At 46.2% G+C, this 222,686-nt stretch overlaps 6 protein-coding genes across 19 annotated transcripts; 3 read left to right on the plus strand and 3 right to left on the minus strand.

The window, feature by feature from the left end:
• Positions 1-4,511: 4,511 nt before the first annotated feature.
• Positions 4,512-34,114, minus strand: RAB5B (RAB5B, member RAS oncogene family). 5 transcript variants are annotated; one of them, XM_081181572.1, is made up of 7 exons: positions 34,019-34,114; positions 22,511-22,625; positions 15,666-15,961; positions 12,771-12,922; positions 10,884-11,006; positions 9,744-9,837; positions 4,512-7,412 (listed from the first exon to the last, which is right to left on the minus strand). In XM_081181572.1, the coding sequence occupies exons 3-7, from the start codon at positions 15,826-15,828 to the stop codon at positions 7,297-7,299; spliced, it is 648 nt and encodes a 215-aa protein (XP_081037698.1). In that variant the 5' UTR covers positions 15,829-15,961; positions 22,511-22,625; positions 34,019-34,114; the 3' UTR covers positions 4,512-7,296. The 5 variants fall into 5 exon arrangements, with proteins under 5 accessions (XP_081037698.1, XP_081037697.1, XP_081037696.1 ...); XM_081181571.1 differs by having other exon boundaries at positions 15,666-15,964; XM_081181570.1 differs by lacking the exon at positions 22,511-22,625 and having other exon boundaries at positions 34,019-34,111.
• Positions 34,115-36,028: 1,914 nt separating this feature from the next.
• CDK2 (cyclin dependent kinase 2) lies at positions 36,029-57,321 on the minus strand. Of its 2 annotated transcripts, none has more exons than XM_081181536.1 (7): positions 56,880-57,321; positions 51,635-51,712; positions 50,452-50,575; positions 47,193-47,363; positions 43,941-44,042; positions 39,766-39,969; positions 36,029-38,578 (listed from the first exon to the last, which is right to left on the minus strand). In XM_081181536.1, exons 1-7 carry the CDS (start codon positions 56,993-56,995, stop codon positions 38,474-38,476), a joined length of 900 nt encoding a protein of 299 aa, XP_081037662.1. In that variant the 5' UTR covers positions 56,996-57,321; the 3' UTR covers positions 36,029-38,473. The 2 variants fall into 2 exon arrangements, with proteins under 2 accessions (XP_081037662.1, XP_081037663.1); XM_081181537.1 differs by lacking the exon at positions 56,880-57,321 and adding an exon at positions 56,559-56,668.
• A 4,652-nt stretch (positions 57,322-61,973) lies between these two features.
• PMEL (premelanosome protein) lies at positions 61,974-81,766 on the plus strand. The gene is made up of 12 exons (XM_081181322.1): positions 61,974-62,122; positions 69,527-69,661; positions 69,804-69,950; positions 70,886-71,026; positions 72,219-72,380; positions 73,748-74,170; positions 76,546-76,989; positions 77,664-77,825; positions 78,525-78,618; positions 79,389-79,591; positions 79,941-80,031; positions 81,419-81,766. The coding sequence occupies exons 1-12, from the start codon at positions 62,056-62,058 to the stop codon at positions 81,576-81,578; spliced, it is 2,229 nt and encodes a 742-aa protein (XP_081037448.1). The 5' UTR covers positions 61,974-62,055; the 3' UTR covers positions 81,579-81,766.
• Positions 81,767-83,287: 1,521 nt separating this feature from the next.
• Positions 83,288-170,201, minus strand: DGKA (diacylglycerol kinase alpha). Of its 7 annotated transcripts, XM_081181298.1 has the most exons (26): positions 170,064-170,201; positions 167,865-167,932; positions 130,071-130,159; positions 105,737-105,832; positions 104,942-105,018; positions 102,870-103,011; positions 102,293-102,373; positions 101,975-102,024; positions 100,824-100,898; positions 99,889-100,008; positions 99,009-99,126; positions 97,706-97,794; positions 96,854-96,973; positions 95,691-95,789; positions 94,579-94,671; positions 92,996-93,069; positions 92,325-92,399; positions 91,974-92,059; positions 91,663-91,752; positions 90,545-90,705; positions 90,070-90,134; positions 89,385-89,475; positions 87,143-87,341; positions 85,990-86,110; positions 84,667-84,727; positions 83,288-83,966 (listed from the first exon to the last, which is right to left on the minus strand). In XM_081181298.1, the coding sequence occupies exons 1-26, from the start codon at positions 170,064-170,066 to the stop codon at positions 83,868-83,870; spliced, it is 2,442 nt and encodes an 813-aa protein (XP_081037424.1). In that variant the 5' UTR covers positions 170,067-170,201; the 3' UTR covers positions 83,288-83,867. The 7 variants fall into 7 exon arrangements, with proteins under 7 accessions (XP_081037424.1, XP_081037428.1, XP_081037425.1 ...); XM_081181302.1 differs by lacking the exon at positions 167,865-167,932 and having other exon boundaries at positions 170,064-170,173; XM_081181299.1 differs by lacking the exons at positions 167,865-167,932; positions 170,064-170,201 and adding an exon at positions 162,696-162,727.
• On the plus strand, positions 169,917-177,775 carry PYM1 (PYM homolog 1, exon junction complex associated factor). 3 transcript variants are annotated; one of them, XM_081181545.1, is made up of 4 exons: positions 171,968-172,338; positions 173,349-173,456; positions 175,011-175,104; positions 176,802-177,775. In XM_081181545.1, the coding sequence occupies exons 1-4, from the start codon at positions 172,185-172,187 to the stop codon at positions 177,313-177,315; spliced, it is 870 nt and encodes a 289-aa protein (XP_081037671.1). In that variant the 5' UTR covers positions 171,968-172,184; the 3' UTR covers positions 177,316-177,775. The 3 variants fall into 3 exon arrangements, with proteins under 3 accessions (XP_081037673.1, XP_081037671.1, XP_081037672.1); XM_081181547.1 differs by lacking the exons at positions 171,968-172,338; positions 173,349-173,456 and adding an exon at positions 169,917-170,033; XM_081181546.1 differs by lacking the exon at positions 173,349-173,456.
• Positions 177,776-201,127: 23,352 nt separating this feature from the next.
• Positions 201,128-219,934, plus strand: MMP19 (matrix metallopeptidase 19). The gene is made up of 9 exons (XM_081181437.1): positions 201,128-201,453; positions 204,656-204,744; positions 205,254-205,384; positions 210,194-210,409; positions 212,563-212,808; positions 215,286-215,414; positions 216,293-216,457; positions 217,340-217,467; positions 218,932-219,934. Exons 1-9 carry the CDS (start codon positions 201,349-201,351, stop codon positions 219,157-219,159), a joined length of 1,437 nt encoding a protein of 478 aa, XP_081037563.1. The 5' UTR covers positions 201,128-201,348; the 3' UTR covers positions 219,160-219,934.
• Positions 219,935-222,686: the final 2,752 nt, after the last annotated feature.

The raw sequence follows: 222,686 nt of genomic DNA on the forward strand, positions 1-222,686 counted from the left end.
GGTGTTAAAACATGGGTGCTGACTCCAGGCAGAAGTATATAGCTGACTAAGCAGAAGGATGCTTAAGGACTATTTTGAAAATGGGATTTTGTTATGAGACTAAAGCACAAGTCTTCTACCCAGCAAACACTATTATATTCAGTGCGCCTCTGCTGGTATGTCAGTTGGCAGGTGTCAGAATTGATGCTCAATTTATCGCAGCTGAAGTGTTAGACTGAGCGCCAACATTTGCATACAAACTTCAGAGATGTTGAAGAACTGAGATACACCAGTGACTGTCGGCAATCAGTAAAATGCAGTGTGTGTAAGATTTAAAGGGGAAACAGAACTATAAATTATTCAGCCATTTACAAAATTAATTAGGCAGCACTTGCACACACCTGTGTGTGTGTAATCGCTAATGTTGCTTTTTAAATCTAATTAGCTTAAAAATATATTGATTGTAAAAAAATAATAATCAATATATGTTTATCACTTCAAACTTGGGGAACTTGCGTATAAAAGTGAATAAAAAACACCATTTTGTCCTATGCAACCTTACTTTTGTAGAGAGCAGATTTTTTGCTAATGTAGGCTGAAATGCACTGGTCAAGATGGCAAAGATCTCTATCCTTCTTTCAAACCTGGTCAAGAGAATGAGAGAACTATAAAGATCTTTGAATGAGGTCTCAGCCCACTGAGGTACCATCTTGAAACAACCTGTTGAAGGGTTTTTAAAACTGTTTTTTAGTTTTGTAGTGTTACTGTTTATAGAACCATCTCCCATCAGAACTGAGACAAGCACCAATTTTGATGTGCTTTGTTTTCTGAAGACCCATATTTCTGGGCACTCAGGCACTTGCTGGTTAAGTGGCTGGCCTATTATAGATTGTGATGCATTTTATTGCGTGGCTTTTATTGGAATTGTGAACCCTCCTCCTCCAGGCATGAATGGCAGTTGAGAAGCATTTTAATAACGACAACACCGGCATACGTATATTCTCTGATTTTAAACTGGCTGCATAATACATGGTGACCTGCATCTCTTGATATTATGCCAGACTAATCTGAAACAATTGTTGCCTTGCTACTAGCTTCCAAATTTTCAAGGATGCTTTAGTCAGGTGTTTAGATGAATAATGGCCCTCAACTGGGAGTGATTCCTAGAAGGGAGACTTAACCCTCAGGCCTCTTCATACGAAAAGGTATCCTCCCCCAAAACAGCTAGTACTTGCAATTCTACATATAATTACTCCCTTGAATCCTGCTGAATTCTGTGGGATTTCGTAGGACTCGGCTCTACATACAAATTACCGTATTTTTTGCTCTATAAGACTCACTTTTTCCCTCCTAAAAAGGGAAAATGTGTGTGCGTCTTATGGAGTGAATGCAGGCTGCACAGCTATCCCAGAAGCCAGAACAGCAAGAGGGATTGCTGCTTTCACTGCACAGCGATCCCTCTTGCTGTTCTGGCTTCTGAGATGCAGAATATTTTTTTTTCTTGTTTTCCTCCTCCAAAAACTAGGTGCGTCTTGTGGTCTGGTGCGTCTTATACAGCGAAAAATACGGTAATTGATCTCAAGTGTAGAATCAGTTCTACCAGTCTAAAGAGCTCTCTTGTCTGGTTCAACATGGACAGATTCTGTCTCTGTTCTCCTGTGCCTGCTTTGACTGCCCTGCTGAACTGGCAACAAGGTACGTTAATATTAAAATAATTTATGACGGACAGTCATGTTGCTACCAAAAGGTATTGAGGAGGAAGACTGGATAAACTTGGCAACTCTGCTTCTTCCGTCACATCCATTTAGGCCAAACACTGGACTCTTGTTATTCTAGTTTGGATTTCTTTTCTGGAGGCAGCAATCAACCCTCAATCCTCACCCGCTATATAGGTACCAATTAACCAGGTTGTAGTGGGATTTAGGCAATTCTTTTGTTGGGTTGGGATTATTAGGCACTCTTGGTTTTCGGCCCCTGTTATATTAAACATGTCCTTTGGGTTTATTTGTTAAATATGGAAACAGTCAATCTACCAGTCTGATCGAGCAGAGGGAGAGGAAAAGCAAGGATTCTTTCAATCACTTCTGGTACCAACCCCTCATATTACATGAACTTTTCCAGGAAACTGGCAGTTTATACAGCAGCGCCGTCTAGTGGGCACTTTGTGAAAATACAACCAGAGATATCAATTGTTGACAAGGAATAAAGTAAGCCAATCCGGATTTACCAAAGGGCTTCTGCTGATTTTCACTTGCTCCCTCACTCTGTTAGGGTAAACAAGGCATAGGCAAACTCGGCTCTCCAGATGTTTTGGGACTACAACTCCCATGATCCCTAGCTAACAGGACCAGTGGTCAGGGATGATGGGAATTGTAGTCCCAAAAAACATCTGAAGGGCCGTGTTTGCCTATGCCTTGCTACTATTTTTCTGATTTGAACATGTCTGCTAGCCACATAGAAGAAATGCCCTCTTGAGTGGATTTTAAGAGAATGTAGCCTAGGTACGAATACTACTTCACAAGCCATCAGTCACAGAGCAATTTTTGTTTCAGCTGCCAAGTATTACAGCATATGCAGAATGCAGCTCATGGTAAGCTAGTGATCCAGTAAGTTAACCAGAAATATTAAGATGTTTGCCTGGGTGTCATACGGGAAGCGGGTGGCGCTGTGGGTTAAACCACAGAGCCTAGGACTTGCCGACCAGAAGGTCGACAGTTCGAATCCCCGCGACGGGGTGAGCTCCCGTTGCTCGGTCCCTGCTCCTGCCCACCTAGCAGTTCAAAAGCACGTCAAAGTGCAAGTAGATAAATAGGTACCACTCCGGCGGGAAGGTAAACGGCATTTCCATGCGCTGCTCTGGTTCGCCAGAAGCGGCTTTGTCATGCTGGCCACATGACCCAGAAGCTGTACGCCGGTTCCCTCAGCCAATAAAGCGATATAAGCGCTGCAACCCCAGAGTCAGTCACAACTGGACCTAATGGTCAGGGGTCCCTTTCCCTTTACCTGGGTGCCGTACATTAGCTAGTGGATACCCTTGTCATAGAAGGTAGCGTTTTGACACTTTTAAGCGCCAAAGGGCAAATCAAAATAGTGCAAAGTTTCGAGTGCTTTCAGCCGGGACATGCCCACCATTTACCCTGGAAACAGAAGGTGGTTACTGAGCACGGTCCAAGTTCTATAGGTTGGGGTGTGTATGCTAAGGGATCGTGAACTTTCCCCCCATTGGCCTTCCTGTTCTAATGTTAGAAAGCTTGGCATCTCCCACCCCAAATGCATGTGTGGGGTTATGGCTCCTCGAGATTTGGAAATTGACAATTTCATTTAGCCTCTCTTCACCGGAGCCTCTGAAAATACGCTTGAACTCCTTACCAGGAACAAGTGGACAACTATACCAGTTCTTAAGCACATCCTTAGCTGCCTGCTGCCTCTGCCAGTATTTTCAAGTGTCTCATTTACATCCCCCCACCCCAATGTACATTGCATTAGACTTCATTGGGAGCTTTGACTGCCATTAAGCAAACTCCATTAACACTGATCATGTCAGGGTTTTTTCCAGGCGAGTGGTCCCTAGGGTGGAAATTTCCACAGTATACCTAGGTGTATGGAATTTCCCCATGCCCATCCTGCAGGGTGAATCACATTTCCAGAAGAAAGCCGTAGATATCAGATTATGGCTGCAATCCTAGGAAAACTTATTTGGAAGTAAGATCCTATTGAGATGAGGACTGCTTAGTAAACATGGGTATATCTGGTCGTAAAGATTACACTGTTGTCCAAACTGTAAAGAAAATTTGTTATTGAGGAATTCCAGGTTTACTGAAGTAAACTCCCTACATTGCTACCAGATCAGGTCTGCTGCTACTAACATGTTAAGTTTTTGTTTCTGTTTTTCAAAAAACTTTCTATATTCAGTTTGCCTAGCTATACCTTCCCATGCTGATTCTGTTGCCAGTTTCAACAGAAAGTAAAGGGTTGGCTCAAGGTTTTAAGGGTTAACTAATTCGTGTTAATTAAGTGACTTAAGAATTTATAGCTCTTGCTGTCTCAGTGGAGCTTAACAAAAGAAACACAAAATCAAAGTGTTGCCTAATATTTGGGGGTCACCTCTTGAACCAAAGTGGCCCTCTAATCAGCCTCTATGACTGGGATGTCCCTGCTTTGATGGGCAAGAGTCATCTCAAGCTTGTGTTCAGAACCATCCAAGTCACTTATCTCAAATCGAAATAAAGGAGAAAGTTCATCTAATACACTGATTTTTTTTTGTTTACTTACATTAAATACACTGGTAAATCAGCAGTTGAAATTTTGTTACCATGATTGTTATTTTAAATGCAATGTAAGAGCTTTCTCAAAAGAAAAAAAATAAAGAAAAACCAAACTGTTCAGAAGAGTAGAGTAAGCAGAAGAGAAAGGGTGTGGTTTTTAATAGCAAAAAGCTGCAGTGTCCTTACTTGGTCTAGGAACTAGCCAGGAAGCAGTAACCAAAATGTGTGAGCAAGATGAAAGCATTAGGGATTTTTATTTTTTGGGGGGGTATTTAAATGCATAATCTATTTTTGCTTTGCCATGAGCCGAGAGCAAAACAGCACCTTAGCTTTGTTGGAATGGGATAGGGCACGCTTGTTCCTGCTCCTAGGTCCTTCTGGAGGGCCACGAACATCACATTACATGTGCATAACAAAAAGATGGAACTCTCTGTGAAGTAGGTTTTAACAGTGAATGCAGCTGAAGGCGCAAGGCTCCATTTCAGGGTCCTCCCTCACACACAGCTCCGCTCTTGAGACACAAGTGAAGTTTGAGAGCACAAAATAAATACTGGGGAAGTGCTACGGCACTCCCAAAGTCTTTATCAACACTGACATCAGAAATTCCATGCACAATTGCGGCGTGGAACAACTCTGCACTCGTGCCAATTGGATGGGCCAAGTCACAGCACACACTACTTCCAGTTAACTTAGATTTTGAGTTTTCTTGCTCAAAGCCTCGTGTAGACAGATTTGTCCGGCTCCTTCCTTAGTTGCTCCCAGCTCAAATACAGCCACCGGTAGAAGGCCATTTCAAAGGCAGCAGAATAACGCCACATGCTGTCAGCGGTACAGGATTTAACCGTTTCAACTTATGGCTAAGAGCAAAGCCCTAAATGCACACATCTTGCTTGGGTGAACATCAGCCATTTAAGTTGCACTGGTGAATGGGAAGAGGCAAGTAAATGCAAACCTGTATCAAGCCACAGGTGCAAGCATGTGGAAAATGAGAGTGCTTCAAACCATGCCGGGGGAAATAATGGGAAAGGGTGTGCAGGTGTGTGTGTGTGTGTGTGTGTGTGCTTAAACATCATCCGTTCCAAGCTCTCCCACAGTAACATTCAACCATATGTGAGAAGTCTGCATGGGGGAGCCAACAGAGTACACCCAAGAGATGCTTCTGTGGGTTGCCAGCTGATTCGCTGCCAAGATGTGGACAGCACTGTGGAACTCTTAACATTTTAGAAGCTGTACTCATGCTTGAGGCTTCAAGTAAAAAATGCCAGGAGGGATGGAGGCGGGAAGGTGCTATTGACCCTGGTGAAGGCCACTGTCGGAAGAGGAGCCATTTCTAACCGAGATGCTGGGCTGCTGCTAGCTCTTCAGAGAGCAAAATGTGGGTGAGAGATGGTAGCATGCGTCGCCTTTACAGGTCAGCACTATCTACAGCTAAATTTTAAAAGCTATTACTTTGTTCAGCTAATAGCAGGGAAGTAAAAATCCCGCAACCACCCGCCCCCCCTTTAATTTATACAAATTTGTGCTGTACTATTTACAGAGAAAACTGAACACAAACAGGGCACAAACACTTATCAAGTTTAAACAGCCCTTGGGGTCTGAGGGAGGTTGAAGACAGAAGGGGCTGCTCTACCGCTCTAGACTGCCACCTCTCGACAGCTTCCTAGGGCAAGACTGGGTTTGTACACAGGGGGGTTCTGCAAGGGTATAGGAAAAAGCCAAAAGGCAAGCTGGGCGCTCCCTGGCAGGAAAAAGGGTTTAGAAAGTACAGTACTGGTCCTCCTACTAGCAGCTCTACTCCCATCTAGCATGTTGTCCTGTTTCTGACTTGCCTGCACCCGCAGCCCCAGCCTTCTCCCAAGGACCCAATGGCCTTTCTCCTTTTGGCAACTTTAGAACAAAAGTTCTGCGCAACGTGCAAGGCTGTGCATACAGGTGCAGGCCGAAGCTCTCAAAAGGAAACCTCAGCAGGCTCCTCTACTGTATCCCAGCTGAACAAAGGGAGCTTGACTTCCCTTGCACATTCTTCTTTCAGTCAGCAGGCCACACCCATTTTGAGCAGAGCAGAGAACCTCTCTTAATGGGACTCTTGATAACTGAAGCACAACCTGCAAACAGCAACCTGAACATTAACACAACAGGAGGAGATACAATCGCCTTTTTGACTGGTCTTCTGCAGGTCAACGTTGCCACTCCTCTCCCTCCGCTACACTATCCCGGCTGCCAAAACTTCTAAGGCATCAAAATCAAGGGCTATCTGAGGGTCTGAGGAAACAAATTCCGATATTCTACACTGGTACACGCATGATTCTCAGATTTATGTCACTGACACCAAGGGCCACATTCAGGTCATAGCAAGCAAGACACGAGCGAAAGTTCAGATACAATCTTCCTCTCCGACCCAGCCACAAAAGGCTGCCCTGGAAAAAAAGATAAATGAAGGACACTGCAGCTTTTCTGAAAACCAGGAAAAAAGGAAATTAAAAAACAACTCTGGGAGGACCCCCTCAAAAATTCATTTTCTTGAGGGAGCCCATTCAACCTTGCTCTTAAAAATGAATCTACAAGAATTAAGATCTCCCTCGGTTGTGACCCTCCCCACCCCACCCCACATAGCATTAAACAAAATAAAGGGAGGTGGAGGTAAAGAGAGGGTGGATGTTACAGGACCAAGAACACAGAGCAAAGACAGCGGTGGGGAGGGAGGGGTGGGGTAGAGAGGAGAGAGGAAATGTTATCTGGAGAAAACAGAGCAGGGGAATCAGAGTAATTAGGTAGCTATTTGCACCTATAATACAAAGTGAAGAAAGAGTTTGTTTTTGGAAGTTAAGTCCCCGGTCGGTCTATCTCCACTTTCCTTGTGGGGGGTGGTGGTAACAGACGTCTGGTGGTGGTTTCTGAAGCATTAGAAGTGCAGTTAAACGGAGCTCTCGGGAGGAGGGAGGGAGGGCGGCTTCCAAGTGCGCCGATGCTGTTATTGGAGGTGAGGTGTGGTGTGGTGGGGCGGAAATGGAGGTTATATCTTATCTCTCGCCGGCTGCTTTAATGCCACCGTTTAGTTGCTGCAACACTGGCTCTTGTTCTGCTGGGACTGCTCGTGAAGGTCCACCCCTCGATTCCGACCCACGGCACCCCCTGTGCTCTGGGGCTCGCTCTTTGGCAGCTTCTTAGCTAGAAGGAGAAAAAAAACAATATGTGTTAGGTGTGGGGGAACTTCCTGGGTTCATCCCCCTTTGGGATTAAACAACAGGAGTAAAGTTTGGAATAAGGACATTTTGGCTATGCAGAAATCTGGAACTCCTCTATCTCCTAAAGCCTTCCCAACTCACTTATTGTTAATGCTCCAAATGGCAGGTGCGACAAGCTGTCTGCAGTTCTCGTATTGCTCAGCTTTCGTACCTTAATGTTAGGTTTCCTTAACAGTGGCTGACAAATCTCCATTATAGTTCCACCAAGGTAACTACAAATATGTGTTAGACTGAAAGCAAGGGAGGTTTGAACAGCGACAGTTTCAATGAACCATAGAGTTCCGCAGAAATATTTCACATTCCTGCTAAGCTGGAATTTATAAAGGGGCTGGTTTGTTCTAGGAACACCCCCCCCCTCAAGTGGAGCAGTGGTGGGGGCTATGGAGGTATTTCCTTCACTCCCCCCTGCCTCTGCCGCCTCCAAGAGTCTGAATTTGGACTTGCCGTTTGGACTAGCTGCTCATACATGATCGTTTACCCAAAGCAGATGAGAGACACAATTGTAAGCCTGAAGTGCAGGCGAAAAGCATGTAGCATTGCCACTGGTAATAGCCAGCAGTTTTAGGTCACTTTCCTAATCCAGGGCAGGGCTATGTGTTGCAACTTCTGTTTAAAGAAGAATATGCAGGTAGAGCCGACTCATCCTGCAAAACACACACTGAGGAATCAAGGGGAAAGTTTTGAGTTTCCTGAAATTCCAACCAATGACTGCAGGTGATAAAAAAATTAAAGGGGGGGAGTGCAATAGACCACAAAACATGCCTGCAGGCATATGGCAAAGCACAGCTATGCGGCTCCTATTCCTCAATGGTTTGGCTACAGCACTTCATATAACGGCCAGCAAAATAAAGTAAAGGAAATGGAAAGGCAGGACCTGTGGGAAGGAAAGCCTAAAGCATTCAGAGATGCAAAGTGCTACCAAGTATAATGTTCAGTATGAGGACCCCTACTAGTGTCATTAAGGGACGCGGGTGGCACTGTGGGTTAAACCACAGAGCCTAGGGCTTGCCGATCAGAAGGTTGGCGGTTCGAATCCCCGCGACGGGGTGAGCTCCCGTTGCTCGGTCCCTGCTCCTGCCCAACTAGCAGTTTGAAAGCACGTCAAAGTGCAAGTAGATAAATAGGTACCGCTCCAGCGGGAAGGTAAACGGTGTTTCCGTGCACTGCTCTGGTTCACCAGAAGCGGCTTAGTCATGCTGGCCACATGACCTGGAAGCTGTACTCTCGGCCAATAAAGCGAGATGAGCGCTGCAACCCCAGAGTCGGTCACGACTGGACCTAATGGTCAGGGGTCCCTTTACCTTCACCTGCGTCAGTGTAAATAGGCAGGGCTTCCTGCGCCTGTGGAAGTCCCTGGAAAGTATCTTCACCCATTTCAAGACTCTTTGATTTCTTTGTAAAATATCCTCACGACGCATTAAGGTGAAACCCTCTTTGAAAATAAATATATTGCTTAACACGAGATCGCTCTGCGATGGCCACAAAGTTCAATACTTGTGGCCTTTATGCTGGTCATGTTTTCATTCTTAAGAATGCCATGGATTAACAGTAATAGGAAAGAATGGAAAACAGAACGAGCACAGCTTGATACCCATCAGTAGCAGCACTCTTAGCCCTGTTCCTGAAAATGGGTGTAACCAGGTTATTTATTTCAGCATTTGCCAAAATTTGATGTATGGAGGACCAGGCTCGTGCTGGGAGGTAGCAGCATGGCAGAAAACTCACTAAGAAAAAGAGGAGATGGAAGAGAGAGACAGAGAGAGAGAGAGAGAGAGAGAGAGAAGGAAGCAGCATACTCCCTTAAACCTGTATTTAAGGGCCTGCAGCCCTTTCCATCTGCAAGCAGACCTGCGAAACTTCCACCCTGTCAATACAGCAGCCCAGAATGCCTCAGGTGGGCCTCAGTACCTGGGGGCCATTCCCACAAAGGTCCAATATATGAAGGCTGCACATGGTATAACGATGTCTGAAAAGAAGCATGTCAAGGAAAGCCCAAAAGTCTCTAGCTGTTCTGCAAGTTGAGACCTGACAGAATATTTGCAAGACACCTTTCATTCTCTTTAGCTGGCATTTGCATCTGCTACAACAGGGTGGGAGGGTCTAGCCCAATACCTGCTCCAACCATTGGCTGCTGGGCAGTAACCCTAGGCAGCAGGAGGCTGCGGAACTCAGTGTACAACTTAAAGTGAAGCCACATGAATCTTTAGAGAGACAGTGCCCCGATAAACAATGCAGCGTAGTGTCTTTGGGTTACCTATCGCCAGGAAGAGATCGTTAACATTCATTGCTGTCTTGGCTGATGTCTCCATAAACAATAGACTGTTGTCATCTGCATAAGCCTGGGCCTCCTGCAAAGAACAAATGTAGGTCTTACTTTTAGAACAAGACTGCATATTCTAGATTGCCCAGATCAATCTGGGCAGACAGGCTTGCTCAGGTTTTTTTTTGTTTACAATACAATAAAGTACCAAAAGGCTGGACTATCTCGAAGGAGTGACAAATCAGGTTGGGAAGTTTGGAGGGAAAGGGAAGCATACTCCTCCTGATACAGGGGTACCTCGGTTTTCGAACGTAATCTGTTCTGGAAGACCGTTCAACTTCTGAAACGTTCGAAAACCGAGGTGCAAAGGGCAGCCTGCAATTTCAATGGAGAAAATTGAAAAAACCTCAGTGGAAGCCTTTTGGCTTCCAAGGCGCGTTCGAAAATGGAAGCAAGTCCAGGTTTTCGAAAACCGAAACATTTGGCTTCCAAGACGCTCAAAAACCGAGGTACCACTGTATTATTATCACCACCGTATTTTTCTCTCTAAGAGACCACAAGACGCACCTAGTTTTTGGAGGAGGAAAAGAAGAAGAAGAAAAAATTCTGAATCTCAGAAGCCAGAACAGCAAGAGGGATCGCTGCGCAGTGAAAGCAGCAATCCCTCTTGCTGTTCTGGCTTCTGGGATAGCTGCGCAGCCGGCATTCGCTCCATAAGACACACACACATTTCCCCTTACTTTTTAGGAAGGAAAAAGTGAGTCTTATAGAGCAAAAAATACGGTAATTTGATTTCTTACCCACTCTTCATCGCTAGGTCCCAGGTTGAGTTACAGCCATTTAAAAATACAATATTAAAATCAATTAAAAACCAAAAAATGATTTTAAAAAATAGGCCAGGCCTTAAAACTCTGTATCTCAGGTGTCAAAGGTAAGGATAAAGAAGTCTTCAGCACGTGATGAAAACTATGCAATAATGTGTCAGATGCACCTCTTAGGGGTGGGAAGTCCACGGCTGAGGGGCTGCCACAGAGAATGCCCTCTCCCGGGCTGGCAAACTATGGACCATTCCTTCCATCTAGAAGTAAGAATGAGCACAATAGACATCTGAGGGGTTTGAGAAGCTCTACTTACTTCATACTCTACCATGCGCTTATTGGCAAGATCTGCCTTATTTCCTGCTAAGGCTATGACAATGTTTGGGCTAGCTTGCCGCTGGAGTTCTTTCACCCATGTTTTCGCTCGTGCAAACGTTTCCTATCAGAAAAGGAGAGGCCAAAATGTCAGTTGTGCAGTCAGAAGGGACCAGGATTCCTATCTTCAACCAACTCACCCAATGTGCACCTGCAGTACGTTGAAACAAAAGGCTTCTTCCAACTGTCACTGCAACAGTCTATTGGGGACATGCAGGTTCTTGAGGTCATAATCAGACCAAACATCTACTATGATTGCTATTATTTTAGTTTCTTACCCCGCCACTCATCTTAAGGCCCCAAGGCGGGTTACAAGAATTGAAAATGCAACATTAAAAACTTACAACAATAAAAATAGGGTGGATCCTAAAATTATACATCTCAGGTGGCAAAGGCCTGGATAAAGAGGTACATCACCTCCAGCCCATCACCACCTCCAAGCACTGGTCTGACACCACAACTGCTTTTCCCAATAGATAGAACAGAGAGATGGAGCTGGGTGTCATCTGCCTATTGATGAGACTTTGCTCCACATCTCCTGATGACAGCTCCCAGTGGCTTCACACAGATCAGTGTTTCCCAAAGGGGGTGCTGGAACAATCCAGGGGGGCGGTACTAGACTCGGGTGAAATTCGGGGCGTTGAATAAAAATAAGGGGGCAGTGGAAGCATAAAAAAGAAGAAAATTTTGAAAATCCATTCATACATGTTTCATCTGTTGTGTAATGATATTTACTGCCAGGTTGGGCACTATTGTGGGATGGTCACAATGCCTCCCCTGGATCAGAGGGGTTTTCCTGGGCTTGAGTGAACCCTTTTCGGCTTCACCCAAAGCCTGGAAGTAGATTGCAGCTTGCCTGCTTATTTGGCCAATGGTAGATGGGCTGCCGCACTGTCCCTGTCCCTGGGGCAGATTGGACTGAGTCATCAGGCTTCACTCCACGGTCCACCCCATGGGTTTTAATAATTTTATAATTTCAAGCTTCAAGGTGTCTTCTTCGCAACAGCAGAATTCTCTGCTATGTTGTAGGACATAAGCAGAAACATAAGATACACAAAAGAACACAAATTTGTCAGTGTCTTAATGTTTGTTCGCTTAAATAAGGTAGATCTCCAGGGGGGTGCTGAGTAAAAGAAAATTCTGAAAAGGGGATGGTAGGTCAAACCTAACTGCTGTGGAAGGGGCAGGTGGGGCCCAGGAGAATATGCCGCAAAGGCACCATGGTTCTTAATTCCTGCAACATCACACTTAGGCTGCAATCCTAAACATAGCAACTTGAATGTAATTTCCACTCAACTCAGTAGGACTTCCTAAGTAGGTTTTTCTAGAGTGTAAATTCGTATCTAAGTATCAGAGTGTAAATTATACCTATCTAAAGTTATTTGCCTTTAAAAAACCCCGAACTACCCTGACCTCTATGAGGTGTTGATCATATTTATTCAAGGCATCAAGGAAATTGTGTTGCTTACTCCAGAGCAAATGCAAACTTGTGGTTTTAACTTTTCAAAAAATAACAAATCAGCCACTAGTCAGGAAGCTTGTTTAGAGCAAAGGTTTAATGTGAACAAGGCAATGCTTTGGTCAGACAGTGGGTCTTACTTGACAGCAATCACCTGAAGTTTCTAACCAATAATTGACTGTGTTTAAGTCTTTAGATGGCCCTTGTTTCCAACAAGCTTCATCTGAAATGGGAAAGGATGTTCAAAGGAACTGAGGCATCATCAGCTGATAGACACTTCCACTGTAATTGTATGAGGTCTCCACACTGTTGGTTTTAACCTTGATACTGCCCTTTCTCCCCAAAAGATAGCAAACACTGCATGCTTACCTGGTTGGTTATGTCATACACCACAATGGCAGCTTGAGCCCCTCGGTAATACATAGGGGCCAAACTGTGATATCTTTCCTGACCAGCTGTGTCCCAGATCTCAAACTTTACCGTTGTGTCATCTAGGCAGACAGACTGTGTGAGGAAAGCAGCTGTGAAATGAGAAGGTGAAGAGTTGGCTTAGGGACCCGACAAAATAGATGCAATCATTTAACTTTATATATCATAATTACAGTGACTGAATTTTTACTGTTGTGAACCAGCTGAATCACCCATGGGGAAACCAATCAAAAAGTGATATTAACCTGATAAATATTCTGACCTCTAACAATCTGTTAAGAAGTCTCCAAGGCTGCATGGAGCAGCTTGTACAGAAATAAGCATGAATGTAAAAAATATGAAAATTTTTCTCCTGTAAATATTGTGGGGTAGGCCTAGATATGTAGAAAAAACATATGGTGCAAGTTCAAAGGACTGTACCACTATGAATGATGGAATAACCTAATGTCTGAATGTTACCTTACACACACAGACACAGACACACACACACACACACACACACAGAGAGAGAGAATATAGCATCTTCCCACCTTGTCCCCTACTTAGTGTTGAGTTGATGCGCAATTGCCCCTCAACCCGCAAATATCCCTGTCTCACAGAAAGTAGCCAAACAATGATGGTATTTAGGGTGGCTGCTGGTGGTAAAACCTTAAAAGGACTCAGCAAAAATCTTAAGGAAGCATTATGGAGGAATTTAAGTGAAAATGCAGTCCATGTGCACCACTACATAAAGCAAAAGAATACTGGTGTTGTTTTACAGTGGTCTTGCATCTTTTGCATGGGGGTTACATTCTGGGGATGGTGCCCATATGCAAAAACACATATAGTCAACCCACTCTCTTGGTACCGCCCTCTCATGAGCAATCTTAGCTTCCAGAGCTGGCGCACAAAACAGGTCTTACCCCACACGCAAGGCAGAGAGCTTTTAAGCGCTCCACCTTGCTTACCAGCTGTCTGGCAGGGCTGTCTTGAGTTCCTGTGAGATCTCACCAGAGAGCCCCATTAGCAAGTCTGAGAGATTAAAAGCTCTTTCTACACTGAGAAAACCCTGCTTTTAAGCGTTTTGCCTTTTGTGCGTTTAATCTGTGTGATTTCAACTGTCAGCTCTCAAATGCGTAAAGTTGAAATCAAGCAAGTTAAACACGCGCAAGTTGTGAGTCCACTGCACTGCATAAATACAGGTAAGGGATTTTAAAGGGGGTATGAGGTTTTATAGAAGTACTTCTGTGATCATTTAGTTTTCTGCAGTACATTTAGCAAACCAAATCTAGAAAAGAAAACTTTTTTAAAAAAGAAACACAGTGTTCTCTCTCTCTCTCTCTCCAGTGACCGCATACAATATTTTATGGATAAAGCAAGATTATGAGTACTCTAAAATGGGTGAAGGTAACTGGAATTAAACAGTGTATTAACTCAACAGCGGGGAACTGTGGGCCCATGGGCCTAATTAGGCCCACAAGGCCATTTGGGCAAACCATGCCCACCTGCCAATCACCTGACATCACATGATGTCTGACACAGGATAGTAAAGGGATTTTTCACCTCTAACCTAAGTACCAAAGCCCTAAAATCAGAGATAAGCCCTCTCTGAGAGCAAATAACAGAAGAGGTATTTTGTGCCTCACAAGGCTAAGATAAAGAGATAAAATCCCTCTGTCTTCTCTTTAGAGAGTCTCCCTAAATAGCACAAAAGGATCTTTCCAGTCACCTCCACCCCAGCGCTGGAGAGGGCTAGAAATGCTTGTGTCTTCCTGCCCATCGCATCAGAGTGTATGTATATGTGCCTGGAAGTATATGTGTGTGTGAAAGAGGGAAAGTGCACTGTGTACCTGGCACTTGTGTTTTTGACAATGGGGGGGGGGGATAGAAATCCTTGCACTTTCCCCCTGTGTGTGTGCGTGTGTGTGTGTGTTTGTTTGGCCTTGCCCACTTTTGTCCCAACAATCACTGAAACGTAGTACCCAGAAGGATGGGTAAGTTCCAATTTGGTCCTCAGGCTAAAACAGGTCTCTCCCTCCCCTCCCCCACTATTATTAAGTATATACTGTTTTAACTGTAACTATTGGGAGGGGTCACTGTATTTTAACAATATGGGTGCGAATTTATTTATTTTTTAAAGCAACCATTGCACTAGTATATTATGATTTAAAGGTAAAGGGACCCCTGACCATTAGGTCCAGTCATGGCTGACTCTGGGGTTGTGGCGCTCATCTTACTTTACTGGCCGAGGGAGCCAGCATACAGCTTCCGGGGTCATGTGGCCAGCATGACTAAGCCGCTTCTGGCGAACCAGAGCAGCACATGGAAACGCCGTTTGCCTTCCCATCAGAGCGGTACCTATTTATCTACTTGCACTTTGACGTGCTTTCTAGCTGCTAGGTTGGCAGGAGCAGGGACCGAGCAACGGGAGCTCACCCCGTCACAGGGATTCGAACTGCCGACCTTCTGATCGGCAAGCCCTAGGCTCTGTGGTTTAACCCACAGTGCCACCCGCGTCCCATATTATGATTTACTGATGCCTACTTGCTTGTTTAAGACCTCCACCCAAAAGAGCAACCAAACCATGATGCTAACAGCCTTTCAAAAAGCAGATTCAGCTGCTGGGGTCGGACTATCACCCTTACCATCTGCAGACTTCCAGAGGGCTACTGAAAGGTAAACAAGCACAGTAAGTGGCTACGCTTTGGGATGAAAGTGTCGGGAAGTGCACCCTATTTGAAAGTGGATGGCCTTGCCCGGGTGGAGTTTGTTATGCTGGAATCCAAAGGTGCTTTCCTAAAATTTAGGCTATCGATTTTCCTCCCAAGAAGAGATCCCCCCCCAAAAAAAACTCACCACCTATGGTGCTCTCCTGGTATTCGTGGAACTGTCCCTTGACAAAACGCAGCACCAGGCTGGACTTGCCTACTGCCGATTCGCCCAGTAGTACTAGCTTGAACTGACAGATCTTGCTGGCTTGCGACTGACCATTCGGCCTGGCAGCTCCTCTGCTGGTCATGGCCTGGATTCTAAGAGCAGCCTGTGCTCCAGCCAATGCAAAAAAACTACCAGCCACCGATCAGACTTTGTGAGTATAGGAGCTTTTGGCCTGGAACAGGTTGACAACTTCGTCCAACAGCTGTGAGCAACTCCTTCTGGGGAAAGAAACAGAAAAAAACAGATAGATGTGCTGTGCTGGACAGGTGAAAAACACTGAAGGCTTGGGATGTAGGCGCAATAAAGACAAGTGAAAGGTATTAAGTTGAATCGAGCAGTAAAACTAGCTTCAGTCAAAACCTGAGCAATTAACAACAAAAACATATTTGGTTCCCCAATTTGTGAAATGGGGGGGGGGGCAGCCCTGTCATTCAAGGGGGATGTGTAAGATAAGCATGGGCTTTCGAACCAGATGTCAGGATGGATATCCAACAATATTTAGCCCAGAATCAGCACAGTAACCTGATACCTGACTAGACAAGCCACAGACACACTCGATTCAGCAGGGAAAGAGTCAGATTCCTGGTTATCTGCATTGTAGCTAAACGCAGCATTTGGTGATTGTAATGTCAAAACACCAAGAACAAACTTCAGAGGAGACAAGCTGTTATTTTATTTTTTAAAAAATAAATCTCCTAGAGCAAACAAACACTCCAGAATTAGCCTTGGAGGGGAAAGAACTCCCATGTGCAGTGAAACGCTGTGATCCATGAGTCAGCAACTACTGCGGATGTCTTTCCTGCTCACATTCTTCAAGACGTCGCAAGCAGTTTCTGAACGGGATTTTTCTTCACATCACATGGCACCAAGAAGAGCCAGGGCTACAGGGACAACACCCCTGACCCGGCCCAGAACAGTATATTACAACAGTGCTTAACATCTCAATTACATCATGAGTTTGGACCAAGCTGTCAGTGAGATGCACATGCAGCTGTCGGAGGTTCACAAAGTATAACTGACCAGCTCAACGCTTTTCTTCAATGAAGTTTTTCTTCACACCACAGGCCTGCTTTACAGATTACAGTGGTACCTCGGGTTAAGTACTTAATTCGTTCCGGAGGTCCGTACTTAACCTGAAACTGTTCTTAACCTGAAGCACCACTTTAGCTAATGGGGCTTTCTGCTGCTGCTGCACCGCCGGAGCACAATTTCTGTTCTCATCCTGAAGCAAAGTTCTTAACCTGAAGCACTATTTCTGGGTTAGCGGAGTCTGTAACCTGAAGCGTATGTAACCTGAGGTACCACTGTATTCACTATTGGGGGGATAGATAAACATCACAAAAGATACCAGGGTGAAGATTTCAAATTCCTAGGCGATAAGGCAGTTACCAAGTCATGAACCCGAGCGTCTTTTGTCCCAAAGCTGGAAGATGTGTTTCATTTGCTTCCCAGCGCACAAATGGCCCTGTCCCCCACCATACATTTTCTGAAACAGATCGATTGGTAAGTTAGAAGTAAAAATGTGTGACACCACACAGACATTTGCTGGTAGCAAAGCAGACGGTACAGTCTATCTCCATGTTTGTTTACCACCTTAGATTTGGGTAGTATTTTGGATTTTTTAAAAAAGCAAGCTCATAATAGCTCACAGAATCCTTTATTTCAACATGGAGATGTAACTGGAAGCAAAATCCTAGCCACCCACCCTTAAAAATGAACTCCAATAAAGCATTAAGTTTCTGACAGGTAACAATTGAAATCATAACCCATGCAAAAAAAAGCCTCTCTCTAACACAAGCTTCTCTCAAGGCCAGCCACCTCTGACAAGCTTCTTGTGTGGGTTGACATTTTTATTTAAGCCAGTTTTGAGCAAGAATATAAAAGCTGAGGGCAGCAAGTTAATTCTCAGGAATCTTCAATCACCGCTGCATTACTAACCCCCGCTTAAAAAAATAACAACCCAGGAACTGCAGCATCTTCAGGGAAAGGCTGAAACATTTCCTAAAGCTTTCTAAACATCAAGTTTTGCTTCCTCTTTCTTAAAAGCAGAATTCTGGGCCACCCAAGGTCTGCATTCATTATCTTATTAAGCTAATTATGCATGAGCCTCTTGCTTATGGCAAACATCTCCTCCGCAATGAGCAGCAATTAAAAGCGGCAAATACCTAACTAACCAAAGCTTCCCATTCCATCTGAACAAGTCAGGATCTTAACTCAACTTCAAACTCAGCAACTTTAAATACAGCAAAATCCAAAACTTGGCTAGAAACGTCGTCTAGGATTCACCTAAGTGTTCCATGAGTCAAAAAATAAAATCAATTGTTATTCACACAATCCAAGGCTTCAAAATGGTTAAGACAAATTATCCAGAGAAGTCCCTCTGCACTATGCACCCAGATCAAATGTGGAACACAGTTAAAGCCAGCAGCACAGACTTTCACTGGTAGCAAAGCAAATAGTATGTATTTAGATCTAGTTTTGCTGAATCTGCTGAACATGGGAAAACGCTTCTTTCCTTTTCCAAGAACTCTCTTGTGAGAGTGAGAGTGAGAGAGTGCAGTTGAGCAATGACCTTGCAGACATCCTGCCCTGGGAAGAGAGCTCTGTGCACTTCGAAAGAAGCAGTTTGCACAGCTGCTCCCTGGCTGTTCGGGGAAGCTTGCTGAAGTGACACGCTGCCCTGTTTTATGCAGAGATCCTTCTCTGCCCACATGTATTTTCCAATATGCGCCCAGAAAACCAGAGAACCGCAGAGTTGGAAGGGACCCCCGAGGTTCATCTAGTCCAATCCTCTGCAATGCAGGAATTTCAACTATATCGTAATAGAATCATAGTCGCTTCCTCTGCTTCACTTTGCATATTTGTAAAGGAATCTCAAAAACTTCAAAAAGCAACAGCACAAGCCGTTTCCTATAAAAGGAAGCCAAACTCAGATATGTGCTCCCCCTGGAACTTCTGAGAGCTTGAGGAAGTAGGGTGCATGTAAACACTGGTGTTCGTATTGGCGATTATGTTTCCTTGAGCTGGCGTCGCTGAGCCAAAATGGAGGATGTGGCAACAGCAGTGAACAAACCATTTGGCATTTGGCATCCCTTTGTCTCTTGCATCTCCTGTTGACTCTGCTCACCCACCCACCATCTCTGCTTAGATTGCAAGCTCCTAAGGGCAGGGATCTATCTTTTGGGTATGCAAAGCTCCCTGTACCCTAATATCATCATCAAAATGCTGATCACTCTTCTATGCAATTTCCTTACTGTGAAAACTGTGGGTTGCACAACAGATATAAATTTTGTATATTGGAAATGGGGAAACATTGTATGCAATTTAATTTAATTTAATTAGCTTTATAACAACAACAACAACAAATTTTATCATGGTGATGAAGAAACGGCAGAAAATGTCCAGGATAAGGTGCTGCCTAGAACGTTTGACCAAACGCCCCTTTATAATGAGAGATCATGGGGAGAACACTACCTGTTCCCAAGCGTGTCCAGCAGTTTTTGCATGATAAACACATGAAGGTATGGTCTGAACCGTTTCCTACCCAAAGGATTGTACGGCACTGATATAGAAATGAAGATTAAAATTAAGGAGGGTGCAACTAGAGCCTTAAACCAAGCCGTTGACCTAAGTTTAGTATATTGCAAACTGTTGAGAACAGTCTCGCAGTACTATTTTTTGAGCTTGTCAGCAATATTAGGTTCCTTCGTGCAAATAAGAGTCCAGCTAAATAGAAACCTCTTTTGAACTTGATGTTTTGCTCCAAACAGGGCAAAATTATTGTTTCAGCAATCATAAAGATTGGTTTTCAGACCCTTGATCATCTTGGTTGCACACCTTCCAGCTTGTCAACATCCTATGATTCTATGGGCACTACTACTTGAGACAATCTGCAGCACAATCTCTTTCTCTTTTGGTAATTTATTTCCAACGAGGCTTCATGATTTCACAGTAAAAGGCATTTTAAGGGTGCACTACTCCCTGAGATGATTTTTACACCCCCCCAAAAGAAAAACCCCATTTCCGTTTGCAGGATAAATCCCAGTAATACACAGCAAAGGCATAACCATATTGGAAACACTTGTAGTGTGTTTTCTGTACATTGAAGTATTTTTCTGCTTACAAGGCCAGAGAGGATGAAGTGGGTGTTTGGCTCCTTACTTTAGGACACCTGGAGCACTTCTATGTTACATGATCAACCAAAGCAGAATACTTCATGTTGTAAGGTGATGAGTTTTTAAAACTTTGTTTCTGCCTAAAACAAAAAGGCATCTACACTCTACAATACCCTGCCCCAAAACTGATCAAGTGATAAAATGCTATCACTAGAAATATTTTTCAGCAAGCTTCTTAAAAGACACTGCCAAAGAAAGAGACACTAAAAAAGACCAAACTAGCCCACAAATCCATTTTGTGGACTTCCAAATGCTTTCCTTCATATATGCGGAATGCTTTAATCTTAATTTACACTGTTGCTCGTAAATATTTTGCAGCAGCTTATTTAGAAACCGGCATGCATTCTAGCAACAATTAAAGTGTTCAAGAGAACCTTAGAAGATAAAGAATAGGTTGACATCAGGAGATCTCCCCTACATAGTAAGAGTGCTTTTGGGAAGTAGTTTTCTTCATACCTTGTGTTTGAAGGGCACTCTCCTAAGCAGTTTAATCAAGCAACTTTAGAGGTGACCTGATTAAGGAGACGGCATGTGTAACAGGGGAAAAAGCACTGAGCTCTGAATAGAAAACTGGCAAAACAAGTATTTTCGGCGTAGCCTAATGTTGTAGGCAGGCACATTCCAGTCAGAAGTAAGGAGCAGACCAGAAGTGCGTTTATGAACAAGCCATTTGTGGAAAGAGAAAGTTTCTGAAAGCCAAATATGCATTTGTTGGCGGGTTAAATTACTGGGTTGGCAATGACATCTAGGGGTGTTCAGTTGTCCCAAGAAGTTTTACTATCAAGTATATTGTCACTTTGTTCACAAAACCCGTAAGCTCCTTTATGCAGTTCAATAAACATTCACCAGAACAAAGTCATCTTTCTCCAAACCTGTCAAAGGAAACTTTCTAGAGCTTCCTTTCTGCACAGAAGGAGTTTTAACACAGTGTCTAGCAGGGCATTATTGTCTTCTTTCCCTATAACAAGGAGCGCCAACTAGCCTCACTGCTAAGGTAGATAATGCTTGACACCATGGTAGAATGGAAGCATATTTAAGAAATCGGTAGTTGAGAATGATTGGCAAGGACCTGCAAGGACCGTATTTTTTGCTCCATAAGGCGCACCTACTTTTTTTTGGGGGGGGGGGAATTCAAGAAAAAAAAATGCAGTTCTTGGGGGCTTTTGGGGGAGGTGGGGGAAGTGAGAGAGCCTCACTCTATCCCTTCCCCCACCTCCCGCAAAAGCCAGGGTTAGCCGTGTGAAGCCTCCCCAGGGCAGCGGGATGAAGGCTCCCTGCTGCCCTGTAGAGGCTTCACGGGCTACCCCAGAGCTGCTCGACCCAAAGAGCAGGTCGGGGAGCAGCGGAAAGGCTGCATGCAGCTCCCCGGGGCTGGCAGTGGAGGAAGTGCGGCTTCCCCCCACTGCCAGCCCCACAAGCCTTTCTGCTGCTCCCTGACCTGCTCGTTGGGGAAAGCCACTGCCAGCCCCAAACTGCTTGTGGGGCTGGCGGTGGGGAAAGCCTGTCCGCTGCTCCCCGAGCTTGTGGGGCTGGCGGTGGGGAAAGCCTGTCCGCTGCTCCCCGAGCTTGTGGGGCTGGCGGTGGGGAAAGCCTGTCCGCTGCTCCCCGAGCTTGTGGGGCTGTTGAGGGAAGCCCCCCCCCCCCAGCGACCACACATTCGCTCCATAAGACGCACAGACATTTCCCCTTAGGTTTTAAGAGGGAAAAGGTGCGTCTTATGGAGCGAAAAATACAGTGTATAGCCTTGTCAGAATGTAGTAGATAGACTGGGGTGGATGGGAGTGAGTCCAAGCCCTCCCTCCAGCTCATGAAGTTCAACAGACTGCCTTAGCAAGTCATAATCTCATCTTCATCACCCACAGGATTGTGGTAAGGGAAAGATGGAAGAACATGAGCTGTGTTAGGATGACGGACTTAGACTGCCAGTCTGATCTGTCTCCAACACTGACCATGCCAGAAGCTCACAAGCAGTACATAAAGCCAGTTGTCCCTTGTTTGTTTAGTAGAATTTATAAACCACTTAATCCAAAACCCTACAAATAAAACATACAAATAAAATCAGCAACATTCAAAAACAAGTATGCATAACTAAACTTTTAAGTATATGACCATGAGTTTGGGAGGACAGGTGGAACACAAATACGCCACTAGTTCACTACAGTCACTCCTACGTATCATGCTAGGCTTGCCCAACATTGTTACAACCGACTTTATTCAGTGTGATATCAGAATCAAAGAAGAGAAAGAAAAATCGGTACATCTTAGCTTCCACCATAGGTTATCCAAATTTACAAGTAATGGTACCTGCATCCAGGATGGTACCATACAGCTTGGAATAAGGGGCATTTTAGAAGCTGGTTTCACACACTTCTGTGAACAGCTATCCACAAAAGTACTGGGCATGGACTCCAAGCCAGATTGCACCTGCCTGCTCTGGCAAGTAGAAGAATGAAACTGTTAACATGAGGCTCACGTAGGCTTTGAAGTTTGTTTGTGCTGCTAATCATCCAAATTCTAAAGGTGTGGAGACATAGGAAACTAGAAAGTCACTCTTAAAAAAGCATTTAAGGGTGGGTCCAATGATGTTACCTTTGCTAATCAAACAGGCTTAAAATCAAAGGGGAAGGCTTGATCTCTCTGAAGTCCTAGGTCAGTCTGGAGCAAGTGTTTCCAATTTCAAACTGCCGCCCTGAACTGTGAAAAGCTACATAGATAATGAATAAAAGTAAGAGTGAATGAAAAAGAATCATGCAGATTTCTCTCCTTCCTCTGAGTCAACAAAAGGAGCAGTTTAAATTTAGAAGGCCAAATTTTGAAATTAGCAGTTCTTTAGAGGAGAGGGGAACAGGATGGCCAAATATTAAGCTCTCTTGTACCTGGTGGGCCATTCTGACAACCTCGGACATCACTGAGATCTGTTTTTCCTTTACAGCAAACGTTGAGATCAAGATCCCAGTGGAGTTTGAAGTCATTGCTAACCAGCGCTGAATTCAACTCCCGCTTTTTGTGAGGGATTGGCTTTGCTTAGTAGCACCAACTGGAACCAATTCCAGCAGGGCTGGAATTTTGGCACCAAGTTTAAAAGGCACTGGAAACAAGCCCCACATGCCAATGACCCATTGGAAGTGCATTTTAAGGCCCTCAGTTGTGCCTCTGCTACCGCATATTTACATGCTCAACATCAGGTGGGTATGACATGGGGAAAATAACCTCAGAGGCCTAATTAGGACCCCTGCTGGGTCTAGTTAGGTCTGCAGACTGGAGATTTCTCCCTGCTGCTTTCGAAGATCATTTAGCTTGTCCTATGAAATGCAATGGTAGAATCAGAACTTTGTAGAATCAGAGACTTTGTTAAGACTCTACTTTAGCTAAGCAAAGATGCTCAATGTGTTTTACAGATCGAACCTCCCAAGTTCTCTCAAAAGCACACACACCCTGGCACTGAACGGTCCTTACTCTCCTACAATTGTGCACAGTCTTTCAGTTTTAGAATAATGTGACAGAGAGTCAAATAGGGCTGGGCGATGTTAGGTTTTCAATATCATGATGTATCGCCAGCAAAGCATGGCGGTTTGGCGATAAACCACAATGGGTGAAACAAGCTTAACTGGCCCCAGCTGGCAAGATGCTGGGAGAAACTGCCTAAGCTGTCACGGTGGGAGATGAGGCACTTTCAGCCAACGTCTGGCGAGCTGGGGACACTGCAGCTGGCCCCAGCCTGCTGCTCAGCTCTGGGGCGGAAAGGCACCTGCGCCAACTAAGCGATGCCCAATGTCCCAGTGAGCAGGAGTGGGATCAGGGCTGCTCAGCTAGGGAGCACGAAGCCTGCTTGCATGCAAGTACCCCTCAATGGAAAAGTGTGATGGAGCATGCACCTCCCCAGCTGAGCAGACCCGATCCAGCTTCTGCTCCCATGCAAGTGGAAGCAGGGATCTCTCAGCTGGGAAGCAGAGGCTTTGCGCTCCCCAGCTGAGCAGCCGCATCCCACTCCTATTTGTGTGCAAGCAGGAGAGGGGTCGGGGATCTCTCAGCTGGGAAATGGGGGCTTTGCGCTCCCCAGCTGAGAAGGCCTGATCCCGCTCCTACTCGCGTGCAAGCAGGAGTGGGCTTTGGGCTCTCTCAGCTAGGAAGTGGAAGCACTTTAACAGAGCCTCCCCCCTGGCACTGGCTTGTGCAAGCTGGTAGCGGGATGGGGGCTCCCTAAAACTGCTTGGCTGAGGCAAGGGCAGCAGCATGCTCCTCAGCCAAGACCACAATGGCAGTTTCACTCAGCAGTATATCACTGGTGAAACCACCATCACTTGACTGGAGGAAGAGGGACTCGGGAGCAGTGGCAGGTTCACCAGTGATATACCACTGAGTGAATATGTCATCGTGGTCTGTCCCTCGTACCAGACCTGGTGATATATCAATATACAGCGGTACCTCTACTTACGAACTTAATTCATTCCGGAGGTCCGTTCTTAACCTGAAACTGTTCTTAACTAGAGGCGTGCTTTCACTAATGGGGCCTCTTGCTGCCGCTGCGCCGCCGGCACACGATTTCCGTTCTCATCCTGGGGCAAAGTTCTCAACTCGAGGTAACTCTTCCAGGTTAGCGGAGTTTGTAACCTGAAGCGTTTGTAACTCAAGGTACCACTGTATTGCCCAGGTCTAGAGTCAAAGTCCACAGTTAGGTTAATCAAGTCAGAGCGGCTTTTTGGCGATTCTGAGAGCCCTAAGTGAAGGATCATGCATACCAACTCTCTGATTTCATTAGAAATTCTGAATAAAAATAACATCTAGAATCAAACCTTTCCAAACTCCAGGGGGAGCGTTTCAGTGATAGAGACTGAAAAACCACATCTAATCTATGACACTAGCCTATGCCAACCTATGCCGCAGAAGCCACATAAAACAGCCTTGCAAGTTAGCCCCCAAAGGTTACTAGCCTGCAAACAAAATCACCACCTATTATTTGCCAGCTCCTCTTAGGGGGCTACTAAAAAAAACTGCAGGCCAGAAACACAGAGCTTGGAGGCAGCAGCAGCAGCAGCAGCAGCAGAGAGCACCCCTGACTGGTTTCTTTGGTAGATATACAAGAGCTGGCTTTGCCTCCAGCAGGTCAAGTACAGAAACAGAGCAGGTTTCTGGTGGAGGAAAGCAATTTTCTTAGGGTAGCCCCAATGAAGCACTTATTAGTCTAGCTCTATCAATGTAGCTTTAGTGATGGAATCTGTCAACAACTTGACCTGCTACATGTCCTCTGTGAGTGCTTAACTGGCAAGCTGATCAACACAAATACTGTATTAGCTTGGTTCAATGTTTCTCAAGATTCTTCTGATCATCGTTTCTGGTATTTTCCTTGAAATCCAGTGCTAAAAACAACTGTTCAGGGTGCCTGGGACATCAGGTTTCTTATTGCAGTTGCATTTTCTTGTGCTTTTAAGCCTCCCTGAGCAATTTTTTGCCCCAAGAAGTTGGCATAGAACAGGTGTTTCCCAGATTTATGTACGCAGCTGAAGATTGATATGATGTCCACATGTTAGCTGCAGGAAATACCAGTGTTACCACAATTGCCCAAACAATTTCAGCACAATTGTTTTATATGCTCAGATAAGGTTACCCCTATTTTATATGATCTTATCCCAAATATATGAAACTTTCATAGAGGAGAGCAATTAAGTTAGGACAATATGTGTAGAGATCTGCCAAGCCAATCTGAACACTTTTCCCCTACACTGGAAGATATTTCATCATCAACTCATTTCAGAACCAAGGTTTGGGCACTGTGTGGGTGACAACACTCAAGTTCATAGAGTTTATTCCAAGTTTCTCTGTAATGCATCCAAAGTCTCACTGCTGCCTGCACATTCAGCCTGCCATTTCCTTCCGATTAATTTAGGGTTGCAAAAGAGTTGAGAATAGTTGCTCTTGCTCCAGTGAAGTTCCCCTATGAGCTGCATATTATTTATTAAGCAATCTCTGGGCAAACAACTCCTTGGGACAAAAACAGCCCATTTCTCCACTCAACAGATCATATAATTGTACAGTTGGAGGGGACCACGAGGGTCATCTGTATATACAAATAATTTTCTGTTAGTCCCTTAATATTACCAGGAACAGTTAGGGATAGATGGAATTAAGCACATAATGGGAACAAAAATGCTTAGAGGGTGAGGGAACGGATATCTGAACTACCTTAAACATTTATTGGTGCAGAGCAAGACAGGTGAGAACATCTAAGTAGCGCTGATTGACCAGATGGAGTAAGTGATCCAATAATAATTTATTATAATTGTGTTCCCCTCCTTGTTGAGAGCCAAGTCTGGTTTGCTGATACTTTTTGCAAGGGTCCTCAGAATGACCTCCACTTGGCTCTTTCTCTGTAATTCCCACTAAGGGTCTCAGAGAAGCCACAGTAGTTCTGAGCACATCTTACAATCTCTCTTTGGACTACAACTTTAATCTGTATTAACAGCCAAATGAGATAATAGTTGTATGCACCATGGTGTGTAATGAAGGATGATGCGTTAAGTACCTACATGACCAGTGCAGAGAACGCTCTGTTAGAGCCACCCACCTCTAATGCCCCCATGGCCACCAATTCATGTTCTTGCTCATATGGAAGGATAAACATGTAATAGTTGAAGTTAGTCAGTATGGTGTGATCAAGTGCTTAGCTACTAGGATGGCCACATACCAAATAATGAGTAGACAAGATACATAGGAAGCCAAAAGTCTCCACCAGCGTGAATGTACAAAAAGGTTCAGAGTCTGGAAGCTCTGAAAGATTCCCAAGACCCTTAGGGTTCTGATTTTTATTCTACTTTTCTATTAAAAAATTAATAATGTTAATTCTCTTCCAGCCCATACAACTTGCGGGAAGTTACAACTAAAAGCCCAGAGACCAGATCCCTCTCCCAACTACACTCTCTATTCTACAATCTAGTCGTTGCCAGTGAGTCCATATTTGCAAAGGTGACACAAACAAAGTTCATGCAACAGAATTTGGATTTTCCACACAGAACTTTAGTCTGGCAGAAATGCCACCCATGAAGGCTTGCCACTATAAATGACATGTGGTACTACTGCCTTGCTGCTAACTCTGTGAAGTGAAATCTGTGAAGATTTGCTGAATTCATCAGTTGCTACTGCAACTAATTTCTGCTTAAGCCACTTCTGGCCTGCCCAGGAGGTGGGGTTGCGGGCTTCACGCCCCCCCCCACCCCCACGTGAGCAGGGGCTGGTTTCAGCCCCCGCGAGAGCGGGGGAATCCCGGCTGCGTCTCCCCCCCCCAGCCAGCCAATCGGCTGGATGGGGGGCGTGGCCTGCCCTATTTAGGGCCGGCACAGAGGGGGCTCGCCCTCTTTTCGCCGGCTAGCCCCCACGTTTTCCCACCCTCCCTCCCTTTAGGTAGGCTTTAGGTAGGTCTCTGACTTTGCTATGGACTTCGGTCTGTCGCCGCAAGGGGCATGGTAGGAATTTTTCCCAATTGGCAATTTACAGCCATTTGGTTTTTCGCCTACATTGGTAAGAAGGGGTTAAGAGGATGTGGGGGGGGGAGGAACACCATCACCTCCCCCCAGTGAACGAAGGGTGGTCCGATAAAGGACTCCGGGGGGCGTGGCCCTGTCCGAAGCCTATGGAGGTGTGGGCCAAGGGCACGCCCCCCCCAGCGAGCTCCTAGTTGACGTGCCTCAGCAGGAGACTCCCCCACTATGGTGTTAACCCTTCCTGTGTCTCCAGCAAATGGGCTGGAGCCGGATAGTCGTTAGGACCAATGCCTAAGGCCAATGCCTCTCATACCTGAATTCAATAAAGTTGTGGCCTAATTCACCCATTTAACCTTAAATTATGGTGTCTTGTGTCTTTATTTATCCTGGTGGGGGGCGGGAACTCGCACGCAACTAGTATTTCCTGCAGCTTTCCAAATGTCTGGTGCTCCCAGGGCTGGAAACAAGCAAATATCAACAACTGAGGGACTTTGGTCTAAAGGAAAACCTTTACTCCTGGGTCTGAGTGCACACACTTAGCACAATAGTTGCAAATGGCTCTATTTGCATTGAATCTGCCTGTACCAATTCAAGGGCAAGCCTGGAAGAGGTGAGATTACATGTTTACCCCATCCCATTGTTCTAGGATGAAAGGAAAGTCTCTAAAGGAAGCTGAAGTTTGCCAGGGATATTGCATCAGGGTCAGGGAACAGGAGGCAGTAGGCAGTTGAGAAATAAAATATCCAGCCGAGATTCTCATGGCCAAGAGTTTGGTCCTTTCTGTTAGTTTACTTAGCTAGACTGTGGCACAAGTACTTAAAACAGAGAGGTTATTGCCTACCATTTTTGCAATATACCCCTTAGATTCAGATTTGGGATAATATCTATGATATCCTTATGCACCTAACATAACAAGACTCTCCAAAAAAGCTTTAAAATAATTAGGATTTTTCTTATGCAATTTACTCTACTTAAATACAGTAAATTTTCAAGTCTAGAAGTATGTTGTATTAGTATTTTCTCTCTTGAGAAAACTGGCAAAGTTCTGAAAAGTTAATGGTAGGCAGATATCAAAGTGAAAGCAAACCTGGGCCTCCTTTTCAAAATGCCTTCAATGCACAACCCATTGATGTAAGCAATGATCTCCCTCATTTAGTTATTTAGGGAAAAAACATATTTATATACCTTCAACTCATAAGATATCAAGGCAGAGTCAATATATACAACATGACACACCATAGAAGCAATACAAAATAATCATTAAAATGACTAATCAAGAAAGCATAAAGGCCTGTCAGTATAAAAAGGTCTTCAAGGAGCACCTTTGGAAGTCAATAGCAACAATGCCTTCCCAATTTGGCCTAGCAATAAATTTTCCAGGCCTTTGTAATACAAAGGCTAATCTTTTGTAATAGGTTCTATACAGAGTTGCCTATGAAGTTTGCAAGTGAGGGTAAAATGGAGCATCTCATCTTTTGAGAGGTGTGGACAGCGGTGAACACATTTTGCTCCACAGCTTGCAATGACTTCTCTCAGCTACAATTCAAAGTACAGTGGTACCTCGGGTTAAGTACTTAATTCGTTCCGGAGGTCCGTTCTTAACCTGAAGCACCACTTTAGCTAATGGGGCCTCCTGCTGCTGCTGCGCCACCGGAGCAGGATTTATGTTCTCATCCTGAAGCAAAGTTCTTAACCTGAAGCACTATTTCTGGGTTAGCAGAGTCTGTAACCTGAAGCGTATGTAACCTGAAGCGTATGTAACCCGAGGTAACACTGTACTAGTTCTGACAAAGCCCTAAGCAACTTAGGCCCCACATACCTTTCAGACATCTTTCCCTATGTCCCACTGCAATCTTAATCAAAGGATAACACCTGTTAACAGTATGATGTGTGTTCCATGACTGAATGAATGTCAAGGACACAAAACAGAAAACTACTCTATATTTTTGGAACTCCCTCCAAATGAAGCTCAAAGTCATGGCCTGAGAATATTTTGGAAGCAATGCTATATCCTTAGTTTTTGGATGGCCCATTTTGTGGCCAGGTTTAACCAAAGTTTAGAAAAGAGTTGAAATACCCCAGCAATTTTTTTGTAATGTTCCAACCTCCCAAATAAATGGCAGATGAGAACACAAGAAAGGAACAACATAAATGATTTTTCTTCACCAAGATCTAAGAAGAACTAGATGTTTCAAAACATTTAGTTGGGAGTTTCAGGGAGCTCTCCATTTCTTACTAATGAAACCTAATGTCCATTTGAATTTTTCAGACAGATTAAAGGCATAGCTGTTTAATGTGTCAAACAGCCAGGGAAACTACACATGCCTATATTAGCAAATATAGTAGTCACAAAAACTGTGCAGCTGGATCAGAGCAAAGGTCAACCTGCATTCTGTTCCAAAATTCAGACAGCCAAACACTCCTAGAAAGCTCCGAAGTATCATATGAAGCCAACACTCCCCTTGTTCTTTGATTAACACATACCTTGTCTGGGTATTTTTGCTTTAAACAACAGCTCTTGAGATTCCTTTTTGCCATCAGTGTTTATTTGCTGATTTGCTATTTTTGCTTATATACCACTCTTCCACCAAATGAGTTCAAAGCAGAACACAAATCTATGTTACACTCAACTTACCAAGCTCACCAATGCAATTAGGAGAGCAGGTATTTTTCCAAGATGAAAAGGGAAATCCTTCTAGTTTTCTCATATACTTTCTGGTCTCCAAACTATTCCATGTTTAAGACCACAGGAGTTCACAACCCTTTTATATAGTGGGGCTGCCCTTGAGACTGACCCAGAAACTCCAGCGGGTGCAGAATGCCGCGGCGAGACTCCTTATGGGGTCTTCGCTGCGAGATCACATTCACCCGGTACTATACCAGCTGCACTGGCTCCCGGTGGAGTACAGGATCAGGTTTAAGGTGCTGGTTTTAACCTTTAAAGCCCTATACGGCCTAGGACCCTCGTACCTACGGGACCGCCTCTCCTGGTATGCCCCACAGAGAAACCTACGGTCTGCAAATAATAACATCCTCAAGGTCCCAGGCCTCAGAGAGGTTAGGCTGGCCTCAACTAGAGCCAGGGCCTTCTTGGCTGCGGCTCCAATCTGGTGGAATGCTCTGTCACAAGAGACTAGGGCCCTGCGGGACCTGACATCTTTCCGCAGGGCCTGCAAGACAGAGTTGTTCCGCCAGGCCTTTGTTCAGGGCGCAGCCTGACTCCCTCCTCTGGCAACCTGCACTGAATTTTGCTTAATTGGTTGCCATCAATTTGATTTAATTAATTTTTATAATGAAATATTTTTAGATTGTGTGACTATTTTACTGTTTGATTATTTGATTGTTGTTAGCCGCCCTGAGCCCGGCTTCGGCTGGGGAGGGCGGGATATAAATAAAATTATTATTATTATTATTATTATTATTATTATTATTATTATTATTATTATTTTATATAGTGGGAAGGAGATGTGTGTGGCAAGTTGTTAAGTCACAGTCAAACCAGTGTTGGGGGATTTTCTAGAAAACAGATGATGCAAACATTCCTTGAACTGCTATATCCACCAGAAAAGAAGCCCAGAAGTTACTTTTTGTAGCAGTGTACAGTTATGGATGGTAGTAAGCAAAAGTAGGGGCAGATGCTAATGCTACTTTGCAAAAAAGAAACTGAACATTGAGGGGTGCAACTTCCCTGTTGAGAAAGTGAGTGCAAATACGGAGCATAAGCATCCAAATATGTTCTTCTTATAACACTTGTAGTGGAGGGAAAGGATGCAGCTAGAATGGTTAAAGTTGTTAAGATATACAGGGTTGTATCCAACTTTGTTTTGCTAAGAGCATACACATTGAAATTAAAGGACTTAAGTTACTCATGTCCGTTTCAATAGGTCCAGTCAAAGTATGATTAATGTTAGATCGAACCCATAATACTGGTAAAAGCCAATAAGCTTGTGAATTGCTACAATATGCAACTTCCAATAAAAATAGCAATTTGTTACTACAAGTAATTTTGATAATTTTCATCAAGATTTTGGAAGCTTATTCCCATTAGACTACTGTTATGAACCACTCTTTGTTTTTGTTTTTGATTATAATCAGTAATCAAGTCTTACTCATTTGGGGTATAGTGCTACAAGTACAGAAGTATTGCTCTCTTGAAAAAGATCTCTCAAACCAGGTATGATACTTAACCGATGCCAACTCCAAAGTCATTGAACATATACGGTGACCCCGTTGTGAACATATTTTAATGTTACTAAGTTGTCTTCTAACAAGCAAAGTTGTGTTACACTGATCAAGAAAAAAAGTAGGAAGAGGTAACTTCTTTCAGAGATTCAGTAGAAACTGTCCCATCAGTAAACAATAGAAGGCTTATCACTTGACATACTGCAGACTGAAGAAGAGACTCTAGGACAAGCCCACACTGGGTGACCTCATAACTCTCTGCAATCTAACTTTCATGATTCACATCCTTCCTTTTCTTTACAGCCCTACAAATGATCCAATATCAGATTCCACACATGTGATGTGATCAATTTTATTTGTCTGCAGCACAATGGCCATTACAAAACATGGAAATAATATAAGTACTGTACCTATATTCACACATTGGAAGCAAATCTACGGTAAATTACTGCTAAGACAAAAACCAGGGAAGCAGGGACGAAACATAGCACTAATAACAACACTAGCAATATGAGATCAACAACATCGAAATACTATTAATAATATCAAAGAATCCTATGGAAAACATGCCATGGGTGATAGTTCTTAAATAATCAGTATATAATGTCACATGTGAAAGTAGTCAATCACTTTATCTAAAGGTGCTGAGCACATGACTTTGTTTTTACAATTTCAGCTTAAACACCTGCAAATTTCCACCATATAAAAGACCCCCATTAAGCCTTATGGGTTGAGGACACATTAGCGTACTTCTAACTAGCTCTCTCTACTTTTCATACTGCATCAACAAGGAACCTATTTTTATTTCATTCTGTTCTCTGGGCAGTTTGCCTACCCCAATACATTTTTAATAAAGTCAAGCTGTAAGAAGCGATTATAAACCCCTTACAGTAGAGAAATATCTATGAATCCCTAATGTGCCTATCTCCTGAATATCCAGGGGATAATTACAAGGATTAGTAGAAGTATCACACATGCCTAACTAGAACCCTGAATTTAAACAGAATCAAAGACTCCCTGTGGATGCTAATCACACAATAGGTGGCTTTGCTTTGAAAAGCAACAATAATCAAATAACTTTGCCTCTCCCAGGTGACTACACCGAAGAAAATAATTCTGGATTAAGGAGCCCAAGGGAGGGAAAAAAGGAAACCAAGGTACTATAGGAAGGCAGAAATGCTCCAACACTGACAAAACACGATGGACTAAGGATAGCAGCTTCAACAGGTCAAGCAACTGTACTCAGGTCACATGACAACTAGCAAAAACTAGGGCAGCTGCAATTTCACAAGGTGGTGGTGCTACAAAAGTACCACCTTCATAATACAAGAAACAGGCTTGGAGACTTTGATATGGACACCCCACAAGCAGTGTAACCAGCTCAAGATTTCAAGAATAAAAGTGAGAGACCATGGAAGTGTGCAGCCTATGTTGCAGCGGCCGGCTATCAAAATAAAGACATGTAAAGTAAGCCCTGCCAATACTTTCAACACAAGGGTAGCCACAGTATCGAATTTACAGAAGACACAGCAATACACACAAAGGCTATTAAATGCACCCCAAGTATCAGCCAGTGCCCCCTTGACTTCCTAGCACAGGCCGGGCCCATCTAGGCTCTGCTCCACCACCCAGGGAAACAAGAAGCCGATTTACACAGAGTCACACCACTGGACCATCTGCCTCGACAATGACTAGCGGTGGCTCCCAGGGGTTACTCGGGAGAGGGCAGAGACTGAACCCTGGACCTTTGGCATTGCAAAGCCTACACTTTTCACCCGAGCAACCACCTTTGCTTCCACGTTTCAAAAAGGAGCCTGTCTAAATACCTCAGCCATGGCTAACCACCAACATTGATTCTATACTTGACAATTCCTATAACACCACCTACATTCAATAATAAAAAAGACACATTAAAAGCGCATTATTGGGGGACAAGATGCTCCTCTCTCCCCCCCTCCCCACACATACACCCCCTGATGGCCTCTGGAGATCCTCACCCTGTCGCCAGCCCCCAGAGTGAAGCAAGCGCGCCTCGCCATCCGACTGCCCAGGGTGCCAAGGCCCTTCCGCCTCCACCCCCCATCTCCATGCCTTCGCAGACTCAGCGGGACGGGTCGCCCACCCTTCGTGGCCAAAGGAGGGGGGGGAGGGAGAGGGCAGCCCTGCCGCCCCCCGACCAAGCCCCCCCCCCGGCCAGGGATCCTCCACTCGGCCTCTTCCCCGTTCCCTCAGCGCCCAGGCGCCCCGGAGAGGCACTTCGCCACCCCTTCCCACCCGAAGGGCCCGACTTCTCCCCACCCCACCCCCCGGGGGTAGCCAGGCAACCACCTCTCCGAGGGAACCCCAGGCAACCACGCTCCACTCGGCGAGGACACTCGCTCAGGTAACCCGGACAACCGTCAAGGCCCGAGCCTCTCGCCCCCCGCCCTCCTGTGGGTACCTGAGGCGGCTCCGACTCGGGGCCCCCCCTCTTCTCGGCCCCCGTCTGCCTTGCACACAAACAAACTAGCTCAACCGAACCCACCTCTGCGCCGGAAGGCAGGGCTTAGTCTGCGGGCCGAGCCAATCAGCGCCGGGCACCTGGGGACCGGTCACGCCCTCCCGGCCAATCGCGCCGCGCGAAACCGCACCCAGGCCCCGGCTGACTAATCGCGACCCGGCGAAGGGGAGGATGGGCAGTAAGCTCCCCCGCCAATGGCGTTAGAGGAGGCGGGCTGGCCAATTGCAAAGCAGCTGGCTTAGAGGAGGGGCGGGGTATCTCTCTAACAGACGAGGGAGAGAACCAGTAGGAAGGCCTGCGACTCAGGAGGTTTCATAAACAACAAATAAGGTGACCTGGAGGGGAGGAGCGCTCTGGCATCTCCAACCAGTTATAACCCGGGGCTTTAGTAGGCAGCGTCCAATCCGAGGGCTAGACATCCTCAGCGAGAAGCGGAGGATTGATTGACAAGCGCGTTGGCGGGCGTGGCCTCAACTTTTTTGGCCCAACCAGAGATTACGCTATCGGCGCCGGCCAGTGAGAAGCGAGCTGCCCTTTGAGCGGCAGTCTGAGGGGGAGCGGGGGGAGGGGGCACCTGGGAGCGTTGTGACCCTTGACCTCTGGAGGCGCGTAGTAGGGAGCAAGTCCCACTGGGCTCAATGGCAGCTGCTTCTGAGGGACATCCTCAGGCTTGCAGGGGGTTAGACTAGATGACTCTCAAGGGTGCCCAGGATTCTCAGGGACCACGTGGCCCTATTCCCTGTATTTCTTTTATTTCGTCTTGCAAAGCAACTACTGTACAGTGGTACCTCGGGTTAAGTACTTAATTCGTTCCAGAGGTCCGTTCTTAACCTGAAACTGTTCTTAACCTGAAGCATCACTTTAGCTAATGGCGCCTCCCACTGCTGCCGCTGCGCGATTTCTGTTCTCATCCTGAAGCAAAGTTCTTAACCTGAAGCACTATTTCTGGGTTAGCGGAGTCTGTAACCTGAAGCATATGTAACCTGAAGCGTATTTAACCCGAGGTACCACTGTACTCTATTCCCAACTTAAAAATGGAAAGCATAATGCTGGTGGTCAACAAAAGAGGTTTAAAGACAAGTCAAATCTTTAAAAAATGTAGTATAAACACCGACAATTGGGAAACACTGGGCCTGCGAGCGCTCCAGATGGAGAACAGCCTTTACCAAAGGTGCCATGGGCTTTGAAGACACTCAAACTCAGGTCGTAACGTGCTAAGAGGAAGGCATGCTTAGCAAACCCTCTCTGTGTTCAACTCCCACCTGGAAACCTATGTCCCCACTGTGGAAGGACGTGTGGATCCAGAATTGGTCTCCAGTCACTTACGGACTTACTGTTAAAAATGTGTTCATGGAAGACAATCTTACTCGGCTATGTGCGATCGCCAAAGAAGTAGTTCTATTAATCCCCAAGCTGCTTGTTGAGGCAAGAGCAAATCACCTGTTGGGCTTTCAAGGAAGTATCTCACATACACATTGGTTGCAGAAAGACACAATTTCTTTGTGTGTCTGCTCATGTTCTGGATGAACCACAATGTAACTTTGCAACACCAGCACAACATACAGTGCTACCTCGGGTTAAGAACTTAATTCGTTCCCCGTACGGGCCACCAAAAAAAAGAAAGAAAAAAGAAAGAGAACTTAATTTGTTCTGGAGGTCTGTTCTTAACCTGATGTACCACTTTAGCTAATGGGGTCTCCCGCCGCCGCGCAATTTCTGTTCTCATCCTGAAGCAAAGTTCTTAACCCGAGGTACTATTTCTGGGTTAGCGGAGTCTGCAACCTTAAATGTCTGTAACCCGAGGTACCACTGTACTAGATCCTGCAGTGGAGTGCAGGGCAGATAAACAGTCTAGACGTCTTTTGCCCCATTGGGCTTAGGCAAAAATCCCCAGCTCACATGAGACCAACGACCAAACAGAAAAAATTTCTTCAAGAGGATAGTCGCATGTATAAAAATTACAGATATTTTAATGAGTTAAATGTACTAGTGCCACAATATTTTAGAAACATCTGTCTTGCAAAGAGATACCAAGGAAAGGACAAAAATATTTTTTTCCTTAAAAAAGTTTAATTACAAGGTGCTTAGACTAACAAGTTCTATACAAAACCAGAACTCTTTTTTAAAAACAACAACAGCCTTATAAATATATAAACATCTTCTAATCCGAAAGATGAAGGGAAGGTGGAAGAGAGAAGAAAAACGTCTCACTTCTAAATATTGCATATGCATAGTGCTACGGGGAGGGGAACAAAACCCTTTCTACCTTGACATTTTCTGGATGGTGTATTGCTGGCATTTTAAAGTTACCCACAGCTAGCACATTTTTAGCTTAATGGAACTGAAATGCCACACTTTCTCAGTGAAGACCCATTCACGTCTGCCAGGTTAGCATGTTGTCTTTATACAGAATACAGTTGTTCATAGAGAGAATATATCTAAGAATAGTTAAAAGTAAGCCTTCATCTAGACCCAAAAAACCAGACACTTCATCCATGAATGAAGACTAGTTTATGGCTTATGATGAAGGGGTAACTCCCCTCCTTCAATATTCACTGAATTTGAATAGGCAATGTTACTTCACAAAACACATTTTCTTGTAGAAAATGTGTATATCGCTCCAACATACCTCTTAAGTTACAAAAAAGGATTGAAAACCTTACAGAAATAAGAAATGATCCCTTACTTTACAGAAGTCTCACATTTTGGACCCATCACACTATTCATTGATAAGTGGGATTTGTCAAAACAACTAGAAAAACACCTTTAAAGTTTACTATAGAGAAGGCAAAGAGACTTTGTTTAGATGATTCAAGTTATTGCAGCACCGGTGCACTGAGCAGGCTGTCTTTTGGGTTTCATAGTGAATCTTGCTTTCTGCAGACAAGCTTTTATAACCAGCTCAATCCAGGTGACTGAGTGATCTCTACCAATTACACTAGTTCTAAAAGATTAGAATTCTAGTTCATCACATGTAATTCATAAGAAACTAATCAGGATTGAAAGTTTAGATTTCTGCCCATAGATTAAATGCTTGTCTGCACCTAAAATCACACCTATTCTTTGCATTTCACTGAAATAACCTGAGAGGTCTGAGTGCCTTCAAGGCATAGTAGCACAAACATAGAGGTGTTGACATTTGCAGCTTGGAACAGTGCAGTTCACAAATAATAATTCCCTAACTGAAGGTAGGAGTTGCACTATTTTGGCTAAAATACAAGAGGGGAGAGGAGAAATAACTGCAATTTTATCCCTTTAATAGTCTCACACCTGAACTTCAAAAAATTAACAAGCACTCGCACACAATTTTTGTTATCAATCTATTTTCACACAACACACTGCTTGAAGACAAAGCTACTTGGCAGATCCATTCCAGCTGAGGGCTTTGCTAGTTTACCAAAAATAAGTTTGAGCCCAAAGAGCAATGAACTGAAAGTTTCCCACCTTCTGTCATTAAATCGGCCACCCACACAGATGGAAAGGCCTGTGACTCAGTGCCACAGACCAGAAAGGCATGTACAGGAGACAAGACAGTAAGATATTGTAAAGTGGGTAGGGTAATGCCCATTGCCCCCAATGAACATACAGTAGTCATATGGCTGGCTAGCAAGCTGTTCTTATGAGCTTTGACAGTCCAACTTCTTTTTCCAAGGGCTTCTTGTGGGCTTCAACCAGCAAGCATCACAAACCACGGTCCATCAGGAAAAGGCTACCAGACTTTTGACTGCTATCGCTGGTGGAATGAGGAATATCAGGTTCGCATATTGCAGGCATTGCCCAGCTCCTTAACAAAAGGAAATCTTCCTGCTTGTGAAAAGTGGATAGTTAAGTGCATAGTCCTCATTGAGGATCCCATCTGAAAGGAAATGGTGAGCACCTCTGCCGGCACCAGGAGGACTTTATCATGCAAGCACCAACCAATACCCATGATCCAAATCAGAAAGACGCCATCTCTGGCTGCTGGAAGCAAGGACCGCTCAAGCAAATGCACAGCTGACCTTTGCAGAGGAAGTTGGAATTGAGCGAGTCACGACAGTACAGAAGACGCTTTGTAAAAGTTACCAAGGGAAGAGAGACAGAAATCCTGGGTTTTTTTAAAAAAAGGAATGACACTGTCGCCTCCTGAGCAATTAGACTTCCTGCAGCGGCTGGCTCTGGGGGCTTCTGCCTCTCTTCTCATGGAAAGTCAGTCTGGAGGCACCCTCCACACTCAGCTAGTACTTTAAAATAAACCCAGGAGTAAATATAAAACAACCCCAAAGGTGTGGGCTGGACCTCCAGTTTTCCATTCAGGGTGAAGTTGAGAAAAGTCTTTTCTAAGTGCAGGCACCTGGCGCAAGACGGGACGGGCTGCTGAGTTTGCCAGAGGGCAAGTTTGCTGGCTCCACTCTCCTCTCACAGGCGGAGGTGCGGCACGGCTTTTGTGACATCCCGGAAGAAGGGGTGGTTGAGCGCAGTCTTGGCCGAGATCCTCTTGTTGGGGTCGTAATGCAGCATTTGCTAAAGGCGAAAGAAGCAAAGAGTTAGCGGCACGCAGGATGCCCAAGAACGGGCAGCCAACTCTCATTTGTCCTGTACAGGAGACACACGATACAGTCTCTGTAGTGGGACACAGATGTTACCCCAGAAGCAAAAGCAGAGACTGAACTCAAAACACTAAAAAAACAAAAACGGGACTGAGAACAGGGAGGTGGCGAAATATAGCAAGGGGGAGTTTGCGGCAACAAGAGCAAAATGTCAGAAAGCAGGGGTGAAGAACCTGGTTCCCTCCAGATGTTCTTGGACTGCATTTCCCATCAGCCCCTGCTAGGATGTTATAGGTAAGGAGGTCCAGAAATAGACAGCGGTTAAGTATAAAGGTAGCTTTTCTTCCGTCGGTACCTAAAACTGCTACATTTTAATCAGATACAGTATATACAACAGAGTGTGAGGTGTAAAGGTGAAAGCAGTGGGATGTGGAATATATTCTGGATGTGTCCTAAATTCAGAAAATGATGGGAGAATACTGGAAAACGAAGAAATAACAGGCTACACTTTACCCATGCACCCTCACATTTTGTTATTTGGAGATGTTAAAGTTGTTGCTCTAATTGAGAATAGGGAATGAATACATCTCTTGACTGCTAAAATTTCTTGATTATTTGCCAAAATCAGAAGATAACGAGCGCACCACCCAGGAGATAATGGATAACCAAAATCTGAAACAGTTTAGGAACAAGCTAGCTCGCAAATATGGTGACAAGCAGAGAGAACAGGCAGAAGCCAATGTCTTCGTGGAAAAATTCAGTCTTCACTGGACATTTATCTGCTATATTTCTTTTGGTGTGGAAATCTGATTTTATATTGGGGGGGGGGGGGGAGTGGTGTTTAAGCAGATCCAAAGCCAGGACTGCCAATGCATCATTCTGAAGGCAATGGCAGGCATATGCCACTTCCTAAGGATTACTGGGCTTAAGCTCTGCAAGATATAGACACTTGCATGGGAATGCATACTCAAATCTCTCTAAAAAGCCAGAATTCCACTTATTGGACTTTACTCCAGGAAATGATCCATGACTTTGGGGGGGGGCTGAAGACATGTACAGAGCAAATGCTCTCATCCCACTGGTCTTGATATTTGCTAATGCTCATCGCCCTTTCCCCCCTAAAGCTGTTGAGACTCTGTCCGCACTGCCTTGCAAACTCACCGCTAGGAGTTTCCTGCCCTCCTCATCCAGAGGCGGCACTACTTTACTGAAGTCCTGTCGGGCCCACTTGGGAAAGCTGGATTTGTAGTCGGGCATAGAGGTGACACCTGGCCACACAGTCTCGTCCGGCGTGCCGAGGGTGCGGAAGATGCGGAAGAGCTGGTCGATTTCCGAGTCCCCAGGGAAGAGGGCTCTGTGGGTTATCTGTTGGCAGGAGGAAGACAGTTCAGAATCCTGGTGCCATGAAACACCTTCCTTCCTTCTGCCAGCCACGCCTCCTTCCTCTCATGGCTGGCATAAAACTGTTGTGCTCAAGGGACTCAGCAGGGTGTAGTAATCAGGACTGGAGAGAAGAGAGTTCAAATCCCAACTCACCCATGAAGCTATTGGGCCAGACGTTTACCTTTTACGGTGGGAGGACCTGTCACCCTGCAGATCTTCCTGGACTACAGTTCCCAACATTTCTGGCCAGTGACTACACTGGCTGGGGCTGACGGGATCCAACATCCCCCACCCGTTTTATGTAAATCACTCTTGAGCATTTCTCGGTAGTCATGCATGCCCTGTGGAACGCCCTCCCATCGGATGTCAAGGAAATAAACAACTATCTGACTTTCAGAAGACATCTGAAGGCAGCCCTATTCAGGGAAAGTTTTGAATGTTTGATGTCGTTTTGTATTTTAATTTGCTGGAAGCTGCCCAGAGTGGGAGGCTTAGACTGTAAATAATAAATTATTATTATTGCTATTATGAGAACTTCTACTGGAGGTATATCAGTTGCTGTAGTAAGTTAACTCCAAAGGTGAAGAAGCAGTAGCAGGAAACCTGCAATCCTTTACCATTTATATTCATTTATGTGCAGAGAGGTTTTCTCAATTGTGCTTAGCCTCCCCTACAACCATAGGAAGAGTGCAGAGAATGAAAGAAAAAAACACTTGGGCTGTCGCTTGTTCAAGGCCACAAAAATAGAGCAGTTCCGTGTCTAACCAGATTCTCTGCTGGACTACTGTGATGTGTTCTGTGTTGAGCTACTCATCAGAATGTATCAGAAGCTGCAGCTAATGCAGACTGCTCCTTTTCTATTAGTAAGAACAGACTCAAAGGGAGTATATAGCTCCAAGTCAGGCCTATCCGTACTAGCTTCCAATGTACTCCTGGACATTGCAAACTGGGTAAATAACCTTAAAGAAGTCTTAAACTGCCTGGGCCCTGCCTCTTCTCCCACGTATACTTCCCACTTTCTGAGATCAGCAGCCTTACATGGATCCTCAGCTATTAAGGTGAGATAAAAGTAATGCACAGAGTACAGCTTCCTTTGGGATGACCACTAATCTCTGCCCAGGAAGGGCCACCTGGCACCTCCCTGCCTAACTCCACTCCAGGAACAGCAACACAGCTCAGTGCTTTGAGTGCAGAAGATCCTGGACTCGATTCTCTGCACCTCGCAGTTAAAAGGATCAGGGGAAAGATGACGGGAAAGACCTTGTTTCCATCCGACACCCAGAGAGCAGCTGCCAGTCACATAAATAGTTTGACAGGTTGTAGCAAAAGGCCATTCTCAAATTATTTAATTTCTTATTTCCTGAACATTTGATTATGCTGCTGCTACATTGATCTTTTCGGATAGCCTGCAGAGTTCTAATCATACCTATCAATTGACTGAATGCTTATCACATTTTTTCACAGCGTATTTCTTTACATGAAACCCAAGTAACAGGTTTATTAAAAAAGCGATCTTTTAAGCTGTAACCTTTTTTATATAATTGCTTTGATCTGCTTTTCGTCTTCTGACCTGCCGCTTTTAGGTTCCATTTGGCTTTTTTAGTGCTGCCACTTGTACACAACTATTTTTCTTTGTTGCATTATTTACGTATTGTTATGTAAGCCTCATTTACCGGACGGAAAAGCAGCTAGTAAACTAAAATGCATTTTTGATCCTGGTACTACTTACAAGGGCTAGCAGCCTTGTAAGATGCTCAGACCAAGACTGCCAGGCGATCCAGACCACCTAAGACCAAGGAAAGATATCTGACCCAGAAAGCTCCCATGGGAATCGTTCCACAAGTCCCTCCCTCCATGACGCACAGCCCTCGGCATGAGCTGCGTGCAACACAGTTCTGCACTCATCTCCGGAGTACAAATGCTCAGCTGCCCCCACCCCACAGGAAAGGGAAGCATCGCCGCCTAGAGCAGTGCTGACATCCTCAAAAGGTGAATCCACAACAGATCCCCTTCTGTTCCCGGCTGCCAGTTCTCTGGCGGTTTCTGCCCCAGGGAAAGGGGATGATGTTAGCGGTTGCTTGCCCCACAAGGTGCTGCCAAGTCAACTGATCCCGTCAGCAGCTCTTCACAAGGCAAAAGGCAAGGAAGTGGGAAGCATTTGATCAGGGCTCTAGCCCTGCTCCAGAAAGGAACACGTGAGAGCTCACTTATGTGAGCACCCAAGCTGATGTCACACCAACAGCATTAAAACGGGGCTGGGGCCAAGACTTTTGAAGAAACTAAGAGTTCCATGGGTGCAACTGATTATGTGGAAGGCAGAAATCCTTGCAATGTTTACGCATCTGGGTGGGGATTGGGGGGTAGGTGGTAAATATGCGTCCATCAGCAGCATTTGAAATTAGTGGACTCGGGCAGTTGTACAGTGGTACCTCGGGTTAAGTACTTAATTCGTTCTGGAGGTTTGTTCTTAACCTGAAACTGTTCTTAACCTGAAGCACCACTTTAGCTAATGGGGCCTCCTGCTGCCCCCGGAGCACGATTTCTGTTCTCATCCTGAAGCAAATTCTTAACCCGAGGTATTATTTCTGGGTTAGCGGAGTCTGTAACCTGAAGCGTATGTAACCTGAAGCGTATGTAACCCGAGGTACCACTGTACTGGGACAAGAAGTGCACTGATCCAGACGGATGGAAGTAGAATACAATGGACACTTGGGTTGCGAACATGATCCGTGCAGGATGAACATTTGCAACCCGCAGCGGTGCGTCTGCGCACGCATGGGTTGCGATTTGGCGTGTCTGCGCAAAGCGCGATTTAGCACTTCTGCGCATGCGCGACTGCCGAAACCCGGAAGTAACCCGTTCCGGTGCTTCCGGGTTTCGGCGATCCGCAACCCGAGAAAACACAACCTGAAGCGTCTGTAACCCGAGGTATGACCATAATCTTTTCCTGCAGTTCCAGAACTCACTGTTCAGATCTGGAGAATGGGACAACAAAGCTGCGTTACACTGAAACCAAATCATTAGCTCTCCTCTTTGACAAACGTTGCTCTAGAGGAGGAGGCAGAGAATTGATCCCACCCCCAAATACATTGTTGGACTCCCAATTCTCAACAGTGCCAGCAAGGATGGTAGAAGTCAGGGCTGGTGGGAGCTGGCAACAGGCTTCTCCCAACCGATCTTGGGCTTCAGATTCCATAACCCCCTGCACTTGTAAACACATTTTGAACTGAGCATTGTAACTTTTAGAGGGTATGGTGGATGTGCTGAACTCGATGACATTTTGCTGCCTGCTGATACTTGGGATTCCAATACAGAAGTGAGATGAATTATCCCTCCCTATCCTATGAAACTATTTGCTCATGAACACTGGGAACTTTTGGTTATTCCAGAACTTTTCTGGCCCAGTTTATTTACAGTCTCCACTTGTAGCATCCCTGAGCAATTTAGGTTCAAGAGATGCAGGCCCACCAAGGAAGTGTGGGCAGGGTATATCAGTTCTCCAATACTTTTTGCATCTATTACAGTGGTACCTCGGGTTACATACGCTTCAGGTTACATACGCTTCAGGTTACAGACTCCGCTAACCCAGAAATAGTACCTCGGGTTAGGAACTTTGCTTCAGGATGAGAACAGAAATTGTGCTCCAGTGGCGCTGCGGCAGCGGGAGGCCCCATTAGCTAAAGTGGTGCTTCAGGTTAAGAATAGACCTCCAGAATGAATTAAGTACGTAACCAGAGGTACCTCCTTCTTTCCAGGACAGTGTGGCTTCACATCTTCTGCCTCTGCCTCCCCAAGAGAACTTGCTTCGGGCTTTCAGACCCTGGTCTGTATTCAAGATTCCCTGACTGCCCCTTCCAACCTTAGCACCGCTGGGTTCATTTTGATCAGCTGTTCCAGCTGATGCCACGTTCACCACGCCCACCCTGCTTCATTCCCGGACAAAAGGTATATACCATCTCTGCGAAGATGCAACCCAGACTCCATATGTCCACAGCTGTTGAGTAGTATTTGCAGCCAAGGAGAATTTCTGGAGCTCGGTACCAGAGGGTCACCACCTAGTGTAAAGCACAAAACACCCATAAACAATTCAGTGATGTTGTTTCCCCCTTTTTATACATACGTGCAATTAAATTACAAGGCATTGGCAGGAAGGAGTCCCAGTTTATTACAGATGCAACTCCAGCCCCTATGAAGGAAGGTAAGATTAGCATTCAAAACTGGGGAGCACACCAGCAACTCCTTCATAAGGAGGGTCGCCCTGAATGTGCACACCTAAAACAACTGGATAATCAAGAGGCTTGGATAAACATTCCCTCCACCAAGGTTTTTTCTGACGAAGAAAACACAGGGTCCAACAAACAGCAACTATGAGGCTTTCCAGTTATTAGAAAATCAGCTATACATGATGTTTTGACTTTAAAACACTCCGGAATTATTTTCAAAAGAGCAGCCCTTTCCCCAACCTATATTGTTGCTCACTGCAAATAACAATAGTATTATTAAGAATAATTTTATTTCTACCCCGCCCATCTGACTGGGTTGCCCCAGCCACTCTGGGTGGCTTCCAACAGATATAAGAACATAATAATGGTTGAAGGAGCTGGGTAAGTTTAGCCTGGGAAAAGAGGAGACATCGAGATAATAGCCATCTTCAAATATCTAAAGGGTTGTCATATGGAGGGTGGAGCAAGCTGGTTTGGGTTGGGGGTGTTTACTGAGTTGTTTATGTTTACATTATGTATTTTGCATTTTATATTGTGATTTTACATTGTAACTGCCCTGAGACCTGTGGGGATAGGGCAGTATACAAATTTAAGTATTATTTTTGTTAAATATTATTTTTTATTATTACACACTAAAAAACTTCCCTATACAGGGCTGCCTTCAGAAGGTTCTATAGTTATTCATCTCCTTGACATCTGATGGGAGGGTGTTCCACAGGGTGACTGCCACTACCGAGAAGGCCCTAATTGCCCAAATTTTATTTAAAAGATAATCTGTAGAGAATTTTTTTGCGGGCAAGGGCAGTACAGTGGTACCTCAGGTTACAGACGCTTCAGGTTACCGACTCCGCTAACCCAGAAACAGTACCTCGGGTTAAGAACTTTGCTTCAGGATGAGAACAGAAATCACACGTTGGCGGCGGGAGGCCCCCCTAGCTAAAGTGTTACCTCAGGTTAAGAACAGTTTCGGGTTAAGAACGGACCTCCAGAACGAATTAAGTTCTTAAACCGAGGTACCACTGTAGCTCAGTGGCAGAGCACAAGCTGTGCAGACAAAATATCCCAGATTTAATCCTTGACATCTCCAAGCAGGGCTGAGAATGACCCCTGACTAGAATCTTAACAGTCCACTGCCAGTCTGTGTAGCCTATACCAAAGAAGTTAAAACTAATGGTCTGATGTGCTGTAGTGCAAATTCCCATGTTGCTCACAGAAGCCCAGAGTGGCTGCAGAAACCAAGCCAGATGGGCATGGTATGAATAATAACATTATTAAAATCTCGCACAAAGCAGGTACCAACTAAATAGGGAATTCTGGGCAACCATGTATCCTTAGATCATAGTAGTTAAACTAAAGCACTATTAATGTCCGCATTGCTTTGGTTTTTTACGGATTTATGCTCATAAGAAAGTCACAGCATCATTTTACATTTTGAAGGCTGCATCTCAATGAGTTTTTCTAATGCCATGCCCAAGAAATGCCCATTGCTTATTGAAGACCTATTTTACCGTATTTATGTAGTGGTACATTTATTATTATTATTATTATTATTATTATTATTATTATTATTATTGGTGAGAATCCTGCAGCTTGAGGCAGCTTTCTTTTGTCTCTCCTGGGGATTTCAATGTTTAGTATTGCTTTGCTTGCTGACTTCTTTATTGATGACTGATTTATGGCATTTCCATCCACTCCAACTGCATACATATCTGCTTTAATATGCCCACCGGTAGAAAAGCTGCGCATAAATAAATCATCAAACAACAGCATCCACTTTTCCATCTAAAAGTACAACAGTAACATCTGGCCACAATTTGAAAAATCTATAAATATACTTTAAAATACGAGAAACAGGGCAGACACAGAAAACCCAACAGTCAGTAAACAGGGAGCAGCAGCACAGTACTAATATCACATCGTTAAGAAAGCCATGTAAACCAGTTTTCAGTGCCTGTAAGAAAACATGGGCCAGAAGACTCAGAGAAGGTCCTCTGCCCTGTACCCACAAACTGACACTTATGCCAGCGTTAAAACACACAATAGGGCCTGTGATGTGGACTTGAACGATCAGGGCAATTTCTTATTGGAAAAGACGGTTCTTAAGAGTATCCCGGCTCCAAGGCATTTAAAGCTTTAGAGCTCAAAAGCCTTTTGAATTGAGTGTGGATGCAAATTGATGGCCAGCAAAGAGGGTTTATGCGACCAAACCTACTGGCACCAGTTTGAGGTTGGGAACTGAATTTTTAAACAAATCAAGCTTCCAAACTGTCTTCAGGTGCAGCCAGGATGCATTTGATTTAAATCACGAGTCAGTAAGACTTGATTTAAATCATATATTTTTTACAGAAAGACTCATTTTTGCTGGTATAATCTTAATATTTACAACCAGAAGAAGATTTCTTTTTTGGAATAATAAATTTTCAGAGTGGTTTTCACAGTTATATCAAAAATTACTGATTTGGTTATACTATTAGAATTACATAGACCGATAATTATGAAATTATTGTGAGAGTTAAGTTCACTGTTTATATTTGGACAACTCTTCTGCTGTACCTTATTGGAAGGAGAAAAGCAAGCATTTCCTTAATAACAATTTAAATAATTTATTTAACTAAAACAGCAACATTATAGCATATGTACCCATGTTTGCTAACTGGTGTGGTTACACTTTTTTTTTTAATCCGACTTAAATTAAAAAAAAAATCCCATTTAATTTTTTTAAAAAAATCAGGGTTTTTTTTTATTATTATTCTTTTTAAATCCTTGAATTTTATCCACCCTGGGTGCAGCCCCATGTAATACTAACTAGTGATATGGAGCTTCCTGGACCATCAATTTGGGGGGGGGGGAATCTCTGGGAAGCCAATTTGTGCCATTACATTACATACTTGCAGCACCGGGACAATTATTTTCCCCAATATCTGGGGAGTTGGGGGGGGGGAGAGAAAATTAATCAGAAACAAGCGAGCAACACACACTCACTTCGTGCGTGTAGGTTCGCACGGGCACGCCAAACGCCCGAGCAAGCCCAAAGTCGGCCAGTTTTATGGCTCCCTCTGCGTTGATGAGGAGGTTTTGCGGCTTCAGGTCACGGTGCAGCACGCGGTGAGAGTGGCAGAAGGCGAGTCCCTGCAGCAACTGGAACAGGTAGCTCTAGGGGAAGAGAGACAGAAAGGATGAGAGACAAGAAAGCAGCCCTACAGAACCAACGGAAAGCTCGCTGTCAGGAGAACTGGCCTCAGCACCAGCAGCTGAGAGCTTAAAATGCCGGGAACCCATCCAAAGTTCCTTCCTGCTACTTGAACCTACGAGGTGTCGCCACTTAAGCTGAGTCAACAGCTCAAGCAGAGATGACCTAAATCGTCTCCCATCATTAAAATTCATTTGATCTCGGCATTTTGGAAATGAATTTTAATGACGGGAGGGGACATCTCTGCTGCTGAGTCACCTGAACTGGCCACGCCTAGAAAGCTTTAAGTAGGGAAAAGGGATTGGATTTGTCTGTGTTAAGTTTGCCACTGGAGCACCAACTTCTTTCAGCCTATTCACTGCTAAATATATGAATAAGTCATGTATATAACCAGGCGCATCTGTGCTGGAGTTGGAGACTTTATACTTATTTTGGAAGGCGTGTTGCCTCAAGCTTGAATTATTCTCCGTTTGATACACCATCCAAAAAATCCCCTACTCTGGGAAATTTGCTTAAGTCACATTAGTTGGTGTTACCTTGTATATATTGTAGGCCACTTGACTCTGAATGAAGATACAATTTAGTAGCTGTATGAAGTGTTGCAATCAAATTATCAGCCTGACAGCGGTGCTTCAGATTACATACGCTTCAGGTTACAGACTCCACTAACCCAGAAATAGTGCTTCGGTTAAGAACTTTGCTTCAGGATGAGAACAGAAATCATGCTCCAGCGGCACGGTGGCAGCAGGAGGCCCCATTAGCTAAAACGGTGCTTCAGTTTAAGTTTCAGTTTCAGGTTAAGTACGGACCTCCAGAACAAATTAAGTGCTTAACCTGAGGTACCACTGTACTTTTAGGTTGCCAGGTTTTTCTGTTCGCAACACAGGCGATCCTGAGGAGATTTCACCCCTCCCATACCCAAGAATCTCCTGATCATCTCCTGATGGTCTCTGCTGACTCTCCAGAGAAGAGGAGGCGTGTCCTGCCTATCTACTTATTCTGCCCAGCAACATATCTGTGTGTGTGAGTGAGAGTCAGTCAGTCAGTGTATCGGAGAAAGTGAGAGTGTTAGAGATCCTAGAGATAAGATTGCTGCTAAGAGCAGCTGCAGACTCTCAGTGTAGCATTGATTTATGCTTAGAATATTCAGCTCTGTATATAGTTTTGTATCATAGTTGTAGTTACAGAATAAAAGGAAGATATTCTACAGAGCTGCTCTCCGAGTGGTTTATACTCTGCAAGACTCTGCAAAACTCTGCTGCGCAACGACTGTATTATTGAGACAGTGAATCCGGTGCTCTCAGCTCTAAGCTGTGAGTCCACAGCACTGTGACCTGTTCCTGTGAGAAAGGAGGTCTCTGGCGGTGCTACCCAGCTCACCTAGCCCAGTCGGGGTTGAGGTGCAAGAGTCCAGTTGGTACACTGGCTCTAGGGCGATGCTGACAGATCCTTGCTGCCACTTTTTGTCTCAGACCTGGCTGCTAAGGATTTACAGCCCAGTTGAGCCCAGGAGAAAGGACTGCTATAAGATCCAACAGAACATTTCCCTTCCCAGCTGGCCTTGGGGCTCACATGGATCCTAGTGCATTTGCGATTACCGTGAATGGATGGAGAAGAGCAAATTGCTCCTCCACAGAATCCCTGTTTGCTGAAGTATGTAGAGTCTACACTATGGGTAGGCAAACTAAGGCCCGGGGGCCAGATCCGGCCCAATCGCCTTCTAAATCTGGCCTGCGGACAGTCCGGGAATCAGTGTGTTTTTACAGGAGTAGAATGTGTCCTTTTATTTAAAATGCATCTCTGGGTTATTTGTGGGGCATAGGAATTCGTTCTTTTTTCTTTTCTTTTTTCAAAACATAGTATGGCTCACAAGGTCTGAGGGACAGTGGACCAGCCCCCTGCTAAAAAAGTTTGCTGACCCCTGCTCTATGCAAACCAAGGACAAACCAGGGGGGACCACATCAAGTCCCGCCCCCACCCCTGTGGGCAGATTGTCTGCCCCAGTTCTTCTTTTGTTATAAGCCAAGTTGGCAGTTTTTTGTCATTTTAAAAACACATCACCGAAGGATAAAGGGTGAAAACAACATTAAACCATATAAGCTGTACCCATGTCTATCACAGGTGGTGCAGTGGTCTAAACCACTTAGCCTCTGGGGCTTGCCGATCAGAAGGTTGGTGGTTCGAATCCCCATCATCATCATCATCATCATCATCATCATTTATTATTTATACCCCGCACATCTGGCTGAGTTTCCCCAGCCACTCTGGGCGGCTTCCAATCGAGTGTTAAAAACAATACAGCATTAAATATTAAAAACTTCCCTAAACAGATTCTTTTAAAGATAAGATAGCTACTTATTTCCTTCACATCTGAAGAGAGGGCGTTCCACAGGGCGGGCGCCACTACCGAGAAGGCCCTCTGCTCCCGTTGCTCTGCCCCAGCTCCTGCCAACCTAGCAGTTTGAAAGCACGCCAAAAAGTGCAAGTAGATAAATAGGTACTGCTGCGATGGGAAGGTAAACGGCGTTTCCGTGCACTCTGGTTTCCGTCAGTGTCCCTTTGCAGCAGAAGCGGTTTAGTCATGCTGGCCACATGACCCAGAAAGCTGTCTGTGGGCAAACGCTGGCTCCCTCGGCCTGAAAGTGAGATGAGCACCACAACCCCAGTCGCCTTTGACTGGACTTAACCATCCAAAGGTCCTTTACCTTTATTTTACCCATTTCTATATGAAGACGCTACCCAACACTAGAGAGCTCCAAGATCTAGCCTTTCTCCACACTGGTGCATTCCTTCTATGCATGCACATACGAGACTCCCTGAACATGCCGGGAGTTTCCTCATTCACTTCAACGCTGGCCTTGTGCACACATTCCACTGCAGACACAAAGCCGCCCTCAAAAAAGGAACAGGGTGAACCTGCGAGTGCAGGAGCACAACATCGGCGCTTCTGCACAAATCTGGGCATTAGCGAAAACCAACGTCGCCAGTGTATTCACCGTGTGTGAGCATACGTGTTTCATAGCCCAGCAGCCCTGCCCTCCTCCTAGTCACCTTGGTAAGGGGCAACTCTACGCCACTGATCGCAGATGAAGAATCCATGAACTTCTTGAGGTCCTGGTGTAGGAACTCAAAGACCAGGTAGAGCTTGTTCTCGGTGTGGATCACATCAAGCAACCTGGAGAGTCGGGGAAGGAAGAGATAAGGAATCTGATAAGGAAGCAGTAATGAGAAGGCACTTTTTTGGCCAGGAATAATGCAACACCCTTAAACTATAATAATAATAATAATAATAATAATAATAATAATAATAATAATAATAATAATAATAATAATAATTTATCAGTTATACTCCGCCCATCTGGCTGGGTTTACCTAGCCACTCTGGGTGGCTCCGAACAAAATATTAATAACACGATAAAACATCAAACATTAAAAACTTCCCTAAACAGGGCTGCCTTCAGATGTCTTCTAAAAGTCAAATAGTTGCTTATTTCCTTGACAACTGATGGGAGGGCATTCTACAGGGAGGGTGCCACTACCAAGAAGGCCCTCTGAGCTGGACCTCAGTGTCCCGGTAGAATGATGGGGGTGGAGACGCTCCTTCAGGTATACTGGACTGAAGCCATTTAGGCTTTTAAAGGTCAGCACCAACACTTTGAATTGGGCTCGGAAACGTACTAGGAGCCAATGGAGGTCTTTTAGGACCGGTGTTATATGGTCTCGGCGGCCACTCCCAGTCACCAGTCTAGCTGCCACATTCTGGATTAGTTGCTGTTTCTGGGTCACCTTCAAAGGTAGCCCCACGTAGAGCATGTTGCAGTAGTCCAAGCGGGAGATAACTAGAGCATGCACCACTCTGGCGAGACAGTCTGTGGACAGGTGGGGTCTCAGCCTGCGTACCAGATGGAGCTGGCAGACAGCTGCCCTGGACATAGAACTGACCTGTGCCTCCATGGACAGCTGTGAGTCCAAAATGACTCCGAGGCTGCACGCCTCAAAGATTTATAGAAACAGAAACACTGGGGAGTGGTAGCTCTGCGCAGTTTGACTGTTTATTATGTAATCTTCTTTGAAGCATCCTCAGATAGTTGCTAGCAGATACTGGTTAGAATGGGCAGTTAGGATGGCACCTCCAAGGAGTGTTGTACCCTTAATAAATTGCCTAGAACTGAAGACATTCTACTCACTCCTTCCCAAAGCACAGATCTCAGCCAACTTCCTTCCACATACTTACTTGACAATGTTAGGGTGGTTCAGCTCCTTTAGCAGGGAGATCTCCCGGATGGCTGTACTTGGGACGCCTTCAGTCTCCCTGCAAACAAAGAGGGGAAACAAGGTGAGAAGGGCAGAGAGGGTGCTATAGAGTGGAAGTAGCCGTGTCAGTGACCCACTGAAATGACACAATAAGATGCTCCCTCAATGCGGCCAACTGGGCATCAAAAACTTGTGGGTGAAAGGATTTTCCACTGTGGACGTTTATTCAGCAAAGGCACATGGTCTAATCAGTTTGCACACGAAGCCCAAGCAACATTGCACGGGGCCTTCCCCTGTATCTAGCCTAGCTGGTTAACCTTAAATCATATAAAACCAGTTCCTGGAATCTGCAGCGATGCCACGGGCTGAACTGTTTTTGATGGTGGTGCTACGTACCCAGACTAACTCACTTTGCCAAATACCTTGGTTTTTGAACAGCTTAGTTCCCGAACATTTTGGCTCCCGGACGTCACAAACCTGGAAGTGAATGTTCCACTCGCGAACTATTTTTGGGACCAGAACGTCCGAGGCTTCTGATTGGCTGCAGGAACTTTCTGCAGCCAATCAGAAGCTGCAATTTGGTTTTTGAATGTTTTGGAAGTCAAATGGACTCCTGGAACCGATTCTTCCAAGGTACGATTGTAGTATAGAAGAGTTTGAAAGGGGGGGTGACAGTTTGCCTGCCCTAAATAAGTTAAAAGCAGGACAGGCAAACTGTCACCATGTTAGAACAGGGGTACAGAACTCTGGATATTGCCAGCAGGCTAAACAGGCACAGGTTTCAACCTCCACCTAGTGTTGTATGGGGAACCCCGTAGCACATACAATCTCACTTGGTTTGCCCTCACCACCACTCAGATAACTGGCAGCGACAGCCGGCCACCCTTGCTGATGGGACAATCAGGAGTGTGCTTTAAGGCTCCCAATTCTGAACTGGCAAGCTGCATTTTCACCTGCCCGGCACCTGATTTCACATGTGCATGGCAGGTGGGCATGCCATGAACTGCAACTAATTTGCACGTTAAGTCAGCAATGCAGGAAGAGTTCTACCTGACCAACTGGACAGCCAAGAGTTCTGGTAATGCTATGCTCAAACAGCATTTTCCTGTCCCTGAAAACCATGAGGCAGGGGTTTAGAAATCATGAGATCAGAATGCTGAAAAATGGCAGCAACTGCGCACATTCCATGTTCTCCTTGGGGAGAGAGATACCTTTAAAAAAGGGACAGGGGTGGGGGATAATAATATGCACAGAGTGTTCTGTATATGGCACACTGCCTCAGTTTACCAAGTAGTTACAGTATCCCCATCAATGTCTAAAATAAAAAATATATGCTCATTATACTGTTAACAGTGCCCTCAAGCACTGGGAAACTCTTTCCAAAGGCACAGCTCAAGCGGCACATTTTCAAATATGCAATTAATGCAGCTAATTAATCTATTAGCAACGTCAATAAAATAATCATTGCTTCTGGCCTACCACACAAAAGGGAAAGGAATGCAGCGCAAGTCAAGTTGATCTATTTCGTTAGGTCAACCTCTTTCGGAATCAACAATTCAACTGCCAGGGATCATGTTTGGCTGCAATGCTGCTCATAAGCCATAGGGACTGGCCTTCTCCCTTTCTAGAGCAGGGAAACAAACCCTAAGCATAAGACCAAGAACAAACCCTGGCTCCCAGCCACGGCTTATTTGGGAAGAAACGCAGTGCGCATACACACTGATTCACACAACGCTAAAAGTCGGCTGCTTCCTTTGTCGGCTTGCTTCTGTGCTCTAGGAAGCGAAGTGCAAAACAGGGGACATTTGAGTTGTGTGTACCAGTATGCAGTAGGTCTTTAAACCGGGCATGTCCAAAGTCCGCTTCAGGGGCCTAATCCAGCCCACCGGTCAGTTTAATCTGGCCCCTGTGGCAGTTTATTCCCTGGGGTAAGATCCTAAAAAAAAAAAAACAACCCTCTACAGCTTTAACCCTAAAAATCGCTCAACTACCTCAATCTTAAAAATAGCTGAACAACTGTGGTAAAATCACAAAAAGCTGAACAACTTCAATTCTTAAAAAAAGGTCAACAAGGTCACTTCAATTCTAAAAAAAGGTCACTTCATCTTTGAAAAAAGTTTGGACACTACAGCTTTAAACTATGGTTTGCTGTTAGCTTTTCTGAGTGAATGTCATAGAGGCAAAATTGAGCTCCATAGAACTCAGCCAGACTCATGGCTCAGTTTCAGATCCTACCGTGAATGCAAGGTGAACATCAGGCATAACACAATGTACCTCTAAAAATGTCAAACCACAGTCATTGCTAGGCACATGAGAAGCCTGCACCCATTTTTTTTAAATTAACCATTGCGGTTAGCTGTCCACATAGCTATTTACATCAGTTTGCCGTTGATTCCAGGAACTTCAGGCCTTGCTTTTCCCACCTGATGGCCTTAGCATTAAACAGTCAGTAGGCTGTTGGGCAAGGGCTGGGAAAATCCAGAGCATGAATTCAGCTAAGTTCACTGGGCGACAAGCCTAATCTTATGAAAAGTTGTCGTGAGAATTAATTAGGAAGAAGAAAAAAGGATGTCAACATGGTGCTTCTTCAGAGTAAGGTTGGGATATAAATGTATCACAGTCAACGTTCACTATGTTTTAAACCCCCAAGTAACAGTAATATAAATAGTTGACCCTACAACACGATCCTAAATGTGACTACTCGAGAGGATGTCCCCTTGAGTTCAACAGAAATAGCTCAAGGGTGGCTATAGGATTGTTGATCTAGGGTAATTCATTCCAATCCAGTACATTGGGCACTGTATAAACACAGAGTAGCAAGACTGCTCAGGGACGCGGGTGGCGCTGTGGGTTAAATCACAGAGCCTAGGACTAGCTGATCAGAAGGTTGGTGGTTCGAATCCCCACGACAGGGTGAGCTCCCATTGCTTTGTCCCTGCTCCTGCCAACCTAGCAGTTCGAAAGCACATCAAAGTGCAAGTAGATAAATAGGTACCGCTCTGGCGGGAAGGTAAACGGCATTTCCGTGCGCTGCTCTGGTTCGCCAGAAGCGGCTTAGTCATGCTGGCCACACGACCCGGAAGCTGTACGCCGGCTCCCCCGGCCAATAAAGCGAGATGAGCGCCGCAACCCCAGAGTCGGCCATGACTGGACCTATCAAGACTGCTCAGTTTACATTAAACCCACAATAGTGGGGAAGGGAGTAGGTTTTGCCACTCATGTAAAGTCATATTTTGCCAGCAGCACATCCTGAACCAAGAACCTATTGCCTGCCTTAAGATATAGGAGGATTAGTGTTCAAAATTTGCCTGGCGCCAAGAGCATTTTGCATCTGGCTATCAGCCACTTGAAACCATGTGAAGATGCCTGGGTGTTAGGATGACGCCCGACATCTCCGCCATCTGGAGGTGCGTGCCTGATGATCCTTGGATCTTGACGGTTTTCCCACACTGGCAACACACCCTGTAGAATTCCGTAATATTTCATCTGCACAATCAGAATGAAGTTCAGGAACCAAAAACTCTTATACTGAAAAATATGACTTTCGAGCTGCTCGGCCCCAGAAATGGCAACTAGGCATTCTGTCTGGGCGACTGCAACCCTGGTTTAAGGAGCCATTTAGCTTACACATCTGAATTTCTAACATTAATGAGGATAGGCTGTGGTCACAGAAAATACATCCCTTTGCCCATGCTCAGAGACACTCTCCTCTCCAGCCTGGAAGAATTAATCCCAACCACTGATTAAGAATATGAGAACAGGAGAAAAGTCCTGCTTGATCGGGTCAAAGACCCATCTAACCCTACATTTTGTCCTCACAGTGGCCCATGGGAAGCCTGTAGGCAAGACCTGAGTAGAACCTTCCCACTGCGCTTGCGACTCCCAGCAAACAGCATTCAGGGGAAATTCAGGGTTCTCTTCCAGCCCAGATTCTCCTGGATTGCCCATTTCGAAAGCAGCACAATCAATATGAGGCCCCAACACCACTACGAAAGAAATCTAGATACAAAATGAGGGGCTCCCTTCCCTGTCAAGAAGACACACACTATACATTTAAGGTGCATGACGTTTCCCAAAGAATCCTGAGAACTATAGTTTGCTAAAGGTGCTGGAAACTGCATGCCTGTGGAGGGGAAACTACAGTTCCTATTGTTCTTTAGGGAAATCATATATGCATTGATTATTCTTTAAATTTATGGTGTGTATAAATCGCCTTGAGGATCCCATGGGCATAGCCAGCCAGGATTTTTCGGGGGAGGGGGAAGTTGTTGAGCTTTTTGGGGGAGATTACCCCAAAAGTTGATCATAGGTTAAAAAAAAATCCCACCAAATAGAGCACAATTACTGGGGGCAGGCTTCTGCTGGGGAGGCTGGAGCTCAGTTAATTTGGTACTGTATTTTTAAAGCTTTTCAATAACTTTGGAGGATGGGGGGCAGCTGCCCCCTGCCTTCCCCCTTGGCTACACCTATGGAAGGTCCCATCCCGACAATTCGATTAGAACTTAAAATGTGTGCAAAATAAGCCCAGTGGCCTTTTGCAATGCAGTAACTGGCCATAACAAACATTTTAGCATCGCTTAGTAAATTAACGCCTGCAAGGGAGCCATTCAGATCCGTATGAACAGAATCGTACTTCTCAATAAGTTGCAATTCAGAAGTTTCATATGAAACTTGAGAGAGGGGGAGGGAGGTAAAATTGTGTACTCAAAATAAGTCCAGCACCCTGAACCGGAGTAACTGGGCATTGCAGCCAAGCAGAACCACGACTTGAGGGCAACCCCCCCCCAACAGAAGAGCAGGTACTACGAGCCCCCCCCCCGAAAGAGAGGCTAAGAGAGCGGGAGGGGAGGGGAACGGCTCTCTCCCGCTCCGCCTCGCGTAGTAGGTCGGCCCTGAACATATACCGAATCGGCGCACAAGGGAAGTTCTGTTCTCCGTCCGCGAAGTTACAGGAAGGAGGGAGGGCCGCGAACTTCTTCCCAAGTCCCCTTGCTCGCCACCCACCCATTCAAAAGAGAAAATCCCGGCTCCTCCTCCTCATGCAAAGAGAGCAGCAGATTCGTCTGCAGATTCTTTCCAGCGCCTTCAAGAAGCAGCAAAGGGGTTGGGGTTTTTTTTTGCTGCCAGGCCACCCAGAGTTTCTTTCTTAGAAATTGGGTTTTGTTTTTGGGGTGTTTTGTTTTTTTTGGAGTGGGGGTGTCGGGCGAGGAATTATTTGCACTCACGTGTCCAGGCGGATTTTCTTAAGCGCCACCACCTCCCCGGTGACTTTGTTCTTCGCTTTGTAGACCACGCCGTAGGTGCCCTCGCCGATCTTCTCCACCTTCTGGAAGTTCTCCATGGGAGGAGGGTTTGGCTGGGGTAGATCCCAGCTTGCCTCTCCGTAGAGCGCAGGGAGATCGGGGCAGGCAGGAAGGAAGGAAAGAAGGAAGGAAGGAAGGGGCAAGTAGTTAGCGAGATCCAGGCGGGGCACTTCCCTGATCAGCGGCCGCGCAGTTGGAGAAGGCTGCAACCTCCCCGCGCGTTCGACGCCGCGCAAAATGGAACGTTGTGTATCTTTTTTTCCCCGGCGGTTGGCCGCGCTCCTGCGTTCTCTTTCCCGCGCGCGAAGCCGAACAACTTGGCAACAATGCGAGCGCTTCCCGTTCCACGGCTCCTCCTCCGCCTCCCAGTCTGCTTCCCGCGTTCCATTCGCCACGCCCACCCTCTCCTCCGATTGGCTCTGGCGCCCTCGGCGGAGCACGCGGGTGTCTGGCTTGGCGGGAGTTTTTCCTAAAAGGGCTAGTAGTAGTTTCGAGAAAGAGAGGGAAAGGTGCGGTATCCTAAAAGGTGGGTTCTGGGGGGAATCCTGCTAACGTCTGTGTGGCTGTCAACACAGAGATGCAGATTAAAGCCCGTTTTTTGCCCACCCCGCCGTAATAATAATATTGTTGTTATTAATAATAATAATAATATTAATAATAATAATTTTTATTTATACCCCGCCCTCCCCAGCCAAGGCCGGACTAAGGGCGGCTAACAAGCAATAATAAAAACAAGTTGAATGAATGCAACTTAAAAATAAGATTAAAATACAACATTAAAATATTGGAACATTAAGATATTTATTATTAAAATATTAAAAGTTAAGTATTTCAGCTTCCTCTTATGGCAGCACTGCCCATGGCCGCTATGGGGTGTAGGCAGTAAATAACAAATACTTAACTAAAAGCAGAAATTTTAGAAAGATTTTGACAGATTTCCCCCCCCCCCCTAAGCATTTGTGGAGACATTTCATTCCGAATCTGCTAGACAGAGGATGTTGACAGGTGGGTGTCGTGCCAAACCCCCCCCCCCTTAACATAAATCCTGGCTATGTCCATGGCACTGCCTCTCGATTTTGAAACCATTTCGAAAGAGGGGGGCAGGAAGAATCCTTTGAATGCTTTGGAACCTTCACAAAGGGATTTCTGAGTAAACATGCGCTGCAGAGAGCGTTTAATCTTCCACTTGACTATACGGAGGGGGAGCTATTTACACAGTGAAATTCCAGCGTTTTTTGTCACAAAACCCCCCCAAAAACATAAGGATAGCCTCCTGGATCAGGCCAGTGGCCATCTAGTCCAATATCTTGTTCTGACAGTGGATACCTAGAAGTCCGTGGGAAAACTGCAAGCAGGACAGGAGAGCCATGGTCTCCAGCAACTGATATTTTTTATTATTATTATCCTCAGAAGTATTGCAAACTCCCACATACAGGAGGCAGCGTACAGCCATCATGCCAAATAGCAATTTATAGTCATATTCTCCATGAAATGTTCTAATCCCCTTTTGAAGCCACCCAGGCTGGTGCCTGTTACAGCCTTCCGTTGGGATTGAATTCCATATTTTAACTGCACTCTAAAACTATAAGCAGAGCTTTTCCCCCAGCCGGAACTCCCCAGAACTCATTTATGGCACCACTCAGGTAGGTGCCATTGCCATTACAGTGGTACCTCGGTTTCCAAACTTAATCCGTTCCGGAAGTCCGTTTCTTAAACCAAATCTGTTCTTAAACTGAGGCGTTCTTTCCCTAATGAGGCCTTCCACCGTTCGGCTTCCGTTCGTAGACTGAGGTAAAGTTTACAAACCAGAACACTAATTCCAGTTTTGCAGGGTTCGTAAACCAAGTACAGTCATACCTCGGGTTGAATGTGCTTCAGGTTGAGCGCTTTCGGGTTGTGCTCCGCGGCAACCTGGAAGTAACGGAGTGTGTTACTTCCGGGTTTCGCCGCTTGCGCATGCACAGACACTCAAAATTACATCATGCGCAGAAGCAGCAAAACGCGAGACGCGCCGTCGCGTCTTACATTCCATTCAGGATGCAAATGGGGCTTTGGAACAGATCCCATTCGCATCCCGAGGTACCACTGTAGTTCGTAAACAGGACTGTTCATAAACCGAGGTAGCACTGTACACTGACAACAAGGGAGGTGTTCATGGTGAGTTCCGGCACCTCTTTTTCTAGAACAACAGCACTGACTATAAGAGTCTCGTGAAAGTGTCTTGCAAAAACGATAATAGAGCTGTTTGGCACCTTAAAGAATGACACTGCATTCTTACGCCTATTTATCTGGAAGTCATTGCCAGCCAGCAAGCACGTTGCATTAGGCTGTAATGGCATACACTTTCATAAAACCAAGCCTGCAACCCCCTTCATCAGGAGAAGATGTGTTATATTCTTTGTGTCTGTGTCGAAAGACTGTTGTGGCACCTTTAAAATTAATACCTTTATTGAAGTATTGATTTTATATTATTTATTAATTCCTCTGATTGCTCCTCGGATGCATGAACTGTAGTCCACACTTGATGGGGTGTATACATGAGTTTTCCCAGTAGTGATGTATGGAAGTGAGAGCTGGACCATCAAGAAGGCTGATCGCCGAAGAATTGATGCTTTTGAATTATGGTGCTGGAGGAGACTTGAGAGTCCCATGGACTGCAAGAATATCAAACCTATCCATTCTGAAGGAAATCAGCCCTGAGTGGTCACAGGAAGGACAGGTCCTGAAGCTGAGGCTCCAATACTTTGGCCACCTCATGAGAAGAGAAGACTCCCTGGAAAAGACCCTGATGTTGGGAAAGATGGAGGGCACAAGGAGAAGGGGACGACAGAGGACAAGATGGTTGGACAGTGTTCTCGAAGCTACCAGCATGAGTTTGACCAAGCTGCGGGAGGCAGTGGAAGACAGGAGTGCCTGGCGTGCTCTGGTCCATGGGGTCACGAAGAGTTGGACACGACTAAATGACCAAACAACAACATACATGAGTGTAAAACGGGGGAAAGCATGGACAACGAACCGCAAGCAGTACACAATATGCATGTACAGAATAAGCACATTGACCTTTTGCAATGCAGTAATTGGCAATAACAAACATTTTAGCATTGCTCAGTAAATTAGCACAGGAAATCATTGCCGCTATTCAGATCCATATGAGCAGAAGCATACTTCTCAGTGAGTTGCAGTTCAGAAGTTTCACATGAAACTTGGGAGAGAGAAATTAAACATGCTATTTATTTATTTTAATGGTGCGGGATCAAATTAAAGAGGTTAGAATGGTACACAGCTGTGTCATGAGGACCCCTGCCAGCAGGAACATTCTCAAATCTAAGGGAGATTCTTATCAATTAAAAAAAATATCATGAGGAGCAGATTGCATTCCATAAACTAAAGGGAAATATGCAGCCCCTGTGAAATGGGTGAGTTCATTTGTTTATTGTTATTTTATCACTTATACAGCACAAAAAATGTGCTGTGCAGATTAGCATTTAGGACAGTCCAGTCCCACAGGCTCACAATCTAATAGAAACTATACAAAAGGAAAAGAGAATAGTGAGGGATGAGAAAAGCAAGGAAATTCAGATACCAAGTCTTTCCCATGACAGAATTGCATAGTAAATTGGTACCCTGCCCTTCCACCAAGGAATTCCAAGTACTGTCAATTGGGGGCAGTGAGGTAGGTTAGACCAGTGTTTCCCAACCTTTTTTGGGCAAAGGCACACTTGTTTGATGAAAAAAATCTCGAGGCACACCACCATTACAGCCCCGTGACGTCAGCGCGCAGCGTCACGCCGGGAGGGACGCACGAAAGTGTAAGTTTCAATTTTTTTCCCTCCCCCTTGCCGGGGAACCTCCAAGCTTTGGGGGTGGGGGGGAGGAGGCAGCAAAGCGAGGCAGGAAGGAGAGCGCGGCTTGGCTGGGTGAGCTTTGGCAGGGAATGAGAGCCGCGAGGCGGGCGCTGCGGACGGAGGCGCTGCCCGCCGAGCTCGCAGGCAGCCAGGCAGGCAGACGGCGAGAGCCCCGCGCTGGGTGGCCTCTCCTCGCCGCCGCCCCGCCTCTCGCTGCCCGACTCGCCCACCTCCCTCCAGGCAACATCTCGCGGCACACTAGTGTGCCGCGGAACAGTGGTTGGGAAACACTGGGTTAGACAGAGAATGTGCACCTGGTTCGAACTCCCTTGCAAGCTCCCTTCCTATCCTCAGCAGGAAACAGAGCCAACCTTCTGTCCATTTCACCTCGCTAGCCTGTTACTATGGCTTGCTATCACTTGTACGCTTTTCTTTCTCTAGGCCAGCGGTCAGCAAACTTTTTCAGCAAGGGGCCGGTCCACTGTCCCTCAGGCCTTGTGGGGGGCCGGACTATATTTTGCGGGGGGGAAATGAACAAATTCCTATGCCCCACAAAGAACCCAGAGATGCATTTTAAATAAAAGCACACATTCTACTCATATAAAAACACCAAACAGGCCCCACAAATAACCCAGAGATGTTGTTTTAAATAAAAGGAGACATTCTTCTCATGTAAAAACACACTGATTCCCAGACCATCTGCAGGCCGGATTGAGAGGGTGATTGGGCTGGATCCGGCCCCTGGGCCTTAGTTTGCCTACCCATGCTCTGGGCCTTCTGAGCCCACCAAACATTGTGCTTATTCTTGACCCAGAGGCGAATGGGTTCACCAGGCAGCTGAAGGCGCCCTGTAATCTCACCCCCGGTACCCTTTAATGAAGTTGCATAACTGGCAATTTCACTCTCTCTTGTCTTCTCTCTCTCATTACACTTCCATCCCTCGCCCCCTCCTGAAGGAGCCCTAGTGTTTCAGCCTTGCCCACCCCCTCCCCTGAACTTCCAGCAAAGGAATCTCATAAGGGGGGCCCATTGTGTTCACCCTGCAAACTTGTGACTTAGGTCACACACATCCCATGGCTCCCCGCTATTAGAAAGGGGAGGGGGGCAGGCGAGGAGAGAAAGTGATGCCCTTGGCGCCCAGAGGAGGGGAGGGTGTATGCAAATGAGCTCCCTTTCTTATATGCCCCCAGCTCTCTACTCCACTCCTTCGCCTCTAGAAGCTCAGGAGGCTACAAAGAACTCAAAGAGCTAAGATGCCACGGACCTGGTACCTGTGGGTTGCAATTGGGGCCCTTCTGGCCGTAGCTACAGCTCAGCACAGTAAGTACAGTCCAGTTTTTCCTCATATGGCGAATGATAACCATTTATTTTACTGGCTTCTGCCTGTTTCACCAGTTAGACTGACCTCCATCACGTGGAGGGGGTCTTGAGTGCTGGAAATGATTTTGCAGAATCCGTCTGGTTAAATATTGGACCCCGGAAACTGAAGAGTCATAACTCTAGCCCAGGTATGTGTCCGTGAGCAAATCTGCGTGGAGGACAGTGCCTGTTCCCACACTGTTATTACAAGGCTACAGAGACTACATTTCTTATTTTCATCCTGTAGAAGCACAAGAAGCAGAGCAGCCACTTTGCTCTAAGCTGTTAATTGATGGATTCGTCTTTGTAGCCCAACCTGCCTGCCGAGTGATTAACGTTTATAATATCATAACACACGTAAGCAGCATAGGAGAGAATATGCAAAGGAAACTATACAGCATAAGGATCAAAGGAGCGTGAAACTCGGTTGCAGCACGTGAATTATACACCTCTCGATACCTTGTTTGTTTTGCTTTGTGTTCTATTTGCTGTCACGTCGCAACTGCTTTTCCCTGCTCCTCAAATCATTATTCTTTTGCATCTGCGTTGATTTTTTATGCAAGCACGTATTTTGATTCCCACTGCACTACAATAAGACTGGGAGAAAAATTAGGCAAAAGATCCCCAGCAAAGGGCATTTGTGAGGCTTAAGTAAGCTTGGTTAAGTAAGCTTCCCCTGTTCAGGGAAGTTTTTAATCTGTGATATTTTACTGTATTTTTGGTTTCTATGGAAGCCGCCCAGAGTGGCTGGGGAAACCCAGCCAGATGGGCGGGGTACAAATAATAAATTATTATTATTATTATTATTGGTTTTAAATCGGCTCCGAACACAAAATAAAAGCCTACATGCCAAATTCCTTCTTACAGCATTCAAATGTGACTCAAACAGCGCAAGGGGGACTCAGATCTGCTTTCTAATGCCATAAATGCCATAAATGCCAATGCATTTGTGTGTGTCTCCATTATTTTACTTCTGTGCAAGGTTCTCTGAAGGAACGCAAGCCTAAAAGTCTTTTGCACGTTTTAAAATTGGATTGGGAAGTCTCTGAGAGAAGCTTGTTCAGAAGCCGGTTTCCACTGAGTCAGAGCTGTGGGTCCTTTTACAGAAACAATTTCAGTGCCCACAAATGTTTATCGAAAAGTCAGGTGTTTAGCTGAGCGACTGAACCTCTCGTCCTTTGATTTATTTACCATTTATTTATTCTGGGCACCCCACATTTAAAGCATATTCAACACCCCTTTAAAAGCACATGGCATCCCTGCAAAGAACCCTGAGAACAGTCATGTGCTAAGGGTGCTGGGAATTGTAACCCTGTGCGGGTGGAACTACAGTTCCCAGGATCCCTTGGGACGGGAAAGTCATGTGTATTGGATGTGCTATAAATGTGTGCTATGGGTCTGCCCTAGGAACAACTACCGTAATTTTACTTCCAAGATCAAGACAACTTTCTGGAGCTGCAAGCCAAACTAGATGCAACAACTTTCATGCAGGTAGCAGCTGCATGAATATATATATATGTTGTTGTTGTCGTTTAGTCGTGTCCGACTCTTCGTGACCCCATGGACCAGAGCACGCCAGGCACTCCTGTCTTCCACTGCCTCCCGCAGTTTGGTCAAACTCATGCTGGTAGCTTCGAGAACACTGACCAACAATCTCATCCTCTGTTGTTCCCTTCTCCTTGTGCCCTCCATCTTTCTCAGCATCAGGGTCTTTTCCAGGGAGTCTTCTCTTCTCATGAGGTGGCCAAAGTATTGGAGCCTCAACTTCAGGATCTGTCCTTCCAGTGAGCACTCAGGGCTGATTTCCTTCAGAATGGATGGGTTTGATCTTCTTGCAGTCCATGGGACTCTCAAGAGTCTCCTCCAGCACCATAATTCAAAAGCATCAATTATTTGGCGATCAGCCTTCTTTATGGTCCAGCTCTCACTTCCATACATCACTAATATAGATAGATAGATAGATAGATAGATAGATAGATAGATAGATAGATAGATAGATAGATTTACAGAGCATGTGTGATCCAAATCTGGGCTCTAGCAAGCACCTCTAACCTGGAATACAAAATTAATTCTCAGGGTAACCATGGCAGAAAAGAATGCAGACCTGAAAAAGAAATGCCTTTTGAATTTGTGTGGCTCTAGTTTTGAATGTTGGCTTATTTCTGGCATAATCGGGTGGCACGTGAGGATTAGCCCTACTCTGGGGGGCTGTTTTGGCCCCCACCCATCCCAATGTGTGTAGAGGAAACAGTGATACCACTCTGCCTTATGAAATGGCATTAAATGTATTCATTGACTTAATGGGTTACGGCAGAGGCAGGAATATGCACACACACACACACACACACAGCCATAAAGCCAAACCTCGTGGTGATCTGGATTTGTGCCGGGGCGATCCAGACCCACCCCGCGCCCCTCTAATCCTCTTGTGGTGCTGCTGTCTGTCTGGGATGTGGAATGTGTATTTGTGCTTTATACGCAGAGAAGACTTAACGATGGAGACTCTCTGCGCTGGAAGTCAGATCGCATTAGGAGCTGGTCTAATTGCATTAAGGAGGGAGAAGTCTTTGTAGGCGAAATTCGGCCGGCTTGAAACTCCCAGTCACTGGGCATGGCCGTACATTCTTCGGCCAGATTAAAGATCTCAAAGGTTCTTCTCTCTCTCTCTCTCTCTCTCTCTCTCGTACACACACACACCCATTTTTGCAACACAGCACGTTGCGCCGGTACAAAATCGCAATCTCCGGTCAGTTTAGTGCGACCGTGTGCGATAAAATCAGTGCCATCCGCATCAGAACGGTTAAGCGCAGGCTGTGCGCATGATGCGCAGTTGAGCCACAGGAGCCCGATTGTGCACCAGTGCAGCCGCTTATGTCATGCTAATCCTAGGCTGTTGCACCTGTCCTTGCTGTTTTTTCTGCTTATAGAAAACTAGAGGAAACGGAGAGTGTGAACAGACACAATCCTGTGGATTAAGGCTCCCTCTCTCCACAGCGGTCCCTAACACCATTTTGGTCTGTCCCAGGTTTATCTCCAGTATCGCTTTCTAAAGGGAGAGCTGATGTTGTAGGGGATAGTTAGTTTGCTCCAGGATGCTTTGCTGGAAGTCTCAGAAGAAAAGTAGTTGGGAATGCCCAAATTGGCCTTAATTGTTACACCCCAGCCTCCAGCTATGAAGGAGAGATGTCTTTATTGTTACACACTGGCAGAGTGGGAAATAATATAGCATTGTAAAAGGTCAGGGGCTGCCATAACCACTGACAACTGGATGAAGGAATAGATGGACCATAATAATAATAAATTTTATTTATACCCCGCCCTCCTCAGCCAAGACTGGGTTCAGGGCGGCGAACACCAGATATAAAACAATTGATTAAGATACAACTTCAAAACAAGATTAAAATACATTAAAGTGCAGCCTCATTTCAATAGAAACTCAAATCAAAAACTTTTAGGGGATGAAAACGTCAAATCTTCACCAAGGCCAACTATCTAGACTGGTCCTACGTGGGCCAGAAAAAAGCCAGGGAAGTCCCCAAATAGGAGTTCCATCACAGAAGGAGAAAGGAAAAAGGAAAGAGGGGGAGGGGGAGGGGACCAAGTTGATTCCAAGCCAAAGGCCAGGCAGAACAACTCTGTCTTACAGGCACTGCAGAAAGAAATCAGATCCTGCAGGGCCCTGGTCTCATGAGACAGAGCGTTCCACCAGGCCGGAGCCAGTGTTAAAAAGGCCCTGGCCCTGGTTGAGGCTTATCTAACTTCCTTAGGGCCTGGGACCACTAGGGTGTTGCTATTTATGGACCTTAAGGTTCATACCGGGAGAGGCGGTCCCGTAGGTATGAGGGTCCTTAGACCATAAGGCTAAGCCCAGAATCGGGGCGGCCTGGCTGGATGTGGCTCCGACGAGGAGGAGAGAGAGTTCATCCCATGCAAAAGCTCCTGGGTTCATGCCCCAACATCTTCAGGTAGGACCAGGGAAGACTCCTGCATGAAGCTTGGGGAATAAGCTGCCAACCAGTGTAGTTAGCATGGAGCCTAGATGGCCCGGGAGGCTGATCTACTCATTGGACAGCTTGAAATATTTCTAGGCTGTATTTGAATGGGGGGTTTTTTGGCAGCAAGTTTTTCTCCCCAATTCCTTCTCCACTTGGAGACTGGAAACGAAAGTTTCAACAAGGGAAGAGCAGGCTGTGTAACTTAAAACCCAAGACTATCCGGAATGACAGTGACTCCAACAAGGATGCCAGAGCTATTGCCGTCACTACCTACAGGTAATGCTGCCAGGGTGGAAGAGGGAGAAGTGAGGCGAATATTAAAGGAGGTAAACACGAGGAAGGCTATGGGGCCAGATGGGGTGGCTGGCAGAAAGAATAATTGGGTGCACTCTTCCCACCTTAGATCAAATCTATGCTGTCAGGTGCCATAAGAAAGCGGCAAAGATAGCACAGGATAGTACGCACCCCGGAAATGATCTCTTTCAGCTTCTGCCTTCTGGAAGAAGTTATAGGGTTATAAAGGCCAGGAGAAACAGTTTCTACGCAAATGCAATTCTGGTTCTAAACGCAGCATAAGGGGTCTCTATAGTATAGTGTATTTTAAAATGGGGTTTCAGAGTTTTTAGGGTTTTTTGAATGTTTTATGTAGTTTTTCAATTTCATTGTTCTGCATGGGACAATGACAATAAAGATATCGTATCGCATCGTATAATCCAACCACTATTTTCTAACTTAAGATCCTGGGAACCATCATTTGTTAACGGCGCCGGGAATTGTAGCTCTCCGAGGGGTAAACTACGGTTCCCAAGATCCTCGGGGAAGTCATGTGCATGAGATGCCAGACGCACCCTCCTCTCTGATCGCATCTGCATCCAGTTGTGTTTCAAGGAGTGAATTCTCCTTCCAGCTCGCCGCCCTTTGCAGAACTCTCTCCCCCTCCATTTCTTTTCATGGCAAGGAGCCCTGGATTTTACTCCTCTGCCGCGGTGCAGGCGGCATGTGATGGCTCAGCCCTCACAGTGCCGTGGGGCTCCCATCACATGGGGCCTGGCAGGCTGTGCCCAAGCTCTTTCATGTGACTCTCAGCTGAGGGCAGGGCGCTGTAGCTGAACGATGGGTCGACAAGGCACAGGCTACAAGAGTCTGGATCGGCAACCTCCCGCCGGAAGCTCACACATAAAACAAAGCTGGCAAAGAGTGGTTTGCTTGCATAATGTGGGGAGGTTGTCGTTTGCTCCCGGGGCCTGGCAGAAAGTACAGTGGTACCTCAGGTTACATACGCTTCAGGTTACATACACTGCGGGAGGCAGTGGAAGACAGGAGTGCCTGGCGTGCTCTGGTCCATGGGGTCACGAAGAGTCGGACACGACTAAACAACAACAACAACAACAACAACAAAGAATAAGAGAACAAGAAGAACATACATTTAGAGAAGACTGGAAAATGTTTATTGAACATATGGAGGGGAAACTGTGTATACTTGAAAAAGTTGGTGGCATTAAGACAAATTCAACAGTGTAAATAAGTTTTGATGGATGTAGTAATGGAATACTGAATGGTTTAATTTATGTAAACTATGCAGGGATTTATGATATGCAAAATGAACCATGGAAAGGGAAGAAGGGGAGTCTTTGATATTTTAAGGATGTTTAAGTATTGACATCCAATGCCCTTTAAAATGTTTTTTTGGGGGGAGGTTAATTGGATTGTTTTTGTTTTGATTATTTTGTGATTGAGATTTTATCCTGTTAACCGCCATGAGACCTGTGGGTATAGGGTGGTATACAATTTTAATAAATAATAATAATAATGCTGCTGCTCTTGAGCATCTGCCATAAGATGCTGGGAGAGGAGGAGGACAGCTGCCAGCAGCCCTTTAGAGGACTTTCTACCTTTCTGTTACACTGGGATCCTTGGAAAGAGAAGACCCCCAAGCCGGAAGACTTTCAGACTGGCGAGCACAGACGGGCGAGCTTTAATGCTGTGGGTCTCAGCGATTAATCCAGTCAGACCCACTCATCCCTCAGTGCAGTCAAAGACCTGGGATTGACTGGGCCGCAATTCTTCACGTGCTCTAAAATCCTGGCTTGGAACAATGAATTGGGGGTGTTGTTAGGTAATGTTGTACTCTGGACTTTAATAATCTTCAGCTGGTAATCGGGGCTGGCTCTGCCATTAAGCAGACAGCTGCCTGAAGCAGTGGGTACTGGGGGTTTCCCCCCATGTTATTGCATAATTGCCATCCGGAGGGGGGGCACTCTTGCACCGTAGCATGATAAAAGCAGGACAAACATTAAATTCAGAACATTGGCAGTATGAACTATTACAGGCATTCAGCAGGAAAATACAAGACATGCGCTAACTGGAAATGAAGTTGTATATCTGCCCCCAAATCCTTTGCAGACGCAAACAGTATTTGAAACAATTTAAAAAGAAAAAATCCTTCCAGTAGCATCTTAGAGACCAACTAAGTTTATTGGTATGAGCTTTATAACAAGTGCGCATGCACACAAAAGCTCATACCAATAGCAAACTTAGTTGGTCTCTAGGGACGCAGGTGGCGCTGTGGTCTAAACCACAGAGCCTAGGGCTTGCCGATCAGAAGGTTGGCGGTTCGAATCCCCGTGATGGGGTGAGCTCCTGTTGCTCGGTCCCTGCTCCTGCCAACCTAGCAGTTCGAAAGCACGTCAAAGTGCAAGTAGATAAATAGGTACCACTCCAGCGGGAAGGTAAATGCCGTTTCCGTGCGCTGCTTTGGTTCGCCAGAAGCGGCTTAGTCATGCTGACCACATGGCCCGGAAGCTGTACGCCAGCTCCCTTGGCCAGTAAAGTGAGATGAGCGCCGCAACCCCAGAGTCTGCCATGACTGGACCTAATGGTCAGGGATCCCTTTACCTTTACCTAAGGTGCTACCGGAAGGAATTTTTTTATTTTGTTTCGACTACGGCAGACCAACACGACAACCTACCTGTAACTAGCAAACAGTATTGAAGGTGGGCTCATGTATAAACCACCTAAATGCCACAATCAAGAGCAAAAATGAATGTATAATAAAAAGGGCGTCTGCAGAGCCCAGTCAAAACCATTGCAATCACCGCTGTGAATGATCAGTGCTCTCATCCTGCATACGTTGAAGCTTTGTGGCACTGTCATTTTATTCACCCATGCTATGATTCTGTAGTCGGCAATTACTGCTGCTGGTGTGCATCCCTCTGCAAACATTTAAGCTTTAACTGAGTTTTTATGGAATGTAAATTTTGCAACTCCAACCCTTTGCACGCTTCCCAAGAGCGCCCCTTTTCGTAAGCGACGTGTTGGAGACCACGCACCAGAAAACAGCTTGACCCCCCTGCTCTTCTCTTTCTTTTAGGGGCCGGGGTCAGGAACAGGAGCAACAGGTGGGGACAAAACTGGAGCCAGAAGCACTCTTCCTACAAGACTTGGAACTCTAGACTTTACCCACAGTGGAGGCCGGGAGACGCCAGGCAGAGGAACTGCTGGAGAGGTGAGGACTAACTCTGAACCGAGGACATAGGCCTTCCAGTTGCCCATGAGAAAGAAACCCCACAGATTGAGACTTCTTCTGGGCCTCAAGCCCAAGAGTTCTGAGGGAGACTGATCCCTTTCTTTTCCCTTCCCCCATCCAGGAGGCGATGTGACGTTTGACATCAGCAACGATGCCCCAACTATAACAGGTGCCAAAGCCACGTTCAGCATTGCCCTGCGCTTCCCTGGCAACCAGACGGTTCTACCAGACGGAAGCATCGTGTGGACCCAGAACTGCACCATAAATGGTGAGCTGAAGTCCCTGCAGAGGCACCGATGCCTCTCTTCCTCCCTCTCACCTTTCCTTTCAGGAGTTCTGGCTTGGCCCCACAACCGTGGGCGCCCGAGACTGTGGGTGCCATTATATTATATTATATTATATTATATTATATTATATTATATTATATTATATTATATTATATTATATTATATTATATTATATTATATTATATTATATTATATTATATTATATTATATTATATTATATTATATTATATTATATTATATATATATATAAAATATTATATATATATCTACCTACCCAGCCACTCTGGGCGGCTCCCAACAGAATATTAAAAACACGATAAAACATCAAACATTAAAAACTTCCCTAAACAGGGCTGCCTTCAGATGTCTTCTACAAGTCAGATAGTTGTTTATTTCCTTGGCATCTGATGGGAGGGCATTCCACAGGGCGGGCGCCACTACCGAGAAGGCCCTCTGCTTGGTTCCCTGTAACTTCACTTCGCACGGTGAGGGAACCACCAGAAGGCCCTCAGAGCTGAACCTCAGTGTCTGGGCTGAACGATGGGGGTGGAGACACTCCTTCAGGTATACTGGGCCAAGGTCAGCACCAACACTTTGAATTGTGCTTGGAAACGTACTGGGAGCCAATGTAGGTCTTTCAGGACCGGTGTTATACGGTCTTGTAACCCGTCTAGTAAACAACGCAGATGAGCTCCCCTTGCGTACAAATAAACCAATTCAGACTCTTCGCTGAGAGCAAACTGCATCTCAAAAACAAATCTGGATATGTATCTTTTGAGTGCCTGGTGCGGTTTATTTTGCTGGGCCGAGGCAGTGTGCACCAAAATTTGTGGGTGCCCAGCCCCTTTCTGGGGAATTTTGTGGGTGCTCCTGCACCCAGGGCCCCAAGGTCTTGTTTCCTATCCTTGCCTTGCAGGTACCCGTGTGACGCAAGGAGAACCTGTTTTCCCCAATCAGGAGACTGACAACTCGGACTGCTTCTTCCCTGACGGGCAGCCCTTCTCCCAGAGCGACCGCCGCAAGCGTGGCAAGTTCGTCTACGTCTGGCAGGCGTGGGGTAAGCGTCTGCTTCCTGGCTGATAAGGGACGGCTTCCTCACACACGGAAGTCCCGGGGCCATCTCTTAGCGCAGGGATAGCCAACGTGGTGCCCTGCAGACGTTGCTGGAACTGCAACTTCCATCACCTCTCACCATTGTCCACGCTGTCCATTGGGCCCCATCTGTGCTATAGCTTTAAAGCATGACAATACCACTTTAAACGGCTCCCCCCCCCAAGAATTCTGGGAAGTGTAGTTTGTTAAGGGTGCTGAGAGTTGTTAGGAGACCACTGAGCTATGGCCCCTCTTTCAGTGCAAGTTGGAGAGTCTTTCGATAGGTGACTGTCTGGGTCATCAGAACTTAAAATACTGCAGGGTTCAGTATCACTGCATTTCAAGCAGCACCGGGACAAATTTCCTCATTGCAGCCGCTTCCCTTGTGGGGTCGTCGCATCCTGCACCCCTTTGCCCATTATAATCGTGTTCCCTTTCCTATAGGAAGGCTAACAGACAGAAGGCTAGAGAGCCTCTTTCTGTTCTTCCCTTGGGAAATTTGCGTATGTGGACAGATTCCCCCACTTTTCTGATTGTATACTGCTTAGACTTCACCGTACAACTCAATGATCAAGCCCCTGGGTGAGAAGAAATGCTAATTGCACCGGAACAGTGTTGACTCAAAGGGACGCGGGTGGCGCTGTGGGTTAAACCATGACGCCTAGGGCTTGCCGATCAGAAGGTCGGCGGTTCAAATCCCCGCAACGGGATGAGCTCCCGTTGTTCGATCCCAGCTCCTGCCCACCTAGCAGTTCAAAAGCACATCAAAGTGCAAGTAGATAACTAGGTACCGCTCCGGCGGGAAGGTAAATTGCGTTTCCGTGCACTGCTCTGGTTCGCCAGAAGTAGCTTAGTCATGCTGGCCACATGACCCGGAATCTATATGCCAGCTCCCTCAGCCAATAAAGTGAGATGAGTGCCGCAACCCCAGAGTCGGTCACGTCTGGACCTAAGGGTCAGGGGTCCCTTTACCTTTACCTTAGTGTTGACTCGAGAGTCGATGCTGCTTCTACAAAGTACATGAGTGACCGTAAAGGAAAAGACTACTTCTGCAATTTATTTGTTTTCTTGTTTATGCTCCTTATTGTGGAGCGGTTGCCTTTGGTGACATTTTTGTGTGTGACTTTGCTAGTATATCACTACCCTGTTGGTTGCAGGGCGTTATTGGCAGGTGGTAGATGGCCCCTCTTCCCTGCTGACTGTTGAGACAGCCGATGTACCCCTGGGCTCCTACACCATGGAAGTGGAAGTCTATCACTACCGGGGACGTGAGAAATTCATCCCTATCGGTAGCACCTCTTCAGAGTTCAGCATCACCGGTAGGTCTGGGTGAGCGGGCTCTTTTGCTGTGGGTGGGGAAGCAGTGTTTGAATCATGGAGGCAGCAGGAAAGTAAGGGGCCCTTAATACAGTTCACAAGCTCAACCCCTGGACTCCAACAAATCTTACCTCCCCACAGGAGAGATAACAGTAAAAAAAAAAAAAAGGAGATAGATCTGTGGTTTTTTTTCAGGTAGAGTGTTGCCCCAGAGGTATCGAAGGGAAATGGTTTTAAAATGGATTAATGATGATTATAGACAGTTCAGAGAGGATTTGCTGTACTCGAATATTTTGTGGATAGGTTATAACAAGGGACAAGAATCATAGCAGAAATTGGAACTTGTACAGTTTATGTGTGGGGAGAACAGATTACAGTGGTACCGCAGGTTACATACGCTTCAGGTTACAGACTCCGCTAACCCAGAAATAGTACCTTGGGTTAAGAATGAGAACAGGATGCTTCAGGATGAGAACAGAAATCGTGCTCCAGCGGCGTGGCAGCAGCAGGAGGCCCCATTAGCTAAAGTGCTTCACGTTGAGAACAGTTTCAGGTTAAGAACGGACCTCCGGAACAAATTAAGTACTTAACCCGATGTACCACTGTAGTGAATTTTGAAATGAAAGGTGGGTAAGATACTTGGAGCAGCAAGAGAGGGAGGAAAAAGAAGAAATATTGGGGGGTGGGGCAGAAAGTTGCAGAAAATCAATAAAAAAATAATTGGCAAATCTTACCTCCCTACAAGGGATGCGGGTGGCGCTGTGGGTTAAACCACAGAGCCTAGGACTTGCCGATCAGAATGTTGGCGGTTCGAATCCCCGCGACGGGGTGAGCTCCCGTTGCTCGGTCCCTGCTCCTGCCAACCTAGCAGTTCAAAAGCACGTCAAAGTGCAAGTAGATAAATAGGTACCGCTCCGGCGGGAAGGTAAACGGCGTTTCCGTGCGCTGCTCTGGTTCGCCAGAAGCGGCTTAGTCATGCTGGCCACGTGACCCGGAAGCTGTACGCCGGCTCCCTCAGCCAATAAAGCGAGATGAGCGCCGCAACCCCAGAGTCGGCCACGACTGGACCAAATGGTCAGGGGTCCCTTTACCTTTACCTCCCTACAAACCCATCTAAAACAGTAGCTAATTAGTGCATCTCAAAACTAGGAGGGCTGAGTTGCTCTCGTGATGGAAACACTGGCTGTAGGGCAGGTTGATAGCTCAGGAGCCACTGAGGACCAGCAGGAGAGGCTGGTTAAGCAAGCACGGAGCAGACCAAGTGTGATTCGTGGGCAGGTGGGGGGGTCAGACGTTGTTAGTTCTCCACCTGCTGCCCTCTCTTGCCTTACTTCCATGCCCGTAGCTGACTCTCTGCTCTGCTTCCCAGACCAGATCCCGTTCAACGTGGACATTGCACAAGTGCTGGATGTCGACGGGACCGATGGGCGCTTTGTGCGCAACCGGGCCATCGCATTTGGCGTGCGCCTCCACGACCCCAGCCAATACCTGCGCGACGCCGACATCTCCTATTCCTGGGATTTCGGCGACCAGAGCGGGACTCTGATATCCCGGGCTGCCATGGTGACCCACACCTACCTTGCCACCGGCACCTTCAGCCCTCGCGTCATCCTCCAGGCCGCCATCCCCTTGGCCGATTGCGGAAGCAGCACCACGGAGGAGCCGTCCGTCGCCCCCACGGCAGACCCAAGTGGTACCACGGTGCCGAGTGGCACGACGGCCCAAGGCACCGCGGTCTTGCCCACTGTCAGCAGCATAACCGGGTCAGGATCCGCGGGTGTCCCAACCTCAGGTAAGTACTGGTGCTTCTCCTTTACTAACTACAGTGGTACCTCGGGTTACATACGCTTCAGGTTACATTCGCTTCAGGTTACAGACTCCGCTAACCCAGAATAGTACCTCGGGTTAAGTACTTTGCTTCAGGATGAGAACAGAAATCGTGCTCCGGCAGCGCGGCAACAGCAGGAGGCCTCATTAGCTAAAGTGGTGCTTCAGGTTAAGAACAGTTTCAGGTTAAGAACGGACCTCCGGAACGAATTAAGTACTTAGCCCGAGGTACCATTGTATAACAATAATAATTTATTACTTATACCCTGCCCATTTGGCTGGGCCTCCCCAGCCATCCTGGGTGGCTCCCAACAGAATATGAAAAACACGATACAACATCAAACATTAAAAACTTCCTTAAACAGGGCAGTCTTCAGACTAAAAGTCAGATAGTTGTTTATTTCCTCAACACCTGGTGGGAGGGCGTTCCACAGGGCAGGTGCCACCACCTAGAAGACCCTCTGCCTGGTTCCCTTCAACCTCCCTTCTCACAGTGAGGGAACCGCCAGAAGGCCCTCAGAGCTGGACCTCAGCGTCTGGGCTGAACGATGGGGGTGGAGACACTCCTTCAGGTATACTGGGCCGAGGCCGTTTAGGGCTTTAAAGGTCAGCACCAACACTTTGAATTGTGCTCGGAAACGTACTGGGAGCCAATGTAGGTCTTTCAGGACCGGTGTTATATGGTCTTGTAACCCGTCTAGTAAGCAACGCAGGTGAGCTCCCCTTGCGTACAAATAAGCCAACTCAGACTCTGTGCTGAGAGCAAACTGTGCATCTCAAAAACAAATCTGGATATGTATCTTTTGAGTGCCTGGTGCGATTTATTTTGCTTTCAAAGATTTGCAGTTTTTTTGTGGGTGGGAAGGACTAGTTCTCTACAAGAACTAGAGGGGCACGGCAGTGTATTCAGAGGCTGTGTAACACAGAGGCTTTCACCCTGTGTTCTGAGGAATGTAGGGGCCTCTGAAGGTTACCAGAGGGTCAGTAATGATGGAGAGCTGTCCCTGAAAGAGACATTATTAATCTTCACAGGGTATGTTCTGGGGCTCATTCTCAGTTCATGTTGGGTGACAGTGACGCTCAGTAGGCTTAGTAGTCAATGCCTAGATTTGCCCTGAAGGAGGGGAGGTTTACCTCTGGCCTTCCAAATCTTGTTGGACTACGGATCCTACCACCCATGACAATTGGCCATGATTGCTAAAGCTTTGGATTCCAACAACCTCTGAAGGACACAGATTCCCCAGTCCTGGCTGGCAAATCCTCGCCAGGACATTGCGTATTCCTGTCTTGAGAGTCAAGGCAGGTCTTCCACCTACATCACTGTCATGCTGAGTCCACAACTTTCACACTTAGGATTACTTGCCTTTCACTTTGACTAATTCTAGGGTGGTAATATATAAATCAGGCTTCCTCAACCTCGGCCCTCTAGATGTTTTTTTGGCCTACAACTCCCATGATCCCTAGCTAGCAGGACCAGTGGTCACGGATGATGGGAATTGTAGTCTCAAAACACCTGGAGGGCCGAGGTTGAGGAAGCCTGATCTAAATGGTTCACAATATATGAAGAGTATGCCATTCCACAGCAGGAGTCGGGGTGCTTCGAGATAGACCCAGTGTATTCATTCCACCTCTTGAACCCCAGAAACTGCTTCCGCTCTTGCCCCAGGCGTGCAAAAGCTCCCAGACAAAACCATCCCTAGACCTCAATCTGACAGATGGGTGTTACTCACATCCCAGATGCTCAGAACAGCTGGCCTGTCCATCAATGGCCAGCGTATACCAAGGCTAAAGGGGTGTTCTTTGCACAAGAGAGCAGCAAGGTTTACATTTCCTTGATCTGGCATATTTTCTGAGCTATCCCATGGCCTCACTTAGATAGCCGCATAAAAGTGTTGTTAAACCTGTTGCCGACCCATGTGGTCTTTGTTTGAACCAGCTACTGAAAGCAGTTTGTTTACACCAGGGGTAGGCAACCTAAAGCCCGTGGGCCGGATGTCGCCCAATCATCTTCTCAATCCAGCCAGGAATCAGTGTGTTTTTACATGAGTAGAATGTGTCCTTTTATTTCAAATGCATCTCTGGGTTATTTGTGGGGCCTGCCTGGTGTTTTTACACGAGTAGAATGTGTGCTTTTATTTAAAATGCATCTCCGCGTTATTTGTGGGGCATAGGAATTTGTTCATCCCCCCCCCAATATATAGTCTGGCCCACCACATGGTCTGAGGGACGGTAGACCAGCCCACAGCTGAAAAAGGTTGCTGATCCCTGGTCTACACTCTTTGCAAAATTGCATGCTTAGAACATTTTCTGTATTATGTCTCATTCTCTCCTCATGTGCAGCCCCAGCCTCCGGGACGACTCAGCAGCAACCCGAGACTAGTGCTGTGGCCACTGCAGCTACTGCAGCTACTGCAGGCACTGCCACAGTAGTCAGTGCTGTGCCCGAAGGGGCAGATTTAGCTGTAGCGTCCGTGGAGCCTGTGAACGATGCCTCCGTCGCCCCAGCTGAAGACGCTACAGGCACTGCGGACTCTGCAACTGTTGCCACGGCAGCGGCAGCATCCCTCCCAGCCACCACGGCTTCTGCATCTGTGTCCACCGTGGTGGCTGCATCTCTGCCAGGCACTGTGGCGCCTGATTCCCCCTCCGCAGTGGCGCCTGAAGGTGACCCAGGCACTCTGGCACCCGCGGTTTTGTCTCCAGCAGCATCTACAGCTGAGCTTCCTGGGGCATCAACAACACTCCCTAGCGTGGCCGACACCCCGCTCTCTCCATCAGCGGCAGGTAGGTCTAGCTGGCAGGAGATTCCTTGCCTTGCTTGAAATTCAGCACGGGGCCCCGAAACACCCAGCCATGCTTATACACCATGGCTGTCTTTACCCTTTCCCTCAAACGGAGGATAGCTTGCTGTGTTGACCTTGCTGAAGGCAGGGGCTCAGGGATGGGAGATGGGCAGCGAAGGCAGCAATTTGAGGTCATTCGCATGAAGGTGTGTGATGGTCAAGTCCAGCCTTTCTGTTGAAGATGTGGATACACTGGAGCACCTGCAAAACTTCCCCCATCTGATTCAGCTCCATGCAGAGTTGTGATTTCGGACCGAGCATTCGAGAGGGTGACACTCCTCTCCCCATGGACGCCTCACCTGCCATTCTGATCAGCTCTCATGTTCCTGTTGCTCATCCTGCACCCAGCTTCCCTTGCAGATTGCCCTCCTTGAACCCGCTCGTCCGTCCTACCCAGCACAACCTGCAAACGTCCTTGCAGCCTGCTCAGATCCTCTCAATAGAGAGGAAGAGCCACTTTGTGTCTTTTAAGACCACAAACCCAGATTGCTCCGCCACTGCATGCAGCTATTATCTTCCTGCGATACCTGCTTTTGAGATGCATGCAGCACGAGGCTTTGGGGTGGGGGAGGGAAAGGAGGCATTATTATTCCTTTGGCCTTGTTCCCTCAACAGATGCCGCTGAAGATGCAGCAACCATTGACCTGACTGTGTCCGTCGTCCCAGACGCTGGAACGGTGGCGACTGAAGTGGTCCAGGTCTTGGTGAAACGCCAGGCGCCTGCTGGCTGCCTCCTCTACCGCTATGGGACCTTCGAAACTAACCTGGACATTGTCCGTGAGTCCTGGGGACGGTGTGTGTGTGAGAGAGAGAGATGTGCGCAAGGATGACCACTAAACTCTGCTCACACTGGGCAATATTAAGGGAAGGAGGTGGTGCTCAGTGGAGTCTAAAACAGGAATGAGAAACCTCTACCCTTCCAGATATTGTTGAACTACAGCTCTCATAATCTGCGGCCATTGACCCTGCAGATGGGAGCTGTGATTCCAAAAATACTTGGGATTACTCACCCCTAATTTAAATGAAGAGGCTTCTAGTTTCCAAATTAAGACCAATTTGCAAGTACCAAGACCTTCAGCCTCACAGCCGCCAAAGGAGTGTGACAGAGCATTGAGCTCACCAGAAGAGGATGGAGGCTGATCCAAGTGGCAATCTTTGTGGCTAGATGCAAGAACGAAGATGTGAGGCTGGGTGTAAATAATTTCCATTCTGGTTCTAAAAACTAATAATCTCAAAATGTACCCAACTCTGCTGGTAGGCAGATCCATCTCCCCTGTGCAGCTGAGTTTGGGGCCTCTCCTTTTGGGCGTCCCAAGTTTTCAACTCACCTTCAAAAGATCTCCCAAACTTCCCTTGCTTCCAGTGTTGATTCTCTGCAAGCAGAGTTGGGGGTGGACCCCAGTCAGAACTAGGGAATGAAAGGAGGGCGAGAGGGAGAACAAGAAAGAGGCACATCCTTGTTCTCCTTTATTGCAGAGGGCATTGAAGGTGTTGAAATTGTGGAGGTGGTGCCTTTGGTGTCAGCCGTTGCTGAGAACACAGTAGACCTCACAGTGACGTGCCAAGGAAGGTAGGTTGCATAAGTAGGAGTAGCCTCTTTTGATGTGGCTCCAAGGTCTTCTATTTTCCCGTTGAAAAATGATGGGCTGAAGCACTGGGCAAGTAGAGTTGGGCTGTTTCAAGATAGGTGTTGGGGGGGGGGGGCAGTTATTCTGCAAAATGTCATTGATGCAATAATAGTGCATGAACGGTGAATTTATACCAGACTGCCCCACAGACCATTTCACTTTATTAGTTGTTTGGTGATGCTTCCCCAGTGATGTTGTAAAGTGCTACCTGGAGGGACGGTCCCATGCTATGGCACAGGAAAAGCGTAAGGAAAATGCCAGAGCATTTGTGGTATGAAGTGTTATAGCATCTCTGCAGGACGTTAAGGGGCACGGACCACTTGGAAGCAAAGCAGCATGTCTAACCCCCAGGTTTTTATAGTGTTGAAAGCAGGAGCATGTCAAACTACCCCAATACCGTCACATGCGTGCATCACTGTGAACGCGCAATTGAAATGGCATTGGGAGGGAGTCCTGGACTAGTGGAGAATGAAAGGAAGTTAGGAACAGGGCCAAAGGAGCTCTGAGCAGCATGCGTGTGTGCTGTTCGTGTGTGTGACATGTTGGAACACACTTGACAGTCCCTTGGGAAGCTGGGAGAGGGAGGGGAGCCACAATGAAGCTGCATCGATACTAGAAAGGGAGAGCAGTGACCTGGAGAATGCTGTGGTCATGGGAGGGAGAGAGGACTGGCTCCCAACACCTGAACGGAATAGCCTTGTCCTGCTTGCAGCCTCCCTGAGCAAGTCTGCACAACCATCTCGGACCCCGATTGCTTGACAGCCCAGGAGACTGTGTGCATCCCGGCCCAGCCCAGCCCCGACTGCCAGCTGGTTCTGCGCCAGGCCTTCAACCAGTCTGGCCTCTACTGCGTCAACATCTCCCTGGCTGATGCCAACAGCCTGGCTGTGGCCAGCACCCAAGTCAGCATCCAGGGTAAGGACCAAACCTCAGGGAGGCAAAGAGCTCTCTCTGCTCCTGACGCTTAGAAGGACTTCTTGGGGGTTTGCAGGGGAAGACAACTGTCCCATCAGTTTCTCCTTGCAGTATCAGCCATGGTGTGCCTATCCTAGCTCTCAGCACCCTGGAAGGCCAAGGATGGGCCAGGGGGAGGAGGGTGGCCTCCCTGTGTTTCGTGCTCTTTGATGGCATGCATTATCAGAGCAGCTGCAGAGATGCCTTCTGAGACTAGCCTGAGGGTTGATCCATGTTCCCCAACGAAAGACGGTGCGCTCCTCTCTCTCTCGCTGAATGGGCAGACATTAATTTCTCTTATCTTCTCCAGCCGCAAGAACTTCAGGCTCAGCCCAAATTGCACTAGTTGTTGGAGTGGTGCTGGTCGCTGCTGCCTTAGGGGCTGTTGCCTATACCTACAGGTGAGCCTTTGTTGAGCCGCATGGGAGCCTGTAGTCAGTTGAGGAACAAGAAAGTGTGTCGGTCCAGAAGCTAGTGGAATGTTGTAGGGCTGGTTAAAGCCTCTCCACCGAGAACGGAGGCATTTTGCCAAGGCCTGCCCTAATAACCACATCTCTCTAGCTGGGAAGGATCCAGAGGCCTGTAAATCTGGCGGCCCCCTAACAGCAATCAAATCCCTCCTGCAGGGGGTTAGCCAAGGTGGTGCCCTTCAGATGTTCTTGCACTCCACCCAGCATCCTCAGCTAGTCAGGGGCAATGGGAGTTGTAGTCCAACTACATATTGAAGCCACTATATTGGCTGTGTCTGCCTTATGGCATTTGGGTGGGACCTAACACAGGGAGGTGGCTGGTCTCTCGAACATTTACAGCTGACTTATATTGAACTAGCCCACGAGTCCGTCCACCTAGGCCAGAATTTCCCAAACTTGGGTCTCCAGCTGTTTTGGGGCTACAACTCCCATCATCCCTAACTAGCAGGGATGATGGGAATTGTAGTCCAATCTAGGCCAACAGTGATGGCCAGTAGCCCTTCAAGATTGCAGGCAGAAGATTTCCCCAGCCCTGCTTCCTGTGCTTTTGACTCAGGGGTGGGAGATCTGTGACGTTCTGGATTGTTGCTGGACTATGACTCCAGTCACCTTTGACCACTGGCCGTCCTTGATGGAGGCTGATAGGAGCTGGAGCCCAACATGGCCCATTCCTGCTCCTCTAACTGGAAGCGCCAGAGCCTCCATGCAACACATGAGCTTTTCCAGGCAAGATGCCTCTTTAACACGACTTCTTCCACCTCGTATTTGGGGAAACTACAGTGCAAAGGCGAGGCAAGCTGACCAAACCCAGCCAAAGTAGCCCTGTTGGTTGTAGAACTTGTAAACCATTCTGCTCTAGCAAATAGCAAAGCGTGCCAGTGGAATGGGAAAGCTCCCCAAAGTGAACATTCATTGCATTCAAAGCTTGTGGGCAGATAGTCAGTCTAATCTCCAAGGCTTCAACTAAGTCAGTTTTCTTCTTTCCTCTGCACACAAACCATTTCTACCACAGTTCACCTGTCATTGCTCCCCGCAGTACTTTGTCTTCCATCTCCTCCATCCTTGGCAATCTATCCCAACCTCAAACTAACCACTCTGAATGGACAACTCAGTAGCATGGAGCTCTCCATTGCCCAGAGTCTTCTGAGCAGAGACACGGATGGCATGTAGATCAAGCCTACGTGGCCAAAATCCACCTGCTTTGCTGAACGAAGAAGCCTTGAAAGCCTTATTATTTCTGTTCGAAACACTGAAGGAACCAAGCTAGAAAACTGTGGCTCACTAAATGTTTTACTGTCACCGTTTTCTTCCACTACAGGCATATGAAATACAGCCCCCTCCGGGCTGCGACATCAGCCAGCACCTCTCCCAGCAGCTGGTTACCTGACCGTACCACTGTACGCCTCTTCCTACGCCAGGCTTTTGGGCAGGGGGCCAGTGGGGAAAGCAGCCCACTGCTGAGTGGCAACGTGATCTAAAGATGGAGACAAAGGCCAAGGAAGCCAACTGAAGCCTTGCTAACTACTGAACCAGGTGCCTCGTGGAGCCAGCCCTGCGAAAGGAGATAGTGTCCTCCTCTGCAGTTCTTCCACCCTAAACTGACCCCGCCCAGCATTCTTGTTCTTTTTTTAAAATTACCCGCTAAGTAAACACTCAGACTCCTTGATGGTGCCATCTCAGTGCCTGCCTGGGTGGGAGGGAAGACACAAGACCCTGCAGAGGTGCTAAATCGCTTGCTTTCCTAGACCTTCTCCACATCCTGATCTGCCCCTCCAGCACCTGCCCCAAGCACCAGCTGCCCCTAATGTCTACCAATATGCCGGCTGTGAAGCCACTCTTGAATGAGATATAGGGCTGGGTGACATATCATCCAAAACTGATTTCAAGTCCATATTGTGATATTAGTTACATAATTTTTAACCTGGCAATATATACTGTGAGTCATGGTATGTGTGTGTGCTGTGCAAAAAACACAATGTGGGGAAAAACCCATGAAGTCATACCCTTATTTCACCCTTATTTCAGACATTGTGATATACCAGTATATTGCAATGTTGAAAACCAGATATCGCGCTCTCTCTCTCGCTCTCTCACCTTTCCCTGTATCTACACAGCAAACTAATGTATCAAAGAAGATTTAAAATAGCTTTCTTCATTGTGTGCCAGTTTTGTATATGCTGCAAGCCTTTTAAGTAAGGAGAGGCTGCAAAAACAACACCTCATTTACTGCCTGAAGTGATATGGTCCCTCTGCATAGATGGGCTCCTAGTTAACCACATTCCCTTGCATGACGCTGTACATGTCATGTACCTGGTGAGCATACCATAGCTGTCACTGGTGGCCACAGGGTACACTAGAGCAGTGGGAAGGAAGCAGCAGCAGCAGCAGCCTGTCAGGGCAGTTAGAGAAGCTGGAGAGTAGGAAGGCCTGGCTTTCGAGGAACAGGTTTTATAAAGTACAGCTCTCCCAAAGAGGTTTCTGCCCTGAAGGAGATAAGAGAGTGAGAACAGGCTGCTGTGGAATGAGCAAGATAGGAAGATCTGCAGGACAGCCTAGGGTGAAAGCATGTGGCAGAGCAATGTCAGGATGAGGCCCAAGACAAAGAAGGGCGATGGGATCTCAGATTTATGGGGGAATCGTTCTGCAGAGTGTGCTGTGGGGCTTCCTGGCTGACAAAAGAGGCAGGGCTGCTTGTTCCTGTTATGTGAAAGAACGGCTGGCTGCACATCCATACTTGTCCTCTTCTATCCATTTAACAAAGAAGAAGAAAAACCCAACAACAGGCTAGTATGTTCGAGAAGTGCTAGCAAATGCCACCTAGTTAATTTCACCACTCCACTGACTCTTAGGAGACAGAGGAGGAGCAGCAGGTCTTCTAAGAGCCACATTCCTAAGAGCCCAGTTTTCCGTCCTTTCTTCCCAACAGGTTTTTAAAAGCTACCAATGCACGATCCGGGCTGGTACCACAGAAGCAGTAACATCGCTTTCGGGTACTTTCACATGTGCGCAGACACACATACTCCACCCCCCCTTTCCCAAACCTCAAAAGTAAGCCACGGCACATCTCATCTTTTGGGAAATAGCCAACACAGAGCCATTTTAAATTTGGTGGCCCCACAATGTCCCAGGCTTTCATGTCTGCCCGTAACCATAGAAACCAGCTACAACAACAGGACAACCACCACCATCCAAGCCCAACTCTTTATTACTACGCTGAGGCACTTCTGAGAACGCTAAGTGGAGGACTTGGAATGGAGTTGCAATAAATAAAAGGGGGAGGGAGGGGAGGAGCGGGAAAGGCGAGCCGGTGCCGCCACAGTCTTTCAGTAGTAACCTCGAGTGCAAGGGGTAACAACCTACAAGGAACAGAACCGGAAGGGCAAGAGCAGACAATTTACAGGGCCTTTTGAGTGGTCAGTGAAGGAGGATTTGGCACCCACACAATTTGGGGTAAGGGCGCACCGGCACAGGCAGGCAGCCCACAAGGGACAACACCCGATGGCAGGGGTATTGCAACGGCTCTCCCACCCCGGTTCAAGGAATTGGCAACGTCGATCTGTGTGGCAGAAGCAAAGGCGCTGTGGCTGCAGCTCCCCACCCGCTTTGCCACGTACCAGGAAGCAAGAAACCTTGTTCAACTCTTTGTGTTTGGTGGTGGTGACAGAGAGCAGGACTTCCCCCCATGGTGAAAGAGCATTGGGCATCCCGACAACAGGCCTCCAGCTGCATCACCGTGGCTTCTGATAGACCCAGAAGCGCTTTTTCTTTTAGGGCTCCTGTGGTCCCTTCTTCAAGCCGAAAAAGCTGGAGGATCGGGGAGGTGGAGCGATGAGCATTGGGGCTTGGTTCTTGTGGGTTATTTTGATCTGGAAACACAGGAAAACAGGGTGTGGCAACACTTAAGAAGGACTCTATTAACACGCCATAGTGCCCCTGCAATGGTAGAGCAAAGCAATGGCTGCGTCCCTTTTTCGACCCAGCAAAACATAGCATCCATATCAGTGAAAGAAGTACAAAGCATCTCAGGTCCCATAACCCAACAGGCTCCGCGTCTCAGGAACTAATGTATAGCAGCTTTGGGATTTGCCTTACGCTGGCACTGGTGAGAAGCAACTTCCTGACTGGGCAGCTTCAGAAAGGGGTCCTGATTCGACCCACAAAGCTGTTTCCCCCAAAGCATGCCCACCTGTGATGTCAGGCGTGGGCAGGTAAAGGAGCAATTGGTAGCCTTAAAGGGTGCTCGCAAATAGTCCTTGGTGAGTGGGGCTTGTAAAAATTTGGTGCCATTGCGATTGGAACTCCTGAGTGCAGCTGATCCCTGCCAAAAGCAAGGGTTGCAATCAGAGCCAATGAGCTGATCTGTGCTGACTGTAACCCCCAGTGGGACTGGCTAGAGGCATCCATCTTAGCAGCGCAGCTTGACTTCAATCAGACGGCAAAGGGAAATGCTTCTCCTAACATCATGCTTGCATCAGGTGACTGACAGGTGAACAGCCTCTTCCACTGGACAAATGTGGTCCATGGGGGTGGGGAATCCAGTTCTCCAGCCCTGTACTAGGTGCTTACCGTGCATGGGGCTTGCATCCAGGGCTCTCCATCAATCTGCATGGGGAGATGCTTGAAGGTTCTGCAAAAGCACACAGAGAGGGAATGGTGAGCAGATGCTAACATGGAAACATGAGACACAGACTTCTGCAGGTGAGTGGCTGCTTCTCTTAATGGATTTTCTGCTTCAGCCAGCCTATACTACTAAGAATTTACAAGTGGGCTTTGCAACAATATGTTGCAGTAGGCAGTCCTGTCCTGTTATAAACTCGAGTTGGAAGGGACCTCTGAGGATGATCCAGTCCAACTCCCAGCAATGCAGGAATATGCAGCTGTCCCATGCAGGGATCGAACCTGCAACCTTGGCGTTATGGGCACCATGCTCTAACCAACTGAGCTGCCCAGTGTTCCTGTTCACTGATTTAATCAATCAGTGATGCCCTCTTTCAAAATTCACTCCACTCTATTCCGCCACCCTCTCAGTTTTATGATTTCTCCCACCAAGCATGCTCAGGTTTTCCCCCTAAATATTTTGCATACTTCTGCAAATCTTAAAAGCTCTCCCCCTCCTTAGTGTGTGTGTGTGATGTCATTTTGGCAGCATAAGCAACAACACTCGGCCCGGGCGTCAGGAATAAGAAGGAAGAAAACAGTTCATTTCCGTTCAAAGCCCTTCACATGCATTATTGGAGTAATCGTTATCACAGCCCTGTAAGGTAGTCCAGTACTATTATGACCATATTGCAGATGTAGGGCTGAGGTTGAGAGACAGTGGTTTGCCTAAGATCACTATACCATACCCTATGAAACACTACAGGCAACCTCCTATTCACGTGGGGGTTGAGTTCTAGGTCACGGTGCGCTTGCATGAAATCAGAGACCCGCTGGAAAAACCAAGCGCTCTGCCTCGTCCCCATTCTGCCCTTTTAGCGATGTCTTTATGACATCCAGGTTCGGCGCTGTTCACCTGTGCTTGGTCACACCTAAAGCAGGAGTTGCTTGTATAGTGCTGCAGGCTCAGCCTAGGAATGCATCTTGAATGAAGGGCTTAAATAATTGCTGATAGAATTTCATTGTGCGCACAAAAGGGCCACCATCGTTACTTCACATGCTCCAGAGCCAAGTCCTTGGGCTGAATCCTGGCACTAATTAAGCCGTGGACACCCCTTTTGCTCGTTATCGCTCACTCTGCCAATGACCATGTATCTGGTACCCTTTGGGAAGGGCGCAAGGAAGTTGCCCAGCAACCCGGCATCTTTCTTTCCTTTAGGACATGTGAGGGTCACAATGGCAACTGCAAGAGAAGGAGGAGAAGCCCCGTCGCAGACCAACCGCCTAACTCACCGCAGTGTGATCTCAGAGCACTTGGCCAGGCGTTTGCCCGCGCTCTTCAGTCCCGTGTAAATCTGTCCCATCTCTAAGACGCCTTCCAGGCCCACCACCTCCATCCGCCGGTCACTTAGGTCTAGGTGAGAAATAGCAAAGGGGAGGAAGAGAAGAGAATATTGAAAGTTTTGCCCATATCTACTTACAAGAACAACAACTTTATTATTTATACCCCGCCTATCTGGCTGAGTTTCAACCAGTCGCTTTGGGCAGCTGCCAGCCCATATAAAAAGCTAAGACATCAAACATTAAATACGGAGTGGCCACCAAGACCACATAACACCAGTCCTGAAAGACCTACATTGGCTCCTAGTACGTTTCCAAGCACAATTCAAAGTGTTGGTGCTGACCTTTAAAGCCCCAAACGGCCTCGGTCCAGTATACCTGAAGGAGGGTCTCCACCCCCATCGTTCTACCCAGACAGTGAGGTCCAGCTCCGAGGACCTTCTGGTGGTTCCCTCCCTGCAAGAAGTGAAGTTACAAGGAACCAGGCAGAGGGCCTTCTTGGTAGTGGCACCCACTCTGTGGATGTCAAGGAAATAAACAACTATCTGACTTTTAGAAGACATCTGAAGGCAACCCAGTTTAAGGAAGTTTTTAATGTTTGATGATTTTTTGTGTTTTTACTATTCTGTTGGGAGCTGCCCAGGGTGGCTGGGGAGGCCCGGCCAGATGGGCAGGGTATAAATAATAAATTTATTATTATTATTACTTCTACTCCTACTACTACTTCCCGAAACAGGGCAGCCTTCAGTTGTCTTTTAAAAGTTGTGTGTTTCTTTACTTCCTTGACATCTGGTGGGAGGGCATTCCACAGGGTGGGTGCCACTACCAAGGCCTTCTGCCTGGTTCCCTGTAACTTCGCTTCTTCCGGGGGGGGGGGACTGCCAGAAGGTCCTCGGAGCTGGACTTACAACTGCTTTCCCTAGCCAAACCCTCCCTGTGCAATGTTCTCAGGAGTGTCCACAATATTACAAGCCTGCCTGCCACCTGTGGAGTGTCTCTCCATTCCTCGTTCACGGTCACAACAATTCACATCTGCTCTCACTTTCCACATCCGCTGCTGCCCAACCCACCTGAGCCCCGCTGCTGCCCTTCTTCCTCAGCTCACCTTGTACACAGTTCTTCAGAGTTTCGGCATCACTGATGACCTGGGGCTGTGCGGCACCCCCTGCTGTGCTCCGTGCCGCCGCCTCCCCCAAAGGTCTTTTGGTCTCACCCCAGAGGTTGGAGCCGCCGTGCATGCTGGGAATGTTGAGGACTGCTACTCCAGAAAGTGCTCCGCTGAGGTCAATAGGCTGCCCACAGCACTTGGGGTGGGGAAAGGAATGGGGGGGGGGAATTAGCATCACTCATAGAAATAGATATAGATATAGATCTAGTGCGTATATGTGTGTTCTTTATTATTTGATGCAAAGGATGCAGTAACTGCAAAAACATAACAAATGCATATACATTCATATAATTTCTCATATATATATGTGTGTGTGAGAGAGAGAGAGAGAGGGGGGGGGGACACAGCTACAAATACCAATATTATAAATACAGTGGTGCCTCGCAAGACAAAAAGAATCCGTTCTGTGATTCTCTTCGTCTAGCGGTTTTTTTCGTCTTGCGAAGCAAGCCCTTTGAAGGATTAGCGGATTAGCGCTATTAGCGGCTTTTAGCGGCTTTTAGAGGCTTATCTGCTGATCGGATCAGCTGATAAGCGGCTTAGTGGCTTAGAAAAAGGGGGGGGGAAGGGAAAAAAACCCAGCAGGAACTCGCAAGACATTGTCGTCTTGCGAAGCAAGCCCATAGGAGATTCGTTTTGCGAAGCACCTCCAAAACGGAAAATTCTTTCGTCTAGCGAGTTTTCCATCTTGCGAGGCATTCATCTTGTGGGGCACTACTGTATCATAATCCAATAACTAATTTACCACCTAGAGAAACTTGTATAGATATTTATAAATATATTTATTTATATCTATTCATTTTATTTTTTATAAAAATATCATAGAAATATCAAAGCAGTTGGTAAAATCAACTGAAAAAAACTGAAAACATGAATCATAAATCATATGACACAACCCCTATAAAATAAAATGAATTCAATAGAGAAGGACGTCACATCATATTTAAAATTTCCTCTCTCTTGCTTACCATCTCTCATCAAGAGAGATAGCTGACTTAATAATAATAATAATAATAATAATAATAATAATAATAATAATAATAATAATATACCACCCATCCGGCTGGGTTTCTCCAGCCACTCTGGGTGGCTTACAGCATATATAAAAACAAACATAAAATATTTTTAAAAGAATGTCTTATACCGACTATAAATAAACCAATAAATCAATAGAAACTAATAATTTTACAGTTATACCAAAATTAAAACAACCACCTACCCCAACCCAATGAAAAGAAAACAGAGGGACCAAAATTAAAACTGTTTAAAACATTTTAGCCAGCTGCCCCAACCTACAAATTGTTCAAGCAATGTCCCTTTAAATGCCACCCCACAGCACTGAGGTGAGGGTTAAGTTCTAGATCCAGCCTTGACCAGCAGTTAATAGGGTAGAGAGAAAAAACAACAACAACAACATTATGAAGCTATCAAGAGAGGAGTAGTTTTTTTCCATGGGTCACTTCCAGACTGTCAGTATTTTCCAGCAGAAATTCAGTCACATATCATAAATTGAGGTTTGCACAATGAAAAGGAATTAAAGTGATCTGGTGTAACAAAATGCCTTTCTTTTTTTAAAAAAGGACTTTTTGTTATTAGAAAATGCACCAAAATGTGTGGGATCATGACCAGTCAAACAAATGCTTGGTAAGCAGTGCAACTGAGCAAATCAAGACAACTTCTCGAAAGGCCCATGGAAAGGTGACAGAGGGAGAAGTGGCAGTGCTTATTTTTAAAATGAAAAGTGCCGTGGGCTCAAGCCTGCTTGGCAGTCCCCCTCGTCCAATGCAGAAGTCCAAATGTCAAATGTGTAGTGGGTCCCAAGCTGCTTCTGGCAACTCAATGACGAGTGCACCCATGCTCAGAGGCAGCGTTGTTCCTAAGTCCTGGTGTTCACAAGAATACCAAGTATCTCTTGGAGTCTGACTTAACCTTAGGGTTCATCCACACACCCCTTTGTTCCATGATTTCTAGACACAAGTCTGAGAGGTTTCCCCGGGAAAATTTGCGGCTTACTGCTGAATCATAACAAACGTCGATCGGGTTTTTTGCCGCCTGACGTTTGCTCTGATTCACCAGTAATCTGCAGCAGAGATCACTGAAAAGGACAGAAAAGGCAACTCTCATCTTTCACAGTTGCAGCACAGCTGTTCGACTCAAGCGCCACAAGGGGGAACCTCACCTCGACAGACAGGCACTCCTTGAGCTTTTTGCATGTGGCAAAGATGGTCTCCGATGTAGCAAACTCAAAATACCAGAGCTTGTTCTTCATCCTGGTCCAGGGGAAAAGGGGGTGCGAAACAAAAAAATGAAAAGCATGTGGCTGGGTTCCGTTTCTCCCAGGAAGGCCTCAGCCAAACACATCCACCTGCAGGACTTGCCAGCACCATCAGATTTAGGGCGGTGCATGTGGTTCCCCCGCACGGGAGCAAAACTGAGAAGATCCATAACTGAGAAGATCATTTGGGGCTGCCAAATTTTGACCTTGCTCAGGGCACCATATTACCAACCAATGTTGCCAGCCTAGACTGCCCCCTCTTAAGAGCATCCTCTTTTACTACCCAACTACTCCATGGCCCAAACCACCTACTCCTTAGAACCAACTGCTTTCTCGGCCACATGGCAGCCCCATACCACCCACAGATGCTTCCCAGGGAGAGACGGAAAAGCACCGACAGTGTGCCAAGGAGGCCAGGGACCAAAAAGCCCCTTCCTCCCCACAGGCAGAGGTTCCTATGCATGAATAAGGAGACTCAAGTGCCAGATTGGACTGGCTACACAGGGGAAGACAGCCATGATTCTGGAGCAGAGATTCTGGGTAGATACAGCGCCCAAGGGAAGGTGCTCCCCAACCGTACTGCGCTAACCTGCTGTTAAATTTCTCCGGGTATTTCTCCCTCATGACATGGAATCGGTGGGCAATGGAGGCATCCTGGAGAAAGGGTGGGTGAGAAAGACAGAGTCAGAAATAAGAGGGGGCGTCATGGAGGTGGAAAGGGAACAATGGGATGGGAGGAGATGTCCCACACAGCTTCTTCCAATGTTCCCTCCCACCGCCTGCCACCTCTCAGCTCCCCAGAGTCCCCTCTCCACCCCCTGCTTCCAGTCCTTCTCAACTTTCTGCTATGTCCTGTGCTTGAAACCTCCTGCCCCCTTCTCTGCAGTCTCCTGCCACTGACTTCAGTGGCAACAGTATAGCAACAGCTCAGAAGACCGCAAAACCTCCCATCTCTCCTTTCTCACAGTAATACACACACACACACGCAGAATATGCACCCTCCATGGGCTTGAAGAGGAGGGCTGTCCTCCAGTGGTATTTTCACTTGCCCCTTCCATACTTACTACCCCAATGGAGAAATAGTTGTTGATGATCTCGTAGGGGACGGGGTCCCCTTTCTCATCAGGGTTGTCGGGCGTCACCTGGACTGACCAGCGATCCATCTGGAGGATGCTGCTTGCCTCAATGTCTTTAAGGATCTTCACTAGGTTCTCGCCGTCATAACCTGGGCAGAAATTTATGCATTAGAGACTGAGGAGGGAGGGAGTGGGCTTGTGATTTTTAAAATGTTGGAAGTGTGAACTCTGGGAATAAGCTCCACTCCCCCACCTTGGCCAGACAGTCTTAGTCTAGTAATCAAATCAAGATGAGAGGAGCACGAAACCAGGCAACCTCAAGCTGCTTTTCCAGTGCTTTCCTTTCTCCAGTACTAGGACTAATTCCCATGCTAGAATGTTTGGGTTGCTACTATTTAAGGGAAAGATTAAGCCACAACAGAAAGCACTTTTGTTATGGAGCCAAGATCTGTCAGAGGCTTTTTATAAAATGCAGCTTTATTTTATACATGCTGCTGTGCTTAGCTTTCCAGTCATATGCTGGAGTTCAGGGTAAGGTACATGGGGTGATCCTCACAACAACCATGAGAGGTAGACAAGGCAAATGACTTTGTGGCCGGGCAGGAATCTGAACCCAGGTTGTCCTAGCCCCAGGGGAAGAACTATATGCTATCACATTACTGTTTATGAGTTATTGCTATATCAGCTATGTACTGAATGTTTTCAACACAAAACTGCAGAGGCGGAGGTTTTGCTTTTGAAAGAGACAAAGAGAGAGGGGGAGGGGGAGAGGGAGAGGGAGACAGAGAGGGAGAAAGAAAGAAAGAAAGAAAGAAAGGGAACATAAGAGAAATTGGACAGCACAAGATTCATACCCAGGGTCTAAAACCCCAGGAGAAATATCAGGAGACTGTGTACACTCACTTGTTCAGCTAACCTGCCTGACATCAGGGCACCTTCCTTGCTGTTATTAATGGACCCACAGGTCAAATTCAGGGCTGTGGGAGAAACCTACATGGCTAAATGGTCTTAGCTGGGACAAGGAAACAGTATAGTCTCTAGTGGGTCACCTGGTCTGATTCCAGGTGATTAGCAGCATGAGATGGAGACCAACTGGTGTTGCTCACCTCCTCCCCAGCGAAGGCAGCGGGCCAGATCATTGCCAGTTCCCAGGGGCAACACAGCCACAGGAGGCCGACTTGGTAGGTTGGCTTTGTCTAAAAAGAGAATGAAAACCAATCTTTTCTTTATAACATGGAGTAGCAACATTAGCGACGCTAGCAGACAACCCCAGGTGTTAGGATGATGGGTACATCATTGGCCCTTTTAAAGCAACTAGCAGTTATCGTGTTGACACAAAAACGGAGGTTTTGGATTGGCTCTTTATCCACACCAGACTGTGGAAAAGGAAAACCTTTAAAGTGTCTCAAAGACCTACCAATGGCATCCAAGATCCATCCGACTGTGCCGTCACCGCCGCAAACCAGGATACGGAAATCTGGCACATCCCGGAAGAAGTTCAGCCTGGAACAAAAAAGGTGCGTACAATTAAGTTTTAGCCACAGGTTCCATAGCTGCCTCTCAGTCCTGATCACAAGCCACCTATAGATAGAGCACAAAATTCCTCCAGCTGTCCTAGTACACACACACACACACACACACACACACACACACACACACCATTTCCCACCAGCAACCTGCCTTATCCTTCAAGAGATGTGAAATGTGGGCAACTACTGTCACAACAGGAAGACACAACTGACATGCACTGAAGGTCACAGCAACTCACCCAGGTCCGGGCCCCCCCTTCAGTAAATTGTAGACCTGCCGTGGATTGAGGAGGTATTGAAATTTCCGCAGCACCCTGCCAATAAGATGGGGGGAAAGACAGCCAATCAGAAACCACCTTAATCAAGTTCCTAATATGCTCTGCAGGAGAAACCAAGTTTGTGGGACATGCTTGCAAATGATGGGGTCTCGTAGATTAAGGGATGGTCAGCTAATGTCCCACTGACCAGATCTGGAGCCCCAAGCAATTTTAACAAGCTCCTGGCAGCCCTGCCAAATGTGAATTGTATAAGAGTTTTTCTGGCAATTAGAAATGGGTGGGGGAGTTTCCATGTTGTAAGAGATATATTCTGCTGGGATTTTCTATAGAACCTCAGACAAAAAACTCATAAAAAATAAACTGCATCTAACCACCCAAAAGCAAAACTGATATGGACCGTAAGACACACATCCTAGAAAAAAGAATGAGGTGGTACAATGTGTCAGTGCACCTGGCTCTTAATCAGAAGGTTGGTGGTTCGAGTCCACCCAGGGATGGCTGTGGGCAGGATTCCTGTATTGCAGGGGGTTGGACTTGATGGCCCTTGGCGTCCCATTCCAGCTCTACAGTTCTATGATTCTAGCCTCCCCTGCCCCACCACCTTTGTGCTTCAGACCCCATTCCCCTCTCACCTCTCTCCCTGCTTCCCACCACTCTTGGGATTGACAAAGACAAGCAAGGGGTGAGTGTCAGGCACCGGGATGATCTGCGGAAAGACGGATGGAAAGGGTTTTTGGAGAGCAGCTTGGCCAATGGTCAAATTTGCTTTTCCACTCCTGCTAACAAGCAAACAGCACTGTAGGTTCAGCAGCACAGGAAGGGATGGAGAAACAGGCATGTAGATGCGTCTGGGTACAGCTGAAATTGATGGGATGTGGGTGGCGCTGTGGTCTAAACCACTGAGCCTAGGGCTTGCCAATCAGAAGGTCAGCAGTTCAGATCCCCATGACGGGGTGATCTCCCATTGCTCGGTCCCAGCTCCTGGCAAGCTAGCAGTTCGAAAGCACACCAGTGCAAGTAGATAAATAGGTACCGCTCCAGTGGAAGGTAAACGGTGTTTCCGTGCGCTGCTCTGGTTTTGCCAGAAGTGGCTTAGTCATGCTGGCCACATGACCCGGAAAAACTGTCTGCGGACAAACGTTGGCTCCCTTGGCCAGTAAAGCGAGATGAGCGCTGCAACCCCAGAGTAGCTCACAACTGGACTTAACTGTCAGGGGTCCTTTAGATTTACAGCTGAAATCACCCCTAACCACCCACCTCTTCCCTTTGCCATGAGCATGGCTTCCAGAGAGGTCTATGGAGATCCATACATACAGCTCTTGGGTTCACCATGGGCCTGTACACACGTGGCAATTTTTAACCAGCTTAAACTGTCATAGTTGTTATCCCCTTCCTATCCCTTCCTATCCCCTAATCTCTTGGGGTGGTTTTGTTTTTTGTGTTTTATAATCCTGAAGGGTCTAGGGATCGTTCACAATTATTCTGCAGCACCCTGCACTAAGCAATCATACCCAGAGTCCCTGGAGGAAAGCCACAGCGGTCAGAACTAGTTTAGGGTTACAATGCAATTGAGCCCTCTGACCCAGCAAGTCTTCTGCTTCAGCAAACAGCAGCTGCTGAGGATTTGAGTGGGTGACCTCCATGCATGGTTCAAAAGTGGTTTGAGCTTAAGCTGCATTAAAAAAAACAAACTCTAAAACCCTGCACTGACCGGACCGTATATTCAGTACAGTGGTACTTCGGGTTACAGACGCTTCAGGTTACAGACTCTGCTAACCCAGAAATAGTACCTCGGGTTAAGAACTTTGCTTCAGGATGAGAACAGAAATTGTGCTCCGGCGGCGCGGCGGCAACAGGAGGCCCCATTAGCTAAAGTGGTGCTTCAGGTTAGGAACAGTTTCAGGTTAAGAACAAACCTCCGGAACGAATTAAGTACTTAACCCGAGGTACCACTGTATATTCTCTCACTGGTATTACCAAATTCCACACATGGCACAAACAGCACGAGAGGGACTTGAATGTGCTTCAGCTCGAGGGCAAAGGGACGTTTTGAGTATAAACTAACCTCCCTCTCCTGCCAACTTCCTGGGTTATTTGTAACTAACATGAATGCGGAAGGCATTGCTCAGACTAGCACAGGACCTCAAGCGCCAACAGGGTACCAACAGTAAGTGGGGACCTGGCAACACCCTCCTTCCAGTTTCCCCAGGCTCACCCGCAGTGCCTGTCCCTCAGGGGTGGTGAAGGGCTGAGCTGGCTCTTCTGAAGGGGTCCCACAGACTCCGTTCTTCTGACTGTTCTGTCGCTCCTGGAACACAGAAAGGGGCAAGAATCAGCAGGGGAAGTAGCACCATAACAGCTCTAAGGCTGTTGCTGGGATGAAAACCATTGGGGTCAAATGCTGGAGGAAGGCTCAGCACAAACAAACAAGCAAGCAAGCAAGCAAGCACCAAGAGGATGGGTACATTCCTAAGACCTGCAGCTTGCTCCTCCTCTTCCTTCAACACCTACTTAATGTGCTCCCTGTGTGCATTCTCCTGTACTATCTCCAGAGCAAAAGCAGATGCTGAGGATTATATGCATGTGCCAGAAATGTGGTGATATGCACTTTACTTCAGTGCTGAAATTATGCCATCTTGTCTTAAACTGGACCGTATCAACAGCAGCTTTTGGTCTAGTCAATTTCACTCCTGAGGCAAACTTTAAAAATCATCCTAAATACACAGAGCATTGAAGAGGGGCAGAGTTAACATTTTCTCTAAACCCCACACCTCTACGTAATACTACTACTACTACTTATTACTATTATAATTATTTATTTGTACCCCGCCCATGTGACTGGGTACCCTTTCACATACTAAGCATACATAGAAATATACATATTTAAAAACCTTAAAAAATAGTTCCAAAATTACTTCAGTGCTTAGGAGCTGAAGAAGAATGGGCATTCTCAACAATAGGACTTGCACCCAGATATAAACACAATCTATTGCAACCGCAATGATTTCTAAGGGCGTGCTTTAGTGCTTTAGCTGGAAGCAGAATGAGAACTTATGAAACTGCTTGATCAGATACTATGGTAGGACACAAGAAACAACGTACATTATGGGCAGTGACTGCTCCCTCGCACTGCCTCCAAATCTTTTAAAAACAATAGTGAGTAGGCTGCATCAATGGGCTTCAGAAGAGAACTCTCTTTCCTGTCATTTGTGTCCACCTTGACAGCTGTGATTCCATCTCTATTATTCTGTCCATAGATGTTGTGGGGGGGTGTACACATGTGCAAACATTTTGTGTATAATCCATGTGTTTCAATAATCCACTCACCAGCACAACAGGGTAGATTGCTGAAGGTGGCAGGATATGATCTCTGAGGACCCCGCAATCACAAGCTGAAGGCATGAGAGACATGCACTCGTCATGGATCTAGAGAGAGAGAGATTTTACACACACACACACACACACACACACACACACACACACACACACAAAAAGTTTATTCTGAGTTCCGACCTGCAAAATGGAAAGGGCCGAAAGGTACCACCAAAACCCTCGAATGCAATCTCTTCCTTTCACCTAGAACACCAGTTCAGGAACAGCATTTGTGATTTTGCTCTCTGAACCATGAAGCAAGACAAAAATGGTGATCGCTTTTAACTGATGAAATGAGAGTTCTGCCTACATATAAACCACACACAAAAATCACTTAGCAGAATATCTATACATCAGTTACTTATAACGTGGCACACTATGCCAGGAAGGCATAAACCAGTCATGCTTTATTAGGCCACAGGACAGTCCTCCACCTCCGTTGTTGCTTTCACCTTCCACCTTTTCACAGGCTCCCTCGAGAAATGCTCCTCCTCCCCACAAGTCCTCTACTCCACCAGTCCTCTGCTGCCCTTTGCAGATCTTGCTGTGCTTATGCAGGGAACAGTCTTAGCTTAGTTGTAGAGCACCTGCAGGTTCAATCCCCACAGCCTCTCCATGTAGGGCTGGGAATGCCCCCTGCCAAAAGCCCTGCAGAGCCACTGCCTAACTGTGTTTAGGCAACACTGAGTTAAAACTGACAAATGGTCTGACTCAATACATGGCAGCTTCCCGTGTTCTGATGCTTGGCAAGCCGGACAGCAATGGAGGACTCCTTCCTACAAGGTAACAGGAACACCTGGAAGGGGCCACTCTGTGATCAGACACAGTTCCGCTTCTCACAGCCATTCTGGCGCATGGGATGGGACCATTGGTTGCACCCCGGCTGCTGCTGCTTCTCCCCCCCACACTGCACCACAGCTAACAAAGCAATGAGTGCTGAGGGGGCTCTCCACAGTGAATATGGAGATGCATCATGATCTCCCAAATGAGGGAAGGGAAAGCTGGAGTTTGAAATGCAAGCAGACAGATAACTGAGAAGCAAGCCCTTAATGAAGAGCCGTTCCTGACTTATGGCACCTATGCCTCCAAACAGGGAAAATTGGGGGGTATGAACTCACCTTCTGATGGCACCAGGCACAGTGCATTCCCGTCAGGCTCTGAAAACTCTTGATCTTCTTCTGACACCGGTCGCACTTGCTGCCGTCACAGCCGCCTCTTACCCAGATGTGGGCTTGTGCCTGCAAGTGGAAAGAGCGACGGGCGCATGAAAGTGGAGGGACGGGGACCACCGGGCTAGATCAGCAGAATCAGAACCCACAGCTCTCGAGTTCTAGCCCTGACTCCCTGGAGAGAAGATAGATCTAGAAAGATTGGAACAGGAAGGGGAGAATGGGAGCCAGAGCTCTAGAGTCCTTTGTCCAGGACATCCTCTCCCTGCTCTTGCATGCTATTTCCTGATGGTTAAGAGGACTGATGTAATTAAACTGGGCAGGAGCAAAGAACTACGGTGTTTATAATTAGCTGTGCATTCGCTATTTACTTGGCTAATGATTTTGGAACTGTGAGGTGCGATGATGCTGCCAAGGAGATGTGGAGGTCATGAATGAATTAAGAGATCTGAAGGGAAGAAATAATTCCTAGAGATGTGGTCTGGGGACAGGAGAAGACAATTCCACATCCAGGAGAAGAAGAGTGGGGGAGCACAAATCTTTAGAAAAAATGGATCCAGAGAGTTCTTAAAGGGAAGGCATGAGAGTCAGTGGAGGGAACTGTAGAATGAGACAATCTGTTCTCTTGCTTGGACAGGAGATCATGACAGAAAGGAGGGAGGCTGAGGATACATGGCAGGGGAAGAGAGGAAGCAGAGACAGGGGAAGCCTGAAAGAAACCCTAGGTAATAATGCAGCCAGATGAGCCAAAGGCTGCTTTATGGATGCAATGCCCTCCCCTCCTTTGCCCACGGTACTCACACTGGTGTCACGACGGCTCTTGGCATAGGTGCTGATACAGCTCAGTGGGGCTTTGCGGGCACAGCGCTCGTGCACTGTGTACTTGCAAACTGTGGGTAAAAAGAAGGAGGATGGATTTGTTGACATGCGAGCAACTAGGGACTGAATATGCAACTCCAGTTACCGACTGCCCCATGAAATCCCCACCCCATCACCAGCTAATGCCGCCCAGATTTAGGCCTCTCATTTCCTTCCGCTCTCCCTGCTTCCTGATCCTTTGATCAGCATCCTGCAAGCACAGAGCCACCGAGAACACCTCTCCAAGAGGAGAGCATGAGAGGCCAAGGGATCCAATAAGTTTTTGTTTCACACAGAGCACAACCAATTGTTGAGCGGATGTCATGTTTTCTGACTACCGAAACTGCAGCGCTCCGTGCCTGGGCATCATGCAAATCTCTCCACGGGCAATACATTATTTGCCCCTGCTGGATACTGTTTGTGACAAAATTAGTGATGAGAAATGCTCATTAAATAGCAAACCCCCTCACCCCATGTACATGCCACATTGCAAACCATGCTTTAAAGGAGCTTGCAGATTTTTAAGGCAGCCCTGTTCAGGGAAGTTTTTAATGTGTGATATTTTAGTGTATTTTTGGTTTCTATGGAAGCCGCCCAGAGTGGCTGGGGAAATGCAGCCAGATGGGCGGGGTACTAATAATAATAATAATAATAATAATAATAATAATAATAATAATAATTGTTGTTGTTGTTGTTGTTGTTGTTTTAAAAGCAGCAAGCAACTATTGGGCAGCTCAGGGAAATCCCAGTTTTATTTTCTTTTAAAAGGCAAGCTTCTAGAAAAGTTGTTGGGTTGCTGCTGCTGTTGTTTTAATAGGAGAGGAAGTGCCTGCAAAGATGTTGGAAGAAGAACGGAATTGCAGGGGCTTCCAGAGCAAAGGTGCTGGTGTGCATGGCTTTCAAGGGCAATCCTGTTGCATCTCCAGAGGCCACAAGAAATTTCTGATCTAGTCAGTTTCACCCAATAGGGAAAATTAAAACACCCCTCCGCCCTCTGCTCAGTGGTACAGGCCACGCTGCTGGAAGCTCATTTTTTTGTTAGTTCTTCCTGAAGATGCCTCAAATATGGCAGCATTTGGAGGACTCTCCCTCCTCCTGTTCTCCACCCCCAGGTCCCCTTGTTCACAAACGCAACATTTGCAGGGCACTCATTCCACAGCAGGGGTGGGCACAAACTAGAGAAGCCCATACTGGATGAAAGGAGGAGATGACCACCTTCACCCCAAAGACAAAGGGAGCCACTCACAAGTGCAGCGCAGCCCCTGCTTGCGCAGCCCCAGCAGAAGCGTCTCACACACGTTGCAATAAACGGGCCGGTTGAAGTGCTTCAGGCGCCAGAGGTGCTGCCCATCATCCTTCATGGTCTGCAGCAACAAAGGAAAGTAGGCAGTGAGGGCAGAAGTTGGTTTTTGTTGTTGTGTGTGATTGTTTTGTGAATGGGAGGGGAAGAGAGATGTCAGGGCTTGCGGGAGGTGTGGGAGGGAATGGGTTCTAGGCGGGTCAGAATTTTGGACAAAGGTTGGCATATTTTTGGGGCGGGAGGGATAATATGACCTTCAAAATGTGCATGTATGGACCTATAACTTTGGCCCCTTGGAATGAACTAATGCAAGAGTAAAAATATCCCATTTTTAATAAATATTTTAGGAAGGGAGGACTCTCCTCCAAGAAGCCCCCATGATGGAGAAAAGCACCACATGCAGCAGGGGTGCCTATTTTGTGGTGTGTCAGGTGTTGCTGGACTCCATCTCCCATGCCCCCTTAAACATTGGCCATGCTAGCTGGAGGCTGATGGGAGTTGGAGTCCAACAGTGCAGCAACCGCTTCAAATCAACACAGTGGAATAGCAGTTTTGCTTTTGCTCCAGTCTTAATAAAGCCAGCTTGTGACTTATCCGTCAAAATGGGTGGCAGCTTGAAGCTCGTTTCCAAGGAAGCCCCAGGTAATATTAACTTGCTGCTAGAAAGCATTTCTGCTTCCTGTACTGGAGATCACAGAATGCCCCCCTGTCCCAGACCACAGCACCTTAGTCTGGCTCAGATGGGCAGAGGTGTGTCTGCCTGTCTTATTATCTCAGCCCCCATCTCCCCTTCCCATCCTTCTCCCTTGTCCCTCTGTGCACTTACAGCCTCCAGTCCAAGTAGCACCAGGAGGGGGACGGTGGTGGCGCCGCCACGGAGCCACTCGGATAGAGACACTGTGCCACTGCCGTCGTAGTCAATCTCTCGCATCATCTCCTGCAGGATCTGTGCCGATGAGAGATGGGAGAAGAAGAGGGCATGGGAGGGCTTGCTGAAGTCCGTTCGACACAGGTCGACAATGCACACCATGCCTTGTTCCCCAGCTCATTTTTTATGAGGCACGTCTAGGAGACAAAGCCATTCTTCCCAAAATGTGCATCCAAGAATCCAATGTTATTTGCAGCATATGGCAATTTACATCCACCCCCAGCATCCATCCTCCTTTCTTAAACCCCAAAAGCTTCGTAACTGCAAAGATTATCTGGAGAGAAGGGGGGCGGGGAAACAAGAGCTTGTATTCTTCACCACACTGTCCCCTGCAAAAAAGCAACAACCAGCCAGCAGAAAGGAGAGGTCACTCTATGAGGACACTCCCATCTAGATTTTATATATGAACCCCATTAGCCTGCCCTGGCTCATTTAACCGTCAGAGTCTTCTCTTCCAACTAAATACACACTCTACTCCATAACTGTGCAGTCTGAGCTCCATCCCCTTCCTGGTGCTGTGCTGAAGACAACACCTTATCCAGCTTTCCTGTGTGCTCCATTAACCTCAGATTCTAAGAGGGAGCAAAATTCACAGTGTTTCCCAAACATGGGTCTCCAGTTGTTTTTGGACTACAACTCCCATCATCCCCAGCTAGCAAGACCAGTGGTCAGGGATGATGGGAATTATAGTCCAAAAAAATAGCTGGAGACCCATGTTTGGGAAACACTGCAAGAGCCAGCACCTCCCAGCATAGGTGAGTATGTGTGTGGGTTGTGTGTGATGGAACAGAAATATGCCTAGTGAAAATCAGGTATGGGTATTCTGCACTTACTGGCTTAAGCTCAGTGACGTCCCAGTCCAGATATTCAGCCACACGCATCATCTGTGTGATTATGCGGTCCACCTCCTACATAATAACATAGTTTAAGGCCTGCATTAAAGGTGAAGGAAGGTGCTTACATAAAAAAAGGCACATTAGAAACTGGGGCACATTTAGAAAGATAAGGTCAGGAGTCAAGAAACACCAGTTGATAAGAGGTATCACAGATTGGGAGAAGCCAAAGATAGCATCGTATCTCGGCTTGTTCAAAATAGGATGGCTATCTTTGTTCTAGTAGGAGATGCAGCAAACTTGACTTGCTGATTTTCTTCCTATCATGCAGCTGTTAAAGGCATAGGAGTCCTGCCAGGGGAAAAAGTGGCAACCTTGTACAGCAAATCATAAAAGTGCATATGGCGTGGCTCTGGTCTCTGACATTAGTTGGACTGGGCCAGGAGGGAACATCCACCACAATGCATTGCAAAGAAAATATGGGGAAAAAAGATTTGCTCCCTTTTGCTCCCAAATTTCCTCTTCCAAATATGGCATCCGTGAAATAGCAGAAGCCCAGAAGGGCTGGAATCATGGCCAGGATGGGGCCCCTCTAGGCTGCAAACTTGGCGGTAATGTGGAGGTCTCCCACAGAAAGCAGAAAAGGTGGAATGCTGGAAAACAAACAACCATGCTTCTGTGCCAAGGCAACAAGATACAGGCCTCCTGGGAGCGTGGAGGGAAAAGTCCACATAAGTGCAAACCAGAGATAAGCTATGAGGGGGAAATGAGCACCCACAAATGAGGGAAGGAAGGCAACGTATTTTGGGCACCATCAAAGGCAGGAGTGTGAGAGGCAGAACAACAGGGAACAATGTACCAGGATGTTCTCCTGAGCAAGCCTCACTAAAACGAAGCTTCTGCGAGAGAACTTCCCTGTAGAAGTCTGTCTGGGCTCATGTCAATTAGTGTGTGTGTGGGTGCCACTGAAAAAGCTTGGGTCATCCCAGCTACTAAAAGCACAAATTTTCAAAAGCTTTGTGGGTGGAGATGCGTGTTGCTGGGTGTGTAGCCTGTAATGCCTGAATGGGGAAAAAGAGGAAATGAATGGGGAGAGGATATCCAATGCCAACAGGCCCAAAGTTAGCTCCTGAAGATCTCATGCTACTCACTGAACTGTCGAGCAGGCCATTCCCATCTTTGTCATAGAGCTTGAAGGTGACTGTGGGAGGAGAAATAAGATCAGAACTAGAAGCTTCAAGATCAAAGGGGAAAAAACCTCTGCCATCTCCCTTCTGGTTCAGACACCTTCCATAAAGACCCCATTCCCTTCCAACCCTTCATCAAGCCTTTCCCCCCCTCAAGAACCGCCAGGGACAGATTTTCACCAGTGTTTGTTTACCCCAAACCCACCCACCCCAATATCTGAGGCTAAGAACTGGGGTCCTCAGCTGCCTCATCCTTCTCTTGATCCTTTCTCAGTTACTCACATTCCAGCTTGTCTTCTGGCCTTCCACCTTCCAGCAGAGAGAAGTAACAAGAGACATCATTGACGCAAACAAAGCCACTGGCTGCAAAGCGAGGGGGGGGGAAGGGAGAGAGAGGAAAGGCTTTAGGGGCAAGAGATCTGTCAATAATTCTCCACCCTAGGGGCTGCTAGGTATTACACTGCATTCACATTTATGTACTGTGTTAAAAACAACAACTCTCAAGACATTTTTATTTCAGGCTACATTTCATTCGTTGTCATCACCTACCTGCTGTATATCTCTGTTTATTGTTCTTTTGGGGCTCACTCTAAGGAGTTTAATTTTTTTAAAAAAACAAACAGTTTTCAAGTAAGTGTTATGATTTGTGTATGCCACCTTGAGAGGACATTTGTCCTAAAAGACAGGATATAAATAAATCAGATGCTAAGTCAAACCTCCACCCAAAAAAGATGCTTAGCAGAGTATGTCCCTACTTTTTAAGCATTTTTTCACCACCACCAGAGGTTGTGCAGATCCCACGCACCCCCTGAATAAAAGCAAGACAATATAGCAGCCTTTCTGCTGGAAGTCTCCTTACTTGGTTGCACTCCTGGCTCTGCTGTGGCCTGTCCTGCCGTAGTCTGGAAAGACATGAAGAGATGGCTGCAAAGTTCATCTGAGATCTCCTCTGCTTCCAAGTAGGTTTTCAGGAAGAGCTTGAAGCCCTCGAAGTCTATCGTCTGGCAACGGCATCAGCAGAAGAACAAAGCGACAGAAGAAAAAGAGGAGGAATGTGAGGAAACCCATCCTTTCAGTTGTAATAGAAAATGAACAGAGTACTGATCTGAGCAATGTCAGTGTTATGGTAGTGGTCTTGCATGGTAAGGGAGAATGGAGAACCTCAATTGTTCTGTCCCTGATTTAACGGGAGTGAATAAATAATCTCCTCTAATGGAAAACTGATAGGAACAGTTTTTGTAAAATATGCAGGGACTTAAGACATGTATAATGAACCATGGAAAGAGAAGAAGTCATTAATGCTTTAAGGATGTAAAATGAGTATGTGAAATTGTAAAACAGAAAATTTAATAAACATTATAAAAATAAAATAAAATAATCTCCTCTCCATTCGCTCCACTGCATGGCAGCTATTGGATTAGCAGACACAGGAAGGGGAGAAGTCATCACATAGGCCGAGTAAGAGACAATGGTCAAGCAACAGGTAAGACTTGCGATGCATAGGGCAGGTTCACGATAATCCACAGGGGAGCCTTGGGTTGTTTGATTATAGGAAGGAAGGCAGAAGTAGAGACTCAGCAGATTGTGTAAATGCTGTGGATGGAATGAATCTTGATTTCGGTAAAGCATTTGACAAAGTCCCTTATTATATTTTGGTGAGCAAACTGGTTAAATGTGAGTTAGGTGATAATACTGCCAGGTGGATCCACAACTGTTTGGAAAACCACGCTCATCCATGGTTCCTCACCAAACTGGAGGGATGCCATAAGTGGGATGCAGCAGGAATCCAAGCCTGACACGTTTCAACATTTTTTATCAGTGACACAGTGGAGGGACTCTTTATCAGTTAAGAGAATGATACAAAACTGAAAGGGACAGTTAACATCTCAGAAGATACAAAGAGAAAAACTGGGATGACACAGACAAATTAAACAGGAACAAATGCAAACAGGAAACAAACTAAATGCAAATGTAAATAGGAATGCAAATAGGAAACAAACTACAAGTACAGGGGTGAGGGGTGCCTGGCTCAACAGCAGTACATGCGAAAGAGATCTTGAGATTATAGTCAGACATGAGCTGAACATGAGGCAGCAACATGAGGCAGCTGCAAAATAGGCTAATGCGACTCTGGGCTGCACTGACAGAACTGTTGTTTCCAAGTCACAAGAAGGAATTTGTTTTCATTTTTTGTTTTGCTTGGAGTACTGTGTCCAATTCTTTACTAAGAATGTAGACAAATTGGAGCAAGTTCAGATAAGGGTAGCGAAGGTGGTCAACTGTATGGAGAACAAGTCCTATGAGGAAAGGCTGAAGGAATGAGCTAAGTTTAGTCCAAAGATGCGGGACATCATGATAGCATCATGATAGCACAAGTACCTAAAAGGCTATTGCATTCAAAGTAGCAAATATTTGCTCTCTGCTAATCCAGATGGCAGGATTAGATCTAGTGGTCTTAAATGACAGGAGAGTGAATCTCTATGGAACTTTAGGATCAACCTATCTGTAAGAACAGGTTAAAAATTAGCATCCCTAGCAAGGAGCTCTATCGTCCCACCTCCCGGAAAAAATTGCTTTTGTGTCATGGTGCGAAAAGGACAAAGATTCTCCCGCGTTTGATCTTGCTACGACAGTGGTGATGTATTGCCACACACATATACATCCTATACTCCACAGATAGGTGAATTTTGCACCCCTCCTGTGCCTGTATCCTGGTGGGGGCTGGTTTTGCCAACCTCCAGGTATGCCTCAGCTAGGACATGAGAGGTTCAACGGGATGGCATATTGCTTTGCAAGGTCACCTTGCCTACATGAATTTTGGCGGTAAATTCTTTTATTGGAATGAGTGATTCCTCCCCCCCCCCCGAAAAAAATGTACAAATTTTGCAAGGCAAGAGATGAACGGGTGCAGGGGAAGAAGGGTGTACTCACATCTCCTTGAAGGTGCTCAGACAATTTACCGTCTCCATAAAATTCCTGCAGCACGTCCTGCACCTTCTTGCTGCTGTCTGTAGGGCAAAGAAAACAGATTGAACAGAGGGAAATTATACAGTGTAGGAAACATGATACATGCCGTGCCCAGGGGTTGTAGGACTCTGCCCTACGTTTGAAAGGAATGTGGGTTACCAGTGGGCTGCAGAAAGGCAGCAGTTCTGGCCCAAATATCTCCTGGCTTTCAACACTTGTGAACCCAGGGCATTAGGAATTCTGGCATTCAACTTCCACGTTTGCCCACCACTGTTTGGGGGGTGGGTAGGCCAATAATTTCAATGCGGGGAAAACAGGGATCTAAAACTATCTTGCTCTTTTCAAGCCAAGGTACTCCCACAAGCTGCAAGCCGTCCGCCAGCTAAACTCTCACAGACCATACTGTTTTCTCTGTATTTTTCTGTAGCCGCCAAATCAGGATTTCTGACTCCGACATTCCAAGATGATATTACGGGGACAGCTACAGAGTGAACAGACCTTTCAGTCACACTCAGCCCCCTCCAGATTGGCATAGAGAGACAGTTCCTTCCACCTTCCCCCCTCTCTCCCACCCTGCCACCGCCCTAGCTCCATCAAAGCAAACCCGGATTTTGGCATGTCAATGTCCCACATGACTCCCTGATGCTTTAGGATGGGGAGTCCCTTTCAACCTTTCCTGTTGTCACAGTCCTTCCCCAATAGGTCCCAGCCTGGTGGGGCCAGCCCAGAGAGATAGATGGGAGAAGGGAAAAGACTCACAGTCGATGTACTTCTGCAGCTGGGTGAACTCCTCTGGGCTGAGCGTAGCCCATTCCTTGCTGTCGGACATGCTGCTGTCCTTGCTCCACTTTACGCCTGCAAAGAACAGGGGAGAGTCAAGGAGATCTTGTTAGGCAGAGCGGTAGAGACCGATATTTTGGGCACAGGTCCTCTCTCTCTCTCCTTCTTCTTCTTCCTCTCACACTCTCCTGGCTGATTAGCTGAGCCGGCACATTCTTCTCTGGCACAATTGGTTTCCAGAGCAGCGACTGGGAATTTCGCCACAGCACACCCAGCCACAGAGCAGGCGAGATTCCAGCTGCACAGCCTCTGAGAGAGGGAGGGAGGGAGAAAGGGAGAAGTACCACCGGCAGGTTTAACCCCTAGAGGAGCAGCACAGTCTGTTCCCGGTTCAGTTGGGATCCTGGCTGGAGCAGAGAAGTGGATGAGGAGGGCGGTCTACAGCCCAAGTGCATAAACACCTTGCACATCAGCCCTTTTAAATCCTGACATACTCGCATGATGCAGCCTCTTAAAGGGACAGTCCCCCGTTACCTGAATAAGTAGGGGAGCAGTTGGCGGGGCACTTGCTGCACCTCTTACCCCAGAGCAAGCCCATAGCCACAGACCCACAGGGCGGGGGCACGGGGGGAGGAGGAGGAGGGGAGGAGGACTCCACCAGAGCTGCCCAGAGGCGAGGCAATGGTGGGATGCTGGTGGTAGCAAGACCATCCAAACAAGAAGGCAGAGGGAAAAGGCAGTGTGGAGAGAAACAGTTAGGCAAATTTATACCCTTTTGCCGCAGATGGTGCCAGCCCCATTAATATTTAAAGGAGAAGAGTCACCGTGCCAAGGTTTCGTGCGTTATTGCTGGGAGCTCCACACATTTCACAGGGATGCGATCCTGGCAAGCGAGTGCAAGGGCGGGGGATCTGAAGGGAGCCAGCCAGGCTGGCACACTGCGGAGGCTCACTTCATCAAGGGGAGTTTGGGAAGCTGAAAGCAACACTGGGGAAGTATCAATTAAGGTCCAGCCTTACTGGATCGGAGTAACAATCCATCTAACTCTGCAGCTTGTCGTCGCCAACAGTAGCCTATTTGGGATGCTTCAGGAGAGATGCTCAATAATTATGTTCCAGTTCATCAATCACAGCTTCCAGCAACTTCGTGCTTAAAGAGGACCTGAGCAGAAAGCTACCTTCCCTGATACCTTTAGCCTTCATTAAATATAGTTAGAACCCTCTTTTTTAAAAAAGCCCATTTATGCTGCAGGCCTTCACCAAATCCCATGGCAGTGAGTTCCACAGATCAATAAGTTGTGCAAAAATAAAAACTGAGTTTTAGTGGAGACCCCTGAGATTACTTAAAAGCTTTAATGATGATTTAGCCTTGCCTAAGCTATGTATGATTCTTATGCTTTCCCGTCATTGTAACCCTTCTCAAATCTTTCTTTCATGAGCCAAACAAGCCATTTTGAAGTTCTTTCAGAATCTGCCACACACTTTAGGAGAAGGGTGGCGCAGAACCAAGCAAAAGCTCTCTCTGGGTGTGCATTTATCCAAGTTCATCTAGGTGCGCACATTTAATTAATGTTATATAGTTTTCTGGGTTATTTCTGGATTTTAAATACATGGGCAACTTCTGCTACGTAGTTCAAAGAAAGGGAGAGAGGAGTAGATGGAGCGCCCAGTATATTCTAAAATTGCCCAAGCTGGGTTCACTATGTAACTTAAGCAAATTCATTCAAATGTAGCCAGTTTGTAAACAGCAACAACAAGAAGACACCTTTCATACACACAACACTTTACAAACTGCAAGGGAACAGCACTTAGCCCTAAGGGGCTTTAAATCTATGTATCAACACAAGGGAGACACTGAAGTAGAACAGAAACAGGGAAAGACTAAACAATTATTTCAAGTTACAGGTAGGCAGCCATGATGGTCTGCCGTAGTCAAACCAAAAAAAAATTCCTTCCAGTAGCACCTAGAGACCAACTAAGTTTGTTATTGGTATGAGCTTTTTCAGACCTGAAGAAGTGTGCATGCACACAAAAGCTCATACCAGTAACAAACTTAGTTGGTCTCTAAGGTGCTACTGGAAGGATTTTTTTTATTATTTTGTTTCAATTATTTCAGATATGCATACTTAGGCTTAGTTACAGCAAGGTTTTTGGTGTACAAAATTGTTTTTGCTAATAATAGGTTTTTGCCAAAGGCTTCAGGGGAAAATATATCCCAGTACCAAACTCTAGACTTTCTAGTAGCAATGAGGCTGTGAACCAGGAAATCCCTCGATTCAAATATTGCCTTCTGCTTCTGCACGATTTGATGAGGCTTTTTTCTTTCAGCCTCTGGTCTGCAGTATGAGGATAATAATACTTACCTAACCTACAAGCATAGAGCAGAAAAAGCAATGAATAATTTTAGACTCTGTATATAACTAGAGCAAAGGTGTTCCAGCAACGGGACATTAGTGGTGGAAAAATGTTGTGCCTGGAACAGAAGACTTAACAAAGGAAGGTGCTTTATACCTGATCTAGAGTGAGCACTGCCAGTTGCAATGCAGATATTTATGTTTGCTAACCTGTTGCATCAATACTCCTTCCTATGCCTCAGTTTCCCTCTCTTGCAATCCAAGCCCCTCTCCTTTTCCTTAAACCAAGAGCCAACACTTTCTGCTATCAAGATTTTTTTCCAGTTTCATTCCCGCACTTGGTCCATCTGCTATTTACCACTCCGCAGGCAGGAACCTCCCATGAGAATCATTAATTCATGCTCAGGCAGATCCCTCTGCCTTACTTTGCAATGCTCAAGAGCACTCCACTTTCTCTGCTGGGCATGGAGAGAAAAGCCCTGTACTCAGACCCATTAGTGCTAATAGGGCTAATTGCAATTACCACTGTTAAGGGATTAAGGACAGGAAGGGCCCACTCTGACTCTTAAGAGCCATTTTTAAGGCCCACGCAAATCCCCACTTTCCCTCCTCTCCACCCTTCCCTCTCTGGCTGCATTTCTCAGCCACTGGTTTTCCAGATCTTTCTTTGATCCCCAGGTTTGCTCCTTCACTGCCTCAAACCCCTTCTCTCCTGATGCTAGTTTTCATGATATTCATCAGCAGCACAGGGAGAACAGGACAGGGCCCTGGAACAGACCCTCCAAGTGTCCCTATTCTCCACTATGTCCAGTTGTGACAGACTCTGGGGTTGCAGCGCTCATCTCGCTTTATTGGCCGAGGGAGCTTCCGGGTCATGTGGTACAGCTTCCGGGTCATGTGGCCAGCATGACTAAGCCACTTCTGGCGAACCAGAGCAGCGCACGGAAACGCCGTTTACCTTCCTGCCGGAGCGGTAGCTATTTATCTACTTGCACTTTGACGTGCTTTCAAACTGCTAGGTTGGCAGGAGCAGGGACCGAGCAACGGGAGCTCACCCCGTCATGGGGATTCGAACCACCAACCTTCTGATCGGCAAGTCCTAGGCTCTGTGGTTTAACCCACAGCGCCACCCGCGTCCCTCCACTATTCTTAGGACATCCCTATTTTCACTGGAGAAATGATGGAGGGTATGGTATGCGACTCCCGAGAAATTTGAGGGTATGCTGGAATCACAGGTGAAGAGGGTGGGATGGAGAAGGTCGTTGCTAGCACTTGCAGTTTCTCCCACATACTCAAGTTATTTAAAGACACAAGAACTCCTTCTCTTTCTGTGCCTGCCAACCCTAGCACTGCCATTGTGGTGTAATGGTTAGAGTGTTGGACTATGACCTGGGAGACCAGGGTTCGGATCCCTACTCAGCCATGAAGCTCACTAGGCGACCTGGGGCCAGGCACCATCTCTCAGCCTAACCTACCACACAGGGTTGCTGTGAGGATGAAATGGGTGGGGGGAGAGCCATGAGCTCCTTGGGAGAAAAGGTGGTCTATATATGTAATAAACACACAGAAACAGCCGTTCACAGTCTCTTGCACTTCCCAAATAATGTGGGGCACTGAGGGCAGCTTTTTGACAGCTGAACTTGTCTTGTAGGAAAGAGCACTGAAAGGCATGGAGTATTTGTGTAAAAAAAGGGTTTAGACAGACAGATTCAGCAGCCAGCTCAGAAGAGACCAAATCAGGGCAAAATCTGTGCAGGTCCAAGAAACTGGAAGTGACTTGGGTTGATTTTCCCACCTCATACCTTCTTTCATAGGAGCCAACTACTAGGATCCATAGGGGCTTCGGCCCTCGCAATAAAATTTTTGAGGGAGCTGGAGGCCCGCCTCCAAAGTTGATGGGCATTGCCATTCAAATGGTGTGCGTGCACCGTGTCATGTGATCGATTGTGCAGGGTGGGGCACACCTGGGCCCCTACAATGTTTTATTCCAGCTGGCACCCCTGCCTCCTTTGCAGGGCAAGTTTTTAGGAAATGATACACTTATCACTTGGAGAACTGAAACACACTGTCATCAGTGGAGCTCTTCCTGGAAGCAACAGAGAACACCGTCTCCACCAAGGAGGAGACAGGGGATACCCCTGAGAAGGAGGCTAGTTCACCAACACAGGTGCCAGATATATGGAGAAACGTGACTCAAAGAAGTAGGAGGCCCAGGGTTCGCTCTGATTGTTTAGAAATACACAATCGCTTTGAAGTCCTCTCCCCTAGCATGGAAGATGAAGAACAGACTCCATTTGAGGATCTCTCCCTCATTACAGTCGATCAGGTATCTAAAGACGAGCAGCAAAGTCAGTCCTCAGGGAATGTGCAGGCGACCTTGGAACGGACAGCTCACGGAAGAACCCCGACCAAATCTAAGAGGAGGCGTGTAGTGGTGATAGGGGATTCCCTACTGAGGGGAACAGAAGCAGTGATCTGTGGGCCTGACAAGATGTCTCGGGAGGTGTGCTGTCTCCCCGGGGCTAAGACCCAAGATGTAACTGAACGACTGCAAGGAATCATAAAACCCACTGACAAATACCCCTTCCTCTTGTTTCATGTGGGAACCAATGACACTGCAAGCAATAGCCTCCAGAAGATCAAAAGAGACTACGAGGCTCTGGGCAGGAAATTGAAGCAATTAAATGCACAAATTGTTATCTCATCTGTCCTCCCAGTTGAATGACGTGGCCCAGGGAGAGAGGGAAAAATAGTGGAAGTGAACAGCTGGCTTCGCAAATGGGGTAAACAGGAACGGTTTGGATTCTTAGATCACGGACTGCAGTTTCTTGAAGATGGACTTCTGGCAAGTGATGGGCTGCACCTCACAACGGTTGGGAGGAATGTTTTTGCCAAAAATCTCAGAAACCTCATCAAGAGGGCTTTAAACTGACTAATGTGGGGGAGGGAGACAGTGCTCCTGAAGGTAGGAGTCTATCAATTGATGAAGATGATCATCCAAATGTCATAGACCAAATGGAGCAAACAGCACGCAGACCTAGTGGTGGGAGGAAAAAATCCTTAAATAAGAGACACAGGGGAATGATTAATGGACTTCAATGTCTGTACACAAATGCGCAAAGCATGGGAAATAAACAAGATGAGCTTGAGCTCTTGGTACAGCAAACTAAATATGACATAATAGGCATCACTGAAACCTGGTGGGATAAGTCCCACGATTGGAATGTAATAATGGAAGGATACAATCTATTTCAGAGAAACAGACCAGACAAGAAAGGAGGAGGAGTGGCATTATATGTCAGGGATGTGTATACCTGTGAAGAGATCCAAGATTTAGAACCTCAAAGCCAAAGTGAGAGCATTTGGGTCAAAATTAAGGGAGAGAAGAATAACAGAGACCTCATTGTGGGAGTTTACTATAGATCCCCAAGCAAACGGAGGACATAGATGATGCCTTCCTGGAACAGATGGCCAAGCACGCAAAAGGAAGGGAGATAGTAGTAATGGGGGACTTCAATTACCCGGATATTTGTTGGATGTCAAACTCAGCCAAGAGCATAGATTCCTCACTGGCCTTGCAGACAACTTCATTGTCCAGAAAGTGGGAGAAGCAACAAGAGGAACAGCCATTTTAGATCTGGTCCTAACCAATGTTGATGACCTGGTTAGTGGGGTAGAAGTGGAAGGATCATTAGGCGCGAGTGATCATGCTCTTCTGAAGTTTACTATACAGCGGAAAGGAGCAGCCAAGCATACTAGGACTCAATTTCTTGACTTTAAGAAAGCCGACTTCATAAAACTTAGGGAAGTGCTGGGTGAGATCCCATGGACAGTAATACTAAAAGGAAAGGGAGTTCATGATGGCTGGGAGTTTGTTAAGAGGGAGATAGTAAAAGCACAACGTCAGGCAATACCAATGAGACGGAAACATGGAAGGTGCCTAAAGAAGCCAGGGTGGCTATCTAAAGAACTTTTAACTGAGTTAAGATTAAAAAAGGATGTATACAAAAAATGGAAAAGGGGGGAAACCACCAAAGAGGAATTCAAACAAATAGCCAGCACATGTAGACACAAAGTCAGAAAAGCTAAAGCACAGAATGAACTCAGGCTTGCTAGAGAGGTTAAAAGCAACAAAAAAGGCTTTTATGGGTATGTCCGTAGCAAAAGGAAGAACAAAGAAACAGTGGGGTCACTCAGAGGAGAAGATGGTGAAATGCAAACAGGGGACACAGAAAGGGCTGAACTCCTCAATGCCTTCTTTGCCTCAGTCTTCTCCGATAAAGAAAACAATGCCCGACCTGAAGAATTTGGAGCAAATGATTCAGCAGCAGAAACACAGCCCAGAATAACTAAGGAGATAGTACAAGAATACTTGGCTAGTTTAGATGTATTCAAGTCTCCAGGGCCAGATGAACTGCAAAGAACTGGCAGATGTGATCTCAGAACCACTGGCAGTCATCTTTGAGAATTCCTGGAGAACAGGCGAAGTCCAGGCAGACTGGAGGAGGGCAAATGTTGTCCCTATTTTCGAAAAGGGGAAAAGAGAGGACCCAAATAATTATCGCCCAGTCAGTCTGACATCAATACCAGGGAAGATTCTGGAGCAGATCATTAAGCAAACTGTCTGTGAGCACCTAGAAAGGAATGCTGTGATCACCAATAGTCAGCATGGATTTCTGAAAAATAAGTCATGTCAGACTAACCTGATCTCGTTTTTTGACAGAATTACAAGCCTGGTAGATGAAGGGAACGCAGTGGATGTAGCCTACCTTGATTTCAGCAAGGCATTCGACAAGGTGCCCCATGATATTCTTGTAAAGAAGCTGGTAAAATGCGGACTTGACTATGCTACCACTCAGTGGATTTGTAACTGGCTGACTGACCGAACCCAAAGGGTGCTCATCAATGGTTCCTCTTCATCCTGGAGAAGAGTGACTAGTGGGGTGCCACAGGGTTCTGTCTTGGGCCCGGTCTTATTCAACATCTTTATCAACGACTTGGATGATGGACTCAAGGGCATCCTGATCAAATTTGCAGATGACACTGTCAGGGAACTGCCATCAGAGCATCAGGTGGTGGAGGGACTCAGGCAGGATGAAAGAGACTCAACTGCTGAAGCAGGGACCAGCAGGGGGAGGAGTGGGTCTCTGAGGGAATGCGAGCAGGAGGGAGGGCTCAGGGAGGCTTCCAGCGAGAACAGTGGGGAGGTATCGGAGTCTCCCATAGGGAGACCCATACCTCGCAGGAAACTGTCACGCCGTGAGTCCAGGAGACGCGTTTCCGTTAAGGAACTTCTTTGTTGGAAACGCTTCCGCAGACAGCCACTGTCGGACTCTACTAGTGACTAGAGCAGACATGTCTGAGGAGCTCCGTCACACACGGAGGTTTGTGGGGGCGCACAAACTCTGAGGGAGCACGTTTTCACGCACAAGCAGCTAATCAAACCCTCACAGCAGTCCGACAGTCTTTGTACGCTGCCTGTGCAAGAGAAGGCATCATGAGCGAACCAACCGGAACCGGAGGAGCAGGGGCTGGAGCTGGTCCAAGCTTGGAAGATAGATACCGAGCGTTGGAGGTTCAACTGGCCCTGCAGACGGCGAGGCTGGAGGAGAGAAGGGCTCAGGATGCAGACAAGAAGGGGAGAGCCACTCAATTCCCCAGAAAGGTACCAGGATTGGTGCAGAAATTTGGGGGGGACCCCAAGGACTACCATGCTTTTAGGACAGAGATGCAATATGCCCTTAATGTGCAGTTCGATGAGTTCCCTGATGAGGAATCGCGAGTTGCTTTTGTAATTGGGCATCTTGAGAAAGGGGCTAGAGACTGGGTGCGACCCCTAATGGCAACGCACAATGACATACTAAAGGACACAATGAAGTTCTTTCGTGCAATGGATATCATGTTTTCCAGCGATATTGAGGAAGGGGTGGTGCGCAGACAGCTAATGGCTTGTAAGCAGGGGAGTCGATCTGTCCGTGAATATTGGACTGAGTTTACCATGCTGATTCACAGACTGAGTTGGGATTTATCGGCGGCACCCGTTCAAATGCTATTTGAAGAAGGTCTTTCTTCGGGGGTGAAAGACGAGCTGGCACGGAGCCCCAGGGCGGAGTCTATGGATCAGCTGACCAAATCTGCGCTGACCATAGGAGCGCGGCAGGAGGCAAGAGCCTTGGAGAGGCGGGAAGGGAGAGGGGAACGTTGGAAGGAGTTCCGCATTCCAGACATTCCTGAGCCAGCTTTCCCGCCGGCAGAGCCGATGGAAATCGGAACAGCGCGCGCGCGCGCATTTTCAAAAACCAGCGAGGGAGCTAAGAAGGAGGGAAAGGGCCCCCGGAAATGCTATCTCTGCCAACAGCCAGGCCACTTTGCCAGAGTCTGCCCCCAGAGGAAGGAATGGCAAGGGATGGTGGGAGCTGTTGAGGGGGGAGAAGAAGGGGGAGCGGAGCAGGTAAAAGCCAACGCCTGGTTGCCACAATTGGGGCACTGCAGCCAGGCCAAAGAGCAGTGAAAGTGCCCGTGCCAGAAGCTCCTCGACCTGCTCTAGTGATTGAAGTGTCGCTAGAGCTGCAGAATGGGCACCCCCTAAAAATAAAGGCGCTATTGGACTCAGGCAGCTCCTGCAATTTTATGAGCAAGGAGTTTGCTGCTGAACACCAGATACAGACCATCCCTTTAAGCAACCCCCTGCAGGTGACCACGATTGATGGCAGGGAGTTGTTGGGAGGAGGAGTCCGCTTGCAGACTGTCCCAATGATAATGAGGGTGGCAAGGCACACAGAACTGATAGCGTTTAATGTGGCCACCCTGGGAGGCGCTCCCATTATTTTGGGAATGAGCTGGCTAGCTCTACATGATCCGCTGGTTGGCTGGCATCAAAGAGTGGTGTCCTTTGGTTCAGCACATTGCCTAGAACACTGCAAAGGGGAGAAGGGTTCAGTAGGGGCCCAAGCCACCCTAGCAGGGACTGAAGTAATGGGGAAGGTGAAGGTACCACCACAGTATGCAGATCTCAGCGACGTGTTCAGCGAGAAGGAAGCTGACCAACTACCACCTCATAGACCCTTTGATTGTCAGATCAATTTACTCCCTGGAGCACAGCTTCCCGTGGGCAAGTTGTATGCCATGTCAGACAGGGAAATGCAGGAGTTGCGAGGGTTCATTGACAAGAACCTGAAGAGAGGCTTCATCAGAGAGTCCAAAGCAGCAGGGGGGAGCCCAGTATTCTTTGTGGACAAAAAAAATGCGGACAAGCCGAGACTTGTATGTGATTTTAGGCGGCTGAATGCAGTGACTGAACCGGTGGCGTTCCCTATGCCCAGAATTGATGATATTTTGACCATGGTGAGGAAGGGAAAGATTTTCACAAAGCTGGATCTAAGGGGGGCGTACAACCTGATACGCATAAGGAAAGGGGATGAATGGAAAACCACCATGTTTACCCCTTTGGGGGCGTTTGAATACCTCGTTATGCCATTTGGATTACAAGCAGGCTCCGCGTGTTTTCAATCTTTTATGAACCACGTGCTGGGCCCTTTGCTCTACAAGAATTGCGTTGCCTTTCTAGATGATGTGTTGGTGTATTCTGAGAATGAGGAGCAACATGTGAGAGACGTCAGAGAAGTGTTGAGCAGACTGCAAGCCAACAGGCTGTGGGTCAAACTGGAGAAGTGTCGGTTCCATACCAAGGAGGTGGAATTCCTGGGGTACCGCCTGTCAGACAAGGGATTGGCCATGGATCCCGGCAAGGTACAGGCAGTGCTGGAATGGAAAACACCCAAAACCAAGAAGGATGTGCAGAGGTTCCTAGGGTTTGGAAACTTTTATCGTAAGTTCATCCGCAACTTCGCCCATCTGACGGCGCCCATCACTGACTGTCTCAGCAGTAAGAAGAAGTTTGTATGGACGGCGGAGGCGGGGCGAGCGTTTGAGGAACTGAAAAGGGCCTTCGCCTCTGAAGAACAACTTCTGCATGTGGATTTACGAAAGAAGCTAAGGGTTGAAACAGACGCATCTGACAGAGCCATAGGGGCGGTGCTTCTTCTGCAGCCGGGGAAGGAGGAGTCGGAGTGGCGTCCGTGTGCCTTCTTCTCGCGGAAGCTGAACAAATCCGAGAGGAACTACACGGTGTACGACCGAGAACTGCTTGCTATTCATGAGGCGTTCCGGAGATGGAGGCATCTGCTAGTTGGTGCACAACATAAAGTGCAAGTGTGCACGGACCATAAAAATCTAGAGTACTGGAGAACGGCGCGAGTGCTCAACCAAAGGCAGTTGAGATGGGCCCAAGAGTTCTCCAAATTTAACTTTGAGATTTGTTATGTGCCAGGCCCAGAGAATGTTAGGGCGGACGCTCTCTCACGCAAGCCTGAATATTTGGAGGGGGAGGGAGCACCCGAAGAAACCCATATCATTCCAGAGGACCGCTGGGTGTGTGGGGCGACTTTGGTGGGGCAAAGGGAATTGGTAGAGGGTACGGTGCAGGATGCATACGCCCAGGGGAAACTCAGGGATCTCAGAGGGGAGGAAGACAAACCCGGTGGTTTTGAGGAGAGAAATGGGGCATTGTATTATAAGGGAGCGTTATATATACCGGAAGGGGAATTGAGGGAGAAAGTACTCAAGCAGCTGCACGATAGCCCCACAGCAGGGCACTTTGGGCAACACAAAACCATGTGGCTGGTTACCAGGGAATTTTGGTGGCCCAAGGTCAGGGAAGATGTGCGGGAGTATGTGAGAGGGTGTGAACAATGCCAAAGAGCCAAGGGGGAGAGGCAGGCGCCGGCTGGTTTATTAGAACCACTGCCCACACCTGAGAGACCGTGGGAAGCAGTGGCAATAGATTTCATGACTGATCTGCCAAGGTCTAGAGGGAAAACAGCCATCATGGTTGTAGTAGACCTGTTAACTAAAATGGCCCACTTCATAGCCTGCTCACATGCGGTTACAGCAGAAGAAACCGCCAAATTGTTTGTAGAGAATGTGTTTAGGTTGCATGGCGCCCCCTTGAGGGTGGTTTCAGACCGAGGGAAACAATTTACTTCCAGGTTCTGGAGGAAGCTCATGAGCTTACTGCATGTAGAGGTTAATTTCTCGACGGCCCGTCATCCTGAAACCAACGGGCAGGCGGAAAGAGCAAATGGGGTTCTCCAACAATATTTGAGGTGTTATGTTAATGACAGAGAGAATGATTGGGTGGAGAAGCTGGCGTTGGCAGAATTTGCCTACAACAATGCAGAGAACGTGTCCACGGGGATGAGCCCCTTTTTGGCTAATCACGGGTGCCATCCCAGAGCCTTCCCAGGGGGGGAGGGGGAGAACTGGAGCGTTCCAGCTGCAGAACAGTTCGTGGAAGAAATGGAAGCGATCCATCGCCAGCTCCAACTCAACTTAAACAGGGCTAAGGAGGAATATAAGAGGCAAGCAGACAAAAACAGAAGGGAAGGTGAAAGCATCAGGGTGGGGGACCAGGTGTGGCTGTCAACCCAAGGGTTGCCATTCAAAGGAGGTTGTAAGAAATTAAGACCCAAAAGGCTGGGTCCGTTTGAAGTCATACAGCAGGTCAATCCAGTGGCTTTCAGGCTCCGGTTACCGAACCACATGAAGCTGCACCCAGTTTTTCACAGGTCGTTGCTGTCACCGTATAGAGGAGACAGTGAGGGGAGGGTCACTAGGGGACCAGCAATGGAGGAGAAGGAACACAGCTACCATGTAGCGGAGATCCTCGATTCCAGGTGGAAGGGAGATCAAGTAGAGTATTTGGTAATGTGGGAAGGGGAACCGGAGTCGGAAAACACCTGGGTTAGGGCAGAGGATGTCAATGACGAGGTTTTAATAGAGACTTTTCATCAGAGGTTCCCACGTAAACCTCAGCCTGTAGCGAGGTTCCGAAGGGAATACTTTGCCACCACCGACGAGGAAGAGGAGTTGGAGGGGTTCCCAGATTCTGAAGAGGAGGAGGATTCAGCTGGCCAGGACGACGATCGATGGAGAGAATTGTTCGAGACGTCAGAAGATGAGGAAGATTCGTTTCGGGGTTTTAGCCCTTCACCTCCCAGGGGGGAGGAATTGGGAGGGGGTGAGGGGGGCCCTGGAGGGGAGGTGGATGTCAGGGAACTGCCATCAGAGCATCAGGTGGTGGAGGGACTCAGGCAGGATGAAAGAGACTCAACTGCTGAAGCAGGGACCAGCAGGGGGAGGAGTGGGTCTCTGAGGGAATGCGAGCAGGAGGGAGGGCTCAGGGAGGCTTCCAGCGAGAACAGTGGGGAGGTATCGGAGTCTCCCATAGGGAGACCCATACCTCGCAGGAAACTGTCACTCCGTGAGTCCAGGAGACGCGTTTCCGTTAAGGAACTTCTTTGTTGGAAACGCTTCCGCAGACAGCCACTGTCGGACTCTACTAGTGACTAGAGCAGACATGTCTGAGGAGCTCCGTCACACACGGAGGTTTGTGGGGGCGCACAAACTCTGAGGGAGCACGTTTTCACGCACAAGCAGCTAATCAAACCCTCACAGACACCAAACTGGGAGGGGTGGCTAACACCCCAGAGGACAGGATCACACTTCAAAACGACCTTAACAGATTAGAGAACTGGGCCAAAACAAACAAGATGAACTTTAACAGGGAGAAATGTAAAGTATTGCACTTGGGCAAAAAAAATGAGAGGCACAAATACAAGATAGGTGACACCTGGCTTGAGAGCAGTACATGTGAAAAGGATCTAGGAGTCTTGGTTGACCACAAACTTGACATGAGCCAACAGTGTGACGGGGCAGCTAAAAAAGCCAATGCAATTCTGGGCTGCATCAATAGGAGTATAGCATCTAGCTCAAGGGAAGTAATAGTGCCACTGTATTCTGCTCTGGTCAGACCTCACCTGGAGTACTGTGTCCAGTTCTGGGCACCACAGTTCAAGAAGGACACTGACAAACTGGAACGTGTCCAGAGGAGGGCAACCAAAATGGTCAAAGACCTGGAAACGATGCCTTATGAGGAACGGCTAAGGGAGCTGGGCATGTTTAGCCTGGAGAAGAGGAGGTTAAGGGGTGATATGATAGCCATGTTCAAATATATAAAAGGATGTCATATAGAGGAGGGAGAAAGGTTGTTTTCTGCTGCTCCAGAGAAGCGGACACGGAGCAATGGATCCAAACTACAAGAAAGAAGATTCCACCTAAACATTAGGAAGAACTTCCTGACAGTAAGAGCTGTTCGACAGTGGAATTTGCTGCCAAGGAGTGTGGTGGAGTCTCCTTCTTTGGAGGTCTTTAAGCAGAGGCTTGACAACCATATGTCAGGAGTGCTCTGATGGTGTTTCCTGCTTGGCAGGGGGTTGGACTCGATGGCCCTTGTGGTCTATTCCAACTCTATGATTCTATGATCATGCCTTGCTTCAAGAAATGACTGCTAAAGCCATGTGAACAGATAGTCCTTTTTGCAGGACAGAGTGATGGCAGATGAACTTTTTCCAGCTAAAGCACTGGGCAAAAAGTAGGCAGAGCAACAAATATAGATGTCTACCTTAGTACTGGAGGTTAGTTTCTCCACACTCACCTCTCTATCCCCCATCCGGGTAAGCAAAAGGCATTATCAGAGAGAAAGGACACATTCTGGTCAGGCGAAAGCACTTAGGATATGTGCAGCTCGCCAGAGAGGGGTGTGGCCTGGGGAGAATTCTGAGGGCCAGATAGAAAGTCCTGGAGGGAAGCATTGGGTCCTAGGTTCCTCATCTTTGCTACATGAGGGCACCAGGAGCAACTTCCCCCATTACTTGTGGCATGGCATTGCCAACTTCGAGGTGAGTGGGCCAAAAATCTCAGTCCAAAGGAAGCAACTAGTTCCCTCTAGTGCCAAAGAATAGAAGGTGATGCGACTTGACTAGACATGGGTCTAAGAAAAATGAACTTTCTAACATCCTCCCCTTTCAAGGGTTATATAGGGGAACTGTATATGGCGGATATGCACCTCAAATTTCTCATGTCAAATACCAGTAATGGAGATCAGGGTCTCAAAGGTGCCATGCCCCTGCTGGAGGAATTCTCTTTGGGGGCTCCCCAGAGTAAAATACTCTGTGAGAAGGGACTGCAAGGGAGACTAGGAGGGTCCTGGGTCCTCAGGGGAAATGGTGATCTAACCTTCTTCCCGTGGCAAAGGTAGCCCTCTCTTGGAATCAGGCAGATGCCAAGCTGCCGTTGAGCCCTAAGGGGGCAGGCTCAGTTGACCGCCAAATGCCAAAGTGCCCATCTGAGGAACAAAGGCTCTTTGAGAGTGAATAAACACTGGTGAGTAAGCCACTCCTCAAGAGTAGACCAAACCTGCAAGCAATGTGAAGGTTCGAGTTTAAAAGCCTTCTGTTCCAGGCACATCTTTGCCCCAGTAACATATGGTTGCACGAACAACATCTCTGTACCAGAATGGAGCAAGCTTGTGTTTTCATCCGCTCTGGAGGGTGGGACCCAAACCAATGGTTTTGAAAGGAGATCAGGAAGAACTCTCTGGCAGACTCCCACGAGAGGTGACGGACTCTCCTTCCTTGGAGGTTTTTAAAAAGAAGTTAGATGGCCATCTGTCACGTATGATCTAGCTGAGATTCCTGCATTGCAGGAGGTTGAACAAGATGACCCTCAGGGTCTCTTCCAATTCTACAATTCTAGGATTCCCTGACTTGTGCCGCCCTGCCACCTAGTTTAGTCACTGGACCTTTCCTCTAATGTTGCCCCTCTGTTGAGACTCTGGACTGCCCCAGCCATTTAGACTGCTGTGAGACACCAATTCCGGGACTGCCCTTGTTAAGCCACAGCTGCCCTGCCTTGTGCAGGGCGGAAGGCCTTGAAAGACAGTTCTGCTTTAAAAAGTGCTCTGGGTTTTTTATGGGTCTGGGATGGCTGTGTGTGTTTTTTGCCACATCCTAGGTAGTTTATCCTGGAGGCACTTGCAACAGCAACACCGACATATACCAAGAGCTACTGTAACAGCTTTGGGCACACTTTGAAAGACTGATTTAGACTAGGAGGAGAGAGGGATGAGCAAAGATGACTTGGGGAGACAGGCCCACAAGCTCCTTATTCCCGCCCAGCCTGTTGCTTCTTCCCAGCTCTTAACTGTTCCTGTGTGTCCTACAGCTTTCTGCCAATTCTCTCCCGTCTCTGACAAAAAAGGAAATAAAGCAGAACATAAAACGGAAAAATTCAAACCATAAAATTATACAACTGTGTACGTAAGGTCTGCCAGCTAAATAAAACATGTGAATATAGGCATGGCTTTGCCATTCAAATACTGAGGATTTGTGGTTGCAGAATTAATGGATGGTTTAGTCAGGAATTTTGTATTTTCTGAGGAGGGCGAGGACGGGGACGCTACACTACTAGACAGCATAAAGCTGGCCAAAGTCAGTGCTTGTGGGAGACACAAGAGGTTGGCCTGCTCTGCCTACACGTCCCCTCCTCGCGAGGTGACACTCTGGCCTTCCCTACTGCAACCTGCTTGTCAGGACCTAAATAAAACAATAAATTTCACGTGGGCTATGACAAAAAGGAAACGTTTCCGCGGCAACCACAACAACATCTGCCAAGGTTATTGTAGCCGCTGAATAACAGCAGTTTGGCTGCTGGAAACGAACATGGTTCCCGCTGCTAAAACAATACTGCCATACACAGGATGCCCCAAGTGCATTCTGGGAGGAGAGTTAGTCAGCTGGAGCCTCAGCCAGAATTTCATACTTTTTAAGGTCAGGAGGATCCACTGAGATAATAAGCTTGGAAATCTGTCTCTTTAAGGAAGGCCCCAGAATCTCCTTCAGTCTCCGCAAGTGCTAAGCTATGAAGCCACTCCAACAGCCAATAAATAATCCCACGAACACTCCATGTTCCCAGTGTGATGCTCTCTTCCGTGCAGCCAGCAAATCAGCCCAGCCCAGGAATGAATGATTATTTCATGCATGCACAGAGACGAGCTAGGAAGAAGGCGCGGGAGTTCTGGAGCTGCAGCGGGTGAAGGAAAAAGCACCTAGCCTTGAGAACTCGCAGTGCTGTAAGCAGAGTTTGAAAGGACCTCCTCTGAAGCTATGATTGTATGACTGTAGGGATTGACTAGGATTATATAGGGGAAAGCAGTCTGCCAAGCATCCTGGAGCCAAGTTGTTCAGAATTTTCTATATGTCCGTGTAATGGGAATTGGGGTTGCTTGTGCGTAAACTGCAAACTGTTCCAAGCTGGTCGTATAGCTAAACCTTTCCCTGGGTTGACAGCCCTTACAACGCGACTGTCTTAGTCACTGGCAGAATCCGTGAGTGGGCGTCTCCTAAACTTCCTCCAACATAGAAATTCTTTGACGCCAAGTCTCCTCCTAGATTCTCTGCGCGGAAGCCTTCTGCGCAGCGTGGGCGTGCCAAGCGGAGGTCCTGTGCTCTCTCCGCTGATTTCACTGGAAGAGTCTCGGAGCCTCCCCTTCGCAGTACTCTCAGCCTCCCCTTTCTCCCTGGTGTCCCCTGGATTTCCTTCCCCAGCGGAAGCTCTCTCTCTCTCCTTGCTAGTTCCCTCCCCTGCACCATTGGAGCGTCTTACCTCTCCTCTTGTCTCTGATGGCAGTTCCCTGACAGTCCGCAACAACACTTTTGAGTGTTGTCCGGTAGCCACTAGGCAGCCAGTGCAGTTCCTTCAGCACAAGTGAAGTATGTACATACCTGGGTGCCCCATTTAGCACCACAGCTGCTGGATCCTGCACTTAGCTGTAGTTTCTGTGCTGGCTGCTAGGACAGCCAAAGATATAGCACATTACAGAAACCTAAGCGTGCGGATACCAACGCATGACCAGCAGTGGCCAAGCTACTCTATCCAGGAAAGACCACAGCTTTAATACCAAGCAAACCTGGTCATAGGTGCTCTTTGCCACAGAGGTCACTTGGTGTTTTTAGTGACAGAGATGGTTCCAGGAGAACTCCCCAAATGCACATCTGACCCATCAAAGGGAGTGCAACTTCATCCAGAACAGCCAAACAACCCAATATGGCTTGTGAAGCTGTACCCAGCAAAGCAGTGAAGGATCCTTTCCATCTCTGGCACGTCTTTTAGTGAAGCAAGTTCAAATTATAGATTTGCTTTTCCAGTTCTATTGTAGTCAACAGGCCTCTCCCTTGCTATGCAGTTTTTTTCTTAAGAGTTTGTGTGAAGTCTGAATTTTGAAAATGAACACTCAGCATTTGCTACTTTTTAATTTTAAGTAAGTAAGTAATTTATCTGTCAAGGCTGTAAATCATAACTTGCTACTTGGAATAATGACAAACTCAATATACTTTTTTCCCCCCTGCTGCTGTTAGGTTTTTCTCTCCCTCCTTTTTCCTGTGGAGGCAGTTTTAGTTCCAGCTGCACACTCCTGTAAATTAAAAGATAAATTTATCCTCACTGTACTACCACATAGTTTTTAACCCCCTTTTCCATTTTGCAATTAAACTGCCCTTCTCCATTATGAAACTTAACTGGACAGCAGATCAAAGCCTAAAGATGTATTTGGAACCTTTCAGGTGATCATGGCAGTAGGTGGATGCTGGTTCAAGCTGCTTCAGCTGAAGTTACATTGCTGTTTTTAAAACCCTTCCAACTTCCTCTGCTTCCTACATCCAGCTTTGGCTAGCAAGGGTGCTCCCTGAACCAAGGTGTTTTAAAACTACAAGGCCCACTAGCTTATCTGATATTAAGCACAGAAATCTGGCATTTTCTCAATAGATATGCAAGTCCACATTAGAGAAAAATGGGTGGGGGGGATTACTTTGGGTTCAAAAGCTTTCAACTTATAAGCAACTATAGCTTATGCAATAAAAGATAATCAAGCATTATTGTGGTTCCTGAGTTCTCATTCATACCAAGGAGTTTTCATAAGACATGCCCCTAGTTGATTATATTTCCATCATATATTGCTACTTTCCCCTTCATTCTATGGAATCAACTCAGCAGCAGTGGCGTAGCGTGGGGGGTGCAGGGGGGGCCGGCCGCACCGGGTGCAACATCTGGGGGTTAGGGTTAGGGGGCGCAAATCCATGGGTTAGGGGGCGCAAATCCATGGGTTAGGGGGCACAAATTACTTGCCTTGCCCCGGGTGCTGACAACCCATGCTACGCCACTGCTCAGCAGCAACCACGTTAGTGCATTCCATCTCTCAGAGACATGGATATCATTGTTCAGATGGACTCAACCCCCAAATGCAATTTACACAGAATGCATAATGGTCAGTAATTTTAAAATGACTCAAATTAAGTATCCTGGATTTTGCAATATGGATCTGTGAAATCAGATTCCCAGCTACTTAAGTCCTAGATCTCAGCTCCCTTAATGGCCACACTAAACAGCATAGGGGGTTGGAGCAGATGTGTAAGAGAGAACATGGGCCAATGGTTTAAAAAAAGAAGTACAGAGGGGGGTGGAAGGTCCTACAAATAAGGATATTGGTTTTTATAATGCTATGAACATTTGAGCCTGTAGGTATAATCCTACCAACTCAAATATCCGGTGGTCTAGGTCTGCCTGCTCTTGCTATTCCTCCACTATTTCAGAATGGGAGGCAATGATGAGTGGACACATTGAAATGATTCACTAGGCAAGGACACCCACCCACACCCAGCTCAACTGTGCAAGACTTGAAAAAACCTTGCCCGACAACGTGGCTTTGCCAATAGCCGGAGAGACATGTGCTGACAAGCGCAACAGAGACAAAAAGAGACTTGTTCTGCTGCACAGCCCTAAATGCTGAAAAGAGGCTGTTCCTCAGACAAAGTGAAACAGAGCAGCAAGAAAGATGGAGCAGTGTTTCCCAAAATTTCTTCCTTGATGGACCACTTGACAATTGCTAAGAGCCCTAAAGGGCCACTTAATGATTTCACTACCTATTGTAGCAATTGTAATGTGCTGTGCTAGATGCTGTGCTAGATTCCATCTCAAACTGTAATACAATCCCATAGAAGGGGGGGAAAAGGTGAAAATGAAATGAAAAATACATATGGCTATTTCATGTAATACATGTATCACTTCCCATCTTCAGCCAAAAATCAACATGCCACCTGAATGAAGCTCACAGACAACTAGTGATTCATGGACCACAGTTTGGAAACCCCTGAGATGTGGGGAAGAAGCAAGACTTTCCTTTAGCACTACCGACCGATGCAGAAACCAGAGCAAAGAAAAGTGGTCCCAAAGAGCCTTGCTGCACAGGACCAGCATCTGATCAAATGTGCACAGAGGTCTGAGCAGCAGGGTTGAGGAGGAGAACTGACTCATCTCTGGAGCCAGCCCAGGAGCTTGGAGTTACCAAATCCAGCTAACTAGATCAACATCCTGTGCTAATTTTAGCTTTATGGCAGATGCCCTTGGCTCCAGGGGCCAGGCGTACACAATGCAAACCAGATGCTGGAGGGAGAGGAGCCAGAGATCACTGTCCCAGCTCTCCCCCACCAATGACCTCAAATTGCTGGGGAGGGAACCCCTGGATATACCTAGTTTCCAGCTCTGGACAATCTCAACTAGAAAGTCATAGCATGCTGTCTGTTCAAAGGGCAATGGATGTTAACTGATGATGATGATAGCTAAGAGAGGTGAGATGACTCTTTCCGGGGAATATGCCTCACACAGCACCAAATGGAGGCAGTCGTACCACAGCCCTGCCAAGACACAGTGAGCCATGGACCACCAACACAACCTTGTCTGCCAAAAATAAGACCAAGAATGCACTACTAGTCAGTCTGTAAGCTGGGTGGAGTTGGGAACTATGTTTAAAATTATATGGCTGAAGGGAGTGACAACAGCATACTTTTTACATCTCTAGAGGCTAGAGCAAAAGAAAACACTTCTCTGACTCAAGACCACCGCATATGCAATATACATATTAGGTACTTTATGGAACAGGGGCATCTAGAACACACTGAAAACATTATCATATATGGCACAAACAACCAGCACCCGTAATAAACTACAGTTCCCAAATCCCCATTGAAATCTGGTTAAATAATATTTGGGACGTGGCTATCGGAATGCTTTACTCGGCATAGGAGGGTAATTAAAGGGACTGAAAGGACAGACACTTTTGGTGAGATTTGGCTTCCTTTCTTTTCCTTTATAAATGAGACAGAAGATACTTTTATTATATCCCAACACAAGAAATACTATGGAGAGGATACGCGATAATGCATAAATAAACATACAGTTGTACCTTGGATCTCAAACAACTTGCAAGACGAACGTTTTGGGTCCCGAACGCCGCAAACCCAGAAGTGATTGTTCCGATTTGCAAACGTTCTTTGGAACCCGAATGTCCGTCGTGACTTCCATGGCTTCCGATTGGCTGCAATCGTGAAGCCACGCCTTGGTTTCCGAACTGTTTTGGAAGTCAAACAGACTTCCGGAACAGATTCTGTTTGACTTCCAAGGTACCACTGTATTCCTTGTGTACTGCATAGGAAACTTAATAAGAATGTACCTACCACTGGACAAGTTACTGTACTTGTTGTTCTTACATTAACATGAAAAACAATTAAAATTATGGGAGGGGGATTACAGTTCCCAGGATTCCATGACTGTTTAAAGTGGTATGAGTACTGCTTTAAATGTATAAAGCAGATAGGGCTTGGGGTTCTCCTAGGCTCTTATATAACACTTTTTTCCACCAGCAGCTAAGGGCTCATCCACACTTAGCTTTTGCCCTGTACTTTCTAGGCACACATCCATGCTTTTAAGCACCATGCCCCATCACTTTCCCCAAGAAAACCCACTCCTTAATGCAGAATCAGAACTAATTGCAAATCAAGTTTTCTGCATATGCCATTTACTCTGATTCAGAGGTAAAGAGCAAGTTTTTGCAGGGAGAGCTTTAAAGCGCAAACCTAGAAATGTGGCACCAAAGTCTGATTGAGCTCTAAGTGATGCTTACTTCAAGTAGTGGCAACCTAGCCAATTCTTTTTAAAATTCTTTTTAAAGCATGAATAAAGCACTCAAGTTAATGTCTTCATGAGGACGAAGCATAACACAAAAAGCAACGCAAATGATTCATGCTGGATGGGTTGTGTTCAGCCTAGTGCTATGGCAAAGGTTGCATCAGTGGAAAAGTTTTCCTTGTGCAAGGGAACCTCCTCCTTCCTTCTGCCAGCACCACCCAAAATCTGGTCTGGGTGTTCCCCCATCCCTCCAGAGCAGATTTGGGGATTGTGCAGGGTGGAAGCAGGAGGTGAACAGGTGAAAATTCGCATTGTGCTAGCGGGAATCCTTGCACTGGCTTCCACTGGTACAACAGGCTAGTAGAGCCCAATGCCTCCAGAGGAGTCTTTAAATGCTGACAACCTCCCCCTTAATCTTGGCACCCACCCTGGCCACCTCCAGTAGAATTAATCTGAGCTTTGGGAAGCGCATAGAGATGAAAGAGGAAGTGGGAAAGAGAGTCAGTCTTCTAACTTCCTCCTTCGGTTCCATGTGCTTTTCAAGGGAGAAAAAGGTAGCCAGCTTCACCACCTTAGGAGGCTTTATGGGCAGCAGGAGAAGACCTTGAGAGCACCAGCGCCATCTGTGTGTGTGTGTGTAATATTTTTCACTTGACCCAAAAGCCCACATGTAGCTTAAACTAAGATTTCAGGAAACCTTTAAGAAGAGAGAGTAAAAATTGCATTCCCTGCTCATGAACTTGGTTCCTGAAGCTCCACCACCCACCACAATGTGAAAGTCTCCTGGTCCTTCAAACCAACCAACCAACCAACCAACCAAAAAACCTTCACATTTTCTCCCTTGGCGGCTTGTATGCCTGGAGCTGCTTCCTAGAACACTCTTCCTACTTTACTTGACACCCCTCCTCAAAACCCAGCCTAGTAAGTCTTTGGCACAGCCTCCTGGACTCCATGCTCTAGAGCAGTGTTTCCCAACCTTGGGCCTCCAGCCGTTTTTGGACTACAACTCCCATCATCCCTAGCTAGCAAGACCAGTGGTCAGGGATGATGGGAATTGTAGTTCAAAAACAGCTGGAGACCCAAGGTTGGGAAACACTGCTCTAGAGCATGGGTGTGGAACATTTGCCCCTCATGATGTATTTTTAACTACAGCTCCCATCATCACTGACCATTGGCCATGCTGGTTAGGGCTGATGGGATCTGGAGTCCAGCAACATCTGGAAGACCGCACAGCCCACCTACAGCAAGGGTGTAACTCATATACATATATTTCTTTATTATGTTCCCCTGCCTCCACTTCCACTGTTGCTTACCTTTAGGTCAAATTTTAGACTGTAAGTTCCTTAGGGACAGAAACTCTTGTCAATTTGTGCAGCACCAAGCACACTAATAATTAAATACTAATAATTAATTACTTGCTTTTTTTTCTTCAATAGACAACAACCACAAATGGCACCATACTTACTCAAAAACAAAAAAGGACCACAGACAACCTAAACACCTGAAACGGAAAATCTGCATATGAACACATCCTTCCTTCAATTTCTATACACACAACAGAGATGCAATTAAATACTGAGATGGGAACACAACAAATATAAAAGGCCATTTACGTGCACACACCCTTTGAAGTCGGAAGCAATCAGCAAAGTAGTAAAATAAAAGGACCGTGAGGAAGCTAGGATTTCCCATTTCTGCTCATGATGGGTTACTCTCTAGCTACAACCATCTCCAAGAAACATATTTGGCCACAGTGTCTTGCTATCTGGTTTCAAGCCCAGCCTTCCCAGGCTGCTGAATGGGATACCAGCAGACTTTGTCGCTATAACTAAACCGTGAGGTGAGTGTTTTGCTTTCCCTCTCTATCCCAGCCCCATAAACACCTAGGAAAACAAGGAAGAGTGTGCTTATTTGCTCAGACTTGAGGCCTCACATTTCTAAAGATTTATAAGGCAGCTTTTTCTTCTTCTTCTTTTGCCTAGATTCCCCTCTAAGCATCTGGAGGGTTTGCTGAGTTTAACCCTTATTTAGTATTTAGAAGGAAAGAAGAGACTTAACCCTTTGTGGTGGTGTTCTGAGCATTACAATCAAGGAGAAAGGTACACTGGGCGGGCTCTAAGGCATTTTTTTAAAGCAATCTTATTTTCTGAGATCCTAGCCAAGCAACCTGTCCTATTGTGCCTGATCCTGGGTTTGTTGAATTGTAAGTAGGATTCCCATAGCTGTCCCCACCAGCTATTATCCCCATCCATCTCAGTAATTAAGCCTTGTGCCTTCTGTTATGAAACGCTGCAGCTTCGCCACATAGACTCACTGGAATCTTCGCTCCCTGTCAATGTCTGTTAATTGGCCCTTTCAGGCTCCTTTCATCTTCCCTCAACATTGCTCATATGGGTATGCATTCATGTTCATGATACCATTAGTGTTAAAACTCTTGTACGTGTGAACAGTGTTCAATATTAGCCAGGCACCAAGCGCATTTTGCACCTGGCTATCAACCACTTGCGACCAAGTGAAGATGCCTGGGTGTTAAGCTAGTGCCTGACATCTCCACCATCTGGAGGTGCATGCCTGGGGATCATTGGATCTGGACTGTTTTCACACACTAATACTGCAAGCTGTAGAATTCTACCGGTTATATTTTATCTGCACAATTGGAATGGATTTGCAGGAACCAAAATGCTTTTTTTGTGCAGCCTGAGAAGGAGCAGTCCCCATTAAGAAAAAGAGGTCGGAAGAGGCCAATATATATGTGGACTGCCCCTGGATCAAGTGACTTTTCTTCTTTTAAGTTCTTAAAGTTCTTAACCTAGCTCAAGGTTGCCATCTGAACTAGCCAGATGTTTAACTGAGAATCAATCAGTCAGCCCACCACTTGAAAAATAAAGACTTTAAAGCCATCTTATCCAAAAATGGCAGCTAGACATTCCGTTCTGGCGATTGTAACCTTGATTTAAGGAGTCATCTGGCGCCTAGCTTATATATACGAGTTTCTAACACTACATGTGAATCAAGTTAACAGTGGGAAGAAAAAGTCCTTCTAACCTGCTTCTGAAAAATGGAATCCCCAGGCACCTAGGATCTTTTGGTGCGGCTCCTCGTGGAAAAAGGCAGGTGAGCCTTCTGGGTCCAACCTGTTGGTGTGAAAGTGAGAGGTAGGAAGGTAATCAAAAGCACAATCCTAGCCATGTCTACTCAGAAGTCCTATTGAATTCTCATAAACATGCTAAAGTTTAGTAGACTGAACTCTAAACTATGACACTAGCATAAGCTCAGTCTTCACCAGCCATGTTTTGGGGTACCATCAGTACAGCCATGCTGCCTGGGGCCGATGAGAATTGTAGTCCAACACATCTGGAAGGCCCCATATTGGAGAAGGCTGGTTCTATAGTAAGTTAGTGTGATTTTCCTTTTGCGTCTACTTTCAACGCCCCCCAAACGGCAAACATTAGGTTGCAACTCTCTGTGCTCTTCCATTGGTGAGAGGTGCGATTTAGTGTTCAGATGTAGGGATCCTCAGCCTGAGGGGCTGTTCCTGCTCCCCGCTTGCACCATTTGCAAGAGTTCTTCCACCCACTCCTTCCTCTCCATCACCTAGAAACCAGATTTCTTGCAGAACAAACACCTAGGGCTTGCACCGATCTGCCACTTTGCAGATTCAAGGGGACTTCAATGTTTTTCCGCCTTCAAGGATCCCATGAACCTAGATTAAACCAGAATCACACCTAATAACTCTGAAGATGTTATATTTCCACCTGTGGCTTATGCAGCTGCTGCATCTGACAGGAGGTACAGACCCAGTTGCCTGCAGTTCAGTCAACGGAAGCAGATCTCTCTCTCACACTTTATTTATCTTGCAACTGCATCTTTTTCTTTGATCCTTTCATCGCACGCTGCTCACCCCCACCCCCGTGTTCCTGCAAGTTGAATTACGTGGGCTGTCCCCTGAGGATGCATCGCTAGTGTTTGTTTGCCACGCTCAGACTTACGTTTGTAATTGGAAACCGTTGCAAGCAATATTAGAAAAGCGTAACTGCGAGAGCGGGAAGGAATCAAGAGAGCAACTATAGCAGTGGAAAGAAGTGTGTGAAATGATTATTCCAATACAAGACCTCCCTGGCTTATCCAGGGGTGCTGCTGAGCCAGGGTCGGATGTAGGTTTGATGAGGCCCAAAGCTACTGAAGGTAATGGGGCCCTTTATATGTCCAGCTGTCCTTTGTCGACAACAAATTGCCGCTGTTTTTTGTGTTGAATATATGTTATATGGTAATTTATGGATCTAATATAGGGGTCAGCAAACTTTGTCAGCAGGGGGCCAGTCCATTGTCCCTCAGACCTTGTGGGGGGCCAGACTGTATTTTTTTGGGGGGGGGGAATGAACGAATTCCTATGCCCCACAAATAACCCAGAAATGCATTTAAAATAAAAGCACACATTTTGTTATTGTTGAGTCGTTTAGTCGTGTCCGGCTCTTCGTGACCCCATGGGCCAGAGCACGCCAGGCACTCCTGTCTTCCACTGCCTCCTGCAGTTTGGTCAAACTCATGCTGGTAGCTTCGAGAACACACAGTCTACTCATGTTCTACTCATGTTCTACTCATGTAAAAACACGCTGATTCCCAGGCCGTCCGCGGGCCAGATTTAGACGGCATTGGGCTGGATCTGGCCCCCGGGCCTTAGTTTGCCTATCCATGACTTAATAGATATCTAAAGCCATTTGGCACTGTTGCTGCATGTTTTATTTTATTTGTTTTTTATCTTATATTTTGGAAATGTACATCCAGGTTTTTTTCCCCTTTAAATTTTTTAGGGGCCCCCAAGAGAGTGGGGCCCTAAGCTATAGCTTGTTTAGCTTATACATAAATCCGGCACTGTGCTGAGCTGACAGGGAAGTACTTGGCAGGTCCCTGCTCTGCAGAATGGGGATGTGGGGGAACAAATGAGGAAGGCTGGCTTACCACATTTGAAAGTGAAGTAATAAACGCTACCTTCTGAAAAGGCTGTGTAAAAGACCATTAAGTCTAGAATTACCTAACTGTAGAAAAAATGAAAATGCTATTCCATGAATGCTGGTCTAGCTGTATTTCATATATACCACCAGGGAGAATGTTAACTGCAGTCCAGCCTTTCACACGGAACATTATAGAGGAATTTCCTGCAGTAAATTGTATACCATATCCAATGCTTTATTTTTTTGTAGGGGGAAAAAATAGGTGCCGGTATTCACAATAAAGTTGTTTGTTACAGAAAATTTGAACATTCGGGGGGGGGGGGGAGTTCCAGAACTGCATATCTCTGAGTACCCCCAGAAAATAGCACTGACAATATTGAATATAGCATGAACCTATGTGCAACTTATTTATTTCACAATCAGCACTTTATTTCTGTTCTTCTACATCAGCGGCCAGCAAACCTTTTCAGCAGGGGGCCGGTCCACTGTCCCTCAGACCTTGTGGGGGGCTGGACAATATTGTGTGTGGGGGGGAGAAATGAATGAATTCCTATGCCCCACAAATAACCCAGAGATGCGTTTTAAATAAAAGGACACATTCTACTCGTGTAAAAACATGCTGATTCCTGGACCGTGCACAGGCTGGATTTAGAAAGCGATTGGGCCAGATCCAGCCCCCGGGCCTTAGTTTGCCTACCCATGTTCTACATGATTGGACTAATGAAATATATAATTGATATCAATATGAACTGTATGGCTGAGCTGTGTTGTAATTCTGTATTTTGTACTGTTAATGTTACTATAAAAACTAGTGAAAAAAATCTATTTTAGAAAGCAAATAATTACCTAACTGCACTACTGGGTTGATCGGTTTGTTTCAGAGTGTTCCAAGGTGTTGGTACTGATCTTTAAAGCCCTAAATTACTTCGGATCTGCCTAGTTAAAGGAGCATGTTGACTCTCATACAAACAGCGATGTGGGTTTTCTGGAAAATTCTGAATTGGATTATCTCCCCCAGAAAACAGACACCACTATTTGTAATTTGATTAGAAAATGTTCAGTTTGCACAGAGTAATTTTCTGATACCCTAGAGAATGATCTTATTTAGCATGACGTTTTACTTGTCTGCTTTATCTTTTGAAAAGTTGTCTCTTTGTCCACTCTCTATTAATTTGAACACTATTTGATATATCATAACAAATTTTGCATGATGGTTCCTGAGATCAAGGAACAGATTTTTTGTCTATGTTTGGATACAACTGAACACCATTTTTATTCAAGATGGCAAAATGATCCTTTCAAAACTGCATTGATTTTGACTGCTGATTTCTCTTTTGTTCGTTTCTTAGACTATTCAATCAAAGCTGGGCGCTTTTCATTAGTATTCAACAAACAAAGCTGAAATCTTTGAAAACTGCCAGGCTTGGCTAAAATTGCGTTGGCATCCTTTTGCTGTTACAAGTGAACTTACGAAACTGAGAATTTTCCACAAGTGAATAAAGCACCAGCAAATTTTCCGTTAAATGTTCTGTGAATTTTTTCCGTCGTGCATCTTTGCAGAGAAACATCCTCACACTGTTAGATAATGCCAGTTCCAGGTGTGTGGGTAGGAAGAGGCGGAGCTAGCTGCTATGGCACCCAGAGGGCGGGGTTAGCCACCCGCGGGGGCGGGGCAAGCATCCCAGAGGGGCGCCGCCCACGGCGAGCGTCCCAAGGGGACAGCGTGGCAATGTCACCCCCCTCAGGGATGACACCCAGGTCAGACCACACCCACCGCATCCCCCTTCCTCCGCCAGTGTGGGTAGGGGGACTTGTGTAGGATAATCTCAGTCGGCTCCCTCCCCAATTGTATCTATCATGTCTTCTCCACCACTGTTGCTGCCCATTTGCTTCCCTTTCTCTCTGGCCCCAGCCCAAGCCACCAAACCAAACCAAAGAGAAGCAAACCAAAGCCCATACAGGTTATTGCTCCTTCTCCTTTCTTAGAGAGGGCAGGTGAAGAGACTGCAACACAGAAGGGGAGGAGGTGGAGGCCCACAAGGCTCTAGGAATTGGCAGCAAGCCTCCTACTAAGGTGTGGGCTTTGGCAAGCGCCCAAAGATACTGACTGCCAACAATAGCCCTGCACTTAGATCACCTAGGGAAGCCCAGCTCTGCGTGCCAACACTGTCGATGATTAGGCTGGCAGTTCCAACCAACAGGACTTTGCCTGCTGTTGATGTCACAATGCAGAACTCTGTCCCTCAGGGTGCCTACGAAGCAAAATCTTTTACTGCTTTCCAAAGAACAGCAAAAGCCTTTTCTTTTTCAGAAAGCACTTGGGATTCAGATGCAATGTACTTTTAAATGCACTGCTCTTAATTTTATTTCGAGATCATTTTTGTGATTGAAATTTGTTAATTGGTTTTGACCCACTCAAGGATTTATGGCTTTCTTTATAAGAGAAAGGTGGGCAAGAATATACTTAATAAATTATTCACTCAGCTCCCAAATAATAGTGCCAAATCCAATATGCAGTACTTCTGCCCACGCACATTTTTAACAACACCCTCATGTGTCATTTCAAAACAATTTGATGCATGGTTACACGGCACCACCATGTACCTACTTCCAGGGAATATGAGAAGACGTGCATTAAGAAGCGATAAGAAACAAATAAAACAACTAGCATGGCAGGGGCAATGCTAAGCATTCATCTCCTTTGTTCTTAGAGTAAAATAACTGGCTTGTGACACCACAGTTAGTTTGTGCATCGATGTGCAGCCAGCCCCCTTGATTTCAACTATAATGTGCAATGCTTACATTACACTGGTACCTTGGGTTAAGTACTTAATTCGTTCCGGAGATCCGTTCTTAACCTTAAACTGTTCTTAACCTGAAGCATCACTTTAGCTAATGGGGCCTCCTGCTGCTGTCGTGCCGCCAGAGCACGATTTCTGTTCTCATCCTGAAGCAAAATTCTTAACCCGAGGTAATATTTCTGGGTTAGCAGAGTCTGTAACCTGAAGCATATGTAACCTGAAGCATATGTAACCTGAGGCTCCACTGTACAGTTAAGTGTGACTGTGGATTCTTTTGCATGACATCATTTGTGGGCCTTAGGTCTACATTTGATGTGTAGAACCAAAATTGTTAAGTGTGTGTGTTTACAACTGACTGACCTAATAACAGTCGCGCCTCTCCTGTCCAATCATGACAGGCAGGTGAGAAGCAAAGAATGGGCATGAGAGATATCTGTAAAGCAGAGTTAAATAACCTTTTTCAGGGGCCACTTTCCCAGGGCCACATACCAGTGATGCGAAGGGCCAGAGACAAATGTGGGTGGGTTAAAGTGGGTGGAGCAAGTAATCTAAATTTCATCATCGTACAGCAGGCTAGTTTCTACATTGACACTATCCTCCCTCTAGGCCATAGGTAGGCAAACTAAGGCCCGGGGTCTGGATCTGGCCCAATCACTTTCTAAATCCAGCCTGCAGACAGTCCGGGAATCAGCATGTTTTTACATGAGTAGAATGTGTCCTTTTATTTAAAATGCATCTCTGAGTTATTTGTGGGGCATGGGAATTCATTCATCATCCCCCCCCCAAAAAAAAATATAGTCCAGACCCCCACAAGGTCTGAAGGCCCCCTGCTGAAAAAGTTTGCTGACCCCTGCTCTAGGCAAGCAGGGGGGCATTATTCAAGGACACACTCCATGCAGACAACAGTATTTGGGACGTGTAGCAGGGCCTGTGAGAGGGTGTGGTCTGTAGCAGGTCTGAGGTTTCCTGCCCCTGCTGTTAAGAAAAGAGACAAGGAAGGCTCTTAAGATTTTGCTTCTGGCTTTGAAGTGGAAAGAAAGGTGAAATATGAAGGTAGGATGTGTGGGCTTTATTTGTTCCCATTACCGCTGCCTTGTTTTCCACTGAATCATGCTCCCTGCTAGCTCTTTCAAGGCAGCACAGTTATTGTCCTCACCCTTGCAGACCAGAAACTTTCCCTCCCAAACCTCTTTATAATCAAGTGGGATCCTTCCGTGTGCCTTCACTCTCACAGAGACACATGACAGGCCCTGTGGTTGGCAATCCAAGCACGTAGAAAAGGAAGAAAATTTAGGAAGAAAAGGAGCTCTTTTCAATGCCTTCCCTTTGTCAGGCTGCCACCCAGCATCCCCTCAGTCCTGAGTTAGCAGCACAAGCCATTCCTTAAAGGGGTATGGTGGTGTGTTGTGAGCAGCAACATGTGCCGAAATGGCTATCTAATCCTCTGAGTTTGAAAACTCCCCCAACGGGTCAAGAAGCGTGGGTTAAAATCAGATTGATGCTTACCTATTTTGCATCTGTGAAGCCCTTCATCGCCTGTTCTGTTGTTCACTTTTTTTGCCTAACCCCCACATTGCGGCCTTAGCACTGCCAGTGAAGTTGCAATAAAATAAATAGAAGCTGGAGACAGACAATTTTTTAAAAGAGACTTGTGAGTGGTCTAAGGGAGGCACTGCTTCCCAAAGAATGCACACATTCCTCTTGCTCCTTTGTCATCTCTGGTCAAACAGATTTTTTTTTTTAAAAAGCAATATAAACTGCTTATTGTCAGCAGCGGTGAATAGCGGGATGTGCACATACACTACTATCAGCAGCCCCTTTCTGGAAAACACAGATCGATCTCAAGCTTAATGTTGCAGAGGCTGTGCACTCACCCCACATCATTCTCTGTTCGACCACCTCCTTTCCTTTTCCCACAACTGTTTGTTACTAGCACAGCGCCTCTTTCCTCACCATACCACACGCTCAGGGCAGCCCCGCTGCAATTTGCAACAAGGAAACAACACCAGGTGCCCCTTCCTGTACAGGCCTGCATATGGTTGTGTGGCTAGACAGACAAATGGGACACACAGCTAATTGTCGCAATGCACCCCCATAAGAGACAGCCTGAAAGAGAAGTCTAGTAGCACTGTTCAGGTCTCAGTGAGGTGGGGTGGTGGGCAAAGGGAGCAGGAGAGGATCCTGGTTTAGGGCTGTTGCCAGCTTCAAATCTGAGCATTTCATGGCTATATCCTGCTTAACAGAACATTCATCCTTATTGGTTTGCGTGAAGTTTGACAACATGTGCTCTTCAATGAGCATTCATTCTGACTAGTTTACTGGGAGGTTAGACAATGTTGCATCAAGGAAATGGGATCTCTGTCACTTTCCCTATCACAAGAAGTCCAGTTCTGGGATAGGGGGAAAGTGAGATTGTTGTGCAACCTGAATGCTGGTTTATAACTGAATCCCTCCAAGAAATAGCAATAGTCTGGAAGTGCCCGTTGTGGTGAATGGAATGGGTGATGAGTTTTGATGGTTGGTTCAGGAGTGTGAGTAGCAAAGTATGTCCTTTCCCCTCACCTCCTTTTCATCCAAATATAGTGCAAGGAGGGCAGGGTTGCTGTTGTTGCTTTTAAATCCTCCTGGATCCCAGCCAGTAGTCCATTTCACTACTTCCACCCAACCTCCACTCTGCCTCAATATTCCATATATCCTGGAAACTCACAAGTCCTGTACAGATTTACATACTTCTGTGTATCTATGTACTTTTGATTTTGGGTGGCCCCGTTTCACTTCCAAACCAGATGCACTCAGCTGGCCAAGTTCATTATTTGTTTAGTTAGAACAACACAGCTGCCATAGGCAGGTGGAGGAAAGAAAGGTCCAAGTGGTGATGTTTGCCACTGGCTTGTTCATCAGGGACAACAAGTGCTACATGGGAGCAGGAGGACAGCAAGGGGCAAACTGCACTTCTCCCCTAACATTTCTACAAGGAAATAGTGTTTGAAGAGAAATCTGTGGAGGACTATTTTTAGAGGAGAATTCTCAAAGCCCATTTGTGATTTATCCCCTCCCCCCCTCCCCGAAATTTGGAAAGGGAAAAGCATCACTGCAGCCTCTGGTGTCTTCCACCCCCCATCTAAGAGGTGTCCAGGTTCCTGCCTTGCTCTTCTCCAGTTGTTCTTGTTGCTTGTCCCACCTGTGGATTTTCAGCCAGTTTTGCATTCCCTGAAAGAAGGTCATGCAGCAGCCGTCTCCACCATTTCGCTCCATCTCCCTGCCTCATACATACACTCAAAAGCCAGGTGTCGCATATTGATATTAAATAAAGCAGGTTGAATCTGCACAAACTACTCCAAGAGCACTTCCAGATGACTTGTTTATTTAATATTCATTCTGATTTGTTTGCACACTTTCCAAAGCATTTTCCCATCACTTCCTTTCCCTCAAAAACTCCAGTCTCCTTGGGAAATGGGTTTGCTGTGCAAGACTTCACAGCCAACAAGAATCGTGCATCCTCAATTTGTCGGGATGTGGCTGAATCCTACCCAAAACCAGTGATTGTATCTGGGCTGGGAACAGTCAGATCCCAGGGCTGACAGGTTGCAAACACCAGCCAGGCAATGATGACTTCCATTAGAAACCTCACTTCAGCTACATGGCATCCGTTACCCAGGGTGTAAGCATGCCTCAAGGATCAACCGTAATTCAAAAGCAAACACACCTCTTTCCTGTGCACAGTGCCTGTGTGGACTTTGCACAATTTCAAAGGCAGAACAGACGTTTGCTCACATATTGAGAAAACGGTGACTGCTGACAACACCTAAGACAGTATACTGATAGGGTATAAAAGCAGGCCTTCAGGCTAGCTGTGCCTATGAGAAACAGTCACTTCTAGGGCAATGACGCAGGGTGATTCTGCTCCAAAATTAGGTCACTCGTTTTCAGCAAATAGAAGTCTGCATATTTCTATGTATTTTCTTAGTTCTACATAACTTTATCAGCTTTCATGAGTCAGGCTGTTAAACAACATGGAATTTTAAAGCACCAAATGGCCATTTCTGCTATAAGAGGCTCTGGCAACTCCTCTGGGGTGGAATTTTATATGCAAGGCATATAAATTAGGAATGGAGAGAAGGGACAATCAGGCATACATTTCAAAGCTTTTCTCCATCATGAAGGCTTTTCAAATGATATGGCATATAGTTAGCATTTCATTACATTAGCCTACATGCTAAAATGCTCAAGATGCCACACAGGGGCAACCCATAATCTAAATCAAATGTTAGGGTGGTTTTCTTTAAATCACCCTTTATCACTACCCACTACCTCCTTTCATTGCAAATACATAGGGTGAAAAATCCCTTAGCACAATAGATAGCAGATTCTATACTAATGTGGTGAGATCTAGGGCATGGAAAATGCTTACCCCCCCCCCCATATGCCTGAGGACCATTGCCACCTATGGATTAGTGCCAGGTTTATTTTTCCTAGTTAATTTCTGAACAGGAAATACGTTTATTTTCCTAAATTAAAAATAACTCCATTGGGAGGTTATAAAGTCCTGTGATATTTGCCCAACAACGGCCCCTGATCTCTTGAGTAAATGTGTACTTTGGCATATGCAGATTTGTGTGCACTGTAACTAGGCTCTTGAACAAAAGGAATATACAGACGCTCTCGGTACTGTGGGGCCGCACTAGGCAAGGTGCTGAGAAAGATACAATTGACTCACCCATGGTTTTTCATTAAAAAAAAAAGTTCCAGCAGTCATGTGCATCCCCACCTGCAAATTGGATTGGAAAAGCAGCTAGAATGCAGAACTGTTAAATCATTTCACCATGCTGTTTGCTCAATATATTGATCCCCTGAAACTACGACGAGGGCAAGCATGCAGGTATCTTGATAATGTTTCTATATTTTCCCTTGCATGACAAATAAATCCTGGAGGGCAATTTCAAATCAGGAAAATCTAGGGAGGGGAGAAGTTTAAACACCCCTAACTCCAACACCGCTTCCCTTTCCTATTGAGCTAGCAACCTGCCACAGTAGATCTATGCACAGTTCTCCCAGAATCTTTGTCAAGTGAGGGAAGACAGTTGCCCAGGTACACCAACACATTACCCCCACTTGTAATGGCTCGGGCCATTTTCCTGGAAGAGCCAGTTGTCTTATCAAAATAGAAGATGAACTGTTTCACCCTAAACCAATCAGGGAGGTTTATCTGAACCACAGAGATGACAAGTAAGATATTCTACAAATATTGCAACTTATGTGCACAGGGCCCACCAGCTGTAATTTGGCATGACGGTCTTCAAACTTTTCAAACCCAAGAGCTTAGTCTATATATACATTTGGAAACTCACTTTTATATTTTTTTATTTTACCATATAGCTTTATGGTAGTGGTGGTGCTGCTATTGCGATCCACTTTGGGTGACTTTGCAGTTGTGAGTTCTGACCCACTAGTTGAAGACAGGGCTGTCCCAAGGCATTTTGACACCTGAGGCAAACCACAAAATGGCACACACCCCTCCCTAAGGGAAGAAGGGGTGAGTGAAGATCTACACCAGGAACTACCTGGGAATAAAGATCTACATTGGGAACAAAGTGGGGAATCCAATCAACCTTACCTGACAACTGAATTGGAAATCAATGAAGGGGAAAGTGAAACTGCTCTGAATCACACCAGGTGGGTGCAGACTCCAGCAGCCCCCAGAAGGCAGCCACTGCCATTTCTTCCCCAGGGCTGGGAGGAGACAGTGCCTCCTATTCCCCAAGAGGCTCCTGTACAGGCAACATTGAGGGGGGGGGGCTGCTAAGGAGGGACAGATCCAACATCCAAGGAGCATGCTGCATCTGACACTGCAGTAGTAGGAGAAGTGGGCAGTGCATTGCTTGGAGGCTGGATCTGCTGCCCCTGTGGATCCTGCTCCCTGAGGCTGTTGCCTCACCAGGGTGGGCCGGCCCTGGTTGAAGATCAGCAGCTTAGCACACATATGCCCAACGCACACAGACAGGGGTTCTCACCTTTAAATAAGGAAGGCAAGTAACAGGACAGGCTCAGCAGTATACACTGTGCTCAAGTGTCACAATTGCAGAGTTCAAGAGCAGGACAAGAAGTTCAGAACCAGACAGAAGCAGCAAAAATATCCCAACAAGTTTTCCTGCTCTTCTTGCCAAGCATTTAAAGACGGGCAGCGGCACGCTCCCTCGCCTTACAGGAATGTAAAGATTGTGGGGGCAGGTGGGTCTGCTGCCATGTGCAAAGGCAGCACCTGGTTCTAGGTGATAAAGCTGCACCCTCCCGTTCAGCCGCTGCCACATCCTGTTCAGGCTTCCTCCACAGCTGATCAAAGCCTTTCCCCACACAGGCGCTGAGGCTCTCTGCTCTGCAGGAAGATCAGAAGGGAGAGTTGGCATCTCGGCTCCCCCTTCCAAAGTGACTGATGTTGGGGGATGGGGGCAGGGAAGGGGAGAATCCTCCCTGCTCTAACCCAGGTTCCTACCATCCAGCCCCCTCCTCTTGTTTCTTCCTCCTCCCTCATGCATTAAAGCCTGCCAAGCCCAGCCTGATTCCAACAATGCTGCAAGGTTCATGTCAAGACTGAACTACTGTAAATGAGGCAATTGTTCCTTCTGCACTACAGCCCTTTGCTGCTGCTGAGACATTGCTTTACCATAAACAGCTGGGATTGGGATTAGAAATGCAAGTTCCATACAAGTGCGAAATCTAACATAGTAATATTCAGCAATGCCCTTTCCCCATGGCTAAGATCCTCCTAGGGCAGTGGTTCCCAATTAGCTAATGACTGAGGACCCCCTATTTTTCAAACAGCCAAGCCACAGACCCCCTACTTTTGAAAATTTTGATAACTCTATGGTAGTTACCTCCGCAAAGCAATTTTTTGAACAAGAAGTGGGGCAGCCCCTAGTAAGGAAAGAATTTTAGGTATACTAAAAAAACAGACTAGAGCTCAGCAATATCTGTTTTTTAACATTGTGATTTATCGGCAGCTGAATATTACGATATTCCAATATATCACGATGTCTGAAAATGGAGATAATGTGTGGGGATAAGGGAAGGAGCAGCCACTGAGATCGGGAGGGTGGGGGAAGAAGAGGAAGCAGAGTCACCTCCACCACATGGTTTAAGTGGGAGGGGATGGGGATGGGGGGGTACATCAAGCCACCATCAGTGGGGCAGCCAGCGGTGGCAGCCAGCATGAGGAAAGACTGTAGTGTTATCGGCTGCCCTGGTCTTCCTCCACATGAGGAAGGGAGCTCAGATCAGCAGCATTATCGGTTGAGATAATCGTGAGATATCGGTGGTGCCTTGAAATTGGCTGCCCTGCTCTCATTTGCTTGAGGGGCAATATATTGCTGCATATTGCCAGGTCAAAATCGTTATTGCAGTGCGATTTCAAAACCAATTTTGGCCAATATATTGAAAAATTGCACAGCCTTAAAACAGGCCATAAAATTTGTGATACAGTGGTACCTCGGGTTACATACGCTTTAGGTTACAGACTCCACTAAACTAGTAATAGTACCTCAGGTTAAGAACTTTGCTTCAGGATGAGAACAGAAATCATGCAGTGGCAGCGCAGCAGCAGCAGCGGGAGGCCCCATTAGCTAAACTGGTGTTTCAGGTTAAGAACAGTTTCAGGTTAAGAACGGACCTCCGGAACGAATTAAGTACTTAACCCGAGGTACCACTGTATTATCATGAAAAAAATGACAAAAAAATAGTGGTGGGGGGAGGCAAGGGATTGGGCTGCGGACACCCTGAGTGCATTCAGTGGACCCCCAGGAGTCCCTGGACCCCTAATTGGAAACCACTGTCCTAGGATGTTTCCTCACAAATAAACCACAATCATTAACACGTTCTCCCTTATAAGGTCAGCCAGTTTTATTGCTTCCTTACTTGAAGAGGTGGGAAATCAATGATCAATAGCCTATTAAGTGTTCCTTTCTGTCTTTATTAAGCAGAACCTTAATTACTGATTGCCTCTCATTTTTTCTTATGAGAATGCTTACAAATAACTATGAAAAAAAAACAAAATAATGAGGAAATACCAACAATTAAAGCCTCTCCACTCCCCTTTGGGAACAGAAACTGACACTGGAGCAATTAAGAGAGCTGAGGCTATTCAAGGGGCAATTTACCCCACAACCTGTGCTTCTCATGAACCTATTAAAAAGGCTGAACATGGAAGTAGGAAATGTTAAATTTAAGGAAAATGAACTTTTAAAGCCTTAGTCACACTTTGCCCATCTACCATATAATGTAACTTCTCAAAGCTAAATTTTCTCACCTCTTTCAACTAATCCCCATAGGTTTCCAGTCCTGCAAAATCCAGGTCCCCCTCTTGCAGACGAACTCTAGTTTGTCAATGTCCTTAAATGGGATAATGTCAACAGGACAGGACACAGAAAAACTAGCTTCCCCAAACCCGGGAAATTGTGGATGTGACAAGCTTAATATGAAAGAGCCAACTTGTAGGCCGCAATCCAATAATAATAATAATAATAATAATAATAATAATAATAATAATAATAATATATTATTTATACCCCGCCCATCTGGCTGGGTTTCCCCAGCCACTCTGGGCGGCTTCCAAAAGAATATTAAAATACTGTGATACATCAAACATTAAAAGCTTCCCTAAACAGGGCTGCCATCAGATGTCTTCTAAAAGTCTGGTAGTTGTTATTCTCTTTGACATCTGGTGGGAGGGCGTTCCACAGGGAGGGCGCCACTACCGAGAAGGCCCTCTGCCTGGTTCCCTGTAACTTGGCTTCTCGCAGTGAGGGAACCACCAGAAGGCCCTCGGTGCTGGACCTCAGTGTCCGGGTAGAACGATGGAGGTGGAGACGCTCCTTCAGGTATACTGGACCGAGGCCGTTTAGGGCTTTAAAGGTCAGCACCAACACTTTGAATTGTGCTCGGAAGCGTACTGGGAGCCAATGTAGGTCTTTCAAGACCGGTGTTATATGGTCTCAGCAGCCGCTCCCAGTCACCAGTCTGGCTGCTGCATTCTGGATTAGTTGTAGTTTCCGGGTCACCTTCAAAGGTAGCCCCACGTAGAGCGCATTGCAGTAGTCCAAGCGGGAGATAACCAGAGCATGCACCACTCTGGCGAGGAAGTCCGCGGGCAGATAGGGTCTCAGCCTACGTACCAGATGGAGCTGGTACACAGCTGCCCTGGACACGGATTTAACCTGTGCCTCCATGGACAGCTGTGAGTCCAAAATGACTCCCAGGCTGCGCACCTGGTCCTTCAGGGGCACAGTTACCCCATTCAGGACCAGTGAATCCTCCACACCTGCCCACCTCCTGTCCCCCAAAAACAGTACTTCTGTCTTGTCAGGATTCAATCTCAATCTGTGAGAACGCTTAACCTTGGAATAAGTCCCACTGAACTCTGTAAGACAGGCTCTTCAAAAGACATGCATTGCACAGTTAACCACCAGATGTTAGTTCAATAAAAAATATCACCTTTCTCACTTTGAGTACTTTGTATTTCCCGGAGCAACACTGCTGTAACATTCTATACCAAACTAGATATTATTCTTGGCATAAAACTGATGTGTTAATAGCTGAAATATCAAGTACTTGGCTAGCACAAGAGAGGAATTTCTGAGCAGCACAAACAATAAAATAAGAGGATTTTTTTTGTCACTTTGAGTCATCACTTGCCCATCTTCCTCCTGTTCAACCTAACCTCAATAATTGGAATTTCACCTTTTTCTGATAATTAATCCAGAGCCTAAAAAGTACAGTTCTGCTATTTTTCTCCCAAAAAATCCAGGTCTTTACAAAAACCATTCGGCATTAAAATTTAGAAAATAAGTTATGCATTGACCAAATGTCCAAGGCCTGTGTCGGCAGAATCAGAAGATGCATTTGAAACACATGAGATTCCTATACACTTTCAAAGCTCCTATACACTTTCTAGCAAAAAAAATTGGCAATTCTCCAAAATCGCAGGACACAAACTCATAACATCACAAGAGATTTATTGGAAATTACTATTCCGATTTTAAAACTGTCGGGATGAAAAGTTTTGAAGAAAGTGTCCCCTGGGAGAAAGTTTGAGAGGGAGAGAGGCTCTTTCAAGCCGTCTTTGTAGATTATAATTTAGTTAATTTGGAAGGCCTAAATTTGTTTGCTGGAGGAAAAATGCCCTTTGCTCAGGGTCTTACACACACAAACAGGATAAAAAATCATCTAATTGGTTTACACAAAAGATAAAGGATCAGATTTTTCAAAGCTGTTTCTAACAATGGACTTACCGTACCTACCATTTAAAGGCACTTTTCAGTGTTTTGCAATTTTATCCAAATCACTGAGGTAGATTGTTTGACAAAACAGTGAATTGCCTAAGGACATTAAGCACACAATTCTCTAAGCGAGAATTTGAACCTTGGCCTCTTGCCTTCCAACAAAAGCACAAAGTTAAACTGAACTTTGCTAATAACAATAAAAATAATAATATTGCACTTATCCACAGGCCTAACCTGTAACATAACAGCCTGTTTGGCTTTGCTACATTGCCACCACATCCTGCCCTCATAAACCCGTTTTTCTCAATAAGCTCCATCTTCCAGCCAGAAAGAGATGGCTCATCCAAACCTAAACTGGCCCATGGGGTACCTCAGAACTCTCTGTCTACTGTGAAACCCTGCGCCATCTGCTTTAATGCTGCATCCAACAAATTATCTGATGTTCATAAAGTTCCTTTTTTGTTATGGATTTCAGAAATCATAAGCAGTGTTCCAAACTCCCATTGTTCTAGGTGCATTTTGCCACAGGGAATTTCATTTGTGTGAGCAGCTTCTGGGCTTGGTGTGTAGCACTGTGCCTAAGATTTCAGATTAATACTGCAGAGTGGAAGGAAAAGAGGACCTTTTTCTGCCTCCCCACTTCCAGCTACTCTCTGAAGACTGGAGAAGAGACCCTCTTAAGAATATTAGGGGGGTGGGCAGGGGAAGGATACTAGACCATGTGAAAAATGAACTTAAGATTTTAGCTGCAGTTCGTTCATTTTCAGCTTTGTATTCTTGTTATAAAAAAGCAAGCCTAGACATTCCGTTGTTGCGCCCATAACTTGGTTTAAGGTGCCACTTAGCTCCTAGCTTTCATATCTCTGTTTCCAACACTGATCATAAGGGACCTGTATAATTATCAAAGCCTCACCCATTAATTACAAAAATATGTACAAAGCACTCTAGCAGATTGTAGCTCAGGGGAACACGCAACGGTCATTTCCAGCATCTTTATTTAAAGCATTCTCACAGGAAACAGCCCAGGAAAGACCTACTAGTGGAGACCTTGGGAGTGCTGACTTTCAAATAAATCCTACTTGCTAGAAAAATAGGAGACTCTTTGTATCCTCGAACCCTACTGTAGTAAGCAACAAAAGCTGCAGGAAGGGACTTCACCAGAATAGAAGCTCCAGAGATATTCATCAAGTGCTTTTAATCCAAACGTGCCAATTCCTTTCTCTCTCCTCCTTCAGGAAAGCTGCCAAAACATCTAGACGGCATCTCACCGTTAATGAGGGGCAAACTGTCTCCTGCATTGCAGAGATAAAGAAAGCTATGTGGAAAGCGAAGGAGGCACATTTCAGGATGACAATCCGGGATCGCTTTACAGGGCTCATGGCACGAAACTGGGGCATGCAATGTCAAGTTATCCGTGGCAAATCAGAAGAATCAACGCCCTCTTATTCACAGGAAATGAGGCCAAGCAAGCCTTCCCCAGGGTCAGATAAAACCAGAGAGCCTTCAATGAACGAGGTAACCGATAGCAGCGGCAGCAGAACATTTAAGTTTAAAGTGGTACTAAGTACGGTCTTTCCCCCCCCTGCCCCCCTCCCTCCAGCAGGCTAGACCAAAATGGGTTTCCTTCCTCTTGTGGGATGGGGGTGGGGAAATAAATACAAAAGAAAACTTTGCGGCTGGCATTGTTTCTTGGTGCAGCGACGTGCCACATTGCTGCTTGAATCACCAGAGACATTGAAGTTGTACTATTCGTTTTTCTCTTCTCCCCCCACACCCCAACCCCGTCGCCCCACCTCCCCTCCGAAAGCACACAAAGTTCTCTCTCAAGTCTCTCCCCTCGTTGCTGCTAAAATAAGAAAGCCGTCCGCCTGCTTCCCCGGGACGCGCCTTGGAGTCATACATATTTTAAAGAAACCTATTTTTGCCCCTTCCCAGATTGCAGCGCTCTGTCGTTCTTGCAGACAGACAAAAATAATGACAACGAAATCCGGTCGAACTGAAAAGCTGCTGGTGGTGGTGGGGTTTGCAACGGCTGTGAGGATCTCTTCCCCCCCCCCGCCCCGCACGATTTGCACACATTTCCCCACCCCAAATGCTGTCTCTGGTCGCAGACAAGCAAAGCAACTCCGGGCTCTCGTGGTTTTACAGCCTACTGCTTCCGTCCAGTCCACTTGGGAAGAAGCTGACAGTTCACAACCACGCTGGCCCTGAAAACCGCCCCCCCTGCACATCTCATCTCCTGAAACTTCTACAACAAATAGCCCCCAAAATCCTGCCGGATTCCTTTATCCTGAGCGCGCGCCGCACACCGCGCCGCGCGCAAAACGCACACACATCTCCGGCAACAAAGCGTCGCTACAGAAGACAAATAAAAGAAAGCGAGGGGTTTCTGTACCTTGCTTTGCAGACCGGCTCAGCAGCACACTGGAAGTTGGCAGCACAAAATACCGAGGGCTGACTGAAGCTCAAGCAAACTCAATCACACCCTCCTCTGAGCCAGCCCTACTCCTGACATCAGCGCAAGGCAATTCTCTTTCGACTTCTTCTTTCCTTCATTGTATACATTAAAGCGCACAACACCGGGTGGAGGGGAGGGGCGGGTGAAAGGAGGAGGAAGAATGGCGGGCAAAAAGAAAAGAAAAACGATACGAGCTGCTTCCTCAGTAGAGAGCTGGCCATCCAACGAGGCGGTGGGACCCGGGCTCAGAAATTAGGATGGAAAAGAGCCCCCTTATCTTCTCCACAAAGCCTATAAGAATCTCTCTCTCCCTCTCCCACGTTTCCTCTAGGCCTCCCCGCTGCTGTTTTGCATTGCTGTTTTGCATTTCTCTCTCAACCATGTCTACTGATTATTTATATGATGTTTTCATGGAGAAAGCAAGAACAGTGGGTGAGGAGATAAGTGGTTACATACAGAATTCCTGAGGAAGGCTTTTTAAAAAAGTATTAAAACATTCATCCTAGTTCCCTTAAAGGTTTTCAAACTTCTATCTTTGGGGTCTCCTCCTGTCGAAAACTTGATTCTGGGTATATCCTAAGATGCACACTAAGCCCACATGGCACATACAAGCTCAGTCACTTCAGAAGAGCTAAGCATGTGCTCAGAAGAAGATACCCAACATTTCAACAGAAACCTGTGAATTGTGATCAGAGCAATAAGATCCAGCAGACAGCTTTATAATCAAACTGCTCTAGAGCCATTCCAGCTTTATCGAACTGTATCCTGATATATTAGGATCAAACTGAAAGTTGAGCTATGACAGCTATGGAGCTATGAAGGAGCTAAAGGGAAACAGATTGTTCAGGGATACCTGAAGGTTGGCAGAAGCAGAAAAATCTGTAGAGGCAGAAGGGAACCCAGAGGACAAAAGACACGCAGAGAGACAGCTAAAAGGTGACTGAATATGGACAGTGGTCACAGAGTGTTGGGGTAGGACAAAAAAGAAAAAGGTATGTGATGGATTGGAATATCCTGGAAAAAAGCATAGTTGATGATGATGATGATGAATATACTCCCCTTTACCACCTGGAGGTCTCAGGGCAGTTCACAGAAAAGATAAACATAAAAACCACTGGTTTTTATGTTTATCTTTTCTGTAAACTGCCCTGAGACCTCCAGGTAAAATAGACACACACACACACACACACACACACACACACACACACACACAGTATATATATTATATGATCAAAAATAAAAACAACAACCCCAATAACACCCTGAACAGGAACAGTCCACACTGCAACGTTTTGTTGCAGGTTCCACCTGTGTATTAGTAGTTTGTGGTTTAGAGAGAATCCTTTTCTATGCAGAGCAGCACAGTTCAGCGCTGGATATAGGGCTGTACAAGCAGTACCCCCCCACACACACACAGAGTGCCAAGTCAAGAGGGTGCAAAATTGAGAAGACCCATAAATGAAAAGAGGGAATCAAATTTTTGGCCTCACACAGGGTGCCATACTACGAAATATTACCAAAGTCCACCCCTGCACAGTTAAAAAGTTTGTTGTTGTTGTTGTTTTTTAAAAAACCTTGCCTTCCCACTATTTTCTGGTTCATCCTCTTTCCTTTGAGTGCATTGAATTTGCCAGTGTGTTAAGACTGACTGATGGAACACATCTGGGGACTAGTTTCCAACTGAGCTGCTTTGCTGCTGCTTAAATCAACCCATTTTTAATTAATGCACAGTGATGAGTTATGTGGGTTGGTTTGCCGCAAAGCCAGATTGCCAGCATGTCCAGCAGTCACTGTGTTTTAAAAATTAGGGCTAATCCACACCACCCTTGTGCCTGTGGGCAGCCCACTTACCAATGTGACTCCGAATGAGTTTAGATTGTGGCCTTGGAGGTTCTTTTTTATGTGCTTGGTTATGCAAGTGGTTTGTTGCAACTACAGGCTGCACTTTTCCACACAAGGTTTTCTTCCTTTCCATTTGTTACATCTCGTTGGTTGCAAGAAGAGCACTGTTTCTCTAGCTTTGCACACACAGACCTCCATCTTGCATACTATTCAGTGGTACACTTCATGTCTCTGTGTGTCCCTGTAGATTTGCAGGCATTGTGCAATATGCCCATTGCTTGGGCGTGCAGAGGAGGCCCAACAGCAGTTTTAGCAATTTGTTTATAGGACACAAGAAAGGAACTGGTAGGGAACTCTTTGGCCCTTACTGCAATACTGAAACTGGAGTTGGGTGCTTTTGAAAATCTGGCCCACAAAGGGCTAAACAAATGCATTCCACATGCCCTGCTCACTCCTTGGCTGAGGCAGATGTTACACCCATCACTGTTATTTGTTTATTTCCTCAACAGGGTTTTCCTTCTTGGCAGAAATCTAAGCCCAGAGCCAGGGCAGGGCTGCTTGATTACCAGCATCTGCCTGCTGCTATGGAGCAGGAAAACATATACACACAAGGGCAGGTGAGGAATAGGTGAATGGAGTTCCCAGGCCTGCAAGCTGAGGTGGGTGGAGGGAATGTATTGGCCACAAAAGGTCATGTTTGTCTGAACTCTGTTAGGTGTTTGCACATCTCTTTTAGGGTTCCCACTTGATTAGTGCTAAAATGGCAAACAGATCTTTTTTTTAAAAAAAAAATGCCTCTTGGCTAATTGTCAAAGCTATGTGTGCACTTCTATATTTGCAGTTTATTTAAATACACATTGACACATATGAATGGAAAATACGTTTGAGGTGGCATTTCTGTTGACTGTCCCTTTAAGTGTATTTATACATGTGAACATGAAAAACGTCAGCAGTGCCACAATTTCCATTTTTTCCTGGTGTATGTGTTGTGTTTTGCATGTGCACCCACCTAGTATTATATGTGCATGTTCTATAGTCTTAGGTTTCTGTTTAGCATGTGATCAGCTCGTCTCTGTATTCAATCTGTTAATAAAACTGCACGGCAGGATAGGGGAGTCAGCATCTACAACTGCTCTGTGTAGGAACGTGTGGGTGTTGATGTATGTATGTGCACTAGTCTTGACTCAGTGTGCCTGCCTGTCATTCTAGAAATGCTGTGCACATGAATCAATCCATCCATCTGGGTGGGTGGGTGTGGTCTATGTGCATGTTGAGCTGTGACTATTTTCTGAAACAAAGAGTGTATGTTCCCAATGACATATTTATGTTTTGTTTGCTACATCTTTGACCCATATACCACATCTTACTAAGCTCAAGGTAGGTAACAGCCATGGGGGGGGGGGGACACAGCAAAACACATCAACAAATATATGCAAATTTGCAGGGGGGATATGCATGCTTACCATTGACTGTAGCAAAGGTTTTTCCAGGTTTAATCTTAAAATCTCAGCCAGATGGTACACTGCTCAGGCTACCAGCTGGGAGGCCTAGGACTCCAGGTAACAGCTACATTCCCAGACAACGTGGCAACTCTATTCCTACCCTTCTGGAGCCCCCCCCCCTCTCTCTCTCTCACACACACACACACACACACACAGAGAGAGAGAGAGAGAGAGAGAGAGAGAGAGCGCAAAAAGATCCAGGCCATACACTGTCTGTCCTTTATAAAAGTAGATGGATTGACCACGGAGGCTCATGCATCCTAGAAAATGGATTAAGGATATAGTCTTATTCTGCTAACAATTTAATTGTTATAATTGTCAGCTGCCAAGTGGTGGGGCATCTCTAACAAATAAAATAACAGCCAACTGTCTCCTGATGGATCCTCAGCTCTCTTCCCCTTCACAACCTGCAGGTCTGATTTCAAACTATATCTATATGCTCCCAGTTTAGAGCAAATATGCAGTTCACAGCTTGATTTTGCAGTTGTACAGACATGTTTAGGAACAGTGTGAACAGGCACAGGTATTCAAGCCTGGGGAGAGAACACACACAATTCCAGTTGCTCCCATTGTTCCCAGGCTCCTAAGCTTGGTTAACTGAGAGCTGGCATGACATTTGCACTGCACCTTACAGGCCAAAGCATGCAGAGAGATGATCTGATGTTTTCGTTCATTTCAGCTTGGCTCTGTAATCCACTAAAGTATTGTAGTTAAATATATATTTTGAGCGATTCTTGTGTAATCCTGCTTATGTCTCAAGAGACCACAGATTGATTTCATGGAACGGGTGACAGCTCGGTTTGTAACGGAAAGTGGTGAGGCGTGAATATGCTGTGGAGCCCACATCCCCCCCTCCCCGCCCCAGAGAGGATTCCTCTAAGGCAGGTGATTTTACTTCTCTTACTATTCCTGGGGGTGCAGGATTTGCAAATGTCAAATCCGGAACAGGGGATGCCTGGTTGACAGAGAGGAACACCCCCCCCCTCGCTACGTCACAAATGCTGCATCTGGAATTTCCCCTTTTCGAGGTTGCAGATGTTTTTCTCTGCCAGTTAAATGTGCGTGGGCGGGAGGTGTTTGGTGCTGCGGTTTATACAGAGTCGCAAATGTGCACAATCCCAGCCCACTTGGCAGTCACATTTGTAGATAAAATTACAATCATTAGCTAATTAGTCCTTCCAGCCCCATATTTCAGTGGCAGGGAAAAGTCACCATGTTATGGTCCCCCCTGCCCACCAACCCCCAAAAGCCCCACCTGCTCCTAGGAAGGACAAACAACATAATGAAAAAGATGCTTCGCTTGCCAGCTCAGCAATGAAAACACCAGGTGCAACAAAAAAAATGTTGAGTTTGGTTCTGGGAGGAAAGTACCTGTTAAGCTGTGCACTTTCTTGAGTGACCTTAAGCAATTCACAACCTCCCAGGCTACCGTACCTTGCAGGGTTGTTGTGGTGATAAAGTGAGCCTAATTAGAATCCATGGACCTGATAAGGAAGGAAGGAAGGAAGGAAGGAAGGAAGGAAGGAAGGAAGGAAGGAAGGAAGGAAGGAAGGAAACTCCAAATGCAAGGAAGAGAGGTTTTGCAATTGGTGCAACAGAGAGATGCTTCCTGTCTTTTATCCGAGGACATGTGCCAAACATGTTTCAAAGTTATTTGCTGGTGGTTTCTGGAAGGGCAAGAGGTATCTACTTCCATCTTTGGTGGCTATGACCCCCAGGCAGCACAGAGGTTCTGGAGACTAGCTGTTGACCTTTGTCAGAAATAGGAGCATTCAAACCAACCACCTCACATGTTAAACTAAGGCACAAAGGGCTGTAGGAGCTAGCCCCTTCCGTCTCTGCACGCACTGGCCATGCATTTGGAGAATGCGCTTGTGCACACACTCCTGTGTATTCTGCATCCAGTGCATTCCACCACTGGTTTGAGAAGCAGCAAACACACGGCATTAGCCACAATCCATTTCTATCCTTTATCTATCCTGCAGTTTCTTACGAAATACTGCATTTCAATACATTACCCCCTGAAGCTATCTTCAGTGTGACTTCAGAAAAAGAACAACTGAGCAGCATTTTCAGTCAGTAATATGTACGCAGCCCGTGAGAAGCGGCCCTACATGCATACTGATGTATAAATTCCAATGCAAAGGAAGAGCCTGATTAGCCCAGGTTCCCCCCACTCACATGGAGCTTTATGAATGTACAATGGTATGCATGTAGGGCCCCCTTCTCATGCTCACCTAATCTGTGCCTGACTCCACTGCCCCCCTAACACATGAAGGGTGTACCATGTTTGTCCAAACACCCTAACAACTTCATGCCAGATCACATGAGACCACTAAGGACTGTGCTACTTAACCACTTGGAACCAAGTTACCCCAGCTTCCTATACCTTATTACAGCTAAGCTATGTATAACACTGGGCTGGAAATCTCCCCACCAAGATGATAAAATATTGGATATAATCAACAAGCTCTTCCGATGATGCATTGCCAGAATAATGTGCACATCTTTGGTCTTCCCTCCATGACAGAAACAGGCATCATGGCACTTTCAAGTTTAGAACATTTACTGCGGCATAAAACTTTATAGATTAGGACCTATGCATGAAGCAGAAGTTGTGAAAGCTTAATTGACCACATATTTGTCTGTAATGGAGCTACTCTACTAGCATTCATGAGTATGATACTAGCATTGCTGATATTATACAGAATTGCTAGCTGTTCAACAATTCTGTCTGGTAACAAAGGCAGCAACAATTTCTCATTTCCCCAGAAAGTGAGTGGTCAGAGGAAGAAGGGGGTGAAGACTGGGAAGAGGGTGTTGGAAGCTGAATGGGTAACAGGGCTTTATGAGCTGGGAGAGTCTGGCAGACAGAAGTCCAGAATCAGAGGCAGAAGATGAAGCAGGTGAGTGGGAGGAAGGAAGTCAAGAGGTAGAGATGAGTTGGGCTGGTGAAGAGTCACAGGTATCTCCCCTTCCTGCTGCAACAAGCTCCCCTTCCCCTTGATCTCCCAGAACCAGAAGAGGGCTGAAATGTGCAGAGCAGCAACAGGCTGCATGCAGTCTTAGTCTCCAAAGGCTTGGCAAAAGCCCTGGAGAGGAAAGGACTTAGATGGCTGTGTGCAGGTGGGGACCTACTGAGAATGAGCTGCTGACACTCTGCCAGGTTGGTGGAGATCATGTTTTGCTAATAAAGAGTTAACTCCAACTTTGATCTGTGTGATTACTGACCGGCACACTCTGTGACACCCACAGACTACTCCAGGGGTAGCCAATGTGGTTCCCTCCAGATGTTGTTGGCTCTCATCAGTCCTAGCCAGCATGGCCAACAGTCAGGGATTATGGGAGTTTTAGTCCAACAACATCTCAAGAGCACTAATGAACAACAAAAATAAAACAGAAGCAGTAAAATCAATAGTGAGAAGCAATAAAGCCAGTAACAATAAAACAACAAAATTAGCATACATTTAAAACTTTTGGCAACCAAAACTCCAATTCCCATCAGCCCCAGCCAGCATGGCCAACAGTAAAGGATGACAGTAGTAGTAATGCAACATCTACATGGTACCATGTTAAGTAGCCCTGCTCTAAAGGTACATCTCACAGCCATGCGTTGTAGTGATGTAAGAACACAATGAAAGAGTGAAATAATAGAGCTGAGTACTCAATGTCCTGTTGTCTCTTCACGTATATGATTGCATAACCTGTCTCCTCATTATGACATGTAAATAGGGAGCCAAATGCCGCTTTGTTTGCTTATTGCCAAATACTATCCTGGTAAGAAAAACCAGAACCCTCTTCCCATCTCAGCCCCTAAGTGCCTTGGTACAAGCAGATCTGCAGAAACCAAAGCCTTGTGGCAAAAATAGCACATGAACAAAGAAGATGAAATGTGATGTTGCTATCTTGTTTAGGGATCTAAGGCTGGTTCTACCCACACCAAAGATGCAGGATGTTTGGGGCTGCTCTGCAGTTAAGTCAAGTAAAATGGCATACTTGCTCCGTGGCTATAAGACCTCTACAATGCAAGTGCTGTAACTGATATGAGAAAAAGTGTTTCAAAAGGTAGAACCCCCTCAAGCCTTAATTACCATAGTACTGCATTGACACTGAGCTTAGTATTCTCATAAGCATCCTCTTCAGATATGCAACATAATCTCCTCAGAAGGCTTTGGGGTCGTTTGCTAGCTAAAGCCACTTGCTAAATTGCTTTTGAGCTGTGTATGCAACAAGGCATTATTGTGCATGTGGGTCACAGCAGCCCTTTTTTATGTGTGCTCTTGCACCCTTTTGTCTCCCTGTCTATTTTGATCTTTCCCAACTATACAAACGGGTGGTACTTGATGGGATGTATTCATGCTGTTGTCCCCTCACCTCAATTACTACAGTGGTACCTCGCAAGACGGAAAACTCGCCAGACGAAAGGGTTTTTGGTTTTTTTATTTGCTTCGCAAGACGATTTTCCCTATGGGCTTGCTTCGCAAGACGGAAACGTCTTGCAAGTTTGTTTCCTTTTTCTTAAAACCGTTAATACAGTTGCGACTTGAGTTCGAGGAGCAACTCATAGCACGTGGTGTGGTAGCCTTTTTTGAGGTTTTTGAAGACTTTGGTGATTTTTGAAGCTTTCCCAAAACTTTTCCGACACCGTGCTTCGCAAGACGAAAAAAATCGCAAGACGACAAAACTTGCGGAACAAATTAATTTCATCTTGCGAGGCACCACTGTACTTCCCCACCCTCTAGAAGTTCCAGAAACTTGAGGTCCATGGTGGGTTTGCACAAGAGATATATTTGTTTACCTGTGCCATATAGATAATTGTCTGTAGATGAGCACAATAATGAACAACTTTCACAGAAGCCAAATATCAAGCATGTTTCACAGTGGGCAAAACAGCCAATATTAAAACATACTTTTTGGGGGGGAGGTGTTACCAGATTTATGCCGTAGTTTAAAAAATGAAAACGTACTTGTATGTCAAAGCCTTGCCTGGTAGAGAGCCAGCAGCCCACTGAGGAGTGTCTCGTCAGGACAAAGAACGACTGGGTCAACAGATGCGAACAATGTGAAAAACATGCACACGTGATTAATCAAATCTACTTTAAACTGTTGTGTGTACATATCCTTGATGGCTGATGGTTACTGGGTGCTGAACACAGGTTGCCCAACTGATTGAGGGTAGAACCAACTAGTTTGGACAAGCTGAATGTAGTCGGTAACAAGAGAAAAGAGGTTTTTGCAGCTGGCTACTAAGAGCAAGCCAGGGAGATTTCATAAGAGGAGTCTTGCTGAATCACACAACAGGCCACCTCAGCCAGCGTTCTGCTTCCCACAGTGGCCAACCAGGTTTTGCTTGAAGACAACAGATATTTCCCACTGCTGCTCTCAACTGGAACCTGGAGGAAATTGCTCCAAGGTCACGTGATTTGTGGTGGGGTTTTTTTTTAACCGGGGTAGGGGGGAGATGATGGTGCTTTAAAGACTAAAATTCAGTTTGAGTGTTCACCACAAGTCTCCATTGCTCTCTCTCCCCACAAGAGAACTGATCCTGTAAAAGGCTGCGCCTAGAAGCTCAGTAAAACAGTATTGATCCTCTTTGTCTATTTATCAGCTTTGATTGATTCTGATCTGGCTTACACACTACGGTATAGCTTCTCTCCATTCTGGCTCAGTTTTTTGCCCTTTCTTATAGGTGAAACTCATATGATTCCTCAAGAGAACAAGAAAACATATTCACAGCGCTCCATAAGAAAATATTGCTCCAGTTTATGACGGGTCAGCAAGGTTTATCTTGCCTGGGCCAGATCGTTCCCCCCCCCCCCCCGCAATTTTCGGCACCGTGGAAGTGAGACCCCGCGCCATGCTGCACTGCTTTAGCGCAGCGCGTGAGTGGGCAGCTCAGTTCAGGGGCGGCTCATGGGCCAATCAAACAACCTCTAAAGCAGCTTCCAGCCCATGAGCCTTAGGTTGGTGACCCCTGGTTTATGATCACAATTTTAGTATTCAGTGAGATCCTGGTTTCAATCTGCACATTTCACTGTGGCAAGCTGGACTGAGGAGAGGCGATCACTCTTTGTAGCGATTGGTAACAGATTGGAGGCTCTCAGATACCATGGAAACTGGGTGCGGGGGCAGATCAGAAAATTACTGATATTATTCCACTTGCAAAAATATAATTGTAATGTATGAACAGTTCAGATGAATCAACGCAACCTTGATGATATGATCTTGATGGTCTATCATTGCAAAAGCTAATTAATTCTGAGATCCTGGCAGTTGTCAGACTTCTGCGGAGGAGCTGCTTTGGCAAGAGGAAGGATCAAATACACAGCCATGAGAAAATCTTCAATACCTACTTGCATTAGGTACACAAAGTCCATTCCAGTGGGCCAAAATGGAGTGGTAAGAGGGAGACAGCAGGAATGGAATGGAGGGTAGAAGTGAAGCTGTTACTACTTTTATATTTATGTAGAAGGGTTTTTCTCTCCCCCTTCCTCACCAATGAGTTTACAATCCAATTTCCTCACAGAGAAGAAATCATAAATAGGACTGGAACCATATTTCAGAAATGTATTATCTTTTCAGCATCTAATTTTTAGGATCTGAATATGTATTTCAAATATTTCAGTTATCAGTCTTAGTTTTCTAGTGCATATGGGAACCTAGACTTTCCATCACTGATCACTAATGAAGTCAGGACCCCCACAGACTGATGGGCTTGTTTGTCTTTTGCAGGTGCATTCTGCAATATGTCACTGATGCAAAAACAGTGCATTCATGGTGGATTTATACTGGACCATCCACTTTATTATATGTCCTGAGATGCTTTCATAATCCTGCATTATTGCCATCTGGAAGGGCACTCTCACACTATAGTAGGACAAACACACACACAAACAAACCATTTGTGGTATGAAAAATCACAGGGTTTCAGCAGGAAGCAATAGGATATGCATTGTTTGGAAATGAAGCAGTGTGACTGCCCTAAAACTTTGGCAGGTGCAAATAGCGTTGAAAATGTGATCACATATAACCACCCCAGTAGCATCCTGAGGACAAATCACGATGACTGCTCAGTAAACGGGATGTCTGGAAGGCGTTTGTAAGGTTTAGTACAAAACAGAGAAGTTATTTCCCGTAGAGTGACCCAGTCGGCCTGCAGCTGGCTGCCAATGTCTCACAATTCCTATCAGTTGGGAAGGGGGAAAGTAAGAAGGGGGCACTGCACACACCCCCACTTTTACCTTCCACCATGCATTCTGACTGACAGGTTTATCATGCAAGCAGTAATTGGAGTGGATAGAATCTGAAGGGTGCTGAGCTGCCTCCTTCCCCTGGCTCCTTCCCCTCCAATGGCAAAGCTATGACCAAGATGTAGACATTAAAACCCTTGAAGGATGTTTCGGAGAAGAATCTACTGCTCCTTTCCCAGTGCACATGTACCTTCATGATAAAAACATCTAGAACTGAGTAATAGGAGTGCGGGGGATGTCCCTGTCAGTTAACCACCATAACAAAGATATAGCTGAAACACTCTCAACTTTTATCGAACAATAGTAATTCTGGCAGAATTACAAAAGAATGGAGTTCCCACCATTATGTTCTGAGAGAGCCGTGTCTTTGAAAACCACATTACAGTACAGATTTGCCCATCAGTGCATTGCCGTGCTGGGTACTTGATATTTCTGACTTCATTTGTTCTACATATAATTTTAATGTATTATGAAAACTTTTAATAAAAAAGTGGGGGGGGGGGAAATATAATTGTTTTGTGACTCACTTCATGACACGGAACAAACTCACCCCATACACAAAATGGATGGCAGTGACAGGCTTTTAAAATACAAAGTACCGGTAATTATTTGGAAGCTGTGGGCTTCTTCTGACCACATTTAGCCGATGAAACACACACCTAGCCATTTTGGAGTGGGGACTGCATTGAACAGAAGCCTAACTATCTTCCTACTGCCATAGGCGCCGACTCCATGGGGCTTGAGGGGGCCCGAGCCCCCTCAAAAATTCGTTTGGGGGGGCTCTGCCCCCCCAATAATCTCCGGCGCCCCTCCAGCAGAGTGCCATCGCCGCCCCTCCCCCAGCCCAAAATGCACAGGGTCGGGCTGCATGCCTCCTGCCCTCCCTCCCGAGCAAAAGCTCCACCCAATTTCCTTCAGAGCTGATTAATAGACGCAGCACGCTCTCCCCTATTCGCTCACGAGGAGGCGGCGCCACTTTATTTGCATATTCATGAGCTTATTTATTATTCATGAGCTTTCCCGGGCCCCCCCCCCCAATATTTTTTATAAGTCCGCGTCCCTGCCTACTGCAGTGACTTTCCTGTTTGTTCACCTTTAGGGAATTGTTGTTTCAGTCAAGGCTATGCACTCTTTTGCTGCTGGATGCCCGTATAAGGTGCACATTTAGTTAAATCTAAAAAAGGAGGTGGTCAATGGCACAGCTCTCGCCCAGGAGCAAGTATGCATCTCTTTTACATGTGGGTAGGATACGCTGTATTTTCACATTTGCAAGGGGGTCATGCCTAATCAGAGTTTTGCAGCACATTTTCAGTAATGCTGTGGAAAGGGACTTACTGAGAAAATGAAGCAGCTTGCAGAGCTTATTCTTATTGCACTATTTGGGTTACCTTATGGGGGCAGGAGTTAAGTTCATAGCAAAGCACTATGACGCAGTTTCACTGGTGTTTGGATCTAGAAGTGGAAGGCAACATAGTATGGACATATAAAGAAGTAGCTGCAGAAAATTTATTTTCCCCCAGATGTTATCTTAGGTACCACACAGAAACGATCGCGAAAAATAAAAAAATAAAAAATGTCAGCCAAAGATTTGGAGACCAGATAGCGATGCTAGAGATCCATGCTGACCAAGTTAAAAAATGTGGATTGGAAAATAGGACAATAACTTGAGAGACTTAATGGAAATTTTGATTGATCTGTCTTCAGAGAGCCCAGATAAAGAAGGCTTTCTTGAAAGAGCAGAACCAAACACCCCAGATCTCAGTTGATCACCCAAGTATGTATATGTTCCCTGGCTCCTGGTGCCCATTTCCTTCTCCTGCCATGGTTTCCATCCCTTCCCCATATTTTATGCCATCTCAGTGTGCCTCAAGGTCAGATTGAGCATTTCATCTTCCCTGTCGTGTGCAGTGTAGAACATTTGCTTAAGTCAGCTGGGACTGTTTGAGACGAAGGGTTGCACTTATTCTTTTCCAACCCTAGGATTCAATGCGGCGCAGGAGAACTAAGCACACACAAAATTTATTATTCTATTTGGATGTCTAGCATGCCCCAATTTCCAAAGTTTCAGGATGCATAACAAAGGATTAGCAGTCTTAGGCTATGCACACATTACTGGCTTAAAAGGCAGCTAAGTCACTCTTCCTCTCAATTCGGATCGAAGCTGGTTTGGGGGAAAACACATCAAAACACAGCATTTCGTAAGAAATGACAGGATAGATACAGGCTAGTTATGGACTGTGGCTAAGGTCATGTGTACACTGCTTCCAGAACCAGCTGTGAGAGAACACTGGATGTAGAGCAAAAGGGAGTGCATACAGAGTCTTATTCAATGGGATTTGTCATGTTCAAGACAGCTGAACTGTGGAAGAGGACAATTTTTTTGCAGAAACTGAATGGCACTTATTTGCATAATATATTCATATAGCATAACTTAACTTTCTTTGCTGCAGAACTGGATATTGCTGAGGTAAATAGATGCAGAATACACACTGCTCTAATTATAAAGGAATCTGACTACACTGAAATAGCACTATTTGGTTATTTATGTGTATGAAGCTTTTAAATTAGTCACTTCATACACTCTACTTCCGCACCCCCCAAAAAGCACTCTTTCATAAGAAAGAGCATGCAACCCACATGTAGCTATTAATGTATGGATTTTTCTGTGTATGCCCCACCAAATATGGCCTCCTAGTATACACATACAAAGCAAAATGAACTCATAATAAGAGATCACACCTGATGATCTGCATGCAGTCTACACAGTATTTTCTACACTTTTTTTCCATGTTCACAAAACGTGATGATGAACTGTCCCTAGGTAACACATGATTTAAAGCGAAAACCCAGAGGGGACAAGAATATTTTCCGTGTGTCTTTTGAAAATGTTCACTCTTCTGTGTAATAACCTAGTTGCCGAAATAGGCTTGCTGTGCAACTGTACAAGAGACGTTTGATGCTCTGTGTGAGCTGATTGGCCCATTCAATTGCAGTGCTCTTGAAAGCAGGTGGCAACACACAGAGGAAGTTAGAGACATAGTTCAGAACAGGCTGGTACCAAAGAAGCAAATCTAATCCTTGCAGAGGATGAGTCACAGCTCTCCTACATACACAGTTCCAAGCCTGTAGTTCTTCTCACAAGGACCACATCACCCACGTCTCAAGTAAAAGCGAGAGAAGCAAAAACCATGAAACAACAGAGAGGAGAGGAAAGAATTGTATTTGAAAACACAACCCTACAGATGTGCACCTGTGATGATGATCTGTACAAGATTAGGAGGCACTGCAGACGTTTTTAAAGCTGCTAACACTATTACTAGGAAGAGAGATCCATCTGTCCTAGTTTTCTCTTTCTGCCAAGGCTAGCCACTTTCTGGCTGGCTATAAGGCAGCATTTTTGCTGAAGCGGCAAGTGGAGGAGACTTTCATTAGCAACCTCGCTGTCTGCATTCACACATAATCCTAAACCAGGCTGCGTGGCTTCTTTTAACTATAATATGCATGAGGTGTCTGAGCAAAAATGCCTCTCTTCATCAGTGAGGAAACAAACCACAGAGCGGCTGGCTTGGTATTGTTATGAATTTGGGAAGTGGGGAGGGAGGGAGTAGGCTATATGTGAGATCCTTCTAATTCTTGGATCCAACAAGTGTTAAAATATAAGCCAGGCTAGCTTCCTGTGTTGAGGTGACTGCCTGGGTGATGGGCCATTAAGAGAACAAAGGAAAGGGGCTCTGTGCTAGAGAACAAATGGGTGGGGCTCCTCCCTCAACTCAAGGGTAGTTAGAAGGACAAAGCCTGAATTAGGATCATAGAATCATAGAGTTGGAAGAGACCACAAGGGCCATCGAGTCCAACCCCCTGCCAAGCAGGAATTTTAGAGCTGAGAGTTTGCAGTGATGTAAAGCAGCAAGCTCGAGAGTCAGAGAGCAATACCGGATGTCTGTTTGAATCCAAGTTTGCGGCTATGGGAGAAACAAGACCCTTTTGGGGTGTTAATGCTGTGAGCTCCTCCATCGCAGGCTCAGGTTGTATATGTGTAAATAAACCATATATCATAAAGACATCAAAGTCTCTGCTGTGCCTCATTCCCACAAGAAACACAAACACTGGTTAAGTGCCTGAAACCCCCAGAATCTCACAACGCACAGAGATTGGGGTGGCATGTAAAAGTATTATGTCCAAACAGTGATATATTTTTCCCCCTTCCAAACAAACAGCACTGGCCTGGGTGTAATGTGAACTCTGTGGTTTGTTTCTCCACTTGACTAAGGGAGGAGCAAAGCTGGAGTATTTGAGCTGCGTTCACCAGAATGCACTTCTTTCACTCCACTGTTCAAACAAACCACTGCTTGGCTTCGAGTTACACATGCATGCAGCCTCCACCTTTTCTGAGCAAATACTACCCACCTCTACCAGGAGCACAAGGACTGCAAAATACCAAGATATGCTTGCCTTGATTGGTATCCCCACATCTTCTAACATGTCGCAAATGAAAACAGTAATAATCCTGAGCATATACACGTGGCCCACAAATCACTGATCCCACTTTATAGGTGAAGAACACTGAAGCTTACAGATAACTAAAGTGACTTACCTAACTGGGAAGAACATTCTTCACTCCACCATCCAAAAAAGTTCAGCTTTCCTCCATGGTAGGTGTGCAGAAAGGTGATGGACAAACATTAAAATGAAAGACATTTCAATCATGTTTCTGTCCTTCCTGTGATACTAGAAGGGAAGCCCGCCCTTCAGGAAAGTAACTTTGCTTAAAAAATTAAATAAGTAAAACATGAACTATAAAGAAGTCTGCATTGCTCAACTTTCACTGCTAGTCTTCTGTAATAAGCAGTGGAGTTTTGGGACAAGACTAACTGGAGAGCATTAAAGCTAATGTCTATTTAGAACAAACTTGAGAATGCATACATGTGCTCAAATGTCTTTTAGGAATATAAACAGCTGCCTGATTAATTTTGAGTACTTCTGTTTTATATTACTAACGTTGCCAACTATATAACTAACGTTGCCAAACCCTATTAACTCTTGAAAACATGGTATGACCAGAAAGCTAATTGAACTAATACCATCAAGCAAATATTGCTAATTAGCAATAATGAAACAATGCAGTATAACAAAAGTCCCTAATGTTGTTAGCGTGTGTGTGTGGTAGTGCTTAATTTCCTCTGGCAACGCCTATGAAGGAGCTATTTTTATTGTGCATTCATGATGACTTGTTCTCATGATGGTATCAAGACGATTATATATGATCATGCCTTCAACACTGTTTGCGGTTGCAAAAGTTTCAGGGCAAACACACTGGTTTGTTTCCAATCAGGACATGTCCTATAGCTTCCTGTTGAAAACCTGTAACTTTTTCATTTCACAAATGTTCAGAGTGTGTGCCTGTCCTGCTTTTGTTGTGCTATAGCGCTAGACTGCCCCTCCAGACAGCCATAAGATGGAAAAAGGAAGGTCCGATTTACACTACCCCATTGTTAAATTCAGTAAGACTTGCATCTGATTACATATGGTAAGGATTGTGCTGCTAGTGTGTCAAGAGTCCTTTTTAACTCCTTGCCAAGTTGTCAAAACTTGAGACTCACAACATATTCTCCCTTCTGCTATCCTTACTTTAGCTCAAGGTCCCAACTCCAAAGGAACTAAACAAAGAAGTGTTTCATCTAGCTAGAATGAGTTATTCTCAAAACCCTTGGGGAAAATACTGAGAGATTTACCTAAACTAGTTCCTGGGCAAAGCACAAATGAAGATATAGGTAAATATCAGATACGGGAAAAATTAAAGATATCTGTGGAGCAATGAGCCATTTCACAAAAGAAACCCTTGGGAAAGTGATCATAAATCTGTAGTACCTGTGTGTCTGTGGTATACTTGCCATGATGTGTGTTTGCTATGGGTATGCCAAAGGTAGAAAGTAAAGAACAGCAGGGAGGTCAGATGTTGGCGAAGTTGGCTGTGCTAGGATTGCTAGAGATTCTAGATTATAGCATGTTTGCAGCATTTTAGGATAGGTGTGACATATACCTGGACTATAGGTATAGGCACAAGTCATCAATGTAACAGTGGCATTATTAAATTTGGAGGATTTGCTGCCATTGGGGTCAAATCTGTGATGCATTAGCCATTAGCAAATCAGCTAAGCCCTTGCTACAATGTAGCTATCTGAAAAAGGGGGTAGAAAACCTGTTGCTCTCTGATGATAAGCAGAGTTCAGCAACCCCTGGATATCCATGGGTTCTCCATCCCCATTCTCCTTGAAATATGCTCCTTTCTTAATCTCAGGGTCATGGGTTTGAGTCCCAGGTTGAGGGAAATATTCCTGCATTGCAGGGGGATGGACTAGATGACTCCTGTGGTCTCTTCCAATTCTACAGTTCTAAGATTCCTGCTCCCTTTCATTTCCCTCCCAGCTCAGAACCTGGTAGCTGTTCTGAGCTCCTAGAATTTTAAATGGGGGGTAGATTACCTACCATCAGCTGCAGAATGACCCCACACATGCTACAACAGAGAGTGGGATAACAAGGAGAGGCAAAGGGAGTGAGTATGCGTACAAGCCAAAGGCATGTATGTGATGGATGGGCGAAAGGGATGTGGGCCCCAGATTAAGGCTTTGCACAGGGCACCCATGACCATTAATACAGCACTGTCAAGACATTGCTTTCTCTGGCCACACAACTAGATGGGAGAAATAAACCAGACCCCCTCTCCTGAATCCAGCTGCTAGCAAGCCAGACTGACACCTACTGGACAATATATTTGAAGCACATTATTGCCTTCATGGCACTGAGCAGTACACTGAGCAGGGCGGGACTGCTATCTGCTCCAATACAAGAATATTCACCCGTGCAGCTGCTCTCATTGTTAACCAAGTTGAAACACCTACTACATAAATATCTAGCTGTTAGAGCTTATCACTACTATAGCAGCTTTCTCTCTGCAAAGTGCTACTTTACAGGTCTTCGCACTTAATATTGACTCACATAAGCAAGAGTAAAACATGGCAATGAAACACGTTAGGTGGCAACGATGGCAAGGAATCGATCAGGATACTAGCCACCCTACCAACTCTTACATAATGTCTAAGATGTGGAACATGCATCATCACTCAGATAGTGAGGAAAGAGCAGTGAATCATTTTGAAATAGTTCCCCTTCTCCTGTGGTCTCTAGCACTGCTCAAAATAAAACTGGAAAAGAGGCTCAGCCAGATTCAAAGGGTGAAACCTACCTCAGTCTTCCCCACAAACCTCAGCATCCCATGATCAAGTTTCAGCTCTCCTATAATCAGGTATTTCATCAGTGTGAATGCTCATAAGGTTATTAAACTGAATTTTAAAAAATTGGCTTGTGATGCCACATTATTCCACATTTCAAAATAGATAGGAAATTATATTGCAATGGTCCATTTTGCAGGTATAGAAGTTCTTGAGCTGCTCAGGATTCCTTGGTAGGCAGAACAGAATCTTATTATCTATTGTAGAGAAACCAGTGCTGGATTAGCCTTTCAAATGTTCATAGTACAGTGGTACCTTGGTTTACAACTATAATCTGTTCTGGAGGTCCGTTTGTAAACCAAAACACTTTCGACAATTGGGCCTCCAAAAAGAATTTGTCCGTAATCCAAAAAAAATGGGTTGTAATCCAAAAATGGTTGCAAACCAGAACATGCACTTCCAGATTTGACGTGTTTGTAATCCAAAACGTAGGCAAACCAAGAAATATGCAAACCAAGGTACCACTGTATCTTCAAACCATCATGGCAAAACCAGCCACTCACTACTTCAGCCAGGATACTGCCAATTGCCTCTGAGTAAGAAGCTGCTGCCAGAGTCACTGGGGAGCCATGTCAAAAAGAACTCACAGCATTGTACGTCCTGCATATGCTGCTCTTCCAACAAATGTGACATAAGGGTCAGGACAGAAAAACAGTACACAAGATGGCTGCAAAATAAAGCTGCCAACATTGTTTCCAGTCCATGATCTTTCTGCTCCTAACAGCTGGGTTTCATCTGACAGTTTAGGTGATAGCCCAGGACAAAAACATCATCATGCTGCTCTGGGGCCTTTGCAAACTTTCCCCCCAGCAGCTTTTAGTTTATAGCACAATGAGTATACAGTTAATACTCTCTCGGGGCAAGGGTTCCAGCGTCTTCAATAAGATTTAATAAGAATTCTTTTGTAGGGATATAAAACTGTCCCAGAACTGAGTTTCAATATAGGACAAATTGTGATCGTGCAAGTGTTATAGGCATCACCAATGGAAAAGATTTCGTGAGTTATTTAGTATAGTTCTCTGCAACAACAGAATCCCTTATGCTAAAACTAAACCTGACCTGCATATTTTTCCATGCACCTGCCTCTTTTTTCTGCCAATAAAAAGCAACATTGGGAGCTTGTGTTTGAGGAGGAGTGATTGAGAAAGGTGCTCAGTGGTGTGAAGTCTACTTCCCACTTTAAAAGTATACGGGGGGGTGAGGGACTGGGGTGGCAAAGCTTAAGTTCTTTTATTTAGTATATGCTTGGGGTTTTTGTGTCAGTGTCACTTGGGGAAGTTCTCTTTCTATTCACTTGTTATGTTTCCTTAGTGGTGAGAGAGGTTGGGGTGGCCTAGGGTGTGGTTGATCATCTTTGGCCGGCTGCAGTGGGATTTGTTTGTGCGTGGGTGAGGTGGGTTGTCGGGTTAAGTTAGCCATATTGAATCATATGCTGTTGGTGGGTTATGAGCTCTTCATAGCGTGAGTGGGCATTGTTATCTTGGAAGATATTCAGTAGGGCCAGTTCTGGGGTGACTTCTAGTACCTGTTTAGTTATTTTGCTTATTTCTGGTATGACTGCGCACACCCCTTTTCTGACTGGGTCCTCGATTATTTGGTTTGGGGATCTACTGGTTCAGACACAGCATATGTCTGAGAAGACCCCAGGAGCGATCATGGGGAGGAGGTGCAAGGAAAAAACTGTTGTGACATTTATTTCTTTGGCAACTTGGAATGACTGATGTGGGATCCAGAAACGGCAACCTGGAGCTCCACTGACCACTTAACTCAGGGGTCAGCAACCTCTTTCAGCAGGGGGTCGGTCCACTGTCCCTCAGACTTTGTGGGGGGCTGGACTATATTTGGGAGGGGGAAATGAACAAATTCCTATGCCCCACAAATAACCCAGAGATGCATTTTAAATAAAAGCACACATTCTACTCATGTAAAAACATGCTGATTCCTGGACCGTCTGCGGGCCGGATTTAGAAGGTGACTGGGCTGGATCCGGCCCCCGAGCCTTAGTTTGCCTACCCATGACTTAATTGCTCTCTTCTCCATCAGCTTGGAAGCTTTTTCTGAGACGCCTGCGGGGTATGACAGCATCCTTTGTTGTTTGAGCATCTTTATCAAGATGCTAACAGATCTGCCTGCCTTCAATCAGTTGTGCTTCAAGGGAAGCTCACCAGTCCTCTGATTCTTTAATATTTTCCAGCCCAGATAGATGTTAACCAAAATATCTCACAACAGTAATCTCCCTGCAGGAGCAAGGAAGCATAAGAGAGATGCACCACAAGAGCATCTTGGATGGGATGGCTTTCAAAGAGGGCTAGACAACAGCATGGAGGAGAGGCCTATCAAAGGCAACTAGCAGTGATGGCTATGCTCAGCCTCCCCTGTTGGAGGGAGCAACGCTTCTGAAAAGTACTTGCTGGAAACCACAGACTCCACAAACGTGTTTCACAAGGACCCCTTCGTTCCCTCTGCCCCAGTACCTGAGGGTCGTCACGTCTCTCCAGGGATTTGGCCAGAACGAAGTATATGTTGGGGAAAGGCTCCCTCCCTGCGAAGAAAATGGAGCAATCAGCAGGCACCTGGCTCCCAGCCATGATAGCAGCAGTCTGGCACATGAGGTTGGGGGACATGGGAAGGAAGCATTCCTGTAGCATAGGGCATTCAATTGGCATTTCCACCTACATGAACTCTGAGCCTTCCCCCCCCCCCCCCCGGTTCTGGCCTGCCTCTCTCCTAAGGAAGATGCAAGCTCTTGCTGGAAGCCACTGGTGGGGAGTGTTCCTATGATTCCCAAATGTTTCAGAAGCATCTTTTTGTTCCTTTAGCTGATTCATATAATCATAGCATGGTAGGATTGGAAGGGATCCCAAGGGTCATCTAGTCCAACCCCAGGCAATGCAAGGATCCTACCCATAGCCAGCCCTGGCCAGGCTGGGCTCCAAACTCCAGCCTTCTGGTTACCATTGCAATTCTGCATGGTGTGGAGAAATGAGAGTGTAAGCAACACATTTCTCTCTCCCCTAACACTGATATGAGATCCACACCATGCAGCCCTTTCAATAACTAAAATCTAAAGGGCTGTCACATGAAGCAAGCTTGTTTTCTCCAGCTCCAGAGGCCCTTAGGTACTGAAGCAGTGACTTGGAGGCTTTTAAGCAGTGCTTGGATGGCCATCGGCCATGGATCATCTCGTTGAGATTCCTGCATTGCAGGGTTGGACTATATGATGCTCAGGATCCCTTCCAACTCTACAATTCTATGCTGGTATGTTTTAAAGAGCATCCAATGCACCTTTAAAGCACATGACTTCCCCTGAAATGATTCATGCCATCGTGGCTTCCCTCTCACAGACCTACAATCCCCAGAACCCCTAACAAACTACAATTCCCAGGATCATTTGGGGGAAGACACCTGGTTTTTAAAACAGGGATAGAGAACCTGCAGTTTGTTCACCCCCATTTCCTAGGAACCAGGAATGGGAAGCTCAAGTGCTTCTAACAGTATGGTTATAGGGAGCAGCGAGTATAAATTGTATCAGAATTAGTATGGGAATGTTAAGGAGGGAGGAGGAATGAGATTGTGGAATTCTGGTGGTGAGTGATGATTGGATGAGGATTTGAAAAGGAGTTTGAAAGCGAGGCAGTTGAGAGTCAGTTCAAAGCAGTGGGTTCTAGAGGGGGTGGTTGGGCAACTAACTATTCAGTTTGAGGATCCGTCGTCATTTTTGTAATAAAGCAGCATATAAGATAAAGAGAATTTAAGGCCATAAGCTTAGGTACACACACCATCCTACAATCATTTAGTGAATCATCCATACAGTCTCCTTTAGTGAGGGTGCAGTACCTAGGATCTGGACCAAACATTGGTATTTTTTGTTCTTTTCTAGTTTCATAGGTTTATGTTCTGGTCCTAATGATGTAATAGGGGTGGGGGCTCTTTAAATACTGGGGGCGGCCACACACTCCTTTTTTTCTTTAAAAAAATAATAATTTCCCCTTGTTTTCAAAAGCACACGCGTTGTCTCTTTCTTCAGGTTCTACAGTTACATTTGTTGTGAGACATTGGTGTTATATGCAGTATAGAGTTGGGAAGAAAAGAGGGGAGGGGAGTGAACCCAACCCTCCTTCTGGGCACTCCACTGCTTTAGGCAGTTTTATTATTGCCCAATTCTGAAACCAGAACTCAACCAGGCAAGAAGAGAGAAGGGAAAAGACTGGGGGGGTTGCCTTCCTCTCTGTACGTTTCTTTTGTATGAGAGGTAACCCCTCCATCCCTTATGTAAACTGGCAAACGTGCTTAAACCTGGTCCTCACTTTGAAGCTTCTTTGAACAAAGTGGTCCTGACTTCTGAGACAATATATATATATCTTTTCATTTTAAAAAGGAATAGTTATCTTTATCCCAATGTCAAAATCCTAAGAACCACAGCCAGCCAACCATTTTAAAAACAGGCTAGAGGGTTTCCCTTTCTCTTCAATATGGCCATTGTTACAGAAAGTGATATAACAGATAAAAGGGGTGGTTGATGAGCACAAAGGCACTGCCTAAACAATTCAAAACTGTCTTCCCCCTGTATGTTCAACAGTCACAACTGGGTTATAAGAAACAGATGTACAGTACAGTGCAATTGCATGAAGGTTTGCTGAAAGGTAAGTCCTATTGAGATCAATAGTACTTACCATATGGTTCTGAGAAACTATTGTTCTGGCTGACTCCTCCCTGGAAGAGAAGATCTTACAATTTCCTTACCAGGTCTGGAAACTGGCAGAATTGCTGTAGCTATCCCAACATTATAGTCTTCTTCTCAAAGTTCTGCTTATTTTTCAAGGAAGTTGCATGTTCATGTTTGGTAACTTTGCATCATTTATTCACTGTTGTCAATTTTGAACCTGATTTTTATGTATAGGTCACATCACTTCAAATTTCCTCACTCTGTAGATGTCATGAGCAGGCTGTCCATACCATTATATACCAGTTCATGTGAGAAATTCTATCCCAGGAAAGAATTTTCTACAAATTATCTTCCTTGCCTGAAGATGTTTCTTTCAAAGTATATTTGGGTCTTGTCTGCAGGTGTCCTGTAATCTGGATATCCTCAACAGTGGGCATTAATGTAGAGTGTGGGATACAATTCTTTAAAGTGCAGAGTAGAACAAAGCATTGGGCTCAGTTTTCTGTGGAGCCCCTATTTCCCTATGGTTCTCTTCAGACAGCACCACTTCCATAATCATTATCGCCACACTTTTATACCCAATGCTTTCAGCATGTCTTTTTCAGTAGTTTATCTGCAAGCATTTGTGTTTCAATAGAAACTCAATGTTTGACTACATGGCATGTGAGGAGGACTTTGCACAACAGTCTATGCACAGCCCTGCATCTGAGGAATAGCCTAACTACACCACATGTTCAACTTAATTCAGTGCTATTGTTTGTAATTAAATGAGCAAGCTTGTCTTTATAGAGAGAGTTAATCACACAACGTTAGGGTTTTAATCCAATCAAGAGACTTTAAGGTACATAGGCAAGCTTTTCAAGCCTGACTGATAAACCTTCCTTTAAATCTTGAGTTTGGAAGCACACCATTATCAAGTTGAAAACCAGACTCTTAAAAATGTCTGTTGCCTTTCAAAATTTTCTGTTGCTGTGGATAGTTCTAAAACGTGAGTCACAAAATTCAGAGCCAGGATATGACATTGTGGTGCCTGAGGCAGTCAATGAGTCCTCCTGTTTCATGTACAAAAGCCACCCAGACTGGCAGCCGACTCTACATCAACACTGGTGACAGACCACCACCACACGTAAGGGCAGCAGGCTAGCTTAGGTGTCACAGTTCACACAATTCTTTTTTATCTCTGGCCCTCACTGTGCCACCTGAGGCAGCTGCCTCACTCTTCCTAATGGCAGGGCCTGCACTGTTCAGATTCGAAGTCTCAGGTACGTGTAGGAATGAGTTTTTAAACTCCACAGAAGACAATCATGGGCTTAAGGCACCACTCTCCTAAGGTGTCCAGTCTTAACCATCCTTATTTTAAAGCAAGTGCCACTGCACATGGAGATAATCTTTGTTGCCTAGGATTTCAGTTATGATCTCCCTTTATTACTGCACTTTGCGACTTAACATTTCACAGCGTAACAGTGAGAATCGTTCTGCACTTGGCAACGCTCTCCCTGCTCTTCAGGTACTTAAAATGTCCACAAACATGGATTTTCGAAGTGACGGAAAAGATTTAAAACGTTTAACAAATGGGCAGAGGAAGATGAGGAAGGGCGAAGGCCCCTCCTTTCTTTGGACATTTTTGACCGGCCTCCACCGACGGCCCGTTCCTGTCAGAATAAGGAACCCAGGCAAGGGCCACTTAGGCCAGGATTGGGGAACTTGCGGCCACGTAGGAACCTCCTTCTATTCCAAGTCATTCCTCCAGTTAACGTAGTTCTGTATTGCCAACACGGGCTAGCAGCAACTCTCTGTAGTTTCAGGTCGCAGCTTTTCTCCAGCCCTACTCGGGTGCCACTGAGCCCCGAACCTGGCGCATGCAAAGCATATGTCTTCCTAACTCCCACCATCCTTGGGCTGAGGCCAATGGGAAGTGGGAGACACTGAGAGTCCCAACAGCACCTGCAGCGCTGCCTTAGAGGCAAAGTTGAGGACTCCGCTTTCCACCTCAGAAACGCGGGGTTTTGCATTCTGACGTGCTTATGAGGCTTGTCGGCGACATCTCTCCAGCCCCTGAACTTTCCGAAACCCTAGCAACGACGCCGTTAACCCTTCCGCGAAGAGAAGGCGCTTCCTCAAGAACAAAATGGCGGCAGAGCCACTTTCTCTTCCCCCCGTCTCCTCCCCGCCCGCACACTCTCTTCTCCTCCCAATTACGCCATATCCGGAGGCGGAGGCGACGCGACCGGAAGCTGGTCGCGTTTCCAAGATGGCGACTCCCTATGTTACTGATGAAACCGGTGAGTGGCGGGGAGCCGCGGCTAGGATGGGAGGGGGGCTCTCGGGCGCCGGCGTCCCCTCCCCGCCACCGCCACCGCCACCACCCTGCCTCACGCCAACCCCGACAGCTGCCTCGCCTCACCCCACCCCCCTCCGGCCGCCGCGCTCCTCGGTTATCCCCGACATGACGCCCCTCCCCTTCTCCATCCTTGCCCCGCCTTCCCCTTCCATTCGGTTCCGCGACCACGCCCCCTCTGAAGGCCTTTCCCGCTCCCCGGTTGCGGCTTATCCCGCGCTGCCTTCCGTTGTGGCCACGCCCCTTGGCTGCTTTGGCCACGCCCCCGCGGCCGTTAGAGCCGAACCTCCCCTCAGTCGCCTCAGATCCCTCTGGCCGGAGGGCGGAGGCGGCTTCTCCTCTCCTCCTTTCGCTTAGGACCGGCGCTGTTGAGGGACAGCGATGGGGGTTAAGCATTGCCTGCGGCTCCCACTCTGACCCCTCCGTCCCTCTTTATATGAGGACAGTGATGGTGTATAAATCGTGAGACCCTTAATATCAGGGTCCTGGGTTCGAATTCCACGTTGGGCGAGAGATTCTAGCATTGCAGGGGTTTGGACTAGATGACCCTTCCAACTCTACAGTTATATGGTTCTGACATTGCATAAGGTGACTGTACCTGGTCACTCCCTCCAGTGCTGGATTAAACCCTGCGGAGGCCTCCAGGCTGTTGAAACCTTGCAAATGATCTCCTAATACGTTTTTGTAATTTTCTTTCAAGATCGCATCAGTGTTATTTTGATCGTTGTCGCAAGGCCCCTAAAAATGCCCATTTGGTAATCCGGCACCACCCTCCCTCCCCATTATGAACTATGTGGAAGCAACGCATATAGCTTTCAGTGAAGGCTACTCCCTCCCTGCCACCCCGTATCTTAGCTTTTCCTCACACAGGTATCCCCTGTTAAGCCAAATGCTGCTAGGGTTTTAAGACTGCGAGTGATTACGGGCCTCTTTTCTCCCACACCCAATACCAAGAGACCAGATGCAAAGTAGGAAACTTGGATAGTTGTGCAGAAGATGAAATTTCAGCAGGGATGGAAAAAGCTGCTGCTGCTGCTGCTATTTCTCCTCTAACAAATCAAGGTACAGAAGAAGCCTTTTCCTCAAATACATGTGTAGTGGCAAGGCTTCGTTTTATTTCTGTTTGCTTACTGCATTTATATCCTGCCTTTCCTCCAAAGAGCTAAAGCAGCCCCTGTGGTTGTCCTTGCCTTTATTTTATTCTCACAAGACCTCTGTGAGACAGAGGTAGTGACTGGCCTAAAGTCAGCCAGAGAACTTTGTTGTTGAGTGAGGATTTGAACCCAGCCTCTCATATCCTAGTCATGCTCAAACTGTTATGCTGCTTAGGCTCAAGTGACCAGTGCATTATTATAATAATAATAATAATAATAATAATAATAATAATAATAATAATAATAATAAATTTATTATTTATACCCTGCCCATCTGGCTGGGCCTCCCCAACCACTCTGGGCGGCTTCCAACTGAATATTAAAAACAGTACAGCATCAGACATTAAAAACTTCCCTAAAGGGGGCTGCCTTCAGTTGTCTTTTAAAAGTAAAATAGTTGTTTATTGCTTTGACATCTGCTGGGAGGGCGTTCCACAGGGCAGACGCCACTACCGAGAAGGCCCTCTGCCTGGTTCCCTGTAACCTTACTTCTCGCAATGAGGGAACCGCCAGAAGGCCCTCGGCGCTGGATCTCAGTGTCCGGGCTGAACAATGGGATTGGAGACGCTCCTTCAGGGTGCATTGTGCACCCTCTGACAGATAATGGTGGTGCAGTGCTTTTTGCTTTTTTCCTACATTGCATTATGGTAGTTCCAATACTCTTCCCCATGACTTCTAGTAAATGAAATGATTTGTGCGTCAGCATATGCTGGGTACTTGCATATTTCAATATGGGATTTAAAATACTGAACTGATTTATTCTCTGTGATCCTTGCAGTAGCCCTGTAAGTGAAGTGTTATAGAAATGTTAAATGTTCTGCAGCAAGAAATCCACTTGTGGGATAATCAGATGGGATGAGCTCTAGGGATGTTTTCACATTAATTTCTACCTGCAAGCCACTTCCTAATGGGAACATGGGAACATGCAAAGCCGCTAAATAAAATATGGTTCAAATAACTTGACTTGTTTGAAATTGATGTGCCTTTTTAACGGAAATGGTTTTATAGTAATTTAGTAAGTATATTAAATAACTACAAAACCATTTCCAAAGCCAATTTCCATAGTAGCAAAATTCCTCTCGGAAAAATCAGAAATCAGTATGTACAGGCTAAAGCTCCTCTGCTGGCTAGCAAGGCTGATTTTACACCTTAATAACTGTTGATATTTATTATTGTGGTACTGTGTAATTTGGGTTTATGGGCCGCAATAAAGCTATGTGTGTGTATATCAAATTTAGGCATATCTTGTCTTTTGCTTTTGCTTCTTTTAAAGGAAGTATTATGGTGTGATACAGCTTCATTGTTTGCTGGCTTGGATGGACACAGTCCAGAAATGTGGCTTATGAATATTTAAAATAAATGAACATTCACAGGATTTTTTAGAACGCTGAAAAGCCCACATGATCACATAGAGATATGTAAAGATAGGGTATCTTTTCACAAATATTTTTGAATGTTTTAGGGAAATACATCGCTTCCACACAGCGTCCAGATGGTACCTGGAGGAAACAGAGGAGGGTGAAGGAAGGCTATGTTCCCCAAGAAGAAGTGCCCGTGTAAGTTAAACACTTGTCTCTGCTATCCTCTCTTTCTTTCTTTTCTCCTTTCTCCAAACAATGCATTGCCCTAATTTGGTGCAAGCAAAGGGTACGTTGTTTGGTATCTTCCCAACAGTACAAAGGAAATAATGTAGAAGGAAATATAGGTCAGTTCCATCTGGAAATTTGTGTGGGGCCCATCTATTGTATGTCACATCTTATCTGTTTACACATATATGTAAACACAGCTCCTAATTACATTAACACTATTTTATTTTTATGTATTTAATATAAATTTAATAAACTACTGTTAATGTAATTAGGAGCCATGTCGAGCATGTGAACAGATCAGATGTGTCATAATACATACGGACCCCACACCAATTTCCAGATGGTACAGACCTTATGCTCCTTTCTCCATTCCTCCCATTTTACCATTTGGTACCTTCCCTTCAGTCTCACCTTCAGATTATGATTATGATAAACCTAAATATCTGAAAGAGTGGCTGGGGAAACCCAGCCAGATGGGTGGGGTAGAAATAATAAATTATTATAATAAGAAACAAAGGACAATCTTGTTGAAACTTGTTTTTCAAGGAATATCTTCTCCCCACTGGCCTCTGTTATTGGAAATGAGAACAACATGCAGTTCTGTTTAGACATTTTGCATATCTGCAGTTATGACATCACAAACCAAACAGAAACTCCTGCCTCAGTAGTTCTCAGTGTGAAAGTGCAGCAAGAAGGAATTGCAGCAGGAATGGTAAACACACTTGTGTTTGACTTTAGATACTCTCCCCCTCAATTTAAAAAAATACGTGGGGTGAGATCCAAAGAGCCACCAAATTAGTTCTGTGCCGCCAAAGAAGCTTGTTTCTCAAACAGCTCACTCTGCCACACACAACATACCACTTTTGAAATTGAAGGGAATTTCAAAAGCAAATTGCAATATTGTCAGGTATGGGGAATGGTTGTCATCATTCTCCCTAGGCACTCCCTGTCCACCCAGAATTAATTAATTTAGTTAGTTAGTTAGTTCCATCCAATGGTCAGGGACAACAGGACTAGTAGCCCTACAACAACACGAGGGTCTCAGGTTCCCCATCACTGCCCTCGGACCAGGTGTCTAATAACATTAATGTGGTTTTATCACCCATGTCTTTCTGCTTTAGAGACACCATTGATCTATCAACAAAAGGAAGCCATCTATACCAGGCAGCAAAATAAATAAATTCTGTACCTGCCTTTTGTAGGTGCTGCTGCTGCACTTTCCCCACCAATCAGTGTTTATGGCTTCCCCACCACCACCAACAAAAAACCATCATAGCTAAAAACGTCCCTTTAGACTTGGGACGGGCGTTTACTGAAGCAATTACTCCAGACTGCAGTATGCACCGTCCGTCTGAGAACCCAAAGGTGGCATGGATTCTTCAGGGCACTTGCATGCAGCTGCAAAACCAGTGTCTGCCCTAAGTAAGGAGCTGCACAGACACAACATCACTCCTGCCCCAGCACTTCATGCTGCAATATCTGCTGCTTTTTTATGGAAACGAGCTGGAATTACAAATGGACAGTTCTATTATACTTTTTAGAGGCTCCCCCCTGCTCTCCTTTCTTATAGAAGCACTGAAGATATGATTCCTCCCTTCTCTCCCCCCCCCCCTTTATTTCAAGTACTGATAGAAGACAGTTCTGATCTCTTTTGTTCCATGCAGGTACGAGAATAAATATGTGAAATTCTTCAAAAGCAAACCAGACCTGCCTCCGGGCCTGAATCCAGAGGTCAACACCCCGGTGGCCAGGCAAGCTTCAAAAGGACCAGAAAGTGGTGAGATAGGTCTCTCCAAGACGGCCAAGAGGAACCTAAAACGCAAGGAGAAGAGAAAGCAACAGCAGGAGAAAGGGGATCGTGATACAGATGACCTGATCCAGTCATTAGAGAAAACTACCTTGTCAGTGACACCAGGCAGCAGTGGGGATGCTAAGCTGGCTGTCCCCGATGGGAGCACAAGGCCCCCTGCAGGCAGTGGCGATTCCTCATCTGCCACAGCCAACTTGGAGAAGAACAAGAAAATAAAAAACGTGAAAAAGAAATTGCGGCAGGTGGAGGAGCTGCAGGCACGGATTGACTCTGGGGAGATCAAGCAACCGACCAAAGAGCAGTTGGACAAGCTGGCTCGAAGGAAAGCTTTGGAAGAGGAACTCAAGGATCTGGAGTTGGATTTGTGAGGGGTTGGAATTTCCACCGGACATAGTGTGCATAGGAACAAACCGTCCCCAGGGGAACATTCTGAGAACTGTGCAACACAGAGACCAGAAGAAGCTGTCTTCAGGCTCTTCCTTTGTACCTTTTATTTTATTTTATGTTGGGTGCTGTCTGAATTTTTAAAAGTATTTCTCCCAGCTATTGATGTGTTAGATACCTGAGGACTCTAAAACCTATTTGCCACCCTCCTTAAATTTCCTCCTAGTCTCTTCCTCCCCGTTGAGGTGGGTGGCTAGGAATGTCATGGCACAGGGGGGTGGCTTTCAGAGGAACCTGAGTGGGTGGAGTGTCCCCTATTGTCCTTCTCCCTGCCCCTGTATAATATTCAACACCTTTATGTTCTCTGTAGTGGCCACTCCACCTCCCATCTTCTCTCCTTCCTCATTTTTAAAAGAGATGCAATAATAAAAATTGCAGTAGTGATCTCTGCGTCTAGGATGTTCTTCCTCCCTTTTAATCCAAGCAGCCTTTTGGTCTAAAGCTTGTTTTGTTTTTTTAAAAAAAAGCTTCTCCATGGTAGCAATACTTGTATACCCTTTCCTTTTTTAAGCTGGTAACTCAGTTAAACTATTCTTTTGGGTGGCAATTGTGAAAAAGGTAAATTCAGTGTGAGGGGTTGAAAATGAAGCTGCCAATATTGTAATGTATTTATGAAAATCTATGGTGTAAGATAAAGGACCCCTGGACACTTAAGTCCAGCTTTTCAGGGTCATGTGGCCAGCATGACTAAACCGATTCTGGCGCAGGAACACCATGACATGTGCCGGAGCGCAAGGAAATGCCGTTTATCTTCCCGCCAAAGCGGTACCTATTTATCTACTTGCGGTGGTATGCTTTTGAACTGCTAGGTTGGCAGGAGCTGGGACAAAGCAACGGGTGCTCTCTATGGTGTAACCACATTTGGGACACTAGTTTCCACATCTCCTGAAGGATACTGTGGAGCTGGGAAAGGTATGGAAAAGGACAACCAAAATCATGAGGAGGCTGCTCTACTTCCCCTGTTACCAGGCTGGGAAGCTTCTGGCCCACCATAAATTGGACTACAATTCCCCTCATTTCTGACCATCACTTGCTGGCTGGGGCTGATGGGAGTTTGGGATCCTTCAGCATCTGAAGGGCAACCTGTTCCCTATCCCTGCCCTATGAGGAAGGGTCAAATGCGGAGAAAATGGGTTAGAGACCCTTTTCTTCCTCATAATACGTGAGCCGAGTATCATTCGATGATATCGATTGGCAGTAGATGAAAAGACACATTCAGGAAAGGAATTCCATGCCATGTGTAGATTTATGGACTTCGCTGGCACAAGATGTGTTTATGGCCACAGGCTTAGAAGCTTTTAAAGGGGGATTAGACACATTAATGGACTTGTCAAAGCATGGTCCCTTTGAGTTATAGACCTGCTTTCCTACCCCGCTGTGTTTAATGTTGCATCTCGGACTGACAGCCTTAGTACAGCCTCTCTCTATCTCCATTCATGAGCAATGAGCTGAAGTTCTCAAAAAGCAAGTAGCACTGAGTTATCCACCCATCCCGATAGATAGATAGATAGATAGATAGATAGATAGATAGATAGATAGATAGATAGATAGATAAGCCCACAAGGTAAAACAAATCAATGGATAAAAATCAATAGATAAAATCAATAGCATTTTACAATCTAATATATCAACTAAAATATTTCAACGCCTGATCTCTAGATATACCGTGTTATGGCCTTGAAGATAAAGATGGTGCATAAAGTTTACTCAATTTTTAATAGTCATGCAGCATTCCATGAAGTCTTTTATATGACAGAACTGAGATCAGGAATCTAGCAACCTGTAAAGTTCTATAAGAGTCAATGTCCTGGAGTAGATAAGCTAGATGTAATTCAGGTGGTTTAGCAGCAATTTCCAGGATGATTGAACTCAGGATCCTTGATCGGGGAACATTGTATAATGTGCAATTAAACAAGATATGATAAGACCCGAACTAAAACACTGTACACTTTTCCTCTGCTAATCGTGTTTTCTCCCAGCAAACAAAAGCAGGGCTGGGAAACCTTCAGTCGGAGGGCCAAATTGCCTTGTGGAGGCCACATGCCAGTGGCAGGCAGGCCCAGAAGCAAAAGTGTTTAAAGCAGGCTTCCACAACCTTGGCCTTCCAGATGTTTTTGGCCTACAACTCCCATGATCAGGACCAGTGGTCAGGGATGATGGGAATTGTAGTCTCAAAACATCTGGAGGGCCGAGGTTGAAGAAGCCTGATTTAGAGCAATGGATGAAAATATTCCTTTCGTTTCCACACACATTTGCCCTTCTTATGTTCTCACACAGCCAAGCAAGAAGCATCAGAGTTCACTTACGCATTCTAGACAGGCAAAAATGCCCAGGGAGGTTGCAAAGCAGGGCTGGACAAGGGTCAGCAATATTTTTCAGCCGTGGGCCGGTCCACCATCCCTCAGACCATGTGGTGGGCTGGACTATATTTGGGGGGGGGGGCGGGAATGAACGAATTCCTTTGCCCCACAAATAACCCAGAGATGCATTTTCAATAAAAGTACACATTCTACTCATGTAAAAACACCAGGCAGGCCCCACAAATAACCCAGAGATGCATTTTAAATAAAAGGACACATTCTACTCATGTAAAAACACGCAGGCCGGATTGAGAAGGCGGCCTGGAAGGGCACATTTTACCCCTGGTCTTGAGGTTTGCCATCCCTGCTCAAAAGACAAGAGGTTGGATAATGAGAAAATAGGATTCCATGTTTTCCTCTTTGTTGTCACTGTCCAGCAGGTGGCACCAGAAGGTCTTATTAGTGGTGCAACATCCCAATATAGTATATTCTTCTATTATAGAGTGTTGAGCTATTTTGCCCTTCCTGAACCCCTCCTTACATACTGTAGGGGGAGATAGTAAAGGATCCCCCCCCTTTTTTTTTTAGCCGAGAGGGTGAAATGCCAGTGTTGGTTGGCAGATTCTGTAGCTGTCTTTTTAGGTCAGTGTGGCTGGCGGTGGATTTGAGGAGTATAGCTGACCTAGTTCCCATCCCAGACTCTTGATTATTTTCCACCCATTAGCATCACCACCCAATCTTCCAGGGCACTCCATGCTCCATATTCCTCAGGATCATTACAAGTGCCAGTCGCTGAGATCATGGCTGAGAATAAAACGGAAATTGCACCAGTGTGGAAAAAACAAGACTCCCGTTTGTGTGTGTTTTTCTCGGTTTGCACAGCTGCCATAAGCGGCAAGAAACTGCCTGCTGACTTGCCAAGTGGTGCACTTGTGGCGGAAATCTTGCCCTTGGGAGGCTACTGCCCAAATAGCTAAGGTTTGCCAGCCTCTTGGTTCAGATATGGTGCTTGTCACTTTAAAAGCACTCAGAAGAGGTGCAGTTTTTGATCCACAACAGACAGGATAAAGGATGGCCAAAGGAAAGATTAGTATGGAAAAGTGAATGCAGCCGCTGCTTCTGCCTTGCTTCTCGGTCAGGCCGGTCAGCTCTCCTTTCTTTTTCCACCCACTTGAACCAAAACGGATGTTCACATTTCTGGAAGCAGAGGGTAGTTGGTAGAATCAGGTGCTGTAGGCTGGGAGTTCTCCCACTGAATCAGATGAAACAGAACTGGCACACTGGCACCTGTCCCTTCCAGACACGTGTTCCTCTCTCCTGCCTTGTTTTAATTTCTACTGAAACCTCTGTTTTGAGTTTACTGCATTTTATATCTTGCTGTTCCATCTAAAGAGCTTGGGGTGGCATCTATATTGTTCTGCCCATCCCTGATATTTGACTTAACAACAACCTTCCGAGGTCAGCTAAGGTAAAGGCAAAGGACCCTTGACCATTAGGTCCAGTCGTGACCAACTCTGGGATTGTGGCGCTCATCTCGCTTTATTGGCCGAGGGAGCCGGCGTACAGCTTCTGGGTCATGTGGCCAGCATGACTAAGCCGCTTCTGGCGAACCAGAGCAGTGCACGGAAATGCCGTTTACCTTCCTGCCAGAGTGGTACCTATTTATCTACTTGCACTTTGACGTGCTTTCGAACTGCTAGGTTGGCAGGAGCAGAGACTGAGCAACGGGAGCTCACCCCATCATGAGGATTCGAACTGCCTACCTTCTGATCGGCAAGTGCTATACTCTGTGGTTTAACCCACAGCGCCACCCGCGTCCCTAAGCTAAGCTGAGAGATGGTTTATTAGCAGGCCTAAGTTTCACGGCTTTGGGGATTCGAACCTGCGTTTCCTTGGCCCCAGTCTAGCTCCTGCTCCACTCTGGTTCTCAGAAACAGCAATAAATGACCCTCAAATTAATTTCTGCCCAAGCTGAGCAGCATGCAAAAAGCCCTCTTAACTCTCCTCCCATGTGTGAATAACAGCTGAGGCTTTACAGTTGCCCAATAGGAAGAAGCAAGAAATTTAATACTGTATCTCTCTCCCTATTACATCACACAGAATGAACAATAGCTTAGGCTCTGTCAAGAGTTCTCACCTGCTCATTCCTGCCCAAATGACTACCTCATTTTTATAGTATCCATATACATTCACAGTTTGCTGACATCTATCTGTGGATAGACAGCATCTAAAAAAGTAGAGACGTCACCTTGCCAACAAAGGTCCGTATAATAAAAGCTATAGTTTTCCCAGTAGTGATGTATGGAAGTGAGAGCTGGACCATAAAGAAGGCTGATCGCTGAAGAATTGATGCTTTTACATTATGGTGGTGGAGGAGACTCTTGAGAGTCCCATGGACTGCAAGAAGATCAAACCTCTCCATTCTTAAGGAAATCAGCCCTGAGTGCTCACGAGAAGGACAGATCCTGAAGCTGAGGCTCCAATACTTTGGCCACCTCATGAGAAGAGAAGACTCTCTGGTAAAGACCCTGATGTTGGGAAAGATGGAGGGCATAAGGAGAAGGGGACGACAGAGGACGAGATGGTTGGACAGTGTTCTCGAAGCTACCAGCATGAGTCTGACCAAACTGCGGGAGGCCGTGGAAGACAGGAGTGCCTGGCGTGCTCTGGTCCATGGGGTCACGAAGAGTCGGACACGACTAAACGACTAAACAACAACAACAACAACAAATCTGTGGATAGTTCCTTGCGGTACATTTTGTGTTGCGATCATCCAATACCTAGTCATAAACAAGCATGGAAGACACTGGGTTTTTAAACTTTCTGCTCAATTTTTATTATTCAAAGGCCTTGCCAGTAGTAGTTCTAGTAGCAAACCAATAGTAAAACGGGTGTCATTTCACCCATGCATAAGCCAGCGGTTCTGCACATACACGCTTGTCTCGCCATACTCTCCCCAGGCATGCAAGAAGGATTATTACACTTCAAGGACACTTTCCAACCGGCAAAAGCACTTGAGGATGCAGAGTCAGGCCATTGAATATTGCAACCTGGAGAGCGGAACGGCCTGTAGAGAGACACAAGTGCCTTAAATTCTCCTGCACGCCTGCTATTACCCCTATAATTATGAACTGCCCCCTCCCAGCTGATGCTATTTGCAGGGGGTGGGGTTGTGTTGTTGTTTAGCCGTTTAATCGTGTCCGACTCTTTGTGACCCCATGGACCAGAGCACGCCAGGCATTCCTGTCTTCCACTGCCTCCCACAGTTTGTTCAGACTCATGCTGGTAGCTTCGAGAACACTGTCCAACCATCTCATCCTCTGTTGTCCCCTTCTCCTTGTGCCCTCAATCTTTCCCAACATCAGGGTCTTTTCCAGAAAGTCTTCTCTTCTCATGAGGTGGCCAAAGTATTGGAGCCTCAGCTTCACAATCTGGCCTTCCAGTGAGCACTCGGGGCTGATTTCCCAAGAATGGATAGGTTTGATCTTCTTGCAGTCCATGGGACTCTCAAGAGTCTCCTCCAGCACCATAATTCAAAAGCATCCATTCTCCAGCGATCAGCCTTCTTTATGGTCCAGCTCTCACTTCCATACATCACTACTGGAAAAACCATAGCTTTAACTATATTGGGGGGGGGGGACACCTGCACATTAAATGCAAATATGCATTTAATATTATGTCACGTTGGGCGCTCAGTGTATCGCCAGTTGCAATTTTGTGAGGTTAGAGGATGTCAAACCTGGATTCAGTTCCTGTTGAGTCATGAAGCTTGCTGGATAACCTTGGGCCAATAAGTATTCACATAATTGTTAGGATAAAATTAGATATTTCTTATGTATGTTGCTCTGAGCTACTTGGAGGGACAGGGTGCCTGCCTCATGTGATCCATAAATGATAATCATTTATTTCTCCTTGGTTTTGATATTAAATAACTCAGGGTAGCCTTTTATTTTAGATTTTGTTTCTGTCTTTTTTTAATAATTGGTTAACTTTTATTTACATTATTACCCCTCTAATTTCTGAAACAGGAAGTGCTGCTTGTTTGAAGAATGGCTAGGAAGGAGCAGGAGGAAGAAACCCACCCTGTTCTTTTTGAATGTCGCCAAATTTTCTTCACACCGCATCTTGTTTACTTCCCATGATAAGAAGAACCCCTGTGTGTATTGCTAAAATTAAACACAAACATTTTGGATAACGGAGTCTAGCAGGCGCATGTTGAACTTAGATTGCATAGGCTCGTTTGTAGGGAGCTGGTCTGGGAATGCTGGACAGGAAGGGATTTTGAGCCCTTCCGAATATGATTATGCTTGGAGAAAGGCCAGCTCATTATATTCTGCTGCCTGAGATAGACAAGATGGAACCCCCTTTCCACATAGAGTTGTCACCCAGACTATCAGTTGAATCTTATCTTAAAGCTTCTGTTGCTACTCCGCACCCACCCACCCCACTATCCACTGCCTGAGGCAGCTACCTTACTCTGCCTAATGATAGGGCCAGCTCTAGATAAGAAAAGCATCAAGATTTCTGAGAGGAGCTGTATGTGCACATTAAGCTGTCTTACAGTGAGTCAGACCATTGGTCTGTACACCTCAGTGTTGTCTACTCTGATTGGCACAGCTCTCCAGGGTCTTGGGCAGCTGTGCTTTTGTGTGTTTGTTTGTCACTTTCACCCAACTTCTTTTAAGCAGTGATACCGGGATTGAACCTGAAATCTTTTCCATGCAAAGCATGGACTCTCCCACTTGCCTCTCACACAAGTAAGCCCTTCATCTGGATTGCCCCTTACAGAGTGATAAATATAACATGTCTCTCCTCTCAAAACATCTGTGCTACAGATAGCTACATAACCAGCTGTGCTCTCTAATGCCCTGTTTCTTCGTAGCTTGTCATTCTTGTCGCAATAGGTTTTTATTTTGATTTATACTTTGTCCCACCCCTAAGGCACAGAGCAAATCACAAGATTTTATTATCTTTTTTAACCTTGTAACTGCTAGTGTAACAGAAGAGAGAGGTAAGCGAAGAATTTGAGGGTTACAGTCATACACGAGGCGCTACTGCAAAATAAAAAGACATTTTCAGCGATGTGCAGAGGCCCATTCCATTTTATCCCTCATCTATGCTCTGGTTATCTCTCATCTAGGCCATTGGCTTTCCAGGATTCTGCCTTCAAGGAACACTTTCCACACGGGCTTGTCTGCCATAGGAACCTCTGAGCATTGCCAATAATTCTGGGGGACACTTTAGTGTGTGCACCCATTTCATGTGGAACACCAGTCAGCCATGTTGGATCTTCACTATTGTTCTGCATGAACCGAGACTGTACCCTAGAATAGGAGTTTTCAGCTTATTCAGTCTGGGAGCTATCATTCACCCAAACGTATTGTGACATACCATCCAGATCTCCGAGCAGTGAGAGATTCCAGGTGTTTACCTAGGGTTCATGTGGAAATCAGGCACAGCAGAGACTGTAGTGTCTTTATTAAATATGGTTTATTTATGTATCTATCTATCCAACCAACCTGAGCTTATGACGGAGGGGTTACAGTGTTGGCACCCCAATAGTTTATTGCTTCTGGCATAGCCTCAGCCTTGGATTCAAACATAAATCAAACTTGCTCTAAAATGTGGCTCTGACCCTTTCTCCAGCTTGCTGCATTTTTCAGACTGTAGCATCGCTGCCAAAACCCAATCCTGATCTCAGCTCTAAAACTTTGTTCCTCCCATTTCCCTCCTGGCAGGAAGACCCCTCTTTCTGGCTTTCCTGATGCCCCATTACCTTCCCTTTGTCTTTGATTAATGGCTCATCTCCCAAGCAATTTCCTGAGCATGGGAAGCTGTGCTTTAACACTTCACTAAATCCATTGTCTGGCAGCCAATTTTAACACTCCAAGCTTTGATTAAATTCTAACACCTATCAGACCTAGGAATTTAGGGGAATCTGGAAGCTACAAACCCTGGCACCCACAACTCATAACAATATATTTAGGGACCTACGATGCGTGTGCATGTTAGACCTGTCTCCAAATAATACCTGTTTCACATCTGTGAGATGAATATGTTATTTCTAATACAAGTATATATATTTTTTGTATTCAGGGGTGAAAATAGACCTAATCACTTGCATGAATGCCAAAAATTTTATTACTCTGGTGGTAAAAGCCCTGGTTTCTTCTCTCCCTGGTAAAGAGGCCCACTCCTTATATAGGTTCCAGTCCTCAGAAAATGGGTATGTGCCACTCATGTTAAGGCAGGTTCTTGTCGCTTGTGAATAACAATAATAAATAGGAGTTGGTATTTTAGGCCATCAGTGTGCCAAAAATGACTGACAGGGGTGTGGGAGCAGACAAACCGGTAAATATGCTAGTGGGCCAGAATCTCTGGTAAGCTTCGTTGCAAAGTTCTTTTACACAGATTTGAAAGCCAAGCTTCAAGAGGTTAAGCATCACCTCTCCAGTGTCTTATAGAGCATATTCATCCTTTGCTTTTTGTTCTCAATGCCATTCTTCTTCTCCATTCTTTTTGACGTACTTAATGAACTCCAGATGTGAGAAGGCCCAGCTGTAGGTTCACAAAGGTTAACGATTTGCAGTTCCTTGCTTCCATGTGTCTGTGTGTAAGTGTTAGCAACAGTGTTTGTTAGGGATAAAAGTTTGTGACTAATTAAAAAGTTCATTGCAGGGGGCGGGGAGGTGAGGAGTGAATGCCTTGGGGATGTTTCCATGGTGACTGGTCATGATGACTAACCCATCCACATGCCAATAAACAAAACAGCTCTGATCTGTCTAAAGCAGGAATGCCAAAGCATCGGAGCACAGTATTTTAAAAAGTGTGCGATAAGTAAAAGAGGCAACTATTTGAGATAGCGCAGTTCCTTTCTGCAGACATGAGACAAAACCTTACTTTGTTTCCCAAACCTCTGCTACTACAGGTACCTCAGGTTACATACGCTTCAGGTTACATACGCTTCAGGTTACAGACTCCGCTAACCCATAAATATTACCTTGGGTTAAGAACTTTATCTCAGGATGAGAACAGAAATCATGCTGCAGCAGCGCGGCAACAGCGGGAGGCCCCATTAGCTAAAGTGGTGCTTCAGGTTAAGAATAGACCTCCAGAACGAATTAAGTACTTAAGCCGAGGTACCACTGTATATGCATTTTCTATCCTGCACCCCCCACCCCAATGATTACTTTTTCAGCAGGGAGGTTGTTTTCCACAACTGCTAAACTTCTCTCTGCCACATAACTTACAGGTGCTCTACTCTTCGTCACAGCTTGACACATCCTGGGTTGTATTCAACTAACCCAGGGAGCAGGTGGCACTGTGGTCTAAACCACTGAGCCTCTTGGGCTTGCTGATCAGAAGGTTGTGATAGGAATTTTGAGATCTTAGATATATGGTAATGTTCATAACCGCACGTACATAGATCAGCACAGGAAGACGAACCTGGAACCATTTTGATTCCTAAACTGAGCCAATGTTTTCTCTGCAAGGTCAAAGTGGGAAACCTCCCATTGTCTCTTTCCTAACAAATCATGTCTTAAGGGCACATTTAAAATATGAATAGGGTGTGAGCCTGTGACATGGCCCAGGAACTAAGTATTTATCACAACAAAAGAATGGCCAGGCTCCCCAGGCGATCCAATCAAGTAACCTGCCAGACAGGAGATAAACAAGGACAGGAGAAAAACAACATTCAAATTTCTGTTTTAGACCGCCTTTTCTGTGATGTAGGTATGATGTATCTGAGGGGTGGTCTTAGGTTACACCCCTTCTGTGATGTATGTATGATGTTTCTGGGGGTGGTCTTGATCTACAGGGTGGCAATTTCAAAATGTCTATATAAGGCCTTGCGCACTATTGTTGTAGGTTCCTCCTCCTTTCCTGCATATGAGGGGAGCACCCTGTTGCAACAGTTCAATAAAGATCAAGCTTACTAGCTGCTTTTCTTCTCAGTATTCTCTGGTTGGCCTCTGTTATTTTCTCCTACCAATAGGGAACCTATGTAAGGACTCTATATGGGCTCTTGGATACCCCATAAGGGAAAAGGGCAATTTTTATTTACAACAAGGTTGACTGTTCAAATCCGTGCAACAGGGTGAGCTCCCATTGCTCTGTCCCAGCTTCTGCCAACCTAGCAGTTCAAAAGCACACCAGTGCAAGATAAATAGATACCACTGTGGCAGGAAGGTAAACGGTGTTTCCATGCGCTCTGGTTTCTGTCACGGTGTTCCCTTGCACCAGCAGCGGTTTAGTCATGCTGGCCACATGACCTGGAAAGCTGTCTGTGGACAAACACTGGCTCCCTTGGCCTGAAAGCGAGATGAGCGCCGCAACCCCATAGTCGCCTTTGACTGGACTTAACCCTCCAGGGGTCCTTTACCTTTACCTTTACCTATTCAACTAACTGACTCAGTGTAGACCCACCAATGTTAATGACCATATATCAGTTCACTCCATTAGTTTCAATAGGTCAACCCTCCCCACCACCACCATCCCGTAAATATAATTGTGAAAATGCCATTTCTTCTTTGATAATATCTCCAGGGAGCTGCTTTTGAATTCCGCAACTATCTGCTGTTCTAGCAAATACCGTTGCTCAGTCGCCCACATCCTTTCCCCCCTTAGTGGGGAAAGAAGGATGAAAATAGAAACAAAGTATTAGCTCAGGAGGACGTGGGGTTTGCTGTGCCACACAAGTTTCCTAAATGACCTTGAGTTAATCACTTGCAGGCTGTGTATCTGTTCCTTGCTGGTGATGGTGGGAGTGGGATGCTGTGCTGTGTTCAGCTTGGCGGTTTGGCCTTCTCCGTCCTCTCAACAGTGGGGGCCCCTGAGCCCTTGCTAAGGAATATTGTAATAATAAAATTTAAGGTCTTTTTTATATAATAAATGTTCATAAATGTACCAACCAAGCACGTACATAGACCAGCACAGGAAGACCGCCCTGAAACCATTTTGACTCCCAAACTTACCAAATGTTTTCTCTGCAAGGAGGGAGGGGGTGAGGGAACCTTCCCATTGTCTCAGGAATTGGGTAATCACCATTTCAAAGGAATGGCCAGACTACCAGGAAAGGCAATCAGATAAGACATTATCAGATAACCTGGCAGACAGGAAAAAAACAACATTCAAATTTATGTTGTAGACCACCTTTTCTGCGATATAGATATGATGTTTGTGGGGGTGGTCTTGGGTTACACCCCTCCTGTGATATATGTATGAGGGGTGGTCTTGAGCTCCAGGGCAGGGAATTTAAAATGTCTATATAAGAGCAGGCACACCTTTGTTCGGGGTCCTCCTCCGTCCTCCTGCGTGTGAGGGGAGCTTCCTGTTGCAACAGCTTTAATAAAGATCGGGCTTACTAGCTGCTTTGCTTCTCAATATTCTCTGATTGGCCTCTGTTATTTTCTCCTACCAATAGGGAACTCACGTAAGGACTCTATATGGGCGCTTGGATACCCCATAAGGGAAGAAGGGCAGATTTTATTTACAACAATATCGAGGGGGCTGGCAACGCCTCCACCCCCTAGAGTTGCCTCTCCTGTTATCCAGTGTTATTTATCTTCCATATTACCCTTCACTCTAAGGTCCCAGGGCAGGCCATGGCATACACAGTGTAAAACAAGTTGCTGTCATAAAAATTGTCTGTTTCAGCCTACCCAGCCTGGACTACAGTTCCCATGGTCCTCAGCTGATGAGGCTAATGGTCAGGGATTATGGGAGCTGTATTCTAAAACATCTGGAGGGCGGCTAGTTGAAGGAAAATAGGACTTATTTGACTGGCAGTAGCTTTCTAGGATCTTGGGGCAAAGAGGTCTTTCCCATCCTACTTGGTCCTTTTTTCAGCTGCCATTAATCGAAACAGAAAGCTTCTGCATGCAAAGCACACTGAGTTATGAAGGACCCCCACCCCACCCCATCCCCCAGCTGTTAAAGGCACAGGAACCTAGCCAGGAAAAAACTAAACTAAACCAGAAGTAGAAACTCAACAGTGACAGGAATACTCCCTTTTGCAGGAAGAAGGAGATGAGATTAGATAAATGGGATGGAAAACTTTCTGATTAAGCAATGGAACAAGTTCACAGAGGGCGTGAAGCCTCCTTCCTTTGAGTGTTTGTTGAGATGCTTGAAGAAACAGCCCCAGTCCCCGTCTGCTGTTCACTTCCCCGAAGGATGGGAAGTTCTAGGGGCAACTGACTTGTGAGAAAAGAGTACTGGAGACTGTACTTTTACAAAAGGTGGTATCAAACACTAGTCTTATTCAGCAAGACCCACTGATGTTAATGGGCATGACTAGAATCGTAGCATTGGAAAGGACCCATCTAACTCAACACCCTGCAAGGAAGGAATCTCAGCTAACGCATCCATGAGTGATGGCCATCCAACCGTTGCTTAAAAACTTCCAAAGAAGGAGAGTCTATAACCTCTCGAGGGAGGCCATTCCACTGTCAAACAGCTCTTACTATCAGAAAGTTAGAATCATAGAATCATAGAATCATAGAGTTGGAAGAGACCACAAGGGCCATCGAGTCCAACCCCCTGCCAAGCAGGAAACACCATCAGAGCACTCCTGACATATGGTTGTCAAGCCTCTGCTTAAAGACCTCCAAAGTAGGAGACTCCACCACACTCCTTGGCAACAAATTCCACTGCCGAACAGCTCTTACTGTCAGGAAGTTCTTCCTAATGTTTAGGTGGAATCTTCTTTCTTGTAGTTTGGATCCATTGCTCCGTGTCCGCTTCTCTGGAGCAGCAGAAAACAACCTTTCTCCCTCCTCTATGTGACATCCTTTTATATATTTGAACATGGCTATCATATCACCCCTTAACCTCCTCTTCTCCAAGCTAAACATGCCCAGCTCCCTTAGCCGTTCCTCATAAGGCATCGTTTCCAGGCCTTGGACCATTTTGGTTGCCCTCCTCTGGACACGTTCCAGTTTGTCAGTGTCCTTCTTGAATTGTGGTGCCCAGAACTGGACACAGTACTCCAGGTGTGGTCTGGAAGTTCTTCATCAGGAAGTTCTTCCTGATGTGGTCATCAGGAAGTTCTTCCTGATGTTTAGTCAGAATCTCCTTTCTTGTGACTAGAAGCCATTGGCTTGAGTCCTACCCTCCAGGGGACATGGGTGGCACTGTGGGTTAAACCACAGAGCCTAGGACTTGCCGATCAGAAGGTCGGCGGTTCGAATCCCCACAACGGGATGAGCTCCCATTGCTCGGTCCCTGCTCCTGCCAACCTAGCAGTTCGAAAGTCAAAGTGCAAGTAGATAAATACGTACCGCTCTGGTGGGAAGGTAAACTAAAACATACAGTCTGAGTGAAGATGAGCACTCAAGCATCTTTTTTTTTTTTAAAGTAGCAGCAGTTTCCCCAAAGCAGCAACATGCCTTTTGAGCATTTGAAGGCTCCCGCTGTCTGACCAGCTACTAAGAACTATGGTTATAGGTTGTGGTTAGTGAGGAGAGAGCTTAACTATGAGTCCTGGTTTGTATGACATGCTAAGCCAAACCTTGGCTAAACTCAACAAGGGGGTGGCAGAACAGCAGAAAAGCAAAAGAACAGGAAAGAGAAATGAGACTGCAAGCCTTTCTACAGGAAACACCAATGATTGGCTTAGTGTGTCGTGAAAACTAGGCTCTCAGGCTTTATGTAGGTTGTCTTTTATTTATTGCTTTTAACTAGAAATTCATTCCACGGTTTTTTATTTTTAAAAATCCTTCTTTCAAAAGATTTAAGACTAACCACCCTTATATATTTTTTATATAAGTTAAAATATTAACTTATGCAGTTACCTGGGAGTAAGCCCCATTGAACTGACATGTTTAGAATTGTACTGTAAGGTGTTTATTTTCATTTCCTGTCTACAAAATGTTATTACAAAAATGAAGAAAGAATGATCATCACTCCAAGAAGAAATCTTTATAGTCTTAAGCTGTGCCTCAGATGCAGCTTTGCCTAACTTTGAGCACCGAAACTCTCTGTCTGCAGGGTATGGGGTTGGGGGCTGAGCAGAAACTGGGGCCCTTTAATTTCTAATCAGAATTCACAAGGAAACAAAAACCTTGGCATGTAAATTCCTTCATTTAAGTTCTGCGGAATGGTAAATTGTTTTCCCCTCAAGTACCCTTCATGACAATTGTATCTAATCCAATCATGCGGTCGCAAACTGTTCCTGCTTTGCGCTTAATACCTTCTGACAAAATACAACATTTGGTAAGATACAAAACTCATTTACATTGATTGTTGGAGTTTGCTCACTCTTAAGCCTAACAGCAACAAAAGAGAGTAAAGAGGTACTTCCAGAATGTCCCTATTTTTATCAGGATTCAATCACACACTGGTTGCACAATGAAAGTTGATTTGTTGCTCTTGTGCAACAGACCTGTTATCCAATCCCTCTCACAATCAGACGTGTTGAAATTCATTGGAGAGTGTGAGATAACATTTGACACAATGTTTTATAGCCCCCTCCCCAACACACATACACAAACAAATCAGAATGAATGTTCAGTGTTGCCTAATGTAGTCTAACCCTTCCTGCAGACTTTGGGCAAACAAATCAGGACAACTTTCTCAAAGAAAATAAGTATCTAACTTCCATTTGTTATTTTCCCTACACACAAACTCGTTTCCCTGGGGCATGGGGGCGGGTGGCATCTATGTGTATTTATTTTTGGTACTTAAGTAAAAATAATCATAATTCAAGCTTGTCGTCTGAAATGTTAGAGCTGAATGGCTGCAACAAAAAAGTTGCGGGTCGTACAGTGGCTCAAGCTCCATCTTCCATGATTCCCTCCACCACTATTTGCATAGATAATATCACTGTGCAATGATTTGTGTACACAATGTGACTGGCTTGGCTTCCAGGCTTTTTTGAATTGTAACTGATAATCAGAGACAATGGTAAAAATTTAAAACAACAACTGGCTATTAGCAGTTCATGTGGAGTCTTGCAAGTCACTGAGTACAGTTCCGGATCGGAAATAGTTTCATTGCTGTGCTCTGCCCCATCCACTACCCCACTCTTTACCCCACTGATTTAAAGTCCTCAAAGGAGAGAGACATACCAGAGAAGCGAAAAACAAAATAGTTTATTCTCTGTGCCCAGCACAAGCAAATGCAAGCAGGAAGACATACAGTCACCCGTGTTACTTTTAGGCTGTGTGCATCCCATACACACATAAAACACATTTCCTCCCTCCCCCCAAAGAATCCTGGGAAGTTTGCAGTTTGTTAAGCATGCTAGGAATTGCAGCTCTGGGTGGGTGGGTGGGGGGTAAACTACAGTTCCCAGAATCCTTTGCTGGGTGCACATATTTTAAATCTGAAGTGTGCAAAACACAATATAGATACAGGAGCAGGGAAGAGAAGGATACTATGGACGGAGATTTGCCTCTCAACTAATGTGTCCAAGGGCGTAATCATGTGGTAATTTAGGTTTCTAGGTAGGATGTTGAAAGCCAAGAACTTTGTTATGTTCTGAGTTGAATAGGATCCAAAAGGCAGCAGTCTGATTGGTCCTAGAACAATAGGATTCAGAATGCAGCAGTCTGATTGGTCCACAGGAGCCACCCAGCTCCAGGTGGAAGGGAACCCACAGCCTGATTGGCCTACAGGTGCATCCCGGAATTAGCCAATCACGTAGGCCCCATTGTGTAAATAATGTATATAAGGCAGACACTCTGGGGGAACTTCCATTCCTCCTCACCACTATGAGCTCAATAAAGAGCATGAAATCCACTCTCGACTCCGAGTATATTTCACTAAGGTAGATTTACCTGAAATGCTACTTGTTCCATGCATAGGAAAAGCAGCAGATAAAAAAAAGAAAGAAATGTTTTGATTTGGATTCACATAGTGGCATCATAAGAGGTAAGGTAAAGGTAAAGGGACCCCTGACCACTAGGTCCAGTCATGGCCGACTCTGGGGTTGTGGTGCTCATCTCACTTTATTGGCCGAGGGAGCTGGCGTACAGCTTCCAGGTCATGTGGCCAGCATGACTAAGCTGCTTCTGGCGAACCAGAGCAGCGCATGGAAACGCCGTTTACCTTCCCGCTGGAGTAGGACCTATTTATCTACTTGTACTTTGACGTGCTTTCGAACTGCTAGGTTGGCAGGAGCAGGGACCGAGCAACGGGAGCTTACCCCATTGCGGGGAATCAAACCGCTGACCTTCTGATTGGCAAGTCCTAGGCTCTGTGGTTTAACCCACAGCGCCACCCACGTCCCATATCATAAGAGGTAGTCTAGGGTTAATGATTTCCCGTGACCTCCTTCCAATCCATCAGTTCTATTACTATAAGCTACAGGAATCACTGGACGTCATTACTTTTCTCGTACGGCGACAACAGATGAAGTGATGCCTCTTGGCAGAAAAAGAGCAAAAGGGACGTGAATGCACTTGGAAGTGGTATTGCAGTGGGTGATTTATCAAGTGACAAATCCGGCTGTTTCTGAGATATAAATAGCATGTCCTCCCTTTCCCCCTCTTCCTTCAATTGGCACTTTTTGTACTTTCTTTGCCTTGTCAGATCTGTGATTCACATTCCCCCCGCCTTTTCCTTCCTCCCCTGCCCCCCCCCCGGCCATCATTGTCTAGTCGTATTTCTGGACAATTGTGCCACGCACGTTTCCTAGCATAGTTGCCTCATCGCTATGCCACCTGTACCAGTTTCACCCCACAAGATGCATGTGGGATTGCTGCCACCATCACCCGCTGAATCATTCTGGGAAAACAGCTTGATCCCACAAAGGAAGTCGTTCAGAGTCATTGGTTTGTCTTTTGTGTTAATTTTCTTCTTGGCTGTAAAACTGGAGTCATCTTCCTTCTTCCAGCCAAGTTCAGAATAGGGATAAGTACTACTGACCAACCTTACAGTTTCACCTTCCCTTCATCATAATGGGTACCCAAAAGACAGAAGTATCTCTCAGGCCAAATCGGAAAGGATTAAACCAGGGTTTCCCAAACTGGTTTTGGACTACAACTCCCATCATCCCTCACTAGCAGGACCAGTTTTGGACTACAACTCCCATCATCCATCACTAGCAGGACCAGTGGTCAGGGATGATGGGAACTGTAGTCCAAAAACAGCTGGAGAATCAAGTTTGAAAAACTCTGGATTAACCCTATCAGGAGAAAGCCTAGCATCTGCGGAGTTGGGGAATATTTTCCTAGTAAATGAAGGTTTCTGTAGAGACTTGGGGAGCCATACATGGTGTCCTGCAGTGTCGTTTGCCAAGGGATGATGGGAGGCATAGTCTGAAAATTTCTGGAGGGTGCTACATTAGCTATCCCTGCCTTAGAGACACACCCCAGGGTGTCATAGGCACCCAGCAGATAGGATAACATAACATGGTATTAAAGTTGTTCAGGGCTTTGTAAATCCATTCAAGAACCTTGAACCCAGCTTGGTAGCACATAAGCAGCCACTGCATTTATTTGAACAATACTTAAATTGTCAGATGTTAACCAAATGTGGGTAGAGTAGGGGAACAAGGATCTACCCACTGTCCGTGCCCCTAACTTCTTTTTTATGCAGGCAAAGGTGTGAATTAGAGATGGAAGAATTTGCCGGTTTTGGTTCTCTTGGTTTCTAATGTTTTCAGTTTCTCGTTAAATCCAGTTCTCCTCATTTCTGCAGCAATGTGATATTTTAAAAAAGCAAAACCCCTAATGAAAACTTATCAGCAATTTAGTTTAAATTTCTCTCAATAAACACATTTTTTGTATGCCTTCTAAACTGACGTACACATTTTCGCAAGCAATTTTTTCCTAATATAATACATTTCTATGTTATTTTCGTGAACGTATTTATCTTTATTCATCGGTTTTCTAAGACGGCTTCTGTAAATCCGGGACTGTCCCTGGAAAATAGGGACACTTGGAGGGTCTGTAAAATCTCACAAACATTTGACGCAGCAGTGGTTGAATCATGATTCTTGTGCAAAAAGGGGGATCCTTTGATTCATGGTAAGTCACAGTGCCTGTGTAGACTATACAATGTGCTGTGCACTCTTGACGCTGGTTTGTGTCAATTGCTGTGTTTGTAGTTGATTCACGTGCCTGGTGTGTGTGTGTGTGTAGGAGGAATTCATATCGAGGCCAAAAACAACATCTTGTTAGGATAAAACGAAAAGGCTGCCGGCAGATACTTGGCGTGAATGATGGGAACAAGGAACGAGAGCCTCTGCAGTCGCTCTTTTCCAGCTTATACTTTTCTAATTGGAGCCTGGGAGAATGGTCTGTTTTTGCTATGAGACTGAAGTAGAAACATGTTCTCTGGGGACACAGGAGCAAAACTCTGCTTGGAAAACGGGGTGCTGGGTTCTGCTGGAGCGTAACCAGTAACCAGTTTTTAATGCTCAACCGTAGCTGTCACAGATTTGAAAATAGGGGACCAGCAGCCTCGAAAATAAGGGACCAGCAGCCAAAATAAGGGATTTTCAGAGCACAGGTAGGTTCGACTTCTGAGCCCCTCCGAGCCAAAGGCAGAAAGCCCAGCCAGCAGCCAAACAAATCCTCAAGCGGTGGTTCCCACAGCACAGCAACCCGACAAAGGGGATGCAGCAAGGAAAACCACCGTCACCTCTCCGCTAGGAAGCGCTGAGCAAAGGCGTGTCCCCAGGCAACGCGGCCGATTTGATCAGCACAAGGCCTGCAAGCTCCACCCCCAGTCTTTCTTAGACTCCTTATTGGGTGAGCAACGCAGCCAAGTAACACAGTTGGAGCCTCCCTCCTCCCTGGCCGGCAGGGAGGGAGGGAGAGGAGCTGCTTCCTTTGAAACCCGGGAAATTTAAGGGACATCAACAGCAGCGGGACACGGCGCTGGGATAAGGGACTTTCCCGCCGAATAAGGGACGGTTGACAGCTATGTGCTCAACATAATTTTTAAACCATTTAACAAATGAAACCTGTTTAGTTCAGAGCAATTGGCCTGCTTGTTTGGTGCTGGTGTTTTGCCAGTTTTCGTTCAGTGATGTTGCCACCTCGACCACCAGATTTGACTGATTTACACCACACAAAGACCTTGTGCCCAGAGATTCTTTACAGCTGAAAGGGCAACAGGGTGTGGGATGCAGGTGTCAAGAGCAACATCTGTAGAAAGTGTGAGCTGTTGTACTTTCAAACAGAGGTTAATTTCTTCAGAGCTGTGGAGCCTGCCCTACCATTAGGGCGAGGCAGCTGATTCGGGGTGTCACAGCCTAAGACCCTCGTACCTACAGGACCGCCTCTCCCTGTATGCCCCACGGAGAGCCTCAAGGTCCATAAATAGCAACACCCTAGAGGTCCCGGGCCCTAAGGAAGTTAGATTAGCTTCAACCAGAGCCAGGGCCTTTTCAACTCTGGCTCCGGCCTGGTGGAACGCTCTGTCTCATGAGACCAGGGCCCTGCGGGATCTGATTTCTTTCTGCAGGGCCTGTGAGACAGAGTTGTTTCGACTGGCCTTTGGCTTGGAATCAGTTTGATCCCCTCTTTCTTTTTTCCTTTCTCCTCCTGTGATGAGGCTGCATTTTAATATTTTAATGTTTCAATATTTTAATGTTGTATTTTAATCTTGTTTTTAAGTTGTATTCATTCAACTTGTTTTTATTATTGCTTGTTAGACACCCTGAGCCTGTCCTTGGCTGGGGAGGGCGGGGTATAAATAAAAATTATTATTATTATTATTATTAAAGGATGGTAGAATGATTAGTTATTTATTAGTGTTGTAGCTTTATTGCTAGGGAAGGGGAGAGATGCTCAGCCTCAGCAGCCCAAATAACCAGGCTGGTCTAGGCTCTGTATCTTGACTTGAAGGTGGGGAAAAGTGGCATTTGCTGCTATGTGTCAGGCAGCAAAATGTATTGGGCTAGCCTTGTGGCCAGAGGACTCAGGATTGTTTCAAAATACGCCCTTTGACCTGAGATCCTACCCCTTTACTCACCCACATAGGTCAACGACTCTGGGCAGCTTGTTGTCTGTCCCGCTGCCATATGGCTTGGCTCCCTTGAAGGAGTCATTGCTTGTCGCTGCTTTGTGAGTCATCTCCACTGCATGAATCATTTCATTTGCTTGGTAAGCATTTCACCTTTCTGCAGCACACCAGATCTCTTCTTGTATAGCATTCTGTAGTTCTTGCCTGAGTACGGAAAGAGGGCAAGAGAACGGGTTGCGGCTCATCTTTGCAACAGGGACTCCTTTGCCAAACGGCATTTAGGAATCTTCCGGTTATAGGTTTTTGCTTGGAAGGCTATTATTACTCAGCGATATGGGAAAATGCACTCTGTACATGCTCCATGACTTGCCTGTCCCAATTATTTATTTCATTCCCCCCGCCACCCGGCCTGAGTTCTTGTACAGTGGTAGCTCTGGTTAAGAACTTAATTTGTTCCAGAGGTCCGTTCTTAACCTGAAACTGTTCTTAACCTGAAGCACCACTTTAGCTAATGGGGCCTCCTGCTGCCGCCACGCTGCCGCAGCACAATTTCTGTTCTCCTGAAGCAAAGTTCTTAACCCGAGGTACTATTTCTGGGTTAGTGGAGTCTGTAAGCTGAAGCGTCTGTAACCCGAGGTACCACTGTATTCCCAATAGGGGTGAAGTCTGGTAAGTGTAGGCCCTGTTAAATTCTTCAACGTTCAAATTCCAAAAAATGAGGGGTGGTAAAAAGTTGAAACAAGACTTAGGAATTGAAAAGTTGTTTTGGTTAAATTAATATAATTTAGTTTTTCCTGGTAAGCAAAATGTGTGTCGAATTGCATGTTGTTGTTGTTTAGTTCTGTCCGACTCTTCGTGACTCCATGGACCAGAGCACGCCAGGCACCCCTGTCCTCCACTGCCTCCCGCAGCTTGGTCAAACTCATGCTAGTAGCCTCGAGAACACTGTCCAACCATCTTGTCCTCTGTTGTCCCCTTCTCCTTGTGCCCTCCATCTTTCCCAACATCAGGGTCTTTCCCAGGGAGTCTTCTCTTCTCTCGAGGTGGCCAAAGTATTGGAGCCTCAGCTTCACGATCAAATTGCATAGAAATCATTAAAAACTATTGCCAAGTACTTGCAGTTATTTTATACATCAACATTATTATCAATATACTGTATTATTATTATTGTTGTTATTATTATTTGGGGTATATGGGGAGGGGTTAGGGGAGGGGTAGTATCTCTGGTGGGGGACACATTGAGCTCCTTCTAGGGTAGTTTGTGCAACTTTGGTCCTTACCCTGGACTCAGCCCTCACCTGTGGCTCCTAGAAGCTGTCAGCATGTGACAGCAGCCACACCTTGAGAACAGCTTTGACTGGCTGGCTAAACCAAGTGAGGGTAGCCGATGGGTCTCAAACCCTCAGGGAGTTAGAGACTTCCCCTGCATGTGAAGACAGGCTCCGTCAAATTAAGTGAATGGGAGCAATGGTCAAGAAGGCGGTTTCTGCACATGATGTAGTGTAGAGGGAAGTGAGGGGCAGATGGAGCTTGTCAACTTGGGAAGGTAGCCCATCTAGGAGAAGGAAAGACTTCTTAACATCTGCTGCCTTGTAGGAGAAGAAAAGGCGAAGGAGTAAACCCTACACAAATCCGGACTGGAGTCCCTGAAATGACTGAACGGCATCTTATATGGCAACTCTGAACGGCATCTTTATATGGCAGCTGTGCTGGTGCCAAATGTAGTGCTCTGCTTTCCTTTGGACCGCATCAGTGAGGACGTGAGCGGGAATATTGTTGTCTGGGCAGCCCAGCACCTCCATGCACACTGCCCCGGCTTGCGCCCAGGGAGGTCATTTCAGTGCTGCTAACACAGCAGTTTAATTTCACCCCTGGAGGTGAGAGCCAGTGTTGGTGTGATGGTTAAGAGTGGTGGACTCGTAATCTGGGGAACCGGGTTCGCATCTCCGCTCCTCCACATGCAGCTGCTGGGTGACCTTGGGCCAGTCACACTTCTCTGAAGTCTCTCAGCCCCACTCACCTCACAGAGTGTTTGTTGTCAGGGAGGAAGGGAAAGGAGATTGTTAGCCGCTTTGAGACTCCTTAAAAAAGGTAAAGGGACCCCTGACCATTAGGCCCAGTCGTGGCCGACTATGGGGTTGCGGCGCGCATCTCGCTTTATTGGCCGAGGGAGCCAGCGTACAGCTTCCGGGTCATGTGGCCAGCATGACTACGCTGCTTCTGGCGAACCAGAGCAGCACATGGAAACGCCGTTTACCTTCCCGCCGGAGTGGTACCTATTTATCTACTTGCACTTTGACATGCTTTCAAACTGCTAGGTTGGCAGGAGAAGGGACTGAGCAACGGGAACACACCCCGTTGTGGGGATTCGAACTGCCGACCTTCTGATCAGTCCTAGGCTGTGGTTTAACCCACAGCGTGGTTTAACCCACAGCGCCACCCGTGTCCCTTGAGACTCCTTAGGGCAGTGATAAAGCTGGATATCAAATCCAAACTCCTCCTCTTCTTCTTCCTCTTCTCCATTGCCTCTCGAGACAGACAGATGCCATCATCATCATCATTATTATTAAACATTACTTGACATTCTCAGAAGGTAAAATTACAATTCTTTGGTTTTCCAAAAGCAGTTTATGTGCTTCTTCACCGAGTGTAGATTTACCAAGCCAGATGTTGTCCCAAATCACAAACATAATAGCAGATAGGAATTCCTCACGCCCAAAAACACATTGCAGAAGAAATCTGCAAAAAATTAAGTTTCACCCCCTTAAGATGACATGCCCTGCTGGGGAGGCCTGTGTCCATACGGTGGTGCCAGCCTATCCCAGGCATAGGAAAACTTGGCCCTCCAGATGTTTTGGGACTTCAACTCCCATCATCCCTAGCTGACAGGACCAATGGTCAGGGATGATGGGAGTTGTAGTCCAAAACATCTGGAGGGCCGAGTTTGCCTAGGCCTGGCCTATCCAAAGCATTTCTGGGGAATAAGAAGCAAGTGAGATTTCCATAGCTCAAGGCCTTGACAGAATGTTATGCAGGTTTTATTCCTGGTACTTGTGCATCTATGAGTACAAACTGCAGGGAATTATCTGAATTCAACTGCAGAGATGGCAGTGGGCCAGGAGTGGGGGCCCTCCAGATGTTACAAAGTCCCGTCAGCTCTAGCCAGCATAGCCAATGGTCAGGGAAGATGGGAACAGTAGCCCCACATCTGGATGACCACAGATTTATCCATCCCTACAACAGGCCCTTGCAGCTGCAGAGACTCTCTTTTGCATTGTTTACTTTTTGGGGTGGGGGTGCACTACTTTTCTTGTGTCTCTAGATTGCAGGCCTTTATCTGAATCCCAATGAGACCCCAATGCCACCCTACAGGCCTGGTTATTAGCAGCCCTTGCAACAGGAGGGCTTGCAGGGAGTGTTTGCTCTACGAAGAGTTAATCTTCGCAGAGGGGGCTCCTCCAGGCTTTGCGGTTGCAACATGTTTGAGTTGGAAATGACTCACTCCTGCTGTTAGGAGATTTATAAACTTGAGAAAGCAGGGAGCGCAGATATGGATGGATGGAGGGAGCAGGGAGGGCAGAGCAAAGCTTGAGCCGCGGAGGGAGGAAGTGGAGAGAAAGAGCTCCAGCGCCGCTTTGGTTCCCTTCCAGCGAAAGCAGTTTCTGAAGAGCTCTGTGGAGTTTCCTGCAAGGAAGCGTTGCTCTGTGTTGCTGTCGAGGGTCTGCGGAGAAAGTGGACATGAGGCTGCCCCAGCTTCCGTTGCTGCTGCTGTTCCAGGTCTATGCTTTGATCTTCTCTTCCAAAGGTGCTGCTCTCAACCGAGCAGAGAAGAAGGAAGCCATGGTATGTAGGGCTTGGGTGGCCCTTCTAAGTCTATAGGCTGAGAAGTGGAGTCAGTGCATTTGCAGTGATGGGGGTCACACGGGAGAATGTGGACAAGCAGAGTAGGATTGTTCCTCAGCGGTGACCTACAACCCCAACCCCAGACTTTTCTGACTTTCTCCAGGCCTTCGGTCCTGGCAATTGAACCTTGAAACTTTCCTAGGTGCCTCCAGCCTTATCCGTGTCTCCTGGCTTATCTTGCAAAGCTTTGTTTAGTGCAAACTTTCCCCAGAAAGGGACAGGACGTCTGGAGGAAGATTTCCCTGGCCAAAAGAAACCCTCAACTGCCTGGGCCTCCCTGTAGCAGAAGGAACCAAGCAGAACATTTATGGGTGGGTGCGGTGGGCAATCATAACAGAAGCAAACCGCTTTGGCTGCTGTGCAGAAGATTGGCAAGGAGTTTCCACCCTTTGTGAGCTGTTTGTGGTGTGTTTGTGCGGGATGAGGAGAAGGAAAGCAGAGTCTCTCAGCTGTCCTAGTGCTGACTTCTCTTTTCCTTTTCCTTCTTCTTTTCCTTCACAGTTTTACTCTTGTTCCTTGAACCCAGCTTGCATTCTCCACTGTTCCCCCAACCTTGGGTTTGCTTCTGCTTAGCGAAAGGCTGTAGCTCATGGGAAGAACATCTCCCTTGCTTGCAGAATGTCCTAGGTTCATTCCCTGGAATCTCCTGTAGAGCTGGGAATTTTCCCTCCCTAAAACCCCCGAGAGTCCCTAGCAGTCAGTGCAGACAGGTGTGAGCTAGATGAACCAATGTTCTGGCTCATTATAAAGAGGGCAGCTTCCTGTATTCCTACCCTCTTCCAAAGAACCTCAAAATATATCTGTCTTATTCTCCTGAGACGTATGGTAGATTTTCTTGGCCAGGTGTCCTAATTCCTGAAACATCCATTCCCTTTGCAAGATTAAAAAAGGTAAAGGGACCCCTGACTATTAGGTCCAGTCGTGGCTGACTCTGGGGTTGCGGCGCTCATCTTGCTTTACTGGCCAAGGGAGCCGGCGTACAGCTTCCGGGGCATGTGGCCAGCATGACTAAGCCACTTCTGGCGAACCAGAGCAGCGCACGGAAATGCCATTTACCTTCCCGCTGGAGTGGTACCTATTTATCTACTTGCACTTTGAGGTGCTTTCAAACTGCTAGGTGGGCAGAAGCAGGGACTGAGCAACGGGAGCTCACCCCGTCACAGGGATTCGAACCACCTACCTTCTGATCGGCAAGCCCTAGGCTCTGTGGTTTAACCCACAGTGCCACCCGCATCCCTATTTGCAAGATTACCCAGCTGTTTTAGGCACCAAAAAAGTCTCTCTAAACCAAGGGCAAGTTAAAGAATGAGATATATTTGGGAAATGCTAGAAGGAAGACTTGATTCTTTCTCTGTGACCTATCCAAAGTGTGCTGCTGCTGCTTTGAACATGGAGACTTCCCTTTTTCTTTCTCTTTTTTACCCTTGGTGATGCCTTGCCTGTGTTAAAATGGTCATTTAACTGAGTCATTTGCCATGAGCAGAACTTGCAGCTTTGGCTGACATGGAGAAGGCTTGAAGTGGCATGTAGAAGGGCAGTTTTGGCTCATAGCAAACAAGTCAAGTAATAGCAGTCTTTCATGATTAGTGCGGGGGCAGGGGCGGGGAAGTAATCACCAGCAGAAGATTAAAAAAAAAGCAGCAGATTAGTTCTCCCCACCAGCTCTCAACCCACTGGATGTTACTTAGAATGGGATACAGAACCCCTCTGAAAGAAGAGTACAGCAAATGGGAATGTGGGGTCCAAAAAGGAAAACTGGACATTCTTTGTAAAGCAGTATTTATTGTGTAAAGCAGTATTTGTTGAGCTATGTGTCTGTTTTGTGCGAGATGGAGAAAGCCTTTGCAAGAATGAAGGGCAAAGCTACATCTTACGCTGGTGTTCCGTGCTTGGAACTTCCCATGTAATTTTCTTTTTCAGATAGCATCTGCTTGGTGTCCCAAATTCGATTTGGTTTGGGGACAGAGGTTCTAGCCCTTTGCCCCTGTACTGATCCACTGGTTTAAATCACCTCCCTGATCCCAGTGGCACAATGCAAAATTCATGGGAATTTAATTGTCTGTTTCAAAAGCGGAGTTGAGATTTAATTTAATTGTCTGTTTGATATACGGAATTGAGACGGACTCAGAAAGTTCTGGGAGAACGCCCTTAACAATTACAAACTCTTTAGAAGTAATAGGAAAGTCTGGGGTATCTGAAAGTATGTGGAGCTTGCTGAAAGACTAAGGTACCCTTTTGAAGAGTGAGGAGTTTGGGTATAATGTTTTGCCCATTGTTCCTGATCATCACCAGTTTTTCTTCTGTGAAATAATGATGCTTGCAACAGTTTCTTGGATTTCCAAATGCGCCACCAGGCAGAAAAAGTTTGAGGACCCCTGCCCTGTTGGATATGGGTGGGGAAATCTGTTTGGTTGTAGCAGCAGGCAGACCATAAATCAGGCATAGGCAAACTCGGCCCTCCAGATGTTTTGGGACTACAACTCCCATCATCCCTGACCACTGGTCCTGTTAGTTAGGGATGATGGGAGCTGTAGTCCCAAAACATCTGGAGGGCCGAGTTTGCCTATGCCTGCCATTGATCCAGTTGAGGAAAAGTGCAGAAAAACAAGTACTGTGCACATCATTGCAAAAGCAAGGAATGATGCCGTGACATTTGAGATTTCTATAGATGGAGGAGGGTTGCTGGCAGAGATGGCTGTGGCTAGCCTCTTATTTGCTGAGTAAGCATGGTAGTAGTTTGAGTTTCCCGACTCATGTCTAGAAAGGAGAAGCCGGGGCTTTTATGCTTAAGTGCTGGAGTGGAATCGGGCCTTTGGAGATGGAAATCAGGAGGATACATTGTTCCCATATTTAGCTATTAAGTGAGAATAAGGGACAACATGTACACATCTCTTGGCTCCAGACTAGCACAACCACATTCTGCTTAGTAGGTTTCCCTGTAAATAGAAGGGCAGGGAGCATATTTCAAGAGATATAAAGCACGGGGAAAGCCAGTGGTCTGTTGCCCACCCAGCAATACTCATTGCCCCAGAAGTTTGTCTCTTTACAAGAATGTCCATGTGGACCTCCTGCCCCGTTCTCTGAGAGACTGTGCCAATGAGTTGGGGCTGAGAGTTGGTTTTAACAAGTGTCATTATTTCAGGACTTCCTGCTGCAGTTCGGATACTTAGAGAAACCACTGGAGCAGTTCTCGAATGTCTTGACCGAAGAGGAGATCGAGAATGCTGTGAGGTAAAACTTGAGCCATGAGGTAAACGAAACAAGAAACACACAGCCCAACCCAAACAACAAGAGGAAACCATTACAAAGGCTTCGATTTGCCCTGCGAAGCATCTCATAATGACCCGGTTCCCACAACATGGTAGGGCTAGACCGTGGCTTATGCCACATTCCCACCATATATTTAAAGCACCATGAAACCACTTTAAACAGTCATGGCTTCCCTCGACCCCAAAGAATTCTGGGAGCTGTAGTTTGTTAAGGGTGCTGAGAATTGTTAGGAGACCCCTGTTCCCCCTCACAAAGCTACCATTCCTATAGTTCCCTGCTTTTAGTGAGAATATATGAATATGTGGGATCCCACGGCGTGGCTGGGGGCGAGCAAAGTGGCTGTGAACTCCTCTCTGGAAACCTGCACATTCGCACAGTCTCACCATGTTGCGCAAACCATCCGTCATGTCTGAACCACAGTTAAATGTTGACTTCTTCCCTTCTTGCTCCCCCAACTTCTGCCCCCTTAGGGCTTTCCAGCTTGCATCAGGACTACGTTCTACTGGACGTCTGGATGCAGCAACCCTCTCCCAGATGCGGCAGCCCCGCTGTGGTGTAGAAGACCCGTTCAACGAGAGGACCCTCAAATATCTACTCTTGGGTGAGCCTTCTTCAAACTGTTGAATTTGGGGCTGACAAGATGCTGGGCAAATGATCTCTCCTCCTGGCCGAAGCAGAGAGATGGATAGGGCTGAGGGAAGCTGGTGCGACGGCATTTCCCTAAAAAAGGAGTTCTCCTGCTGTGTGGATCTTTAAACAGAGAATTCTGCAGGTTGAAATGTTGGGATCAGAGGTCATAATAACACTGGGTTTGGAGCTGTCCTTATAGTGAACTATTCCAGTGGAGGGTTGAATGGACAGTGTGCTTCACAGGTGCTGCCGAGCTCATCTGTGCAAGAATTCTAGGAAGTAGATTTGTTAGTCCTTCAAATTGCTTTGTGTGGTCAGACTAGTGCCATGTAATAATAATAATAATTAATAATTAATAATAATAATAATAATAATAATAATAATAATAATAATAAAATTATTTATACCCTGCCCATCTGGCTGAGTTTCCCCAGCCACTCTGGGCGGCTCCCAATCAAGTGTTAAAAACAATACAGCATCAACTATTAAAAACTTCCCTAAACAGGGCTGCCTTCTGATGTCTTTTAAAGAGAAGAAAGCTGCTTATTTCCTTCACATCTGAAGGGAGGGCATTCCACAGGGCGGGTGCCACTACCAAGAAGGCCCTCTGTCTGGTTCCCTGTAACCTCACTTCTCGCAATGAGGGAACTGCCAGAAGGCCCTCGGTGCTGGATCTCAGTGTCTGGGCTGAACGATGGGGGTGGAGACACACCTTCAGGTATACTGGACTGAGGCCGTTTAGGGCTTTAAAGGTCAGCACCAACACTTTGAATTGTGCTCGGAAACGTACTGGGAGCCAATGCAGATCTCTCAGGACCGGTGTTATGTGGTCCTGGCGGCCAGTCTAGCTGCCGCATTCTGGATTAATTGCAGTTTCTGGGTCACATTCAAAGGTAGCCCTACGTAGAGCAATGAAACATATTGAAATCTATGGAACTTCTAAATGGAGGCCTACAGAATTATGGTATTCATTTACGAGCCAAACCCTGCCCTTGCCCAGAGATAGAGGGTTTTCTCTTAACTGTGCAGGAGGTATGGAGAAGCATACCTTCTCCTCTTGTTGTTTTTTCTCTTATACAAACTGCAACGCAAAACCCTGCTGTTATCCCAAGTCATCGCACTTGCCAGAGGGCCTGGGTAAAGTCATTTCTTCTCATTTGGAGAAGCTAAAAAATAATTTGAAAAATCAGCAGAGCCTTCTTGTACTTTTTAATGTTCATACACAGCCGTGGTGAGCTAGCAAGCATGTAGCTAATATCATAAGCAACTGATGAGCTGGCAAACAGATTTGTAGATGCCTTGAATAAGGTCTGTTTAGTGGTGGCCCCACAGTTTTGGAATGGCCTTGTCTTTGCTAGGTTTTTGGCAGCAGATGAAAGCTTCCTCCCACTTCTTTATAGGTGGTAATTAACTTGGGTTGCTGATTATTGGGTTGCTATAAAAAAATCAGCTGAATTTGATTTGTTTGTTGTTATTGTTTCTAGTTATGAAGATGCTCTTCTCATGGTGCGTTCCTTTTCTTGAGGGGGGCGGAAAGCAGCTAATACTTTTTAAAATAGCACAAAAGATATTTTCAATTTTTTCCCAGTTGGGAAATTGAGGCTAGACTTTCCCAAAGTGTTTCTGGGTAAACCGGAACTGGAACCCAACTCACTTAGGCCCAAACCTGAATCCCCATCCACCAGCTGAAACTGTGATTTCTGACATTATGGCCAACTTGGGTACCACTCAAGCCATGTGCCACTTGTTGCCATGTTATGCGCCAGCCAGTGTCATAGCCAGAAGTGGAGTCAAGGAAGATTTGACAAAGCTTGGATTAAGTCCTGCTAGCTGAGGACGTGCTCTGTAGCTTCCTGCTTGTAGAAAGTGGGTTATCTAATTAACCCGCCCCCGCTAAGAGAAGTTGGAATGTCTTATGCATTGTTCCATCCACACTGATGACGGTGACATGTAAAAACGCAGATTCAGCACTTGGCAAACAACCGAAGTCTGTGGTTTTCAAACTTTTTCTATCATCATGGGATTCTTGTCTGCTGAGAAACTGCAGCACATTGAAGAGGCATGTTCTGCAGCACAAACACATGTAGGGCAAAAGTCAGGTCTGTTCAGCCTCACTATTACCCAACTTTCAAGGACAAAGTCTCCTGCAGATCCACATTTCTAGGGAAGATCAGTAGCGGTGATCATGTATGGCTGAAAAAAAATGAGGGGTTGGCTTTCACCACCCAACTCCCCAAGACACTCTGAGTCTCCTACGTCCATGATTGGTGAGAGAAGAATCAACGGAGGTATTTTCTGTTGCAAGAGTCCCCTGCCCTTTGCAGGCCTGTTGTTGTTGTTTGGTTGTTTAGTCGTGCCCGACTCTTCGTGACCCCATGGACCAGAGCACGCCAGGCACTCCTGTCTTCCACTGCCTCCCGCAGTTTGGTCAAACTCATGCTGGTAGCTTCGAAAACACTGCCCAACCATCTCGTCCTCTGCCGTCCCCTTCTCCTTGTGCCCTCAATCTTTCCCAACATCAGGGTCTTTTCCAGGGAGTCTTCTCTTCTCACGAGGGGGCCAAAGTATTGGAGTCTCAGCTTCAGGATCTGTCCTTCCAGGGAGCACTCAGGGCTGATTTCTTTCAGAATGGATAGGTTTGATCTTCTTGCAGTCCATGGGACTCTCAAGAGTCTCCTCCAGCACCATAATTCAAAAGCATCAATTATTTGGCGATCAGCCTTCTTTATGGTCCAGCTCTAACTTCCATACATCACTACTGGGAGAACCATAACTTTAACTATACAGGCCTTTGTTGACAAGGTGATGTCTCTGCTTTTTAAGATGCTGTCTAGGTTTGTTATTGCTTTTCTCCCAAGAAGCAGGCGTCTTTTAATTTCGTGACTGCTGTCACCATCTGCAGTGAACCCAAGGAACCCAAGAAAGTAAAATCTCTCACTGCCTCCATTTCTTCTCCTTCTATTTGCCAGAAGACGATGGACCCAGTGGCCATGATCTTTGTTTTTTTGATGTTGAGCTTCAGACCATATTTTGCGCTCTCTTCTTTATAGCTTTAACTATACGAACCTTTGTTGGCAAGTAAACAACCTCAATTAGCTTCTGAAGCAGCGCAGAGTTTGCTGGGAAACAATTTTGAAATCCATTGAAGTTGGTGACACATTGGCCACAAGCAGTGATTTAAAAAAATAATAATAAGAGTCTCTGGAGGCAGAATGGGCATATAAACCAGCTCTGAGTCAAGAATGGGGGTCTGGAAATGACTGCAGTATCATGAATAAGACATGCAGCCGGATCATATTCAAACGTAAATCCCATTGATTTCCTTGGGACTCCCCTCCCCCCCCAGTAAGTCTGCATAAGGATGCAGGCTTAGTCAAAGAACTGTCTGGAACAAATTGAACTGCAACAAAATGTTGCAATGTGGAGTGTTCCTGTTTGTCCAGCCAGCCAACCAGCAAGCCATGACCTTTCTCAGGATACTCCATTTCCTTCCACCCGTTGTCTGTTTTCCCCAACTGTCCATGGCCAGTGAGCACGTTCTCTTCTTCACTGAACTGCTTGACCACCAAAAGCGTTTCCCCCATAAACGTTTTTTTTTTTTTTGTACTTCTGCAATCCTTGGAACGCCCTCAACCACCCAAGCCTCTTGTTACATCTCTCTTGTTGCTTGGATGCTGTAAGGTTTTCATGCTCTGAAAACCGGGCTCCCTATTAAGTAAAGAGTTTGTTACGCCTTCTCCCTGTAACTGTTGTAAACAAAAATCTGCCCTTTTCCCTTATGGGGTATCCAAGAGCCCATACAGAGTCCTTGCGTAAGTTCCCTATTGGTAGGAAAAAATAACAGAGGCCAACCAGAGAATATTGAGAAGCAAAGCAGCTAGTAAGCCTGATCTTTATTGATCTGTTGCAACAGGGTGCTCCCCTCACACACAGGAAAGGAGGAGGAACCCAGAACCCAGGTTTGTCCGCCCTTATATAGACATTTTAAATTTCCCGCCCTGGAGCTCAAGACCACCCCCAGAAACATCATCCCTACATCACAGAATGGGCGGTCTACAGCAGAAGTCCGAGTGGGTTGTTTACCTCCTGTCTGGCAAGTTACCTGTTAATGCTTACTTGATTGCATTGCCTGGGGAGCCTGGCCAGTCTTTTGTAATGATAAATACTTAGTTCCTGAGCCAGGTCACAGGCTCACACCCTATTCATATCTTAAATGTGCCCTTAAGACAGGATTTGTGAAGGAAAAGACAATGGGGAGGCTTTTCCATTTTCCAGGTCGGTCTTCCTGTGCTGATCTATGTAAATGCTTGGTTGGTACATTTATGAACATTTAACATATATCTAAGGCCTCAACATGGGACGCGGGTGGCGCTGTGGGTTAAACCACAGAGCCTAGGACTTGCCGATCAGAAAGTCGGTGGTTCGAATCCCCGTGACGGGGTGAGCTCCCGTTGCTCGGTCCCTGCTCCTGCCAACCTAGCAGTTCGAAAGCACGTCAAAGTGCAAATAGATAAATAGGTACCGCTCCGGCGGGAAGGTAAACGGCGTTTCCGTGTGCTGCTCTGGTTCGCTAGAAAGCGGCTTAGTCATGCTGGCCACATGCCAATAAAGCGAGATGAGCGCTGCAGCCCCAGAGTCGTCCACGACTGGACCTAATGGTCAGGGGTCCCTTTACCTTAAGACCTCAACATTCCTATCACATAACCCAGGCTAAGCTGTGACTTTCCTGGGATAAAAGCCCCAGTTTCTGACACCTCTTGCTCTGGGTCTCCCCCTGCAGGACGCTGGCGCAAAAAGCACTTGACCTACAGGATCTACAGCCACAGTGAGGATTTGGGGGCCACAGCCACACGCACTGCCATCCAGACAGCTTTCAAGTACTGGAGTGACGTGACCCGGCTCACCTTCCAGGAGGTGCGAAGCGGCCGTGCTGACATCCGCCTCTCCTTCCACGGCACTTCTACTTGGGGCTGCTCACGGCCCTTCGATGGGCCTGGTATGGACCCAAGCTTTGCTCTTGGGGGGTTGGGGAGTGACTTGGGGCGTAGAATAGGGCTGGCAAGGAGCAGGGATCTTGAAGTGGTGTGCCACAGGGAGGTGTGATCTGCTGTGCTGCAGGGATTGAATGGAGCGTCTACTGAGGGGATGTCAGGGGGTACCAGAAGCTGGAAGCATCAACAGGAGGTGCTTCGTGGTCAGGTGGAGTGATGGGAAGGAGGCACAGGAGAAGGTCCTTTCTTGTGCCAGAATGGGTTGACTTTAAAGTGATGCATCATCCCAAACTGGTTTGAACGAGAGCAGGCGCTGGCAAAAATCACGATGTGGGGGAAACCATGAAATTGGCCAATGCCTTCATCCTTATTTCAGACATCATGATATATATCGGTACATCGCAATGTTTTGTTGTTGATATATCACGATGTTGAAAACCAGATATCGCACAGCCCTACTTTAAAGCTGAGGTGGTTTCTTAAATCACAGGGAAGAATGGATTGGCCTAAATAGCTGATTCTGTTGTTCTGTGCTGCAGTGGGCTTGGAAAAGAAGCAAAGATTCATCCTTGTTGCATCTCACTCAATATGACCATTAGCATGTGCCTATCTATAGTTTATACAGGGCACTTTCACTAGATTTGGTATAGCTCTTTGCTACACAGGCGGGGTACAACACATCTGCATATATTATAATTATTATAGATCTTAGCTTAGTTTATCTTAGCTTAGCTTAGTTTAGCTTAGGACGCGGGTGGCGCTGTGGTCTAAACCACTGAGCCTCTTGGGCTTGCTGATCAGAAGGTTGGTGGTTCAAATCCCTGCGACGGGGTGAGCTCCCTTTTCTCAGTCCCAGCTCCTGCCAACCTAGCAATTCAAAAGCGCGCCAAAAAGTGCAAGTAGATACAGTGGTGCCTCGCAAGACGAAATTAATTCGTTCCGCAAGTTTTTTCTTCTTGCGAGTTTTTCGTCTTGCGAAGCACGGTTTCCCATAGGACTGCATTGAAAATCAATTAATGCGTTCCTAGGGAAACCGCCTTCAGACCAGGTCCGGGGACAGTCTGTCCCCCGACCTCTTCTGAAGGCTGGGGGGGGGGACAAGGGCTTTTCTTCCCACTGCCAGCCTTCAGAAGGCTGTTCTGAAGGCTGGCGGTGGGAAGAAAAGCCCTTCTTCCCACCTCCCGCCCCGCAAGCTCCGGGGACAGGAGGGCTTTGCTGTCGACCGCCAGCATTTTAAAAGCCCCTGCTGTCCCAGGGTGATTTTAAAATGCTGGCGGGCGGGAGCGAAGCCTCCGCTGTCCCGGGGAGATTTTAAAATGCTGGGGGTCGGCAGCGAACGCTTCGCTCCCGCCCGCCAGCATTTTAAGATCGCCCGGGGCAGCGGAGACTTCTCTGCTGTCCCGGGGAGATTTTAAAATGCTGGGGGTCGGCAGCGAACGCTTCGCTCCCGCCCGCCAGCATTTTAAGATCGCCCGGGGCAGCGGAGAAGTCTCCGCTGTCCCGGGAAGGCAGGCGGGGGGGGGGGAGCAAAGACTTTTGCCTCCCGCCGGCCTTCAGAAGAGGTCCAGGACCTCTTCTGAAGGCTGGCTGTGGGCGAAAGTCTTTGCTCCTGACCGCCAGCAATTTAAAACAGGTCCCCGGAGATTTCCCTATGGGCTTTCGTCTTGCGAAGCAAGTCCATAGGGAAATTCGTCTTGCGAAGCGCCTCCAAAACAGAAAACCCTTTCGTCTTGCGGGTTTTCCGTCTTGCGAGGCATTCGTCTTGCGGGGTACCACTGTAAATAGGTACTGCTCCGGCGGGAAGGTAAATGGTGTTTCCGTGCGCTGCTCTGGTTTTGCCAGAAGCGGCTTAGTCATGCTGGCCACATGACCTGGAAAAACTGTCTGCGGACAAATGCTGGCTCCCTCGGCCTGTAAAGCGAAATGAGCGCCACAACCCCAGAGTCATCTGCGACTGGACCTGTCAGGGGTCCATTACCTTTACCTTTTTAGCTTAGTTTATTTTAGCTTCGCTTCGCTTGGTTTAGCTTAGCTTAGTTTAGCATAGTTTTGCTTGGTTTAGCTTAGGTTTAGGTTTAGGTTTAGCTTAGCTTAGCTTAGCTTAGTTTGCAAGAGCTTCTCGCACAGCTCTCAACCCGCCTTCCTTTATCTTCCTCAGGACATGTCCTGGCCCATGCTGACATCCCTGAGTTAGGCACAGTTCACTTTGATTCCGATGAGCACTGGACAGAAGGGACCTCGCGCGGCGTCAACCTGCGCATCATTGCTGCCCATGAGATTGGCCATGCTCTGGGGCTGGGCCATTCCCGGCAACCGGGTGCCCTCATGGCTCCCGCCTACAGCGGTTACCGCCTGCGCTTCCGACTGCACCGCGACGACATCGAAGGCATCCAGGCCCTTTATGGTACGGACTGGGGTACCATATTGGTATGGACTGGGGTACCCTTTATGGTACAGACTGGGGTATTTTTAAAAGGCGATACTAAATTTGAGGAATGCGTAGACAAAAAATTTAAATACGGATGATTGTCAGAGAAGCTGAGGGAAGTTCAAAAGATGAAAATATGTTATTTGGGAATTTGATTGGAGATATTTGTGTAAAATTTAATAAAAATCTATTCCAAAAAAAAAAAAAATGGTACGGACTGGGGGAGGGTTACAAAGCACAGCCCACCAATGTTCCCCTTTTGTTTTGCAAACCTGCGCCCCTTGCTTTGAATGCGATGGGAGCAGATCTGGGTTTAAACAACTGACACCTAATTTGGCCCTCAGGTCTTTCCATCTTGCGGGCCTCAGGCACTTGACTGAGGTGTGCCATAAAGCCAGGGAAGGGTCTTGGGAATCAAGGCTGGAGGAAGATGTGAAGTCCTTGGGGCCAGATAATGTGTGTTCCCTGTCTCTTCTACACCTGCCAGTTGCCTATGCCTCATTTGGGTCATTGGGAGCCTCCCAGAGTCCAGCTAAAAAGCAATCCAAGTATATCAAAGTCATGAAAATAATACTTTTTTTTGTTTTAAAACAACCCGGTTCTCTGTATTGTAATACAGTGGTACCTTGATTCTCAAAAGTACCGTATTTTTTGCTCTATAAGACTCACTTTTCCCCTCCTAAAAAAGTAAGGGGAAATGTGTGTGCGTCTTACTGCGCAGCACTGTGTATGTGCTTTCACTGCGCAGCGACCCCTCTTGCTGTTCTGGCTTCTGAGATTCAGAATATTTTTTTTCTTGTTTTCCTCCTCCAAAAACTAGGTGCGTCTTGTGGTCTGGTGCGTCTTATAGAGCGAAAAATACGGTAATCTGTTCTGGAAGTTCGTTCGACTCCCGAAACCTTTTGAAAACAAATTGGCTGCAGGAGCGTTGGACGTTCGAAAAACGTTTGAAAGACATTTGAAAAACGTTCAAAAACCGGAACACTTACTTCTGGGTTTTCGGCGTTCGGGAGCCAATTTGTTCATCAACTAAGCCGTTTAAGAACCAAGGTTCCACTGTATTCCTTAATTTGTAAAGTGCTGTGAGGTTTTATAGCAGTGTAGACATATTTTTAAAATGATGATGAATTACATTTAAAATAAACGTTTAAATGAAGCCGGGGGAGGATATGCTCTATAGACATATTATTCTTATCCTCCACCCAAACCCCACCCCATTTTAATGCACAATGAGTGCAAGTTTGTCTTTGAGGCAGCTGTTTTTCCAAAGGTGTGGTGTCCACGTAGAAAATATGTATGGTCGGCCCTCGTGACAAACTATTAAGTGATAATCCTAAACCTTCAAAGAAATGGTTCTGCCTTTCCTCTGGATCACCCCCTGCCCCAATTCCATCACTCATTTCCTCTCTCTGCATCCCACCACCCCACCCACGGCTGCCTTCATGCTCTGTTTCGTGCTCTGTATACCCTAGCAACAGGGAGGCCTGTTCCTAATTATGAGAGGCTTGGGCCTGTTTTCAAATCATGAGGCGGGCCGCTGCTCTCTAGGGGAGGTGCGGACAGTTGCCAGGTAACACCAGAACGTCTTCCTGATCCTTCCTCAAGTAGGTTCTGGGTGGGTTAGGAGGCAAAACGCCAACTTGTCAATCCAGTGCCAAGGAATCAGTAGCCGGCCAAGAATTCCACCCTCTTTCTCACCCCAATTATTTCCCTTCCTTTAATATATATGACTTCTCAATTTTATGCATTTTAATAATTTTACAATCATTTTAACCATTCGAAACTTGACTTCCTCCCCCCTTTCTTCAGTTTCTCTCTCTCTCTCTCTCTCTCTCTCTCTCTCTCTCTCTCTCTCTCTCTCTGCATATTCCAAATTAACTTAATCATTTATTCATCTACTTTAAACGTATACTCTTATAAAACTGCAGGTTATTACAATAATCCTGCCAATATCCGTAGCTGTTTAAAGTTTGTTTGTAAATATTCAATAAACCGTTTCCATTCTTTTATTTTTTAAAAAAGTTGTTATCTTGATTTCCTGTTTTTCCAGTAAGTTTCGCCATTTCTGCATATTTCATAAGTTTTTGTCTCCTTTCTTCTTTCGTCAGAACTTCTTCTTTCCATTTTTTTGCAAATAACATTCTTGCCGCTGTAGCCGCATACGTGAATAAATTTCTGTACAGTTTGGGTAGTTCTGCCCCTGTAGTTCCCAAAAGGAAAGATTCTGTCTTTTTTTTACAAATGTTATTTTAAACATCTTTTTCAATTCATTATATATCATTTCGCAGTAAGCTTTAACCTTGCCACAAGACCACCTCATAGGATAAAAAGAAACCTTCTTTCTCTTTCCATTTCCAACACTTTTACAATTATTTCCCTTCCTTTTTCTTTTTTCTTTTTGGTGGAGATGCTGGGCACCCAAAAATAATTCCCTTCCTTATATTTACCTGCAGGCAAGAAGACCATCCCAACGACATCAACGACAGTGACTTCACCTGCCCACAGTACTGTCCCGGCTGTTTCACAGAAGCCTAGTAAAATCCCTAACCCATGCAAAGATGGACTGGATGCTATCATGCTAGGTAAGGCCCCTTCCTCACTCCAACCCCTAAATCCAAGCACCACCACCTTCCAGAACATACTCCACCCATCCCAGGTTTGCATAAATGGATGTCTCCCCGGTATCCCTTTCTAGCTGGCTATATGATGTTTCATTATACAGTGGTACCTTGATTCCCAAACTTGATCCGTTCCAGAAGTCTATTCCAAAACCAAGGTGTGCTTTCCCATAGAAAGTAATGCAAAACAGATTAATTAATTCGTTCCAGACTTTTAAAAACAACCCCCAAAACAGCAATTTAACATGAATTTTACTATCCAATGAGACCATTGATCCATAAAATGAAAGCAATAATCAATGTACTGTACTATAAAATAAATAATACAGTATTGTAGATGATAAACATCAAAATTAATCCCCCCCCCCTTATGTGCACTGATTATAGTCATTGTTTGGATGGGGGGCTTTTATACATTTCTGCAGTCACAAAATCAACCAATCAGTTGCAAAAACTGATTTTGTGACACACAGTCACAAAAACAAGTCACAAAAACGAAGTCACAAGCCACAGTCAAAAAAACGGAGTCTCATTCCGTCTGAGACTCAGGAAACACCGTGACAGAAAATGAGGCCTCCATTGGGGATAGCAACGGAACTGACGATTCACCTTCCTAGAGAAGAAACTATTTTATTTTTTTACATTTTTAGTTTCTTCTCCCGTTAGATTCACAAAATGTTTAGGGGTATGCGTCCCCCCCAGGAAAAAAAGCACTGGATTTATGAATGAACACATGCAAAACTGACTCAAAGCAGAAACACACCCCTTTCAGGACTAAAAAGATTAGCATGCTAGATTCCCACTTTTTAACATTTGGTCCATCTCTTCTGCACCTTGCCTAGGGCCCTATGACAAGACTTACGCTTTCCGTGGCGATTATGTGTGGACGGTGACAGACTTTGGTACCAACCCACCCATGAAGATCTCGGCGCTGTGGAAGGGGCTGCCTGGGGGGCTGGATGCAGCGGTATATTCTCCCCGAACTGGGCGCACTTACTTCTTCAAAGGTCTGTGGGTCTGAGAGTTGAGAAATAAGCTTCCCGCTTCCCTAAATGATCTAAACCTGGTCCTTTGGAAAGAGATTGTGACTATGATTATTACGCCAAAGGCCGTGTACCTCTGCAGATGCGGCTCTTCTTTGTCTTGATCAGCTGTGTGCAACTCAAAAGCGTTGGTGGTGACCTTTAAATCCTAAACAGTCTCAGCTCAGTAGACCTGAAGGAACGTCTCCACCCCCATCGTTCTGCCCGGACACTGAGGTCCAACTCCAAGGGCCTTCTGGCGGTTCCCTCACTGCAAGAAGCAAAGCTACAGGGAACCAGGCAGAGGGCCTTCTCGGTAGTGGCACCTGCCCTGTGGAATGCCCTCCCATCAGATGTCAAAGAAATAAACAACTATCTGACTTTTAGAAGACATCTGATGTCAAGAAAATAAACAACTATCTGACTTTTAGAAGACATCTGAAGGCAGCCCTGTTTAGGGAAGTTTTTAATGTTTGATGTTTGAATCGTGTTTTTAATATTCTGTTGGGAGCCATCCAGAGTGGCTGGGGGAATAAATAATTTATTTTTATTATTATTATTATTATTATTATTATTATTATTATTATTATTATTATTCCCTTTTTTTCTCCCACAAGCCCCAAACGGCCAACCAGCCTTTCTCAACCTATGGGTGCCCAGATGTTGAACTACAACTCCCATCACCCCTAGCTAGCAAGGCCAGAGCTCAGGGATGATGGGAGTTGTAGTCCAACAACAGCTGGGGACCCACAGGTTGATAACTGCTTACGCCTCTGACACAGATTGCATTTGTATTGCCAGCTTTTAGTCAGCTGGTGTGTTATCCTCGCATTGCCTCCTTATTAATTCATGTCACTCTGGCTACAGGTATTAAACTGTGGCGTTACCGGGGATTTAAGCTGGATCCTGGCTATCCCAAACCCCTCACCCGCATCCCAGCTAAGATAGATGCTGCCCTCTACTGGCCTCAAAACAAGAAGATCTTCATCTTTAAGGTAAACTGCAATAATAACCATTGCCATACATTATCCCTTACGCTATCCAGACATGTAGAACGCAGACGTGTGTTTTAATCTCTCTCTTTTTGCTTATTGTCAAGTTTAATTATCTTTTGAACATATTTAAATGCCTGGTTTTAATGGTCTTTTGTTGTTAATATAATATTTTAGGGTTTTGGTGGGGGTTTTTTTTGTACAGTGGTACCTCGGGTTAAGTACTTAATTCGTTCCGGAGGTCTGTACTTAACCTGAAACTGTTCTTAACCTGAAGCACCACTTTAGCTAATGGGGCCTCCCGCTGCCAGAGCACGATTTTTGTTCTCATCCTGAAGCAAAGTACTTAACCTGAAGCACTATTTCTGAGTTAGCGGAGTGTGTAACCTGAAGCGTATGTAACCTGAAGCGTATGTAACCCGAGGTACCACTATAAACGGCTTAGAGGTTTTATCACAATAAAGCGGTATATGAATGTTGTGAAATAAACCTAAGGGACGGACGACTATTGGCTAGTATTGAGCCAGGAATAATCTCAACAAATGGGCTGCCGAGGAGCAGAATGTGAGCAGGGGGACAAATAATAGAAAATTTGGGCAAATGAATGATTAGGATGTAGGGATATTGGCCTTGAAGTCACAACAGTGTTCGTTCTGTGCTGTTTAAATACTCCTTTCCTCTGATCCATGTGGCACCTTTCATGTCCCAATTCACTGGCATTTACTTGGGAGGGGAGGGGTAGAAAGAAGCAGGAATTCCCTAGGCCCCAAGGCATTGTGGGAGATTTTTGAGGGGACATAATGGGCACAACAGATGCTCTCAGAGTATGAGCCTTGACAGGTGGATGCTAGCTTTGAGGTGATGAGAGACATAAGGGAAGGGTGTGGAGATGGATTGAGTACTCTCTGTAGGAACAGGCAGAAATCAACAGAGGGAAGAGGGGATCACACTGTTCTAGCAGTGGCAAAATAGCCAGTAACATCTATTTATGGCTCCCAAGACAATGGGAGGTTAGGGTGATCACTGCCCGCTTTCTGGCTGAATGGTTTTCTTGTTTGCCTTTCCAGCAGCACGTTTTTAAACAGTAATAAAAAGCCTTTTGCTCAGAACAGTTTCACATACACTTTTTCATGTCCAGTGGTGACTTTCACCTCAAAAGGGAAAAGTTAGGAGATGATAGATTGATAGATAGATATAGATCATAGATAGATAGATGGGTAGATAGATCTCTTAGTTTCTTATCTCTCTGGGGAACACCAGAGGAAATGGAACAACCTTTAGAAGTCATCTGAAAGCAGCCCTGTATAGGGACGTTTTAAATGTTTAGTGTTTTGTTATGTTTTTCTGTATGCTGGAAGCCACCCAGAAGGTCTTGGGCAGCCCAGTCAGATGGGTGGGGTACAAATAATAAAATTATTGTTACTATTATTACTGGGGAAAGTGCAATCATTCCTCTTTTTTCCCTAGGGCACGGGCTACTGGCAATGGGACGAACTGGGAAGCCACTTCTCCACTCTCCCCAGGAAAATCTCCAGCCTTTTCTCAGGGGCGCCATCACACCTGGACGCCGCGTTCACCTGGGAGAACGGCAAAGTCTACTTTTTCAAGGGCGGCATCTACTGGAGACTCAACGACCAACTGAGAGTAGACCGGGGCTACCCACTGAGCACAGCCGAGCGCTGGATGAACTGCTAACGCTGGCAACGATGCCCTGGCGCACTTCCCAGGACTGGCACAGGTGTGCCGATTAGACAGCACACAACTATTGTTAACAGACCCAGCAGTGACGCCTAGAGGTGGTGTGTCGGAACAGCAACTCTTCTGGAAAGAACTAAGCTTGGGAGAGCTGGAGCAAAACTTAATTACTGTTCCTGCTGTGCATTTATCTTTTCAGTGCTGGACATCATAAACATCCCCCTTTACCTTGGCATCAGCATGGGTGGCAGAAGGGACCCAACTGACTTCAGGACACAGGGAGCCTTGGTTGGGGGGCATGGGGTGTGTGCCTAAGTGTCTTGCCTCAATGTGAGAAGACAGTAGAAGAGTTCAAAGCTGAAGACGGGGTTTCCCCTGTTTTTGTAAGATTTGAAGGGGGTAGGTATGATACGGGCACCATTGCTCACCAACCGGCCTGTAAGTTTGGGTGGCAGAGTACTGACTGCTCACTTTTATCTCAATCAGTAGAAGAGCTAGCTGTTCATTTTTTAAAAAATAAATAAAAATATAATTAGGACGACATTTTTAGGGAAAGGGTCTGGCATACCCACTAAGGGCAGAGGGCTGGTCCTTGCGCCAAACACACACACACACATGATTTCTGTGGCAGACCCAGAGGGTTATTACTGACTGTATTCCATGTGATCTTGTGTATCTAGCAATATGAATGACACCTCCAGTTTGCAGGGCTTAAATGGCACTCGTGCCATATTTACTCAGCCCACAATAAAAGGGATATGTGTCCCTCGCCCCACTCTCTCTTTTCCTTCAAGAATTCAGAATCCTTTAAGCCAGTGGTTTTCAACCAGTGTGCTGTGGCACCCTGGGGTGCCTTGAATGACAGTCATGGGTGTCGCAGGCAACACTGGCCTCTGTCCCTCTTTCCTTCCCTCCCTCCTCTGATGCCCTCTCACATCTCTGCCTCCCAAAGGCTTGCACGGCCCAGGTGAATCGTGCTTCTGGGGCTGGCTAGGGGGTGCTTCCCAGGCCCCTGTGGGGCAGTGTGAGGAGGCACTTCTCTTTGGGGCAGCTCAGAGACCAGGGGCAGCAGCTGCAACTGCCCAGAGGACTCCCAAGGAGAAGGGAGAGGAGGCTGAGGGAACACTTCACAAAAGAGGGTGTTCAAAAAGCGGTTGGGGGCTGCCGGCTCTGCAGGCAAGGGGTGGCGTAACTGGGCTCCTGAGCCCCACAGGGGTGCCGCAGAAAGAACGTTGGTCAAGGGAGCCATGGACTCAAAAAGGTTGAAAATCTGTGCTTTAAGCAATATTCTACCCCACCACCAAATGCAGTGATGAGAAACCTGTAGCCCTCCATATGTTGTTGAACCCCACCTCCCCTAATCCCTGACCATGGGCCTGCTGGTATGGCAATTGAGCTGGGGGGGGGGTGGCACACAAATTTGCTATCTCTGCTGTAAAAGTTCCTGCATGTGTATCAGTGTTGGTGCTTATCTTTATTAAAGGTAAAGGTACCCCTGCCCGTACGGGCCAGTTGTGTCCGACTCTAGGGTTGCGCGCTCATCTCGCTCAAGAGGCCGGGAGCCAGCGCTGTCCAGAGACACTTCCGGGTCACATGGCCAGCGTGACTAAGCGGCATCTGGCGAGCCAGCACCAGCGCCGCACATGGAAACGCCGTTTACCTTCCTGCTATAAAGCGGTACCTATTTATCTACTTGCACTTAGGGGTGCTTTCGAACTGCTAGGTGGGCAGGAGCTGGGACCGAACGGCGGGAGTGCACCCCGCCGCGGGGATTCGAACCGCCGACCTTGCGATCAGCAAGTCCTAGGCACTGAGGTTTTTACCCACAGCGCCACCCGCGTCCCTGCTTATCTTTATTAGATGCTCACTAATGTCATTGCTGTGTGCGGGTGGCGCTGTGGTGCAGGTGGCGCTGTGGGTTAAACCACAGAGCCTAGGGCTTGCCGATCGGAAGGTCGGTGGTTTGAATCCCTGTGACGGGGTGAGCTCCCGTTGCTCAGTCCCAGCTCCTGCCAACCTAGCAGTTCGAAAGCTTGTCAAAGTGCAAGTAGATAAATAGGTACCGCTCCAGCGGGAAGGTAAACGGCGTTTCCGTGCGCTGCTCTGGTTTGCCAGAAGTGGCTTAGTCATGCTGGCCACATGACCCAGAAGCTGTACGCCGGCTCCCTCGGCCTATAGAGCGAGATGAGCGCCGCAACCCCAGAGTCGGTCACGACTGGACCTAATGGTCAGGGGTCCCTTTACCTTTTACACAAAACTGATGGCTTTCATTTATTTTTCTCGCTCATGGGAATACATTATCTTTCCTACTGCAAATGATGCACTGCAGAGAAGGCAAAAGCTGACGCTTCCCCGGCAGAAAGGTGTGTGGTTCATATCCTTTTTTTCTGCTGCATGAAGGACTTAAAATCCAAGGCCCCAATCCCACTGTATGTCTGCAGCAGTCACAGCAACAGACTCCTCCAAATCACAGAAAGCAGGTTGATGGGGGGAGGGGTGTGGCAAAACCAGTTTCTTCTCCTCCCTGTCCTCAGAAGCAGCTGATGGGCATTCCTGTATTTTGAAGAGAGCCCCATGCGCCATAAGCACGTCAGGCCCTCAACCTGCTGGCACAGTCTTTCCCACACAGTAGACCTGGGGACACCACTATGCCGCAAGGAACAAATGCTTTTATGAGCCCAAGACACTCCTCCACAAAGGAGGCTGCGCACCATGTATCTGCGTGCTTCAAGGCCCTGGCTTTGCACCTTTCTATTCTACCTCCAGTCGGCGATGCAGTCATTCCGTCACAAATGTGTATCACTGGCTCAGCACAGCACGAGACGGCAAGGTTACAGCTCCGCCTAGTCAAGAGATGCGCTCGGAACAACAAAGTAATTAAAAGGGGTGGCACCCTTTGCTATCACACTGTGAAAGTGTACTTTAGTTACTAGGAATTCAAGAAACACCGAGGTTAGTGCCATGCCCCCAGCAGTTCAGATGAGATGAGATGAGATTATATATATATATATATATATATATGCGCCTCAGATATATATATAAAAAGCTCCAGTCTGTATTCAAATTGTGACAGCAATGCAGTAAACCTAAGTTTAATACATCTGAGGCAAACATTTCTGAAAGGGGAAAGAGATAACTTTCGATGAGCTCATCGGGCATTAGAATAGAAAGTTTGGCAACAGCAAAATTATTTCTAATGCAGCCCAAGTCTCAGGCTGGTAACGGCTTGTCTGCTTTTTAACTTTTGTGATCAGGACACCAGAACCTTTTATTTCCGCTAGGCAGATTTGTATCATATTACATGCAGATGCACACAACTGCCCAGCAGCAATGTTTGGACCCGGGCAGAAAGAGAGTCAAAATAAAGCAGTGTGTGACCGTGGATGCCAACGGCTTAAGAACCAGCCCCCCAACTTTCTTTTGCATACCGGGGGCAATCAATAATTTTGTGATGGTTTTGAGGGAGAGCCCTTTAAAAAAGGCCTTATGTCTCAGATCCATGGTTTTACAGGCTGCTCTGTAAAAAT

This window comes from Podarcis bocagei (genome assembly GCF_964188305.1).
Source record: "Podarcis bocagei genome assembly, chromosome: 2".
Taxonomy (NCBI): domain Eukaryota; kingdom Metazoa; phylum Chordata; class Lepidosauria; order Squamata; family Lacertidae; genus Podarcis; species Podarcis bocagei.

Bases quoted from the DNA above. Each gene is read 5' to 3' on its own strand.
- CDK2 (XM_081181536.1), bottom strand. From the start codon at position 56,995: ATGGAGAACTTCCAGAAGGTGGAGAAGATCGGCGAGGGCACCTACGGC. The intron at 51,713-56,879 runs GTGAGTGCAAAT...CTTTGTTTGCAG, and splicing joins AAGAAAATCCGCCTGGACAC to GGAGACTGAAGGCGTCCCAA. The intron at 50,576-51,634 runs GTAAGTATGTGG...CCGACTCTCCAG, and splicing joins AACCACCCTAACATTGTCAA to GTTGCTTGATGTGATCCACA.
- PMEL (XM_081181322.1), top strand. From the start codon at position 62,056: ATGCCACGGACCTGGTACCTGTGGGTTGCAATTGGGGCCCTTCTGGCC. The intron at 69,951-70,885 runs GTGAGCTGAAGT...CTTGCCTTGCAG, and splicing joins CCAGAACTGCACCATAAATG to GTACCCGTGTGACGCAAGGA. The intron at 78,619-79,388 runs GTAGGTTGCATA...TCCTGCTTGCAG, and splicing joins ACAGTGACGTGCCAAGGAAG to CCTCCCTGAGCAAGTCTGCA.
- RAB5B (XM_081181572.1), bottom strand. From the start codon at position 15,828: ATGACCAGCAGAGGAGCTGCCAGGCCGAATGGTCAGTCGCAAGCCAGC. The intron at 12,923-15,665 runs GTGAGTTTTTTT...CTCATTTCACAG, and splicing joins CCAGGAGAGCACCATAGGTG to CTGCTTTCCTCACACAGTCT. The intron at 7,413-9,743 runs GTAACCCAAAGA...TTCTCCTTCTAG, and splicing joins CGATCTCTTCCTGGCGATAG to CTAAGAAGCTGCCAAAGAGC.
- PYM1 (XM_081181545.1), top strand. From the start codon at position 172,185: ATGGCGGCAGAGCCACTTTCTCTTCCCCCCGTCTCCTCCCCGCCCGCA. The intron at 172,339-173,348 runs GTGAGTGGCGGG...CCCAATACCAAG, and splicing joins CTATGTTACTGATGAAACCG to AGACCAGATGCAAAGTAGGA. The intron at 175,105-176,801 runs GTAAGTTAAACA...TGTTCCATGCAG, and splicing joins CCCCAAGAAGAAGTGCCCGT to GTACGAGAATAAATATGTGA.
- DGKA (XM_081181298.1), bottom strand. The intron at 105,019-105,736 runs GTGAGTCTTTTC...TTTGCCCTACAG, and splicing joins GCTGCAGAAGTACATCGACT to ACAGCAGCAAGAAGGTGCAG. The intron at 83,967-84,666 runs GTAAGCACCTAG...CTGTGTTTCCAG, and splicing joins GGATGCAAGCCCCATGCACG to ATCAAAATAACCCACAAGAA.
- MMP19 (XM_081181437.1), top strand. From the start codon at position 201,349: ATGAGGCTGCCCCAGCTTCCGTTGCTGCTGCTGTTCCAGGTCTATGCT. The intron at 204,745-205,253 runs GTAAAACTTGAG...CTGCCCCCTTAG, and splicing joins GAGATCGAGAATGCTGTGAG to GGCTTTCCAGCTTGCATCAG. The intron at 210,410-212,562 runs GTATGGACCCAA...TATCTTCCTCAG, and splicing joins ACGGCCCTTCGATGGGCCTG to GACATGTCCTGGCCCATGCT.